This window comes from Aythya fuligula, chromosome 2 (assembly GCF_009819795.1).
Source record: "Aythya fuligula isolate bAytFul2 chromosome 2, bAytFul2.pri, whole genome shotgun sequence".
Taxonomy (NCBI): domain Eukaryota; kingdom Metazoa; phylum Chordata; class Aves; order Anseriformes; family Anatidae; genus Aythya; species Aythya fuligula.
The window spans coordinates 66,022,035-66,305,005 of NC_045560.1; the positions used below are offsets into that span (position 1 = coordinate 66,022,035).

The 282,971-nt window shown below is 39.0% G+C and overlaps 2 protein-coding genes across 20 annotated transcripts; both read right to left on the reverse strand.

Moving 5' to 3' along the window:
* Positions 1-13,241: 13,241 nt before the first annotated feature.
* CLASP2 (cytoplasmic linker associated protein 2) lies at positions 13,242-152,223 on the reverse strand. 19 transcript variants are annotated; one of them, XM_032180630.1, is made up of 42 exons: positions 151,930-152,223; positions 141,837-141,915; positions 136,032-136,135; positions 132,151-132,242; positions 131,755-131,830; positions 130,512-130,609; positions 124,224-124,294; positions 107,069-107,215; positions 90,548-90,627; positions 84,556-84,648; positions 83,632-83,777; positions 81,600-81,735; positions 78,219-78,289; positions 76,165-76,224; positions 73,894-73,971; positions 73,126-73,293; positions 71,139-71,194; positions 69,852-70,016; positions 64,825-64,848; positions 61,979-61,996; positions 59,901-60,002; positions 54,546-54,716; positions 53,527-53,634; positions 49,443-49,505; positions 48,604-48,710; positions 46,010-46,033; positions 45,319-45,563; positions 44,622-44,685; positions 41,309-41,311; positions 38,491-38,654; positions 35,962-36,040; positions 35,771-35,821; positions 31,024-31,167; positions 27,629-27,772; positions 26,488-26,594; positions 25,656-25,809; positions 24,688-24,916; positions 19,544-19,737; positions 18,849-18,977; positions 17,610-17,816; positions 16,503-16,619; positions 13,242-15,391 (listed from the first exon to the last, which is right to left on the reverse strand). In XM_032180630.1, exons 1-42 carry the CDS (start codon positions 152,107-152,109, stop codon positions 15,305-15,307), a joined length of 4,635 nt encoding a protein of 1,544 aa, XP_032036521.1. In that variant the 5' UTR covers positions 152,110-152,223; the 3' UTR covers positions 13,242-15,304. The 19 variants fall into 19 exon arrangements, with proteins under 19 accessions (XP_032036521.1, XP_032036520.1, XP_032036522.1 ...); XM_032180629.1 differs by having other exon boundaries at positions 69,852-70,022; XM_032180631.1 differs by lacking the exon at positions 61,979-61,996 and having other exon boundaries at positions 69,852-70,022.
* A 52,377-nt stretch (positions 152,224-204,600) lies between these two features.
* Positions 204,601-274,244, reverse strand: TPPP (tubulin polymerization promoting protein). The gene is given in 5 exon segments (XM_032182195.1): positions 204,601-205,847; positions 214,002-214,028; positions 214,030-214,156; positions 242,944-243,258; positions 274,172-274,244. Coding segments are annotated over 4 exon segments (660 nt in total). The 5' UTR covers positions 243,255-243,258; positions 274,172-274,244; the 3' UTR covers positions 204,601-205,652.
* Between the last annotated feature and the right edge of the window lie 8,727 nt (positions 274,245-282,971).

Below are 282,971 nucleotides of genomic sequence, written 5' to 3' on the forward strand. Positions count from 1 at the left end.
CACCTCCCCTCCGCCCGGCACCGCCCACTGACCGGCTCTCGGCCAATCGGAAGAGGGAGGAGAGGGGAGAAGGGCGGTGCAGCCAACCCTGGGGGAGGCTTCCTGGGGGGCGGGGCCTCGGATGCGAAGCCCCGCCCTCCACGCTGCGCGGAGAGAGGCTCGCTGGGAGAGTGCTGCTGAAGAGGGAAAGGGGAGCGGACAGGAAGTGGCGACAGGGCGGCCGTTAGCCTGAGGGGCTGGACGCGCCCGCGGGGCTGCGTGAGGCTGTTAGCGCAGTGCCTGCAACGTGCGCACTGCCAAGCGTTGGGTTTTGGTTACCCTCGGGCCTTTGACTTGGTTCATGGCCCGTATCCTTGGACTTAAATCCCGTTTGTAGGTTTCCAGATGCAGTAAGAGGCTGGTTTTCTCTCTTTTAACAGGCTGAAACAAGTTAAAGCCTAGTGTGTTCAAGTAGCATTGAATTTCTCTTTCTATAATATAAATCTATTTTGTAAAAATAAAATACCTTTATTTTATGCTTCTTTTCTAATTACTTTATATCCTCCAAGGAAATGATCCAAGAGACAGCTAAGCTATAGATAAATAATTACAGTTATATTGCCTAGCAGTTGGAGAATACAAGGAGGGATGCAAGGAAGAACAGGACAGGCTAGTGGGTTATACTTTAATCATGTTCCCTCTGATCCTAAAATACTTGGTCCAATGAAGGGTGCTAATAGGGTGAATAACCTGTAACTTAATCCTAACCCATAACTAGATCCTCTACAAAAAAAAAAAATCATATTTTAATAATTCAGGGGATTATGTAATTAATGTTATGAGACATTTCATTCAAATGATTCACCTAGCAAGCAAAGTATAGAAAAGTTTAGAGACTATAAAAGACTATAAAAGTTTAGAGACTATAAATTACATTTTGATCACATAGGAACATGCTGCAAGTAAAATTGCCTTTTTTTTTTTTTTTTTTTAAAGCTACAAGATAGGGAGACCCTAGTTTCACTAGCAATAAAATGTTAGCTGTTATTCAAAATATTTATATGACAGCCTCAAAGATAAAGAGAAACATGCAGTCCATTATTTATGCTTTCTAAAGAGATTGGTAACTTAAGACTAAACTACCAGTTTCTGCAGAGAATTACCTCAAAGAAAGCTGTAGTGGCATGGGTGTCAGTCTCTTTTCCCAAGTGCCAAGCAATAAGGTAAGAGGAAATGGCCTCAAGTTGTGCCAGCGGAGGTTGAGGTTGTATATTTGGAAATTTTTATTTACAGAAAGGGTTGTGAGGCATTGGAACAGGCTACCCAGGGAAGTGGTTGAGTCACTATCCCTGGAGGTCTTCAAGAACTGTGTAGATGTGCTGCTGAGGGACATGGTTTAGTGGTGGACTTGGCAGCGCTGGGTTAAAGGTTAGACTTGACGATATTAGAGATCTTTTCTAACCTTAATGATTCCCTGATTCTATGAAAATGGTACTGGTATTTTTCCTGCTGTAATTGATTTAAGTGTTCCTTGCCTGCCTCTGGATAGATAAACAGTTTGTCTGCACGTAAGAAGGACATTCAAAAAAGGTACATTTATGAGAAGGGCACGAGCGGGTGCCCAAGTCTCTAACATAGGCAATAACTACCAAGCTACTACAACTTTTAGTCAGAATTGAAAATACTGAAAATATTGCTGGCAAAATACCTCTCTTAAGCCTGGCAAAAATTCAGCAATTATTTCTGTGATGGATTTATTTTATTTATTTCTGAAGATGGGTAACAGGCCAAAAATAGCATTACTAATTCCAGTGACTCTTAAATTACCAAACTGGCAGTTGCTATTCAGCATGCAACAGTTGTGGTACAAGTTAGCTTAAATTCCTATCACTGAAGAATTAGACTTTTAATTGAGACCTCAAACCTTACCTTAGGCAGACATTTCTAGACATAACATGGGTTGTAAAATCAAAGGTGGCATACATAACACCAAAGCCTACTTTTCTAAGTGATACAAAAGATATTGGGAGTTTGCAGAAAACTGAGAGCAGTGAACTTTCTGCTTCTGATGGTTAGAGATAAGTTAAGAGCAAAATCCAAGACCAGATAAACCAGATCCAGTTTGACTTATGCGTAGCAAAAGTGGTTTATCTACTTACATTACATAGTAATGTAATTAAGCTACATAGTAGTTATAAGACATAAATTTATATGATTTTTTTTTAATAGGTGTTGGTTTCTTCTGTCACAAATTCCAATCTCTACTGAAGATAACGTGAGCAGATACAGTAAGACCCATTCTCTTGCAGTTCAGCCTTCAAAAGTTTGCCCATAATAAGCCAACTGAGTGTTAATATTTCTGTTATCATTTGTTATTTTAGGATGTAAAGTAACTTGTTCAATTAAATGATGGTTATTGTAATGCAAACATTATTTTCTTTAGCATTATGTCTATCCCTGGATTATTTGCAAGTTTTCACTGGAGGTTTTCAGTCTATGTTTGCGGGTTTTGTTGCTTTTAAAGTACAGGCCTTTGATGTGTTTGATTTCTTTGGGGCAGGTTCCTGGCTCAGTCCCTTTCTCAGATCATCTGCTGAGGATCAACCATGCATACAAGCACCACTTCCCAGCCAGATCTAACCAACTCCAGTGTACAGAGTTGTACCTACAGTGCAAATCAGCTCAGGTACCCAATCTAAATCTCTGTGTAATTACCATGCAGCCTTCTCAGCTTTTGGCAAAACAGTTTAAAATATCTTTAGATGGATAGCAAGTACAAACAAAAACCTCAAAAACATTTTTTCTATTCATTTCACTTTAACTAGCTAACTAGTCTTGTGATTTTTTAACGCCTACAGTTGACATTCTGCATATTGTAGTATGAATGGTAGCTGCTTCCATAGCTTTTTCTTAATCCTAATCTTTCTGTTACTCTTCCCATAATTTCACTTTCAGAATAATTTCTTCCAAAACATTTATATTGGCCTTATACTGAGGGTAAGGAGAGTTCAAGATATCTTGAAGTCCAAGCAAATAAAGAAAACAGATGCCTATTGCCAAAGTAAAATTATTCTTTTTCTTCATAAGCAATAATCAGTCCTGACTGGGAAAATTAAGTTGTCACATAAAATTCCTATTCTGCAACTCAAGCAATATAAACCCCACGTGGAGTCTCACAAGTTAGGCACCTGAACATTTTTTGAGGATTAGATTGCAGAATTTGTGCCTTACTCATAAACGTATGCTCATCAGTAAGGCTGAGAGCAGAGGTTGTGGAACGGAAGACTCTGTATACCTTATAAAATAATAGTTTTTTCCTACTGATTCCTTCCCAAGCTTTGCCTGCATAAACATCATACAAACCTTTTCCCATGCCTAGTGAAATGGTCTAAAACAAGACTTAAGCATTCTGAGATCTCAAATTGCTTATGTAACCCTTCAAGCAAGTTAAATCCAGAAGCCTGACTTCTCATAAGTGATATTCCGTGTCGCCTTCCCATTCCATTTCTACACATCCCTATCACCATTTCAGCAGGACTTGTGACTTCAGAGCAAATCTCTTTCTTAACACAAATGAGCTTCCTCAAAAAACTCTTCCAACTATATTCCCAGGAAGGGCTTGATAGGAAGATACCCTGAGCCCACACCCACCAATTGTACTTGAAGAACTGATATAACAGAGGGTAGGCGCATACAGTAGGAACCTGGTTATGCAAATATATCTGCGTAGATGTGTCTCAAGAATGGTTTTATTACTGGGATATGGGAGAAGGCAGAAGGGGGAAGAAGGGATCCTGAGATGCCCCTTTCTTCATCTGCTCTCCACTAATACTGACCAGCATGCTCAGCTCAAGTCAATTGCACTTTCTGAGTAAACTTTACTGATGTCCAGATGTGGGACCACAGCATGGCAAAGGATGTGATGGAACCAAACAACTTTATGGTTATGGCCAGATTGAAACCTAGTGCCTAAACAGGTTTTTATCCATTCTGCTTAAGGTCATCAGCCTCGAGGGCTAATCTTCTTAGCTACTATACGCAACCCATAATTTATGGAAGTATCCCTCCCTATGTTGTATTTCAATACAAAACACAGATGCACACTGCCACCCAAACCTACAGTTCAAATGTGTGTGGGAAGAGTAACTTCAAAGGGACTTGGAATGGCAGATCTTGAGATAAGCGTGGTGGTGGGCAACAGAAGCAAATACAGGGGTAGCAGCAAAGACAGACAAGGACACAGTGAAAATGGGCCCTAAGTGAATGAGGTTCGGAAACAAAAGCAAGAGGAGACACCTCCTCTGTGCTGAACAGCACTGAAGAAGGGAGTGGGAATGGAGCTGTGCGTGGAAGTCCTCACTTACCCTTGCTATTTGGCTCCTTTTGCAGAGCTATTCATGTCACCTGCAAGCAGGACTCTGTCAGGAAACTCCTGCACCTATTCTTCATGTCTGGTTTACTGTCCGAGTCAATAGAAACAGCACTATGTTTGCTACATATTTGTGTTAGCCAATCCAAATTTCACATCACCCTGACCCTTGCATTGAAATGGACTGATGAGGTAAAATTCCACTGAAAAATGTCATTAGTTTAACATTTTTGGTTATCAGAACCCAGGTATCACTTAATTTCCTTGCATTTTTAAAACAAAATTTGGCATATTTCTGACAAAAGCATGCTCCTCAACAATTCTACAAGACCAGAAGTAATATCGTGATATGGTACTAGGCGTGAGACTACCAACAAGTATGGTACTAGGCATGAGACTACCAACAAGTAAATACCCATATCAAAATATACATGTATTATTAAACACTATCATGTTTACACACATTGTAATTAGTGGAAAAGTAATAAGCTAAAGTTTAATACAGAGAGTGTTATAAATTGAAACTCAATTAACATCAAGGTAATCTGGAATCTATGTATCTCTTGTCAAAGCGTAATCATTTTAATTATATGAAAAATTTTGAATAGTGTACACAGATATTTTAGTCATGAAGAGGTGAAGTAAGTTCATAGGGATATGCTGATGCAATAAGCTATATATTGCATCAGAATTTCAATGCAAAGTGTTCAACCAGTGTATCTGGCCTGAGACTAGAAGTGGCCCGTATTCCTGATCCTGCACATCGATATGCAGCTTCAATAGACAAAATGCATTTTTCAACATAGATACGAACCACCAAGGTGTCAATAAGTCTGTATGACTTCATACAGAGTTTTACCTTTAGACTACAAACAAAATTTGAAAGAGAAACATTTAACACATTTATGAATATCACATGAACACATTTTGTTGCACATACTTATGGTGGCAGAGTTGTGAAGATAATGAAAATGCAGTAAAGCAAATCTCCACTGTGGTGACTCCACTGCACAACCTTTTGTCAGTGGGTCTGTGACCACCAACTCTGTTAGAAGGCTTGAACTTGTGAATTAGCAAAGGCTCTGTAGTCTACGTTATTGTGTGTTAGACCATTTCAATTATTATCATTAAAGTCATCCCCAATCATTTTTTTCTTACCGCAGGTAGCTGCTGTTACTGGTGGGATACTGGTGATGGTGATAATGTTCAGGCTGGTTGTGCCAGAAAAGCATTTTGGGATGAGATGAGGCGTTGTGCTCAAAGAGATGGTCACTGCAGTGATGGGAAAAGAGAAAATAAACACACACATTCAAATTAAAGTTGCAGTTGGTTCCTCTCACACCTTTATATTTAGCCTCTGCCACCAAGTTTGCAGGTGTCACCCTCTCCAGAAGAGGCAAACAGCTAAAGTCTTGCCTGGTTCCCACCTCCTCTCCTGCTCCTCAGCCTTACTGCCTTGTCAGCTGCTGCTCAGCTGCAGGGCTTTATTACCAGCTGGTGTGATGTCAGGTGCAGCCCAGACTTGACCAGCATTGCCCTTTCTCTCCTCTCCTCTCCCACACCATCACTGTGCAGAACTGCACATGACAGAGCCAGGAGAAAGAGCAATTCCGCAGCACTGCTGCCCCAGAGAGGCAGACAGCTTTCCCTACACACAGTCCACTTGAAGCACACAAAAAACAGAATGTGTGTAGGCATGACTGGAGCAAAAAAAAAAAGGGGGGGAATATGCATTGATGTCTTTAAGACAAGCAAAATAGTTTTGCACCCCTGTTTAGACTGTATCCCTTTTACCTTTTCATTCTGTACATCTGTTCAAGTGCCAGATTACAACATAGTATACCTTACAGTTATTTTATTGTCATTAAAAATACAAAATAAAAAACCAACAGAACACTGTCAAACTGCAAGGAAAATACTTACTACAACTCCCCCTCATGCCCCCAGCCACACACGCACTCTGAGGAAAAATCATATTCAGATGCAAACCAGCTGCTTGGTGCACCCATGTCTCAGGGCCATTTGCTTGCCCAGGATTGCAGCTAGGATGGTAGTATGAACTTTAAAACAAACAAAATAGTACTGATCCTGCTAAGACTTTAGCACTCAGAGTTGAGGGCACACATCCAAAAAACTCAGCTGAAGATAGTTACCTGCAGAGGGAGCCCACTCTGCTTGAAATAGAAAGGACTATTGAAAAATAGGAATAGTTTGCCGTTATTTTATTTTATTTTATTTTTTTTAATATCTCCTCCTCCTCCCCCCCCCTCCCCCCAAGCATTGCTCGGTCACTGCAGTTCATTCTATAAAAGATACTTCAAGAAGTTATTGCAATATTGTGAAAACACTCCAATATGAAAATTAGTATAACAAGGAGCAAGGCTCTGGGGAAAAAAATAAAAGGAATTTTTAGAGTGCTAGCAATAAACAGCAGTCAAAATACTTCAGACAAATAAGTTATGTTTTTCCTCTTTTTGGTGATAGTTCTTTGTTTTTTCATAACGAGGCAGTTCCCCCTTTTACCTTACCGTTTTTATTCAACATCAAACAATGCAAACATGATGCAAACACAAGAATAACAATAAAAGAGGAACTGTAAATACAGGAAGAGAAAGAAACAATCACATGTGATACTGTCTAGAAAAGATGACAAGAATTGTGACTGCTGGTTTGGTGATTTTGAGATTGTTCTCCATGAGGAATGAAGGTACCTCAAGGAGGGCTCTCAGGACACAGCTGTACTTGCATACATGAGCTGATCTTTGCTCCAGCAAGGATGAGAGCTGGATAAATATTTTCAAGGTTAGTTTTTCCACTTACAACTCTGTGTGTGAACGAGCATCTTTGAACAAGTATAAAGGGCTGCACAAACTCCTGTTTTCACTGATTGCTTCTGCATTTTCTAATAATTAAATTTGATTTCAGAAACAGTAGATATCCTGGTATTCGGTTTGCTTCATCTATCATCAAGTTGTAAAACACAATCACTGTGTGTTACATGCGTACAGCACATTTTATTTGGAAGCCTCATTTTCCCTTTGCACTGATTATTAGTAAGGATTACACATTCCAGAAACATTCACAATCTTCCATTGGGGATGTTGTGAGCTTCCCATGACCTCTCACAAGAGGGCACCTGTTTTGTTCTGTGACTTGTATTTCTCTTGAAAGGAAAGAGTACTAACAGAAGTTCTCCTTATCTTGAAAGACTTTGAGTCCGTAGCAGGGTGGCTCCCACTTCTAACTGTACCCCAAAGGGCACGTGTGGCTTTGAATCATCAGGCACTTTATCCCCCCAAAATTAGTCTGTTGCTTTTTTTGACAGATGTCAGTTTAGCAAAATGCAGGTGGAAACACAAATAATAACACTAACACGACATATCAGAAGTCCTAGATCTGTACTGACCTCAAGACAGCCTGTTGTGGCTGAAAATAACTAATGCTGTAATGGGAGTCCAGGCTGGCAGGTGCAGATTAGGCTGCAGGCCTGGGTTTAGCCTGTCTGAGGGCAGATAGTGAGCAGGAGCTTAATCAGAAAAAACAAAATAGGAGCATCACAACAAATGTGCCCATTTAGTGTCAGCTTCATTTGATTTTTCAAGAGTTATGCTTATACTGACTAAAAATAACTGAGCCACTGCTTCTATCTAAAGAAGCTGCTGTCTCAAGGAGAAGAGGTATTTATTAGTAGAGGGTGTGATGATGAAGACTATTCTGATCATATGTATTGTGTCCAGCTTAGTTTCTAAGGCCCTGCTTCTTCTAAAACGTGGAAGTTCAAGGCCTGTGTTAAGGGTACCCCTCGTGGTGTGCAAACTATTTCAAACTTTTGTGTGGCTGCCACTACTGGCCATTGTACCCCACTGCAACCACTGCTCCTGATGGCATAGAGGCAAAGCAAGACTGAAGCTTGTGGACTGTCATGTAAAACCACGTTGCTAATTCAGTAGGGTGACAGCTACACCAATCCATTTAATTGGAGTTGCATATTCTAATATTTAAAAGGCTTTATGGTTGTTATGGCAGTTGCACAAGTAGGCACGTCACAGTTTAAAAGGTGACTGTTGCAAGTTTCTCCTACTTTGCAGAAGCCACTACCATCCTCCAACTTTGGAAACACAAAAGTCATCGTTTCCTCAATTCTTGGTCATCAACAAATACAACTTAAACATTTTATCAGGAAAGATGGCTTGGGTGGAGGTAGGCATTTGCCATTGCAAAGAAGCTCAACTTCCTGAAACTATCTATCCCACCATATCTTTTAAGACATCTTTCTGAGTCCCTCTTCATCAATTCAATTGCAGGCATTTGTAGCTTGAAATATAAAATACATAAACACACGCTAACACAGCAGTGTGACATCACGCATACTACACAGTGCCTGGAATTCAGAATACCTGGCTCAAATCAAGGTATATTTCACCAGGTTACCTTCCTCTTTTGTAGAAAATTTGCTTTTCTCCCCCTACTATGGGTTGGCAAGGGGCTTGATTCTTCACTCATAGAAGCTTTGAGTTCCTTGTAAGGAAAGCACTAGACAGAGCATGCAGAAAGTGTTAAGAAAACATTACTATTAAAACTGAAATTAAACATTAAAAAAAAATCCACTCAGCAATTAGTACTTCATGGTCTTGTATTTTGACTGATCTTCCTTGCAAGCAGTATATGGGGATAAAATTTCAACTACAGTATAACTTCATTTTTTTTACATCAGGCTAACTTCCCACATTGTATTCAATTCCGGCATTTTGCTTTGTGAAGTACTGTGTATTCCCCACACCCACACCTGCTGCCCTTGACTAACCTCTAGACATAAAGGTATGTAGTTACCTAGTTGTGCAAGTTTGGGGACAAATAAGGTGAGTTTTTAGCACTGTACTGTTTATTGTTAAGGGGTTATTTTTGTTTCTTGGTTTATAATCTGCCCCATAAGTACTAAGCAGGTTTCAGCAAAGGAGCATTGTATACACAAACAACAAGAGACTATTTATTTAAAACATCTCTTGCTTCAAGGCTTGTGTATAGCATGCACGGTCCAAGCTGAAATTTGAGGTGGGGAGGCTAATGTTTTACTAACAGGTGTATCTGTGCTAAGTACTTCAACATACGGTGCCTGAAAAGTTTTATTGGATTTTTCCATGAGCAGCATCCAAATTGACATCTAAGTAGCAAATCAAATGATGCCTTAGTAATCTTTTTTTTTTTTTTTTTTTTAATATATAGAGCAATCAGTATCCTCACTTAACTTCGTGACTACCCTTCTGCGAACTACAGCAAATGACAATTTTATTAAAATTGTTTACATACGCAGAATGTCCTCCTTGACATTTGTTTTTGGCAAGTAAAAAAATATTCCACAGACAACACTGCATGAAAAAATTCAATTCAGCACCACATAAAACATTGTAATCTCACAGACTACGGATATATTCTGAGGATCTTTTTTTCAATAAAGTTTTTGCTGTCAAGTGATGACTTTTAGTTCTGCTTGAAATACTAGTATTTGGATTTGAAGACTGCTGTGGCAATGCCAGCTTGCTACGTGATCTGACACCATGTACAGAAGAGATGGTTCAGCTCCTTCTAATTCCTAATGGAAAGGATCCCTTCTACCTGAGGAATCTGTGGTACCCAGCCAGGTCTAATGTTTTCTAGCAGTGTGCTACAAGCAATTTAAAACATGCAAATCTTCAATTGAAACAGACATATCCAGTTCCCCCCCAGACACAGACATGTATTTCAACTATTTAAATCAAGTTAAAATTGTATTTTCCTCATCTTCCCTGATATTTTAGCACGTACTAGATATAAATATCTAGTATATATAAATATCTAAATACATATAGTATAAAGATATATACTAGATACTTAATAAACTAGATACTAGATGTCTTTTTTTAGTCGTCCTCACCCCCCATAAAGGGGGTCACTCAAGGCCTGGGACGTTGACCTTAGCCAACATCTCTGGCATAAGTTTCTGATCCCAGAGTGCTGCCAGAGAACCAGTCTGAGATCATTCCCCAGTCTGATTTGTCTGCAACAGACAGAGATGAACAGATTGTGAGGGAATACCTACTAATCAGTCTAGTTGACTTTTGATGTCTGTCCGCTGCCTGATGTACATGTACATTTTTGTTTTTACTGGTATATATCCTCCTTGGCAAGACAGGGGCAACCTTTGAACTGATCTTGACACAGTTAACAGAGCTGACTGGAGTACTGATTTCAGTAGGAGTTTATGGAGGTACGAAGATTTCTGTTGGTGGATAAAAGCAAGATCTAGAAAAGGAAGCAAAATAAAATGAAAGACTTACAAATCTTTGATGCCTAATATAAAGTTTAATTACCCTTCTACCTCCTGACGATAGTAACACGTCTCGATATTTCATGTAGATAATGCTGTTTTTTCCACTGAAGAAAGGTATTTTCCATATATCTCTACCCAGCATTATTCTCAATCTTACTCCCTCAAAATATGCTTTATTAGGATCACTTGCATCTACTTAAAATACATCATTAATTTTATTTTTGATAGAAGTCATGTTATTCAAGACTGCTTGCCAAATAGCATTTCAAAGTTTCCAAGAGTTACTGTTTAACAGCCATTTACAAATGAAGTTGTGATTGTGTCTGAGCCATAGTATGTAAGTTCTAAGTAAACATGCTCATTACCCTAAAATCCTATTGATAAATGAAGCAACTTCAATAGTTGGGGGTAACCCAAGCTGCAGAGTCTGGGAACCCCGAGGTCTTAAAATATTTCAGTATACATGGGTAAACAAGATGTATAGAAAAAAGGCAAATTAAGTTCTTTTTTTTTTTTTTTGTACTTGCCAGACTACCACAACTTCCCAAACTTCCCAAATTACTGAAAACCATCCATGTTCTAACAACAAAGATTCACTTAAGAGAATATTTGTCATATAAGATACATACTTAAAAGCACATGCTTCTACAAATGCAGAAGGCATGATTACAAAATTCAGATGGGAACAAAGTAAGAAGTTTTCTTTAGAGAACATAGTATGAATACTAATACTAATCAGTTTACCAGTTCAGTTGGGAAAAAGCATGTTTTATTTCTCCAGATAATCCTCCCGTTCCCAAACTGCCTATCTATCCTCATCTTATTTTTACTGTATTCTATGCTTCTGTTTGCTAAATCTCAGCCTAGCACAGCCAACCAAACCATACTTTCTAACCCGTCAGAGGGATTACCTGTAGCATAATTCACATTTATTCCTCATTTTATCTTTTATGATTATTTTCAAAGGGACAATGATATATTCAAAATCTGAATTCTTTTGCTGACAATTAACTGTGAGCACGTCAAGCCTTGAATCTCTACACACTTTCTACATTGATGAGTTTGTGAATTTACTCGAACATTTAAACATTCATAGAAGATGCTAAGAATGTGCAAGTCTTTAAGGATAAAAGTGTGTGTTCTTTTCACTCTGGAACTCAGACCACAAATAATAAACATGACTCAATCTGTTCCAGTCTTTATCTTTAAAAACAAACAAGCAACCAAACTCAGGAAAATTTACATGATCAGTTCTCTTCCAATTTACATTTACTATCCCAATTTCAGCTGAACAGATGTTACCCAAAATTATCTAAAGCAAATGACATCCAAGTCCAAGACATTCAAGACGTGCATTTCCTATCCTGATTCTGCATATAGTTTTCTTTCCTTTTTTTTTTTTTTTTTTTTTAAGCCTGAAACCACCCTTTAAGAATCACATTTCAGTATGCAAACCACTGCAATGATCTATCATTACAGAATATTAAGACAGCCTTTTTGAAAAAGAACAATACTAATTACTAATTGTCCTAATTTTTTCACAGGTCTTTATGCCTTTTTTTTTTTTTTTTTTTTTTTTAAGATAAACCACCTCCAGTATAAACATAAGGTATGACTAATCATAGCTCAATGTTAATTGAGCTATTGTCTATTTGGGGTATAGGAAATGAAGGCAAAAAACAATGCGGTGAATCTGGTAACTGGCCGCAGTGGAGAACATTTTGTTGCAAATTCTTCTGGCTTCATGTAATACAAACACGTTCTATCCACATACAGCGGTCCCATCTTTGTTGGAAACAGAACTAGTTGTATTGTAACTAAAATATTCATTTAAATATATTGCATTTAGATTTTCAGTACATGGGATATCACACTTAGAACGTTTAAAGATGTCTTAGAAGCACAACTGAGGGACAAACTTTGTGAAAATATCTCCTCTCCTCCCCCTGGAACAAAATTTTTCAGTCATAGGGGAAAAAAACATTTCTTTCTTACCAACATTTTTTTTTACAGATAAAAAGTTATGTTCATCCAGAATATATATGGTATGTTTCGATAAACTTATTTTTCAGTATGAAATAACATCTTCAAAAAGATGACAGAGCAAAGTCATTGTGAAATGATCATTTGAAATAAATAATACCTATAGAAAAAGCAGGAATAATATATGGAACTATTAAACTTAGAATGTGTGCGTTTTTTTTTTAAATGTTCTGATGTGTAATCAAAATGTAAACTACAAGATCTTTAACTAAAAATATGTGACATATTAAAAAAATAAAATGCAAGCAATGCAATAGTGTACAAATAAATGAAATAGTAAACAAGAAGCCTGCTGAAATGAAGGAAACATGGTGTCCATTAAAGATAATATGCAACTTCCAAAAACCATTTTTGTCTAGCATACCTATATTCACACCATATTCTCAAATGCTAAGTCAATTTACTAACAGAGTATCTAAAAGAACATCATTTGGACACACAAAACACGAAGATTATTGTTTTAAAACCAATCTTGTTTCTGTCACCTTTATAATCTTTCTTATAGCGTGTGATCAAATGAAACAGAAAACCAGAATGTATACATTTTTTTTTTTTTTTTTTTTAAGTAATGTTATGTACATTTTATTGCCAGTATATGCACAATGGTAAGCATAGAACTATAAATACACAATGCAATTAAACAGTAGAAAACAACAAGAAATGTTACACATAACAGAGGAAAGAAAGAGGAGATGCTATCTTCTTGGTGTAGGTGTTAAAAAGGGCTAGTGATGACTTACAACAGTCTCTTTTTTTCCCCGCTCTTCACATATATTTCTATAACTTTTCCTCCAAATAAATCTCTGCAATGGCACTGCTTCTTTAACAACATCTCAGCTTTTTCTATCAGATTCACTTCAATCTTAAGTGAAAACAATCTTTTGTGTAACTACAAGCATCTGACAATTTTTATTCAGTTTTGTTTTTCAGGGTACCTAGCAAATAAAGTGTATAATTAGTTTCTTATAATATTTGGCTTCGTGTTGAAGAATAGAGTTTTGAATATGCATTAAGTCATCATTTGGGGAAAAAAAAATCTTGTAGATAGTTCTTCTACTGGGTGCTATACGCAGCAGCTCACTGAAGAGGTAGAGAGAATTTTAGCCTAGTATAGATCATCATCCTTGGCACTACTATTTTCTCTCTTACCATGATACACTTCCTACAACTAGATAACACAACAGTCAAAGGGAAAAGAAGCTAGGGAAAAAAGTTACCACCATTTCTGGGAAGGGTTCTACTTCATCCCAGTTCTCAGTTAACTTGTTGCTTATATCCAAGACAATTAAAAAAAAAAAAAAAAGAAAGAAAAAAAGACAACATTGAGGGACACATTTACTCGATCCTTGCTCTCTTTCCATTATTAAGTTCATAAATACAAAGAACCATTATTCACAATAAACTCTTTTTCAAAAATGGAAAAACAAACCCTGGAAACATTTCCACACCTTAATCCAGATGGGTCTTGAGGATGCTATTCAAGAAAACCATGCAAATAGTCTGGTGCAGCTTTCCCACCTCATCCAAAATATATAATTTTTAAAATTAAAAGGTGGCAAGATCCATAGCATTTATGACTATTCCCCCTCCCCTCTTTTTAAATTCAATGCAGAAAATCTTGGTGCTTTTAGGAAGTTAACAAATAAATAGTCTTCTGCACTATTGTCATAAAATCCCATGTGAGTTACAATACACGACTACTGGTTCCAGCAATTAGGTTGAAAGGAAACATTCTAGTGATAAATACATACTGAGCATGCTTGGGCAGAGCACTCCATTCTGAAGCATCCTGCTTGAAGAACGAAAGGTGACAAGGATGGTTCACGTCCATCAAGTGACCATTAACTCCCCTGCTAAAAAGCAGACTGCCACACTATCACTGGGTTGGCAGTTCTACCCTGAAAGGGCTGTCTTCCACACTAGGAGGTACTGGTTGTACCAGCCCTCTGCTGCGCACACTAAATTCTTATTTATGCAACAAACATACAACCAATGAACAACATCACTTTTACAGAACTGGATCAAGCCAGCTTTTTTATAGGCATATTTCTCAATCTCCAGAATATCCTGAACAAGCCGTAAATAAGATGATGAACCACCAACAGTGACCGAGTCTCACTGCAGTTCAGACTAGTTCTGCCTTGTTTCACATCACTTCTTGTTTCTAGTGAAGGACATGATACTCAAACAAAACAGTAATAAAAACAATGTTATCTGCAGCTGAGTAAAAGCAATGGAACTTATATTTTAACTTCTGAAGCTTAAAGCATACCTTTTTAATTAGGGTAAAAAATGTTTTTAATACAGTAACACTGGCAAAAGTTAACGGGAAGACACAGAGGATTGTGAACAGGATAAATGATGTATTAGATTATTTATAAATTTTATTTTGCTTTGATCAACAGATGTTAATACTGTTTTTTCCTTGGATTTGGAATAATTCTATTGCAACAGTCACATGCAGGCTGAAGACAGCCAATGGTTAAAGAAAAAAAAGGGAGGAAAATGAGAAAAAAAATGGTTCCAAATGTCGTAAGATTTTTCCTTGCACTTGAAGAGGGACTGGCCCTTGCTTTAAGAGACCCGGTTAACTCCTGTCAGCTTCATTAGCTTTGTCCAGACATATCTGCTGTTGCATCCCCTGGTCCAGAGCCTGTTTGTGCACGCTTGATGTAAAGGTTCAGTAATTTCATCTGCAAATTTAAGCCAGAAATTTGCTTTAGTTAGTATTTACAAACTGTACACACTACAGGAATGACACACCAAAGTAAACATTAATTTTGCTTTCAGGAAAAAAATGGTTTATGTTACATAATTAACTGGAAGGTAACATACTTAACAATAAAAATATTAAACACAGACAATTTCTCACAAGGAAACAGGTCAAGCAGCATTAGGGATGTAAATAAAGTGATCTAAGTTAGCTAAATTAAAATGGGTGGATTATTTTCCCCGAATTACAATGCTGTTCTGAAATGAAGGAGGAAAAAAAAACTACCTTAGGCGAATGTTGAGGTTTTAAGCCTCTAGTTACATTTGATTTTCTTGTACCTACTAAATCTTCCAATACTGCCTAGAAATACACTCAGTGCCATCACTGCCAGAGAGTATTCTTAAGATGCAACTGTCTTATTCAGATACACAAAATTAATTGTCCCGTTTTATTCCCAAGGACAGACTCCCAACACACTTGTTTGCATGTAAACAACAGTATGTACAAGATGTCAATAAAACCCTAACCTTCCTGAACCAAAAAGGAACAAAGGGTTTCCCCTGCCCCCAAATTCGTGATACTGAAAGGTCTAATGAAAGCAAAACAATAAGGAGGGAAAATAAACTGTGGAATATAACATTTGCATTTGACATTTAATGCTTTCCAACTGCATAAAAATATGACAAGAAACACAGGTAGAAAAACCCATGCTGAATATAGCCATTATCACTATTTCAGAATAAGAAGTCTGACAGTGTACTCAAGAATGTTCAAAATATTAAAAATGTATTTTCTAATTTTTTTTCAGCCACTGACAGTATGCAACTAGATCTACTAAATAGCAGCAAGAAACAACTTATTATTTTTTACATTGCTGAAGTTTGTGCAAGTCCCTATATTTACAGATCTATGGATTCCTAGTTTTGAACCTTTTATGCCAAAGTTACATTGATCTTCTGAGAGCTTCATAAGCCCTGGAAGTTTCATTCAGATACATACTTTTATGAAACTTTCTGGTAATTGCAATGGAAATACAAATGTGTATATGCAATTATGATCCAAGATATATTTAATTGTAATCTTTTACTTACTTTACTGCCAGTGAGTTGACTGAGATGTGGTTTTAGTTCATCACCAATTACTGCATGAATGGCAACAAGGCAGAAAACACATGCCTTACGAACACTGCTCTCTGAATTATCATAGCCCTAGAAAGCAATAAAATTAACATTAATAGCTTATCAGTTAATGATTAAAAAGCCTCAGAAAGCTGTTTACTTCTTCTTATAATAAATACATTAAAATCTACATTATGTGAATGTTAAAGGAGCCCATTGAAGCATTCCAAGAAAAACAAAAAAAGCAAATACAGAGCATGCACTTAAAAGGCAGGCTGTTTTGACAGTTATTTTCCATACTGAAAAAACATTACACATTCTTGTTCATAATTTATGTTGAAAACAGAGCTGCTGTCATGCTCTGGGTTGAAATGCATTAAGGAAGAACACAAGGAAAACTGTTCTGGATTATACACGTTTATTTAAAGCAGAGGACTATTAAACTTAGCACTTCCATACTCTGAAAGAACCTACTTCTTAGCAGGGAAAGATTCTTATCTCCCACCCCATTATTTAATGCTTTTTGTTTCCTCATGCCTGTCTCACACCCTCCTCTCAGAAGGCCCCTGCACTGCCTCTACCTTCCTGCAGATGTGTGACTTGACCACAAGCAATAAAGACAGGAATCTGCAGAACACAGCTGTCGAATTCTGAAGTCTTCATCCAACACATGTAAATTAATGTATTTTGCCTTGTTATAAGGTGGGATATGATTAAAAATGGACAAAGAAATAGAAACCTCTGATATCCTTATCTTATTAAACTTACCCCAGTTAACCGCTTTTTTCCACTTGCCTCCCCCAGTTCCCAGGTTATAAAACCCTACAGTTATATATACATACAACATGTCCAATTTCAGAACAAACAATCAGAACTAGATTTTGACTCCTAACAACAATTACAATTCAACTACTTGACAATCTCAAAGATTGTTCCCACTATGAGTTATTTTGGGTCAAAGCAGCCATCAGCTAAAACAAATAAAAAATCTTTCATGAGAGCCAGGTGGTATTGCTTGAAAAAAAAAATCTTTGCATTTCTTCTATATGCAGAGGGTTTTTGTTTGTTTGTTTGTTTTACCTGTATTAGACCTGGCACAATCTCTGGTAAAAGCTGAGTAAGAGTTTCTTTAGATACTCTCTCAATGACTTTCGTCTGCATTTTGATTGCAGCCAGATTAATGGGGTAATCTGCAGTTTGAATAATTGGACAAAGAACTTTGATGCACTGATCTGGGCTAATGGAAGTAGCCAGCATGGAAGCAGCTTCTTCAGCAGATCTCACCACCTATTGAAAGGAAAAAAGACATGGAAAAATGATGTACAATTGAATTGCTGTGATCTGTTATCTGTCAGTACTGGTCTTGAACATAAACGTCTCTTAACCACAGCTCCATTATATTGTAAAAATATGTACATTACAGGACTTTGAAAATGTATCACTATTATTATTATTACTACTTATATTACTTATACTACTTATATTACTTGTATTACGTACTACTTGTTTGGCCTTTGATCACTGACAAGTCCCATATAAAGAAGTCTTTGCATGGGGAGCATGGGAGCGTAGGGAAGGCAGGGAGATGTATTCATCTAATAACAAATCTGTATTCTTCTCCTACCATCAGTGACACTGATGTAAACTGTTTAATGTTTGAGTGACTACTGTATTTGCTTCTTGTATCTACGTGCGTTTTCCTTTGCTGTGTGTGCTCACATCACAAAAATTTCTGAGCAAGATTACAGTTAGCCTCCTACTTCTGAATCCCCTCTCTATTCTCAGCCACAGGCAAATCTTCTTGTTGATATCTTACAGTCCTTTCTCTCCTGAAAAAAAAAAATATTCAAAGACATGCTCTTGAATGGTGCAGAGCTGTCTGGAAATGGAAAAGGCTGATTATTTCCTTGCCCTGTTCAGTCCCATCTCTCAACCATGTATGTTAATGAAATCCAAAACATTACATCAGAACTCCAGGATACCTGGCTTAAGATGTCATACAATGAAAAAACACCTTCAGTTATTCTTTGATGAGCTGTGATCATTGGTTATGGCTCTGTGTCCTCTTGGGCAGCACCCAAAGCAACTGCTATCAGGGCTGACATTAACCATTTCAGAACTTACAAAACCATAGTTCATTTTTTTTTTTTTTGCATACCTATGTTAACTAGCAAGAGCTGAATGCTTGATTATTACACAAATTACTTCCTCAGTAAAATCTAACTGATTTGTCAAACACTTTCTGGACATACACATAGCTATTTCATTTTGTAATATTTTGTCATAACCTCAAACAAACGGAGTTAACTGATTACTAACCTCCTTATGGGGGTCCTTATGAGCTTCTAATGTCTTCATTATTGTGAGCTCTGCATAGTTCTTAAACCTTGCTGGCTGGTTTCTGAGAATTTCTCTTAGAACTTTCAATGCCAAAGCTCTAATTGCATACTAAAGATTAAATATTAAAATAAATTAGTTATGCATCTTTAAATAGATATTTGTTTTAATATTCGTTCAACAGGAAAGCTTTTGATAATATATCAGATTTTCTATGCATATATGTAATACAAATACTGTATTAATAAATTCAGCTAAAAAATTGTTCAGTAATTCATTCTTCTCTTTCTGCAATTAATTCAGGTTGTATATCACAAATATGCTGCCATCTGGAGTTATTTGTGCTACCCAAGAGCTGCTACGTTGCATACAATTTTACCCTTCACAAACGTCGATAAAACTTTTAGCATCACACAAATGCATTATTTTTGAAAACACATCGACAAGTAATTATTTATTTAAATCAGAACAGGTATTAGTGTCATTCTGAACCTCAGCAATTTAAAAACGTGGCACTTACAGGGAATAATTACATAGAATTCAAGAGTTTTCACGATAAGCATTACTTATTTATAGAAACATATAGTGATTTGTGCCCTTCCCTTATGACTTTCAAAGACACTGAAAGTAAACCATGTGCTTTGTTAACATTCTTAGTAGAAATTATCTAAATTTACCTCTTTGTCTCCAAGTGTTTCAAGCAGCAAAAGCAGTATTGTTTTAAAGTGCTCATCCCAAACACCAAAAGACTCTTCTTGAGTCAACTTCATGAGCTCATAGAGGGCAGTCTTTCTTTCCTCAACTCTCTCATTATGGTTTGATAACTCTTTTAGTAACTCTGCGACCAGATCAGAATGATCCATGGGAGGCTCTACCAAAAAAAGAATACACAAACGCAGTTTTCAGATTGTTGCATATAAATATTACTGCAAATAAATATTAGTGCCTGATGCACAACTGTAAGATATCTTCTGGGGTAGCTAGCTGACTTTCTAGTATACTTTTGTATTTTCCACCCAACTTAGCCGAAATTACAATTTCAGTATTTCATTTTCAATGCAGACAACATTCCTAAACAAGCTTACAATCACAATAAACAGTGATACCACAAAACAACAACAACAACAAACATTACCAGTACAGTTTACTGCAGTAGTTTTTACTCTTGCAAGATAAAAAGTGGTAAGTTCCTCTACCCTTTTAAATCTGATGTATACACTAAGGGCCAGCTTTCCCATGTAACACTTCTGTCCAAGAAGATAAACTTGCATATTCTCCTTTAGTATGATATTACTGAACTGCTTAGACTTTTGTAAGCCATGGTTCCACAGCAATGGCTTGTCTGTTCATGGAAACAGAAAAAAGCTTCACAAGAGTAGAGCCATTAGCCCCACAGAGATTGCAGGGAATGACTGCTATCTCAGTAACTGTCACTACGAGACAGCTCTGGATTTCAGCTTTGATTAACAGAGAGAATTTCATGATGATGGAAAAAAAGCACCAGTAACAACTCATATTTGGAAACACTGGACTGCAAACATGGAGATCTGCAAACAGCCAAAAAAAAACCAAGCCCTTGTGTGTGGTATTAATGACAATTAAATATTGAACTATTGCCTTTACTCCATTATCAAGACCAATTTAGAAAGAAAGACCAATTTAAGAAAGAAATGCATATAGCTTCTACCTTTGCACCAAAACTGGGGTGAATTAACAAACTTTTTTTTCCTTGGAAAAGTCTGAGAGCATTGACATACATTCTTCTTTCAAAGAGTAAACAATATTAGTAAAATGCAAGCATTCCTGCAACTGCATCTATCCTAAAATTATTTCACTTCCTTAATAGATAAAATACATTTTCCCTAACAAATTTATTAGGTCATACGCAGAGGAAGCACAGCCCTCTAACATCTTATATTGTTGTATTCAATATTGTAACTTATAAATAATGTACAAAGAAACAAAAAGTAAAAGCTGAATATCACATATCAAGGATCAAAAACCAACCAACCAACCAAAACCACACTGTTTTTGTACCCAACATTTCTTTTTGCATTGTTTTGCATGAATAATCAACTCACTAACACCTGAAAGCAGAAACCTTTTTTTCTGCAACCACTTCCACTGCCTCTTTATTAATGCATGATTTGCAAATTCTCCAAATTGATCATTATTGTTTGTCTAAAGGACAAGCTCGAATTGCATTCTGTAGGTGCATTATGTGAGTAATTATTTAGTACAGATGAGCAGAACGGACAATCCATTTTATGGAAGCAAGGGCATTACTTGTATTACTAGGACTATTATGCTTGTTCTACCAAACTGTCAGGTTTACATCCATAGTAAATCCTATTTTGGGGAATGTACATCAAAACGTAATTAGCAAAGCAACCTATATATGCTTGAATAAAGCTATTTCGATTGTGGAAATACCAGAATGAAAGAAGCGGCAACTTTAACGTATGGGGGGAACGGGCCAAAGAGTGAAGGTACCAGCCATATCCATACAGGAATAAGGGGGAGCTCTATTAGCTGAGGAAATAGATTTCCTTAAATAAATAAATAAATTGCACAAAACGAGTGCGTGGGTGCGCATGCCTTGACAGCCTGAAATTACCATTCCTGGATATGATTTAGCACCCAGTGTTTCATTCCTAAACATTCTCCAGATAAGAAAGGAGAAATACATTAAGTCATATTCAAATCTACTCACAACTTTTTGTCTGAAAAGAAAAAACAGAAATGAGAAGGAGGTTCATTTGAATAAATTAAAATGTACCTTAAACATGTATGTATTAATATTATGCATATAAATATTTGTTAAAGAACATCTCTTCTCAAACCAATCAAATAATAACCTTTTGACAGGCTATACAGTGTTGGAGGTAAGAAGGAAATTAAGGTATGTTCTGAATTAAGTAAAGATTTTCCTACTGCCTGAAACATGGCCAAAACTGTCAACAAGGTGGGTACAAACCTTGGATGAAACACCTGCAAAATGACTGGATTATAAATGGCTTTCTATTTATCTGGAAGGATACAAATGATGGTGTCAGTTAAAAAGGCAGAGACTTGGAAAACATGATCTATGGAAGTACACTGAAAAAAATTAGAGGGACATGCTTTGGAAGGGGACACTGGATTTCAAACAGGAGCTGCTGAACGCTTTTAAGAAGTCTAGTAAGTGCCTTAGAAAACCACATTCCCCTATACTTCTAATAAAGGGCACATCCCATTGAAAGAATGCTAGTGCTTTGAAGATTTAGACTGTTCCTATGAAAACCTTTTACTACAAAAGTGGTAAAACACTCAAATGCACATTTGGGGGGGTACATTGTGGCATCTCCTCTAAAGGAGTTTTTTTTAAGTGTTAGATGAACAGTCTGCAAAATACTTGTTTGTGCCTCAGTGCTGTTGATTGCACAAACGAGCAGCCAAGATCTTCCCATCCAGCCCTTTATATCCATGTCTTCTCCCAGTAACAGATGAGAAGATACATCGGAGTCCGATAAAAACAGGAACTTTGTGTCATAAACACAGTGAAGTTGCTAAAAAGTATAAACTAGCGTTCAACAAGCACTTCAGGTTTATGGGAAAAGCACGCAATTCCTAAGTGAGAAACTGCATGCATAAATATTTTGCCATATGTATAAATGTGTCTTTTTTTTTCCCCATGCCAACTTTTTCAAAATCATCTTGGATGTAATTCTAAAAGTAATGACAATACACATGGTGCTACTAAAAACTAAGAGTGTATTCCTGCATACAGGAATAAATGCAAGTACTTTTTTTTTTTTTTTTTTGTATTGTTAATTAAAGAGCAGTCCTTACTAAAAACTTTGTGCTACTAACTCCAGCAAGGACAAACCACTACTGGATGGGGATGCTTCATTCCATCCGCTCATAAATTTAAAAAAAAAAACAGACCCTGCTGGTAGAGCACAGATTGCTTAAGTTCATGGAATCTTAAAAAACAAACAAACAAAAAAAAACCAACACCTTACCACCTTCTGTTAGTTTAGCACATTCTTATGAAAGGATACTCCATAAGCTTCAAAGCTTCAGATGGAACTACACTGTAAGTTTCTCTGATAGTGTGACAGTGATTACTGTAATAACCTCAACTAGCAATGGCACTTGAGAGAGCAACCACCACAGACCATACACACAGTTAGAATCTGGTCCCAGGAACACTTCTAAACATTTAAAAATCCAAGCTACTTTTGACATAAGGAAGAAAAATTCAAGATTTTTCAACAGAGACTAGCAGTTAGCAGCAAATAAAAACCAACATAAAGTATAAGAATAACTTAAGAACTTTCAGATTTTACAGGAAAATGAGATGAGAACATCAGAATGTGATTCATAAAGAAGTCTTAACAAAAACTATAAATATATATAAATTCTATTTTTTTTTTAATATAATCAAGCTTTATTTTGGTATGTCTTCATGAAAAAGTTCACGAAGAAAAGATTTCTCTATTTTGCACAACTGCTATTATACAGAAATAGCTCCAAAAGACAAGTCAATAAAGAAAATAAATAAATGTTGAATAAATAATAATTATTTGACAACACGTTGCTAGAACAGAGTGCATTTGACTGCATGAAAGGTATTTCCCAGAAAGTCCCATATGTTCAATAGCTTTTATCATTTACTTTAATGTGATGTCAAGAAATACATTATCAGAAGCTATAGAGACCGATCCCATGTAACAACAGGATCACCGTAATGCAGAGTTTTGCTCATAAATATTTCATGTGAGGATGACAAAGGTATTTAATTATTCATATTTACATGAAATAATCTGTAAAAATTTGCTTTCTCTTAAATTTTGTTTAGAATTTAATAACTAACCACGTGCCTCTTTACTAAGCAGAAGAGAAGGAAAAGAGGAATACACCTTAGATTATTTTTTTTTTTAAATGTAATGTAAACTTGAAGCCAACTCATAGGATAGCTGAATAAAACACAATGCCAGAACATAAGTTTTGTTTTTCAGGAGTTTAATACATCTTTGCAGAATGTCAGAGGGAAAACAGAAGGGGCGGGAGGGAATACTTACTTGTACTTCACTATTAAGACCTTTGTTTAATTAAAAACTGAGTTTATTCTATAAATGAATATGAAATATCAAGACACGAATGAAAACCACAACATGAAAAATACCTGCTATGTTTCCACAGTATCACTATAATCACTACCCAAACTTCCCCCAACATTTAGCTATAAAAAGCTCCCAAAAATATACTGAGAAATAGTAAAAGGAAGATTTAGAAGCGTACAAAACAACAACCCAAGTTCTTTCATTTACATGGGCTAAATGAAACAACTTCCAAGTAAAAGACTTTTTTTTAAAAAAAAAAAAAAAAAAAAAAGTTTACTCAATAGAAAATGCCAACGTCACATTTCAAATGCATATATTTTACCAACAAAATACTTAATATTTCACCTAATTCCCAAACTGATTTGATCCAGTTTTACTCCCTTGCTGTAAAGCTTTTTAAATCTCAACAACAGAGCAATCTGCTAAGTAAATTTATATTGACAATCCTGCTATAGAACATGCTGCCGGAAGTATACCATATAGTTCAGTAATTATCTCATTTTCACTCCCCTAATCTCTACAAGTATCAACCAATCCAAAAATGTCACTCAGAAGGATTACTAACAAACTAATTTGACATGTATTATTTATAAAACCTCTCAAAGCGGCACTGGAAATACATATGCTGTTAATGATAAATTCACAAAGTCAAATGAAAAAGATGAAAAATCTCACCATTTTCATTCTAGCACAGAATGCAATCTGAAGCTTACCATCAGGAAATTGCTCTGCATCATCATCAAACATGGCTTCCTTCAAAGCAGATTTATTAAATGAACTGATACTATCAGAATAATTATATGGGTTATAATCTCTTGAACGTGGTGAAGAATGAGGAGGCATTGTGTTGAGTAATGATGTTTTGTTATCGAGAGCTGTTCGGGCTGTATCACTCACACCACTTCCTGCTCGTAGGTCTACTATTCCAGAAGCACTACAGATCTGCAGAAAAAGAAATATCATACAAGCATATACAAGATACACTTACACTTTTCAGTTAACTACTTCACTAATTCACCTACATAACAAGCACTTACAAATATCAAAAAGTTTCCTAAACATTCCTAAATAGACATTAAGCTGGGCTTCAGATAAGAGGTCTTAGCTAGAGGTCCCTGAATTTCCTTTTGTCAAAAAAGTACAAAAAAGTCTTCTGGAGCATGTATACTTGGAAGTTCATGATTAGAAGTGTCTGTCAGCACTTCATCTCTGTAATTTGATGCCAAGTAATTAAAATCATGTTTAAGTATATACACTTAGGGCACGTTCAACAAACCTAAAAGCTGAAGCTCCACACAAACAGAAGCTCAGAACAGGACACATATAGCACTAAAAAAACTGCATGTTTTGTATGGATATTAATAAAAACTCTGGAAAAAATATATTAGGGTACAGATCACTCAAAAACTAAACTCAAGTTGTTTTATGAGATAAAATATTTCTAAATTGTTAACATTTTAAATAAACAAATAGCTAATGCCACTTAAAATTAGCATTTACATTTCGAAAAGGTGCTTCAAGACTAGGAACTTTTTTTTTTTAAACTCTGACACTGAAGTTAGGAGGGATGTCCCATTTCAGAAGTCACAATACAAAAACTTACTTAAAAAGGTGTTATCTTTGTAGTAAATCAGGTATTGGGCTTGGCTTGCCAATACCAAGATGCACAGAGTTTACTCACTGAATCAACTTCCTCTTTTTTTGAATCTCGTTTTACAGGCTCATTCATATCTTCTTGACTACGGAAACTGAAATTCTGAATGGCTTCAGTGACTCCACGAAGAGAGCTGTAAATATCTTCAGAATTCATATTTTCCGTATCATAGTCGAATGCACTGTGGGCCATGGAGAAGGACATACAGAGTAAGATGGATTTACTTTCTGACCCCATACTTCTAAATAACATTAACATGGAACTATAGACCCTTAGGAAATATTAATAAGATTAAGCACTGGGAGTGGCTAGACAAGGAAAGGGCGACATCATGCAGCAGCATCTGCCTCAAGAAACACACTTCTGCTCCATTTTTCTCCTGTAAGTACAAAAGGAACTTTTATACCATTCTGTCTTTATGAGAAAAGTTCCACAGTAACGGGGAGTGATTAATGTATCAGTTGATTGCCAAAACCAAAGTTACAAAATCCACTTTACTGACAGCATTTGGTAACAATGCAATTTACTACTTTCTTTTCATTTCCCTATCTGGCTTGATGACCTGAGTTAGTCTAACGTTTTCTAGACATTAAACATAAACCTTTCTTCTGTTAATATGCCGTTTGTACTGTGAGGTGTACAGCCCTTTCCCACCTTAGGCCATCCCTGGCTCTTGTCAGACACTTCAGGGAGGTGGAGCACTTCACTGTACTGTCTTTCTGTGGAGGAAGGGGAATTATTTTTCAACATCTGTGACTGTGCAAAACTCACTACACTTGTTCACAGTTGGGATTACAATTTTGGAGAACATGTAGTGAAGACTTAGATGCAGAATTGCAGCAACAATGGCCAACATTACCTTGGTGACAAAGTGTTCTGCGATGTATTGGTTGGGGAAGTGAGAGGACTTGACCAGCATGCTGGGGAGCGTGGAGTAGGTCTTGTTAAAGGACTTCCCATTGATCCCTGGAAGAGGAGAGATGACAAGAGCTACTCCAGTAGAACTCAAGACTTCAGCTTCCCCTTTGCCTTATCATTGTATTTATTTTCTAGTGACCAGAAAAATTTAAAGAGCTTCTACTTAATTTCTTGGATTGTCTGACTAATGACAATAACTTCAACCAAATTTTTTCAACCATTTTAAAATAACTGAAGTAAGAAACAAACTACTCTTAAAAAGTACTTTTAAACTTAGTATGTCACTTTATTTGGAATCAACATACACTGAGAAAGTATCAATCTGTGGAAGAAAAGAAAACACATTCCATAAAGAGTGCTATCTCCTGCTAAGGCCTCTACAGAAGACTTGTGTTGCCTCTATAAATCTTGCTCTCACACATAACTCTACTGAAATGGGCTTATATTCAAAACAGCAGTGTCGTGGTTTAACCCGGCTGGCAGCTAAACACCACGCAGCCGTTCGCTCACCCTCCCCCCTCCCTCTCTGGGACGGGGGAGAGAAATGGAAAGTGAAGCCCGTGAGTTGAGATAAAGACAGTTTAATAAGACAGGAAAATAATAATAATAATAATAATAATGATGATACAATGGTGATAATACGAAAGTAATAATAGTATGTACAAACAAGTGATGCACAATGCAATTGCTCACCACCCGCTGACCGATGCCCAGCCTAACCCCGAGCAGTCCGGCCCCCTCCCCCCGGCTAGCCACCCCTATATATTGTTTAGCATGACGTCAGATGGTATGGAATACCCCTTTGGCTAGTTTGGGTCACCTGTCCTGGGTCTGTCCCCTCCCAGCTCTTACTGCACCCCCCAGCCTGCCCGTTGGCAGGACAGAGCAAAGGCTGAGATGTCCTTGGCTTAGTATAAGCACTGCTCTGCAACAATTAAAGCATCGGGGTGTTATCAGCACTCTTCTCATTCTAAGCCAAAACACAGCATTCCACCAGCTACTAGGAAGAAAATTAATTCTGTGCTAACTGAAACCAGGACAAGCAGTAACTTCAGAAGGAATAATATAAGAGGTATAGATACCTGACCACTGTTGCCTGTATTCCGGAGATGATTATGGAGAAGCTTTGTGGCTCCATCTTGAAATGTTTTTGGTAAAGCACCCAACAGCATTGTAAACTCTGGAGTATTGAGTTCAAAAAGGGAAATCAGCACTGCCTGTGCAGCCTAGAAGAAAATTCAGATTGAAGGCATTTAATTGAGTTTCTGCAGTAATTTTATCAGTAAGAGATACTACAATGAGGGAGAATCACAAAAGGTGATATAAGTATTAAACAAACTTGATTAAAGATACTAACAGATGTGAACAAACAATTCTTATTTGCTGGTAAGTGAGCTTAAAGTTCAAATATTCCAGGCACATACCAATGAGCTTACACTTTGCACCATCATCCTAACAAGCAGTCTTTCTGAAACATGATCATCCTTAACCCTTCTCACTAAATAAAGGCCTGAAGGAAGCAGCGAAATTGCTACTAAAAAAAACTGCTGCTAAAAATTGCTTCTAAAGGGTTTAGCAAGTTGAACAACAACAACAAAAAAAAACAAAACCACACCTGAACACACCAAAACAGCAACAAACTTGGCAATTCCTTCTGAATTCTGCAAGTGCTGATTCTACAGGTTATAACTGATAGACTAACTTTCAAACATCAAGAGGAATTATTTAGTTGCCTGCATATTCTAAAGACGAAAGCTCTTAAGTATCGGAGTTTCTAGTCTACTCAATTCCACAACTCACATTTTAGTATTTTATCTTCAATGGCATCCTCATCCTAGAGTATGCTTTTATTCATACATATATACAATGAATATATCTGAATCAAGAAAACCACAGATCTTTATTGACAAAGCAAGACAGCACGTTACAGAACATTGGGCTTCCTGTTGGGTTCCCTCTGCTAAAGAAATGTTGACTGCATGACTTACTTTGATGAACATGCACTGGATGGGCTAACAAACATGCCAGCATTGCAACTAAGCTATCACATACAATGAAAGGCTAGAAATTATTAAGTTCTCCAGAACTTTTTAATAGTTTCTGTGCAGTATGAAACTCTGATTAACCAACTATGTTTAGTTGGATTAAGATTAGTTAAGATTAACCAACTATGTCTAGTTTCCATAAAAGTGACTCACCATCAAGGTCTGCCACGCACTGGAGAGAACCAGTGCCTCATGCTACACAGAATGACAGGCAGCTTGTTTAAGCACCGTAATACTTCAAGCAAGTAGTTTAGAAAATTCTTTTAGACATTTATTTCCCTCCTTTTGCTTCCAGAGCACTGAACTGTAGCACTTTTTAATTAAAAGTGGAAAGCCAAGGTATGAGCACACATACCAGTACACATCTTAGTATTAAATTTAATGATGAAAATACTAACATGTTAGATTGCCATAAACTGTCTTGGCGCACTTGTGATTAGCTGTTTTCTTGAACTTTTATTCCCTTCTCCCTCAATATATTGTCTTCCTTTCAAGTGAGCACCCCAAATACCCTCTACAACATGTCTTCCTTCAGTGTTCCTCTTTAACTTATTATAGTCTGTCTTTTGTTTTTATATTTATCAAATTGTGTTAAAACAAATCCTGCAGCTGAACAAAAGGTTTGGAAGTTACCACTTCCTTTTTTTCTGTCCTGTTACCCATATCTCCACTCCAAAACACTGTGTCTGTTTAAGCTACCAATAAAATAACAGAACAGACAGTCCAGGGTCATATCAGGAAAGAAACTGACACCACCAGGTCTGCCCAGAATGAAGCTCAACCTGAAGTATCAAAATGGAAATAGACTCAGAGAAGGGTTTTACTAAACAATTAGTGAAAAAAGCTTGTTAAGACTATTAGAATTTTTTCCCCTTGTCACCATAAGATCACTCTCATGAGATTTTCAAATCCAGTCACAGATCACATTTTTAGAAGTATGCAATATGGATTAGAAATTTGTTTTTTATTGATCTTAGAAGAACTCTAAGAAGATTCTATTTCTCCTCAGAAGAATTTTAATCTTATAAGAAACTAAAGTGGAAACTTAGAATTTTACCCTCCAGAAAGATCCATGTCACTGAACTAAACTAAGCATACCCATTTCAAAATTAACAAAGGAAAAATGATTTTTTTTTTTAAATAGTATTTAGCACTGGAAATGTTTTTATGGGAAAAAAAAAAACAACACACAACAACAAAAACAGCATTATTTGCACAGAAATACAGGTGGCAAAAAAAAAAATCAAAATAAAGCATTCAAAATGTTATGTTATCATAATCTTTAAAAAAAAAAAGTGGATTTCTGTGATTGGATATGTGGCTGTCTTCAAGCCCATTAAGAGAACAAGAGATTTTAAACCATTAGAATAACTTTTTTGACTACCTATTGATAAACGTTTATTTTCAAGACTTATAAAAGTTTTTTGGAAATTAGCAACCTCTAACAAATCTGTTATGCAAAGAAAAAATAATTAAGGGGTTCCAGATGATAAAACTCACCAGCAATTCTTTCCACAATTCAGTTACTTACTGGCATAAAAATGCTTATTAGAGATATGAACTATCAGATAAGACAGCTTGCCACGTGTCTCAGTACTAAAACTTTACTGATTTAGAAGATAGTGCTGCTTCAATTCCCTTCCTGCTTTATGGTCATAGGTATGTCACTAGGACACGGTAACCAGGCAAGAAAAGTCCATAGGATATAATCTGTTACTACTTCCTCAAAGTTATCTTAGAATTGAAAGTTCAAAATAAAACAAACAAACAATCTCCAGTATAAAATGTCTTGTGGTGAAATATTATAAACGTTCAATATATCAAGAAGTGATAAAAGTTTATTTTATTGTTCTCCTGGCATTACTTTGTGAGACAGCTCCCCACTATTTTCTATCAATTGACTCACACAAAACATCCCTCCTAAAGGAAATGAGTTTTGGTCATGTTCCCAGAAATTACCAAAATTCAAGCTAGAAATTACTCTATTCCATCTATGTGCAAATAAAATCACATTTTTTTCCTCTCTAATTGCAGGAACTATTTAGAACTCCTTTCTCAAGACAGCATCAGTACATTTTCTCGTGGTTATTCTGTACCCCTGGCACCTGAGTACCCACAAATATTAATTTTTCTTCCCAAGAGAAAGAAAAATTTCTTTTTTATTGGAGAAGGGATTTTTGCACTGGAACTGTAGCATGACAAGAACAATTCTTTGATACCACCTGAAGGTTTTACTTTGGCAATTTCGATTCCTCAGCCCCAACTATTAGCTGTGTTTGCTGACAAGCATATAAAAGTATCTTTTCTCCATGGAACAATTAATTGTTTTTAAAGAAAAAAATCTTTTTTTCTGTTGAGACATGAAAAGTCAACAGCTTCATTGAACATACTTGGAATGGATTCCAATGGTAAGTGCACATTAACAAACATACCTTCCTAACATCTGAACTTTTAGGTTCTGTGGTCCAGGTGATGATTCGGGACACTGCTAACCTAGTTTCACTTGAATTTACAAAGTCTCCTGGATCCATCTGTTGTGCAAGAGTCTCTATATATTTAAGGATTGCAACTTTGACCTGAAAAGAGAAATAGAGTCAGATGGACAATAAAAACTGTGCTCCAAGACCAAGAGTGTATACAGATTAGAATGTACATTCTCTAAAATACTTTTTTCTAATTAACCTAAACATTTTTTCAGTGTTGGTATATAAAAACCTAAACGCTGAATTTACAGATGGGTACAACATTTCAAGAAGGAAGATCTTCCACAGAAATTAAAAACTAATAGAAATCTTAGATTTCATTAGTAGCAGCTAGGAGACAGACAAATCATTGTATATGCAGAAGTTTATGTTTAACAAACAGAAAACCAAAGTACTTGGAACATAAGAATTTTCAGAATTATTAAGAACTTTTTTCAAGTACCAAAATGATAAGCAGATGCTATCTGATGAACTAATAATCAGTTTGTTTTAGAATATGATATAGTTAACACACAGCACCCTTTTATGAAAACCAGAGTTCAGCAGTCAATCTTTAGGGTTAGGGTGTATGATTCTTCTTATTTTTAAAAACGTATGGAATAGAATTTCTACTCAATACTTAGAAGGGGTCACATAACACATTTTTCCTTTTAAGATATTGAGAAGATAGACGTGGGTTTACCAGGAGGATAGAAAAGCTTTTTTGTGCTCTCAACTGCCCAAGCATCATTGTCCTACTTCCCCAATGCAGAATTACAGTTTTAGATATCCCAGACTGCAGCCCCTCCAAAATGACATCACTGCACAACTTTAGTAGAAGGGCTATTATGCCTGTAACTCCCTTAAACATTCTCTCCTCGGTTCCTGCAGCCCCAAAGATAACTGACATGCAACCCATCAAAAAAGTGGTCAACATTTATTTATGCAACCTACTTAACTTAGCACTAATAATCATCCTGAGCTAGAAATACCTACTAGGATGGAAAAGACCTAATGACCATCATAAGCAGAAAAAAAAAAAAAAAAAAAAGCTCTAGGTTTATTTTTAATTATATGTGCCTTGTACTAAAACTGTTCCAAACAAAGATATTTAGAAATATCCATTGGTCAAAACTTTTACCAAGATACACCGAGTGACACAGATATTACTGATAGCTGATGCATGTAAATTAAAAAAATAATACTTTGTATTCACAGCAGTTGTTAAAACTTGACTTCTCTGAAGTTATGCAACAACCAACAGCTGGAGGTTTTCACATTAGGCAAGTCAATACCAACATATGCAGTATAAAAAAATACCATCTGCTACATTCTTTCTGGGGCTGGAGGAACCAAACACAAAAATCCATATAATGAGGCAATAATATTACAGATCAAAAACACCCTGAAGTAAACCCCGTAACAGCAACAAATCTACTTATGATGCATTTTTGTCACTGCTTCAAACAAGTTAAGTACAGAGTTGAGGTTCAGTACAGAGTTGAGGTTCAGAAATAAAAGACCTGACATAATGCTCTTTAGCAACCCATTTCACCTCTACAGGACCTGAGATAAATATTTTTATATATTTTTTTTTTACTGCAACGGAAGTAGTTTCAGGATTTCTTAAAACGAGCATTTGCTGTTAATCTGAAACCACTGTCTAGGTGTTTAATACTGCCTTGACTTTCTTCATACCCCGTAGGCTGAATTTCCCGTATTTTGCTGGGCTATAACAAACCCTGAGACAGTAAACCTTTTTCCTGTACAGCTCAAAACAGACACACATTTTGTTTAAGAATAGCATTGTAGTAAGTGAGCTGAAATATGAAGGAAGCTACAATTAGCACTATTACTCACCAAAAAAAAAAAAAAAAAAAAGATAAATGTAATCAAAATGCTTCATAAACGTCTTTCACAGATGAAAAATTCCTACACAAAAATATCCTGTGCAACTCATCTGCATAGATTCACAAAATACTACAAGGATGCTACACAGTCAGTGCCAGAAGGCAAATTGATATCCTATCCTGTGAAAAAGTTGAGATTCACAAAGTTGCTTCATCAGGATAAGACATAGAAATATTTTATAGAAACTGCTTTACTTAAAGAAGACAAGTCCGTCTCTTACAGTTTTCCTGGGGTGCAAAAGACTCAACTCTGCCTTACTAACATGAAGTGCAATCATGAAAAGCTATTTTCAGATTGCCACATCCCAGATGTCTGTGCTAATCCCTATGTTACTAGATACTCAGGAGCAACTGCCTCTGCCACGATTTCTCTAAATGATTAAAATATCTGCTAAAGATGAAATGTTAAAAGGCTTGATTATCTCTGTGAATGTTTGTTCATTTTAATACCAATTTTTTAAATGGACTTAGAAAAATCTTCTCATTGACTGCAGCAAAAGACTTTCATTCTAGCAAGTCAGCATTTTCAAGGGAAACAAGGGTTCAGAAGTTTCTAATAAGACCTGGCTACAATGCTTAAAACTGTTCCTCACTGTGTGTAAGCCACTCTGTATTCAACCTGAGAAAAATGAAAGTGATGCTTTGAAGTATTTTTCAGGACAACACTCATCCGCAGGAAAGCATATGCTCTGCACCTGCAAAAATAAGCTGAATAGATTATATCCTCTCCAGAAAATTTGACTCCTATGACCATCCATAAATTTAACCAAAACAGATACACGCACCTGACACCTCTAAACCGTATTTTAGCAGTTCACCACAACTACATGTAAATTTAATGTGAAGAACTACGATGGGGCACGATACTGTGCTGCATCCTGCACAGATTACATCATTAGCATAATATCTTCTCAGTTTGGTCCTCTTACTGGCTATCATTCCGAATCTACCTCTTGCGGACACTCTTACAGCTTGACTTTTATAATCCAAGGCTTTGCTGTGTGTAAATGTTAACGATGACAATGGCAGTTTACTCCAAAGGATCACAATTACTACTACCACATGAAAACCATAAAGGAAGTGTCATTTGTAGAAGGGAATCCTTCCATGAAGAGTATTTCTGACCTAACATCCCTTCTTATATCTGACTCTCTCCTTTCTTTGATAGTATTTTTTAGAGAATGCAGGTTTTTGTTTTTTTTACTGTATCTAGCCCAAAATCACATCCTGAACCAAAATAATCATTCTTCAGAGAAGGAAAAAAAGCTGAAGATCTCAAGGAATGAAGCAGTCCTTTAGGATTATCAGTTAATCTGTTAAACATCTGGGTGCACTGAGGACAGAATTTAGGTGAAGTATTCAAGAACGTGGATATTCAACAGATAATTTTGCAATTTATGTTCAGTAACTTTACTGTCTGGATCCTGAAGCTGTAGTTACCTAAGTAAGATGGAAGTAGGGGGTATGTACCATTTTTTCAAAAAAATCTTTTTCTCTCTTTTACATACTTCTCAGTTACATACTTTACTGGCCCACAGCTTCACTTTAAATACTCTTGATTTTACTTCAAATCACCACCTGTTCTTCTGTGGAGGTAGCTTTTACTGACATCTTGTTTTCTGAAGTATTTCTCAAATGCTTTTCTGTTGTTTCCAGATTTCTTAATCCTTTCTAGGTTGCACACCTGGAACATTCTTGAATATTCCTGAACTTAGGTCCAACTTAGTCTAGTAGGAGTCTGTTCTCATTCAAATTTACAGTTTAAAATTTGAAATGTTGTAAATATGCCAGCTATTATTCTACTACTAATAATACCAGCTGTTATTCTCCTATATTGAAAAAAAAAAAAACCATCAAATTCACCTATCTGGTGAGGAAAACCAAGTAAAAGAAAATCAAGCCCTATTTGTTCCAAGGATTTATTTAAACAAACTGATTTTTACTACCTCATTTGCTGTCTTCAATAAATGACAGCAGTCCCTTTTTAACACAGCTCTACGAAGCAACAGTGGTCAACGTATCAACTGTCCTCAAAAGCTTAAAAATGTAAGTTTTACTGTATTGTAGACAAAAAAAAGGCATATTCATGTGACTTTAGGTTCAAAACAATTTGGAAAAAAAATAATATTCTTGTGCAGTATCAAACAGTGTAAAAATATTTCGTGCAGGATAGAGCAGAAAATGCCAGTTATATGCTTGTTATTTCCCCATTTATCTGACTAGTAAGTCTTCAGATTTGATGCACTTATACTAAAATTAACTTTTTGTAACTGTAAATATACTACAAAATTATTATATATTTTCATTTGTTTTGTCAGGTCTACAGGTTAAAGATTTTTATTACATATAAGTGTGTATGTATAAAGCTACACACTGCTTTCAGAAAAGTAAAAGGTACCATAAAGGGAGCTTGTTTTTAATATAACAGCTTATATTATCGTTAAAATTATTTAAATGAATTCAAGACCTATCAGTCTAAACACAGGAAAACTTATATACAAACTAGGAAAAGAAGATTGGGAAATCACAAACATAAAATTATAAAAGACTTAGAGTGAGTATGCATAACCAGCTTGATGTTAGGCAGCCACATTTTTGTTGCTCATTTTTACTATACTGTGGTTTTATTAGAACTCACAGCAAACACTTCCACAGTAGTATAATGTTTAAAATTGAACATCTGCATGCTTAAAGTTTCTCGCAAAGGTTAGTAGCAGCAAATGAATGCATTCAAGAAAGAAGTATTCACAAAAACTGTAGGAGTTTGACATAGAGTTAAGAACAAAGACAGTAATTCAGACAAAAACCTTTGAGCTCCAAAAAGAGCGAAGCTGGTCCTGTAGTGCTGGCTTGACTGTCTGAAATTTTACAAAAACAAAATCCACTAATTGAAAACCTTGTTTTTGTTTAAAACAAATCAAACAATCCAAAGGTAAATAATAAGACAATCAAATGTCTATCAAGATTTTGTTTGTTTTGTAAGCCTGAAAATTCTTACCTTCAAACTAGGCGTTTGGGTCTGGTCAACAGTAAATCTCATTAAAATACTGAACTGAAGATCATTTGGAAAAGATTCCCTATAAAATAAATAAAATCAAGTTATATCAGTTACGTGAATTTTTCTTTTAATACCTGTTGAGAGCCAAAAGATATGCCCTTGCTCTTCTGAGTCAAAAAAAAAAAAAAAACACCTTTACTCTTTCTGAAAGAAAAAATTTCTATCAATTTTGTTGATTTTATATCTGACTTCCAGAAACATTTTCCTAAAAAGTAAAGGATGATATTACGAAAGAAATACTGCTTTGAAGCTCTTGTAGTTAGAATATATGTACATGGTCTGTTCTGAAAGTAGTAGGACTCATTTTTTATAAAAAAAATTTATTCATGAGAATAGAACGATTAGAATTTTTCAAAGTAGCACCCTTCCGCATCTACACACTGCTACCAACGAGTTTTCCAGTTTTCGTACGCCTCCAGGAACACCTGGACCGGAATGCTGTTTAGCTCCCTCGTCACGGCCTCTTGAAGCGCTTCTACCAATGCGTGATGCTTCCCCTTGAGCGTTGATTTTATTCTCGGGAGTAGAAGAAAGTCTGGCGGGGCCAAGTCGGGGCTGTAGGGGGGCTGAGGCAGCGTTGCCACCTTGTGCTGGGCAAGATACTCCACTACACGGAATGCTGTGTGGCTCGGCGTGTTGTCATGGTGCAGCCGCCAATTGTTGACAATGGCTGGGCGGACATGAGCAATGCGTTTTCGCAGTCTTGTGAGGACTTCCACGTAAAAAACTGCATGAACTGTTTGTCCGGGTGGTACAAACTCTTTGTGGATGACTCCGTGTCGATCAAAAAAGCAAATGAGCATGGACTTTTGCTTGGATTTGCTCATTCGTGCTTTCTTGGGGCGTGGGGAAGCAGGGGTGTGCCATTCTGTGCTCTGCCGCTTACTCTCCAGGTCGTATTCAAACACCCACGTGTTGTCACCGGTCACTACATTGTCCAAAAAGTCGGGCTCCTCATTCACATGATGAAGAAGATCCTGGCAGATCGCTTTCCGGTTGGCCTTTTGCTCCTTTGACAACACTCGCAGCACAAACTTCGCGCACGCTTTCCTCATGGCTAAGTTTTTTCACCATCTCAAAAACCTGGGTTTGAGGAATGCTCAAGTCATCAGCAATCATTCTGATACTCATCCTGTGATGACGGTTCAGTAAATTTTTCACTTGCTACATGTTTTCGTTGGTCTTGCTGGTCGAAGGGCGTCTGGAGCGGTCGTCGTCTTCCACTCTTTCCCTACCTTCTCGGAACAGCTTGTGCCACTCAAAAACACCTGATCTACCCAAGGCAGCATCACCGTAGGCCTCCTTAATCATGTCGTGAGTCTCTTTGCCTGTTTTACCAAGCTTTACACAAAATTTGATCACGTATCGCTGCTCCAGTAAATGCTCCATGATTCTCCGTGACGAGGCATTTCGACAGGTGTTCACAGTACAAGCGACCTGCTCTCTTCAATGGCCGACAGCCGACTGCCGATTTTTCCCAGCGTTCCCAATATCCCCCTCCACTGATCCTGCGTGCGCAGACCGCCTCTCGTCTGCCCGTTCGCCCAGGAAAAAGCCAGTCCTACTACTTTCAGAACAGACCATGTAAGGCAAGTAATAAGGGATGATCCTGTAGAATTCTGATTCCAAATGGATGCAATTCCAACAATCCCAAAACTATAACGCACGAGTACTGTTAACATTTACACAACACTCCTCCTGTATGCTTCTGCGAACCATCCTCCCCTTCTATCTGCCTCTGCTCTCCAACATTCCTCACTCTGGTATTACCTTCTAGGCCTCTGCTGCAGCAGCAAAAAAGATCATACTTTCTCTCTCTATTCAATGCCCACCATAACCTTTGTCAGATTGCACAGGAAATCTGCCATATGAATAGGTTCAGCAGAGGTTCAGACTGTCCCATTCTTCAGAGAATAAAGGATGAGAAGTAGCTTCCAGATCTTTGCCAATTCTAGTTAAAAATGAAACTTAAATTTGGGAATAAAGCTGGACTAGGATAGGCTGCTTGATGGCCCCCAAAATCACTTCAGAATGCTTTGAACATTAGAAAATTTTGGGGAAAGCGAAGGGAGGACATGGCAATAATGGATTTGCTAAATCCTTAAATGCCTGAATACTGCAAAAATATTTTAGTATCAAAATAAAAAAATAATAATTCAAAAGCTATCAGTGCATAACTAAACAAGCAAGACAATAAACATACACGATGCACATTTTGGAATCAGACAAGTAGTATCATGTTAATTACTGAGCATTAAAGGATCAAATCCTTTGAGTTAATACACATTTAGGAAACCAAAACACTTTAGCAGCAACATTTACTGAGGTTTCATGATCTGTTATTAGCTCTGTATATTTCCAAGAATGACACAGAATGTACATGCATGTACATACAGACAAACCACGTTGGGAATAGCCTGAGGTGGGTTCCTCCCCCTGCTTTTTTTTTTCCCCTTCTGAACTCATTACCTTGTGACATCAAGTGCCTTCTGAACTTTTGCTTGTACAGACCCAAGCAAATCAGCACCCATTTTCTTCAATAGCTGTGTTAGCAGTACAAATAGCCAGTCCTGCAGATCTTCTTTATGGACCTGGATGAAATCCACCAGTGTCTCCAAAAACATACTGAACACCTACAAGGTAGAAGAAGAAGGAAAGAGGGTAGGATGGGGCAAAAGAGGAAAAGACAGACATATGCTGACCTTACAAACAAAGAAGCAGCAGTAACGGAATCAGAGGCAGAGAAAGGCAGTGCTTTGCAGCCAAGCAGGAAAAAAAAATCTGTTTTGCTTTTTAATTGGATACAAAAGTACATTGGAAACATTAGCCGACTTCTGTAGAAGTTTGACAATTAGGTATTCCATGCAGTATTGTCAAGAAAAGAAATGCTTACTGTGATGGCTGGCGCAACCTCATTTTTTTCAGTAAAACTTCTCTTTTTTTTTTTTTTTTTAACCTTCAAGTTTTATCATTAAGTGGATACTCCTCAAAGACTACAAAAACACTTTCTGTCTAAAACCAAAAAAGCTGCTATAGTGTTTTAACAGAATCTTCATTGTAAATATCTGCATTGCTAAATACTGCAAGATCATGAAAGCTGTCCAATTCCTTTACATAAAACATTTGTGAAACAGAACAAAAATCTCTTGCTACTGTGGATATCCAAACACAAAACTGTTCACCAGAGTTGGGAAAAAAGCCACAACAGATTTTGGATTGACAGGTGTTTAAATACTACAGTCTTCCAGAAACATCATATGTTGTATTCTTTCCAACAAACAATACTGAAAATACAGTATTCAGTTTAAAAAAAAAAAAAGAAAAGAACAAAAAAGATGTGTATTAACGTCTGTAGCAGTTTCATCAATGAGATGATGATGAAGAGCTTTTTAAGAGTGAAGTGGTGAAGAAATAATAGACAACTTTGTTTCAAAAGCCTTTTTAGTATCTCTCACTAATTTCATGTTCGTTTGTTTGTTTTTTTGCCCTAGATTTATGGTGAGATCAGGATGTGTATTGCTCTATACCAGTGTAGTCCATGACTCCCACTTCTCTGACACAAAAACCAGGTGTTTGGGCTGGAAATGGTGTCTTTGCAACTGACTTACACTCTTGCTCCAGCAAATAGCTGGGCACAGAAGCAAAGCTACTGTTATGATACAAAGAAGGCTGGAGACATATTGCCTCGAGTATATTTGACATGGATTCAAGACTGGAAATAGCTGCTGCAGAGGAAGGACTGGAACACCACATCCTCCTGCAGCTTATCTGGCTTGTGGTATGGCCATATTCTGCTGCTGTTCATAAAAGTAGACGATCCCCAACTGTGATTGCAGCTCACATGGCTGCAGACACCACAACACTGACTGAGTATAGAGGGGACGAAACATGCTGCTGCATGCCTTCATCACTGAGGGAATTAGATCTAACTTCCAATGTAAGTAACTTCCAGAGTAAGTAAACTCACCTAAATTGGAAAATCAAAATCAATAGAGTTATTCTAGAAAGTGCCTCAAAATTTACATTAGAAGAGTAATAAATAAACGATCCTGAGAGAATCTGAAAAGATCAGAGAAAATCTATAGACACCTTAAAAGCTGTAAAAATGTATTAGAAACAAAACAATACAAACCCTATCCAATATAGAGCCCATAATGATTGGTCTTTGGCTGAACTGAAACTATATACCACTTTGTGGACAAACAAGCAGCAGGTACAATTATAAGAGCAAGGTAAAACCAAAGCAAAGAGTACCTTCTGTATTTTGTTATGACTGTCTTTGGATTTAACAGTCCTAAAATTTTGGGAAAACATACAGAATTCAGGGAAACAAAAAGATCTGGTAGCATAAAGATTACCCTGGAAGTCTTCCAATTTTATTTAAATTATTTAGCTTAGCAGAACTTAGAAATTGTACCTGTATCTTAAAGTTTGCATACTGCAATGCACACACCAATTTCATTGAAATGTGTAAGCTGAACAAACCTGTTACAACATCCTATTTGATGGTGTAATGTAGACTCCCTATGATACTTTAAACAAGTAAAGTGGTTTCAAGTGAAATCATTAGGTAGTGAATTATGAATCACTACGGCAAAGGTACCCTAAAGATCTTGTGCTGATGTTTTTGGTGGTAAAAATACTCATAACTGATGACTCAATTTTCTTTTCAAATTTCATTTGATGTTAGGTTTACTACAATGATTGCCAGCAGAAAAGTGAAATGAAGCAAATCATTGTGCTGTATAAAAACACCACACCAACCTGAATCATGGCTTTTTATCTCAGCAAAAGCATGAAGAATACAAAATGCCGTAAGAGCATTTAAGGTGACAGATGAATTTGGAATGAAAAATGGAACTCAACCACCTATACTCTGAACAATGTATGTAGGTACTATGATTTTTGCAGTTTTCATTTTTTATGATTCAACTTAAAACTTAAATCAAGCATCTAAAGCTCAAGCTCTTAATAAATAATTTGATAGTGGAATAAACAGATATGAAAATAATTGTAACTATCTACTATTAAAGAGAATTATTTCAGATGTGCCAACCACCACAACAATATAAAGCAGGAATGCATAACCAAACCATGTCAGTTAATTAGTAGATAAAGCACATCTCAAAACTTTACCACACAGTTTACATAATTGTATATAGCATTTTATGATTGCAAAAGGCTTGACACTGCATGAACTCTTTGGGAAAGAAAAATAGAGAAAAAGGGTTAATTGCACATTCATGCAAATAAGGTTAGGCTTCCAACAAATACTGAACCAACTTACTCTCTAAAGAGAGTTCCAACACAGGGGACAGCATGCAAAACAAAACAAAACAACAGAACAAAAACAAAAAAAGGGAAAAAGATAAAAACACACAAATTAGTGGCCATCAATACAAAGTTCCTGTATGGAATATAAAACAAAACTAAACAAGGTATTTCAAAGCTTTTATAACAAATTTAGTAATTTTTTTGGGATATTGGAACTATTTTATAAGTACTTGGTATGTCCTTCAAATCGTTTTCCCATTCTCTCTCACAAATTACATGACTTTTTCCAAGCAATTCCCTATGTCTACCTATCATGTTAAAAGAAACCTTTAAAAAGAAACAAAAGCAAAAAAGAAATCAAAAACAAACACAAACAAAAACCACAGACATGATGAAAGAATACTTTCTATGGACAACTGACGAAAAGATTTTAAAGGATTCTAAAATTGAATTTGTGCAGCAATGTGTGTGTTGGCTGCTCATGGCTTGGACTGGCGTACGCTTCGTTGGGTTAAAAACTGGCTGGATAGCTGGGCCCAAAGAGTTGTGGTGAATGGAGTTAAACCCAGCTGGAGGCCGGTCACCAGTGGCATACCCCAGGGCTCAGTACTGGGGCCAGTTCTCTTTAATATCTTTACCGATGATCTGGATGAGCGGATCGAGTGCACCCTCAGTAAGTTTGCAGACGACACCAAGTTAGGTGCGTGTGTTGATCTGCTCGAGGGCAGGAAGGCTCTGCAGGAGGATCTGGATAGGCTGCACCGATGGGCTGAGGCCAACTGTATGAAGTTCAACAAGGCCAAGTGTCAGGTCCTGCACACCTTGGGCCCAATAACCCCAAGCAGAGCTACAGGCTGGGAGACGAGTGGTTGGAAAGCTGCCTAGCAGAGAAGGACCTGGGAGTATTGGTTGATAGTTGGCTGAATATGAGCCAGCAGTGTGCTCAGGTGGCCAAGAAGGCCAACAGCAACCTGGCTTGTATAAGAAGCAGCGTGGCCAGCAGTGCTTGGGAAGTGATTGTCCCCCTGTACTCGGCTCTGGTGAGGCCGCACCTCGAGTACTGTGTTCAGTTTTGGCGAGTACTGTGTTCAGTTTTGGGCTCCTCACTACAAGAAGGACATGGAAGTGCTTGAGTGAGTCCAGAGAAAGGCAACAAAGCTGCCCAGGGATCTGGAGAACAAGTCTTATGAGGAGCGGCTGAGGGAGCTGGGATTGTTTAGCCTGGAGAAAAGAAGGCTCAGGGGCGACCTTATCACTCCCTAGAGGTACCTTAAAGGAGGCTGTAGCGAGGTGGGTGTTGGTCTGTTCTTCCACATGCCTGGTAATAGGACAAGGGGGAATGGGCTAAAGTTGCACCAGGGGAGGTTTAGGTTGGATATTAGGAAGAACTTCTTTACGGAAAGGGCTGTTAGGCGTTGGAATGGGCTGCCCAGGGAAGTGGTGGAGTCACCATCCCTGGAGGTCTTTAAAAGACATTTAGATATATAGCTTAGTGATATGGTTTAGCGGAGGACTTGTTAGCATTAGGTCAGAGGTTGGACTAGGTGATCTTGGAGGTCTCTTCCAACCGAGATGATTCTGAGATAATAAAAATCCACGAGCTCATGAACTCTAATACTGGAGGTGTCCTCCTGATAATAATATTCATGAATTATTATTGGTTTTGCAACATCAAAAAGCAGGCATGCTTTCAGTGACTAGAATAGGTGCTAACACCTGTGATATCACCTTGGCCAAAACTTAGAACTCAAAGCAATATTATGTCAAAATGACCAACTAACAAAAATATCAGCTGGAATGCAATAGTTCATAAAGGCCCAATGAAAAATTTAAAGTGCTCTTCAGAAATGTACAACTGTATTTTGGAGCACTCTCATTCTCCTTCCCATATTGTAACCCCAACAGTATCTCCAGGGTAGTTCTCATAGATGCATAACTACTATATTAATTAACAGAAGAACAAACAACCAAAATCAAGACCAGGTGCTATTCACAATTTTGTTACACTTCATTTAGAAGCCAGTATTTCAATATTTACTTTTCTTTACTCTTTTTAAGGGAATGTTTTCTTTGGTTACTCCTCAACTTGGCTTTAGTTGTTTCTCCTGGATTTCTGCAATATGTGAGCAATTTAATACTATGTTCCTATGCACAATATGATTTTCTTCAAAATGTATTGTGTCACAGATTTTCCAGCAGGAGAAATACGGGCAGGTGAATATTAAGTTAACCTGTCAAGATTTTGTATCTCTCTGAATTTAGTTTTCTATCAGAGGAATCTTGAAGACTGAAACATATGTATTGCAAAGCTGTTTTTCAGGATTCTGTTGAGAAAAGCCAATAGTTTGGATATAACTACTCTGACTCTAACTTCAATATTTTATCAGTTTTGAAATATGGACATGAAGTGCCATATGTTCTACTCAACATAAAGATAAGGTTTCTTCCATACAAGCCTCTACGTCAAACTAAACATGAAGTTGCCTGTTTTCTACATGGTATCATTTTAACTTTGTTCAACTCCATATTCACTTGCAGTCCTTTTGCTAGGGGAAATTATTGCATTAGATTATATACATATATATCAAGCTGCAACAGTAACCCATCTCCCACAAAAAACTGCAAAATAAAACAAAACAAAGAGCAGTAACTCGGTTAAAAATATTTAAAATGCTTTTAGAAAACAGAAGTTTTCTACATATTCCACTCCTTGTATCATCTGTACTGGGTCTTCACCACTGTAAAATGAATAAATTATTGTATTTTCTTTTAAACACCAGTATACGCTCCATCTTATATTCAATATTATCAATGATGTAAAAAATTATTCAAGTGTCAACTGCCAGCCTTATCTGTGAAACTCGAGGAACACATTATCAGTTAAGACAAAGCAAAATATATACCCTGAAAAAGAAATAAGAAAATATTTGGTACAGTTCAGATTCATCACATATGATTTAGACTACTTTCTTTATGTTTTAAATTATTGCAGCTAGGTGTTTTGTTTCTATTTCAGAGGGAACCACTAGTTACATTGAAATTGCCATTAAAAACACCAAGACTTCCTAAAAAATTACAAATTTTGAGCACAAACTGCTAAACTAATGAAACAAACCTTCACTTTATTTCAATTGTCTTGCAACAAAAGGTGGAAATTATCTTGATCAAAACTGCAAATGAAGTGGTTTCAGATCCGATACCATTAACTGCTTACAGAATACAGTTTGTTAAATTTTTACATGTGCAAGTGCTGCTGACATTTTACTGAAGCTGGTCTTCTGTATGTTTTCAAACTTTTACTGCAAGTAAGGAAAACCTAAACATACCTTACTGTGAGGATCAGCAAACATCCTTGTGAAGATTTCACATAGCCTTTTCAATTCAACACGGCTGTCAAAGTGACAAAATACAATAGTCAACTCTGCTACTACTACTACTGGTACACTAATGCATAGCAATCAGCAAATTCAACCATACTGGATCAAAATCTAGTAAATGAAGTAGAAAAAACACTAAGACAAATAAAAATGTAATGATTTTGTCTAAAATAGACTTTCAACCTAAAAATCTCTCATCAATCTAATTCACATACTAAAACAGAGCAAAGGTCATTTTGAATTCGCATTCCTGACTACTGTAACAGAGGAGGTCATGAAAAAGACATTCTTAGTAGCTAGCCAGTAACAGTTTCTTCTGAATAAATAACCTACTGAATAAGAACTCTGTTATCACTACTAGATGCAACCACTTTGAAAATCTTCTGTGTTGTAAGAACTCTATTGGTTTTCAATTCCCTTTCTTAAGCTAAGCTTTTTAAACAGATTCCATGCCCTAGTAACCAAGAATGGACACCAGTTTCCTCATTTCTCCCCCATTCTTACTCTCAGACTTCCTGAGAGTAAGATACCCTTCTTCCCCTCTTCCCAACTTTCCACATTCCTTAGAACATTAGCCTCCTCTTTTACCTTCCTTGCCTTTCATCAACTTCAAAATAAAGATTTTTCTACTAATACGTTTTCTTACCTTAAAGTTCTCTGGTTCTTTAATAAATTTTGCAGGCCTAGAAGGCCTTCTTTCCTCTCTGACCAGTTGGAGCTAGCACAGCGATTTAGAACTTCAGCCACATCTTCTGTCTGTCTCATATATGTTGGTATGCTTCCATTCCTAGAGCTGTAGGACCTTTCTGAACAGGCACTTGATGCATCACTGTTGGCATCATCATCTGAGTACATCCCGTAAGACTCATATCTTCTTCGCACAGGCTTCTTCTATTGTTCAGAAACACCCCACATTAGTACTGATTTTCAAAGAAATTATACATATACATTTATCAGCAGGAACACCTACACTTTCAATAATCAGTGCAAGCCCTGCACTGACAAATGACTCCAACTGTCCAGCAGTTCAAAGCAAGATAATAAAAACATTTTAACAGGGTAAGGCTTGTGTAGAATTCCAAATACAAAAGCAAAGCAAATGGAAAGAAGACATACATTTGATGAAACGTTCAGCTTAAAGTTTATTTGTAAAAATCCATAAAATTGCATGATAGGATGACAAAAAGGTTGTATTGAAAGTTAGTTATTGCGCTTAACTTTACACATGTAAATGTAAGAATCAGGTCTAAAACCACATTTTCTCATTTTAACTTACTTTGAATCGAACATGTTAATAGTAAAATTAAACTACTGAAGAAGGAAAATAATTTCTATACCTTAGTCCGCATGTCTCCTAAGAGCTGACAGCAGTAAATTATTGAAAAGAAACAGAAATTGAGAACAGGAAGGTAAGGCATAGCAGCACTGTGACTATTAAACTAGCTGCATTGGAAAACATAATCTTTTGCAAATTTGACTCTGCTCTCCATATCTGATTGGTGTATCATACATTATCAATAAAAAGTTTGCTAAGATTCCATTTCCAGGAAAATATTTCATATCATCCTCTTGTTGTTCACAAAGACTTCTCTGTCAAAATCTTTCTCTAATGCAGTAATATCTGAGCATGAAGACTTGACAAGTACAGCCAACTGCTAATCATGAAACTTTCATTTAAACTTTGTATTTCCATATACTGCTCCATCTCTTTATGTTTAGCATCAGTATCTAAAATTTTTAAGTTGTCATTGCAACAATAACTACAGAAATAAGTTTTGAAAATGTCCTACACAATTTAGTTGTGTAATGCAAAGTCCCAAATACTTTAAAAACAAGAACAAGCCAACAAAACTAAACATATGACAAAGGCCAGAGGAAAAACATACTGTTTATCCTAAAATGAAAAACACAAACCACAGCAAAATAACTCTGCCATTCAAACTCTGAAGTTGAAGCAAGTAGTTAAAAATCCAATTCTATTACATGTTCAAAGAAGCAGAAGTAATACTGATCATTTTCCCCTTAATTACCATTTGCACTGGGTTACTTTTGCTGGCTGAATAGCTTAAAGGATACCTCAATACATACTGTTTATGTAAGCTTACTGTCAACAATGCATGTATCCATATATGCATAAGAGAATAAATAAAGGGATAAAAATCACAAGTACCAAAGCAATCCAGAATTTTTGATTTTTATACTGTAGATTATAGCATCCTGACAGATATATTTTAAAAACAGAACTCTGAACAAGGGCTTTAGTCTATGATAAAACAAGAGGTACATCTTCATAACCAGTTTTCCGTCTAAATGGAACCATTTGCACAGGACAACTTGTATATGTAGAGTATTACACGCAACCAGCCGTGATAATACTACAGTAATCTAATTTTGCTCGTCTTGATCCTTCCTAGATTCTAGCTAAAACACATATACCTAAACTAATTTTCCTCTAGCACGTCTATAAGCATCATGCTATTCTGCATCCAGGTAATACAAACAAGTTTCTATGAACAGACCTCATTGCTTCCAAGCAAGGCACATTCAAGTCTCAAGAGCAGTCATTAGAATCATGAGTTTCTCCTCAATTTATTATTAATTTCCTACTATATTCTTCATCAAGCTAAATCTGAATAAGCTATGAAACTCCTGAAAGTACTATAGATACTCATCATGTAACATCAACGTGGATAAATCTTACATAGATTTTTCTAATTGTAGCCAGAAACATTAAATATCCCATAGATTTCTTCTTCAATGCACCCTTAAAAAACAGCAACAACAAAAAAACTACCACAATCTAGAATGAGTTCCAGTTCGGTAACTAGCATTCTAGATCTCTGCTGAAAATGTTTTTCAAGTTCATGCTATCAAAAAGGGTAAACCCCATTGTTCAAACACACCGTGACTTGTGGCCATGACCAAGATTTCACAGATCTCTCTGCCTGTGAAGGCACACAAATTTTAAGCTAATGTGTCAAGACGACAGTATTAGCCAGGAAATCAACAAACTGGCAGACTATGAACATGACCGAGTTCTTCAGATTCTTTTTCCCTTCAAATTGTCTCTCTAAGTCCAATCATACCTGCCTGCACACTTACATTCATTAGAGTCTAATTTGTAGTTTTTTTCCCCACTGATGTTCCAAATAATCTTTCTGTTATAATAGAGCAACAACAAATTCCTTAAAGAATTCTGGAAGCTTTGTAACAGGTACGTATGTATGTATAATGTCATGCAAATAGCAAACAATACATGATAAAAAAGTAGAGAATTCTAAGCATCAATATTTAAAATTATTTGAAGATTTCAGCTTGCTGGTGTCATTATCAGAAAAACAAAATACGTGACGTGCTTCCACTTAGGCTAACTGGGACAGGGAGGTGAAGAAGGAGGTAAAGAGAAACCTTTAAAAAACAGTAACATTAAGACTGAGAATGACATAACTAGCTTGAAATTCTCAGCAACATTTTGAAAACAGAAACCAAACCTTGTTATGTTATCAGAACAACTTTAAATGGAATTCCAGTGTACTTTTAGCTCTCATCATCCCCAGCTCTGAGAAGCCTACCAACTTCAACATATACAGAAGTTTGTGTAGCTGTTGTGGGATACTGCTCATTAGGGCTTCCTGCGCAAGTGGCTCCTTAAGCTACTCCAATAGAACAGCCCAAGACCATTTCCTGCCTGCCATGGAAAAGTCATGTTTCTCAAAAGGCTTTTCTAAGACTAGATGGAAGAAAAATTTTTGTATGGAACAAAAATTCCAATACTTAGCATCTCTAGCAATTCTGTTTCTTCCCCTCCCTCCTCCCCCCATCCCACACACTTAAAGGCAATAAAATAACAAAGTTCTTTTGTATGCTTCAGCATACAGACACCAATTACTTTAACAGTGTATCCTACACAAGATAAGTGCAAGATTCTTACCAAGGCATCTGCTACTGCCTCTTCCACATCAGAACCTGTGTTCAGAACTCGCATAGCACTAACTGATGATGACAATCTACTCGACTGACTAATTCCAAAGCTGGTACCTGTTATAACAATAACAAAAATGAATATATAAACATTTCAGTTAGAATTGGAACATAGAATATTAACACCACATTCACTTAAAAAAAAAAAAAAAACAAAACCAAAAAAAAAAAAAAACCCAAGCAGAAGAAAAGCATTTGGTTTATGCTTCTATTAATTATGTATAGGCTAAAATACTAGCTATTTTAATTCTGCACCCCTAAAGATATCAGCAAAATGTATGAATGAAATAAAGACCAAGAGTCATACATGAAGATTCTATTCCAATATCACAGAAGCAAAAACATGACAAGCCAGTCGTTTTAACTAAAATAATCTGGTGCTGGCCGTTTTGGTATTTTTTGTTTGTTGAACATCTTCATTTTGGGTTTTTATTTTCATTTAAAAAGAAAGCAATTACAATAGAGAGGCTACAAAGAATACTGATTAGAAAACTACATGCACAAAGAATGCTCTACAAATACTGAAAAAAAAAAAATGGAAAACTAGAAATCCTGCAAGTAAAAATAAAGCGATTGTTGTTAGGGAAGAAAAGAATTAACATTGGGTCATGGAGGTGGAGAGAAAATCTAGCAGCACATATACATCTATCTGGATTATTAAAACCACAGAACTCAAATTAATGTAAATTATATACTTTTTAAAACTGAACTTTGAACATAACCAAGTGGGTGGGGAAAAAACATCCAGGATGACCGCACAGATGATAGCAAAATGTACTCATCCTTCACCTGTAGCCCCATAAACATCAGGAGTGTAGAGGGCACCAGTGGATCTGGAGTGATGTCTGGAAGCTGCAATAACAGGATCATATAAAACCCTATCTATTACCATGGAATCAAAGTGCTGCAATACTTGCTTAAAAGAACAAAAGAGTATTTTTCAAATATATTCAGCTTTAGAACAAGAAACTGAGCATTACACAGAAGGAAAGAAAGCTTCAGAAAAGTTCTTCAATTATGTAGTACAGATAAATTTATGTATGTTGGACATTCCATGCATTTTTTAAATGATTCAAAGCAGATCAAAAGTATGTTCAAGTTCAAAGGAAAAAAATGTGTAGGTACACACTCACACACACACACTTATCAGATTCCTCAGAAATACCTAAAAAGTTCCACTGATATCGTTTTTCCATTGCAGAATTAACTCAATTCTACATGTTCAAGTTAGAGAGAGAGAACTCATATATCAAACAATGTAATCCACAATGAGTGACTACCACACAAACTTGCTGGCAGTTGACAATTGGTACTAGCTTGAGTTCTTGCATATGTGCAGATAAGCCAACCTCAGCTAAAAATCACCAATTTGCAGATGAAAGTTAAAATGATTCAATTTTAATTAAAATTTTAAATGTAATGTAATTAACATTTCACATTTGTTTTCTTTTAAGTAAAATGTGAAATTGAAATGTTAGTTAGTATGGCTCATGACAATTCTTTGAAGTTATGGAAAGTTGGAATCAAAGATCCTTAACTTCTGAATACAACCAAGAACCCTTTTTCTTCTGACACTTGAATAAAAATGGCCTTTTACGGATTCTAAAAAAGTTGAATCACTATTGCTAGTGTTTTTTCTTAAACCAAGCAAAATTAACGTTTTTAAACAAGCCATCTTCTTTATTCAGTTCACTTAAGTTAGAACTTCACAATCACAAATTAAATTTGCTTTGCAAACTTTAATAGAATTCAAGTGTCCAACCAAAATGACACAAACCCCAGATATAACAATTTAATAAAGAACTGTAAATGCAAATATTTTATGCCTTCTGGATACATAAAGTAGTGAAAATAGAAACCAGGAATTAAATGAATCATCCTTTACTCTGATTAACATACACAATTTAATAAAAGTCTCTGATTTGAATCAGAAAACCCTGACACGGACCAAATCACATCTGGGAAAGCACATACTTTTAATTTGAGTGAACTACAAATTGATTCTGAGCCGTGTAAAGGTCCCACAAACAACACTGCTTTTTTCTCTTTAAGTTCCCAGCTTCTTATATAAAAGTATAGAAGTGTATCTTATGCCAAGCTAAGCCTGCATGCAGTTGTTTAGCTGGGGAACTTCATTTTGCAAATAACACTTTATAGAGTACTTGGTTCTTTAAAACATACATCTCAGCATGGAAAAGGAGACAGGACAGAGCATATAAAAACAAATGCATCAGGACTGATAGAGTTTGAAGTACAAGCAACAATGGGATAAACCTTTCCCTTATTTTCCCATCAACAAGCTCTGAAAATAAAAGGTACAATTAAAAAATAATAAGCAAATAATTCAAGATGATCTTGTCTCCATACGCATTTGAATTATGCTAGGCAAATATCTAAGACATTGCTATGAAGCACTACTGGATCAAATTATCTCTTTCCAAAGAAAATTTTCAAGAATACTCTTTGTACCTCTCAAACACCAGAAACTGTGGAAGTATTTACTTTTAAATTTTATTTTAAGATGAACCAATAATAGGACTCAAAATAACAGTTTATTTCTTGACTACAATATCGAATTTTTACTGGCCTGGTGTTTAATATCTGCCAGATGTATGAGAAAACTGGTACTTCCATATAAATTACCAATTCCTTGCTTCTCACGAGTGGCTGTTATCTCTCACTTTGTAGTCCTATATTAAGATGTGAGATTATAGAAACACTTCAGACAGAAAAGCAACTAGATAACAATGCTCCAAAGGGCTTATCATTTCTAATAAAAAAAATTCTCAGAGAAACAGACAATACAGGTGACATTTCCCCCCCTCCAATTCTACATGCAACTGTTTCCAGCTACAGATACTGAGTTGAATTTGCTTTATTTCATCTTCTACTTGTACTCTTGAAAATAATTTTTTCTTTAATAGAAATCAATAATATCTCATAAGACAAAACCAGTCCAACGAAACACTGAATTAAATTTGAAAACCATCAAATAGATAGAATCATTTATTCCAGATATAGCTTATTTTATTTTGAGCTCTGAACTCATATAGTTACTCCTTTGTATTCTCTATGTTATCAGACAATTCAACATATTGTATTTGTACAAGTACCTGTTCTGATATCTAACACAAAAATAAAATTCCATCTATAAAAATAAAATCTCAAGTAGCATCCATCCCAATGACCCATTTGCTAACACTATTATGTTTGATACAGATTTATTTATTTATTAATGGTATTTGATCAGAAAAATCAAATGTAAATCTGATGTCACATGCATGAAATTGAATTCAAGCTGTAGGGTAGCAAAAGTAGCAAGGAAAGATCCAGGAAAATCTTGTTTCTGAAGGAAGAGAAGCATGTGTTCTGCACTACAGTCCAGCAGCTGTGCTTTAGTAAAAGATAGATTTGTTAATGGATCCTGCAAAACATCTACTTTTAATTGAATTTCCCAATTACATAGCATCTGGGTAAATCAGCATTAGTTCTTGAAACAGCCTTCATTCAATTAACCCATGCTTTTCCAGTGAAACTATGGCTGACAGGAAGCATGCTGCCTTTACATACAGACATCCAATGCTAATTAAGAGGACAGTCAGGTGCTTAAATTTGAGATAAAAACCTAAGATTCACTTGGTTCAGAATAAAGACTGGATTCGTTACACCCTAAACCGCAAACTACACTTGAAAAAAAGGATTCATATTTAAGATTAAATGAAAGGTAACATCAATAAGAAAAAAAAATCAGTTTTGGAAATAGAGTTCTGTATTACTGTAACAATAAAAAAAAAAAATCTAGCACTTAAAATACTTTTATCAAAAGTTTGCTATGAATTTTGCAGCAACCTGGACAAAAATACATGGAGATGAGAGGTTTCCCTAATCTTTAGTCAGAAGCATGTTAAAACAATTACAAGTGAACTTTCCCATGCCTATTCATGTTTCAGAAATGGACACCAGCATGACAGGTCTACAAAACCTTTCAAGTATCAGGCCAATAAACTGAAGCACTTAACTGTAAATAAAACTTTTGCTTACAGCAGCTCTAGGAATGAGGACCAACAATAGCTATATTGTGTGCATGAATATTAAAAGTTTTCAAGTCCTCTTTTCTTCCCTATATAGCAACATGGTTCAATTACTTAGCACTTTTTCTACTCTGATTAAAAATAGACTGCAGAACTGTACTTTGGTTCATCTGCTTGGATAAGGACTTCACTACTTGCCCTGTTCATTTTTAGGAAACTAAAAGGAGCCTTAGAACACTACTCTTCAGCAGAGTGGTCCCTTACCTGCATCACTACATTTACTCACTCAGCAAAATAAAGTGTAATTTTAATTTTTCCCCTACAGAATACTGTGATGATAGTATTGCTAAGACAACATAAAATGAAGCAGATTTTCTTCATATGCACCAAGACAGTTCATTGACTAGGGAGTAGTTTTGAGCATTAACAGATCCTACTTGTTGATGCAGGGAAAGGTGGAAGATGACAGCCAAATTGTATTCTAGTTGGTCAAGTCCTTTAACTGTATCCAAACAATAAATACTCTAACAAAGAGAAACAATTTCAAAAAACTTTCCAAAAGCAGAAATGGCCTTTCAAAAAAAACCTAGGTGCTACAAATCACACATCTTTCCAAGCTCTTTGATTTAAGGTAAGGCTAATACCAGCAAAGCATTTAATTTTGAGGTGTACAACCCATTCACACATCGGTCAATTCTCCATCAAAGTAAATGGTGAGCGAGCCAAAAGAATGGAAAATCATGGTGGCCCGCTACAGGCTAATGGAGGAGGCATGGATTCATTAGGTGCAAATAATGAAGTGCAAAGGCAGCCATGCACAACAAGGGGCTCTGAGTACTTACCAAGGGGTGGAAAAGAGCGGACAGGGCTTGTGTCCCTGCTACTTTCACGGCTGGCCTCCCGACTGCACCCCTGACTCACACTAGGCCGAGGAATGCGGCTGCCTCGTGCTAGTATGATTCAGGGTACAGACAAACAGCAGCACAGAAGGGAGAAGACATAAGAAAAGTTGCAGTTTTAATGCAATTCTGTTTTCCAGAAAGATCAAAGATGTATTTCTAAGAAAAGGCACTTATGATTATGTTGCATTTAGGTATTAACTGTTTCCACACACTTTCTTAATTGTGCTAAATTAACATTAAGCATAGCCACTTCAATTAAACTATTTCTTTGTACAGCTAAAAAAGTGGATTTACTAACTCTTTACAGAATGGTTGAAACACCTCAAAAAAGTCAGAGTAAATAAGCAATAAAAAATAATCCAATCATCAGTAACGCAAATGAAAACTTCAGCTTTCTTAAGATGAAAAATGTAAAGACATTATAGCTGGGGTAAAAAAAAAAAAAAAAAAAAAAAAAAGATAAAAATAAAGAACAGCAGCAATACCTCCAAAATCAAAAAATGTTTTTCAATAAAGTGTATTAAAGTGCAATCAGGCTATACTGTGAGAGTTAGGAAGCATGACATTAATTTTTGTACCATGAAAGTATATACACATGCACACATATCCAGAGGACACAGAAGTTGTAAAGAAAATCTTTTCAAAATGGTAGCACTTTCATTTAGAGGATGTGATACTTTGGGGAGAGGGAATTAAGAAGAAAGGAGACGAAAGAGAGAAGGAAGAAATTGAGGAGAAAGAGAATAACTACTGCATTTTGACAGCACAAAACTCTCAGCTTAAATTCTAAAAACTGTCTTGTGTATCAATTACTAGTCTCAGCATCCATGCATGTTTTACGTTTTTGTCTATATGTATTCTAATTTTACCAACTACCAGTAATTAAATGCAAGCTGTAGTTATCTAGCACGTAAAGCAAAAAGGTCTATGAAGAAAACAAGTTATTTATCAATTCTTACCTACTGACAATCGAGAAGGACTAGCTTCTCTACTGCATCCCTGACTTCGTGGGATTTTGCTTCTTTTTTGTGCGGTTGCAGGATTCACTAACACTCTCTGAACCCCTGTGTTCATAGTAGAAAGTGTGGTTGTTGTCAAAACTCTTCCAGGAGATCCAGATCTACTGCCAGCTGAAGGTAAAATGAATGAATGTAAGTAACAGCATAAAAGATAAAAAATAAACAAACACCCAAGATTTAAAACAAACAAACAAACAAAAACAAAACACACATTAGCAGGGAAGTGGTGGTATACTGAAATGGTCTGACAAAACTTACAAGGTAAAAATGTGAAATATAAAATCCTGGTCCCCCTGGACAAATTCTTATAGCACTACATACAAAGTCGATACAATTATCAATACAAAGAAACATTTGGTGTGGTATTTAGCAATTGGTATACTCAAAAAACCACAAACATTATTTTCCATTTTTGTTAATAGTTCCAATGTCCCTGACATGTACATTGGTGTATTTTTATTTTATTTTTTTTTAAGTTGCATGGTCTCACTAGTCACATTTTCTATTAAAAATAAAAAAGAACATCTAGAAGGCTAAAGGGAACAACTTTAAACCAGTGACTTCATCATTATTCCAGCTTTTCCAATACCAACAATACTTAAATAAAAATAGGTATAATTTTCTTAACATATAAGCTTTTCTTCCATGCTTCTTAAAAGCATGTGTTCTTCAAGCACTACTCTTTGAGAAGCTAACTAAAATGTCCCTGAAGACAATTGAAATATTCACATTGATTTCTGTGGAGGTTACTCCACAAATTCAAAGAAGACTGTTAACTAAGCTAAAACAAGCTAAAAAAAAATGATCAAGACATTCTATTTAAGCACTTGTGTTTTGTTGTTGTTTTTTTTTTTTTTTTATAGCTTACAGTTTATCAAAATTGTACATTCTGAAGTACTGTAATTATTTACTTCAACATAGCATACCCACTATGAGAAACTGGTCAATGACCCCTAAGTTATCTCCATCCTTTGGTATTTCAGTTGCAGAAAATGTCAGTTCTAAGCCCTAACAAACAATCCATTCTTCTTTGACCAATTTATACAACAAGTTGATATAAATGTGCTCATATATCCAGCTGTGGTATTTAAGAAGTCTGACCAAATAGACATATCAAAACGTAATTTTAGCCGAAGTTTAATTACATACAAACATTCCATTCAACTTTTAAAAATAATCACATAACCCAACCATATGACTACAGCTATGCTATCAAATCTGTAATCTTAACATGCAACAATATCAAGTAAATTTCACAGATACTTCCTATGAGGCATGTTTTAAAAAAAAAGTACAAGTTCGTTAAAGCTTAACTATATGGGAAATGAAACAAAATCCCAAACAAAACAAAACATATGCTGGGTGGAAGTGAGAAAAATAGAACAAGATACCATGCATATACTTTCAGATTCATTGTTTGAATTCAAACTCAATGTGGTTATTTAGCAAAATGTCCTTTTCCAAGCTATGGACCTATTCAGCAGAAACGATAAATAAAGTTTTATACAGCCTGAGAAAATCAAGCATAGCTTCTATACTGAACAACAACAACAACAAAAAAACTCTAAAATTGCCATGGTCTGCAAAAGTTAAGGGTCTGGCAGTTTCTTTATGAAACTTGAACTTCAAACTATTATGCCTTCTTCTCGCTCACCAATATTTATCTCTAAACCAATAAAACCGTTAGATAAAGTTTCCACTGTCCCAGAGATTTTTAGAAGATTTTCTTTGATAGGTCAGAAACTTGAAAACTTGCTCTTGTCAAAATATACTGATGGAAAGCAAATTTTCATTATTCCACCTTTTGTTTAAAATCTGACTTGCAAAGTGTACCACTACTTCCTACGTAAACCAAATACAGCTGAAACATATGAAAACACATGAAAATAACCTGAAAACATTATTCTAACAACAACTGCATTGGCATACTGTTGTCAATGTTACCATCAGCAGTGGATCTAAAAAAACTAAAGCTAACTGAAAAAAGCACAGCTTCTAAAATGGAATTACAAAATGACAAAACCCTTCCAACCCTACTGCATCCTAAATAAAAATTGCATCACATTAGATAAGAGCAGCATATGGAAAAAAGCAAGCAAGAATTTCTGCTGAATAGGGTCCTTAAAATGAGATACATAAAACAGGTGATCAAACAATGATTTATACACAAATTCTGTAGACTCTTACCACCAATGGGGTTAGCAGACTGTGATCCTGAACAAGTGTAAAGGCAGGATTAGGGTAGGGGTTTATAATCCATGAAGAGGGAGGGAGCACAGCAGATTTTAAAATGGATGGCAAATGGAAATAAGAAAGCTTTAGTCATTTCAGAAAGGAAAAAAAGCCGCAAGGGGGTTATGCTAAAGCAGTGCTTTTAAGTAGCTTCCACAACTGAAGAACTAAGCTCAGATGCTATGTACAAAGCAGATGAAGCAAAGCTGCACAAGCAAATTACAATTCTTCAGCTTTCTAATCAATAACTGGGTAATACTGAAGAATTACATTTCAATTAAACATGAAAATGTAGCCTTCAAGTTACTTTAAAAGAATACTAAGTTGCCAAAGAAGTTCAAAAAATTCAACCGCTGAACAAAAAATACACAACAAGGCCAAAACATATTTTTAAGACAGACAGTAAAAGAGCTGAGTTACAAGTGATGTTGATGACAAAAAAAAAAAAAAAAACTTTCACAATGGCACATCTGAAAAAGACTTGCATATAATTCTGGGTTTTCCTCTCTCATAATTTATTTGATGTCTAAAAGAAAGAATGTTTCCGTTCAGAAATTTCATTCTTTTTCTGAATGAAGACTGTAATAAAATTTTAGCATGCCTTGCTGAACTACCTGGCAAGCAAACAGAAAAGAGGAAGGAAAAAATTGAACAATTTTTTCCATGGATAAAGTTAAAATTATGGAATACATATTGTATGCACATTTATTTTCTGCTACAAAAGTATTTTCTGCAAATCATTCTGATTTGCAACTCTTTCACTTAATGACCTTTGAACAAAAACACAGAATAGTTTTAACCCTAATTTTATATAAGGGTCTGTATGACAGTAGCTTTTTGTTTGTTTAAGAAATATAAGCTTAAATCTAATATGAAACTGTTCTCCTACTATAAGTAGAGGAGAAAAAATAATCCCGTGTGTGTGTATGGAACCTTCATGAATCTTGCTCCCCAAAATGCCGTGAAATTTTTCATTTATATAAAGAAGCAACACCCAAACAGCAGGTATACAGTGCCTGACAATTCTCCTCACCTGTCCATTCATATTTGCCCTGTTTATCTTCCTTAAAACATCTCAGAATTTTGTTCTCCCCCACTTACAGGTTATAATGAGCTAAACTGAAGGCATCCGTTCTGAACAGAAGTAGTGACAAAATGCTCTGAATTAAAAGAGCTCTATTCATATATTTAACTTTACACCATCTATGTAGACACACACACACCTAGTTATTTCAGTTATTTCAATATCAATTCAGCTTGTGGAAAAATGAATTTTCTAAAAAAAAAAAAAAAAAAAAAAAGTTGCTTCCCTGACCATATAGTTAGTTTAATGTGACACGACATTTAAATAGTAACCTAAAACTTCTCATATGATAAATGTAACATCTGCTCCCACCAACAGTTTATTAAATACCTTAAGAATTTATCAAATTTCTTCAAACTACAAGTATATTTTCAAAAAGCTTATTTCCCATCTTTCTTAATCCTAACAAAAAGAGCATTGCAGGTATTGCTCACTACTTTTCCTAATGGGATTTAATAAGACTTCCACCCTTGGTCCCTACATTATTAATTCAAATATTCTTTGCCTATGATATGGTTTAGTTATCTTAATACTGAAATAAAATAAGTCTTTCACAACCTTTGTCACAGATAATAACTAAGTTTTATTTTCAAGCTCTCATCCTACAAACAATCGTGGGATTAGATAACTGTGCAGAAGTTTACTTAAGGAGAATTTCTGTTACTGAAATTTGTTATGTTGTTTTATACTTAATAGTTCAGATTTTCTGAAAATTGTATTTCACAAAAAATGCAAGCATTGGAACAGATTTAATCCAACTGTAATTTATGGAAAACGAAGTCTATAATGCAAAACTGAATGGGAAGTACTCTAACATAAACATTTCTGCCATTAAACACAGAATTAAGGGGGTTTATTAAAGTAAAGTTGATATGGTTAGTCATGGCAAAAATAATAACAAAATTCAAAGCCCACATAACTTACTAGCTTTATAACATTTGTCTTGTCAAACTATAGGATTGGTTAATTTACTTAAATTTTATCATTAGTTTCTTTTTCTTTCATTAATTACATTGCATTTCATTTAATTAAAAGATGCTCAATGCATTTCACTAAATGAGATGAAGGAAGTCTGAAAACTACAGGTAGGTTAGTCAGAAGACATCTGCTGCAGACATCAGATAACATGAACAGATTACTATAGGTCAGCCAGCACCAAAGAATGTGAAGCAGTCAGGTCTTTTTAATTAACAACAGACTGCTCAACTAGATCAGAAATTTTGCATTTGGTTTGGTTTCTAAGCACACACAGAAAACTGTTGTGGATCAGCTGATGTACAGTATGGTGTTTGTTTCAAACTTCTGATTTCAATGCAAGCTAAAGAATTAATAATAATAATGATCATAATCATGAAGTCAGGGTTTAGTGTTTTTTACTCCAAAGAAGAACTAAGTATAGGTAATCTCTGCAATACCAAAAATGAGTATACACCCAAGAGCTAGAGCCTAGCCTAAAATAAAAACTGGCATTTCTGGCTGAATAAGTAAGACTTTTTTGAAAAATGAAAGATTAGGTTTTAAAGCTAACATTGAAGGCACCATTCAGCCTACCCAATTTTCTGTATTACTTGTCGATATAGAATATGTAACTGACACAGATGTTTACTGGTATTGTGCGTTGGGTGGCAGGGGGGTGGGAAGGAGGGAAGAATGTTGAGAAGTTATAATTGAGGACAGTTTCATTTCCTGTTACTTTATCTATTTACTTTAACTGGCAAACTAAGACCTAGCCTAGTATTTTGCCCAGAGAAAAACAACATGAATCAGAAAAGCATGCAAATACCACTGACCCAAAACACTGAAAAAATACCTTCGTTTTTCTCTGGCGATGAAGAACCTAAGGCATAGAACAACAACTCAGTATGTAGCGCTTTTTTTGTTTTGTTTTTTAAACTTTGACTGTAGCCATTGGTCAATGAATATATGCTTAAGCATTTGGCCTCTTTATCAAATATATCTGAGAAACAGAAAATACATACGCTGAGACTGAGAGACCACTTTGGTTCTACTCCGTCCTCTGGAATCTGCTTTAGAGTTTCCAATACCAACAGACGGTGTTGAAAGCTTTGTTCGTACACGACCTATAAAATAAAATTTGCATTAAATGAGTTTTTCCACAGCAATGTAGAAAGCAATGTAGAAAGCATCGGTAGCATTTACTAATATTTTCTTATGTTTCTGTACATAAAAACGAAGCACAACATAACTGGTGAAAGTTCACTTGGGATAATTAGTAGATATTTGAACACCTTGAAAGACTTCAGAGTTGAGGGATCAAAATACTTCTAATGCTACATGCTTCAGTAAACAATTTACACATTACCATTTAAACGTGCTGAATTAGATCTCGATTCCTGTATAAATACGTTGATTACATTATAAAAAGGGAAAAGCGTGAAATACAATAGGCAATATATCCACTAATGTAGCACATACAGTCTTCTCATGATTACTTATGGCTGTAATTCTACTTTTGCTATCATCAACCACAAAATGAATCTTGATCATCTGTCAAGATTCATTTGATATCTGTCAAATAGGGTTCTCAGGCTTCTTCTTAGCTTCAGTATTCTTTTTATAAACCTGAATACTAGCTTTCCTATTACTGGGGATTCTACTGTCTTCTTGGCTTTGGTCATAGTGACTTCTGCTGGATTTTCCAATCCATTTGTTTACAGCAATTTGCAAAGTCTAAGTACATTTAAGTACATATAAGTGTCAGCATGATATAAAGAATACTACTCCTCTCAACAGACAGAAGAGCTGAGGAAGAACAACTAAAACAATGAATTCACTTCTCTCCAGTATGCCAAATGATCTTATCTCAGGGTTAAATCTTTCTGCATTATTAGCCATATTCCACTATGTTTAGTGAGTCTGGTGGAATTAACAAGGTTAGGAAGACCCTTGTTGGATGAGCTATGTGAGTTATAAGAAACCAAAGGATTATTCATAAAAAAAAAAAAAAAGAAAAAAAAAACTAGTAGAGTTCTGTACCGTTTCCTAAGCCTACTGTTTCCTCTCAAACAGTAAAAAAAGAAAAAACAAACAAAAAAACAAACACACAATGCTAACCATACTTCTTCTAAGTTTCATAAATGAAACCCAAAAAGCTTGTGCAAAACGGATCTAGCTCAGCAAGTAATCCACTTTTACAAATGGCATAATTAAAATGTTTTCTAGACACAGAGAGTCAATGTTTGACCCATAATAATTAGGTTGACAGACTGTTATTTAGTTCTAGCCTCTTTAAGCTTTCCACACCAGAATTTGGAGACCAACCAAGTTAATAATATTCATCCAAATAGAGGGAATCGCCATAGATGAGAGTCTATAAGAAGAGTATCAGGATAAAGGAGGTTATTCACTAAACTACTAGAAAACAATCTGTTAGCAAGACTAGTTAAACGAACTAGTCCAAACTCTACTAGTTATCCCCGTGCAATGGTAATGTTTTCCCACAAAATGCTGAGACTGCAAGGCATGTAACTGTGTTCAGAAATTGGCCCAAAAACATGGGAATACAGAGTGCCACTATTTCACTGCTATGTGAAATTACCAATTGGAACCTGGTTCAATTTCAAAGTAAAAACAACAATTTTTGCATTTGTAAGGCAAAAGAGTTCACTCACATTGAATCTCTCCATCCATTCACTAATGACAGGTTTAAACATTAACAGCACATTGAAAATTAATTACCAAGTCTCTACGAGATGAGGAATAGCAGCACTTGCTTCCCAGAGCATAAGCACATTTGATGAATTTTTGTGACAGAATTTGCTTAAAAAAAAAAAAAAGACCTATAAAGCTCCTATATTTTCACACTGAAAATGTTAAGCAATTACACTTCTATTGCAGATGAGTACTTCAGAATTAAAATAAAAGCAAAAGAATTTTTAAAATACTATGACAACCAAGTATTAGATGCATAAGCTATCTGAAGTTATGAATCTCCACAAAGCCCCAGAAAGACCACATTCTACTTTCAAAGCTTAATTTGTATCAATGGAAATATGAAGCAGAAAATATTATCTGTTCTAACAAAATATTTTCTTACCATCTTCAGAAGCTGTTCCTAAACAGAAAAAAAATAATAAAATACATGATATTCAAAACAGTACTGTGTCTTCAATTCCTTTTTTGAGATTAATGTTATGAATCTGGAGAAATTTTTATCAAGTCAGGAAGAACTCCAAAGCTTGTGTTGCAACTCCATTATTGAACTGAAGCAGAATTATCAAGAAACATCCATACTACACTTTTAGTGTTTTACAGTAAGTTAATACATAGCACCGCCTTCCAAATTTGTCACAAAACCATGGGAAACAAAAATAGGGGAAAAAAAACTAAGCCAATTAAATGAGATCCTGATCAAAACAGACATTACAAATATTCTAGTACCAGCTCTTTTGAAAAAATAAGACATACTATTCTAAATCATCTCTGAGAAAAACACCAAAAGAACAGCGTTTTCCACACTGGACAGTGATATTTCAATAGAAAGTGAAGGAGTATTACTGTGAATTAAGTCTGTGACTATTCTAAAAAATCTACATATATATATCAAGTTTGCCCAGAAAAGTGATTAGATATGAACTGAGCATGCTGTAACCAGATCGCACTTGAAGAAGTATGCCATGTTTAACAAGGATAGATTGACAAAATGAGCCAGACAAATCTGACATCAGTACATATGAATTTATGAGAAACTATCCGAACTCTAAGGTCTCTTGAAATAGATCTGCTTATTATGAAAAATGTATATACACTATCAGTGATAAAAATGGATTAAAAATCAAAAGGGTAATCCCATTTTTGGGAATTCTATACTGCTCTTGCCTTTTAGGAGAACTCTAATGATTAGTACCTTCTGCTATCCTGAATCTTCCTAGCACTGACTTACTCATATTACAGTATCCTTGAGCCACTCCCTCTAAAATGTTGCTTGGTGTAAATTTTGATCCTTCTTCACAAAATCAGTTACAGAAATATTTATGCAGGTGATCCTCAGTTTTCCCAAATCAAATTTGTTTGTCTGCCTTAAGAAACAAAACAAAACAAAAACTAACCAAACAAAAACAACAACAACCACCAAAAAATAATGTTCTTCTACAGCTGCATCTTGGAAAACTGTTCTCAGCAACATCTAAGCCAGACTAACAGAGCTAGCTTGTCCTAGAAGGGGGAGTTCTGCTTCTCCTTTCTCTATCTTTGTGCCTGGTTTAGACAGCTGAAAGATCACTATCAGTTCCAAGAGCTAAAAGAAAAACAAAACAAAACAAAAACAAAAACAAACAATAATAATAATAAAAAAACAAACACAGCAAAATGTACTATTCATTTCTGCTTTATGTAATGAATTTTCCAGAGTTTGTTCAGCTCCAGTGGTTCATAACAGAGTATTACGAAGAACTAGTGAAAGATTAGTGGCAGAAGGAAAAACAATTATTTCTTGCAGGTAGCAGTTAGATCAGATCATAAACCACAGTTTGAGAGTCAAGGTGTGTTCATTTTGTCTTGCATGTCATCTCTACAGATTATTCTATAGAAAAAAAATGTTGCTCTGATCAACTGTGTAGCACTTTCCCTACTTCTAAACAGATGTGCAGGACACCTGCCACTAGGTGTGACTACTGGTCTCAATAAAAGAAAAAGCCTATATACGTGTCCATCAGAAATTTTACTCCTGGTGAAAATGTGCAAAAACTAATAAAAGTAAATAAACATTTGGCACAGACAGCCTAAATCTAATGCACCACAAGGAAATCTGATATGGAAGTAAGACACATAAGAAAGACACTACAACACTGCATGAGAAAAATCGTATCTTATTAAAGTATGCTCGCCATTTGCAATACTCCTAAATGGCTAAAATTCTTTCCCAACGTAGCTCTTGAAACTGAAGATCTGCACTTTCATATCGCTTGGGATTCAGGGTTTTCAGAGGTCTACCTTCCTACTGCTTTCATTTCTATGCGTATTTTGTACAATTATTTCCTCAGGAGACTCAGTAATCTAAGAAAAGGAAAACAATACCTGCCTTGCTTCCAGTAAATTGCTCGTTCTTCAAAGCATATATTGTTAAAATACATATGCCAAAAATTATGAATTAAGTAGCAAACATAGTTGACTTATAAAGTGTTCCCCAGCAATAAATTACAATCAGAATTATCAAGCCTCAAGCTGGGACTCTGTCACTTCATTATATGGAAAGTAATACTTGCACACACCTGAAATAGTATAATGAGCGCTATAAGAAACCTGATTCTCTGTGGTTTTGCAGTTAGGATAAAAACATATGCCAACTCCTTCCATGAGTTTTAAGAAAGTTAGCACTCAAGTTTAGCTGGAATACTTGGTAAACAATTTAAATGGGTAGTTCCTCTTAATAAACTATTACTGAATAGAATTACATAGGATTATATGACTTAGAGATACTTTAAATTATGTGGTTAAAACAGATTCTGATGGAGTACTTTTAAAAGTAAGATTTTACTTTTATTTTAAAAGCACATAATTATCTGCCTCTTCTGCTGTTCTGCCAAAAAGTCAAAAAAAAAAAAAAAAAAAGACCTTAAAGGTGAAACTATGGAAGAACTAATGAAACTAGAGCTAGTTAAGGCATTTATTCATTACAGAATTGATCTGTAATTAACAGAGCTTTCATTTATTTTTTTTAAATGGGAGTAATATCCAATTTCTGATAAAGTTTCTGTTGCTTATACAGATCATTCAAAACAACAAATACATATATACAACATACATATTAAGACAAAGATTGCATAGGCATTAGTGAAATACTACAGTATTTGTTAATCAGACATGCAGTAAACATCAAATATTTCACATAAAAGACACTAAAATAATTAATAGAATTAGAAGGCAGACTAAATAATTTCTTACCATCCATCTTGTCAGAAGTATCCTCTTTGTTGAAAAAGTAGACAAAGAAACATGGAAAACTTAGTGTGTTAGAATAAAGGTGTTCACAGCAGAGTCATAAAATATTAATTAAGGAAAATATATTAATATTAAATCAGCAGACATGTCTATATAATTTGTGCATGTATAAGCTAACTTAAGTAAAATTGGTTTCCCTCAGCCCAAGGTATTACAGAATGGGGTACAAGTACCCTGCAAGGGATACTGAATCTTCTCTGTATTACCCAGATTTGAGCAAGCCCTTATATTAAGATATTAATCAACTGTTTCTTGCTTGGTGTTCAACAGTTACTGAAATATCAATATACGTTTATGCCATTACAGAACTACAATATTTCAATTTTCTACAAGACTTGGTACTTCACATGAAGTCCCTTCATTGGGTAAGGGACAGAACGGCAATAAACATCACAATAAAGACAAAGGCAAAATGGGAGAAAGTTCCACTCTAGTTTAAAACATTAAAGATTTACCAGTTCAGTGGGAATGCAGTGCATACTCTGACAGTATAAATCAGAATTAAAATATTTAATGTGAGATACACAATTACAGCTCAAGTCTCCTTAAAAAGGACATTAATAATTGACTAGCTTTGCTATCCTTAACATTCAGAATATCTAAAGTAGAGAATGTCCTCCTGCTTCTAGAACAGGTCTTAAACAACAACAACAAAATAAAAACTACAAGAGCATACAGATACAAATAAGAATTATTCTATTAATAATAAAGTGGGAAGGGGTAAGTGGAGACAATTACAATTATGCTTATGAACTAGTTGTCTGAGGCTCTACAATTTTCAGTGGTTTAATCAACAGGTAGATGTTTCTCTTTAAATAAACATGAGAATGTGTCAGGATGAAATTGAAAAGTACTCCTTTTGCGTGGTTCTAAATAAACCTTTGTCTCCTTCACTATTACTACCCTCATACCATCCATAATAGGATTTAACTTTTCTTCTTTCTATTGCTAGTATCACATTATGTTATCACTTCAATTCAACACTGTATTCTTTTCTACATCTTTCCGGACTACATCTGCCAGAAAGACAAATATTTCCAGCTATTCAAATCCGTCAAGAAAAAGCTGACTTGGACTTACTGTCCATGTATTCACCACTCCCCATCTACAAACCACAACAAGAATATGCTGTTTCTTTATCTCGATTATTTCCCTGAATAACACCACCACCGTTTACTTCCTTGAAAACCTCTGTGCTTTTCTCAACCCCTGCTTCTGAAATTATTGGCATAAACCACACATTGCCTAAGACACTATGAAAAAACGAACAACAACAAAAAATATTCTGACTAAGAGCTAAATTTCTGTGAAACTTCTAAGAATGAAATAGTCCCTGTTTTCTGCTTGACATTTCTCCATGCTACTCTTCCTTCTGCTACTGTGTTCCTTGTCACTTCTATTTTCCCATGATAAGTCAACTTCAGCTTCATCTATGACTCAGAATACATCCTGTTGCACTCCAAAACAAACTAAGCAACACTCTCATCTTGAAGAATAATCATCCCACCTATTTCTGACTTTTAGAGATTAAGTTGGGAGGAACTGAGAATTCCCTCAAGTGATAACGACAACAAGCCTATCTCCTCCACCAAGCAAACTGAGCAGCCTAACTTTGATGTCCGTCTTCTTCCCAGCAGGTTCTGATTCACACTGTGGGCACTAGAGGGAGCCCGCACTCCTATGTTAAAGACCTGTTTTAAGGAGACAATTCAGCAGCACTGCCAATACTCAAACTTGGTCCTAAAATCAGTGAAGTTTAGACCACTTCAAGTAGGAATCGATGACAAAACAATCAACGTTGGGAGGAGTATAGAAGTGTTGTCAGGGCCTGCAGGGACATGACAAGGAAGGCTAAAGCCCACCTAGAGATGAGGCTTACAAAAGAGATAAAAGATAAAAAAAAAAAAAAAAAAAAAAAAAAAAAAAAAAAAAAAAAACCTTCTTATTAAATATGTAAACAGTAAAAGGAAGACTAGGGATAATGTGGGTCCCTTGCTGAACGAGGGGGTCTCCAGGCAACGGGAGACACCAAGAAGGCAGAGATACCGAATGCTTTCTTTGCTTCATTCTTTGCTTCAAGGACTCCCCACCGGGACTCCTTGGTCCTGGAGGGAAGAGTAAGAGTCTGGGAAGTGGATATCTTCCCCCTTGTTGATGAGGGAGTGGTTCAGGAGCATCTGAGTGGGCTCAATGCCCACAAATCCATGGCTCCCGATGGGATGCATCCACGTGTGCTAAGGGAGATGGCAGAGGTGATTGCCGAACCGATCTCTATCATCTTTGAAAGGTCCTGGAGAACAGGAGAGGTGCCTGAAGATTGGAGGATAGCCAATGTCACTCCAGTCTTCAAGAAGGGCAAGAAGGAGGATCCGGGAAACTACAGGCTAGTCAGTCTCACCTCTGTACCTGGAAAGGTATTGGAGCAGCTTGTTCTAGATGCCATCTCCAAGCAATTGGAAGAGAAGAAGGTTATGAGGAGTAGTCAGCATGGATTCACCAAGGGGATGTTGTGCTTGACCAACCTCATTGCCTCCTTTGATGGCATCACCAGCTGGGTAGATGAGGGGAGAACAGTGGATGTCATCTACCTTGACTTTAGCAAGGCTTTCGATACTGTCTCCCATGACATCCTGATAGCAAAGCTGAGAAAGTGTGGGACAGATGAGTGGACAGTAAGGTGGGTTGAGAACTGGCTGACTGGTCGAGCTCAGAGGGTGGTGATCGGTGGCGCAGAGTCCGTCTGGAGACCTGTGACTAGCGGTGTTCCCCAGGGGTTGGTGCTGGGTCCAGTCTTGTTCGACATCTTCATCAACGACCTTGATGAGGGAATAGTGTCTGCCCTCAGCAAGTATGCCAATGACACAAAGCTGGGAGGAGTGGCTGACACGCCAGAAGGCTGTGCTGTCATTCAGCGAGACCTGGACCAGCTGGAGAGATGGGCAGGAAGAAACCAAATGAGGTTTAATAAGAGCAAGTGTAGAGTCCTGCACCTGGGAAGGAACAACCACATGTATCAGTACAGGCTGGGGGATGACCTGCTGGAGAGGAGCTCTGCGGAGAAGGACCTGGGGGTCCTGCTGGACAACAGGTTGACCATGAGCCAACAGCATGCCCTCATGGCCAAGAGGGCCAATGGGATCCTGGCGTGCATTAGGAGGAGTGTGGCCAGCAGGTCAAGGGAGGCAATCCTCCCCCTCTACTCTGCCCTGGTCAGGCCTCACCTGGAGTACTGTGTCCAGTTCTGGGCTCCCCGGTACAAAAAAAGACAGGGATCTCCTGGAAAGAGTCCAGTGGAGGGCCACAAAGATGATACAGGGCCTGGAGCATCTTCCTTATAAGGAAAGGCTGAGAGACCTGGCTCTGTTCAGCCTTGAGAAAAGAAGACTGAGAGGGGATCTCATCACTGTGTATAAATACCTGAGGTGTGGGGGACAGAGGGATTTGGCCAACCTCTTTTCAGTGGTTTGAAGGGATAGGACAAGAAGTAATGGTCACAAGATAGAGCACAGGAAGTTCTGCACCAACATGCTAAAGAACTTCTTCATATTGAGTCTGACTGAGCACTGGAACAGGCTGCCCAGGGAGGTTGTGGAGTCTCCTTCTGTGGAGATATATAAGGCCCGTCTGGATGCCTACCTGGGCAACCTGCTCTAGGGAACCTGCTTTGGCAGGAGGGTTGGACCCAATGATATTTCAAGGTCCCTTCCACCCCCTTCAATTCTGTGAACTCATTTAAAATAGTTTTTAACTAAAATTATAATTAAAGAACACAACCGAAATGAAAAACATAGCTTAAGTGTATACTATCATCTCCCAGAACATAACATCAATTGAAAAGTAAAGGTTAAAAATTTTTGAAAAGGTTAAATTCAAAAAATGTTGTTTATAATATATGTATGAACTTCTCTGCCTCTCCTGTGATCATGTTTGACAATACAGCTATTAGAACTTGCACCATTGGCAATCTAGCAGGTATACATGTTCAGAAGAAAAACTAGCCAGTTGTTACTGTTTTTTTTTTTTAAACACTGAACTTCTCCCCTATACTATGGATAGCCTAAAGAAAAACAAAAAACAAAAACAGAAACATAGAATAATAGAATCTCCCGAGTTGGAAGGGACTCAGTAATCCTTGTGAGTCTAACTCCTGGCTCCACATAGGACCACCCACAAATCAAACCCTACGTCTGAGAGCATTGTCCAAACACTTCTTGAACCCTGACATGCTCACTGCTGTGACCACATTACTGGGGAGCCTGTTCCAGCACCCAACTACCCTCTCAGTGACATGCCTCATGTTCCTTTATTCTCCCCACAGGCTGTTTTAATTTAATCTAGGAAGTTCTAGTATCTAAAAACCACCACTACCAGAAGTGTTTTCCCACTAGCTTGTAATCTTTAGAACTTTCTAACAGCAAGCATTCCTATCAATGAAGATTATCACCTAGATAAAAACTTGCATGCTGTTTCATGAACATGCTTCAGAAGATTCCTCTGAAATCAGCATTGTATACTGTTGTGTAAAACTACTCTTGTATTACATGAAGCAGCCACTTCTTAACACAAAGATGTCTCATTAGCTGACTATTTTACAACAATGCTAAAGAGATGAGAAAAAACAGGAAGTCAAGAGTTCTGACGTCGACTTCCTGATTACTTCTGGAAGCAAAAAAAGCCATGATCACCACCTGCTGTTAACTGAAGCTATCACTGTCCAATGCTTAGTATAATTCCAGATTAACACATTTAAAGATCATAGTACGGATATATGTTTTACATCAGCATTCTTCCAGCACAAGAAAAAAAAAATCCAGCAAAATCAGCAACTTACACAAGAAGACATCTTCTTTTGCAACATTCCAACAAAACTAACAGTGACAGTTTTTCAAAAAAAAGCAGCATCTTCCCATAGCTTCTTAATGTAAAGCCTCAAAAAATATTTCACAGTGTAGTAAAGATGTTTCTCTCACCTAGTGAAGCGTAAGATCCTGGAGGTAGACCAGCTGCTGACAAGCGCCCAGCTCCAGCTGTCTGTCCAGCAGCATGGCGAGCCTTTGCACCTGCGGCAGCATTAACATCAATGTCACTGCGAGACCTCTGCAGGGTTCCTGGGCTTGGAACATTCTTGTTGCTGCCTGAAACTAACAAACAAGCAAATTAGCTGGTAAGAAATAGAATGAATTTTATTTGCAAGGTTAGTGTTTTCTACTACCACATCATACCTGCAAAAACTACAGAAAGCAATGTCATATAATGTAAATCAAGTCAATATAAACACAGGATTAAAAAGGCATTAAGCAAAAAAAATGTGCCCAAGAGGTAGCAAAATACTAGAATTTTAGCCATGAAGTGCAGATAAAGAACAGTTAATTTTACATTATTAAAAATCTTAAGGACAAAATATTACCTTTTAACAGTATGTGCTCCTCCCCCCCCCCCCCCCCCCCCCCAATATAAATTAGGTAATAATGGACATTTCTGAGGGTTGTTACATTACTAAATTCTTCACAAATGTAACAAAATTCACAGCATCCTTTGTGATACTGAGAGAAGATAACATTTCCACACCAGCTAAAGTAAAGCCTTGTGCAAGCTGAATGAATACTATGAGTTACTTTGGGCTTAATCTTTTATAAAATGTTTTTTATTCACTTCCTGTTACGTGTCAAAAGTTAACTACTCTCTTAAGTTAACTTTCATTGGTTTCTCCCCCATAATTGTTTCAGTATTCAGAAAACAAGCACTCTCATTTTTACAAGTGGCCAGTAATTGAGTTCTATGATTTCCTTGGCTAGAATTACAAAGACATCCTGTAAAAACAGAACAAAGATTCAACTCTGAGAACTCAAGACAAAAATTGAACTGTTTCAATCTACGTTTTTTTTATGTGGTGGTTTTTATTTATTTATTTTTTTTTAGAATCCCTTCTCCATAAAGAACAGCAGCTACTTGGGAATAAATGAAAGATATAAGGAGTCCTTCAGATCCAATTGTGATAAGCCTGATTATAACAAATGGACAACAGAATAACGCTTCATTTCTTTGAGAATGACAACTCCATGACAGCTCTAAAAGATTATTAATGAATGGTTCCAATACAGAGCAAATTATGTTTCTTACTTTCAACAACTGAAAAATACATAAAATCTGAGCATAAAAACCATAAAACACAATAAAAAATTTAAGTTGCATTTTAAACTTATAATTCAAAGAATTTTAAAGAACAAGCGTTGTGTGCTTATATAGCATAGGTTTACCTCTGCCTGCAAGGCTTGCTGGGCTGGCTGCAGACCATTTAGAAGATAGAGGACGACTGGAAGAAAAAAATTCAATAAACCCAGTTAGTAAGGGCTTTTAAAAATGTGTCTGGTATATCAGATCCAAAAAGCAACAACACACAAGTGAACTGAGAGGGAAAACACAATGTGTTCTGTTGTGTTGTTTTTTTTCCCCTCTTTCCCTTCTACTTTTCCTCAATAATTTGGAGAAAAATTACATACAGACTGCTAAGGTAAACACAATCATCTTATTAGATTATCTTTTATCTTTCATCTTATTATATTATCTTTTACATTTTATAGACTAACATCTTCATCATAAAGCATTCATCCTTTGATAAATACTAAGCATACTTTGCTAATACAAAGTTCCAGTCACAAACATTTAAGGTAACCACTACATTGTTTCAACCACAGGCTTGATCTTCTAAATCATCCATCATACAAAAATATTGGGAGCTAAACAAAAAGATTGATGTAAAAGATTGAAAGAAATTATGCTGTGTCTGCAGTAACAGCGAAAAGAGGTGAATCATTTGTAAGCCTTCTCCAGTCCCATAACTTAGAATTCGGTTACAAATTAAGAAGAAATATGCTGGAACCACAAAGCAGCTAGACTTAATTCTCCTTGTTTGACTGCTAGAGGTTCCCATGGTTCATTAAAGAAAAAAAAAAAAAAAAAGCATGTCTCTTCCTATATGTTTTCTCTCCATTTTCCCCCTTAACTTTTACTGCAAAAGCTGGTAGTTGGCAAAGCATAATCGTACAGTCTACTTAAGTTCAACTGTGAGCCCTTCCAGTTGCCTGGTTCGAAATGCTGAGATGCAGCCAGCAGGAACAGAGAAAGGCAGAAGTCTAACAGAACAAAGTAGAAGATAGATGAGCAAAACAGTGAGTGGCATGATACTTTATTTCTTGATTCATCTGTAGCCATCTAAATACCTCCTTGGGAAGGTCTGTAGTCATTTCATCAATAGTCAAACTAAAACCATGCAGTCTAGAGTCTCAGTTTTAAGTCAGGCAAGAGAAAAAAAAAACTGGGAAAAAAAAGCCTTTCTAAATTTAATATTGGGGGTGGTGTTGGATGTTGCATAATACTGTACATTTACCTGAGTTACTAGCTCAGGTGCTCAAAGGTAATATGGAAGTCAGAATTGTTTGGTAACTCTTCATGAAATATCAAGTTTTTGCAGCTTAATATAAACTATCCAATCCAGTGCTTTCCTGACATTAATAACTGCTGTTTTGGAGATACTTTGCTGCAAGTAAATCCTGCATACATCCTTACAAGGAGCTCCAAATAGAAGACACAGACAATTGTTACAATTTCAGCGTTTACACAATCTACTGTGAGTGACATTTCATTAAATCAGTTTCATATAGGTAGAGCTGGTTTTGTAAGAAAAACTTCCTCATCCCATAATTCAATTTAAAATTATTGTCAATCCACGATCAAGAAAATTTCTAAGTACAGGGGTTCAAAAATCATGAAGGATCAGACTTATAGCAAAACCACACCCATAAGTTAGCAAATGCAGGGAGAACTCAGTAACTATATTAGAAGCTAGAAATTTAACAGTGTTAAATGGGGAAAATAACATGCATCTTAATGCAAAATTACTGAAAACTCAGTTGAAATGTATTTGCAATATCTTATTTTCTCTTAGTTCTCATTTTACCCCTTCCTTTCTGTATTGTTTATGTTCAAACAATTGGCAACTTGTATATCCTGCAATAGAGGAAGTAACACTTCCCTGAGAAATTAAGAATATTAAGATTCCAGGTTCTCTGGAACTTAGTTTTTAATGTTTCATTATTAGTAAATTGTTAACGATACTCTGATTTTCAGATAGGCAATACAGATTAATTTAAGTAAGAGCAATTGGTCTTTGAATAAACTTTTTTTTTTTTTCCTTTGAGAAAGCTTTTATTTGTTTAGATTCAGAAATAGTTGTGTGACTCTTACTTGAGGCTCTCCTGAGAGCTGGAGGATGACCTGTCTGACTGAGGGAGAGATGCTATACTGCCAGAGTTCTTTAAGTAGGTCTGGAGGCTTCTTTGATAAGGTGGTTCGAGAGAGTTGTATAGAGTTTCTGCTTCACTAGGAAAGTGATTTCTAAGACCCAGGTAAGCCCTGCAAAATAAGAGAATAACCAAATATAATTGCTCTATTTTCTTCAAAATATAGTCAGAAAGTAAAAGATGACAAGTCTTTCAGGAAAGGAACTCAGATCGAAAATATGTAATACGCACAACTTTGCTCACCGAATCATAAAAAAGCATGAAAAATTGACTGAATTAATATTTTTAAAGTAACTCTATCCTCTGAAACTCTCAGGTTCACTTACTGGTTCCAAGGATAACCAAGAGAAATTCTCTAGTCCACCCAACCAGTCAAAGCACTGCAGTTTTTTGATGGAGTTCATTCACAGAAAAAATGAATGATTATACAGCAATATCAACTTTTATCACTCCTGTTTCAGAAGAATCCTCGAATGCTGTAAGAGGGTAGTAATTTCCTCAACTTTTAGAACATTTTTTTTTGTGTGTGTGACAGAAAATGGGAATCAATTCAAGACTCCAAGAAAAGAAATGTCACTTTTCAACCTAACTTGTTCCCTCTTCTTCAGAGGTGATCAGCCAAATATGGCTGATACATACTGTATTATTTAGACTCTTCTATCCCTCAGGTAAAACTGCCAAATTTTCAGAACAAAAAGTAGTCGAAACTTACTTTCTTGCCTCCACTCTTGCTTCTGCATCAGCATCGTGAATGCCTTTCTTGATCGTTTCAACTAAGACTGCAGCATGCCTAGAAGATGGACATTCTTTGTACTATTTTGCTTCTACAAATTCAATTTGAAATAGAAGATTTACTTAGAGAAATACTAAATAAAATAATAGCTGAGAGAGTAGTTCTAAGGTATGAAATAAACAAATGCTTAAGCACAACATTGACGTGCACCTTCTGTAGAGGCTTAAGTAAGCTTCTAGCAATTTCCTCATCTGAAGGTAGCATCTATATCTTCTGAAGAAGTAAAAAACCTGTGATCATGGCAAGCAGAAGTTAAAAAATAATTAAAAAAAAAAACACATAACAGACCAAGGCATACTTTTCATTTTCTTCAACAAATAAAAAGTTGAAATGCCTCTTAAGCTTGTTCTTTGAAATTCTGAATACATGTAACCACACCTTTTGATAGTGCATTTATTTGCATCAACCAGGCATTAAAAGAAGCAATACAACAATACAATATAAAATGTAACAATGTTTCCAGAATGACTATTTACTCAAAACACGGTCCTAGTAGTGGTAAATTAAAAAAAGTCTGTGTACCGCCTATAGAGTATAATTGCAACATTAGGTAAGAACAATCTAGGATATATGTTGCCATACAGTTATAAGATAGCTCAGTTCAATTCCGAGCTCTTCCACAGACTGTGATGGCTTACGAATCACTTCATGTCTTCATGTGTGAATTAGTGATAATACACTTCTCTTTACAAGACATTACAAGTATCCCAGGAAACGGAAAAAAACAAAACAAAAAAAAACAAAACAACACAAGAACTTGCACAAGCGTGCAGGGTTAGACACCACAGAGTTTAACTGGAAATCATGCACCAATATGAAACATGAACTTGACTTTGTGGCAAATCAATTTAAGTCACTCAGTTATCTTACACATAGGTTTACAGAAATGAAGATACGGTCATAATAAAGTCTCAAAGCTGACTGACTCATTTGGACAAAGTCCCAATGATTTTTTTGTTAAACAATAGTTTCCCTATTTCCCTTAAATTATTTTAAGCAATCACAATATCACCTTGTTAAAGCAGTACCAGTAATGCCAAGGTATCACCTTTTTTATTTTATTTAATTAAAGGTGTTAAACTGCTACACTATGCTGCAGGTGTTGTAAAGAATCTGACTTTTTGGTCATCAGGAAAAAGGAAAAAAATCAGTATGACAACCATCTTAAGTTTTTAATCAAAAATCTTATTAAAATGATGGTGATACCCACAATAATTAATGGGAACAGGGAAGAAGAGGACACACCAAGACTAATCACTTCCAAATCACTTCCACCTTCCACTGAAAAGAATTATAATCTACTTTTCAGACACGTGCACTTATAGCATTTCAAAGTTCCCCAAAAAATATTATTTTACAAGACAGTAACTTTACTGAAATTGAAAAAATATTTTCCCTAATACATCAATAGCAAGAGAAAGGGGCAGGGGGAGATTACTAAGTTTGCTTTCCTGGAAATCCATCTCTGAAAGCTTTTTGCATAGGACTTCTAACATCAGAACTTGCTCTACAAACACCAAAACACCCCAGTCAGAGCAAACAAAAATTGCAGTGATGAACAGATTTTAACTTTTTATTTTATTTTATTTTAATCTGTACACAGACACACACTGAAATAAATCAAGTGACCTCACCAGAACAAAAGGTAACCCTGGAACTGGATGAGCTCTTCAGAGCCTCCTCTGGTTCTTACTCCATGTTTACAGTACATACACTGCACTGCTGCTGCTCCTATCTATTTGGAGGAGCTACAATATGCTCTTAAACATTGTTACTGGAAAAAGTCCTGCAGACTAATCCCACTTGCCCTTTTTATGGCAGACAAACAAATTCCCTCCTTCCAGGAGAAAAGAGTCGCTTACCCAAGCAACATCACTGCCTAGGATACATTAAAGAAGTGAGACTCTTAGAAAAGCATTGTATGCATTACTCAAGGGATATAGGAGAAAAGGGGAGATAAGGAGGATAAGGAGGGAAGGCAGCAGTAAGACAAGTTGGAACATAGACCTTTCATCCCTGATCCCTAAATAAGCCATGTAACCACCTGTCCTAGAAAGGCTGTATAGGCTACAACAGCTGGCCAATATTAAAAAACATAATCCAATTCAAGGATTCCATTAAAAGACCCGTTTTAAAATTTGTTAGCAGTTTATTATTGGGGAAAAAAAAAAAAAGAATATTAGCCCATACCTTTCCAATGAATGTGTTTGCCACTCTTGTAACAACAGGTCTAAGAATTCAAAGGAACGCCTAAGAAGACAGAATAAGAAGTTGTAATTAAGACTCCTGTCCTCCAATTTGCTTGTAGAATAACCAGTAGCTTTATTCTTTCCCCCTGAGGGAAAGGAATACCTAAAAATGTGTGGATCTGTTATATCACAACATTGGTCTGCTTACTGGAAAGTTAAAATAATTGGTATACAAAGAAAACATGCAAGCTAACTAACCCTAAATTTCAAAAATATATGTGGTTCAATTAGCCATCTGTTGTTCAAGTAATGCTATTATACATATGCTGTTCGTTTTATTAGCCCTATAGTAAGAGGCAAATAAATCTTAAAAAACTGTTCAAAATATAAAATCTAAATATAAAAATGAGTACTCTAAGAATTCAGCTATTAAGTTATACCTTAATGTTTATACAGCATTGTACTTCTGTCCCATACACCACTCCCACCCTTTCACGTATCATTACTGAGTGTGTAGCATGAAGGAAAACATGACACCATTAACACAGGGACATGCATACAGAAAGCACTCCTAAATGTTTGCTGACACTGTACGCACTAAGTTATGTAACTGCATTTATTATTAAATTAGAATTTTTGACAACTTAGCAGATATCTATTAGCAAATGGCATACTTTAAAATACATTTGAAGCTACATGCTGGTGAATAAATCAAACTGATAAACATTAGGAAGGTGCAGTTAACTGAGACTTCCAAAAGGTAGTGCACTCTATTGCTGGGAACTTTTTTTCTCTGGTTATGTTGCAACTTTAACCTGTTCTGAAGGAGAAGATTTCATTTTTGTTCTGTCCAAATCTTTTGGGCACCTATAAGACATGGCAAAAAGCCCTGAAAGGCTTATAAAGTCTTCTCATTACTGTAACTTATTTCCTTTTTCTTTATAAAGGAACGAAGTTGGTACATGATGCGATTTTGGCCTTTCGTTGATCATCACCAGATTATGTACCGCAGGACCAAAAACCACCTAGTGCTCCTCAGAAGACTACATTAAGTGGAAGCAATGGGAATTATTTTGCAGTCAAACCTGAAGTTAAAACACATCAATAATCTGGGCTGATACAACACTTGCTTTGTGTGCAAAGGCAGGTTAAACAGAGTAAATAGTTTAGACGCTCAGGCAATTTCTGGCACATACACAGCTACACAGCTTTCATGGTTAATGTGGGTCCAGAAACAGCATTAACTGCTTTTGTGAGATTCTGTGCAGAAAGCGACACTTTATCAGAATCCAATTAATTTCCTCAAGATCCAGTCAAAATCTTTAAGTACCATTTTCTTGGAAAAACAACATGCTAAAAAGATGCACCTCAGCAGTTAAATATGCTACCAGATAGATCTATCACGTGCTATCTAACCTAACAGCCAGTGTCTCAAACCTCACCCCACAGCACGGTGGACTTATTAATTTGGGCACAATATGAGCCAGCCATAGCCTAGCTCCAAGGATTCACACCGCATTGCACAAGATTTATCAGGTCCTCCTGGAAACAAGAGAGCAATGTGCTGGCAAACACCATATGCAGGAGTGCATCTACCGTAGGCCTGCCAGGCTTAGTGCCTCAAACTGCAGTTAACAGGCTCAGGCTCGTTCTTTGCAAGGACATGCACACCTGTTTCATGCTCTCACAATGCCTCTCAAACCTGTTTTGATTTCTTACTAGCCTAAGCACCACAGATTCAACCTTTCCCCTCCCACCTTTATGGTTTTAAATTAGTAGGTACTTTTTACAAGTGTTATGAAAACTTTAAATTAGAATTAATTCTGCAGAAGGATACTGTGTATGTTCCTGAATTTGTCAGAAAGTACCCTTCTTTCACAATGCCTGAGTGACTTTGATGAAATTCATTTTTATTGTTTATTAGATAATTGTTTCTTGTATTCAGGACTGAAAGCGATCCATCTTCAAAGCTTTTTATTTTCAAAATACAATCATTGTATTTAAAAAGCAACAGCTTGAATATTTTGCTGTTTGAGAATATTGTAATATACTGACCTTCTAACTGCAACTGATTTTGAGGTACAGTTGCTTGTTATTAAAGGTATGAGTCGGGGCACATGGGTATGCTGAAAAAAAAGCATAACAAAGCAGTTAATGACAAAGGCATTCCTGAATTTGTGTTGTTGTAATTGAACAGAATTAGAAATGTAACAAAAATAGCAACTGATCACTTTAAAATACTGAAACTACATGTAGAACACTATTAAATGGGAGACTGTTGCTGCTGTATGAGTCAACTACCGCCCCTCCCCCCAAGATCAAGCAAAAACCACTTCCAATACCATCAATAACTACATCACAATATGCAATATTTAGCTGTCAGAAGTCATATCTGAAGGCTCAAATGTAACCATCTCCTCAGAGGAGTTCTAAACTGTCCTTATTTTAGCTTTCCCTTGGGAAAAACAAATAAATGAATCATAGACATAGTCTTAAAATCAGAGTTGTGGAGCAAAAAGACAATTATCAACCTGAAACTATGGGCATCTTTTTACGGATCAATATAGTTAGTGCTAAAAACACTGAATTCCTTTTAATGCAAAATATGTCAATAAAATAACATATATCATGTAATCCAAGCAAATTTACATATATAATCCATACAGAAACACCTACCATCCTCAAGGGAAAACCCTTGAACACTTAAAGTGGGTAAAATAAACTACATTAAACTTGGATTCAATACTTCCATCCAGAATTAAAGCAGGCTTCCTTCAGCTAATCTTAATTAATTGTAGATGTAAAGTATTACCTTTTTAAACCCAAGTAAGAGTAACATAATTCAACACATCCGTACAGCCTCCATTATTATTGTGAAATTGTAGCTGTAAAAAAGGCTTAAAAACTATAGTTCAGAACAATTCCATGCACTGCATATATCAGCCTTTCTCCTTGTTACAGAGTATAAACACACAAACCAAGAAAGTAGAGAGAATTAGCAGTTCTCCCAGTACTGCCAACTTCAGAATTAGCAGGGAGTGAGCCCAAAAACCCAGTAAAGCCTAGCAGTTGCATTTGTTCCTACTGATATATTTGTAAACAGTTTTTTTTTCTTTGCATAGCTTTCAAATTTAACTGTCATATCACTGCTAGACAGGGAACAATAAGCAATGTTGCAGGGAAACAATAAAATAGTTTAATGTATGAAGAAACTCGTATGTTCCGAATCCATATCAACAGTGTACTTTCTGGAAAATATTTGGCAAGGGACTCAAGGGCTTAAGCTTGTTTTTAAGACTGCACATTTCCTACAACACCCCTTTGAAGCTGCACTGATATATCCTTCCTCCTAACTCACCTGGCAGGTCAATTGCCCAACCTAAATCTCACCTCCCACTGGAAAACATTTTCCAACACCATGCAGTCTCATCATAACTTTTTTTTTTCTTTTCTTTTCTTAATATACACAATGTAAATCAGTAATTTGAAAAAAAAAAAAAAGTCTAAAAAGAAATAAGACCACACCATAAGAACTATCTGGAGATGAAACATGAAGTCCAATAAAGGGGCAAAGATGAGACAGAGCTCTTCAAAATAACTGGGAAAATGCTGAATATACATACACGAATGTAACACCACCCTCTTTTTATTGTGGACTTGCTCTCACAGCAGCTCCATATTAAAGCACCAATATACGAAATGGCTCTAAGTCTTTTCTGGTTTGAGTTTTTAGGCACAGCTCAGGCTCCAAAAGCTGTAATGGCTTGGGATCTAAATATGAAACTGATAATACACTTTCCTTCAACTACTCTCATTTAATCTAAAGGAAAGAAATCCATGGAGAGTGGGACTGTGTCTGCCAGACTGATTCATTTTCCTTCTTCCACTAAAGCCTGAATCGAATGACAGTCAAAATACATTGCATATACCATTTACTTGTTGGGAATTTGAATGCACTGCATGAACTCCATGCCTCTTATCTACTATGTTAAATTACAGCTAAAAATAACAGAAGTTTTAACAAAATCACAGCAGCTATAGCTGATGTGTAAACTCATCTTCACCTGAACTGAACAAATAGATAATATAGTTTGGTAATTTTTTTTTTTTTATTTCATGTTGCTTTCTAGTAGTCTTTGATTTTGCTTCTGTAAGCAACAAGAAAGGGTTATTTTCCTACATGTCTGAGCTTGTCTAATATGTCTAATATAATTAAAGTTATATTAGACACACACACACATATATATACATATATATGTATATATGTATATATATGTGTGTGTCTAATATAACTTTGATTATACTATGTAAGGGTGTATTCCTTCCTCCTCTCTAAACTCTGTGCCATTAGTCATCTCACAGTGCATTAAAAGACTGGCTAGGGTGGGAGGGAAGAATACCAATGCTTCTTAGCCCAAGCCCTCATGTAGAGGTAATGCAGAAAGTCTCAGAGCACATTTTTAGAGGAACGGTTAGACTTTACGATAAACACAGATTCTAAAACACAACACGGATGGCAATAGAATGCGTGAGTGGTTAAAACAGTTAGATTCAACAATTAGAAATTGAGAAATTATTTTTAACAATTTTGAAAACTATGGCTATGGATGAAATCCTAGTGAACACAACTAAGTGTCAAACATTAAGAAACTAGAGAACAATCTAGCTTTTAATGTAGAAACTACATGCAACCTCCCACTCCTATGTGAAATATAAGTAAGGCAGTACAAGTTCCAGAAGTCTAGTTAATTATCTTGGTTCAGACACAGGTTGGTAGCAGGTGCTTAAGGGATAGACAATAAGAAACAGAGCTAGCATACAGTACTCTACATATGCCATAATTTTAAGGAGTCAGTAGCTTACAAAGTTCTTAATCCAAAGGATTAAAAATCTCTGTTGGGCTTTTCTTCCACAAAGTTTGGACTTCCTCTTCACTCTTGAACTTTTCCTTCCTCTTCTTCTAAATTGGAATTATATGTCTTGTATATATTATCTATATATTATTTTTATTGATATGATGTTTATTTTTATTGTTTTCATATTTATTTATTTATTTTGAATTCATACTTTTTGGTGAAAGTATTTTAATGTATTTGTTACTAGCTTGTTGACTGATACTTTGTCTTTAGCAAAAAGTCAGCTAACTTTCAAAGTAACCTTTTTTTAAAAATATATTCAATTAACATCCTATAAGAATCATGAAAACAGACTTGCTTTCAAAACGTATACTACTACTACTACCTTTACCATAACATTGCTGTGCTAGTGATAAATAATATTGTCCAACCATATAAAAATATTTTTTCATTGTTTAATAAACATTTTAGACTTTTAAAGAATGTTTATATAATCCTAATATTTCCAAACTAGTCATTTCTCTGGTAAGAGCAGGTACGTCAACATTTCTAGCAAAAAAATTGACCCAGTAACACTTACCCGAATAATGAACCTAATGGCTGCACACCCTGATGTTGCCATCACTTTGGCACTGTTGGGAACCAGATTAAAAAGAGTAGGCACAATAGCTTCAGCGCCATGATCGAACTTGTTTCCCAAAACAGTTGAAAGATGGCTATGTAGGAAAGAAAGAAAATCAGTTAATAAAAATCAGTACTTTTAATTTTTTTTAACGTACAATAAACTTTATTATTTTAAACATCTCTCTACAAACAACAGCATTTCTTAATTTCATTATTTCCAAAACCTTGCCTTATTGGAAAAACAGGATTTCATAGTTCCTTGGAGCACTACGTTCAGTTCTGGGGCCTTCAGCACCAGAAGGACATGGAAGCATTAGAACAAGTCCAGAGGAGGGCCATGAAGTTGATTAAGGGCTGTAGCACCTATCCTATGAGTATAGGCTGAGGCAGTTGGGATTATTCAGCCTGGAGAAGAGAAGGCTCCAGGGAGACCTCATAACAGCCTTCCAGTACCTAAAGGGGGCTACAGGACAGCAGGGGAGGGACTATTTGCCAGGGAGTATAGTGATAGGGCACGGAGCAATGGCTTTAAACTAAAAGAGGGTAGATTTAGATTACACAGAAGGAAGAAATTCCTCACTGCGAGGGTGGTGAGGCACTGGCACAGGTTCCCTGGAGAAGATATGGATGCCCCATCCCTGGAGGTGTTCAAGGCCAGTCTGGATGGGGCTTTGGGCAACCTGGTCTCGTGGGAGGTGTCCCTGCACAAGGCAGGAGCTTGGAATTACATGGTCTTTAAGGTCCCTTCCATCCCAAACCATCCTAGGATTTTATGATTTGCAGAATATTTCTGTTGCTTAGCAGACATATTAGAAGGCTTAACTATATAACTTTATTTCATAATGAAAAATCAATACTACAACTTGAAAAGCTAATATTCTCAATTACAATGCTGGCAAAACTACTGAGTTTATTGTGATTAGCCATCCATAAAAACCATCTCCCTCATTTATTCAAATTATGATTTCAATTAAACACTTCTGCCATGCAAAGAGACTACATATACATGTATTAAAAAAATACAGCCTACTGAAAATTACATCAAATGCATCTATGTTTTAGGTCTCATGAAATATTCCAAATTTTTAGGCCAGGATGAGGACGTTTGCACAACATACTTATGCTACTACTGACTTCATCTTAGGAAGATTTTGGATTATTTTCTCAAACCCTGAATTTCCCTGTCAAGGATTGCTTTATGCTCCAACAGGCCTCCACGATCCATTCAGCTGAAACCTAGAAGAGCAAGGGTGAATTCTGGGCCATACCTGTCTCACATAGCCACTAAATATTACTGGCTACATTAATGCCTTTACAGAAGGGGGAGGAGATACGAATGGGAAAAAATGCTCTGATGAGAAAAAAAAAAAAAAAAAAAAAAAAGAAAAGAAAAAAAGAAAAAAGGCTTCCCCTTCAACCCCCTTGAATTTACCCCTCAAGATAACAAGGGTGCAGGTCTTATTTCTGTTAGCCAATGCTTTTAAGATTGCCATGGAAATTAAAGATATCAGATCATCAGACCATAGCATTTTTGTTTAAACTTTCACTTGATTTTTTCCTTTTTACATTGCATGTCCAGCAATTAAAGTCAAGTTGAAGGGCTGTAAAAACCAGAGAGCTCTTTTTATTATTATAAATAGTCACAGTGAAGTCCTGTGCCAATCACCCAAACTTAAGTACTTCTAATATTAGTTCCCAATATTACAGCAGTACTTACAGTTGTTTGTACTTAGTCTAGTGATGTTAACTTGTTCTTCACATAGAATCTTTTAGAGGATTATCGACCGTATTTATCAACTAAAAGAACAAATTCCTTTGAAATGTTTCTTTGATATTTTCTCTACAGCTTCAGATCTTGACTCTGTCAGTAATAGCGTCTTGTTGGACTACTATACAATCTTTCCTGCAACACTGGTAAAGCACCTTACAACAGTCGATTTCACACTGAAGTCTAGCAATGTACACAAACACACGTAAACTATACTTACGCTACAGTAATGCATGCTTCTCTAACCACCTGGGATCTAAGATCCTTGGCTGACAGCTTGAACGCACCATCCAACAACCGTAAGTGCTGGAAAAATCCATCATACTGTGCAGCTCCAGCAACAAGCAATGACCGAACTTTCTTGAGCTAAAAAATTTAAAGCATTTCATTTTGCACACTACTAATATGTATTTCTAAAGATAAAGTATTAATTTACTGCAAAACTGTACATAAACATTTTGAAACTAGAGACATGCATAAGGTAAGTCTTGAGACAATCATGCTAAATGTATTAAGAGTGCAACTGTTTCCATAAAAGTGTAATTCCATAGAAGAGGAACATTACTTCAATCAGCAATACTGAACTTCAAGCAAATCATTTTGAACTATAAGGTAATAATTTGAAACTGTTAAGAAGAAAAAACTACTACTGAAATTCTAGAGCTGAAGTCACAGATCCCAGTCCACAAATATACAAACACTGTTCTGTTCATGTACCCTTTTCTAAACACTTACTAAGATACCATAAACTAGATCAAAAGATACATATATGCCACATACAAAAGGAAACATTTTAATTCTTAAATCCTTAAATCAAACTTATAGCCATACATAAGAATTACAAATGTTAGCAGTTTACGTGCAGAATATGCAAAAAAAATAACAACAAACACCATACACGATAGCTTTTGGAAAAGCTTTCACTTCAAAGTCAAGAAAATGCATTTCAGCCTCTTAAAATCCTTGCAAAATCTTATTCTGAAATGATTTGATACATGGAAACTGAAGGTTTTGGAATCTAAAATTAAAGTGGCTTTGATTATCAGGAATGTAATCACTAAGAACATTTTTTTTTTAAATATCCAGTCATCTGTGTTATATGAAATACATTCACCCCACAATTAAAATCAGATAAAAAGCTTACCGCATTAGTTCGTTGATCCCAATCATGCTTGTCATCTGAGAGGATTTCCCTGATTTTGTTCAACGTTTCTTCAAGTTCTCGACTAGAATAGATCTGAAACATTAAAAGCACAGAAAACTTGTATTGTTAGCATTTTGGTTAACCTGATGAAGGAAGCTATCTTGAGAAGACTAGAAATTCAATTATAATTGTGAAAATCTTGCCCCTCTTATCTAGTTCCAGAGAACTACGCAAAAGGTAGAAAGTGTTTTAAGGCAAATCTAAATTCACTCAGCAGTGAATATTCATTCATTAACAGAAAAACTGAAGAATGAACATCTTCCTCAAGACTTCACCTTCCATCTCTGTGACAACCTAACTAGAATTTCATTATGTTCACGTTTGTCTAAAATTTCCACTCATATTGAATTGTAATCTAAAAAACACTCTGTTGCACTGTTATTGCAATACAATTTCATTTTCATACCCACTATTATAATGGGTACTAATTACTCAACCAACTTATTAAAAGCCAATGAAACTCTCTTGGGGCAAGGGACTTTCTTCCTCATTAAAAAGTTGTGATACTACAAGGAACTAACTGGGCTGTTAGTCAACACTAAAATAAAATGTGTCCGAAAAAATAAAAGCTTCCATAGCTTCTATATATATTACTATTTCACGCCTATCACTTATTAACTCACAGAATCAGCAAGTAAATATAAAGAGCAGCCTTCAGACTCCTCTGTTCTCTACATACTAATTCCAGCAAAATTGAAACCTGACAACCTAATCATACATCAGTCACTATTTGGCAATACATTAATTAATTAATTTATTGATAACTGCAAGTGCAACAGTGAATTTCTAAACAAGAAAAAAATGTTAATACATTTTCACAGAAATAAACTGACTTCCCTTTGATTCTCATAGACATAAGGCACGGAACATTCTATTCTGCTTCCACTTTCCACTTTGCTTTGCACTGTCCATGCAAAATGTAATTTTTTTCTTCTTCTTCCCCCAGCTTGAGAAAAAATTATATGAAAAGGATATGAAACAGATTACTAACCAGAACACTGATTTGTTTTTCAGCAACATATTTTCAACTAGAGATTACTAATCCCTGGGATCCTAAATTCTCAGGTTGTACCAGCAGAGGTTTAGGTTGGATATTAGGAGACATTTCTTTACTGAAAGGGTTGCTTAGCATTGGAACAGGCTGCCCAGTGAAGTGGTTGAGTCACCATCCCTGAAGCCCTTCAAGAAACACTTAGATATAGAACTTAGCATGGTGTAGTGGAGGACTTTAGTACTAGGTTAAAAAATGGATTAGATGATCTTAGAGGTCTTTTCCAACCCAAACAATTCTATGATTCTTTACAAACACATATTGGGCTACATTCAGTTGCCCACACACAGGCAGCTGGTGCCATTTGAGGCATCCAGACCGGGCTGGCAGACGTAACACAGGGCTTCAAGGAGACCCATGCCCTTACCAAGTGTAAGCTGGAAACCAGCATAATAACTTACATAGCACCTGAATAGTAGTAGCTGATAGTCACTCTATCTATTCAAGTCCAAAACGTAGTTTTTCTATGTTCTAGAGCACAGAGCATGTTGGGGGAGGCAAGGACCAATGGTTATGAAGACCTTGGTTTGCTGAAGAGCCTTGATGCTGGTCTCTTGAACACACGGTTCTGTGCATATACCCACACCTTTTATCTTACTGGAGAAAGATTTAGGAATGTGTCTCTATCCTGTTCTGCAGTTGAGCTGAAACCGTATCACAGAACCACAGAATTGTCTAGGTTGGAAGAGACCTCAAGATCATCGAGTCCAACCTCTGACCTAACACTTAACAAGTCCTCCACTAAACCATATCCCTAAGTTCAACATCTAAACGTCTTTTAAAGACCTCCAGGGATGGTGACTCCACCACTTCCCTGGGCAGCCCGTTCCAATGTCTAACAACCCTTTCGGTAAAGAAGTTCTTCCTAATATCCAACCTAAAACACCCCTGGCACAACTTTAGCCTGTTCCCCCTCGTCCTGTCATCAGGCATGTGGGAGAACAGACCAACCCCCACCTCACTACAGCCTCCTTTAAGGTATCCATAGAGTGCAATAAGGTCGCCCCTGAGCCTCCTCTTCTCCAGGCTGAACAAACCCAGCTCCCTCAGCCGCTCCCCCTAAGACTTGTTTTCTAGACCACTCACCAGCTTCGCTGCCCTTCTCTGGACTCACTTGAGCACCTCCATGTCCTTCTTGTAGTGACGGGCCCAAATCTGAACACAGTACTCAAGGTACGGCCTCACCAGAGCTGAGTACAGGGGGATGATCACTTCCCTAGCCCTGATGGCCACACTACTTCTTATACAAGCCAGGATGCTGTTGGCCTTCTTGGCCACCTGAGCACACTGCTGGCTCATATTCAGCTGACTGTCAACCAATACTCCCAGGTCCTTCTCCGTCAGGTATATTTTCCATAAAATATTTTATTTCCCTATGCAAATTGAAATTACTACAAGAGTTGTTTGAAATAAAGACTAGCTTTCCAAGTTCTTGAGTATACTGAACAAATTCTTGCAGTAGATACAGGACTTGGACTCACCAATGATTTCTATTTTTGATCTAATGCTTTAGTAACAGAACACAGTTATGGAGGCCTCTATTTCATGGAAGACATCTATGCTCTAGACCATCTGCATATTTAGTTTGTCTGATAAACAGGGTAGGAATCACTTCATAAATGAATGAGTTAGCACACCTACACCAGCTTCATGCAGAAAACACTGTCTGCATATGCTTTAACAACAGAATTAACATTTCAATTACCACACAGCTACGTGAGCATTTTTTTCTTCAAGGTACATGTGTGGAAACAAATTAGCAATTCTATCTACACAGGAGACACGACTGCAACCATAAAAAACAAATGCTATTCTTCATGATTACATCTTTCTTCACACCTAGAAGTCTACAGTAATCTGATGCAGAACTTATTTTAAAAGGGTGAAGAATTTAATGAAGAAAGTCAATTCAAGCATAACAGACTTCCTATTCCACTACTCATAAAGACTGAACTTGAGTTCTGTATCACCATTTAATACACAACTTGTGTATACTGGTAGTGTGTAATACTTATTAGAAAACACATTCACTGTAACACTAGTAGCACAGGTACCAACCATATTGTTCGGAATAAATACCCTATGTGTCTCAATGAAAATTTCATTTGATTAAATTGCATGTCATCATACGGAGATCCTTATATGACTTCTAAAAGCGGTCACTGGTCAAGTAAAGATGCGATTTTACATTTTTGGTGACCATAATGTCATCAGAACCTGCAATAATTCAACCTTCTCAGGTTTCCCCCTTTACCATCATCCACCTTGCCCTGTTCTTCCCAATTCAATAGCCAAACACAGAAGCAACATACACAATAGCTTTAAGTTAGCGCCACATGCATGCCTAGGCAAAGAACTTTTTTTCCTTTAATTGCCCAGCACAAATATATGCAATTTCTGCTATTCAAATTGACATTTTAATGAGGAATTTAATAAGTGGCATAATTTTGATTGACATGAAATTAAAACTTTTCCACCAAAAATCTCAAAGTACTAAGTTTCTCCATACTTACATCAGTTTCAGAGAGGTAAAAAGTAATATTTTAATAATTTCTTTTTTTTCTCTGCCCTTGATTAATTATGCTTTTAGAAAGCCAACATGCAGTTTTGTGTTCAGGCAATGATAATACATTTTTTGTTTGTAAGTTTCTAAGTCAGACATAAATACAAACAATTAAATTTGTTTTGAAAATAAATCTAGCTAATAATGGGAGTTATTCCTAATATTCTGATTACTGAAGTTTCCTCTTCAATTTAAACACAAGTGAAAAAAGAGGTGTAAAATTATTATGTTTGTAATCTAAATGTGCAGGTACAATACTGTCATCGCAGTACAATGAGCAAAGGACACTTGTTAGCAAAAAGCCATCATACTATATCTCAAAATAAGCTATCTTCATAAACTGCAGTTATCCATCAGAGGGCAACATGCACATATATCAGTAACAGCAACTGCAACATCAAAGACTGAAAACTTAAAAGCTCAAACACAAATTAGAGCAGTAACTATATAAACAGAAACTATTTTCAATATGGGAATTACAAATTCCCATAGATAGAAGTAAATTATGTGACATTACTAGAGGATTAATGATGAGCAGTCACTAAAACAGGTTACTATTGAAGCAGATCCACCAGTGGAGGCTTTTAAGATCACGTCAAACATATACAGTAAATAATCTGAATTTATTTGATTAGTCCAGAAGCACAAACTTGATTCAAAATTAGACCCATTTCCATAATGTAGTTCCCTCCCTTACCACCACTGAAGCCACTACTAAAACCCACACAAACGTAATGAAAAGACAGGCAGACACAGTAACAAACAAACAACTAACTCCCTTTCCCCATTTTGTCTGACAAGTTTCCTTCACTTTTAGATTAACGTGGCAAACTGCAGATCATGAACATTCTCCATACATTCTAGTACAGAAAATTCTCTCTTCCATAGTAATCAACACAGTCTCAGAATATGGGATTTTTATTTTTTTTAAAAGAAGCATGAGATTGTCCACAATCAGAAACCTGAAGTTGGGACAGCAGGAAGTTGTTATTCTTAAGGATACAATTTATTTATTTATTTTTGCCTGGCCTTACATTCTCATTTGTGAACCCAATAATTTATTTTAGGGTCAAAGAAACATCTCCTGTTACTCCCCACCTCAATTCAGGTGACATTAGTAAGGAAAAGTGAATCATCCAGTAGAGTCAGACAGAAAAATCACACAACTGGTCAATGACATATAGTCATACCACTTTTTATTACCTAGTGTTATTAACCAATTTAAGTAATTAGAGAACTCCGCTTGGGACCTCAAACATTAAAGTAACAAATTAGAGGCAGAACGTTTTCAGTGCTGTTGCAAATTACTCTGTTCAGCATAATGAAGATAAACAGTATCAGAAGTTCCATGGTTTTGCCCTCCAAAGAATTCTGAACAGTTCAGAGAAGCAAAGAAGAAATACAAAAGTCCTACAGTATAAGACAAAGATTTGCTTGATATGACAGGAACCATGGAGATAAAGTGTTCCTTCATAAAAGCAGAGTAATTCTGCCTACAAAAGGAGATCCAACCAATAGAATACCATCGTCTTCGGAAATAGAAATAGAACTAAAGCACCTATCAAGAGATTCAAAATCCTTCTGGCGTTCAGAAACTGTGCCTGAGTTTTTGGTCATCTTCCACTCCTCAGTCCCTCAAAGAAAACTTATTCAAAATTGAAGATACAAACATGTTAGGTGACCCAACCTTGTGTGAAAGTACCAAGTATAAGCAATTCCCACACTTAAGGAATAGAAATTAAAATCTTATCTTTCAACTAAGAACTCCGCATCCAACAAGTTCATTATCTTTCAAATAAGTCACTAGATTTGTTTTTTTGTTTGTTTGTTTGTTTTTTTGAAGTGCTGCTACAGATGGGGGCATATATGCCAGACATGCATCATTACAATTCAGACAGATTTTTAAAATATAATTCTTGGTTTTTAAATTATTTGCCTGAATTATCGTTAGTTGCTTATCCCATGAAATTACAGTCCTAGGTTTTCCAACACCTATGGAAATCTTTTTCTTATCAAAACTGAAATATGCAATTATTTTCAGTAGCTCCTTGGAAAAGATTAAACAAAGTAATAACGGATTCTACCTGAAACACAAAGTAATTATAATTAGTAGGACAATTTTAAAAGGTTAGTTTTGTAACTAACAACTGGAAAAAAAATGAAGCTTTCCATGGAGACTACATTTTCAGAAAGAAGGAAAAGTAATGACACTCAGTTAAGAGACTACAAAATTATATATAAAAGAAAAAAAAGCGTAAGCTAAGACAATGTAAATAGCACATTCCTGAAAACAAAAGCTAGTATATGCAACATCTTACCTGTACAGTAGGAACATCTGTAAATGCCTTAATAAAATCATCTTCATCAACAGCTCCAGCTCCTCCTTCTTTAGAGGAACCTACATAAACATAAAATACTGTTAAACAATATCTAATGCATATCAAGGTTTTCAAAATGAAATAACTGTCTTTCACCATACCTATTTTCAAACATTTAATAAAACTCACAAAAAGCCTGAAAACTGTCTAAAATTGCAAGACCCTGAGCATTGATTTCACCTCAAATAATTAAAACATTTTTCCCCAAAAATGAAAAATTTTGAGCTGTTTCCAATGACAAAGATAATGGTTTCATTTTATTGTTTTTATTTGTGTTTAGTTGAAGATGTACTTAGCACAACAACCCTCTACTAGCCATTTGTACAGAATTTTGAGACTTGCATCCTGTTAATGTAAATGCTCCTAAATGAAGCACAGAATTTCAAATTACTTAATAAAGCAGGAGTTACTTGTCATTAAAGGAAGTTCCTCAAGATCAGTTTTTCACATTAACACACGTTCTATGAGCAATCAGCCCTAGCTTGTGTTTTAATTTGTTTCTTTATTTTTTAAAATCTTGTATACAACCCTACATGAGTCTTAGTACCTTGTATTTCCCATAAGTCTCCTGTTGAGCTAGGAAGTGTGAGGTGCATTTCTCAATCTCAAAGCTCCAAGAGCTTCAAGACAGAAAGCAAGGACATGGTAAATGGAACGCAGTGTTGGGACAAAAATCTCAGTACACTCATCTCTATGCAGGTTCCTCTGTGAAGCTCCAGGATCATGTCACATAGAGGAAGTCTCCAAGAACCTTCATGATATGTTACTGGAAAAGTATCATACCAGAAAATGTTCCTTCTCCAAAAGCTTCCATGATGGCTACATGAGTATATAGTACAGCTGAATCTGTGCAAGGTTACTAATGGAACTGTTCACATGTAATGCCCCAAATTCCATGGCAAAAAGATCAGGGAAGAACACTAACATGTAATTTATTGGTCCCATAGCAGCATATAGCTGCTAAGTTTCATAACAATCTTGAATAGAAACTAAGGAAATTCTAAAACAGAAAATAACTTAAAATGAGTTCCTGGATTTCAATGTCTTGCAAAAATTACAGTTGCCAAGAAAAACGGTGTCTAAAGTAAAGGACTAACATTTCCCCTGAATCAAAGAGCAAATTCATCAGATGCAGGCTGTGCTAAAAACCTAAAACTCCAATTAAAAGGTAGAGCTTGGCAGAAACTTCATGCATCTTCAGTAATTAAGACAGGCATACAATAGAGAAGGACAAGTTACTGCATCGATGTAGTAAGTCCAGTACAGTATTTCCTTTGCTTTGAGGTAAGAGGTTGTACCCACTAATGTGTACTTAACCTTGTAAATAAGAAGAATATTTTGAGTATGAGACATACAAGTCTGCTTTTTCATGCGACTAAAAAACAGTTGTAGAACCCCTTTTCCTTTCTGCCACACGAACCTGTACAGCTCCTAAGAGGGAGGGAGCCCTGCTAAGAGCAGAAATTTTGTTGAAAGAAACCTTGAAAGAAAGAATTTGGTACAGGAGCATCATGCTAAACTAGCTGGTCAACACAGCCATCTTAAGTTCAATTCATAACTCCATTTGTCTCTACCAAAATATGCTGACATTTAAGGAATTGTCATAGTACTAACACAGTCACAACCAAAACGCAGTGCTCAGGAAAGGTAAATGCAAAAATAGTTTGAATAGCCAAAAGGTTGCTTAAGTTTTAAAGGTTAAAACATAGTTTTCATCTGGTCCAAGGACTTGTTCCTTTTAAAAAATGTTTAAAGTTATACGCAACAGTTTATACAAGGTTTCTGTTCTCATCACCAACATTGTTTTAGTCAGATAACTGTGTCAGCTGCAAAACAGTGAACACCTACAAAGCTCATACTGTATGATTCTTTGCAACCTGATAAAACACTGCTGAAGACTGCAGTGATCCTGTGACTCTAGACGCAAGAAACACCTGCACTTAACAGTTTACATGAGTTCTGTATAATTCCTTGATTATATAAATACCTGAACACCACTATTAAAGCACAAAGAGCTTTACTGTTACTGTTTACTGTTACTTTTACAAATCCGTTACTTATCAATTTTCTGACAAGAGAACAGACTTACAGAAACCAAACATTGGAAACTGTCATGAACACAAAAGCATGGTAAATCTTTGGATTTAAGTACTTAAGATATCCACAGTACACTTCTATACACTATAAAACAGAGCTCAAGAGAGGATGAAGTTGCCTTTGCTAAATAATTAGGTATTATAGTCCTTGCCATGCCTGAAAATATCAATTTGAAGATCAGGAAATTACAAAAATTAGCTATAGGGTTTTCGAGCACCTTAACCTCATTCAATAATGCATTTTGAATGAGAAAATATCCTTTACTTAATGGATAACAAATCATGACTTTGGAGAGAGAAAGAGGAAGAACAGACTTCTATTTAAAATACATTTGACATAGCCCGGTGACATGGCTTCAACTAGTTAACTTCTACAGACCGCTATTCTTTTAAATTATTGCTCCCAGAAAATTGTGTTACTGCCTCTTCGCCTGGTAATAGAAACGATTATGTGTTTTTAGGCAGGTGACACTTTAAAAAAAAAAAAAAAAGCACACCTTTTATAAGCACATTTGCTTCTACTTCACTAAACTTTCTCCTCCTCTGCTCTGATCACGTATGCATACCAAAATAAAGTGTCAAATAACAGCCCCTGCTTACATTGTATTGAAGTCAGAAGTCTGTAACACATGAGGAAAAATACTGTCCATCCTCTCTCTCCCCAATCTCTTAGTAGTTATGTTTACCAATTCGTTTAGTCACTGTTTCTGTGGAGACTAACAAAACACAACAGAAATCAACCTGCTGTTTCCCAGTTGAGGAGGTCTTTTACCCTGCTAATGAGATTTAATAGTCCTGCACGTGAAGATGCCTTCAAAGAACTTCTTATGCAGTTGTAAAGCTTGACTTCCCTCCACAAAAGCAACAGAGCTTTACAAAATTCTAATTTCAGACAGTTCTGCCTTCAAACTTAAAACTGACAGATCTGACAGAACAGACATGTTTTGATAAGCTGTTTTGTTACTGTTGGTGCTTACCTTCCCAGACCAAGCTGTGATTATAAATTCTTAGACGTATGTCTCTTGAGCATTAACGCATTCCACTGAATAATGCATATTATTAACTTTAGCCACAGAACACATATTCCTTTGACCAGGTGCAGACATGTTAACTACTGCATTCTTGATGGTAAGGAAACTAGAAACAATTTTAAGGGTCTGAAGGGTCTGCAAACACACCACATTTAATATCTGTAAGTGCCCAGCAGACAATTAAATTCCAGAGCCTCAACCACCAGCTTTTTCTTACATGAGAGCAATTTACATTGCTTTTGGATTCACTTAGCTGAAACCCAGAAGAGAAATTCACCTGAAGGAGAAGGAGAACAAGCATTCATACATATACAAGCATTTATACAGAAATTTCACTCTCTTGTTTTCATACATAACCTTTACCTCCTCCTATCCTTCAAGCATCATGGTTAGACAAACCCACACAGAGACCTCTTCAAGAAGCTGGTGAGAATCTACCTAACATAGAAAATACACTTGATATGGAAGTAGATTACAGCAACTTAAGCATCCCCAGGCTTTATGGTGTTTTTTATTGTTTATTTTTGAATTAGGTTTGATGTCTGGAGATGGAAGCAAAGGGAATTAACGTCTTCCTTCATGCAAAGCACTAAGAGAGATGACATCTTCTTAAGTTAAATGAAAGGGTTTCTACCACTTTGTGAGGCTCCAGGAGATTTTTTTCCCCCTCCTCTTTCCCCAGATAATCTTTATCCAGTCACAAGTTCAGCATTCTGAAAAGCTCAATACCAGAAAGGGTTCTGAATGCAAATGCAGAAATTACTCTTTTTTTTTTTCTCCCCCCAGAAACAGTTTTCTCACTAAGGAATTAATTCCTATAATAATTTTCTTCTTCTGACAGTTGGAATCTTTCCATCGCTTCAAAATGACTTGAGACCACTAACTTGCTCTGCCACCTTCATGATCTCTCCGCAAGTACCCACAAAGCTATACATGATGGGATGACAAAACAAGGGGTCAACAGTATATGGAAGAAATACATAAGAAGAAATACATTTTTGTTTTGAAACAAAGAACTGCAAATTCAAAGCGTGCTTACGCTTTATGTTTAATAAAGTATACAAGCATTAGCCTAAAAATAAAAAATACTTATCTTATACAATAGGTTAACTGGTACCTCTCACTCATTCTTCCTCCTGAGCTGCCTCATTCTATCACTAGTACATTCAAATAAATCACAAAAGCAAAAGACTAAGCAGAGAATGAAATACACTGGACAAGAAGAATGGCTTCAATGAGACAAGTGCCCTATGCTTCACTGTGGGGCCATATAAACACCGTGCTAGCACAATACAATGGGTAACATGGGATAGAAATGAATGAGTAGAGACAGGGAAGGAAATGATTACAGGCAGCTTAAACAGCACAGCTGCTGAAAACCTAATTATAGTCTGAAGAGAGTACAGTCATACTCAAAATAAATTCAAGCAAAGACAATTGCAAAGGCAACACAGTGAAACGGACAGCCTATCTCACTACACAGGAAGGGGAAAAAAGTTTATGGAAAACACTGATACAGGAGGCAAACACACCCACATGAGCTACAAATAAATTACAGAAATTAGAAGATGCTTCCTATAGATTACTGCAACCGATTCTTGCTATCACCGATTTTTGGAATCCCTTTCAATGACACAAAACCTAATTCTGTGAGATGAATTCTTTAGCACAGTACTGGCAATAGAGACAGTGCTTGACCAATATTTGGTTACTGACCAAATTGCGTTCCCAGTCCTAGCGGGTGGGTAGGTAACGGCAATGTTTAACTCTCTCTGAATATATGTTCTGCTGTTTGTTAGTCTCTGACACAGTGAGTTTTCCTGAATCTTCTGTAACTACCTACATCCTAGTCCAGTCTTCCAGAAATCTACTCGTTTATCCTTGGGCCAGCCCTTATTACTGTTTGACAACACCGACAGCTCCCTTTTAAAATGGTGTTTGTTGTGGAGAGAAGTTAACAATGCTTCATGATCTGAATTACCCCCTCTGAGATTGCAGTAGTGATTTTTAAGATAATGATTCTGATAAAGCCCTGCAGATAGACAATTTCAGTGGCTCAGTAAGCAATCTGTCTTTCCAGACACCATATGGTTACTGGTACGAAGTCTCTGGAAATTCCCTTCCTGCTTTAAATCACTACGTCATCTCAAGCATTTTGATAGGCTGTATATGCACAGCCTAACATATTAACAGAATATAGGAAACATTGATAGAACTGATGTAAGACCACCAATGTTCTTATTTCCATGTTTGAAAGACTGACCTTTGGATTTTAATTAAAAAATAATAATAATAATCAAAAGACAAGCAAAGAACTATTCTTCTGTCTCAAGCATCTGGATAAAGCACAAAGTATTTTTCCACTGGGTTCCTAGAAGTCATTTAGCATAGATGCTTTTGGGTTGCCAGCATAAGAAAATACCTGAGAGGAACAAATAGCATTTGCTCTAATAAAAATAACCACCCTAGCCAATGTTAGACAAGGTGCACTTTATAAACAAAGCAGATTTACTTGAATATAGTTACACTGGTAGAATAATACCAACAGTATCCTTTAGGGTGGATACAATTAGACTAATTTAAAATAATAATAACATAATTATGTTAGTATAGTAACATGTCCCAAGTTTCACTCACAGCATAAACTGTACTAGCCAAAGCATAATCATTCTAGTATAACAGTTAGCACCACTTACTGGCTTTGCTATACAAATTAACAAACAGGTTACATTACTAACTGCTTCAGCTCTGCTAGTACAACTTAGGGGAAGACCAAACAATAATGCTGTAGTGACCATACTCTGGATGAAAATTTTATTGGCAAAAATCCAGTTGCCTTTTGTCTTTTTTCCAAGATAAAGAACAATTCCATTTGTAGAACACTAAATAACTTTCCATCCTCAAAAATCCCTCTGGTTCATATAAACTTCACTATACTTTCACAGCTTTTAGAACATGCCTTGCCTACCTGAGAAACCCCATGAATAGAACATAGGCCTCCAGTAGACAGACTGACAATTTATGCTGGAAAAATATTAGGAGATTACCCAAATGGGTTGCTCACATCTGTCTGATGGCAGTTGGCACCTGCACAGATTGCAGAAATGAAGGAGAGGAACAGCAGAAAGTCCAGGTACCAATCCCTCAAGCCATTGCAGTTGGTGATTTATGAACTTACACTAAAACCAGTAATGGCCTGAAGTGCCTTTGACAAAGACACTGGGCAGACAATTAGGATCAGTAAACCTCTTTGGCTGGCCCAACACAACCAGATTTTTTGGTGATAAATTTAAGAAATTGAATATACTTTTTAATCATCAGACAACACTAATGTTAAATAAGCCATTTTTGCCAGAAACTTTACTTAATATGGCTTTGTGCTTTTTGAAACCAGCTTAGAAGACAGCACAGTGACTTTACAGAGTAAAGAAGTCTTCACTAGAAAGCCCAGTTTACGGAAACTAACAGATGAATTGTTAAATTCAGCCCCGTGACTGACATTCTTCATGCCAAGTTGTCCACCTGAACTCCTCCAATACCAAAAGTCTTTGTCCCCAAGGCATCCAGAAACAGTCATTCAAGCCAAAATATCTGCACAAACAAAAGAGCAAAATACCTTCAAATACTTTCAAAGTAAGTCCTATTCCTTACTTGTTTTTTCTCCCTAAATTAGGAAGTTGACAGACATGGCTACAGAAATTCCCCGGAGATTCCACCTGTGGTGCTGTGCCTGCTTCATTAAAACATTCCTCCCACATGCCAAAGACATTGTGCATGAACACCACTTTCTATACAATAATTGAGTATGCTGCCTCTCAGGACTGAGATGCTAAGTAGAACTCTCCATGCAATTACTCACTTCAGGAAAGAAAAGGAGCAGGTGGGATAAGAAGGTACGAGAAGCAAGTTATGCTTACAAGGAAGAAGGTGGCAGGAAAATGGAACATAACTATTGAAACAGCACATTTCAACCCTTAAGGTGTGCCACAGCAGTTCAGGAGCAATCACAGTGTGAACTACAGATGTAGAACTTGTCCCAGGACTTGTGTGCTAGGAGGAAGCACAAACTAACTGTGAAGATCTAGCATGCTTAGTCTTCATTTTGGAGCTGTTCTTGAGTGTGAAGAGTCCTTTGGAATTGTGTATAGAATGCAAGGGCTACAAAACATTGTATTCCTGGCAGACTTAATCAACGATATTTGAAGCTTTTACCCAATACCAAATGCACAGTTTCAATAACTCTGGCCTCAATTCCTATGCAGCATAACTTCACAGGTACAAAAGATTAATAATACTGTACAGAAGATTAATACTAGAACCTCTTATTTCCACAGGCATGCTATGTAAATCATTTTGCAAGCATTTGCGAAGCATGCAGAAAGTATGACTACATGAGAACAAAATTAATGTAGTTAGTTCAAGGCTTGGATAGCATACAGTAGATAAGGGCATAACCAGGGTGGGGGATAGCAGGGAAAAAAAGTAGTTCCATGAGCAGAAAGAACACAGATACCTGACTTCATTTGGGCTTATCTCACATTTGGTTATACTGAAGTGTAATCACATGGTAATCTTCCAAATAAAGCACAGTGTTCATGCTCATGCTGTAATTTGTCAAAGCGCTCGTGTGTTTCTTTTCTCAACTCGGCAATCAATTTTCACAAATACTTAAAAGAACGTTTTGAGACCCTGGCTCATTTGCCAAGTTTCAACAGTTGTTTTTGTAAAGTTATGCTAATATTATGCAAATTAGTCTTCTTTTCAGTTTTAGTATAGCTTCCTAATAAGCTAATATAGTTTTTACTTTAATTTGTTCCTCGTCTTACACCTGAATAGTGAAAAAAACACACTAATTATTTTACATTACTGAAATTGTTGCAGAGAACAACCTGGAACACAAACAAATAATTTGTATCACCTATAATTTGTGTTGCAAAATAGACTCGGTTGGGATAACACAATTGTATGGGGGGTTGTTTTGATGCAATGGTTTCAGAAAAAAAGGCATTTTCATTACTGTTACCACTTCTCTTCAACTGTGCAGTCTTTCCTGGAAGAATTCAAACTGATATTCTATTAAGAACAATTAGAACTAACACTGCCTGACATCATAAACAATGCATTTATTTTATTTTATATTTTTTTTTAAGATATGACAAGGCTTTTTTATCTTTTAGTTCTAGAAGTTCATTAGTACAAAACAAAAGGTCAAAGTGATTTGATTTTAATGTATGGTTGTTCTCCTGTATTTTTAAGGACATCTCATTTATGTGGTGGCAAGTGATACTTGTACCTTTGCTGAAATTCCTCTACTTGTGTTATAGAAGTAATTTGCATCTTATGTTTCCACTTTCTCTGCCTCTTTATTTGAGAGGACTCCAAGTGGCAGCAGGGTCAGCTGACTTCTGTTCCACTTCCTTCTGCCTCCTTTCTTTTTCCTTCTGGATTCAGCCATATAAAAACAAAGAAATTGCCTCCCCCCTTCTCGCTACTTGAAAAAGAAAATCACTGTTTAATGTTAGCAAAATAAACAGCGGCCTGGCTTGTCTTTCTTACTCTTGCCACTGCCTAGTACTATGTCTGCTAGTAAGATGTTTGGGACTGTAACACAGAGTAGGGATATCAAAAGAAGGTTGGACAGTGCTGTAAGCTCTTATCTCCAGACTTATTAATTACTGCTCCAGTGTTAGTCTTATTTTATCCATTAGTAAGCTACCTTCTAGGCTATGAGCTTTTTTGGAGAAGACTACTGGATACAGTCCATGCTTAAACCAACATAATAAATCCTACAATCTAGTTGAAGCTTCTAGAAATCAGTGCAAAACAAACTGAAGTAGCACAAACTATCTGCCAACTGTCCTAGGATGACACACATTAAAAAGGGAGCCTAAAAAACACCAGTTATGAATATATATTCATACATGCTGTGAATGTGCGTATTTGTATGTGCATATGAACTGAAAATATATTCAACTCAGTTTCGTCACTGAGGCTGATTTTTTAATTTACCTGCTGATGCAGCAAGTGCATCATTTAATGCATAAATGCAGGTGCATTTAATTCACCTGACTAGATGCAAAGGAAAAAATGTTACAGGAAAGTAAACCCCCATGGCTGGAGAAGAATACATAATAGCCAAGGAGAACAGACTACTGATCACATGAGAGGAAACCATCTTAAGTCCTATTCAGGGGACTTAACAGCAACAAACCCCAACAACTGTAGGTGAACCTGGAAAGCTGGAAGTCGTCCTGTTTCCCTGAACTTTGGGTTAGGTTAACACAGTTCATGACTGCATGATTGCAACCCAGTCACTTCATGGGCAAGGTCGTGTCAGGAAGGAAGGTAACTGACATTCCCTGTAAGGACAGGGAAGCAAAAACAAGCTTTTTGTAAAAAGTCCTGATTCACTCTCTGATACCCAAGACAGATCTTAAAGGGTGCTCAGAAAGACCAAAAACGTCTGATTTCAGAAGAAAAATCCTTGAAATTCACAGCAACCTGTAAGCCAAGGCAGCAACTGCCACAGAGTATCAGTGATGCTTTGACTGCCAAAATTATCTCTGAGCAGTTTTGTATAACTACATAACTATGAAAAAATATCTAGTTTATTTTACGTGACAACTACAGCACTTTGGAAATCACGTAATGAAGGCCACGCAAATAACAGAGGAAAGACTATTGCACAGCATTAACAATTCATAAGTTTATAACAATTTGAGTACTGATTAATCTGAAGCCTTTTTTGTGTGTTAAGTAAACTCAGCGCTGTCTTCATCAGTCTCAAGATGATCAATACAGCAAGCAAAGCATTTATCCTTGTTTAAAGTCCATTCACTAACAATTTATGTTTACAGTTCCACAATTATTAAGTCCATTTTTTAAAATACATTTCTTAACTACAGTATGTAGTTTTAACTTAACCAGACTAAGAAGGTTTCAAAAGTATCCATTTTTCAGTACATTTATTCTAGGCAGAACTTTTTCATTTAAACTGTCCCATACGGAAGCCTCTAAACACTTGGAAATCTTTCTCTGCTAGAAAATACAAGCTGAGAGCAGCCAATCAGCAGCATTTTAATGTATCTCAAAGAGCTGTGTTCCTATGATTCAGCAGGGAAAAAAAAAGCACTACTAGCTAACAGAACTCACTACAGACAGATACACAACCTAAACTTAAATTTCCTAAGGTTGAGAATAGCTTTTTACAGTTAAGAGTGTGTTCCTTTAATTATCAAAGTGTACTGTGTTATTACTGTCCTCACAGCTGCCTTTTTGCCAGAACTGTTTACCTTGTTCATCCAAATTTTCCAGTTACTTTATTTCTACCTAAAAGAAATTATTCTTAATGTTTTTTGAGCCATCATCAAACCTTTGGAGGCTTTTATGTCAAAAAATTAAAACCATCCTAAGACTGGGGGTTATTTTAAATTATGCCAGCATGAAACTTCAGACTGGCACAAAAGCAGACTTCACTGAGGACCAGAGCCTTTGAACACTTGAACAAAAGGCAGTATCACTTTTTTTTTTTTTTTTTTTAAACATGGAAGAAAAATAAGCTTTTTGTATGTATACATATTTTTTAATTGAGGGTGTATACATATTTTTTAATTGAGGGGAAAAAATGAAAAAACATAATGTCCTTGGGGTTTTACTTCATATTCTTCATGCTTGGCATCAACAACATTCTTACTCCAAAATATCTTCTAAAATGGCACTCAGAATAATTCTTATACTTACATTAATAACATTCATTCTTCTGGTTTGCCATGGGATGATTCATCCAGAAGCAATATAGGTTGTTTCAAAAAGTGTTACAACATTATTAGGGCTAAACAATAGGGAAGCAATATAAGATAATGCTACTAGGCTAATACACTACATTAATAACAGGAAAAAAATAAAATAAAATAAAAAAAAAACAGATAAAAATATGTGTTATCTTCCCACTGAAGACAACTACAAAAAGTATAAAGTCTACCTTACTGTTTTAAATTACACTAAGTCGTTTTAAATGGTTTTAAATAACACTAAGAATTATGTTCTACCTGGACTTAAGCAAAGCCTTTGATATGGTCCCTCACCACATTCTTCTCTCTAAACTGGGAGAGGTATGGATTTGAAGGATGGACTGTTAGGTGGATAAGAATTGGTTGGCTGGTCACAGACAAAGGGTTGTGGACAATGGTTCTATGTCTGGGTGGAGTTTGGTCACAAGTGGTATCCCTCAGGGGTCAGTCTCAGGACTGGTGCTCTTCAACATCTTTATCAACGACATAGATGACAGAATTGAGTGCACCCTCAGCAAGTTTGCAGATGACACCAAGCTGAGTGGTGCAGTCAATACAATAGAGGGAAGGGGTGCCATCCAGAGGGACATGGACAGGCTGGAGAAGTGGGCCCATGAGAACCTAATGAGGTTCAACAAGGCCAAGTGCAAGGTGTTGCACATGGGCTGGAGCAATCCTAGGTATTATTTATATAGACTGGGAGAAGAACTTGAGAGCAGCCCTGTGGAGAAGTACTTGGGGGTCCTGATGGATGAGAAGCTGGATATGAGCTGGCAGTGCGTGCTTGCAGCCCAGAAGGCCAACTATGTCCTGGGCTGCATTAAAAAAGGGGTGGCCAGCAGGGAGAGGGAAGTGATTGTCCCCCTCTACTCTGCTCTTTTGAGACCCCACCTGGAATGTGGGGTTCATGGGGTCCACCATGCAGTCCTGGGGCCCTCAACACAAGAAGGACGTGAAGCTCTTGGGACAGGTCCAGAGGAGAGCCACTAAGATGATCGGAGGGCTGGAGCACCTCTCCTATGCAGAAAGGTTAAGGGAACTGGGATTGTTCAGCTTGGAGAAGAGAAGGCTCTGGGGAGACCTCATTGCGGCCTTCCAGTGCTTGAAGGGAGCATATAAACAGAAGGAGGAACGCCTGTTCACATGTGTTTGTAGCGATAAGACACGGGGGAATGGTTTTAGGCTAAGACAGGGAAGATTTAGGTTGGAAATTAAGAAAAAGTTTTTCACTCAGAGGGTGGTGAGGCACTGGAATGGGTTGCCCAGACAGGTTGTGGATGCCTCATCCCTGGAGGCATTTAAGGCCAGGCTTGATGCAACTCTGGGCAGCTTGCTCTAGTGGTTATCAACCCTGCCCAGAGCAGGAGGGTTGAAACTAGATGGTCGTTAAGGTCCCTTTCAACCCAGGCCATTCTGTATGATTCTATATGATTCCATATATGTTCTGGCCCTACAGAGGTTCTCATAAACATACAATAGAAAGTTAATACACATTCCTGTCCTGATTTTTCTTTTTTACTCAGCAAGCTTTTCTTCCAAATATCACACCACTCTATTGAAATACCAGCATTCCTACACTTAATCCATGTTAAACACTGCTGACCTAAACTGACATTTTGGGAAAAGAAAGGAGTCTAGTCTTCCTGTCAAGACTGAGCTTTCCTGTTAACATCTACACACCATAAAACTTCTGAATAGGAAACAAAGGAACAATTCCCTCAAAGTCTTGGAAAGGAGTTCACATTGGCAAGAAAACCTGCCACAGCCCTCTAAGAGACCTTGAAGAACACAGAGACAAAAATATAGTTCATTTGGCTAACATACTCAACTACGCAACTTAAGCCAATTCCTACTTTAAATTATGGTGTCTCTTTCAATCGAAACATGGCATGCCATACTGCCAAGAACCTGTGAGCATCCATTTCTTAGAGTGCAGAATGCACACTGTGTGCATTCTCAAGGAGGCGGCCTTGGAGAGAGGCTCCGTCACTCCAGTGAATAGCTGAAAACAACTGCATCAGAAATAAATAGATCAGCTGTGTGGGACACTGCATATCGTGGCAAATGACTAGTTTGGGGAAGTGTATCAACCACGGAATAAGAAATATGCCAGACAAAACATTGCCCCATTAAATTGAAGATCCAATACTTCTAATTCTTCACAAGCAAGAAGGTTAGGGTCTGAAAACCTCCAAGCACTAAAATCAGATGAGAAACAGACTGCTGGATTTCTTACACCCAGAGTGGTACCCTGACAATGCTGCCCACTCTGATACTTTTCTGGCAAGCTACCTTCAACAGACTTAATCGCACCTGCCATCATATGTACAAGTCTACAATCCCTCTCATCCCTACTGTGGGCAGGAAGAGATCTTGAATAATAATTCCTAGCTCTAGGAGATACAATCCCCGCTGTAGGGCATTGCTATTGCTAATGTACATACCTGCTTCACCTGCCTTCCCTGGACAATGATTTTGCATTTCCAGTGCCACCAAAATGTATTTCCTACAGTGTAGTGGGCACTTACATTACTGAAAATCTCTTTTTTTCCTGGATGGGTCATTGCACTCAAACAGAGCATCTGGGAAGCAATCAATTTGTTAAATAAGAAATATCTCCATAATGTATGTAATGAAAAGCCAAGCATATACCCAATTCAAGAGATATCTCCATAAAAGAAGTCGAGCAACATGGTTTAATTTTCTTTTAATAAGTTTTAGGTTTAATTTTCTTAGCCTTAAGCCAGACTCACCTCCACTTCCCTTTGGAATTGGGGAGGGGAGGAAAAATGTCTTTTAAAGTAACATCATCAGGGAAAAAGGATCTCTGGAATGCAATAACTAGTTTTAAGTAAATCAACTTCTAGCAATCTCAGCCTATGCTCAGCATAATTTCCACCTGCACTGACAGTTCTATCTGGTCACACAAGCTTAAAGAGAAGAATCTGCACTGAAGGATTGTTTCAGCTGTGGGTCACTGAGACGACCTGTAAGAACTTTGTTAAAAATAAAAAAAAAAAAGCAACATAGATACGCGAACTGCTCTGGCTTCTTCCTCCAAGGCTGAAATGTAAATTCTGGATATGTATACATACATGTACTTGTACACTCACATGCACAGAGTCAGAGACAACTTAAGTAAGCAGGACCAGCACGTGGCAGAATGGTGAAGCAAGCATTAGAGTCCTGAAATACCTGAAGCCAGTGCTTAGGAGGGAAAGGTGAGCCAACAACATCCCCTCTGTTTACAGGCTCTTAATGCAGTAGTGAGCAGGATTCAGGGCTGCACTATGTGGTAGAGCCCTACTGAATCAGCAAGAGCAGACAACTGCTAGAACCACAGATTGCCAAAGAAGGTAATTTGGGGGCTGAAAAAAAAAATCTTAGGTGTGCCTTTAGATGCTTGTAAAGCAGACCCAGACAGAAAGTGGATACAAAAGAGATCAAGTTTGTTCACATGCAACAAGAACCAGGAAGTCTCAAGATAAGCACAATAAGATGCTCTAACAGGACTCCTTGAAGCCCACGGTTATCTGTGGAGTGAAGCTCTCTAAACCCAGTGCTTTTGTCTGGTAAAGACTGTGTGCTTCTGGACACTTGCCTTGTTCATGTGCATTTATCTAGCAACCAATTCTGACTCCTGTTAGATAGGGTAGTAGGCTATACATAGACTTCTAATCTAAACTAGGTCCGCTGTTCATATGAATAAAGTTAGGGGAAACTCTTTACTTCTGGAAGATAACTTGACTTAGAAATAAAAATGGCACCTTCGCTAATGCTTTTTGATAGGCTAGGAGATGCAGGATTCGTAAATACTATTCAGAAGGGTAAGGCCCTCTAAATGCAGACATTTAACATTTCTATCTGCTAGCAAGCTGGTTACTAGACAAAAGTAGTTTCAGCACTGAAGACCAGAAGGCACATTTCTACCTTCTAGACATTTTGTGAAGAATACTGAAGTCAAAAGGAGAAGGTATAAATCAAGGAACAACCCAAATGCTCTATTTTTGGCATGCTTAAATGTTGTCCTTATTCCATGCTTTTTTTCTTCTCCATTTTATTATCTTTAAAAGATTGGCAATATAGGAAAGGGAGGAAAACCAACATTTTTTTAATTAACTCTATCTATCAAATTTCTAGATAAAGTGATTAACCAGTTAAGTGTTTATTCTGATCTTATTTCCCTTTCCCTGTTCTCTTACCTTCAGGCTTTTATTGAAAAGGTTTTTCACAAGTCCAAATGTAAAAGCAATTCCTCATTAACAAATATCTATACTTAATATTAGGCAATATCAATTATACTTATATTGAAACAGGAATCCGAAGTGTTCGGTTCTGGTACTACATTTTGCATGTAAAAACAAACAAACCAACCATGCTTTAACTTACAGGAGGTACACAAATAACAAAAAAATACTAATAGTTACTTCCAAGAGACAGCTTCCTTTATGAAATCTTTTAAGTGGTGCTTCATGATTCACTGAGTTGTAAGCACGAGTTGTACTACAGCACCGTTCATCCCACCCTATGGGAATCTTTTCAATATATCAGGAAGTCTGAAGATCACATAAGAGATGCAATAAATTGTCAAAACATGAGCTATATCTTATTGACAAGCAAATGCATAAGGCAGCTGGTTTGGCATGCATACCTTAGTTCAATTTTTTTCTTTGCTTTGGAGTTCATATAAGAGGATGTTTCATGAATAGGCTCTGGAAAAAAATGACTCAAAAAATCCCTTAATAAAAAAATCACTTTTTCATAAAATGCCATACCTGAAGCATGGTATACTTCCACTTAATTATGTATTTTTCTGAATATGTACATGAACCATCAAAAAAGCTATTACTTTTTTTTAGAGCAGTAAACAGTTGCTTGTTAGATTCTGCCCCTCCTCACTATAAAAAAGGAAAAAGAAAAAAAAAGAAGGGGGGAGGATGTCCACATTCAACAGTTACAATTAGTCAGCATCATCATTACCCTGCTTTGAAGTCTACCATGCAAAAAAATCTGGCAAGTGTTTTGGCCTTCATTTTTGTCTTCTACAACCAATTTCACATTACTCTTGACAGTTTAAGGAGTAAGAGAAGTCACTGAGTTGCACTACATACCTCTGTTGAGGTACACAATTGATGGCTTGCCCTTTCTAACCATGTGAAATGGTGTAGGCCTTAGAGCAAAAATCTCACCTACACAGAGCTACTCCAGAAATTGACAATACATTCATTTATATATTAAGTCATGTGTGAATTCCATCAAAGAAGCACCCATATACTCATTTTACCAACACAATTACCACCTTCAGATGTTTGTTTCATTTATCAGAGGCCTCTATAAGCTAAATGTACATCCAAAAAGCCAGACAGACATGCACACACTTTTACATACAACTAATTACATAAAAGATGGTCCCTTACTGTTTCCAGCTCTGCAAAGAATACTGCAGTCATGAATTAAACATCACCTCCCAAAGTTCCATTCTGTACTCTCTCTTAGCAAGGTTTCTGGGAACACCTATTAGGGACTTGAGTAGGTTTACATTACCTCCAACCTTAGGCCCACCAGCCGAACCCGGCTTTCTTGTACTGTTGGAAGGATTTCCTGGCTTTTTAGGTGCAGGAACCTTAAAGGCTGAAGCAGCTGATGATGGCCTATTTCCATCCACCGACTCGTCATCATCAAAGCTTTTGTCTGGAAAAGGATACATTAAATAAAAATAAAACCATTAGAATGAAGGTATATTTATTTGCTGATCTGCTATTTTGTTTCACATTTCACAGAGATTCACAAAATGCATAAATAAAAAAAGGATTTATCACTTCGTCCTCTGTCTGTGACCTGGGAATAAAATGACAATGGTAAATAACATTTTCTACACAGCAGTGCTTATAAAACATTCTTTTGCCTCCTTAATTAACCACTCTAAAATTGCATGCAGAAAATGAATCCTACACATTCATTCCCACAAAGGGAAAATATCTTTGCACAGATTGATTTTTTTTTGCCCATTTCTGAATATTTTCTCCAAAGGACAGCCTTAATATGATTTTTATCATTGCAGTCTACTGCTTCTCCCTTTTCTCCCTTTTACTCACGCATGCATTTTTCTGCTGCACATCCTCCCACAATGTGTCTACCAGCACTCCCTGCCTCCTTCCTTCCACACTGATTTTTCAACTTACAATCGCAGATCCGCTTGCAGATCAGCCGCCTCATTCCTCTGATAGCTCTTAAATCCCCTTGCTCTAGGACAGACCCAGCACTTCACATGGCCGCAACGCAGTGAATTCTCAACCCTAAGCGAAGATGTAATGGGAACCTGCTCGCAAACACCCTACATCCTCCGCTGAGGTTTGTGCCGGCATCTTTCTCTGCCTTCCCTGCACTAGGTGCCGGCAGAACCAATGGGCTGCGAGGTGACATCATCGGCAAGGAGAAGGTGGGAATCCTTCCTGCAAATAAATGCGTTCCCACACGCTGTGTCCGCCACAATTGCCATCCTGCTTTCAAGCCATTAGACTGCCTGCCCACTGCACTTCGGGGTTTGTGATCCTCTCTCCTATGAGCACAGTTTTGTTAATATCTAAGCAAGGGAGGGATTAATCTCTAGTCACTACGTAAAGCAGCCCCAGTGCTTCAGAAAACAAAACCTGCAGCAGAACACAACCGTTTATCAACCCACTTAGTGGAGGAAGGATTTGTCTAAGCATCGACATGGAAAATGTTCTCATAGTAACTAAAATGGGCCAGGCTGAGCCCCAGCTGCATTACAGTAATAGAAGATCAATTTAGCACATTACCTTCTCTAAAACCTGTCACGTCTAAAAAAATAAAATTAATTGCAAACCCTTGTTATCTCTGGAAGGGAGACTATTTACCCATTGCTTATCCAGAGCTTGTTTCCAGCAAATTATCAACTATATTTAATAATAAAGCCTCCCAAAGGGAAGCAGCTTTCATTAAAATGGTAAAGCAAGGCTCTTCCCCTCTCTGCAGCATTCGCAACAAAACCTAACGTTAGAACAACCCACATTTAACATGTCAGAGATCACTGGTCCTGTAGTGAAGACATTTTCCTAGCACCAGCAAAAAGCTGTGTACTGCACTAAAAAAATCTTGATGATTGAAGAAACAGCAAAAAAAAAAAAAAAAAAAGGCACAAGAAACCTCTGGACACACAGTGACAGCTTGCATGGCGATCATCCCGCCCTCTCCTCTCTCACAAACGCCAGCTTGTGAGAGAAGCTCCCCATGCTCACTGGGGTGCAGATCTGCCAGGTATGGGGCCACGGCATCACCCCCGGCCCCACATTGCTGTGGGAGCAGCACGGGGCTGCACAGCCCTAGGGCTGGGGAGGCAGATGCATTCCCATCCCTGCTACTTGTGCTCCCAGCAGCACAAAAAGAGCCAGGCGTCACGGTTTTGAACAGGGAACGCCACCAAACCGATGCCAGGTTGAATGTAATAAGTGTCATACTGTAATAGGGATGCAAATGATGATTGTTAAAGTCTAGGATGCCTGCAACGCTACAGGTAATTTTAGAACAGCATTAGGTAATATCTTGCAAATTTTTAAGCAGCCTGAACAGCCTGACACATTAATACGCTATTGTGAAAACCGATCAAATGTAAATATTAAAATAAAGCAACAAAAACATTTTTGATTTTTACCATTCAAAATGAAACACGCTACATTTCATGCTACCAAACTGCATAACAATGCAGCACTGATATGCAAATGTTGCACAAGAGGCCTTTGAAAAAAAAATGAATTTATTTACAGCACAATGTTAAAAATATGAAGTGAGCATTTGCTCATTTAAGCAAAATCTCCTAATCAAAAGAAACCACCAAAAACAAACAAACAAACAACAACAAAACACCTAACAACAGAAACTGAACAACCCCAAACAATGCTGTACTCTGGGAAGCAAACATTCCTAGTTACTGACATGTTGTGTAATTAGGGGCCCATATATTAAACAATGCTCTGGATAATATAGTCATATTTCTAAACCTCAAAGACTTTTTTTTATACACCAAACATTGTTAACACTGGATTAAAAAACCTACCCTATGAAATAGTTTCATACACTTATTCTGTCCGCAGGAAAACCTAGCCTTTAAAAAGCCATTTTTTTACATTTCTTTTTTCCCCACCCCTTCAAATGCAAAAGGATTTTTGGAATCATAGAACTCACCTTGACCACTGATACATAGACATTCTTAACTGGTCTTTTTCATGATTTATGTTAAAAAAAAAAAAAAAAGTACAGTCACCACAAGTTACAGCACATTACCATCTTAATTCTAAGTTTTAAGGCTAAAGTAGTAAGTGTTGAGGTGTATTTTTTTTTTTTTAAATAAAGAAGAACAGGAAAATTTTGTACCATCTTTCACAGAAACTTAAGTTTTTCTCCACCCATTTAGGCTGTCACAGCTTTATTTCCCTAGGCTTTATTAACAGCGTAATACCAATTTATCTTTAGAAACACTTCATTTTCAGAAAGACCCCTAGCAGTATTTGTGAATACCTGAAACCTGCAATCTTCCATGAAGACATGCTTTCCATGCGTTCTCACTTGAGTGCCATGACACTAGTTTGCCTCTTTTACAAAAGCACTTCCACGTAGCCCAGTGCCCAGACCTCTGGCTCAAGGTACAATTGTTAATCCACAGGGCAGAAGCAAGGTGTGGGTCTACAAAAGCCAGCAGAACTGAGACAATTTATTACACGCCCCCAGTTAGCTCCCGTAAGAGGGCTGAAGCTCCTGACTCCCCGTGTGCAGCATGACGACGGTTGTACTGACAGCACCCAGCTATGACTGTAACAGTAGTTTTGCGTAGTCTGCAAATGAAGTTATTTTCTCCAATGGAAGCCATAAAAGACTAAATATAATTGATAGTTTCAAATCAAGTCCATCTGAAGGATGCAAACATGTTTTCAATCTAGAATGACTTTGATAAAAACAACTAAAAGCAATTTAAAATGTATTAAGATAATTTACTAGGCCAAACACTTTCAGCATATCTAATTGAACATTTGCAAATATACCTGACAGCTGAAAGAACATTCTCCTAGCAGCACTTATTGCTAGCAATGTACAAAACATGTGAAAGGAAGAACACAAAGAAAGAGACCACATCTCAGTTAAATCTCCTAAGACTGTCCTTGTACTCAGTACCTTCATTCTAAATCTCAATGGATAGTAAGGGTATTGGTGCTAAGTACTTCCCCACAGAAAGCCTGGAATCTAGCATTGCCAAAAGCTCCTGAAGAAACCTAGAGAGCACCAAAGGTTCTCACTCTGGTACAACTTTGCTTCCAGATGAAGAACTTCCAGCTAGAAAAGTACCAAAAAAGGTTGTTATATTCATAAAGCTAGCAACACAAGTTCCAGCATTACAAGTTTTCTCCTCTACAGTAATGAGAGCTCTGCAAAGTCAGCATGTGTTGTACAAGGGCTCCATAGCAAGTGAACAGGTATCCAGGAGTTCAGGTAGATTTCTACAAAACGCTTCAGAAGAGTCAATAGAGTGTTTCTAGTAAAACAAACAAACCAACCAACCTGACCAACAGATTAGGCTCTAGAGTTTGGTAAACTGTAAGTTTGATAAAGTTATTTGAAGATTAAATCCAGACACAGCTGTTCTACTAAAAACAGAAACCAGATTTGTGAACCACAGCAAAGGTTCAAATACCAAAATTCTTAAGTAACGCACTATGCAATTTGAATTAAAAGTAACTAAAAGATAAAGGATATCTTTCTGTCTTGTAGCACTACCTTCGGTGGCCAGATTATACATATGTATTACCTGTTTTAAAAATTATTCAGACATGTCAAAGGATAAATACTTAAAAGCAAACTCAATATTCAAAGAACATTCCAGTATTCCAAGTGCTGAAAACGTCTTAACAACCTATTTACTCTGATTTGGTTTTCAAGCAATAATGGTAATTACAGATGTACGCAGGGACAAAAGAAAATCATAACCTTTTCATATCTACAGAAAAAAAATATTGATATTTATTAAGTGAAAATTAATTTATTGCTACCACAACTCAAGTTTTTACCTATTTGGTCTTACGAGTAATAGAATTGATGTGATGTTTAATATCTAACATTTTCTAAGTCACAGACAACAATGAAAGAAATGCATCATCATCTATATGCCTGTAGAAATAGATCTACACTCTGCTCACGTTACTCAGAAGAAGCTCATCAGAAGATAACTGATCTTAAAGCAGATCCCTAAGTAACACCACAGTAAGAAAAAAACAAAAAAAAGCAACAAGATCCCTTGCAGTAACAGCGAACTAAAGCTGGCCATAAAGGCAAAAAAAGCACCAGTCAAGATCTTGCACGGGCTGTGAATACCAGTATGTGGTGTTTTAAAGTAGGTACAGAGTAGTCAAAGAGGACAGTCTAATGAAACCGCTTCTAAACCTTGATTTTTGTTAAAAACATGTCCTTCCTATAAACATTCTTCTTTCAAGTATTGCTAACATATACTATGATTTTGGACTACTCTTAACAGTTCCTCTTCCACACCATAAACTGTTTATAAAAACGTTATTGCAAAATCACACCTCAGCAAAACAATGACAAGTAGATTCAACTCCCAACCTTTCCCTCCCACATCCTGCACCTACCAAGAGGCTCCAACTGCCAGTTGGTGCTGCACAGACATAGCCAGCATTAACTACTTGAACAGCTGGGACTGGGTCAGTAGCTTGCTTCCAGCTGAACTGGTACAGCCGGCAACAGTTTCCACCAAGCATGAAAAGGAAGCCGCAAGCACTAGGGATGCATCAGGTTAGTTGATCCTTATAATCAATATTTCAAGCCAATGCCCCAACTATTTAGCAAGCACTTTATCCCTTACACATCAGATATTCCATACAGCAGGAATCTGTTTGTCCTACCACAAAGGACAGGATTCAGCTCCCTACACCCATTCATTCTAAACTCAATTTAGACAGTCCTGGGCATCCTGTCTACCTCCAGCTGACATTCCAGAAGGGCACCTGTCTCCCACAGGTCTTGTGCCACACTCTGTACCATGTGGCTCAGCTGGAAGTTGCAGAGCATCTTAAAAGGCACTACCTGCCTAAGTTTAGGCAGCTGAAGCACGCCCAAGATGCTTTAGACCAAACATAAAGGCAGAATTCCCAGTCATTATCCCTGTGCCAGTGAAGGTAAAAGAAAACAAACAAACAAACACCACACCAAACAACAGCAAAATAAACAATAAAGCACAGAAAATAAAACAAATAAACACTATGTATTGCAACCAATTCTAAAGCCAAATTCACTTAACGTGCCGCTTTTTTCAGGCAGTTCTAGTGGACTACAGCATCTTAAAACAAGGAAAAACACAAGCACAGGAAACCCCAAATAGTAACAGGAATGGGGCAAACGAATCAGCTAAATGTATCACAATTTTTTAATTGGATCAACAGCATAATGTTCCCCTAACATTCCAGTAAGATTGCAAGGTGGAGCATGGCTCCACTGATCGCTACAGCACAGTGAAATAGGTCCATGCCAGATGTGCCTTGAAACAAACAAAACAAAAGAAGAAAAACATAACACCAAGAATCTAAATGAATGTGGCAAGAGAAGAGGGGAAAACTGGAAAGAAACTAGACCTGAGAGAGACATTCAGAAAATAAATGTTTAGGGATGGCAATGGCACTTGCCACAACAATTATTCCCATTTCTTAAAGCCTAAGAATTATACTATATTTATATAATACTTATAATAATAATAATAAATTATTATTATATAATAATGTATAATTAATAATAATCTAATTAATAACTATTTAACAATGTAATTAATAATAATACATGTATTATTATACTTATATTATTATAATTTTATTATATATTATATATTGATATTATAGTATAATTCTTATATAATTATTATAATTATACTAATAATTTATCCATTTCCCTCAATAGTTTCATGAAAGACTATCTTCAGAGAAGACTTAATTCAGTGAAAATATAAAATATTCCAATAGTATTTTCCTCACCCCAAATAAAAGCTAGGCTTACACTCCATAAACTCTATTGTCTGTCTGAAAGACGCGATTTAGAAGACAAAGTTTCAAACAAAGCTGCAAAAAGCCAAAACAAGCAGCTGAGCTTTTTTGCCCTTCCAAGCCAAGCTTTGTCCCAGTCTCTAGTTCTGAAATATCTTCCTCAAACTGAAGTAATTTTCTCATTTTAATCATTAGCTACTACAATTAAGGGAAGGATTTTGCAAATCTGGACCTATCTTTTACATTTGCAGCACCTGTAAAATGATTTCCACTGTCCAGTTGCATTTGCAGAACTATTTCCTTTAGTCAGTTTTAAATTATTTACCTTCCAATTGGCCTTTCCTTTGTTACGCATTTCCCAAATGTTACTCCATAGTGAAGATGCAGTCAGTATTTCCGTACTTTGAAAGTCAACAACTTTATTCACAGCTTTCCTCAGGTGCATTGAATAGTCTCCTAAATCAACACCTGGCAGTCTATGGCCTACCAGTAACTAAAGAATGATTTAGTCAGTAAAGGGAAGAGGGAGGGGGAAGAAAAGGACAGCCAGGATTTGTAGAATTCATGACAAGGCACCATCTACAGCAGGATTCACAATTAAACATGAAGAAAGTACATACTTAGTTTCATTTTTCCTCAACATTTCTAGGATGCTGTTGCTTAAAGGCCACACTACACTCAGTGCTAACATGTTAACATAGTGTTGTGGGAATAACAATCAAAAAAATAAGCGTAGAAAGAAGAGAGACATTATTTGTAGAGGAAATCACAAATAGATAATTTCTGATAATTTCTGATAAATCAGCATAGGTTGATTCGGTACCTGTATCGCAGTAACTGCTGGGAGTACTCCTCTGCTCCAGCACAAAGTAAAATTTTAAACACCTGTACTGAGGTGGGTATCCTTCTATGAAATTTTAGAAGGAAAATGACAGAGGCAGGAACGTCTGAAACAATCAAGACCTGTGGCAAATGAATATGAATACTCCCATATAAAGTCTCTCTACCCAGACAGTGATTGTAATGAAACTGGGTAGTTCACTTAAAATAGTAATAACCAAAAAGAAATAAAAGGTTTGAAGAGGATTTTTACTTCTTCATGGCTGGTAAATCTATGAGCTACAAAAAAGGACTTGGCTATGATTTATTTAACTGTTGTAGCCTGCTTACTGAAGACCTGATCATTGGAGAAATACCTCACTCCAGCTGCTAAAGATACCAATAGCTTTTTTGAAGGTAAAACTACTTTCTTGAAGTATAAGCCTGTGCTATTCATCTTTAAAATATTCTACAACTTCATAGCTGCTCTTTGTTCAGTAGGCCTGGTCTCATTACATAGGCTCCCTAAGTCTTCTTCGCAAGTTTCCTTTGTACACTGAGTATCTACTCTCAGTAGCTTCAGTATGTACTTCAGCAAATCCATTAACCTATTTTAAAACAACTATATTTAATATGAAAACACATTACATTTGGTTAGAATCCACTATGCATGAATTACAACATGGGGTACTGTAGTTCAGAAAAGTGAGAAAAAAGGACCATTGCCTTTGTACTTGTAGCTAAGTCAGTCAAGCAACTGGCACCCACTGAGGAAGGAATTGTTTGCAGTAGTTCCAGTACCTAGTTCAGTTAAATTCAAATGTTTGTATGAATATTTAAATTTCAAAATATTAATTAGGAATATATCACCACAAAGGTGAGAGAGGCAGATTTAAGGACCACGTTCATTCACCTTTAACATGTATGATATGCCCCTTCATTATCACATATATGTGTGATATATATCACGTAATATCAGTAAGAACACTTAAAGAGAGCTCAAATTGTGATTTACTATTAAAGATTGACAATGATAGATTTAACATCAGAGAAATTACTTGAGCAGAAAAAGCTTACATTACTTCTTAGCTTATCCAATTTCTGTGTGTTAAACTATATTTGCATGTTGGAAATGGAAAACAGCAAGACAGATTCAAAAATAAAACACAGCTCCTAAAGGTGGAGCAAGCGTATAGCTTTAATATGAACACACAGCAGTAAAGAGATTTATTATTTCTAATTTTACTCTAAATGCATATAGTTCAGGAATTAGAAAATAACATTTATCTGAACATGAAAACATGCATACCACAGCACAGAATAAAAGGGGTTGTTAACGGCCTTTGAGCTCACTAGCCAACCTGTTCTCTACCTAACATACTCAGGACTGGAGATTAAGAAATTATGCCAAATTACCTTCTATTTATTCTCAATGCTGCAGCTTTACTGTAGGTGAAAAAAAAAACTGTGGTTTTATTACCATAGACTCCACTGAACTTCATATAGAAAATGAAAAAACCTCACATCAGATCTGAAAAATCAGAAGTGTCTGGCATGCAGCTAGACAGTTTTAGTAGATGCCATTTTTCTTCTGTAAGAACATCACCTAATCCCCAAATTAAACATTTTACATGCTCTCCTCAATGTTTCTAAGGAGTTTATAAAAAATATATAAATTTAGTCGATGATGAAATTTAGACCAAAAATTTTAGACTGATTTTAGACCAAAAAAATCTATGCAGAAGTGCTTTTGACTCTAAAGTTCAATAGCAAACCTTGTATTTCAGAAGTCAACTGCTTTAGAGACTTTTACCAGTTCTACACACAAAATGATCATTGATGGTAAAAGGGTATTTTGGCAAAAATACATCTACTTAGGTTAATTGCTTGGGTGGCCAAGGAACTTCACAGAGTTCTGGCATTCCACCAAAGCAAAAATATCTAATTTTAAGACAATGAGTTTCTCCTCAAGGCTGTTAAAAGTTTTTCTCTGCATCTTCATCTCTTCTCCTCACCTTTCCTGAGGCTCCAACCATCTACAGTTCTGAAGGCTTTGAAATGTTTCACAGCTGAAGAGCAGGATTTTTACAATCAATTAAATACATGTGAACCTATACCATTAAACTGGTAACTTCAAAAATTCCATTGCCTATATTCCATACAACTGTACAACTCCTTTGAATTTTAAATTACAGCTACTCCTTGTAAGCATCTAAAGATATAGCTGGTTTTCAAAAGCACTAGAAGGCTCTTTCCTGTTTCCCTATAGAAGCATATTTTGATGGAGTTCAGAAAGGAAAGGATTCACAAACCATGAACACAAGTCTTTGAAACTAAGGTACATTTATAAACACAATATACAGAGTGGAATCTGACTCAGGTGAACGCTATAGCAGAATCCTTACTTCTGAAGAAGATAATCTGACATGATCCATTTATGGCTTACTTTCTTTTCAGTATTTACAACAGCTATACTTTATTAAAAATGACATAGAAACAGTAACTCTTCATATTTAATAGATAACAAAGATGAACATTACCTGGCAAGGCAAATATCCAATTAGTCATGTGAAAGAATCTGTCAAAGAAAATGCTTAGTAGACTATAAATTTCTCCTTGGGCTGTTGGCAATCCTAACACTCATTTCAAAATTTACATTTTTTAATATGTATATACAAACACATATTTAAAATGTATATATGTTATATACATACGTAATATTATAATATATAAACCATAGTCTGGATTAATCAAAGATGTTTCAAAAAACAGGATATTAATTGAAACACCAAGGTTTTTTTCCCTCAATATAACTTATTCCTAAAAAAAAAAAGGAAACATACTCCCCAAAGGCAACTAACACTTCCAGGTGCCAAATTAGGCATACCTGGAAACCTTTTCAGTGAACTGTCATGCTTAAGGAAAAAAACAACCTCCCCCACAAAACAAAACAAAAATGAAACATCCATACACAAGCTTCTTGAAACTGAATACCAAAAGTTCCTTTAGACTTAACGAATTTCATTTAGAAACCAGAAGACAAAAGTTACTCATAGTTATATATATATAGTTCTAGAATAATAAGTGTAGTTATTACTCTAGAATCCATGGTTGTTTTGAGAAACTAAGTGTATGTTTTCATGTTTGCAACTCCGAGCATTTGTTATCAAGGAAACAGAGTTGCTTATTTCTTACTGGAAGCTTTTTTAAATTCATACCAGTGTTGAACCTTGCTGTGTTCATCCATTCTATGAGCAGAAATGGTTCCTTTTAATACAGCCCTTGGCTGCTTTACACATTCCCTCCCTCTCCCACTTAGTTGTTTCACTGTTCCAGTGTTCTTTTACAGCTACTAGCAATGGTATGCACACTTTATAGACAAAACGCTACTCAGAACCTATGCTAATCAGTGAGAGTACCATATGACTTTACAGTGAAAAGAAGCTTTCAACTGGTTTGATTCAGAACAGCTACCAACTTCCAACTTACAGCATCTGTCCTTCATCTCTTAAGCACAAAGAGTAAAGCCATTTCTCAAACCAATGTGCCTACCAGCTGCTAACAATGGAAGAGGAGCAGTGCACAGCAATTAGAGGGAAGGGAGCCAGTGCAGGCACAGTTAGTATGTTTAGAAACAGCCCCAAAGAACAGAAAAGGGAACAAGTGATGCATTTCTATTTCCCAGTACCTCCCTCTATTAGGGTCTAAAATATTTGCTTCAGGAAATGGCTTGGGACAGTAGAAAGCATCACAGCTACATCCTGTCCATTTTCTAGGCCAACCGAACAACAAATTTATTACCATCATCCACAGGACCATGTGGGTTTAAAAACCCTCCACCCTCGCACCAAATTAAGATAAAGTCATAAATAAACATCAAAAATGCAAATACACGGCAATTTTATATATTTGAAAGCAAGCTATTGTCTGAACCACAGCTACAGTTTCTGTACCTTTAATATGCCTTTTTTTTTTTTTCAGTTGAAAGTAAAATATTAAAGTTGGACAGCACCCACATTTTACAGAAAGTACTAATCAGATTAAAGACTTAGGAAGACAGCCTTCCGCTCAGCAGAACATCAGAGAATAGAAGATTGTTCTTGTACTCTAGGACCATGCATACATTAATGAGGTATTTTGAAAGAAGACAAAACTCGTAACTTGATATGCATATGTAGTGAGATATAAGGATGATTCTTACTATATTTACATATAGTTACTAGAATACACAACTAAATCAGTTACATGTACTTTATCATTTGAAACATGACAAGTGCTTTAAGCCATGAAACATCATGACATAAAAAAAATCCAATAAATACATTTCTTTCTTTCATCTGTATGATCCAAAATATAACACTTAATATATGCTAATCAGGCAAGTGTTGGCACCAAATACATCTGCTTACAAAGCTGATTAGATGCTTTCAGATAGCTCTCAAATACCTTACGTCTGGAACTGCAATGTTTACTGCATCTGAACAAAACTTCTGCCTAATCTCCCTTTCATGCCTCTTCTCCCTGCCCCAAGTTTTAAGCAGATAATCTTTTCCTTATTTCAATTATCGTGTTGAACTGAGAGCAGGACAGTCCCTTACCTACAAAATAGCAGAGTAGCACAATGAAGTCAGTGACAATGTGACAAAGGGCAGATGGAAGCCACTGAACTACAGGTCACCAAGGGAATGTACAATGCAATGAGCCACCCTGCAAATACCTTTGCTACCTCCTTAACACCCTAATCTGTTTATCAACAGATAAGGTCAGAAATGCAACATCCTCTCCAAGAAACAAGAAATCCAGAGTGAGAAACAGTTCTTGACTAGTCTTCCTCAGCAACTTGCAGAACAAACAGGCCTACATTCACAGAAGTATGTGAAATGCCTTTAAATCAAGGCACTGAATGCTTTCTCATTGGCATGCATTCAGCACAGTGGAAGTAACAATTCAATTGTTTGCGCTGGACCACAAACAATACTGTTTTCTTCCTCTACATGCTCCAAACAAAAAATTGGAGAGCCTGAGACAGTTAACAGAGGGATAAACAGAAGACTTGCCTCTGCCCTTTAATCTTCACTTGAGAAATCAGATTAAGATCCAACAACTAAGCACCACATTTTATTTACATTTCTGCTTGTGCTCAAGAAAACTGAAAGAATGCAGAGAGTTAGAATAAGCCAGTGTCTTGCACTCAGGACAAAATGTTGAAATCATGACCTCTATATAGTACTTCCAAACATACTCCATGCAGTTTTACAGCATATCTAGGCAAACCAAATGAAATAAACTAACGTTTCTGTTCTCTGGCCTACCTGCACAGCAGCCTTCCAAACATCAGCCCACCTTCACAAGCAGTAAGTCAAACGTACACACTGGCCACAATGAAGAGCCATTTTGTCAAGAAAGACAATTCTCAAAGGCTACTGAATTACTAACCTTTAAACAAATTGTTTCTGCTATGTTGCAGGATATGCAGGACACTCACAAAACAGAAAATGAGAGCTAAACCGGCATATCAATTCAGAAATAGAAGTCAAAAAGTTCTCTTAATAGTTGCTAGGGTTTTGTTTTCCCTAACAACTTCACAGCACAATGCCAAAAGACTGAATTCCTTGTAAATGTGGTAAGCAATAGTTTTAAGAGAGACCAGCAGTTACATAATCATCCTACACACTCTTAATTGTATCTGGCATTATTGCTCAAAGCTCCCACACAGAACATCAGCTGACTGCCTGAACAGTACTTTGTTCTTAGTGCCTTTGTTAATGACAAATCTAATCATACAAGGGAGAGCTCCACAACCACCCTCACTTTATAAACCTCGAACATTACAGAACCACAAAAATCCCATCGCTTTGCCTAGGGAATACAGTTATTCCTTAACAGGCTACAGCTTGCACCCTTAATCTGCAAGTTACCACAATCCATGTTTACATCACAGAGAACCAGGCTGCTTCATGGGAAACAAACACTAAGGAAAACATTCTTAGGAAAGAAATGAGCAACAAAGACCTTACTTAACCTGACTTCCCTTGCAGCTTGCCAATGACAAATAAAAACAAACAACAGAAAAATGCCTGAATATTTTGAACACTGCAGCACAACCTTACATTTGCTGCTCTGCTCCCTCTGTTTCAGCTCCACACAGTCAAAGAACTAAGTGGTGAATGTAGATTTCAAGACGCTTTAGAAGAGGTCTTCTCTAGGATTCCTACTGCTGATGTCTTAGCAAATTCAGATAAAAGATTCACCTTAATTGAAGTAGTTAAACTTTGTGAGAGAAGCTTTTCGCCTTAATTTAAGTGCTTAAACTTTGTAAAAGGAGAGGTTTTAATATTATTTAGGGATGTAATTAGCAAACGCAAAAGCTCTCTTCGTTCATCCTAAAACTTGCTTCAAGCTCAAAGGCAGCTCGTCAAGTTTCTCTGAAAACAACAAGGGGTACAGAGGAAACCACGGCCGCCAGGAAACGGGACATACGTCCAGTTTTGAGAAAGACAGAAGCATGGATCCTGCGGTGCTTCACTGACCTACTTCAGGGGTTTGTGTAACGAGGCACCATGCCCAGCCGCGACCCACGCCTTCACCCCACACACAGCCCGGCCCCTGCAGCGAGCCCCCTCCTGCCCGCCCGCATCGCGGGGGGAAGAAGAAGAGGAGGATAAGGAAGGAGAGGACCCTATGATGGCGCCGTTACTCACCGTCCCCCACCGCCATCATAGCGCGGCTCCCAGCCACCACAGCCACCGCCCCGCTTCAAAATAGCAGCCCTGCGCGGCGCGGCCCGGCCCGGCACGGCCCGGCCCCGACTCTTACAGCGCTCCGCCCCGGGCCCGCCTCGCCCCATCAGGGAGCCACCCTCCTGGCCCACGGGGCTGACGGAGGCGGCCTCCGGGCAATGGCTACTAGCGGCCTGTTCCTGCCTCGGCCCCGGGTTAAATAATAACAAAGTGTTTCCTCGCGATTTGTTGCCTCTTGTCCAAGGGTGAGTTTCAAGTTTGGCAGGGGTTGTCGCTGGGAGAGGCAGGGAGCTGGCAGCGGCTGTAAACCGCTCACCTGTAGCAGGGTGGGTGCTCAGTTGGGGAAGGTCCTAGAAACATGCAGAAAGGCCTTAAAAAACGTTGTGTGCATCAGCCTGCGCCCGTCATCGACTTTCAAACACAATCAAACTGAAAGTACTGCTTTGCTGCTCCGCAAATTTTCATATTTCAAGATACTAGCTACCACGGGTAACAGCTGAAATTTAAAATTTCAGCCAGAATATGATGTCACTGTCTCCATAGAAACTCTGTTTCCACAAAGAAACCAACATAGGGAAATACAAAAAAAAAACCACCAACAACAAAAAACGTAATACGGCAAAACAGATACATGCTAGTTCAATGGATTTTTCTTACCTTTTTTTTTTTTTTTTTTTTTTTTTTAGGAGAACATAATAACTTGACTGCATCTTTATCACCTGCAACATAGTTCCCCCTTAACTGTGATACTAAAATCGCTGTATCCTATCACCTATTTACAAAGCTAACACTATAGCACATAGCATTTAAATAGGAAAACTGCATGGGTTGAATAGAGACATACAATTTACATTCAGTTCAGATCATTCTGTCTACTGAATGGAGTAAAGTGTAGAGCTCAGTGTTATTATTTTCCCTACTTTTAATTCTACGTCTCAAAATTTACACTACTGCCCAATACTGGAGTTGGTTTAAATTCTCTTAGTGAAAACAGTATTTACAAACCCCAGTCAGCAGAAACAAGTGCTTTTGCAGCTTTGAGATTGGCTGCTGGGTCTGTTTCCATAGAAATTAAAATTCATTTGCTGAGAAATGGGGAGGTGCTTTAAAGAACCTTCCTGGTTTGCAGGGGTATGAACATTTCTGTTGGAGTGGAAGGGCATGACAAGCACTACATGCAAGGCTTAGCATGACAGACAAACACATCCTGATACGATTCTCGTGATACGCTGCATTGTTATGAATGTAGACAAAACACAAGGTTTTCCATAGTGCCTTCCATGCTTCTTGCCTGTTTGTTGGCTTTTGAAGCTCCTTTAAATGAAAGCTTCATCAAATGAAGGACAAAGCCCAGCTAAAGCACTAACAAATAGAAAAATCTCTTTTCAGTAACATTTTAAAAATAACAGTATAGATGGATTCAACAGATAAAAGCAGTTCAACGAAAAATACTGAAACAAATGTACTACAGGGATTCTGTCTCTGGGACCGAAACAGATGGACTCATAGTAACTTTTGCACTGAATTTGCCACCTACAAGACAAATCATTTATACCACTGTATGTAAGCACTGACACCTGCATTGTACAGATGAGATAAAATGGCTTAAAGAAAAAGAAACGTTGTCTACTCTCATAAGATACAGACCAAAAGTTCTTCAGTGCTATGTAAACTAGTCCAGCAATAACTATGTTGTATTTATATTTTCATATACATCTAAATTATTTCAACACATTTTTATTCCTTCCTCTAACTTTCTCAGTTCTCCTGAGAACTGCCAACAGAAAACACGCATGTAAAATGTATCTTTGAACAGCTCAAACCTATGCGGTAGCATGAACTTTAAATGTAAAAACCAATGGTTTACCCTTCCAAAAGGAATAAATCTACAATCTAACAGAACAGTTATGTAAAATATTTTCCTCCAAAATTAACACATATTTTCTTCTCTTTTTTCTATCAATCCTTACAGATCTACTATTCTACTCTTCAGGTGTTCAAGAATAGCAATGTTTTACTTCAAACCGGAATGCAACATAAAACTCTATTAGCTCAAGGAAAAGGTTTGAAAACACATTTTCTTCAAACCTACAATCTCTTCAATTTTTACACAAACAAGAGAAAGGTAAGAACATTCAAAATGAAAAAGTGCATTTCCATCACATGCATTCCTCAAAATCATAGAAAAAAAAACTCTTGCACAGTTACTTCTTAGATCTAGCAGAGCCTGTTTTCAGTCAAAATAACTGGTTTCAACAAAAATGAGTATCTGAAAACACTCCCGTATAAATCAAAAGCCACTGACTGCTTACAGAAGAAAGATAAGGAAGCTTTCAAATCCAATCGTATTAAAGCCACTGCTACACCACCGCCCTTGTGATATTATGCAACCTTTTTTCTTAAAGTATACTTTTAAGTAGGAAAGAATGCTGGTTTTGCTCTTTCCTACTATAGAATACTAACTCAGGAATGCAGTAGGAAGAAACAACGATTCTTTGCACAACAGGTTTTATTTTTGTGAAATGCACCAAAAAAAGAGCTTAAACTCAGTACATTAGAGGGGGATTTTAAAAGGAAGTCTTAACTTAAACATTAAAGTGTCTTTGAATGCTGCAATCACCTATCTTCAATTGAGAATTTTATGTATTTTATGTATTTTATTTTTATGTATTTTATGTATTACAATCATTATTCAACACTTTAAACTGAGAAAAAAATCACATAATACATTCATCACTTGATTACCCTTTTCTTTTAGAAATGCTCTTAAGATAGGAAAAAGGCTCATTTGATTTTTTTTCTGTGCATGAATACTCTGCAGCATTCCTGTGTCCTCTACTGAGTGGATGCAAAACTTGTTAAAGATTCTCTGCTGCTTTCCGTGCAGTTTCAAAACCTTTTCCTGTATTCTGACAGTCCCAAAACCACTTTTTCTAATGTAAGTTTGTTTCACTATGAACTGATTTTCTTAGTAGTCTTATATATGTTTCTAGTCATCCATTTCACATTGTTAATGCTAGTGTTTAAATATTTATCTTGTGTTAATATAAAGCTGATTAAAAACATATGTTCCTTTATACTCACCACTGATGCTACTTAAAATCATAGTTCCAGAGTTTCTTATTTCATCAAATTTTGTAAAGATTGTTTGCAACCTGTAAAGAAGAACAAATTATATGTATATGCATGTATATATTTACATCTCTGAAATCTCCCAGGTTACTGGTAAAAACAGAACTTAGTTTATTATATATAAAACAGTAACACAGAATATACAAGGGATTATGAATATGTAGAAACAATTTCCAAAGGACTCTTCTTCTTAAGTTAGTTGAGCATCTTCTCGCAAATGCACATAAAGCTAAGCCAAGTCAGTGAAGAATAAAACTGAGCGTCATTATTAACATTATTAAATATAATGAAAATTCTAAAGTACGGGTTCAGTAGTATTACACAGTGACTTCAGAATGGTGGTGATATAGAATCATAAGTGAACAAAATAGAGATTACTGTTTAATTTGTTCTGTGACAATTATAAATTTTATCAAGATCTCAGCTTTGTTATGAAAATATTTTTGAAGTGGCTTGTGCCTCCACTAAAAAAAAGAGAAGATGCTTTTTTCTAAACTTAAGGTACACTAAACACTTTAGTTATGTTCAACACTTACCGCTGATTTAAACACAATAAAAAACATACTGCAAGTGCTTAGCTGAATGTAAATAGAAAAATAAATAAATAAACAAATAAAAAATATCCACATTTTCAGTCTGGTCCCACATGGTAAAAAATGCTATTCAAGCAAGAAAGCTGGCCAAACCTGAACAGCTATTTCTCATCACTTCTGCAGAAAATGCAGTAAAAGTAGTGTCTCACAGACAAAAATTTGACCAACAGACTAGCAGTGGGTTTGTACTAACATAGTAAGTTGTCCAGCTGCAAACAATTGAGAATACTTCCTAACATTTCTCCAAAGTCTTTTCTGCATCTTAGGCTACTCAGCATACAGTAACATCTAACATGCATGTGAATTTTTAGATACAAAACTAGGAGGATTGAATCCTGACCTTAAGCACATAGTTATCAACTATAAACCACATAACGGTCTGCAACTCTCTAAGTGGATATAGCTCAGCTACGTTATGAGGACTAGAAGCTATATTATCTGATTCAAAATTTGCTAAAAGAACAAATATTGAATGGCTCTGTTTAGAGCTCACAATCCAAACTATTTTAAGACAAATTGGGAAAAACAGAAAAGAACCATGCTTGGGTATAAAAATTCTCTTTGCACAGAAAGGAGAAAAGTCAAAGAATCATAGAACCACAGAATCGTTTAGGTTGGACAACACCCTTAAGATCACCAAGTCCAACCATCAACCAACATTGCATACCTCTTTCATTCACCTGAAACTCCTTTATCTAATAACAAAGGTTATAATAAAATCATGAAATGCAGCCAGAAAACAATATGAAAAGCCTCAGCGTTTCCTCACACTTTCAGATGCTTCAGTGCTCTCAACATGTTAGTTTTACTTTCCAAATATTTGAAAGCAATTTGCTGGAGAGCAGACTTTGTCATTTATTCAGGCCCACAACCAGAATATCACATTAGCTGAGAATTCCACAGGAAGGCCTACCTTATTTCAAATGTCCAAACAAACAAACAAACAAACAAACAAAAATTAATTGTGTAATTGAATAATCCGTAACACAAACCAGCAGTTACTCTACCATTTCAGCTTATCTCAAAACTATTTATAACTCCGTAGTAGTTTGCATAATCTTCTCCTAATGTACTTGTCAATCTTTTCCTTGGAACCTCTCCCTTTTGAGCCACAGTTGCATTTACAACCATTGCAGCCACAGCAAACCATCTGAAATAGCAGCAATTCATAAATGTCAGACTACGCTGCCTTAATATTAAACCTGAGTCTTTTCATTAAAAGGTCTATTTGTAAAGCAAAAGCAAGTTATACTGTAATGTATTTTTTGCATTTAGACTTCAAAAAGTAAAACTACAGCTATTGCATTAAGTGCTTTCTGGGTACCAGTATTCACTAATCACATATGGAAACCCGTTACCGTGCAACATGCTTCCAAATGTATGAAGAGAAAAGTTTAACAATAGGATCAGACAATACACATAGTAATGTATTATGCCATCTTACTTTCTTAAAAGGAAATAAATGCAATTGCTACATACGTGCAAAATTAAGTATTTTTACTGTTTACCAGGGACTGCGAGTTCACCTCAACACTACTGGATTCCATACTGAACGCTGCATTACCAGTCTGCCCAGTTAGTAAGGACTTAATGCTGTGTGCGAAACACTGAAGCTGTTATCTTGAGAGAAACTGAACATCAACACTATAGAGATGAAGAGATTTCCATCAAAATTTGCCCTTGTTTTTCTATATCCTGTTACATTGATGGCATGCTGCATACGTGTATACACACACCCACGCACCCTCCACCCCACTTTGGAGAATTTAAAAGAAAAAGTATTTCCTGCTCTTTTGACCTTAGTTATCAAAAAATACTTTAATGAGCATTTTAAATTTAAGAGAAAAATGAAATGCCTTCTTATGAATACATTATAATAATACATAAATTGCTTCTCACTCTGGGCAAAATATCTGACAAAGTAGTAACCAGGAACATTCAGTAACAGCTTTGTCAACACTCAAAGCTACGCAGTCAGTGGTGCAGGCTGGAGAACACTGTGGTACTGCCACTCCTGAAAGCTTACAATCACATCTTTCTGGCTTCAGACAGACACATTCTCTATAGTGTAGACACAGCTGAGCTGGCATACATTTCCCTTTACTTCCTCCTTTGAAAAAAAAAAAGATCTCACAGACGGGTGTCTACATCTGGACACACAGATGGACCCTATCTACAGTATGAACTAGACAGACAAGTAGAATGTGCATACCACACCAAATGTAGCATTCATAAATGCATCCTGTAAAGTACATAACGTATCAAAATATCAAGCTGTGGCCTTAGACACAAGAGCTCTCTAAACAAATAAATGTGTTTTTATACATTTATGTTTCTCAAGTAATGGTGGGAAAAGCTGTCAGATGACTTCCTGAAAACTCTTAAAAGGCTTTTAACAGTCAGACCTAGCAACTGCTGCTCTCTTCCAGATCCACATGTACTATTTATATTCATGGAAGATCAGCTACACATGTTCTGTACTGTAGGAAATTCCATTTGGCTTAAACAGAAAAAAAACTGTTCAATATTCTTGGCTCTTAGAACAAGAAATACAATATGCACTTTCAGTATTCACAAATATATTAACACTAATACTTACAGGCCCCGTACCAAAGACTGTCAATCCTCTTTGGCAGCAACTTTAACTAAAGGTGAAACACAACATCCAAATCTCCAGCCACTGATTTGATACTGATTTTTTGAGCAATGTGCTTCAGGCCAAAATTAAGATACTGTTCCGAGATTTACAAGTTGAAAAACAATACATGGAAAGAGGAACTCACTGGTTTCAGTCACAAACAGAAATTCACAAATTAATCTCTGTGAGAGAATAAGAATGCACTGAAGAAAAATAGAAATAGTAGCAAGTAGAGTTGAAATACAGAAGTGCAACTCCCTCTTCTTTTTTTGACCATCTAGACTCCTATACAGGTCCAATTATCCTTCTCTAGAAAATCCAATATTTTCCACAAAGGCACACTTACCAGGTGCAAATTATAAAGCCTTTTTAACCTAGTATTATTAAACTACTAGCCACATCTGGCTTTATATAGACACAACATGCTTACCCTATTTGCATATTTAAGGAAATTGACTGATTTCTGTAAACAACGCTTGATGTCTGCTGAAAGGAAGGAAAGTCATGAGCTCTCATTTTCAGAGCTTTAAGGCAGAGTGCACTCAAGCAGCAACAGACAGACTTCTCATGTGTCAGTTGTTATGTAAACTGTACAAACCTACATTCTATTAAATCACATGTACCAAATACTGAAGTAATGGTGCTAATATTTACATTTATGCACCATTTTAATGCACTGTCACAGTGAAAGAGCTGCAGTGTGGTTAGGGCTGACCTGAAGAACTGAAAGCAGCTGTGTCTGAACTACAGATTATCTGTAATACTTGAAATCCTTAAAACCTACCCAGACACACAAATATGAACATAAATTCCCCTCAGAACAGTTAAGATGATGCCCTAAATCAAGTTGCTTCACACACCATAGCTCCTGCATATCCACACAAAAAGTTTAATGCATCTAAGTGAAGGGAGAACTTCTGACAGACAATGGGGAAGAAACCTCTTAAATTGGGTCTGCCTGTGAAGGAGCAACAGTCTGAGACAGAGCTAATCTGTCTTTCCTGAGATTTGTCAAGTACCTTGTTACTTTCTTAAGAAGTATTAAGAAGAAGGAAGAGACTAAAGGACTTCTGCTTTCTGACAGTGCTAGGGATGGAGACTTGTAGCTTTGTGCAACAACTCAAGTATATCTTATCTCCCTCCTTCCTCCCAGCCTGAAGACTACTTTAAAGGACACAGCACTGAGCCTCAGCTCATGTATTATCTTACACTGGCCTTGATGTCAGGTGTGAAACTGGTGAGATTCAGTGACAAGAACCAGTTTGACATGCACCAAGTACAGCCTTGCTTGTTTATGTAAATGAAAATGATGAAACTGTGCTTGCTTTCAGAGCACGCGGAATTTTGTACTCAAATGATTCAGGTAGTAGGAATAAGAGGTTGACCACTACTGCAAGTAAATTAGAAGCTATTGATTACCCTGAAGAGACAAATCTCCTATGGTGTTTAATCCTATTTGGATCTCAAGATTTACTTACTTTGTATCACACGGAAATGTGAACAGGGTAAGTGCTGAACCTAAACGTATGATCAGACCCAACACTCTTAGGACAGACAAAAGCTTTTGTTATCTGCATTCTTCTGCTCTGATATATCATGACTTTCTCTGATATAATTATCTGCTGTAGAACTGAATTTTTGAAATTGTACTATTAATATAGCTTAAACTTCTGTGGTAACCACATAGACATTTCACACTACATAACTGTGACAACCATTAAATAGAAAGGAATGAGTATGTATGACTTCTCATTCCTAGAGGCAGGGAAAGCATTTGATCAAAGAGGCTGAACTCTGCCTGGCATGTGAAATAGTAAATTCAACACCATTCTCCTATTACAGTATTTCAGTACCCTAAAAATTATCATTGAAAACTAAGGCTAATAATTTTTAGAGGGGTCTCACGAGTCACAGAATCCATTCTGATATTCTGTCTAACCCCACGCAATAGATACATTCAGCTTTCTCAAAACCAAGAAACATGCTGAAGACTCAGAGTAAAATGTTATGTTAGTTTGTAATAAGCTAACATTTTTAAGAAGTGTAAATAATTTTAATAAGGAATTTTAAAGATTTATTGTATAAACAGTCTTTCCCAACAAGTACAAGTTCAAGCTCTACCTAGTTTACTTAAAGAAACAAATCCTTACAAGAGTAGCAAGACGACAATGGCTATTTTTATTTCACATAAACTAAGCTACAAACAACACAGACCAGCCTTTAAAGAATTGCTCTTCAGAAAGAAAAACTACTGATGAAATAAGCATTTTCAAATTTTTATTTCACCTTTTGCAAGAAATATCCAGTGTCATATGACAGCATGTGTATGAGACCAGCTTATACTCCTTTTGAATACTCCTTTCTCAGCAAATCCCAGAAATTTCAGTTTCAGAATTGGAAAGCAGGTACACTGAAAAACAGCTCTCTCTTATTTAACTGTGGCCCATAAGCAAACCTCTGTTGTGGAAAGGGTAATTAGCAAGAAGCAAGAGAGGATATTTCTTTATTATAACTATCTTCAAGAAAGTAATAGCTTGTTGCATATTTGCCATACTTTCATCTCACTCTCACGCATGTAGGCACACTTCTCTTTCACGCATACACAACGCATGAAAAGGATTGATTTAAGTTACTCAGTTGTAACTCTATACATTCAGGCTAAACACCAACTCTAGAATAAGGAACAAGATGCATACATTCAAGTATTTTCCAATTACTTCCCCAGTGTTCACTGTAACTCTCCACAACATGCAGTATATATTTGCATAATTTTGAAACATTTTTCTACTATTCACCAGCTCTCAGCTTCTCTTAAAACCAGGGTATTTTAACTGGTGAGTATTAGACTGCATTGAGCTATAAACGCATGCCTCTTCCAAGCAGGAAAGACAGTATCAAAAGAAAGTCAGAAACATTTGTAACATCACTAAGTTTTTAGTAAGTTTTAAGTTCTGATAAAAACCAGTAACAGAATGGCTCAGGATAATAAAATGAAAACAACTAACTCACCTTCCAGGAGGAATTCCTCTCTTTGTAAGATCTATTCGTACTTTCTCTCCCACATGTCTGTAAATCTCTACAATGGCTAGTATGGCAGCATCTCTCACCTGTGAATGCCAAATTTAAATTATTCATTTCCGGATTACAGAAACCTGAACAGCATTTTGCTGACAGCTCACTAATCTTTCAATTGGCCTGCACACCAACTCATTTCACAAAACAGTTGAAACAGTGAGAATGGAAAGGAAACACAACTGTTAGTTCAAGATGGTAAATGAAAAATCCTAGAAATAACAGCTCTAGAGGGAATTTCTGGGAATGACATGAAGTAAGAATAAGAACATCAAAAATGTGCTGTATTTAGGACACTATCACACTAGGCAACACTTCCAAAAGTTAGTCCCTGCACTCAGTCTTGATGCTTCATCTTGCCTTCATCTCTTTCTACAAACAGTGAGGCAATTCTGTAAAATTAGGTATCTGACTGCCCACAAGAGTAGGCCAAAGTGACCAGCATTTCCTGTACTTCCTTCACAAGCAATTACCATAAGCAATTAGGTGGTATCACATAAGCACAAGAATAGGAGTAAGACGAGATAGGGTAAGGGTTAATAATAGCTAAAGCAAAGAGACAGCTTGCCTTTTACAAAAAAAGTCATCACAACAAAAAGTGCCAAAAATGCATGTTAGTAAATGCCATTATTCTCTATAAAGAATTTCTGGAATTATTTTGGTATTTTTCTTTGTAACAGTCTGCGGTAAAACCACAACCACTCTATCAAGATATGAACTACATCTTCACTAAGGATCAACAAACAAGACAAATTCTTAACTGATTTTCTCCAGAATAGAGCGATGCTATGGTACATAGAGGAGACAAGGATGTTGCTGCACCAAGAAAATAAGCATAAAGACCTCTTCTGTTTACTTGCCCATCTCCTACCGCTCCTGCCTTCTTCCTTTCTGTATTCTTAGTATTCTTTCTCCAACTCAGCTTTAGAAAAATCAAGAGACTATTTCCATTCAGCAGTTTTCTGAAGCTCAACATATGTAACCACTACAACTATATCTTGATTTTCACTTCAGATGTTTTTGCTTATTTAAGCAATTTTTTAACTACAGTCCTATAGAAAAAAAATATCTGTTGTATACAAGCAAGCCTATCAGCTTTTCTTAAATGCCTACATTTATTTTGCATTCAGTTCTCTCAAACTGCAGTTGCAGAAGCACCAGGAAGTAACGGAATGCTTACCTGGCTATTCAAGTCACCAAACGCTGCACACAGATGTGGTACTAACTTGCTGAGGCTTAATGATTGTGCCCCGTAACTGAAAAAAAAAAAAAAAAAAGAAAAGTAATTATTTTTCTGACAGAAAATCAGAAAATGAACTTTTAGCTTGTCATTGATATAATACAAACATATTAATCAAGCTTTATCTCTCTCTTAATAGTCCTTCGTCTATTTTTAAATCAGACAGAAATATTATACCTTTAGTCCTTCTTTATGAAAGCTTGCAGGTAAAGTTGTTCAACTTTTCCTACTTATTATTTTAATTGAATCAGACTTCCTAAAGTATTAGTTTCAGACAAATAGGAAATTCAGAAAAAGAATAGAATCCTTATGTCTCCATAGAAACCAAAAGCTTACATGTTTAAGGTTGCAATAAGACACAAACACACTCCTTCTCGGGATCGGTAATTCTTGTGTTTAAAACCAACAGCAAGGCGTTCCCAAATGTACTATAAAACAGAAATAATTGTCTTTCATTACCAGGAGCACAAAATGATGTAATTCTACTCGTTTTCTATAACTACATTAATATCAGTTACAAAAAAAAAAAAAAAAAAAAAAAAAAAAAACATAAGACAGGTCCACTGGAAAAGTAAAGGCACTTTGCAGATAAAATTAAGTTATAAAATGTACAGCATGAAACACAATACAGATTATTGTTATGCCAAAACAATTTCTAAAAGTGTTCATCACAAATCTAGCTATGTATTTTTATTGCATGAGAAATGGCTTTAAAAAAATGCAGAATTGGTACAGTTAATAAACACAAAACAAATATTAACATTTTCAAACTACTGACTGAAGCAGAAGTTGCTATATTGTTTTGGCTTCATGTTGTTTCCCTGCCAAAATTTCCTCTCATCCATTTTAGCTCCTGCTTATCCATACTCCTGCTGTCTACTTCTCTCCTACTTTTAATTTACTTCTTCATTTTTCAGTTATTTCTCGCCAATTCATTCTAGTTTCTTCGCTTCCATTTCCATTATGATTTCATTTCTCCTTTTGTGCTGGTGTTGCTTCCTGTAGTATGATTCTCTGGCTCACTAAACCCTCGTTTACCTTCTTGCATCTTTGTTTTCCATTGCCTGCCTTTACCCTTTCACTGTACCATTTATCCTTTTACCTTTCCATTTCCTTGTCGTTCTCTAGCTGAATAGAGTGTAAAGAGTGTAAACACGAAACTTACGAGACTTGGGATTCTCAGTGGTGTTTCAGAGCAGATGCACAGACTCAAACTGCAACTCCCCCAGCTACACCGCTGCCATTACAGCCTCCGTCAGCTCTCGAGCAGAGCATCCAAGGGGCGCGTTGCTTAGCAATGGCTGCACACTGGCAATGGCACAGTTCGCAGCAGCGCAGGCACCACCCTCCTTCCTACCCCGGGAGTGCTGCAATTACGATGTATAGTGACTACGTAAAATCTTTCCGATACAAATGATTGCAACTGTATTTGGCTTGCCGAAAGAAAAAAAAATGCACACAAACAGCTACTGATCAACAAGGCAGGCAGCATTAGGAGCAGGGAACACTGCATCCTCTTTATTAAAGAGGGAGCACACTTCACAGCAGACTTAAATTTTCCAGCTAGAGCCTACTTGATCACTTTGACTCATCTGTGATTTCTTGTTTGTCTTATACTACATTACATTCAGAGAAAACAAGCCTCAGATAAATAGAATATATCTTGCTGAAATTACACAGCTTAACAATAAAGAACAGGATCTTATGGAAGAAAACATCCCTCCACTTCAGGACAAATGTGAAAAAAGGAAATAGCCACAGTAGGTGTACAAAAATACTGCCAGAGAGGCAACTGCAGAGTATGGAAATAAACAAAGCAGGCTGAAAAGAAATTTAATCTTTCACTAAATTAAGCCTGAATTCATCTAAACAGAGAAATTCAAATGGCTTCTCAGAAATTTCAGCACTCATGTCTCACTAGCAACAGTTGATGCCAACCTTCTTTTATCCTATTCATGCACTTATACCAGCTCTATTCATATTTTGAAGGGTTCCTGCCCATGGACAGCTATGTCTAGCTCTTAAAACAAAAAACAACTAAACAACACAACAACAAGAAAAACCCAAACACATTTAAAACAAGAAAAAGGAACTGACAACAGGACAAATTAAGTACTATTCAAAAACACACTGGAACAGACCAGAGGAGATGATCAGGAAGAAACTTACAAGTCTTATCCCCAAAAAAAGATTCCACCCAGCTCTTCCAAAGGGATGTTTCTCTGCAGCAAAGGAAGCCTAAAACTCTGTATTTCAGTGCTGGAGGCACAGGAAAGACTTCTCTGTTTTGGTCCCTGCTGTGAGGATGATAGAGGCTTTTCATCCAATTTTTTCATGATACATAAGCTGTCTTGAGACAGACACCTGAAGCTGGGTTTCCCCCACCCTAGGGGAGTTACCAGAAAAGCCATACCTTCTCTTTATGCATGCTGTTCCTTGGACCCCATGAATCTTGTATTCTTTCCAACACTGCAGGAAAGCTTCAAAGGGGATGAAAGCTTCTTTCTATCATAGAATCACTGAATCACAGAGTATTCTGAGTTGAGAGGGACCCTTAAGGATCACAGACTCGAGCTCCTGACTCCACACAGAACCATCCCAAAATCAAACCCTATGTCTGAGAGTGTTGTCCAAACACTTCTTCAACTCTGACAGCCTCAGTGCCATGACCACTGCCCTGGGGAGCCTGTTCCAGTGCCCAACCAACCTCTGGGTGAAAAACCTTTCCCTAACCCCCAGCCTGACCCTCCACTGCCCCAGCTCCATGCTGTTCCTTCAGGTCCTGTCGCTGTCCCCAGAGAGCAGAGCTCAGTGCCTGCCCCTCCACTTCCCTCATGAGGGAACTGCAGGCTGCCATGAGGCTTCCCCTCAGCCTCCTCTTCCTGAAGCTGAAGTGCAGCCTCACAACAAAGGCTCTCTTCAGAAACTGAAAGATGCACCACTAATCCAGAGCTCATTTGCAAGGAGGGCCTATCGTCCTATCACAAAGAATCACCAGTTTCTTTATCAGTGATTGTTTTAAGAAAGGTGTCTCCAAGACGCTATGCAATTATCCGAAGGCTGTTACTGTAGAGGTAGGTATAGTTTCAGGTCTGTAAGCAAGGTACTTCAGAGCATCTTGGTACATGAACTTGTCACTTGTGAGCGACTGGCACTTAGGCATGAAATAAATAACATATCTCTTGTCAATGAATATGATCAAAACTGCAACTCATCAACAGATAAAGGCTAGGCTTTATGGATGATGCGCTGATGCCTAAATCCCACTCATATCTGTAAGTTTCTATACTTGCTTAAAATGCAACCTGTTTTTACTAGCAGGCAAACAAAGCAACCACAATTTTCTAACTGCAAATGAAGTTTGCAAAATCATATTCCTTGTGCTCAAACATTCAAATTTTATCTATGAATAAACAAAGCCAGGAACTAGCAAGCAAAAGAACTTCATTTTGGTGTCGTGTCCCCCCCCAAAAAAAAATACACACAAAAAAACAAACAGACACTCCCTATTAACTTCTGCATTTAAACTCAGAAAGATTTTTTTTAAGAAATTAAGAACTCAAAGAACACTTCTTACTGACAACCAGGCTCCCCAGAGTTCCACATAATATCGGTCCTCAAACAGTGAAGTCCTGTTAAACAATCTTATGAGTAGATGTATCTATATTTAGCACTTGGAAGCCACCCAGTCCTAAGAACTGTGAAAAGGTTTGCTTAATTTGAACTTCAACGTAAGAAATAAGGCAGAGGGGAATTTATCCCCATCTCAGTTTGTCAAAGGTTCACACGTATGTTTGTCATACATTTAGAAAGCCAGATTTTCTGTGTTAAAATGCACTATCTCAACTGTTGGACTACTAAGTGTCAGGCACAAAGCACATTTTAAAATAAATTCCGAGCAAAATAAACTTACTTATTCTCATTATGCTATCACAGATCCAGTAGGTTGTTTCAAGCATCCTTTAATTAACAAAGTCCTGCCACAAGGCATGACATGACAAAATTCAGGTATGATATTCAAAACCTGCAGAATTGTGCTGTGCCAGGTTTTTATCTTCAGCTGAACAATGCATCAGTGTTAATCCATTAAGAATACCTTTAACATTTACACTATTAACAGTCACCATAACATTGTGATGTATTCAAAGTCAAGCTCATGCATAAGTAAAAAGCTCAATGGAGGCCTATATCTGAATCTCTATAAAGTGAAAGCATACCATGGGTGTAGCTGCCTCATCCATCAATTTCAATATGAGATTCTGTGCTTGCTCTCGAACTTGGTCTTTGGCATCTCCCAAGCGATCTATCAAAGGCAGGAGAACTACAGGAGAGAAAAACAAACAAAAAAAAAAAAACAAACAAACAAAAAAAAAAGATGAAACACTTGCCCAGTAAACATTTTGTAATACTGAAGGACAATTCCTTAAACACGTTTGAAATATACCTTATTAAAAAAAAAAAAAAAGCTGACTGTAAGATGGTCAAAACATTTGCAACTCTGAAATGTATTTCTGAATATGTTACAAAATGAACAACAAATGCATTGAACCGAAATTAAAGAACACAGCATTTCCAACAGGCTTAAAAAAAATAAAGCTTTCTGTCTTAAAAAACTGTATGAATGACTACCATTTAATCTTCAAAAACTATGCCAGCAGCTTCTGAATGTCTGGCTTTTCTGAAAAATAATGCTAAAACCTGGGGAGCAGTGGGGAGAAGTAAAGAATAGGATAGGACAAAGAACTACTTTCAAATCATTGGGATTTTGCTATTTAATTACAAAAATTTTAGATGTTTTAAATCTTCCTGTTCGCTCACTGTATCTTGTGGAAACTTGTCCTTCCTTCAGTAAAAGTTACAATTTCAAAACAAGTGCCCTCAAATACTATTTAACTAAAATTATTCAAGAGTTGATGACTTCACATCCTAGAGATTAGAACTCACTAAAAATTAAAGGACTTGCCAAATCTTTGATTTGCTTATCCACAGAGAAAAGTTTTTAATTGCAGCTGATAAACAAATTAACGCTATATGATCTCTAGGAAAGCTATCTGAATGAATGCTGAGATCAGCATTGTGCAAGACATCTTGCTATACTGGTTCCCAGTTCTCTGTATGGCGCCTACATGCACACTTTGTGGGATTCTTCCCCACAGTGCTTTCAGTACAACTTCTTGAAAACAAGCAGCAATGACACTGAGCACACTGCTTTTTGACAGGGATTACAACTAATGGGAAACTGATGGAGATGTTATCTCCCACTTATCTCCCATGGGACAGTGCTTTTACAGTCACTATCAGTACCTGAAACACCACTTGGAAAAATCAGTGTCACAGGCTAACGTTAACATTTACCTCTTAACAGCTCAGCCTTTTGTATGAGCTTTTGTTTCTGATCTGATTCACAGATTTCTAAGAGCTGAAAGTATCAGAAAGGTAATTCTAGCTGGAACTCTTACTCAACGCAGATCACGACACCCAGCCTGTAGTTCTCCTCCAAATTAGTATTCTAGTCAAGCAGGGGCCAAGTTTGTAATTACCATGCCATTTACTTCAAACTTTAAAAGTAGCCTAACATTCCTAACATTTACCAGGAATCTTTTGAGGACTCTCTCATATTCCACCACCAGCTAAAGAAGTTACAGCTAAAATCACCTTTTACTACTTATGGTGTTACATTTCAGAACACATGAGAGTAGTCGACAGTTATTTTTTGTTTGGTCCCTCTCTCAGCCTCTGACTGCTATTCAGCTCACAGAAGAAATAACTCTATCACCCTGCATTTTGAAAGGGAAATCTGAAAGAATTGTAATAGAACTTGATGATTATAATGACAATGATAACTAAGCAGTAGTGGTGCCAGCAAAAGAAAGGGAAAAGAATATGTAATTCAGGAGGTCTCCTCAGTCCTCTGCTTCTACATAAAAGTATTAAACCCCCCAGCTGTTTCTGTAGTGTGATAACTGCTGGACAAATACATTGCTGAACTCTGATTTTTTCCTCTTACTGTATCTGAATACTTTCTAATTGTTACAATCTAAACACTTAATTCAACTGGCTCTGGATATTCCACTGACGTCTTTAGCTATCACTATCAAGCTTTTGCATTTTTCATCTATTTTTTCTTCCCTTTCTGCTCTGAATAAGTTATTATAGCTGTCTTCATTATACACTGTGAAAAGAAAGGGTGTCCCCCCGTGTCCTCCCCCTCCCCATTTTGTGAACACCGAAGAAACGTCCAGAACCTCAGAAGTCAGTTTTGGGAGTACACAGCTGACCCCTCCTAAATTTCCAGTCACAAAACAAAAATGAACACTGAGAAGTTGTTCCAAGGGAGGGCAGCACAGTGAATGCCTGTCCTGCTGAACACCACTCTTTTGTGACTCATTAGCAGGCTGAGTCAGTTCATGGAGCTGTAGATACCAGGGCTTTGCTGTAATCACGAAGGCAAGCACAGAGAACAGCTACTAGAAGATGCTGAACAGAGATGAGGTCACTGTGTTGCACTAAGCTATGACACAGCCTGTGGATTACTAAACACACCAGCCTTTGTCACTCTGGGAGCTCTGACACAGGAACTACCTGTTGCAGCAGCTGCTCAAGGGCCTGCCTGTCTGCAGCCTTGACTTGTTTTCCCCCTAAATCACAAGTTGTTTTAAGAGCACGTATATGGCAATAGACATATTAGACATAATTGCATAAGACAAAGGAATACAGCTGTTGAGTGCTGGCAACCATCAGCTGGTTTTCAGTTTGGTAGTTCATCTTTTCTGTCAGAGTAAGCTCCAATAGGAAATGATTTTAAGTTGGTTGCCTATCAATAAAATTTCAAAGTGATCAACTAGAAGGGGATTGCCACCAAACATATTTCAACTTGAACTCCTAATGTCTTCATCACTTGTTTTGCAAATGTCATAAATGTTTATAGCAAGAACTACTTTGATTATTGCTTTTTCTGCATTGGTGATGAAAAATAGCCAGATAGTGTTAGCTAGCCTTTCTACAGGCAAATGGGAAACACATCTCCCTACCCAAATATTCCTAGACCATTTTTAAGATGCTTGGGTCCTCTTTAGCATCCTGTTTTGCTAATACCCCTCTCTTTTCCCCTACTCTAAGCATCCTTGCCTAGCTTGCATTCAGTGCCTCCTGGCCTCTTGCTCCACTCTAGTTCTGTCCAACCCAAGGCCACATAGCACAAGAAATTTTGAGTTCTTAGAAGAAGAAGCCCTTAAAAGAAGTCCTAAGCTCAAAGCAGCCATTACAGTTTAGCTTCAGCAACTACAGTACAACACACTCTACATCAGGACAAGCCAACACTACTACTAGAAAGCAGCAGCTTTGCCCACTCACCACCCCAGACACTGTTTCCCTCTCCCAGCTCAGCCCAGCCCTTGTACCAGTATTTGTCTGTTTACAAGCAGACCTGAGGACATACTGGGGCATTCCATCAATAAGACGTGTCCATCAAAGGCAGGAGGTAAGAGATATGTTGGAACTGAGTCCACAGGACCAAGCTAGGAGATTTTTTGGCACCTTAGGAAGTTATATACTGGGTATTTGTGCACTAGAGTTCATTAAAAGATTTTTAACTTGGCCACCTTTAGGTGGATTTCTATCCTTACCAGAAAAAGCTTAAGTCATAGTTTGCAGTACAAGGGCACACTGCACCAGAATTGGAGCTCCTGCTCTAGAAGATTAGTGCTATTACTTCCCAAAGAACAAGTGACCTGAAAACATACCACTAAGAACTTTTATATCACGTTTATCCCCCAACTTTATTCTAAATATAACTGAACAATTATTTTGGCTGGTAGTTCTCCTTTATGTTTTATATGCTTTCTCACCATCATTATCAAACTGATGTCCTTCTCTATGCTGCTGTGCAAGTGCTCCATTTGGTTGTTTCTGCCATCAGTCTGCAAGCTAAACAGTCTCAAATAGACGTTGGAGTTACACAAATGTGAGGATGAAGAAGTAGCATCATCTATAAAGGCACTATTCAAGGCAGTAGTATCCCAACTTATCCAGTGAAGTATATTATCTGTCACATACAGTACGGATTCACGTATCCCTACTGTTTTATATTAATCTTGCTGAGCTTACTTCTTCCATTGCCTGGTTTCTTTAATTTATTTCAAATGGATTTGGAAAACCCAGTAACGTTTTACAACTTTCTTTCTTTTATTAATTTCTGCTGATAACGCAGAATTATTCTTTGCAGAGCCACAAAGACCTGTACCCCATTCTACCTGCCCTCGCACCACATTTTAGCATATTGTCAGTCTCCTATCACTATGAGCCATTCCACAGGTTTTCCTGTTAATATGTCAGCATAGTTATACAAAGATATTATAATTTTCTTCAGTGAAGAAATCTTAAAGGTGTTAGTAAGCATGCTGTATAGCACACATTAATTGTACCTGGTCTACCTCCAACTGACCTGCTATCTACATCTGACCTGATATTTATTCCTTTTCCTTTCTAACTGCATAAATAGTTAGGTTTGTATTACATCCTTAACAGAGCTTGTTACCCAATTAGTTTCTTCTCTGTTGTTTGTCTTCCTTTTCTTGGCTTGGTAAAAATAAATAAATCTTCATTTATACGAATTCACATAATTATTTTTGCACTACTAGTTTGACAATAATGCGAGATTTAGAGCCAAGAACAGCCTGGAGAGTCAGAGTAGAGCCTTGAGAGATTAAACAGTTATTTCCTCTACAAGGACAGAAGATGAGAAACAAGTAAATCACAGAATTCAGCGCCTAGAGTGGCACCCCGTTTATTTTTAAAAATTCTGAGCAGCTTTACTGTATTATCCCCTGAAGCAAAGAATGCCACAGGTAGCACAAACGATTTTCTTTTGTTAAACTTTAACAGGAGTTCCTTCTTTTACAACACAAATATGGAGTTTTTCAGTGTGCATCATTGCTCACAACTCCCCCTTATTCCCTCTCTATTGACCACTGCTCTTTTAAGTGCCCTTCTTGCATATACCTTCTCCTGTCTACCCCTTTCTGTGAACCACTTTCAGAGAGTCCCTGTCAGCTCTACTGGAGTTGCAACCACAAAGGTTCCAGACAGCTCAACAGGATGTAAAGAGCTTTAAACATCATAGGGGTTGTGTTGTTGTTGCCTTTTTTTTTTTTTTTTTACAGCTTTAGAGAATCTGTCACCAAGACAAGAAAAGTCACAGCTTAGAACAGCTCTGACCATTACCTATGATCATTAACCATAAAGGCAACTAAAGGAAATTTAAGAATTTTCTGAAATGTTGCAGGAATTTCATCTTTTTGTGAAATTCAGAAATATAAACACAATTCAAAACATCTATTCTGGGGAAAAAAATACAAATAACTGAGTCTCCTTTTGCAGCCTTTTCTAAAAACAAAACAAACAAAAGCAACCATGCAAATAAACAAAATAATACTCTTATTTGAGTAAACATTTCAACCAAGAGTAAGGGCTTGTACTCTTTTTCATCCCAGAAAAAGATTAGACTACTGAAAACTAGACTTACCTAGCTAGCAGTTACCAAGCAGGAGGTGGACCACATAATCCCCTTAGACCACAGACTTCAGTAGACATAAAGCTCTAATTAAAATGATCCACAAATAAAACCTACAATCTTTAACACAAGCTAAAGGTAGCACCTATGTTCTTACACCATTTTTAGATGACTGTCTTGGAACATCGTAAGTAACTACATAGCACAGGAGTGGCAAGCAACTATATAGTTTGAAATTAATTACAGAAAGGACATTCCTGGAACCCTTAAAAATTCCAATCACCACGTACAAATTAGTAATTACAGGAAAAATGAGTATTTACAAGTTAATATAAAATTATTCAAATTCCAACAACAGCAATGACATACCTATACATTTACATCCCCAGCTATTGTTTTAAACTATGATTAGCTCAGAAAGCTTCCTACATGTTCAGCTACCACTGCTGGAAGTGGATGGGCAACATACTACCTTTTGGTCTTAAGGAAAAGAAAGTTACTTTTCACTTACCGGTTCCTATATAGGATTTAAAACGTCCTGATAGTCTGTTGACAAAGGCACCTAAAACATCTAATCCCAGTAACGACACCTGTCAAAACAAAAGCATGAGATACACAGAACAGAAGACTAGAGATTTCTTTAGAATATACTTTAAAGAAATTACAGACTTCTGTATGTAAACAAGCTGGACCACTATATCTTAAACTAATATCTTAAACGTATCTTAAACAAATAAAAAAATGAAAGTTCCAATTAGAGAGCTGATAATTTCTTAAAAGCTTTCATTAAGACAAAGTTATCAGCATATGTTTGGATCAATTATATTTACATATACTACATCAGTTCAGATTTTTTATTACTTCTCTTAAAACAGGAAGAAATTAAATGTTAGAAAATCAATGTTTTACTATTTGCAACTTGGAATTATTAAAATTTAAATGATGAATGAAGAGGACTAAGGAGCTGGAAGAAGCTCTTCATTCTCTTCATTTTTCTCTCTGGATTGTGTATGAGGACTGCAATTCCATTCCCCCTTTCTTTAAAAAATGACTGCCAGATATTGTTTATCACAGTATAAACTGTAAATCAAAATCCCTTTTAAACAGGGACCAGCACCAGGACAGACATATTGCTTTAGGCCTCACCTCCTCTACCAGGCACCTAAGCTGCTGAAAGAATAATAAAAAAATAAAACAGAAAGCCTTACAAAAAAAACGGGGGGGGGGGGGGGGGGGGGGGGGGGGGGGGGGGGGGGGGGGGGGGGGGGGGGGGGGGGGGGGGGGGGGGGGGGGGGGGGGGGGGGGGGGGGGAGAAAATAAATGGAGAATGGAATGAGGAAATGGATGAGGATCAGTTCTCAGATTCAGAAAAAAGCAAACAGCTTAACAGTTTAAAACAAAAAACAAAAAATAAATAAATAAAATAAAATAAATAAAGCCCAGATGTTACGTGCTTGTCTCAATCTGGTTAACCTAGATCATCCACTGAAGTGATTGCATCTTTTTACCAAAGTCCCCAAGAGAACAACTCAGAGAAGCTAATGTTATCTTCCTAGCAATTCAGACCACAGCATTTGTCTACCTGCTCTGTAAAATATAGAAGTTTTATTTCTTTTCACTTGGTCTTGTTCAAAATTCAAAAAACAAAATAAAGCACAAAATGCTACTGGAATTCTGAGCAATTCCCATATACCAACAGAAAGTAGATGAGACGACAATATCCATTTATCTAGAAACAAAAACGTAGTCAGAAATGATCAGTTAAATAATTCTGGTGAGGACACTTCTTCTCCCCTTTTATTATCCTGTATACTGTTCCAAGACTTCATTCTTAATTTCCTGTAACTGTTCATTATGAACACAAAAACCTACGTTGTTGAACCTCGTGGTTAATGCAAGCTGCTGCCCATGAAGAGGCAAATGCCCAAGACCTCCTGAAACTTCTGAAACTTTGGCGTTTGTAATTTTCCCCACAAATACACAAACAGAATTACTCCCTCCTACTAGCTATTTATTTTCATAAAATTTGGAACCACATTTTCTTCAAGAACAATGTTCTCTTAAAATCCTTATCCGTAACAATTGTCCAGACTAGAGGAGAGGCCAAAAATAATTTGACTGGGGATGAATATGAGGAAGAGTGGCCCACGTACGCAGTACTGTATGATTCTTGAAAAGGAAACTAGACAACTAAGCCCTCCATAAAATATAGGATCTGAAGCAACCATAAAATTAAAAATATTTTAATGAATTTAATATTAGTAGATCTCCATTTAAACAGGAGATGGAAAATTGAGTACAATTTACTTGGAAATTTACTCGTTTTTATTACATACTAACACAGAAGAGTATCCCTGGCTTAAATTACTATGTTGCTAACAAGTAACTGCAGCTGAAACATAGTAGAACGAGAAAGCAAAATACTGTAATTGATAACTTAAAATATAAATCAGCTTTTATGGTAACATCAAGGCTTTCCATTAATGTTCTTTTCCTGATTCTAAAGCTACACAAGACTTGAAACAAAATCTCAGTATAAAACGTGATGCCTGAAATAAGAATTTGTTTTTGAATATACATACTGTTTTCCTATGCATCTGTTTCCTTACTATGAGCTCCACCTTAGGTCTAAGGTGTCTTTCAGTGACAATCTTTAAGACACCTTTTCTTCATAAGTATTCTGTTGTTTATTAATGCATAAATCTGCAGCATCTCCCTCTGTAACAATGCATACAGTTCCCTACACATCTGATTATATTTGTAAAATCTCTCGTGATGACTTTGTGCAGCAGCTCAGAGATTAAAAATTAAGAGGAACACATGACTGCATTTCATTACAGATTTTAATGTGTTTTCAGTCATATGGCAACAACACAAGTGTTCATGCATGTTCACACATTTTGCAACAAAACTAGATTTCACAAGTTTTATGGTATGTGGTGACAACACACGTGTTCACACATATTCACATGTGTTGTGACAAAATGTGAGCAGACGTGTTTTCAGACTTCATGACGTGTTCATGCGTGTTGTGACAAAATGCATTCTCACATCTTTTCAGGCATATGGTGAGAAAATGCATGTTAATGTATGTTGTGACTAAAGGTATTTATACGTGTTTTCAGGCATTTGGTGACAACATGCACGTTCAGTGTTCATGCATGTTCACCTGTGTTGTGACGAAAAGAAAGTAGACATTTCAGTGCTTTGATGACAAAATGCATATTCATGTGTGTTCAGGTGTGTAGTGCTAAAGGATATTTTCATGTATTTTCAGGCATACGCTGACAGCACACGTGTTCATGGGTCTTGTGACAAAACGCATTTTCACACGTTTTCAGGCATACAGTGACAACACCTGTGTTCATGCGTATTCATGCATGTTGTGTAAAATACATTTTCACACCTTTTCAGGCATAAGGTGACAACAGATATGTTCACACATGTTGTGACAAAACACATTTTAATGTGTTTTCAGGCATTTGGTGGTAACAGACATATATGATTTCAGAGCCCTGATGACAACACACATGTTCAAGTGTGTTGCAATGAGGTACGTTTTCACATATTTTCAGCTGTTTGTCAATAACATGCCAGGTGTGGACACATCTGAACACGTGTTGTAATGATACACAATGTGTTTTCATGGATGTGGCAACAACACATGCTCACTCATGTTCACACGTTCAGCCTATGGAAGCAACACATGGTCACGCGTATGGAGATGTGTGGCTACAACATGCCTGTTCACCTCTGAGGTGGCAACACATGCTCAGGCATGTTCAGAACATGTGGTAGCAACACGTAGAATCATAGAATCATAGAATATCCTGAGTTGGAAGGGACCCTTAAGGATCATCAAGTCCAACTCTTGACACCGCACAGGTCTACCCAAAAGTTCAGACCTTGTGACTACGTGCACAGTCCAATCTCTTCTTAAATTCAGACAGGCTCGGTGCAGTGACCACTTCCCTGGGGAGCCTGTTCCAGTGTGCAACCACCCTCTCTGTGAAGAACCCCCTCCTGATGTCAAGCCTAAATTTCCCCTGCCTCAGCTTAACCCCGTTCCCGCGGGTCCTGTCACTGGTGTTAATGGAGAAAAGGTCTCCTGCCTCTCGACACCCCCCTTACGAGGAAGTTGTAGACTGTGATGAGGTCTCCCCTCAGCCCCCTCTTCTCCAGGCTGAACAGACCCAGTGACCTCAGCCATTCTTCATACGTCTTCCCCTCCAGGCCTTTCACCATCTTCGTAGCCCTCCTCTGGACACTTCCAACAGTTTCATGTCCTTTTTATACTGTGGTGCCCAGAACTGCACACAGTACTCGAGGTGAGGCCGCACCAGCGCAGAGTAGAGCGGGACAATCACCTCCCTTGACCTACTAGCAATGCCGTGCTTGATGCACCCCAGGACACGGTTGGCCCTCCTGGCTGCCAGGGCACACTGCTGGCTCATATTCAACTTGCTGTCTACCACAACCCCCAGATCCCTCTCTTCTAGGCTGCTCTCCAGCGTCTCATCGCCCAGTCTGTACGTGCAGCCAGGGTTTCCCCGTCCCAGGTGCAGGACCCAGCACTTGCCTTTGTTAAACTTCATGCGGTTGGTGATTGCACAGCTCTCCAATCTGTCCAGATCTCTCTGCAAGGCCTTGCCACCCTCATTCGAGTCCACAGCTCCTCCAAGTTTGGTGTCATCAGCAAACTTGCTCAAAATACCTTCTATTCCTACATCCAGATCATTTATAAAAATATTGAAAAGTACCGGCCCTAAAATGGAGCCTTGAGGGACCCCACTGGTGACCGCCCGCCAGCCTGATGCAGCCCCATTTACCATAACCCTTTGGGCCCTGCCCGTTAGCCAATTGCTCACCCATCGTATGATGTTTTTATTTAGCTGTATGGTGGACATTTTGTCCAGTAGGATCCTATAGGAAACTGTGTCAAAAGCCCTGCTGAAGTCCAAAAAAATCACATCAGCTGGTTCCCTTGGTCCACCATATGGGTGATCTTATCATAAAAGGAAATCAGGTTAGTTAGGCAGGACCTACCCTTCACAAACCCTGCTGGCTGGGACCAATGACTGCTTTGTCCCCCACATGCGCCTCAATAAGTTCAAAGAACCATCTTCTCCATGATTTTACCAGGCACTGACGTGAGACTGACAGGCCTGTAATTGCTAGGGTCTTCTTTCTGACCCTTCTTGAAAATTGGCACAACATTTGCCAGCTTCCAGTCTACCGGGACCTCTCCAAATTCCCAGGATCGTTGAAAAATAATTGAAAGAGGTTCCGCGATGACGTCCGCCAGCTCTTTCAGCACCCGGGATGAATCCCATCCGACCCATGGACTTGTAGGGATCCAGGTGGAGTAGCAAATCCCGCACACTGTTCAGGGTCGGTTGGGAGTTTGTCATCCCCACCGTCCCCGGTCCTCCAGCTCAGGGCACCCTGGGTCCGAAGCCCATCATCGGCATTGAAGACAGAGGCAAAGAAGGCGTTAAGCGTCTCTGCTTTGCCTATGTCATTGTCTGTGAGGAGACCTTCCCTATCAAGGAGCGGCCCTATGTATTCTTTAGTTCTCCTTTTTCCATTCACATATCTAAAACACACACGTGTTCACACATGTGGAGTCATTTGCTGGCAAGACATGTTTACATGTGTTGAGGTGTGTATTGGGAACACTCATGTTCTCGTGTGTTCTGCTGTGTGATGGCCACGTGCCTGTTCATGGATGTGTCAGCAACACATGATTCCACCTGTGGCAGTAACACAAGCGTTCACATCTGTGGAAACCTGTGGCAGTAGTGCGTGTTCACACATGTGGCAGTTACACCCATGTTCGTGTGTGGCAGCTACCCCCATGCTCACGCCTGTTCAGGCATGTGGCAGCTACATGCACGTTCAGGTGTACGGTGGCAACAAGCGTGCTCAGGCCTGAGGCCTGGACATGTTCAGGTATCCAGTGGAAATAGCCTTGTCTAGACGTGTGGTGGTAAGAGACGTTTTCACATGTGTGGTTGAAATGTATGTGTTCAGGCACATGGCAGCGACACCCGTATGGCATGCACTTCTGCAGCTTGAGACATTTTTCCTCATGTTCTGACCTGGTCCTCTGTCTGCCTCTGCTCTGTGTCACTGCTGCTCGCTCCTTTTTGTTCAAATGCCTTTCAACTTCAGCTCCCACCTCACTCACCAGTGGTCCCAGCTGTTTCTTGTTTCTTGCCTATTTGCCCAATTACCATTCCAATTTTCCCTTCATTAATGAAACCTTCAAACTCCTCCTGCTGGCACTATTCTGTTGAACAGAAGATACGACACACACTTGTTATACCACATAAATGCACAAACACAACAGCCACTTTCTTGGTCATCCAGTATCTCTCCCCCTTCAGCGTTGTGACCAACAAACCCAAGGAATACTCTGCTTTGCAAAAAAACAAGGAAAAAAAATCTCCCGCTCTGACACAAGACCAGTGATGTTTTATTCGCATGTATTCATCAAGAATAACATCCACGTTAGTCCCATAAAGCCAGTGACCACGTATGTCAGTAATAGAAGGATGTGATACCCTCAAGAATAAGCCATCAGTTCACTGCTTCAAGCTACCCCGAGGTATTATCACAAATATTATCACTGCTCCAGTTTTCTGCATCTGACAGGTATTTCTAAGTCTGAGGAAAACAAATACTGGCAAAGTAATGCCATCAGCCAACTCTCAATACTCCGCATCCAACTTCTCTTTAAAAAAAAAATCAGAATTCTTTCCCCTTCATTTTTTCCCCACTACTGTTTGCAGCCTTGGGAAAACGGCCATTTAAAAAACAAAAAATCATGAGAAATGTTTGGATTGCAGCAACAAATCAAAGTCCCAGCCGATATATAACAAACCAAATCATAGCACCAGGATGCTAGGCAAATGATTTCCAGTTCAGTGGGCAACCCTGCGATCGTAATGAGGTATGAAACGAAAAGGTTGAATTGTGCACCTCTTCTGGGTACTCCCTGGTGTTGACAAGTTTCCGAGCATCTTTGGAAGCTGCTACATCGCTGGTTGCACAGTGGACATCCTAACTGAAGTCCCCAGGACACCCCTTACAGACAGCCTGGGAAAACAGCTCATCTCCCTCTCTGTGAGGCTTCCAGTGTTCTGTAACAAACTTTCACTCCATGCCATTCCCAGACAAATCAATACATGTTCTTAATCCCACCTTACTGATTTGTCAGCAGCTCCAACTGGTAACTGATCTCCTCTTCAATGAGAAAGATGAACGTAGACATTTTCCTGATCAGCTTTCATAGTTTGGAACTACTGGCTGAGTTTTGCTAATTAAACCGCTATGAATAGCTATGTGGTGTTTTTACCATGCTAGGCAGCTAAACACCACAACCACTCTCTCAGTCCCCCTCCTTAGATGAAGGGGGGAAAAAGTAAAGTAAAGAACAACTCACAGGTTGAGATAAAACCACAAATAAAGATTATGTGGAAGTGCAGAGGAAAGAAATTACTCTCTGCTTCCCACAAATGAGCAATGCTTGACCACGTCCTTGAAGCAGGGCCTCAGCGCATGTAGCCGGTGTTTGTGAGGAGGACCGACATTTTCACGAGAGCCCACCCCTCCCCTCTTCTTCCTTTTTCCACCTTTTATTGTGGAGCATGACATCATATGGTATGGAATATCCCTTTGGTTGGTTTAGGTTAGCTGCCCTGGTGATGTTTCTTTTCTCACTTCTTTTTGCCCACCCCCCAGGAGGGTTAAAGAGAGTCCTGATGCTGTGTCAGCACTGCTCAGCAGCAGACACAACACTGGTGTGATACCACTGCTGTTCTAGCTACAATCGCAGAGCACAGCACTGTATGGGCTGCTGCAGGGGAAGTTAACATCCCAGCCAGACCCAGTACAAGCAAACTTTCAAAAAGTAAAAACACTATTAAACTTGTGGCAAAAAGATTTTGACCTCTTAATTCAACCCTGCTGATAACAAGTCCACACTTGGTTACTTAACCCCTCATCTCTTTTCATTCATTACCAAGTCTGCCAAATCAGCCGTTCTGTTCCTATTTCTTCCAGTTCCTCCCCTCGTGTTTATTTGAGGCAGAAACTGTCATAGGATGTCATGTCTTCTCAGACATTGCACAGAGAAGAACCAAGAGCTCCCAGATCTCTCCTCTTCTTTTTCAGGATGTTCAGATGGAGCACTTCATGTAGAAGAATTGAAGTTTCACACTCAGTAGAGTGGGAACAAATATAGCACGTCCAGGGCAAGTTATGTTAGTTACTGCCTCATTATCCATACCTGTCACCCCCAAGAAAATAATACACCTTCTTGTAACTTTCTCTAAATATCCCCTGCTTGTAACTCCAGTTCATCTAGCTCAGCAGTTCTGACAAATAGGCCAATTACCGGCCAATATCATCGCCCAATTAAACTGCCATGCCAACTGGGAGGGATTAATTACTTCAGGACTTTGAAGACCTTCAATAGGACATTAAAAAAAAAAAAAAAGATGTTAAGTAGGAACTTCTAGGAATATTCACTCCTCAGCAGAAAAAAAAGGCATCCAACAAATCAATATAAATACCATAATTAAAAACAAAGTTTACTGAAATACTTGGCTCGAGAATACATACAAGCCTGTGACACTCATTATCTTCTGTCATCATTCAGGCCCCGAGCTTACCAACAAACTAAGACCTAGCAGTTAAACATTGGACAGGATACTTCACTTGGAAGGGAGCTACAAAGATCAAGTCCCACTGCATGTAACATCCATGCTTGTTTAAGATGAAATATGAATTTTAGATCCAACCACAATTCTTCAGAATATTCCTTATTTTCATTTGGAAACATCAGATGCCAAACAACACCATCATAGACAGGGACACTGGAACTGATTGCAAACAAAACATCCAACACCTCGTGCTGTTGCCATTAATACTGCGTGTACAATATACTTTGAAATGCAGGTTTTTTTTATGTATAAAGAGCCACCAATAGGTGACACGCAGAAAAGGAGACTGTAAGAATATAGTAAGAATTATAATAATCATCATAATTTATAGAAGTCTACTTATAGAATTATAATTGTCATATTATAATATAGTAAGAATTATAATTATTAATTATAAGATTTTATAATAACCTCATATTTTGACTGAGGCTTGGGAAGGTTATCTGGCCTACAGTAGATTCCTCCTTTGTTGTATAGTCCTAACAGCCAACATCACTGTCACTTTACATCAACAGTGAGCAGAATGACTTGCTTTACAAAGATAAAAAGAAACAACCACCACAACACCTTGAAATTTCCTTTTCAATTCCCGATTTCATCAATTTAGAAGTTCAGGAAACAACTTTTATGTTATCCTACATGTTTTAAAAATAACTTGCCTAACTTTGACATTTATCAACTGCCAACAACTATCCTCAGATTAAGAATTCAAAAACAAGTAAATCATCTTTATCCAATCCACATTACTCCCTGTAAGTAACCTGACCTTTAGGAACAAATTTGCTCAAAAAAAAAAAAAAAAAAAAAAAAAAAGCGAGATACATGCAAATACAGCTGAGCCTGATCATTTTCAGGCCTCAAACTTAGAAGTGCTATGTGCAAACACAGCCAAGTACATAGCATTGTCAAATCTAAGGAGTAAAAATAAGTATTTCACAAACACACTGCCTTTGCAAGGTGTTCCTTTGTTTTCCTCCAGAGATTACAGAAATAGGAAAAAAAAAATACCATAACCTCCATGCACTAAGTCCAAAGGACTAAGTCCTAAGGACAACTTAGGAGACAAGACAGCAACTCTGGGACTCTGCGCAGCAGGAAGGGTGGCTCTTGCCCTGCTGCCAGACCTGAGCTCAGCAGTACAGATCAACACCGCCACCAGATGACGAGAGCGCAGACCAGCGACAGTTATATACAGCAGGAAAAAAAAAAAAAAAAAAACACGCAAAGACGAATGCGATCGCGTTTGGTAATATAGCTACGTTGTCTATCGTTATCGGCTGACCAACAGCAGAAAAATTGACAAATATTACTCCCCCACGTGTCCACCGTAAATACTGTTTTCCTGTATGTCAGCCAAAAGCGCACCAGGAAAAAAAGCCAAACATGAGTCATCATCGGGTAGCTATAAAAATACCGTGTAACTTCTCGTCTATGACAAAGTCACCTAAAGGCGATAGAAAAACTTTAAATTTACAACTGGAACCCGAAGAAGCAATTCAGTCATTAAGCAGAGAGAAATACCAACACAGTGAAACAGCACTCTTTAGGGCCTGCAGGAAATCCTGGGAATCCCAGGAAACGTTACACCAAGCAGAGAGCCCAGCACGGGAAGGGAATGGGAGGGGTAGCAAAAAAAGAATTACTAGCTATGTTATAGCTATGCTATTTCAGGCTAAGGGAACAGTTGGGGGGGTGTCCCCCAAGAGGGAATGTGCTGCCATGTTCAGGCAACGATAAAAGGAACAGAAAGCGAGAAGTGTTAGTCAAAGCCAGGCCAGATTCCCGACTCTCCGGGGGAGGAAGGGCTGGAGGCCGGGCCAGACGCCGGCCTGTCCGTGTGGCCAAGGAGCGCCCCGGCCCCTCCCCGCCCCGCACCTTGAAGTTGCTGGAGTTGACCCACGCCGCCAGCTCGTCGATCACTTTGTCGAGCCGCTGCGGGTCCTGCTCCACGTCCGGGGACGCCGCGGGGTCGCGCAGGTACTCGAGCAGCTCCTGCCCGACCTGCAGCCTGCGGCCCACGTCCTTCTGCTGCACCTGCTGACAGAAATGATCCATCCCGGGCGGCTCCGGGCCGGCGGGACGGGACGGGACGGGACGGGACGGGGCTCCAGCTCCTCAGCGCCGCAGGGCCCGGCCCGACCTCCCCCGCGCCACGCCGCGGCGGGGCCGGCCCGCAGCTCGCATCCCCTCGGACCCCGGCAGCCCCCGGTCCCCTCCGCGGGGGAGCTCCGTGCCAACGGCCGTCCCCCCCTCCCCGCGGGCCGGGCTGGGCCGGGCCGAACCGAGCCCCGCAGAGCCGCCGCCGCCGCCGTCCCGGGCAACTTGCGGCCCCGCCGCGGGCCGGCGCCGGACTGACGGGGCGGGGCCCGGCACTGGGCGGGGCCCGGCACGGGGCGGGGGCTCCTCATAGCCCCGCCCCCTCAGCGAGCCCGCCCTCTCCCGCCCCGCCCACCGCCTCCACGCGGGTGGTGGCCCGCCGGAGGAGGCGCATGCGCAGCCCGCCCGCCCCGCTGTCCCCGAGGCGCTGAGGGGAGGGGCCGGGGGCTCTGAGGGGGTTTGGCGGCCGCAAGGGGGGCGGGGGCCTCAGGGAGGGTGCGCAGAGCACGCCTGTGGGTTGGGTGCCGTAAGCTCCGTAGCGGCTGGAATTGCTGTTTTGGTATCAGTTTTAAATCACAGACCCACAGAACCATAAAGCTTGCAAAAGACCTCCAAGATTGCCTACTCCAACCATCACCCTCCCACCACTGTCACGCACTAAACCATGTCCCTAAGCACCACGTCCGACCTTTCCTTGAACACCTCCAGGGACAGTGACGCCACCACCTCCCTGGGCAACCTGTTCCAATACCTGACTGCTCTGCTCTTTCTGAGAAGAAATGTTTCCTGATTTCCAACCTAAACTTCCCCTGGCACAACTTGAGGCCATTCCCTCTAGTCCTATTGCTAGTTATCTGCGAGAAGAGGCTGACCCCCAGCTCCCCACACCTTCCTTTCAGGTAGTTGTAGAGAGCGATAAGGTTTTCCCTGAGCCTCCTCCAGACTGAATTAACAAGCTGAGTGACCAGCAAGCTGGGCTGGCCACAAGTCCTGAGGGCAAAAGCAAAAGACTCAGTAGGTTGGAAGTAGAGCAACTCCTTTCAGTGGCAGAAAAGGGTGATGCCATCCCTCCAGCGCTTGGAGACATCACATTACACTAAAATGCAAGCTGCTGTTTGTATAGGCCATCCTTTTCTTCCCATACTATCACATATAAGGTCCTTCCCTTGTTTTTACACCCCAGTTGGTGTTTATTTGGCCTTACACAAACAAGGTCAGGTACAAACAAAGTAATATTTTCCTTTTTCAATGATAGTCATGTCATGAAAGCCCATAGTTTCAAGACAACACAGTCTGGCTGTCTAGCTTGCCTCATTAGTACTAATACTGGGGATGGGTGAGACTGCAGGAGAACGAGGTACTCCCTTCATTTGGCTGCAGGATTTAGACAGGTAAAAAACAAATTTATAGCAACCACACCTCCAAGCTGAGGAGCCACATCTCCAAGCTGCAGTTTCACAGCAGTTTAAACCAAACTAAATTGGTGCTACAGTGGTCCCACTTGCTTGCATCTCACAAATCCCATTTTCAGGAATGTTGCACATCTGTTCTGTCCCATGTGCTGACATCTGCATGACCTCACAGAATAGAGATCTACATCCGCAAGCACAACAGAAGGCAAGACTACAAGCAAGCAACCCTTTGCTGATTTTGGTGCGATCTAGCACATTTGGGATCCCTTCCCTGATTGGACCCTAGGCATTGAAATAATAAAGACGAAGGCATTGAAATAGTAGATACATTTAAAACAGAAATGTATGTGTTATGCTTTGAGCCTATTGTAATTACACCAAAAGATTATCAGTCCCTCAGTTTGTTTTCACAGCTGGATTTCCCCATGCACATATAAAGAACTATAATTTTGGATGCAACTGAATAGTTCTTGTCTTGTGTGTGCAATGCCATTTTCTAAGAAGGGCTGTAAAATGTTTGCATATATTTATGGATTTCTTTTATTGAAAATGTGACCTATGAAACAAATAGAAATAGAAAAACAAACAGCAAAGAATAAATGTCTGTATTGTCATTTTTTTTCAGTGCATTAGGAATCTGATTCTGCGGTATTGTCAGTTTAAAGAGTAACTTTCTCACTGTGATTTTCAAAAGTAACTGCCGATTTAATAAGCTTAACTAAACAGAAAATAACTGAATAGATTGTACTGGCCTCTTAGAATATCAAGAGCTGTAAACAGTTTCAGTCCACCAGATGAACTTTGCAGAAAAACAGCGAAAACAACAAAATGCCCCCCTCCCCCAAAAAACAAACAAACAAACAAACAAAAACCCTTTCTTGTTGTCCAAGTTAATGTCAGTCTCTTAAGATAGAAAATCCTGACCAAAAAAGTGGTGGAAAGCTCATGGCAGTAGCTTCTCTGAACTTCTCTTGATTCAAAGCAAATAAATTTATTAGATAATCTAATAATCTGTGAATGGCACTGAAGCTGAGGGGGAGGGTAAAGTATAACCAGGTACACACTTGAAACGTTGAAACTATTTTGTCAGACCAAAGACAACGTTGCACCTTTATGTTAAGGGTAAAAAGCCATGCTGGGATATATGGCTTTTTTTTTTTTTTTCCTCCATTTTATGTCACAAGAACTTTTTTAGAAAACACAAGAGGAAATAACTTTTACAGCCTTGCTGTAAAATCAGAAGATTAAACTACTGTATTTCATCCTGACAGCACTCATGCCTTTAGATACTGGATGGATGTTGGTATAACACGTGAAAAATGGTAGCCCTTTTACTGCTGAGGTGTTCTGGTACAATTCTGACATTTTCCTTTGAAACCTGTGGGAATATAAATGTTGCTTTTGCAGAGTTACATTTAGAAGGAAGGAATGTGGTACTGAGATATGCTTACAGTGATAAGAAAGCTTAGCAGGCGACCTTGTAAAATGCAGACATAGGACAATTAGGTGAAAATCGCGGTGTTAAGTCAAGTCAGATAAGTGAAGAAACATTACCACTTTAAACTGTAAAAGTGTCAAAAGAAATTTGAAATTTAACAGGCCAGCAACTGAAGGCCATGCATTGTCTGTGAAGCATCAGATAGATTGTGAACCTGGATTACTCACTCAGTGGGGAAACAGGGGAGGGTCCTGTCATCAAAAAGTGTATAAACTGTGTTTTGGAACTAGTAGGCGCACTCTCCTGCTTGTGGGGCGCCCGCCATTGCAATCGCGAATAAATTACTACTTCACTGAGATCCTCGCCTGAGCCTAAGTTATTGGCTACGGAGTGTTTCTCACAAACCCAAACATTGGACAGATTTATTTATTTATTTATTTATTGGTGGGTGGGGGGAACAAAAAATGTTGGTTCATATCTTTCCCTGCAAACAAATGGTATTTTCAATAGAACTTCTGGTTTTGCTTCTGGTATACATTTACTTTTTTGGCAAGGCACAAGTAGCACTCTAACTCTGCATCTAGAGCAGAACTCCACGTTGGACAAAGAACATGGTTTTGTTGTTTGATGTTCTCACAAAGTCCTAGTGGACTTTATACACAGGGATGTGGGCTAGGCTCCAAGAAGAAGGCATTTTTTTCATTCAAGCCAAAGATCTTTTAAAGCCTCTTATTTGCAGTTAAGGGGATTGCTTCTTTTGGAATGCAATCTTCTTTTTGATATGCAAGCATGTGAGGGTAACTCCACTATTCTGGTGTATTTGTAACAATGCATAATATTTTGTAAAGCAATTAAGCCCCGTAACTGAATGCTGAATCGAAATTTATTTCAATCTTCTGAGTATGACTGGCTAGCAACAAGAACAATTACACCGGGAGCTGAGGTAAATGACACTAATTCACTGAAGCACATTTCCAACCTGAATTGCACACCAAACCTGTTTCTACGCCCCCACCTCATACAAGCATGCTGCACAATTATTGCATGTAATGTACTGTTCTGAAAAGGGCAAGAATTATTCAGAGAAATAGGCTGAGAAGGAAGAGCGCTGTGCTCTTCATTCCTACGGCTGATAAGAAAGTGTATCTCATAGTCTGTCTCTGCCTTTTCTTTTTCTAGCAGTAGCTTCAGCCGGCCAGGACCTCGTGCAAGCCAGTTGTTGAACTCCTTTTGTGTGCCTGTTGGTCATTCTGACAGTCAAGCTACTTCCACGCACTGACATCTTCTGAAAAACCATTCCTATACAGAAGATGTAATCCCATCAGTGAAAGAACCATAAAAATCCCTTGAAAATCCCTGTGATTTAAAGGTCTCTGTCAAAAATAGGAAGTGGAGGCCATAATTATAAAAATAGAGTAAATTTAAATATGAGTCATTGAAAAAGTTCCTGTAAATTACAGTTGACGTGGCCTCAGTTTGCACTGAATATGTCTATGAGAAAGTTGTCCTTACATTCCCGGCAGATTCGTCAGCAGCTGTGACAGAGCTTCTGCACCATGTTCCAGCCCCGGGGGGCTTGAGGTCGACGTTGGGATTGGGTCTTGAGTGGAGTCCTTTCATTGTAAACTCCCTTCTCTTAGTGGATGTATTCTGGAGCCACCACATGCTTTTACCTGTGTATAGGTCAGAGATCATTTCATCGAGGTTTATCTTAGTGTTCTCAGGAGGTAAAACAGTGCCATATTGTTGTAGTGGGTTTACGTGGCAAGGTTTTGGTAGCAGGGAGCCATAGGGGTGGTTTCTGTGAGAAAGATCTAGAAGCTGCCCCATGTTTGGGAAGGGCCCCATTGTTTTCCAGATCCGAGCCAATAAGCGATGTTGTTTTGCGCCTCTGTGAGAGCATATTTAAGACAGGGAAAAAACGCTGCGCCACACAGCAGCCGGGAGAGTCAAGGGAGTGGGAGAACAGCCTTGCACCAAGGTCAGTGTAGAAGGAGGGGGAGAGGTGCTCCGGGCGCCGGAGCAGAAGTCCCCTGCGGCCTGTGGTGAGGACCATGGTGAAGCAGGATGTCCCCCTGCAGCCCATGGAGTACCACGGTGGAGCAGGGTTCCACGCTGCAGCCCGTGGAGGAGACCACGGTGGAGCAGGTGGCCCTGCACCGACGGAGGCTGCCGCCTGTGGAAGACCCCTGCCGGAGCAGATTCCGGGCCGGACCTGTAGCCCGTGGAGAGGAGCCCACGCAGGAGCAGGTGATCTAGCAGGAGCTGCTGCCCGTAGGGGAGCCAGGTTGGAGCAGTTTTCTCCTGAGGGATGGACCCCGTGGTACGGACCCATATCTGGAGCAGTTCTGGAAGAGCTGCTGCCTGTGGGAAGCCCACGCCGGATCAGTTCATCAAGGACTGCATCCCGTGGGTGGGACCCCACAGCACAGGGGACGAGAGTGACCGAGAAGGAGCGGCAGAGAAGAAGTGCTGTAGACTGACCATAACCCCCATTCCCCGTTCCCCTGCGCCGCTCGGGGGGAGGAGGTGGAAAAGGGTGGATGGGGGGGGAAGGTGCTTTTGGTTTTTTTTTCCTTTGTTTTCTCACTTCTCTCGCTTGTTAGTTGTAGGCAATAAATCTTACTATCTCCTTATGCCGAGTCTGTTTTGCCCGTTACAATAATTATTGCATGATTTTCTCGTCCTTATCTCAATCCTTGAGCCCTTTTCACATATTTTCTCCCCATTCCTCTTTGAGGAGGGGGAGTGAGAGAGCGGCTGTGGTGGAGCTCGGCTGCCCACTCGAGCGGAACCACGACAATTGTGCACTTCGAATCTCAAATATGTCATTTTTTGCTGTCCATGTTGTACAGGTATTTATTTTGCACCTTTTCTTACATTAATTTTAAAATGATGATGTGTTATTTTAAAGGTGAATTTATCACTGTTGATTACTTTTAAGAATCATTTGAATTCCCCCCTCCAAGATGAAGAATATCAGAATAATAAAGTAATAAATATCTTCTGAATACCATTCAATCAATGCGCTATGTAAAGTTCTTCTCGTGATGCCATATCTGTAGCAAGCTAGTTAAAGTATTAAAGCCCATTTTTGTCATAAGGCCTTAATGATGAAATTAGTTGTATCTGAGCTAAAACTGTATTCAGTGCCTTCTAACTTTTCACAGAATCACAGAATTTCAAGGTTGGAAGAGACCTCAAGATCATCAAGTCCAACCTCTGACCTAACGCTAACAGTCCCCACTAAACCATATCCCTAGGCTCCATATCTAAATGTCTTTTAAAGACTTCCAGGGATGGTGATTCCACCACTTCCCTGGGCAGCCCATTCCAATGTCTAACAACCCTTTCGGTAAAGAAGTTCTTTCTAACATCCAACCTAAAACTCCCCTGGTGCAACTTTAGCCTGTTCCCCCTCATCCTATCACCAGGCACATGGGAGAACAGACCAACCCCCACCTCACTACAGCCTCCTTTAAGGTACCTATAGAGAGCAATAAGGTCGCCCCTGAGCCTCCTCTTCTCCAGGCTGAACAAACCTAGCTCCCTCAGCTGCTCATCATAAGACTTGTTCTCCAGGCCCTGTTCACCAGCTTCGTCACCCTTCTCTGGACTCGCTCAAGCACCTCGATGTCCTTCTTGTAGCGAGGGGCCCAAAACTGAACACAGTACTCAAGGTGTGGCCTCACCAGAGCCAAGTACAGGGGGATGATCATTTCCCTAGCCCTGCTGGCCACACTGCTTCTGATACAAGCCAGGATGCTGTTGGCCTTCTTGGCCACCTGAGCACACTGCTGGCTCATATTCAGCCGACTATCAACCAATACTCCCAGGTCCTTCTCCGCCTGGCAGCTTTCCAACCATTCATCTCCCAGCCTGTAGCTCTACTTGGGGTTATTGCACCCCAAGTACAGGATCTGGCACTTAGCCTTGTTGAGCTTCATGCAGTTGACCTCAGCCCATTTTGCTACATTTTGGCCTGTGCCACAGGTGTTTTTGAAATTACACATTTAGTATAGATCATTTTCATTTGCCTGTTTATGAAAGAGTCAGAAGTTTCAACTAGAAGTCTGGTATTTTTCTTATATATCCTAAGTCAATTTGATTGCAGAAATAGGAGGTGAGGACATGCAGACTGATGCCTGATTATTGGATTTCTCGAAGGCATTAATTTGTTCCCTTTTGTCAAATATGTTTTAACACGTAGTTGCTGCAATTATATAATTCAACCTGATAAATCTTTTATGATTCATTTGCTAATTTTCTAGATATGTGTGATACAGAGAAGGAAGAATAAATTAAAAGACACAGGTAATGAAAAAAATAATAACAGAGATCAAGATAATAGTGTCAGAGTTAGCCTGTAAGTGGCCATTTCTCTATTATCGTGTCAGTCTGTGACATCTTCTGTAATTATCCAAAGTACTGCTACATAACTCGGTGTCCTGTATGTCCTTTCTGTACAGTGGCAGATATATTTGTCTCTAGTGGTAGAGATACCTAACTGTTGTTTGTCAAGAGTTGTTTGTCACCATGCCTCTGCTGTGTCTAATACATTTGTGTAATGTTGCTCTATAGTAGTTGCTGGAAAAAATTGTGATGCAATAGCTCACCACAGTAGTCCATCAATATAAAATTTTCTATCTTGTTAAGCTAAGGAAATTAATTAAACTTTCAGTTAAAATATTTACAAGAGCTTTTTTCAAATAGATGCAATTACCTTAATACTGAAATATTAAGTTTTGACAGCAGTACGAAAGAACTGGAAAAGAATCCAAAGCACTTGATTCATCTGACTTGAAAAGCGAAAAGTAGCCAGCACACAGTGTACTGCACAGCAGTATCAAGGGACGTATGTAGCTGGGTATATTTCGGCCTTGGAATGGAAAAATCTCTATTCTTGCAAAACAAGTCGTGGCATTTTTATCATCTACATGAAACTTGCAAGACAGCAAATGTGCTAAACAATATGAAAAAAATAGTGTGTTGACACTCATCCTGGTGACACCAACACAGCTGCAGACTGTGCTCACATTTACAGAAAGCAACCACTTCTCATTGCATAGGAATTAGAAGAGAAAGAGGAAAAACAAACAAACAAACAAAAAACCACAAAACAACAACAACAACAACAAGAAAACCCCCCAAAAATGTTGTCTGCTTTGGTTTTCTTCTTACACTACTCCGCCTCCCTTTTTTTTTTCCCATGGCGCAAGTCCTGCTATAAGTAGAAACAGATTCAGCAATCATTTATTACTTGAGTAATTCATTACAAGAATTGATCAATAAGGAATTGTATGAATTCAGAAGGAATTGTATGCATTTACATTTTGGAACGAATGTGAGCTAGATGAATTTTTTGGCAGTTGCAGAATTTTAATAGACTTTTTTAGTAGGTTGAAAAAACTTGTCTGGTTGCTGGAGAGCTCCCTCTAGTGGTGAATTTTCCTGGGAGATCTTGGCAAGCATTCCTGTCCAGAGGCACGTAGTTGAAACTTTACCTACCCTATCTGTTACCGATAATACTGTGCAGAAAAAGGAAGAAGCCACGATAGCAGTTGCTAGAAATATTTTTCGCTTGGCTGTTCACCCTTCTCACATAGAAACTTATTAGGTGTGCATGGATGCAAATATAAATTGGTATTTTTTTGGGATATCTGTAAATGAGCCTGCATAAGAAAAATTTTTAGCACTCACTTGTGTAGTAGAAAAAAAAAAATGTTCATTTGCTCTGACCAAATGCATGATATGAAGGATCTGAGCAATAGAAGGGTGTGTTTTTACTAAATCACTTTACAGTTGTCTCCCAACTCAGGAGACAACTCAGGTTGTCTCCCACACTGCAGGAGGAGTACAAATGGCTTGAAAAAAGAAGTTCAGAACATCCTTCCCCCAAGTCCCTACCTTCTGTTTATCACCTGTGAAAAGATGCAGTTCTGCAGCATCAAGGACTGAAGCAGCAACCACAAATCCTGCAAACCGCTTTTGCAACGTGGTGGAGTCACTGGAACCAGCTCTTTATGTCTCCTAGGAGAGAGGCTGAGTCACACTCTTTGGTACCTCTGCACCAAGAGAGTGTGGAGGTTGCTTCTAAACATACAGCCGGTGCACTGATTTCCTGTGGTTGAAGTTAAAACACTGAAGATGGCTTGTCCAGATCTCCTAAGCTAAAGTGAATCATACTGTTTCAGAATGAAAATTAAAATGAGGTAATTGCCATAAATGAAGTTGTAAAGTAACAGTACCACGAATTAGGTAAAATAGTCAGAAAAGTAAGGTGGGTTACAGGGGAAAATAGTAAGGTTGGTTTTGTGTATACGTGTCTTATGCATTCTGAAATAGACTGTTTAAATATAGTTGGACTCATAGAGTTGCAATGATCAACAGATAGCTTGCTTTATCAATAAAATAAAATATTTAGTCACATATCATCAGGAACAGGTAACAGAATACTTGAATCCAAGCAGTGCAGATTCAGGCAATTTTTGAAAACTAGGGTTGGATTCAGATCCTATGGTGCTGACCATTATCAGGATTTGGACTTCTTACTTTGCTAATCTTTTTTAGAAGAGGTTGAGGTACTACTGTTGTATTATGTGCTTATGTGACCTTTTAACGAAAGTGTGTGCAAACACTAATTAATTGAAATAACAAAAATGAGTAAGAGTAATATAAATTTCAGAACTTTAGTGATACATTTTTACATACACATGCAAATTACCTTAAAAACAACCTGTTTCAAACAACTGTTAAAAAAAACTTCTGACTTTTCTTTGAAATTTTCTGAATCCATGTAGATACTTAGTTTGCTTTCCAGTAAATTTTATAACCACTAATTCATTTGATGTTTGCAGATGCCGTTTGACACCCACATATAAGGAACTTAATATTCATTTACCTTAATCCATAAATTTGCAGTTCTGAGATTCATAAAACAACATTTAGATGTCAATTTAGCTGTATTTTAATAATAATTTTAGGTATTTTACAATTCCTATAATCTAGAATGGAAATGATAAGAGAAGTGAAGATACAGATTTGATACATAGGCACTTCGAGCAAACAAGATTTCTTAAAGTCAAATTATGAATAAGGTTTCTGTACCTCTTTTAGAGCCTCTATCTTTCCATTGAGAAAACTCACTTGTCCTCATTCCAGGGCTGGGAGATTATTTTATTATAGACAAATCAAGAAAAATATATGATATTACTTTTTGTGTAAAATCCCAAGTAATATCATACAAATTCATGGCAGCAGAAGTAGACTCTTTATAATCTGCTTTAATTGAGTAACCATAGTGTCTGTGATGCCTCAATGAAAAAATAACTTTTGTCTCTTTTTAATATTTTATGATTCATAGCAGAAACATTCTTGTATTCATTGCTAGTGTTTAAACACAGTAACCGGACTATTTACTTCTAAAGAAGTAAATTCCTATGGAAATAAAACTTTCTGCATATGAGTATTTCTGCATGCTAATGTATCCTGTATGCTCTGGATTTTCCAGAACACATGCCCAGTGCTTAAGTGAGCATGGGCGTATCAGTTGTCAGAATGTCAACAGATACGCAGCACTGTCTGTCTCCAGCACACTGCATGTCCACCTTTGCAGCAGATGCCTAAATCTTCCAGCCTATTCATTCTCACTGATGTCATGCCAGGCACTCAAAAAGAATTGAGGTTTTATGAACATGGGAGTGATTAGCCAACCACCATCTATAACCACAGACTTCACCCAGTTTAGATACCTGCTTGTTTTAAACACATCGGCTGATTTTACACTAGTATACATAGCAGTCTACAGGCTAATCCTTTGGGAAGGAAAAGACTGCAAAGCCTAAGCTAAAGTAATAAGAATTTGGTGACAGAGGCCAGTTTTGTGTAATAAACCATTTTTTAATTCTCCATGTTAATTTTAATTAATTTTATTTCTCCATTTTTAAGTCTCAATAACATACCAAACATCCTCCTACCAAGCAGATGTTCCTCCAGGTTCACCACTGGTGAAGCCACGCAGGCCCACATGATGGAGCAGGGCAAGCAGAGCACGTCCCATGGCAGCACCCAGGGACATCCACAGCCAGACAAGTCTGTAGTCACAAAGCAGGTCTGAGGTCAAGCCAGTTAGCTGGTGCAGGTACACAACTGGGGTGCAAGCACAGCTGGGGGTGAGAGCTGGAGCTGAAATGCCTCTTACAAGAGAAGGGGAGAAGAAAGCCCTCACCGTGTTTCCTCACAGCTGTCTAACCCAAAATGACACAGCTACATCCCATCGGTGCCGGCCTCCAGTGCCAGCAGTCAGGCCACTGTGGATTTAGTGGCAAATCTGGAGTCTTTGGTTCTTTGTCCATAATTAAAATGAGCTAATTTATTTCCCAAATATATACTTTATCTCTTTCTCTGTCTCTTTTTTTTTTTTTTTTTTTTTTTGTCCTTGAGTGTAAAAATACATGCTTCTTTACATGTACAAGAATGGCAGTATTGCTTTGTCTTAAATGGTTTAAGTTCCTGGTATTGATAAAATTATGATCACTTGTATCCCACTTGAGTCCCAGAGCTATGTGGTAGAGGAGGAGTAAGAGCAGTAGAACCAGTCCACCTGAACTACTCATTAATTTTGAGATTGATCTGAATGACAACATCTAAAATTTCAACATAGAGTTTTACACCCACAGTTCACTTTTGTTCATCTCTCTGTTTTTGCTGTGGACCATTTTAAGTGTAAGGAGCAGCTTCATGACTTGAGCTGTAGACTTGGACTGAAATTCAGAAATCCAGCAAATCCTGCTGTGATGAGGCTTAGTGTCAGTCCTTACCTAAGCACAACTTCCCTTGATTGCAGTGAGTGTTGCTTAAGAATGAATTTCAGAAGTATGCCCAAAAATAGAAATGAAGAGCATCTTGGCAATAGCTACAGTTCCCCTTATTTATTCAAGCAATCCTAGGGCATGGTGACATTTTCGGAACTAGCATCCAGTTATATGTATTTTTGGAAAAAAAATCAAGACATTCTTCAACAGAGGATAAGAATGTGTTATTCTCCCAGTCCAATTTGCCTGAAGTACATACAATGAAAGGAAACCACTTCTGGATCATCCGTTTTCTTTCTTCAAGCAAACACTTCAGTCAATCAGATCTTGCTATTTGAGCAGGCTTTTATGGAAGCTGCAACATTCCTGGCATTTTGCAGCACTCCCTTCTTTTATCTGGGATTCTAGGAGTTTCACAAGGACCATGCACTCTGGGTTTCAGTGGTCAGACTAGAAGGGTGATATTTTCCCTCTTTGGTGCAATGTAATTGATATCTTGATGGTGCTTTGAGAGACAGATATGAAACAGCTATGTTGGCTCTGCCTACACTGTATTTGATGTTATTCTATCCATGTTCATGCTGCAGGGTGCTTCCAGACTATTATAGGGATGTCCACACATAAGGATACGCTATAGGTATGTCATAAAAAGAAAACAGAATTTTGGGTTTTGAAAGCATTTTTGGAGTATTTATGCAACCTCATGCATTTCAAGATGTGAGAGCATGCACAACAGAAGCTGCCTCCAAGGCACCATTTCTGGAAACATGAGATTTATGTGGTTTTGTGACCAAGTTCCTGGTCAGGCCCAAAAGCAAATATTTTTCAAGAAAAAAAAGTGCTTTTGCTGTCCTTACTAGCATAAGCTATACCCACACAGAGGCTATCACAGTCAGCTCTAGAGAACAATGCTGCATTTATTTGGTCCCTCATTCTTCAGAAACCACCCAAAACCTAAACTATGCCTCCCACTGTCCGGTTTTAGAGTATCTTGCAGATACTTAGAAATCTGGCACCTATCAGCCAGCTGGCCACCCATGTGTGTGTTAAACAAAACACCCAGGCACACCGTGCTACTGCTGCAGGCTCTGTGGCAGCATCTTTCTAGGCAGTGCTTGGCATCCCAGGGTTTGGTAGTCAGTCAGCTGGCATTGCTGGAGGAAGGTCTGCAGCCATGGGTGAAAGCCAGGGTGAAAGCCAGAATGAAAGCATAGGTATAGCTGCTGTGGTTGTGATTGTCTGCCACCAGCGTGGCTTTTTGCTTGTTATCATAGGCGCAAGGCAGACTCTGCATCCAGCAGTCGCCAAGCACTTAGACCTTCTGGAGCTGGTATGTGGAATGAGGTCCTCTCTTGTGTCTCATGGATGGTGTGGTCAGCACAGTGAATGAGGGGGAATGCCCCATCTGTGTGGTAGAAAATGTGAAGAAGCACACCACAGGTGAAGGTATGTGCTGGTGGTGCAGGCTGTGGCATGGTCCTGTTGCCATACATTGTCCCAGCAGCAGTGCTCTTGAGACCAGATTGGCCTAGATCTCCTGGCTGTGCATACTGGTGGGCGCTGCCAGAAGGATGCTGTGCTGGCTTCACTGGGTTACTCTCTCTCAATGCCTTGGACTGTACAGAAACAGTGAACAGTGGGGAGTCAGGGCTTCTGGCAGTGCACAGTGTGATTATGTGATGCAGCTCAGACCACAGAACCTGTACCACAAAATATAGTTGCAGGAAGACTCCACACCTTCCCTGCCAAGACGTGTTCATTGCATGAAAATTCAAGAACAGAATTATCAGAAAAAATTTTCCTGAGCTGCAATTGTTTCCAGAACTCCGTGTAAACAAGTACTTTATCCAAACAATATTTTTTCCATGAAGATGCACCCCCCATCAAAAGAGAGTATCAACTACATCACACAGAACTATGCAGTGGCTACGTAATCCTTGCTTGAATCCAGACTGTCTTTACTGAGTTCAAAACATGTCTGTAGTCTCTCTTTACCAGCGTATGGATCTCAGCAGGTGTTTTGCCTGAAGAGTTGTACAACTGTGGGCATTCTGAGAGTAATTAAGTCAAAACTCGTCATATGGTTTCAGCATAAAACTGTTACTGATAGTTTAAATATCTTCTAGCTTTAATTAAGTTTAACTGCCATTACTCAGTCTTATTTAATGTACCACTATTGTAGTTTAATTGCAGATTGACTTTCTTTCCATAACCACTAACTAGCAGTTGGTTTTAAGAGCCCTGTTTTTCTCCCACACTGATAAAAGTCCATTATACAATAAAATCTGGCTTAATTTCAAATAACTTCTGGTCACTGTATATTTTTATTTCATACGTCAGTAGTCATATGTTGATCCTACAACAAGGAAAAAAACAGATATTAAATTAATATACCATAGTTTAATACTGTGTAATCTCTTTACTCTGAGGTGACTTTTGTCACCATGGCATTTGCAATTGGTAGCAGATTCATAATATACACTACCCCTCCAGGAAATAAATCTAAAGCCTGGCATGAATATAATTACTTTTATCTTTACTTTGTGGCTAGAAAAAATGAGCTTCCTGTCACTTTTATTAGTATATACCCTATTCATTTAGGCAGTGCTGAGGGTGAGGGTGGAAACATTTACATGGTAATGGTCTTTAAAAACTTTTCCATTCTCTCCTATAAATGATTTTTTAAGATAGAAGGGAAAAAGTGCATTTTGTTCACAGACAGTAACAGAATTGTGGATTGCACAATGTGGCATTAAATCTATCTCTGTGCTGTAACCCACCATAGACTATGCTGAGATACAATTAATTGGCTTGGGGCTGTGCTTGTACAGGTTTCTAGTTTGGAAACTAGTTCCGGTGGGGCTATGTCAGGAGTCTGCACGGTGTGTTAGATAAGTAACCTTGGACCTTTCTGCTTATCTTCGTCTACTGACTCTTTGCCACTGTGTGTTGTTTCAGACAGTTGTTTTTTTGTTTTGTTTTGTTTTTAATTTGCATGTACGGTACTTCAAGCAGCAGCCTTGTGTCCCATGACTGAGTCTTCTCTGCAGCACAGTAAGACAAAACACAGGAAAACATAGACAATGTCAAGCAGGTTAGATCCTATCAGATATAAGAAATATGTAGTTATCTCCATTCTGAAGTTGCCATAGGCCTGTTTGGTCCCTGGAAACATTCCAGCCACCCTAAGAGTTGCCCTAACTTGTACCATAATTGCTGTTTCCCATAGGATTTTTCAGCACTATGCACAAGAAGTAGTGAAGAACATCTTTGCCACACCTCAGACTGCTTTCATGCTGGCTTACTCACTGAAAGGTACTTAGCAAATAATACCAGACTAGTCATTTCTTCATTAGTTAGGAAAACCTCTTGTGGTACAGTTTTTTTTCAGGAATGTGAAGAGAAGTGAAAGGGGAGAGACAGTGACAGCCATGATGTATTAATGAAATCTACTAAAACAAAAATCTCTGGTTCTTCTCCTGGGCCTGGAATGAAAGTTCTTCCAGCAAATCACTTCTGTCCTATATTTAAGACATGTCTATTAGTGTGTAATTGCTTCAATTATTGTCTAGTTTAAGTAGCATTTACAAAGTGTTCCTAAATCTTTGCAGAGACCCATGCAAATAACTATAGTAATAACAGGTATTACAGAAATACAACCACATCCTCAATGTCCCTCACTCAGCAAGTAAAAGCTGGGAAAAAAAATAATTTGATTTAATTGGGACACCTAGAATGTGATGCTTTTTCATAAGTATTCTGAGTCATTACCTCAGCTTGCAATGATTGCCCAACAGTCCTTCATTCTTTGCATCACTCCCTTTGCCATTTCCTAAAGTGACAACATTTCTAATTCTTCTGTTTATCTGCATGTAATCTGGCTAATGTGCCATTCTCAGACAAGTTTTATTATTGTGTGAGTACAAGAGGAAACAGGAAGGGAAGCAAGTTGGAGCAAACTTTGTGTTTGCTCGTGACGAGATACAGTGTTGGCATGCTACTTCAGCCTGAGAATATAAATTACTGGGTACAGTTGCAGCACTTTTGAAAGAAGCCTGAAGGCTTCCCCTTCAGTTTTTATCTTTCCTCTTAACAAACAGTACATCACAAGTAAAATTTCTCCTCTCTCTCACTGAGCTGTTTTTTGGACACAATGCATATGTATTTAGACCTTAAGAGAGTTCTGTACAAACAGGTGTGGTTAGCATTGAATCACTGCACACACTTCTGGGCAATAAAAGAGAGCATTTAAATAATTAGCATATAAGCACTAGGTGTATTGAATGAAAATCATATTGAATCATCTACATAGTAAAGAAAAAAATTATTCAGCTGTTTCATCCCTGAAAATAGGTACCTCATTAATGACTGATAAACTACTATGCCAAACAGGTAATACTGGTGAGATTGAAATGGAAAAAATGACAGTCATGGGACAGAGCAAAACATGCCATGGGAAAATGAACTGACCTGCTATGATGACTCACATTCAGCTAACCAATGTTAGTGTAGTCTGAGCTCTGTTAAAAGTGGAAGACGCAGATGCTAGAAATAAATGTAGACATAGAGGTAGGGACAGAATATACAAAAACACAAGCCTGAAAGTAGACAGATGCATGTACATCTGGTGTTACTGGAGTTTCAGAAACGTGAAGGATTCTCCTGGTAAATAAGCTGTTGACACTGTGAAATTCATTTGCTGTCCCAGAGTGACTCCAAGGACAATTTTATATCAGTTATGCCTAGTCATTGTCAAATGCCTAGCTAAGTAGCTTGTAGCTGGCTAAGTAGCTTGTAGCTGGCTAAGTAGCTGGCTGATCACAAAAGTGGCTATTGATAAACCTGTCATATGTGCATGAAGAATGGATGTTAATTAAACATTCATTTAGACATAATATTTGAAGCAGGAATATACTGTCCTGTGTTTCTTGAAATATTTTATTTGTGCATGTCAACATCTCTGTATCTGGAAGTAAAGTAAACAGTTTTAAGCTGTCAGGCTTACTAGTTTGAAAGGAATGCTATATCACAGTTTATACCAATCAGCGTGAATGAAAGAAATGTTGCATACACAAATCCAATGAACATGTCTGATTTCACAGAGCAAAATATCACAGTTAAGAAACCTTATTTTTTTTCCCCCTAAAAGTGACTCATTACACACATTTCTGTTTGCCCACATGCCATTAAGAACTTCCAGGAACATCAGAGAGAATGCGAAGCAGACAAACCTGGGAATTCAAGAGGTGAGCACTAGGGATAATCTCCTGAGCTTTGCAGAGCATAATTTGCATGATGAATTCCTTACAGTAACATTTTACCTGCTGGTATTAATCAAGGTGTGTCCAGATATGTCATGCCAAGATGAATCAGATATGTGACAACCAGTGGACTGGAATCTGCCCTAATTTATATAACTTCTTCAAAGGCATTGTTGGCTGAAGTGCAGTCCCCTAACACAAGCTGGCTCATCCAGTGTCTCTCAAGCTCTCAAACTCTCTCCTTTAATGTCTGAGTCAGACTCTGTGATGTCCTGTGGATGTCCTACCATGATGAAAAAGCAACTCTAGTCACACTTATCTGCTTTCATGAAAAAAAAAGAAAAAAAAAAAAAACAACAAAGATTTAGAAAAAGACTCGTACTATAAAAATGCTCTTGATCAAACCATCCTCCCCTTCACTTTTTCCATGCAATTCAAGCATGCTGCTAATGCTGTATTTTGTTGCCTGTCTGCACCACAAATGTCCATGTATGGCCAGTAGAACAATCAAATAGATTAAACCACATTTTTTGCATTTTACTTTTGAAGTCTGTGCCAGTCTGAGCTTGGATATCCTTTGTCCTTCAAACATTGCAAAGCAAGAATTCTTAGGAGGAGTCCTCTGGCAGTGTTGTTGGCAAATCCTGTTGCCATCCCTGGGTTTTTGTGGCTGCATAAACTTTGCAAAAGAGTAGTCTATAATGGCTTTTGTTACATTATGTAACAGAAACTTTGTTCTGATTCATTACTTTTGGAATGTGTAAGATAAAAACCTAATATTATGTTAAGTTTAACAGCAGGATACAATGATCTTTGCTGCTTTCAGAAGTTGATTCCCTGTATTGTTATTAGTGGTGGCTCTTTGTAAGACTGGCAGTGCGGGCATTAATGACATGTCTTGAACTGGGAAAAAGCACAAACCCCTCCCTGCATGGGCTATTGAACAGCCATGCTCTCAGGGTCTTCTGTGTTTTGTTTGATCTTTGCCCTTTTTTCAAGATCTCAGACTGTTGTGGAGTTGTTTCCACCAAATTGGGCCCACATTCCTGTTTTTCCTCTACTGCATTTGTGGGGAGCAGTTCATTCAACTCACATGCTAGATGGAGAAACCTTGATATTTACAGCTTTAAAATCAGGTTCTTTCTTTTCTCTTTGCATCCTTGCCACCATCCTTGGATGTTGAATTAGGCCTTGGCCCCTGCTGCTGTCTCTGAATACTGCCCCAGCAGTATGGCAGGCTCTACCCTCTGACTGTGAGCTCCTTTCTGTGTAACAGATTTCATCCACACAGTGCCAATGGCAATGTGCATGGGCAGGGACGCAGAGGACAGATCCATAGGAGCATGCTCAAGAGTGGGTCTGGTTTTAGATTTAACACCACACTTGTAAAACCCTGCAACTTTACTGAGTAGGTGGAGCACAGCCTCGTGTTGCTTGTCTCAACATGTAGGTGGTGAGTAACACAGCAACAAGGGAGGAGCTGCACTACACATTTGGCCGGTCGTGGCAGCTGGTGCAGTAGCGGAGGCAGATGCCCCCAGCTAGAGGACAGACGCTTCCTGCATCACACATGAGTGACAGGCTTGTCTCCGTCAGGGGAACAATGGTGATTATGGTCTTCTCAAAATAGAAGGCTGCCTTGTGCAGTGAGGCACCTGACAATATTTGGACTGCAACTTACTACAGGTTCTTCCCTACTTGAAGTGCTGAAAATATAATCCTTTGCTGTCTGTACAGAGGGCTAGTGTGCAGCTTAGCGGTGTGAACCTCCCACTCACCATAAAAAGAGACCTTATAACCACAGATCCGAATTTCAGCAGTGCTTTTTGGGTGAACTTCAAGTGAAGGTATTTCTGTCAAGATCTTATTTACCGTCTCACTTGCTCCACATAGCAAGATGTGATCTCTCTATGCTAGTGCATATGTTGCTGTGTAATGACTGACTGCCTAACTACCTACATCCATTCCAGATCTATTTCAAGCAATGTGAAGTGATTTCTAATTGAGTATTTTATAAGATGTTTCAGCATAAGAAATACTTCAAATAGAAAATACTATTAAAATAAATGCTAAGTGAAAGATGACTTATAAAGGATCTTCCTCAATTAAGCAGATGTAATTTCTTTCATATCTTCAATGTAATAAACCTCCAGGTCTTCAAATTAAACATGGAGTTTTCTAGTCTAACTTTGTACTTGTCATGTTGTAAAAGGCTTTTTTTTTTTTTTTTTTTTTTTTCATTAAATATACAGGCAAAAACAGTATAAAATTTAATCACACATTGCAAAACACCAACAAAGGAAAATATTATTTTCTGCTTCTTTGAAGGCTACTTTGATGCAAAAATATTTGAATTGGATTTATCATGTATTCAGACAATTTTTTTAATAAAACATTAAATAAAATGTTTTAAATAAAGAAAGCAATATTTTACTATGAATAAAACAAAGTTGTCGCTTTAGGTACACCCTGTATTGCAATAATTAAAAGACTGAAAGTTACTCAGCTATCTGTCATCTATTGTCTTACTTCCCATTATTGACTTAATTTTTAATTGAAAAAAAGATTTAAGTGAAAACTTCCTGGCTTTCAGATCTTAAGGGGAAGCTTAATTGGCCAAATTTTGTAAGAGCAATTTGTAAAATCAAAAACTCATCTCTATTCTGGCATGAATTAAAAACACGTATTTAATTTTAATTTGTTTCTTATTTTAAAATTGGAAGCAGTAAAACCACAGCACAATTAGGGGAATGATGTATAGGAAGAGCTTCTGTTTTGAGGTCATTAATACTTTATTCTTTTAACTTTTAATTAAAGATGTGATAACATAAGAATGCTATCCATCTCCTGTTGGGGCTTCTGAAATCCTATGACAATTCAAGGAAATATTCATAGCAAGAATGAGTGCAATGTAATGCAAAATTTAGCCCATTATCACAAAAAGCAGACATTCAATTTTTCACCTGCTTCTAAAGCAATACAACAGGTACCTTGTTTTACATTCCTAGGGATAAAAATTATTTTAAAACATGTAATTTACATATGCAAAATTGAATTAACAGTTTACTGAGTAACATCAACGCTAAACAAAGATAGAACAAATCTTTTCCTTCTTTCAACAAACTTTCAGAGGAAGGCTGTGGACATTTTTCAAACCACACACCATAAACACTGCACCAAAGTGTTGGCTACAGAGTTTCATGCCAAAGTCTAAGTCAAATAATCATGCATGACTTTGGATTTTTCAGAAAATTATATGTAAGGTTGGACTCAGTAAATGGCTGTGCATATGTCCAGCATCAAATCACAATGATATTGCCTCTCCTTATACATAACTGCCCCTCAAGGTAAGTATCTTTATAAACACAGATATACTGACTTGTATCAGTGTGTTAGAAATGGCTCAGGATTCAAATTAGGATTAAATAAAAAAATAGGATTTATTAAAAGAATATAAAGGAATAGAGGTAAGCAAACAACGCTGGGTGCACCGTGAGTCTCCGCTCCACCAGGACGCACACCAGTTACATCAAGTAGCTGATTTTTATGCTCCTAGACTAATACATATTCATTACTACTTCTAAAAAAAACAGATTATTATAATTAGCTTCCGGGGTCCAGTCCCTCCTACTGGAGCATGCGCATCAGTCTCCTCTGGGGGTCTCTAGGGGTCTTTCATGCTGAAGGCTCGTAGTCTTCCTCTCCAAGTCCTTCCCCTTTGTACACCTTTGGCACCGTACCAAGTTTATAGAACATTTTCTGCAGGTCTTGTCTCCCAGCCATCCTCCTTCAGCTTCTTTTTTCTTCTTAATTTCTTGGCCACCTGGCCAGATACCAGAGGTTTGCATAGTATCCCATAACAGTCACTAGTTGTTATCAGTTGTTCTGTAACCCCCAGACATCAAACACAAATAGCTTTCTTATTGACACTTCATGAGTAATTAAAACATTCTTCACCAGCCATTCACAGGGACAGTCACACCTATAGCAGTGTTAAATTAATCTCGAAGAAGACAAAAAAAGGCTGTAACTGTTAGAAATAGAAGTCTGGAATAACAAAGGCAAACAGGTTCATAAATTTGAGGAGTATTTTCTGAAGACTTGATAAATTGACTAGAATGAGGGGGAGACTGGGACACACTGCATCTGTGGTTCAAGAATTAAATTGCCAGTGCAGAGCCCAGAGGCAGGCAGGACTGTTCTTTATGGACACGAATTGTTAAAACATTCCTAACAAGTGTATATATAGCAGTGCACATTTATGCTTTGCCTAGTATCAAGATAATTTCCTATACAAACATTTCATCTTTTTAAGTAGAAAGTGTGTATCTGGAGGCAGAGTGTGACTTTACCTTAGTATAAAGAATATAGGACTATGACAATATAAGTAAACAGAAAGCAGTTTTATTCAATGCATTGCAAGAAGCATTTTATGCTTATATTGACATGTCTTGTGCTAATCCTGACCTTCAGCTTCTGTGAGATGTTCTAATAGCCTCTCAACTGTTAGTAATGTATGTTGCTGCTGCCTTCTACAAGCTGTTTTGCTCTGTAAATCTTCTAAAACCACAGTGATATGAATAATGTAAGCAGGAAAAAACAACCATGTTTTAAAAATCTTATAGGATTATAAATCTTTTGAGTGGAACATGATTTTACCACATTTTTTTAATAGGATATATAGTTTAGCAATGATTTTGGTGCTTATTATGAGGACCCAATACCACATAACTTGATGTGGAACAGTTAAAAACTATTTCTTCTTGTTAATGTGGTGTATTTGACTAACAAACACAGGTGTTATTTTATGTGATAGGTAATATGGCATATTTCTGAAGCCTGCTGAGGCTTGAAGAAAACTCTAGGTAAGCTGCACTCTAATTGGCCTAGTAGCTAATATTTTGTAACCACTTATTGAAAATACTGTATTAATGCTGGTTGGATTCCCTGCTTGCTCCACTCTAGACCATCTACAATGCATCATGTAAAATTATTTACCTAGGTCAACAATTTCCAGGCCTTGCATAACTTCTCTATCTTTCATAACCGATCTAAGTTAATATTACTTCACCTCTATCTTCAACCTTCTCTGATGCCTGCTTTTGCTCCTGCTTGATATTTGTTTTATCCACTAGCTTATTGTCCTTGCCACCAGCTATGCATTTGATGCTCTTTTTATTCTATTTCATTATGCCAGAACTCTCTTTTCAAGTAAAAGACATACTTATTATCTTTATTTAGTTTGTGCTTGAAATGCAACTTCGTTGGAATCACCATGATACAACACTGTTTAGCCTAAGTAAGAGCACTGACAGTACTGATTTAGACCTGTTTTCCCTGATCTCCATTCTTTCACTTCTTCCTGACCTGTATCACGCTTGGAATTTAGACTGAAGATGTGTTTTTCTTATTCAGTGCTGGAACAGCAGGAGGGTGGTATTTAGAACGTTCTTGTGAACATGGCTCTGCAAGCACAACGACGAGCATGGCCTCTGGCTGACAGAGTTTGCTATCAGTTTATCTTCTGTTTCAGGTCTCTCCTCACCTTTGAGAAATATAAAACCCTAATAAATCAAAATTCAGGAAAAATGGGACTGATCCTCTACATTTTGACATAAAAGGTAAAGGAGTGTTGAATGTGAAGGAAGGGGTAAGAAAGTTTCCATGTCCTGATTATGGAGAAATTTCATTGGCAGATCTTGAGTGTGGTGGAAAAATTATTAAGATTTGAGAGGTCTGACTGTTGGTAAATGTTAACATAGCAATAGGTGTCTTGGTAGTGAAACCAGTATTGCTACTAACAATGCATACCATAAATACTTATTTGATCTAAACAAGAGATAGTTAGGATAAATATTATGGGTATCTGGGAGATTATTGCTAGGTGAATGAATAGTTTGGAAACTAAGGTAAATACCATTGAAATCCAATGTAATCTGTAAAGTATCTAAGTAACTGAAAAAGGTAAATAGAGATAAGTAAAGGGACCAATCAGATTAATAAAGGGGCTGTGATTATAGAAGATGGAATAGACATTTATCCAATGAATATGAAGATAACTGATGATTACGAGTATATTATGCAAATGTATGTTTCTAAATTGCATAAATATTTGTTGTGTGAGCAAATTGAATGAAGTTAGATTTGGGCAGACATGCCCCTAACTTCCGGCGCCAAATAAAAGCACTTTCATATAATCACTTTGTGGTTATGTGCCTTCGTGAATGCTAACATGACTAAGAAATTTATCCTCTCAAAAGGAACATTCCCTTTGACCAAAAGCTAGCAGTCTGTGTCTATCTACTAGTTCTGAGCTCAGACATGAGCGGGTGCACCCTGCACAGGCCCGAGCACAGTGTTAGCATTGTGGCAGTTAATAAGGCACTTGAGGAGCCCATGCCTCCCAGGAGGCATCTGTCTACACCAAAATTAAATATATCAGTGACCTTGGTAGTACTTAAATACAGCTAACTTGTTTATGCTGCATTATTTCAAACATTTTAGGGGAAAGCCGTTTTAAACTGGTTCCTTTATACACTAGCATAAATCTGTTGAAGAAGGAAGTATGGTCTGTTGTTTAAAGCACAGGACTCAGAAGATGTAGATTATGTACCCTGCACTGCTAACTACTGACAATGTGGCTTCTTCACACTAAATTGGGAAATAGTACTTAACTGGGCAGAGGTAACACGGAGACAAGTCATTAAAGCTTATAATGATTGTAATAATCAGAATAAGTGCATTAGGGGACGACTACTGACAAGAAATCCATGGGAAAGAAGCAAATTACCTGTATGTTTGAAATTCTGGTAACTTAGAAGCAAAGTGAAATTTCTGTGCTGTGTTGGTGGATGGTTTAGGAATGCAAAATATCAGTGGTTGAATGTATTAAGCAACATCATCTAAAGGTCATCGGGGCTCCAAAGTAAAACTATGATCTCATGGCTACAGTTTTTGCCCTTCCCTGTTCACACCCTTTCTGTGTTTATGACTGTTATGCTGGGAAGTATTAATGGCCTATCTGTCATATATAGGCAGCTGTCTCCCATACATAGGCAGCTGTGCATTGTGTAATGTGTGCATTGTGTAATGATGTGTAGGCTAACTACACCCCATAAGGTGTTGATGCTGGAAACAGGGAGACAACAACCTGGCTAACTCTATCTTGAGGCTGATCAGGATCTGAGCTTGTGAGGGTGGAGGTGTTTCCTGGGACTGGAAAATGCCATCAGGGCAAGTCTGACTCAGGCTCAGAGACTGAATGCTTATGGGGCAATAAAACCTGGGGAAAAAAAGCAGTGAGGAAGTCACATACCAAGACATGACTAAGGTGGGACAGCTTACTTTCTGTATTCATTGAATGGTAAAATTCCTTAATATTCCTCTTTTTTTTTTTTTTTTTTTAATGTAAAATCAAGGCAACTGCTATGTGTTTTGGATTCAGCTATGAGGAATTGATTGAGGTGTTTACTCCGTGTGGGGCACCAACACAAATATATGAAAATACACCAGATATAACATATGTTGACATATATTTTTATTTATTATTTATTTATTTTGTGAATGCAGTAAAGGTTTGCAGCAGAAGCAAGTTGGCAAGGCTGTAAATACCTGGCTCACCACTCAGGCCCGTGCAGGCAGCAGCAGGAAGATGACCTCATCTCCTCCCCCCCATGCCAGTGACCTGCAGCTCTGGATTGTGTACAGCAGCTGCTAATGCTGGAGAAGCTGCCCAACCCAGTGGCAACAGCAGCAGCTAGGGCAGACTTCCCAGGCTCCACCCTCTTTCTCTGACATTCATCAGATAACAAAGAAGGTCACCCTCCTTGGGTTTGTGATATATGGAGTAATAATTCGTGTCAAGAAGATGGTTGATAAAGAAGGGGGAGATGTGGGAGTGTGGCCATGGGGGTCGACAAGCCCCATGGTTGGTGATAACATCAGATTCTTAGGGATGAGGCCATCAGGAATGTAAAGAGCTTAGAGGAAGCATGTAAAGAGCTTAGAGGAAGCAAAGAAAGGTGATTAAGGTGATGCCTTGCCGTCTCAGGTTGCTTGTTCTCCCGCCGTTAAGGCACGGAAGTTTCTGGGGGGTTTGCTGGTTGAAACTGTCAGAATTTGTTTTTTTAATGTTATATTATAATCGTATTATTAGTGTGGTTTCAAGGGTTAACGAAATGCGGGAAAAGACGGCCTCGCATGGGTTGGTGTTGATCATGTTTTGTTGCTTTCGGGAGCTTTGTGGAGGGCAGAGCATGTGCAGAAGAAGAGAGAGGCCGTCGAAGCCGCCCCTGTGGCCTGGACGAGATCCAGAAACAAAAGGTTGCTAGTGGTGATGGAGGGGAACCATGAGCCTTCATCCCCATGACCCCAATGAGCACCACCAAGAGACACAGTGCAGGCTCCAAAAGGAGGAGTTTGTGAAAATACTAATTATAATACGAAGTGGGGATAGGTCATACCTATGTATAGGCATACTGGGGTTTCTTATGAATATGTGAAAGCAATGTTCTATATATATTTAGAAAGTTCGACGGTTGGGTGTGTGTGTCGGTAGAGCATAGACTCCCCACGCACCCAGCACTGTTTACTTGCCTTTTTTAAATATCACTAAATTCCGACTGAGTTGTATCTTCATTTATAACAGGTTCACCTCCAAATAGGAAACAATCACTGATTTTATAGCAGAACTCGTGATCAGTTTGTAGCAAAATGTGAGACGCAGAGCAAACCCTTTAACCCCATTTTAAAAATACTTTTACCACTCCCTTTTTTGGTATCATTACTCATGGATTAAGCAGTAAGAAAATAGCAGGCTCACAACTTTAGCTGTCTGAAACAAGAAATGGGGAGCAAGAAAAAAGATCAAACATTCCTTTTTAGCCGTCATTCGAGCAAGCCTCACAGTCTGCCTGCCTTGCGTATTTGAGCCACACAGGGCTGATTCAGCAGAAAGTGAGCACAATGTGCATGACATATCCTCAGCCACGGAAACACATGAAAATGCCCTTTAGCACAAGATTTCATGGAACTGCTGATGGTTTGAGGTGGGAATGGGCCTCGGGAGGCCACCATGTCCAAGCTCTCTGCTCAAGCAGGGACACCTGGAGCTGCTTGCCCAGGGCCATGTCCAGGCAGCTTTTGAAGATCTTCAAGAAGGAGGCTCCAAAATCTCTCTGGGCAGCCTGTGACAAAGCTCTGTCACCTGCACAGTGAAAAAGTGTTTCCTGATGTTCAGAGGAGCCTTCTTTGTTCGTTTGTGCCCACTGCCTCTTGTCCTGGCACTGGGCACCACTGACAAGAGCCTGGCTCCATCCTCTTTGCACCCTCCTTTCAACTATTTATTGGTGAGATCCCCCGGAGGTATTTATATCCCCCTGAGCCTCCTTTCACCCAGGCAGAGCAGCTCCCTGACTCTGTCTCCCTGACTGCAGAGGTGCTCCCGTCCCTTTCCCACCTCCACCACCCTTTCGACAAATGCTTCCAGCGCCCTTTGATGATTTTTTTTTTTTTTTAGTGAGTGATGCCACGACCCTTTTGGAGCGACTCCAGCACTCCCTACAGAGAACTAATGTATGAATTTATTTAAAAAGACAGTTTTCACCGCGAGTTGTACATAGGACCCTATCCCACCCCTCATCCCGGCAGCGGTTCGTGCCGCATGCGCAGGGAAGATACGCGGGGGGAGATGAGGGAGGGCTGCGTGCCCACGCTGCATCGGGAGCGCTTGCAGCAATCCCGGAAGCGTGGGGTGGCGGTAGCGGAGCAGCGGTAGCTGGAGCCGCCTTGGGCCGCGCTCCCCTCCTCTCTGCTCTCTCCCGCTCCCCTCCACTCCCCCCTCCCGCCCCCCCGAGCCGCCCGGCCATGACGAACTTCATCTCGGTGCAGCTGAAGAAGGCCTCGGAGGTGGACTTGGCCAAGCCGCTGTGCAAGTTCATCCAGCAGAGCTACCCGGGCGGCGACGCCCAGGCCGAGCACTGCCGCGCCGCCGAGGAGCTCAGTAAGCTCCGCAAGAGCGCGCTGGGCCGCCCGCTCGACAAGCACGATGCCTGCCTCGACACCCTCCTCAGGTACGGCACGGCACGGCACGGCACGGCCCGCCTCGGGGGGGCCGCCCGCCGGCCTCGGGGCAGGGCCGAGAGAGAGGGAGGGCTTGGGGGGTGGGGAGGGAGGAGGAAGCAGAGGAAGAAGAGGAGGAGGAGGATGTGGAGGAAGAAGAAGAGAAGGAGGAGGAGCACGAGGAAGCAGAGGAAGAAGAGAACGAGGAGGAGGATGCCACCACACCAACTTCCCTTTTCGAGTGCCTCCAGCGTACTGGTTACCCTTGGTTCTGACTTGGGGAAAACGGATTCCACAATCAATAAGATTGTAAAGTAGGTATGTTTATTCAGCGCTGGGCAGCACAGGAGATAGTCCCACCAAAGTCATGTGTGCCTGATGCAGCAATTTGCCATGGTTATATGCAGCAGAGTTACATATGCATGAAGTTTCACAATACGCCTATACATATTCATAACTTGTCCCTGCTTTATATTAAAATTAGTTCCAAGGAGTAATTTCCATAAACTCCTCCCATCTGCGCTTGCACAGTGTGTCCTGGTGGTGGTCGTTGGGGGTCGTGGGGATGAAGATTGATGACTCTTCCTCATCACAGCTAGTTGACCTCTTGTCTTTGTGCAGATTCAATTGCTCTTTGGCTCTTGTCCATCCGCAGGGCCAGTTTCTACCAGCTTCTTAAGATAGGCACACACTCTTATTAGGGGACTGACCTTGGTAAGGGGCCCAAGGCTTCTTGCTTTAGTTAATTTGCACAATGCACCATAGTTAGCAAAGACACTAAGTAGCATCCTAGTTTAATGCTGTCAGCGCTCTGTCTCTACTTGATAAGATTCTCTTAACTCCCTCTCTCAGTTCTCTGTAGAAGTCAAGGGGCTGGCCATTTTTCCTTCAGCCCCCCCAGCTTTCACACCTTCCTTCAGCATGCACTGGCACTGTGATGTTTTTGCATGGTCACGTTGGTATTTTCTGCTACACTTAGTGTGGTGAAGGGAGTTTGGGTAGTGCCTCCTTCCTGCAGGGACTGCCAGAGGTTAAGTGAGCAGAAGGTGATGCTAAGCCTTCTGCTTGTTGAACTGCACCAAGGCTACCGCTGTTGGAATAACTGCCCCATCATCTACAAAAACATACCTTCTTTCCCATCTCTGTAACATTAATGGTTTGCAGCCTTGGTTTACTGTGTTAATCCCATTCTTTTTCTCTGGGTGGGAAACATTTCAAGCCCATCATAGCTTAAATCACTGAATTCACTGTGATTAACCTAGTGAATGAACCCCCTGGTACAGACATCACTTTGCAAAGTTGGAATCAAAAATTTGAAGTACCAAAATATGTCTAGCCTAAACCTCCCCTGCCTCAGCTTAACACCATTCCTGTGGGTCTTATCACTGGTCACTAAAGAGTATAGATCGGCGCCTGTCCCTCCACTCCCCCTCGTTAGGAAGCTGTAGACTGTGATGAGGTCTCCTCTCAGCCTCCTCTTCTCCAGGCTGAACAGGCCCAGTGCCCTCAGCCGCTCCTCATATGTCTTCCCTTCTAGTCCCTTCACCATCTTCATAGCCCTACTGTGGACACTCTCCAACAGTTTAATGTCCTTTTTGTACTGTGGTGCCCAGAACTGCACACAGTACTCAAGGCGAGACTGCACCATCGCAGCTTAGACTGGGACAAGCACCTCCCTTGACTGTCTAGCGATGCTGTGCTTGATGCATTCCAGGATACCATTGGCCTTCCTGGCTGCCATATTTGACTGCTGGCTCATATTCAACTTGCTGCCAACCACAACCCCCAGATCTCTCTCTGCAGGGCTGCTCTCCAGTGTCTTGTCACCCAGTCTGTACATATAGCCAGGGTTGCCCCATCCCAGGTGCAGGACCCAGCACTTGCCTTTGTTAAACTTCATGCGGTTGGTGATTGCACAGCTCTCCAATCTGTCCAGATCTCTCTGCAAGGCCTTGCCACCCTCATCAGAGTCCACAGCTCCTCCAAGTTTGGTGTCATTGGCAAATTTGCTGAAAACACCTTCTAATCCTACATCCAAATCGTTTATAAAAATGTTGAAGAGGACTGGCCCTAAAATGGAGCCTTGAGGGACCCCACTAGTGACCATTCGCCAGCCTGATGTGGCCCCATTAACCACAACCCTTTGAGCCCTGCCCGTCAGCCAATTGCTCACCCATCGTATGATGTTTTTGTTAAGTTGTATGCTGGACATTTTGTCCAGTCGGATCCTATGGGAAACTCAAAAGCCCTGCTGTCGTGGTTTAACCCGGCCGGCAGCTAAACACCACGCAGCCGTTCGCTCACCCTCCCCCTCCCTCTCTGGGACGGGGGAGAGAAATGGAAAGTGAAGCCCGTGAGTTGAGATAAAGACAGTTTAATAAGACAGGAAAATAATAATAACAAAAGTAATAATAACAATAATAATAATAATAATAATAATAATAATAATAATAATACAATGGTGATAATAGGAAAATAATAATAATATGTACAAACAAGTGATGCACAATGCAATTGCTCACCACCCGCTGACCGATGCCCAGCCTAACCCCGAGCAGTCCGGCCCCCTTCCCCCGGCTAGCCACCCCTATATATTGTTTAGCATGACGTCAGATGGTATGGAATACCCCGTTCTCCCCAGCAACAATTAAACCATCAGGGTGTTATCAGCACTCTTCTCATCCTAAGCCAAAACACAGCATTCCACCAGCTACTAGGAAGAAAATTAATTCTGTTCTAACTGAAACCAGGACACCTGCTGAAGTCCAAAAAGATCACATCAGCTGCTTTCCCTTGGTTGACTAGCTGGGTGATCTTATTATAAAAGGAAATCAAATTTGTTGGGCAGGACCTACCCCTCATGAACCCATGTTGGCTGGGACCAATGACTGCATTGTCCTCCAGGTGCGCTTCGATAACTTCAAGGATCATCTTCTCCACAGTTTCATCAGGCACTGACATGAGAGTGACAGGCCTGTAATTACTAGGGTCTTCTTTCTTGCCCTTCTTGGAAACTGGCACATTTGCCAGCTTACAGTCTACTGGAACCTCTCCAGATTCCCAAGACTATTGAAACATAATTGAGAGAGGTCCCATGATGACATCAGCCAGCTCTTTAAGCACCCTGAGATGAATCCCATCCGGACCCATGGACGTGTATGGATCCAGGCGCAGCAGCAAATACCGCACATGTTCAGGGTCAGTTGGGAGTTTGTCATTTCCACTGTCATGGTCCTCCAGCTCAGGGCACCTTGGGTCCCAAAACCCATAATCAATATTGAAGACGGAGGTGAAGAAGGCATTAAATGTCTCTGCTTTGTCTATGTCCTTGTCTATGAGGCGACCTTCCCCATCAAGTAGCGGACCTATGTTTTCTTTGTTTTTCCTTTTTCTGTTAACATATCTAAAAAAAACCCTTTTTATTGTTTCCCACAGACGTGGCCAGCTTCAACTCTAATTGGGCTTTGGCCACATGAATTTTCTCACTGCAAATGTGAACAGCGTCCCTGTATTCCTTCCACATCTCCTGATCCTCCTTCCAGCAACCGTACATTTTCTCTTTTTGCCTAAGCTTCAGTAGAAAATCCCAGGTCAGCCAGGCTGACCTTCTGCCCCGCCCACTTCCAATATTTTGGAATTGCCTGATCCTGTGCTTTTAGGAGGCAGTGCTTAGAGATTGACCAGCAGTGATGGACGCCAGTGCCTTCAAAAGCAGTTTCCCAGGGCACCTTGCTGACTAGTTCCCTGAGCAGCCTGAAGTCTGCTTTCCCCATATCCAGGGCTGAAGTTTTGGTGGCAGTTTTCCTTCTGTCGCCATGAATTTTAAACTCAACCACTTCATGGTCATTATGGCTGAGATGGCTGCCAATTGGCACATCCCCCACAAGACCCTCTCTGTTTTCCAGCAACAGATCAAGGAGGACACCTTTCCTAGTTGGCTCCCTTAGTACCTGCACCAAGAAGTTATCATCTAGGTGCTTTAGGAACCTCCTGGACTTGCTCATGTCAGCCATGTGGTGATCCCAGCTGATGTCTGGCAAGTTGAAGTCCCCCATAAGGACAAGGAGAGTTGATCTTGAGGCATCTCTTAGTTCCGCAAATAATAATTCATCAGCGTTGTCGTCCTGGCCAAGTGGTCTTTAATAGATTCCCACAACAACATCCCCTTTATTTGTTCATCCTTTAATCCTTACCCAGAGGCTCTCAACTTTGCCATCACCAACTTGAAGTTCCACACAGTCCAGCCCCTGCTTCACGTACATTGCCATCCCTCCACCTTGCTTACTCTGCCTGTCCCTCCTGAAAAGCCTGTAACCATCTATTGTGACACACCAGCCACAGGACTCATCCCACCAGGTTTCACTTATGCTGATATCATAGTTGTGGGACTGGGCCAAGACTTTTAGCTCATCCATTTTATTCCTTATACTGTGTGCGTTTGTGTAGAAGCACTTCAATGCCTCCCTGCATGCAGTACCTTGTGGAGCAGACTGAAGGACCTCACTAGCACACAGACCCTCTGATTCTAGCTCAACATCCCTTAGCTTATCGCTGGCGTGCCTGGTTTTATCCCTTTCCCCCTTTGACTCTAGTTTAAAGCCCTATCAGCCCTGCTAACTCCTGAGCAAAAATCCTTTTCCCTCTCTGAGAGAGGCGCATCCCATCTGGTACCAGCAGGCCCATTGTTGCGTAGACCTTGCCATGATTAACAAACCCAAAGTTCTGCCGGTTGCACCACTCCCAAAGCCATGTATTAATGTGACGAGTCTGCTTGTCAGCATCAATCCCCACTGTTGGAAGGACAGAGGGAAGCACAACCTGCACCTCTGAACCTTTAACTAGTTGCCCTAAAGCCCTGAAGACCCTTTTGATCACTCTTGGACTTCTCTTTGCTACCTCGTCACTACCAGCCTGAAAGACCAGTAATGGGTAGTAGTCGGTGGGCCTTACGAGGCAAGTGACTTTCCTAGCAATGACTCTCACCCGAGCCCCAGGGATGCAACAGACTTCCCTGTGGGTTGGGTCTGGTCGGCATATTGGGCCCTCTGTCCCTTTCAAAAGGGAGTTCCCCATGACAATAATCCTTCTTTCTTTCTAGACAGAAGATGTAGCAATGCATGGGGTATGTTGCCTTGCCTTAGGCACCCTCTCCAACTGGGACGTGCTTTCACCTACATTGTTGTTTTGACTGTCATATTCTAGAGCTTCATACCTGTTATATAAGGGTAGGTGGGAAGGTGAGGTGGGCAAGGAGGGACAGGGCTCCCCTACCACCCTGAGCAGGAACCTGCTTCCATTGCCCGCCTTGACCTAGGTCCCCACCTACTGCCTGGCGGGATGATGGAACAATTTTTTTTCAGAAAAATAAAAGTAGGTGGGTTTCTTAGGGTGGAGAGAAATGCCAACCATAAACTTGACATGCTCCTGTAATGTTATCATGAACAAGTACAAGCGTTTGATGTTCGCCACTAGAATTTGATTTATAATTATTATAAAGTTAAGAGGAATGGAAAAGAACTCAGTGACGCTGAAGACTTGTAATACACATTACTCCTTTTTATTTTCTTGAGGGTTTATCAAGCCCTCACTGGGTGTTTGGACTATAAAAGCTGTGACTGTGCTGATCATGTTTTACAATATCTCTGTGTTGAGGGATTTTTGAAACAGCAAGGAGGCCATGACTTGCTGCAGCTGAGCAAACCAAGCTACCAGGACGACTATGAGAAGTTCCCATGACAGTGTTCCCACATCGCCCAAATGAGGAATTTAGAAAAATATTGTTGCCAGCAGCTGGCTTCAAGAACGGGATCTATGTGACTGCTAATCACAAGGGGGTTGTTTTCTTGCAGTTGTCTGAGTGTTTTTTACCAATAATCTTGTGTGAGACACTATCCGCCCCTGTTAAGTTTGCTATAAAAGTCAGGCTATTTGGGTAATAATGAAGAAGAGCATGATGTGACCATACTAGTGTCTGTTGTGTTTTTGGCCATTCTTCCTGCAACATATGGTGCCCGAACAGGCTGAGACCCACAGATGCTGAGAGACCCGAGAGACGCTGAGAGACTCCGAGCACAGACCTGAACAGAGAGATCGTGGTGAGACACGGAGATAGATACAGAGATCGCGGTGAGATGCAGAGACAGATACAGAGATTACGTAGATAGAGATCGCGGTGAGACGCAGAAAAGTGATGTATTGCGGTGAGACGCGGGACATCCGGGGCCGAGTTGCTACGGGAGATCGGAGGTGTCAGTGGAAACGGCAGACGACCGCCATCGTGTGGTGAGTTGGCACACAGCAGAGGGGTGGAGATCACGACCCTGCAGGTTGTCTGACGTAACCACGGAGAAGGAAGCAGTTATCCAGCTTCTCTCTAGCATTCTCTCTAAGACAGGCGTATCTTGCAATGTAAAAAAGAGATCGAATCCTTGGTGCACTGGGCTCAGAAGGAGGGTTTTCTGAGGGGAATCCCTCTAATGTTTAGTCCAGCTGAGTGGTGGCATGTAAGAGATCGCTTATGGGATAAAGCCATCTCAAGTGGAAAGCTAGATAAAGATGTAAGTGGGACATGATTAATGTGCTGTGCAGTATGAAAACTGAACAGCAGCTTGCTATGGCAGCGGTGCAAGCCTTGTGAATACCGTCTGGGACTGACAGACCGCCAAGTACAAAACCTGAGACCTCAGGAACGCGGCTGACACGATCTTTATTGTCAGTTCCTGCACCCACCCTGGTTCGGGGTATGACCTCTCCAGTAAAGCAATCAGCGGCAGAAATAACTAAGGGACTATCGGAGCAGAGTGCTGATGGGGAGTGGGGGCTGCCCTCCGCACGCTGGAAAATCTTGATAAAGCTGCGCTGCCAGCATCTGTGCCGCTGCCAGGCAGCAATAATCCACTCAGGATGCTTTGCCAATGAGAGGTGCAGCAGCAGCTTGTGAAAATCGACCTTCACTGGAGGAGTTGTTCCAAGAACTGCTAGTGAAATTTGAGAATTTAAAAATTACAGATTCGGAGGAGCCTCCTCTCTCGTCTGCCCCACCGGAGCTGACTCCCTCATTATCTGTTGCTACAACACTGTCGGCACCAAGGAGAGACAGGTGCTCCGACGTCATACGTGATGCCATCATAGAGGGGCACTGTCATGCTACATCCTTGGCCTGCCCTATTATTATCAACCCTGTGCAAGGCACCGGGTTGTGGCAGACGCATGACTGCAGGCTTTTACAATGAGCTCAAAAAACGTTTGAGCTCATTGGACTATGGTTTACAATCCCAGGTGGCTTGGCAGATAATTCAGTGGATTTTCCAGGCAGAACTAATGTGTCCACTTGACTGTCGAAACTTGGCGCACTTATTGTTAACTCTTTCCCAATTGTTATTGTTTGAAAGGGAATGGTTGCGGTTAGCACAGGGGGAAGCGGGTCAAATGCATCAACCAGGGGACCCTCTGTATGGGATTACTGCAGAGATGTTAGTGGGGATGGGTCCTTATCTCAATACCCAGATTCAGTTGCAGTTCCCTGCAATTATTCTCCAAACAGCTGCACAGCTCGCACTGAGGGCTCTTCTTGGTCTCCCAGGGGAAAAGAAAGCACCTCCATTCACATCTGTAGAACAGGCCCCTGGGGAATCATATGCTAAATTTATCGATTGGTTGTGGGCAGCAATTCCTGATCATCCTGATCTAACAGCAGAGCCTAAAGGCAGTGTGTTTAAAATGCTTGCATTTGATAATGCAAACCCAAAAACTCAAAACATCTTAGTTACACTGCTGCGAACTGCACCAGTAGAGGACATGTTGGTACAGAGAGCTGATCAGTCCAGGCAACCAGATGTGGTGGCACAGGACTGCCAGAGGTTTGCTTTTACGGTACCCCCCACTAACAAACAAGCCCCGGCAAAGTGCTATGAATGGCTAGTGCTTCCACAGGGGATGAGGAATTCCCCTACATTATGTCAATTATATGTGGCCTGGGCATTACAATCAATTCGGACAGTGTGGTGTGATGTAATTATTTACCATTATATGGATAACATTTGGTTTGGTAGGCCAGAATGCTTCCAGGATTCAGATTTAAAGTTTATTCAGGATACTTTGGAAGCAAAAGGGTTGAAGATAGCCCCACAGAAGGTTCAACAGAAACAGCCATGGCTATACTTAGGATGAAAAATATCAGCCTCTACTATTCATCCCCAGAAAGGTGATATAACTACGGTGTTACATACTTTGACAGATGTACAAATGTTCCTGGATAATATTCAGTGGGGTTGCCACATTGTACGGATTACTAATGACGACTTAGCTATATTAGTACCTTTACTGCAGTGCAGGAGTGCAGAGCTGCAGATTACACTAACAAATGACCGCCGGCAGGCTCTTTCATAAATAGCTTCTAAGGTTGCATCTGGCTCTGCTTGCAGACATATAGCACAAGTTGCACTCTCTTTCCTAATTAGCAATCACGTGTCTCATCCATTTGCAGTGCTTGGTCAGTGGCAAAAAGAAAAGGGGGAGCGTAAGGGGCGACAAAGACAGAAACGGTATCAGGAGGATGCCACTGACACTAACAACAAGGGTAATAGGAGTAGCATAAGCAACACAGGTAATGGCAAGGGTGGAATGATGGGGCAGCATTTTTGAGTTCTGGAATGGATTTTCCTACAGATTCAGCCAAAAACAAGTGTTCAAACATGGGCAGAAGCTATTGCAGAGTTAGTACGTGAGGGTTGCTCTCGGAGTATTGAGATCAGCGGGCAGGAACCAGGAGATCTGCCAGGATCTACTCAGGATCATTTGTAATGGTGTTTACAGCAATCCATACCCTACAAGAAGCTGTGTTAGGTTACCCGGGATTGGTACATTCCCGAACTCCAAAGGGGCCTCTGGCAAATTATAAGATCATATAAATGGCAGATAGTACGACGTCTTTCATCCTGACCAGTGGTGGGTCGCACTGTATACACTGATGCAGGTGCGGCAAGTAGGAAGGCTGTGTGTGTATGGTACGAGAACGGAAGTTGGGAGAAATACATAATTTTGGAGGAGACAGGGAATTCATTACAAACATAGGCATTGTCTGCAGTTGTTTGGGCTTGTCAGTGCTGGATGCATGAGCCGATTAATTTAGTCTCAGGCTCTCTGTATGTTGTCAACATGGTAAAATGGATAGAGGATGCCTTGATACGGCACACTAAGAGGGACAGATTATTTCTGCAGCTGCAAGATGCCATTCAGGGAAGAACTGCACCTTACTGTGTTATCCATATACATAGTTATCAGTTCTCAATTGGGTTAGCAGAAGGTAATTCACAAGCAGACAAGTTGGTGAGTATAGTCACAAAGAGGCCTGAGAGTGATTTTGCATATGTGTGAGTGTCACATGAAATGTTCCATCAGAACGCAAAGAGTCTTTGGAGAATGCTTGGATTTACTTGGACAGAAGCAAAAGGAATAGTAAGAGTGTGCCCTTCCTGTAGTCATTATGGACCAGGGTTAGGTTTGGGTATTAATCCACAGGGTGTTAAGGCACTTGAGGTATGGCAAATGGATGTAACGCATGTGCCGGAATTTGGTACTAAAAGATATGTGCGTGTGAGTATTGATACCTTCTCAAGATTCATATGGGCAATGGCGCAGGGGGGAGAAAAAGCATACCTTGTGTGTAGATATCTGGTGGTGTGTTTTGCCATTATGAGAGTGCCACAGCAGATCAAGATGGACAATGGTCTATCGTATGTTAGCAAAAGGGTTAGAAAATTTATGAAAATGTGGGGAGTAAAGCATATCATAGGTATTCCTATTCTCCCACGGGCCAAGTGATGGTTGAATGATCACACCAGGTTTTAAAGGAACAATTGGTGAGATTAAAAGAGAACAAGAACATCGATGAGCGATTGTCCAAGGCATTGTTTGTCTTGAATCAGTTATGTTTGACTAGTGACTGAGAGGACCCTCCTGCGAGTATTCATTTTCAAACAATAAATATAGCAGCACCAAATGTGTTACCACAAATAAGAATGAATTACCGAGATCCTGCTACAGGGCTACAGGAACTTGGAAAGGGCCATACAGGTACAGAAATACAAATAACACCTGTGATTACAATGACACTGCTAGGCAGGTTTAGGGGCTTATGGCACGTAGACAAGGAGTAACAACTATAGTGTTTGGAACAATTATACAGCTATGGCCTTACCTCCTGATGTTTTTCTGATTTGCGGGGATAGGGCCTGGCAAGGCATCCCTGCAAATGCTATTTATTTATATGTTACTTATTTATTTATTTATTTATATATTACTATTTTATTTATATGTTACTTAGATAAACTCACTATATTTGCTCCTAGCTTGTCGCAGTTGCGTGAGATCACCAGACATAAATGGGCATTGCTCGCACTGGATTGCAATGATAATGTTGAATTACTTGGTGTTGCAGCTAGAGTGGCATTGGCAAGTTTAGTGCCAGGAGTGGCATCTTTGGCTGCACTTAACAACTTAGAAAAATTGGTATTCTGGGCCAAGAAGCAAGCCCATGCCATGACAGAGATACTTGAGGAGATGTTACCAGATCAAAATAGTCTGTGACATTCCCTCTTACAGGCTCGAGCTGCTATTGACTTCTTGCTTTTGGCTCAAGGGCATGGGTGTGAGGACTTTGAGGAAACGTGCTGTTTGAACCTTTCTGATCATAATGAGTCAATTCACAAATTTATTACTTTCCTGAAAGAGCACATGAGAGAGATTCAATATGATATCAGTCCTTTCGATCAATGTCTCACTGATTTGTTTGGAACGATGCATAGATGGTTACTGGGATTAGTCAAAGAGGGATTAAGGATTCTGTTTGTTGTGGTGTTAATCATCATTGCGTGTTGCATTGTCATAAATGTTGTTAAAAGGTTACTTGAAAAACTGTTACATTGGGGCTTGGTTTCCTCAAAAAGAAAAAGGGGGAATTGTTGAGGGATTTTTGAAACAGCAAGGAGGCCATGACTTGCTGCAGCTGAGCAAACCAAGCTACCAGGACGACTATGAGAAGTTCTCATGACAGTGTTCCCACATCGCCCGATTGAGGAATTTAGAAAAATATTGTTGCCAGCAGCTGGCTTCAAGGACTGGATCTACGTGACTGCTAATCACAAGGGGGTTGTTTTCTTGCAGGTGGGGTTGTTTTCTTGCAGTTGTTTGTCTGAGTGCTTTTGCCCAATAATCTTGTGTGAGACACTATCCGCCCCTGTTAAGTTTGCTATAAAAGTCAGGCTATTTGGGTAATAATGAAGAAGAGCGTGATCTGACCATACTAGTGTCTGTCGTGTTTTCGGCCGTTCTTCCTGCAACATCTCTGTAGTTTCCTGTTCTACTCCAAAGAAAAAACATCTTCACGTGTTATTAGGCATTTGGTGACAACAGCTGTGTACATGCATGTTTATGCATGTTGTGATGAAACGTGAGTAGATGCGTTTTCAGGCATATGGTGACAACACGAGTTTATAACTTCAGGGCTTTGATGACAACACATATGTTCACAGTATGCCCAAATACATGTGAACATGCACGTTGTCACCAAATGCCTGAACATGTGTGAAAATGGACACTTGTGTTACTGCCACAGGTGGAATCATGCTGCTGACATATCCATGAACAAGCACATGGCCATCACACAAAAAAATGCGTTTCATCACCAAAAACTTGAGCATGTGTGAACACGGGTGTTGTCCCCAAATGCCTGAAAATGTGTTCAAATGTGTTTCTTCACAACATACCTGAACATGCGTGAGCACGTGTGAACACGTGTGTTGTCACCCAATACCTGAAAAGCACGTGGAAATGTGTTTTGTCACCAGACACGTGAACATGCCTGAACATGTGTGGTGTCACCCAATACCTGAAAAACACGTGGAATAGCGTTTCCTCACCGAACACGTGAAAATGCATGTTGTCTGCCAATACCTGAAAAACACCTGGAGATGCGATTCGTTACTAAACACATGAACACGTATGTTGTCACCCAATACCTGAAAAACATGTGGAAATGCCTTTAGTTAACAAACACATGAACATGCTTGAACATGCGTGTTGTCTCCCAGTACCTGAAAAACACGTGGAAATGTGTTTCCGCAACAAATGTGAATATGCATGGACATGCGTGTTGTCACCCAATTTCTGAAAAACGTGTGGAAATGCCTTTCATCACCAGACACGTGAACACATGTGTTGTCACCAAATGCCTGAAAGTGCGTGAAAATGCGTTTCGTCACCAAATACTTGAACACGTGTGTTGTCCCCAAGTGCCTGAACACGCATTCAAATGCATTTCTTCATAACATACCTGAACACGGGTGAATACGTGTGTGGCCAACAATTACTGAAAATGCTTCGCAATGGGGTTCATCATAGCGCAGCTGAACACACGTAAACACGGGTGTTGTCACGCAATACCTGCAAAACATGTGTAAATGCGTTTCTACAACACGTGAAGATGCCTGAACACACATGTTGTCAACCAATACCTGAAAAACACTTGGAAATGTGTCACCACGCACGTGAACACACGTGAAGAAGTGTGTTGATACCCAATACCTGACAAGCGCATGGAAATGCGTTTCCTCACCAAGCATGTGACCACACGTGTTGTCACCCAATAACTGAAAAGCACATGGAAATTAATTTTGTCATGAAACACGTGAACATGTAGGAACAGGAGTGTTGTCACCCAATACCTGGAAAACACGTGCAAATGCGTTTCGTCAACAAGCAAGTGAACATGCATGTTGTCAGCCAATACCTGAAAGACACGTGGGTATGCGTTTCCTCAGAAAGCATGAATACAAGTGAAGACGCGTGTTGTCACCGAATACCTGAAAAACACATGGAAATAAATTTCATCACTAAACAGATGGACACACGTGTTGTCACCCAATACCTGAATAACACATGGAAATGCATTCAGTTAACAAACACCTGAACATGTGTGAACAGGCATGCTGTCTCTCAATACCTGAAAAGCACATGGAAATGCATGTCATCAATAAACATGAACACGTGTCTTGTCAACCAATATCTGTAAAGCGCATGGAAATTCGTTTCGTTACTGAACAAATGCGCATCTGTGAACAGGTGTGTTGTCTCCCAATACCTGAAAAACACAAAAATGCATTATGTCACCAAACACGCGAACATGCATGAACACGCGTGTTGTCTCCCAGTACCTGAAAAACATGTGGAAATGCGTTTCCGCAACAAACGTGAATATGCAGTGACACGTGTTGTCACCCAATTTCTGAAAAATGTGTGGAAATGCCTTTCATCACCAAACACATGAACACGCGTGTTGTCAACCAATACCAGAAAACACGTGGAAATGCGTTTCATTATGAAATGCAAGAACACACGCGTTGTCACTCAGTACCTGAAAGACACATGGAAATATGTTTCCTCAGCAAGCGCATGAACATGCATGAAGACGTGTGTTGTCACCCAATACCTGAAAAGCAGGTAGAAATGTGTTTTGTCAGCAAATACGTGAACACTCGTGAAGACGCGTGTTGTCACCCAATACTCGAAGTGCTTGTGGAAATGCATTTCATCACCAAACACACGAACACGCGTTTTGTCAACCAATACCTGAAAAACATGTGGAAATGCATTTTAGTCATCAAACACGTAAACACACATGTTGTCACCCAACACCTGGAAAAAACGTGGAAATGTGTTTTGTCAGCAAACATGTGAACACACATGTTGTCACACAATACCTGAAGTGCTTGTGGAAATGCATTTCATCACCAAACACACGAACATGTGTTTTGTCAACCAATACCTAAAAAACACGTGGAAATATGTTTTGTCACCACACAAGTGAAGACGCATGTTGTCACCCAATACCTGAAAAGCACGTGGAAATGTGTTTTGTCACCAGACACGTGAACATGCCTGAACATGTGTGGTGTCACCCAATACCTGAAAAACACGTGGAATAGCGTTTCCTCACCGAACATGTGAAAATGCACGTTGTCTGCCAATACTTGAAAAACACCTGGAGATGCAATTCGTTACTAAACACATGAACACGCATATTATCACCCAATACCTGAAAAACATGTGGAAATGCCTTTAGTTAACAGACACATTAACATGCTTGAACACGCGTGTTGTCTCCCAGTACCTGAAAAACATGTGGAAATGTGTTTCCGCAACAAACGTGAATATGCATGGACACGTGTTTTGTCACCCAATTTCTGAAAAACGCATGGAAATGCCTTTCATCACCAGACACATGAACACGTGTTGTCACCCAATACCTGAAAACACCCGAGGATGCTTTTCGTCACAATGTTCCTGAACAGGAGGTTAAATGCATTTCGTCAACACGTCTGAACACGTGTTGTCAGCATATGACAGAAAGTGCTTGAAATGCATTTCGTCTGAACATGGTTGAATATGCATGAACACATGTTTTGAAGCAAAATCACTAAAAAATGTGAAAATGTGATTAATCACAATAGCTAAGCTGGCATAAAATGCATTTTGTCACCACAAACGTGAACATTTTTGAGCGCAAGTATTGTAACTGTATGACCGAAAACGCTTAGAAATGCCTTTCATCTCCACACGTGAACACATGTTGTCACCAAATGCCTGAAAGTGCGTGAAAATGCGTTTCGTCACCAAATACTTGAACACGTGTGTTGTCCCCAAGTGCCTGAACACGCATTCAAATGCATTTCTTCATAACATACCTGAACACGGGTGAATACGTGTGTGGCCAACAATTACTGAAAATGCTTCGCAATGGGGTTCATCATAGCGCAGCTGAACACACGTAAACACGGGTGTTGTCACGCAATATCTGCAAAACATGTGTAAATGCGTTTCTACAACACGTGAAGATGCCTGAACACACATGTTGTCAACCAATACCTGAAAAACACTTGGAAATATGTCACCACGCACGTGAACACACGTGAAGAAGTGTGTTGATACCCAATACCTGACAAGCGCATGGAAATGCGTTTCCTCACCAAGCATGTGACCACACGTGTTGTCACCCAATAACTGAAAAGCACATGGAAATTAATTTTGTCATGAAACACGTGAACACGTGTGAAGACGCGTGTTGCCACCCAATACCCGAAGTGCTTGTGGAAATGCCTTTCATCACCAAGTACACAAACATGCGTTTTGTCAACCAATACCTGAAAAACGTGTGGAAATATGTTTTGTCACCACATATGTGAACACGCATGTTGTCAGCCAATACCTGAAAGACATGGTTTTGTCACCAAACACGTGAACATGCGTGTTGTCACCCAATACCTGAAAACACCTGAAAATGCGTTTTGTATCTGGAGGCATGAACACACATGAACACCTAAAGAATGTGTGGAAATGAATTTTCTCACCAAACACATTAGCACTTGTGACCATGCCATGATGTCACCTTACAACCAAAAACGCTTGTAAATGCTTTTTGTAACAACACAGGTGAACACACACGTTGTCACCAAATTCCTGAAAATGCATTTAAATGTGTTTCTTCACAACATAGCTAAGCACGGGTGAACGCACATGAACGCGCATGTTTTCATCCTATGCCTGAAAGTGTGTGAAAATGTGTTTTGTCACAACACGTGATTATGGATGACCATGCGTGACCATGCATGTAGTAACAAAATGCCTGAAGATGCTTGAAAATATTTTTTGTCACAAGACATGAGAGCATGCATTAACACGCGTGTTGTCATGATATGACTGAAAATGTGAAAATGCATTTCATCACAAGATGCCTGAACCCACATGAAAATGTGTATTGTCACCAAATACCTGAAAACACGTTGGTGAGACAGTGCACATGACTGGAACACTCTCATGGAGGGCTATGTCCTTTTTAGGAAAGACAGTCTGGGGAAGTGAGGGGGAGGAGATGCCCTTTATGTGAGGGAGCAACTAGAATGTACCCAGCTCCACCTGGGGGACAGTGAAGAAGGAGTGGAGAGCTTGTGGGTGAGAATTAAGGGGCGGGCTGGTATGGGTGATACTGTTGTGGGGGTGTAGTACAGGTCACCACATCAGGAGGAGGTCAACGAGGCCTTCCACAAGCAGATGGAAGTAGCCTTGTGATCCTAGGTACTGGTTCTCATAGGTGACTTCAATTATCCAGACATCTGTTGGGTAACCAACTTGGTCAAGCACACGCAGTCCAAACGGTTCCTTCAATGCGCTGAAGATAACCGAAGATAATTTTCTGACACAGGTGATGGAGGAGCTGATGAGGCGGGGGGTGTTTCTGGACCTTGCTCTTACCGACAGGGATGGGCTTGTTAGCAATGTGACGGTTGGGGGCAGCTTGGGATGCAGCAACCATGAGACGGTGGAGTTCAAGATGGAACTTGGTGGAAGAAGTAAGTCAAAAAGTAGGATAGCTACCCTAGATTTTTGGAGAGCCAACTTCAGCCTCTTCCAGGATCTACTTAAGGGTATCTCATGGGCTCGATTGTTAGAAAGCAAGGGTGCTTTTGAGAGCTGGGCAACATTTAAACAGCACTTCTTCCAAGCTCAGGATCGGTGCATCCCTAAGAGTAGGAAATCAGGGAAGGGCGGGCAGGAGACCTGCATGGATGAGCAAGGAGCTCATCGACAAGATCAAAAGAAGAGGAAGGACTATGAAATGTGGAAAAAGGGCCTGTCCTCCTGGGAGTATAGGAGTGTTTGCAGGGACACAATGAGGAAGGCTAAAGCCCACCTGGAGATGAAGCTTGCAAAAGAGATAAAGGATAATAAAAAGGGTTTTTTTCAAGTATGTAAACAGTAAAAGGAAGACTAAAAATAATGTGGGTACCCTGGTGAACAAGGCAGGTGTCCTGGTAACAGGGGATGCTGAAAAGGCAGAGATATTGAATGCCTTCTTTGCTTCAAGGACACCCCCCTACCACCGGGACTCCTGGACCCTGGAGGGAAGAGAAAGAGTCTGGGAAATGGATATCTTCCCCCAGTTGATGAGAGAGTGGTTCAGGAGCATCTGAGTGGGATCAACGCACATTAATCCATGGGCCCCAATGGGATGCATCCACGTGTGCTGAGGGAGTTAGCAGAGGTGATTGCCGAACTGCTCTCTATCATCTTTGAAAGGTCTTGGAGAACAGGAGAGGTGCTTGAAGACTCAAGGATAGCCAATGTCACTCCAGTCTTCATGAAGGGCAAGAAGGAGGATCCGGGAAACTAAAGGCCAGTCCGTCTCACCTCTGTCCCTGGAAAGGTGTTGGAACATTCAGAATGTGAGTGAGCTCAAGCTTTTGAGATTGAAGTCCAATCTATGTTACACAGCTACCTAAGAAGAAATTGTTTAGTTGCTGACAATTTTCATTTGGTGGATCACTTTTACATTTTGAGAACTCTAGTATGATTGCTGTATAGCCATGATGGTAAAGGCTAGCTTTACTCAAAAGTAGGAAAAGAAATTGTAAAAAAGAAACCTATTCTGTTCAGAGCCAGAGAATGGGCTTTTCAGAGAGCATTTTAATGTAATTCATACATTCATTAGCCATTTGCTTATCAGCTAAACTGTAAAATAATTGTTGGCAACAGAGTTTAACTGCAAACACCATTTACGTGGAGGAAACCAGAAACTGATGTAGTAACACATTTATTGATTACTTTGCCAATTAAACATACAAATTTTTACAGTCAACAGCAGTACCATACTTTATAAGAAGCTATGCTTTAAAAAATGGTGTTTACAATACAGATTTCACTATAGCTTTTCAAGCCAAGCTTTTACAGTGCTATTCAAATAACTGCTGTACTTTAACTTTTTCCTTTAAACTTTGACAATAACGTAGTAGACAAAGTACCTTTTCCATTGTTAATGTTTTTTTTAGAATTTAACACAACTTTGAAAAGTTTAAAACGTCCAGAACATTGCCATTAACACTCATACTGATAATGTGATACATTTAATACTTTTTAGCATTAATAGTGTAAAAATATATTGCATATATATATATATATAAAAATTTGTTTCCCTTTCCTCAAAAACAAAACAAAACAAAACAAAAAACTAGTACAGCCTAGTAGTATACGATCTCCTTTCAAGTTTCTTTTATTTATTTTAAAGATTGTATAGTAGTAGTTTTAAATTAACAGAAACAAAGGTATGGAAATAGAGAATCAATGTTGTGCTCCCCCCATAACTTCTTGTCATGTTTACAAGGCCTATTAACCCTTATTATTAACTAATAATGGTGACTCCCTTTTTGCTAATGCCAGTTAGAATTCCAGCAGTGACTGCAGTGGGGATAAAATTTTACCCAGTGTTCTTTACACTGGACAGTGCCTGGACCCTGCTCCAGCAGGGAGATTGGACTAGATGACCTTTCAAGGTTCCTTCCAATCCCTAATTCTGTAATTCTGTGACCCCTTCATCAAGTGGTTAAAAATATTTGCTTAGCATATGTTGACCTATTACAGTTAAGATTAAGAAATTCTATGCTCAAGTTGTCCATGTGTGATAATGAAAAAAGGTTCTGTGATAAATTAGTAAGAAAAAAGTAAACTTGTAAGGTTAAATGATCTTGTAAAGTTTTAATTGTGTTAAAATTTCACAGTATGCTAGTACAGCTGAACATTAATGTTTTCAATGTTGACAGTTATAAATATTGCAGATAACTATTAGCACACAGCAGCTTCCTGTTTTTTGGGGCCCAAGATGAAAGACAAATCAAAATAAGCAAGAAATAGTAAAATTCACTGAAGGTTTTTATCATGCTGGATAGTGCTCCAAGGAAGACTATGTCAAGATCCACCTTCCTATCAACTATTTAACAGTTAGATTTTTTAGTGATCTAGGTAATCAAAGACAAAACAGTTTCTTTCACCTCTCCACTTTATGATCAGGTCCTGACAGCATGCACACCCACATTTGTCCAAATAAAGAATCAAACCGTCTAAACCAAAAAAAGAAATGTATGTTGGAACACATAGAGATAAACAATCTAGCAAAGGAATAAAGCATGATGTGCATAAATAAATGGTTCATCGCTGAAGAAAACCAACTTTGAAGATTCAAAAATTATACTTCTGTATAAATATATTTCTCCTCCAACATTTGAATCTGATGCATAAAACCTTGCAAAGAATAAACATCAATATAATTACGCAACATCAACTATTTCTCTGATTTACAGAATATAAAGACAAATTACTTTGTATTATAAGCATTGTACAGACATCTGTACTGCAATAGTTTGCCAAAGCTGATAATTCTAAGCCCAGCACAAAGACAAATACACTAATTGCATCTGGTAACTTGTTTTTGTTGATGACCTGGCCATTTCATGCAATATAGTGCAAACAAAAGTAGTTTGCCAACAGATTTCTATAGTTTGTACATTAACTGCCCTTTCACAAAGCCTTTGTAAAGAAGTAGTGTGTATTTAGCATGAATATTACTGATACACGGCATTTTACTGTTGCATTAACATAACTCAACAGATCACAGGCTGCATTGTTTCATTGCTTTGTTTAAAAATAACATTTGAGCAAATGCAACCATGCAGAAACTCATCTGATGTAAACTGGAGCTTAAAATGATTCACGATTGTTGGGATGCAGATTGTCATTCTTCCTTTATTCTTTTTTGTGTTGATCAACAACAACATAGCTTCTGATTAAAATGTAAAGATGGATGAAGCATATGGGTATATTTTTAAGACTATATTTTTAATTAACTTGGATGTGACTTTATTCAAGTTTGTGACCTGTACTGAAAAATGTGTAAAGTCATAGAAAACTATTGCATAAAGATATTTGAAGGTAAGGGTAAACTACCTTTAGTGAGGGTTATCTTGCAGGCCTCTACAATTGCTTACAACAAAAAAACACTTTGTTCAAGTGTCAGGAACTTTACTCACAAAAAGAGAAGCTTTATAAATATATTTGAAAATTAATTAATTGTATCGTTACCTGCAATGGAATGTGGTAGGTGTTTAATACTTTTCCAGATCAGGTCAGGTTTGCGCGTGGGGCACTTCAATGTCAATTTGCAAATGTAACGTATAGAAGAATCTCAAACCAACAAAACAAAAAATCTCTTCTGTAGTGTCACATGCCTCAAAGTAGTGGACATTTGCACACGCATGATTACAAAGGAGATTTTTTTTTTAAAGTCATTTCAGACAATCAGTATTGTAAATATCTTTCAAGAATACTCAGCAAATACACCGTGTTGGTTTGTGTTTTTTGTTTTGTTTTGGTTTGTTTTGGTTTGTTGTTTTTTTTTTTTTCCCTTTTGTTTATTATCAGGTTTGCTCTTGCCAAAGTCTACCTACAGTGGGTGATCAATTAGATCAATTAGTTTGAATGAAACAACTAAATTTAAATGTTTTCTGAGAAATATAAGAAAACAGCTATGTCTTAAAACTTGTGAAATCCACCATCTCTATACAGATTTTGAAACAATATAGCTCAGGTAATATACTGAAAAACATTAAATAAATAATATTTTTTAAAAAAAAAGCATATAACAATTATTTGTATGTGGAAAAACAAATTGCTCAGACAGTTAAGATTTGGAGCATCTACCTGCAATATTCTTTAGTCTCCTGAGGCACCATTCTTAGTTGAGACAAAGCACTGTTTTTGAGTTTAATGAGCAAGCAGGAATGCAACTAAAGGTCTCTCACTAGTTTTAGGACTCTGAACACTTAAAAGGAATAGCTCAGTCCTTCATTTCCAGCTTATATCTGGTAGCTAGATGGGCACTTGGGTGCACAAAATTAATAACTTAATGTCTAAATGCTATTTTATGGGCAAAACTCCAAATATAGGAGGTACACATGTATCAAGTTGATGCACTCCAAACTGAGAATTTCACACAAGTTTGAAATTTTGTCATTATGCTTCAGGTATTTCATTTTGTAAAAGTCCACAGGCATTGTAAGACAGTCTCCTGTTCCCTGTTCTTGCCCCCAGTATACCATGATTTTGTACTTACCTGACTGATGAAGAACTGCGTGCATACATTGTAAGTGTCAACTTGCTTCACAAAGTTGGGGCAAAATAAATTACAGGGCCCACACAGGGCATAATTTTAAATTATCTCCTGGGAGCACTCAGAACTGTTGACTCTTTCTTTTCTACTTGCTCACTAAGGAGGAACTCTTTTTGCCATTATAAATTCATGCTAGAATCACTGGAGAGTGTTTTCCTCCAGAAATAGGAACAGAATAGACATATGTGTCAAAACATGAAAATTCTAGATCTCTACTTTTGTACTATGGAGGTAGAATGGCAGCATTACCAACTACTGGCCATGCTGAATAGCTCAGGCTGCAGGACTAGAGCTTTGCCTTTTAAGATTTAAGGTTTAAGCCAGCACTTACATGGTTTAATTACTTAGCTGGATTCAAAAATTATGTGCACACACACACACATACAAACCAGCACAAGTCCTATGTATTACATTACCAACTACCAACTAACAGACAGAACATAATATTCACAGTACAAAAAATATACACAAAGGTGCAATCATTTTAGCACACACACAAGGCCAACAATCAGAGTTTAAAGGATATGTACTAGTGCAACACATTACATTTTATCATGAAAGTAAATGGTTTGTTACTTGGTGAGTGCAAACAGAATTCTTATGGATGACAAACACATGCCCCCAGTATACATGCATTACTGTAAGGTAAGGTTATATTTTGAACAGCTGATAATTATCATACAAGCAGGCACAAATAAAGTTTATTTTAACTGACATCACTTAAAAAAATAATAAAATTACAGTTACTTTAAAGTTTTGGTTTTGGAGAAGGATACACAAGCACTTTCTCTCTATACATCCCACTTGCAAGCCAAATCCATAGTAGTCATTTACCGTTTAGTTCTGGCTTACCAACAAATTCCATCTGCCATGAAAATGATATTAACTCAGCCAACAGAGGAAAAACATGACTGAAATGGTAACCCATGAATTCTATAATTTCAAAAAGTTGCCAGAGGAATTTTTAATTCAGGTAAGGTCAGTAAAATACAGGGGAAATACCACATTTTAATCCAAAGTATCTTTGAAGGAGAGTCTCTATAGTGATGAAAAACACAAAGTGTGACATATGAGTAGGTTGGAAATTTCCCTCTCCTTTCCCTAAAGTAAAAAAGATACTTGTGTCATTGGTAAGAAATACTGTGTGTTTTTAAAAACCTAACACACATACACACACATGCAAAAACACAAACAGGCCAGACATTGTCCATTGTCCAATGTTCAGCTTTTCTTTTGGTCTTCCAAATACTTTATTACAACTAGTCACAACTGTTCATATAGGACTGTTGAAAAAGATATATTATTTAATGTCTGTTATTCAGTAACACTATTGTGATAGCTTTGATAGCCATGAAGAACAGGACAATATTTTTTCCTGAAATTTCCATATAGATATGATTGTTGGAAAACTCTCAACAAGTAACTAAAGCACAGAGAGTAATAAATTTATTAAACAAGCACTAATAATAAAACCCATTTTTCTTCTGCACATTTTGAATCATATATATATATTTATTTAATAAGATTATTCTTCTGCCTTAGTCAGGATTTTTGTTTCTTGTCCTCAATCTTGCAAAGGTTCAACAGTCAGACTGGAGATGCAGGTAAGACTGGGTACTATCATAGTATTTAAGGGTTTAATTTTAAATGAACAGTGAAAAGAACAAATTTGAGTTTGTTCTTATAGGTAATTATTGCTAAAAGCTACATGAACTTTCTGATCACATTTACCTCAACAGTATGTTCACTGAAAGCAAAGGTAATTAGGAATAATAGGTTTTTATAGACAAGAGCATTGCAGATGAGAAATCAGACTGGAAAGTCTGATGGAATGAGTTTAGATGGCCAAAAACCAGAGATGAGTATAAACCTTATTGGGTACACCATGTCCTCACTTCAGGCATGCCATTTATGTAGAGTAGTGGTATACACGATGAGTATATATACTCTACGCCACCTCCCAAGATATCCCTTTCCATCATCTCTGAGTTACAAGCTGTACTTGATTTCCTGAGAACAGCAGGTGAACAAACAACAGAAGTGGTTACACCACTTTGCCTCATTCCCAAACAGGCCTGAACTTTTAGAAATATGGTTAACATTATGGTTAACAAGCTAGTATTTAATTAATTAATTAACATTATGGTTAACAAGCTAGTATTTAGGCTTTTAATTTCCCACAGAAATGAGTGAGAAAGTAAGAGCTTAAGTAAGTGGCTGAACCACTGATACAAAACTGTATATGGTGCTTTTGTTCATAACTTCTATCTTCCATGTCTTCCGTATCAAGTGTAGTAAAAGGGAAAAATCCTTCCAAAGTATTACCTTTCCAGCCACAACTTCCGTTTTTCACTGTCATATCAGAATGATTTCTTTTCATGCATTTGTATGATTGTGTTTTTAAACTATCCAACTGCAAAGTAGAAGAAGAAACAAAGAATGTTCCTCAAAATAAAATATTGCTATCTAAAGCATCTTTTCAGGCCCTGATCCAACGTTTACTATGTCACTGAAAATTTTATACAACTTTGCATCAGGTCTGTACAAAGTGCTTTAGTTCTGGCACAGGTTTCATACTGTAATGCAAAGTTGGTGTAGTTTCTTCTTCACCATTTCTTGTCAGCGTCAGCCTGGATCTGTCCCCATTCACAATTATTTTGCATGCCTTCTGGCTTATGAGTGTGCTGATCTCTCTCATGCTGTGGACTAGCAACTTAAAACGTAATATGACCTTAAAAACTTCCTAACCAAACATTACTCCATTATACCATTACTCCATTATATCATTACTTGCACTCAGTATTTGCATACTTCAGAAAGCCTTCACTTGGGAACTTTAGGTTAGGCATCCCCTAGTATGCCAGACAAGACCACTAGCTAGCAACAAATGGCAAGATTAACGAAGTGTTGGAAGGGCTCTACAATAGACTGAACTTTCATTCACCTTTTCATTAGACTGGACTTTCATTTTACCTTTCATTCAGGCAGGGTCCAGATCTTTTCAGCTACCAGTGAGCTATCAGACAAGTCTTAAAGTCAATGGGAAGAACAGGGACATTAATCTTGCCTTTAACTTAGCTAAGGATTTGTCAAGGGAGGCTTAGCCATTTTGTTTATAAAGAGAATAAAATAAAATAAAATAAAATAAAATAAAATAAAATAAAATAAAATAAAATAAAATAAAATAAAATAAAATAAAATAAAATAAAATAAAATAAAATAAAATAAAAAATACTAACCTTCAGGTGCACAGGCACCAGTGATATATCATAAAGAGGGTTCTCTGCAGTTAGCCAGTTTACTGCCATGCTGGAATAATTTAGCCATTGCTTGTATCACAGCATGCTACTTGCTGCCTCAGTGTGACAGGTCACCAATGCAAGAAAGGATTGTATAATCCTTCATTCCCTGTAAATTTGTCTTCATGAACAAAGAGTAAATCTTGGAGAGACTCACACAAAGATGAAGGCTTCTCATCCTGAGCATCCCTGGATATATCAAAAATCTTCCCAGATAACCAGAGCTAATCACAGCAAAGAGATACTTAAAACCGGACAAGAACATGTACTAAGTTTTAGTAAACTTCTCTCCCTCCTCAAAATAAAAACCAATACAAGTTATAAACAAACAAATAAAAATCTTCAAATCCATGATGAATCCTTGCCTTTATGTGTTATTGTTGTGGTTTCAGGCTGATGTATGGGCTTAAAGGGTCATTTGAGGCAAAGTTACAAGAAAGGCCATTCAGTGTCAGAAAAGGAAAACACAAAATGTGAAAGGACTGAAAACCAGCTCTCTGTTTTTGGACATGGGCCAAATACAGACTGTTAGCCTGCATGGCATGTGACAGACCATGAAGCTCACTGAATTTTATGTACTCTGAGTGGGATGCTGATGCTGATAATGCTAGGAAGAAAACAGTGAAGTTATTAACCTTTATCCACAGACAAACATTAAAATGAGTGCTTGAGCTTTTTTAAAAAGAAAGCAAAGCAAACCAGTTAGGAGCTGTATTTAAACACTCAAAAAATTGTCTTTCATAAATTTATAGGACCAGAGTAATACGTTAGAGTACTTCTTCAGCTCTTGTGGAAAAGTGGACCAGCCTTTTCTCTCCCTTTTAACCAGTGCATGTATGTGTGTATGTATACATATATATATTACAAAAAAAATAAAATAAAATAAAAATAAAGATAAAAATAAAAATAAAAAAGAGTGACTTTTATTCTTATTAACCTGTTTGGGCGATCTGGGCCACAGGCAGGTCACATTCAGCTGCCTGTACCTTAAACATGTGGAATTGGTTCTTCTATAGCAACAGAAAGCCATTCCCATCAATAAAATTACTCCCAAATAAGGCAGGACAACTAAACAGAGAATCAAGTCCTTTGGCTTCAAACAAAACTAACGGAACATGTAGCACAAGTATAATAGTATATTCTTCTGTGCAAGTTGCAATTAGTTACATGAATATTAATATTAAATGTCCTTAATAAAGGGGGTCATAACCTTCCTTACATATGTTATAGCTTAAATGGGATATGTGCATAATAACATTCACTTATTAGCACTGATTTGCAATGTTTAGTCAAAATCAATATTTTAAAGCATTGTTATTTTAATGCCCCCTTCATTTCAAATGTGAGGGAGTACAAACTTGAAAATGGACTACAAAAAGCTTTAGTAGACTTTCTTAGTAATGTCTTGTTCCTCACCTCTCAGGTTAGTAAATTAGCTTCATACAAATCAGCTAGGCATACCATGCTACACAGTACACACAATAACAAAGCAAAAAGTATAGACAGGAGGAAAGTAAGGGGTTGGTATTCTCCACCTTTTTCTGCTGACATAAATATGTTAGAACTTGTATTGTCCCAGAATAGATCTTTTTTCTTAATTTAATTTTTCATAAATGCGGTATGAAATTTACATGGTAGCACCCTGTATATTACAACTAATTATTCCGCAGTAATACACTGCTGAATCTTTTAAGGAAAGTTCCAGATTGCACATAAGACATTTTTGAAAAAGCCCACAAACAGTAGTCAAATCAATCTGCATAAATAATGGGATATTTTTCAGAAATGCTGCTATGAAAGAGCCTCTTTTCAGGAGGTTTTCTTCTACATCCTCAGGACATTTAGGAATGTTTGAAATTTTTTGCTCAAATTGACGAAGAATAATATAACAGCTCTTGACTTTTTTTGTCTAAAGCGCTGAACATAATGATGTCTTTTTTTTTAACTGATACAGTTATTTTTGCCAATGTGTGCATGAGGAATGTAATGAAGTGGCATTGTGCTGCAAGTAGCTCAGCAGATGTTGAAATCAGTTCCAGTTCCTGAAAACTTCTTGACAACATAGTCTCAGCATTCACAACAACTGAAACATAGGATTCATCTATGTCATTCTTAAAAATATATTCTCTTTCCCCCTCTCTTTCTCCATCTGTGTTGTAAACCCTCAGTCTTACTTGCTTCCTTGTACTTTATGATCATATGTGCCTGCATGCTTATAGCCAGATACATATCCTGAAGCATCCACCAGATCTTCTCGGCCAGCTCTGCCTTTTCCTTTCCCACTGGGATCAAACCTCTCTTTGTGAGAACCCGTGAATTTTGATGTATCTGTAAGGCGTGATACAGTTGGAGATGAAATGGCTTTCTATTGGAAGAAAGAAAAGACACACAAAAACACACATCAGAAATGTTACTTTCAGTACAGGCATTGTACATGGTACTGATGCTAATGATGGATACTATGTAAATATCTAGTCACTTCCAGCAAAAGGAAAAATTTGTTCTTTGCCATTACATAGAATTACAATAATAATATAGCCAAGAATAAAAAAGCGCAACTTATATCAAAAAGTTTTTCAAGAGACTTTCAATATGAGATACTTCTGATTAACAATCAAGTTTTAAACACCAAAGACAGGAATTGTCATGTTCAAAACCTATTAGCTCAACATCCAAACATAAAAGCCCAGCTCCACCAATGTAACCAATTACTCCAATTGCTCCACCAGCAAACCAATACAAGTAGAATTCCTTGGTACGAGAGACTAAAATTTATTCTAAACACTAGAATTAAGACAGAAGTAAAAAACTAAAAGAATTGAAAGTTACTTTCAGTGTTACCAGATTAGTCATCTATGACTTTGTGCAAAAACTTTCTCCTACATTATTTCTACTGAGTCATATAAGGATACTTAAAGTTTTACGATCATTGAGAAAAAGAAAATGTCACTATGCAAATGGAATGAAAACAGTATGTCACAGAACAATACAGGAACATGCCAACCTGCATGATTGGAGTGAGAAAAATTAAGTTTACATTTGAAAATCAGGAGAAAAAAGGCACTAAAAGAAAAACATAAAACAAGATTTCTGTGTCCTAGTGGAAATGATGACGACATGAACGAATATTGATGCACTTTGGGTGTCATTATGCATGCTACCATATGTTAGGGCGTATTTTAGAGACAAAAATGACTTCCCTGTAGTGAAGTAAAAAAGTTTTCCAAAGCATCTTCCATCAAAAACTTCATTCCATCTCTACCCATCTTTGGATTAAACAAGCACTTATTAATGACACCTAACAAACAGGCTTTCAGAGTTACATGAAGCTCTTCTACACAACACTGTAGCCTGAATATCTTTTCATGCTGTACTTGGAAAACATACTCGAATCTGTACCAAAAGACTGGGAATGAATGCTGTAACTGAGGCCTGTCCACCATGGAAGCCACATCCTCCACAGCACTTCTTTTTGAAATCAGACATCTTTTCTCAACTCCTGGTAAGTTACTAATTCTCTGATGGGAGAGCTGCAAAAGGCAGTGCTGGCTATTCAAGAAACAGTATTGCTCTTCAAAATAACCAGTAACTCAGCAGTAACTCAGTAACAGTACTTCTGTATAGAAGAGAATCAGAGCACTGGGAGTGGTTAATGCTGCTGAAAATGCTCAAATGAGGACTGTTAGGTAAGATGCAAATATTACTCCTTACTCAACCAGGATACATTTTTTGCAGTGGTCTACCAGGCTACACTAACTCTGTCAACTGTAATCATCCTTCTTTAATTCGTCACTGAAACTGAATGGCTTTATTTGCTCCCTCAAGCACGCCCTTATAGTATCTAATGCCATTTCTCCCTAGAAAAGTTTGCCACATAGATTTGTTTATGTAGCCAAGATGTTCTGGGAGATTTCAGACACAGTACCAATTAGTAATCTTTGCAAGGTTTTTTTCATTGTTGTTTTTGTTCCTGTTGTTTGTTTGGTTGGTTTTAATTATTTGCTGGTAACATCCTGAATATTTGTAACCAGAGACTAAACTGTCAACAGAGAAAAGGGCAACGCAATTTAACACAGTAGCTGGGAGCTCCTTCATCTGTGCCACCTAGGTGTTCATTACCAACTTCACGGGGGGAAAAAAAAGGAAAAAAAAAAAAAAAGTGGGAAGGGAAAGAGATGAACTACCACTCATCAGCAGGAAAAATGCAAGAAGAAATACTGTGAACTTCACAAAGAGCTGAATCAGGACAATTCCCATCTAAAGCAAGTAAGCACTCCACCTTCTTTTTAACAGTGCATCACAGACAAATTTTCTCTCTTGCCGTACAGTAATTCTGCTTCCGATCTCCAAGTGCTTGACTGCTTACTATCTGTGGTAAGTTATACCTACTACTTATCTACCTACTATAGACTGAGCTATACCTGCCTACTTATATTTTTCTAGAGGCAGCAAACCACTTGGAGCAACTTTCTTCTTTCCTTTCTGTGAACTCACAGAAGCCTTAATTTTTCTTCTCTGTCTGGAAATATAGCTAACCAAAATGTGTGCATATCACAGAAGATCCACATGAACTCGGCTTTTTACCCCCCCCCCCCCTTTTTTTTTTTAAACCTATCATTATGAGAAAAGTTTTACTTTGCAAAAGATACTTAAATATAATGAATGTATAAACTGGTTGGGAACACCAGATGAATCAGCCAATGGTATTTTCCAAAATACCAAAACTTCTGCCCTCCAAGGCTGGCTGTTCTCCCATTTACTCAGTTGTTTTCATTAACACAAGCCAGAAGCATAAAAGGGAAGATTACTGACAATGGACCTGTTCATTCACCAAACCTGTATTTTTACTGGTATTTTCCTGGAACATTGTTCTCTCCTTAATAAATAAATATGTATGGATATATATAAAAATAACAGTACATAACTAATCACATGATATGTTGCTTCTTAACTGTGGGCCTCCAACCCAAAGATGTGGTTACCTGACCTCCAGGTTGGTGGAAACATCTTAGAGAAGTCAGAAAAGATACGCATGCCCTGCCCCCCCACCCCTTCAACTGAATCTCCGCTCACACTAAAACCTCACTGAGAAGATCAGAACAGGCCACGGTCTCAGAAAAAGCTAGAGGAAGTAAAAAGGAATTGTTTTTATACCCGTAGATTTACTGATTTGAAACAATCATGTACAAACTTGCTACTTTTTACCCCTTTGTGTCAGTGTCTATAGAGAAGAGCTTCTAAGATAGTAAGGAGCTTGGAACATGTGGCATGTGCAGTGAGAAGCTGAGAGGATTTGTTGAGCCCCAAAATGTGCATGGGGGGGAGGAGGTTCTAGAAGAAAACAGAGCCAGTTTGCAAGTGCATACTGGGGAGAAAAAATGTTTCTTGATTTGTGTGTGTGTGTGTGCGCGCACTGTTTTAATTCATGGGAAAGCATGCATATGTGTTAAAAACAAATAAATTCTGAAGTCAGGAACACAGATCAAGCTTGAACAAAAAAATTTAGATTTCACTCGTGCTGCTTCTGCTTAGCACACAAAAAGAAAAAGAAAGTGGTAACTAACTCCAATAGAGCCAGGCAGTAGTAACACCATTTTAATACAGTCAGGGTGAGAACTTTTGAAGGAATAATCCCCAGTTAACACCAGTTGGGTGTTCTAATACCACAAGTCCTAACTCTATACAGATCAACCCCAACTTCCCACTGATTAGTATTCCCACTAGAACTGCACCAAAATTCATTAAGGAAGGTACCTTGTTTGTGACATCACCTCCAGGAACAATTTCAAATTAGTAAGTTAAACAGTACCTGCTTGGCCCAGATCTAGCATCCACAATGTAAGATTGTATAGTGCCCAACTTTAAGGAGCAAATCATATGTTGCATACTCAGCATTTACACATGACCATTTTTCCTCCCCTGTAATATTAGCTCTAGCTCCAGCTCCCAACGATTTCAAGACTCCAAGCATCCACAAACTGTGGGATCTAGCAGCCTGATTACTATGACAACGTCAAAAACTATGTGCCAGCACTTCTCTGAGAAAGAGCTCTACAGTCGTTTGGGGATGAAGATGAAACAGCACAGACTCCCATTGTTTTTGTTTGTTTTTGTTCCAAGATGGGCTTTTGGTGAATCCTCCTCCCCAGTCTCTAATGAGACTTGTTCCAGTTCAGTTGCAAAACAGTTCTCTTAAAGCTCAAGATAAGCACAAGACTGGGCTCTTCTAAGTCAGCCCATTGCTTAGAAAATAATATTAATTAACCTAAAAAAAAAAAAAAAAAAAGAGAGAAAAGAAAAAAACAAAACTTGAAGGACAATGACAAATTACATTGAATTCTGCATGCTTCACAAGAATCACATTCTCCTTTGACCTAAGCAAACAACATCTTAATTCCTTTAGGAGCTTTAGGCACATAGGCAGATTAAATATGTACTAATTGCAACAGTAACAGTATATTCGTCTGCTTAAGAGATGGAGAACTTCTAGCTAATGTCCTTATTTTATGAGGCAAACGTGCACACATACCTTGTTTCTATAAAATTTCCCCTCTAACTTCAGAACAGCTGTTAATTTCTATCATCTATGCAGGAACGTGAAATAATGTACGTATCTTCTGCTGCCACAGTCTATTTGCGGCATTATATGCATTGTACCACCATATTGTTACATACAATTTTCTTTAGCAGCAGTTTTTCAGGGATGTTCAGATTAGATACAAGTGCAATACGTAGTCCATTGATAATAACAATAAATCAATAATCACATGCAGCCTATTGACCACTGATGACCACTGCCAGAAATTCTACTGTACAGTTTTCAGTAGTGACATCAATGCAAAGATTTTCCCTTTTCTAAATAGGGAAGTTACTCATGTTTATCTACAGAACAATTAATGCTTTAGACAACAAGTGATCTCACAGAACAACAACAACAAAATAGAGAGCCAAGATACCTGCTCAGAGTCAGGCCTATTCTGTGCCCACAAGGTAATCACTATCAGATTTCTTACAGCACAGCCCAGTGCTCGATTTATTCATATTCATAAATTCACACAACGATTCAAGTTGGAAGGAACATTTGCATATGAGCCTGTATCCAGCGCAAACCCTCACTCACAGCAAAGCTCTAATGATACTTGCTCAGATACTTCTCCAGTCACACTCCTGAACACTTCCAAAGATGCAGATTCCATTGCCTCTCTGGGCAACTTATTCCAGTATTTCGGTACACACAGGGTAAAAACAACCACCACAAATGTATTTGGTTTATGTAGCAAGGTTTTGGTAGTTCAGGGCTGCAGGGGTGGCCTCTGTTAGAAGAATCCAGAAGCTGGCCTGTGATAGATAAGGCTCTGAACAGGACCCGCTGCTGCCCAGAGCCAAGCCAATAAGCAACATTGTTTGTGCCTCCATGACAGCATTTTTAAGAAAGGGAAATGCCATTCAACAGCAACTGGGAAAGACGAGTGAAAAACATCTATGACAAGATGACTCAGTTAGTAAATGAGGGAAAGACTGTAAATTTTGTCTACCTGTATTGCAGTAAAACATTTGACACTGTTTGTCACAGTATTCTACTGGAGAAACTCGCTGCTCATGGCTTAAACAGGTGTCCAGATCACTTACTGAAAAACTGGCAGGATGACTGGGTTTGAAGTATCATAGTGGATGGAATTGCTTATTGAGAATAAAGGTATGTCCACATTAAGAAAAGGTTCAGCATTGAAGAAACTTCCAGGGTGAGATGGAGCATATAGGCAAGGAATCTGTTCCATGTTAGTCCCCTTGGCACATAACCTTAGACAACACCAGGGGAGCTTGGCAAGCTGACTCTTAGAGAAATAGCATGGAGTCGTTGGGATGGAGTGGAGACACCAGGGCCAGACTCTGCGATATCACCGCAGAGGGGGGTAACTGGATACTACAGAACTGATAGACTTCACAGCCAGCCCTGGATCAAACCAATAAATAAATTATGTCCTCTGAGTGAACTTTGCTCGTTATAATCTCATTATAACACCAAAACACACCTCCATCCCAAGGGCTACCCATCTCCAAAGTGCAACCACTCCTCACTGCGTATGCACTCTGAATTTCTCTGACCTTATACCTTTAAAGCAAATAAAAGAAAATTTTATACCAATCATAACAAAGATACATGTATGTATGACTAGTCACTCAAGCTCCACCTAAAAATAAGAAAATAGTATAAAACAGCTCAGAGACAAAAAATGTTAGGAAAGACACCATTGCTGACAAGTCAGGAGGACATCACTGACTTCTGGGATCAGCTGACAGGCTGAGCCTCTCTTCCCCCCCATAGGGAGAGCTATTGAGTGAGAGTTTGAACTCTTGGTTATACTGAGTGCTTCCCCAGAAAACCATAACATTCTCTATAGAGTTGTTTCATAAATTAACTTATATGTAGTTAGTTGTGTTAGTCATATTCTTGGTATTTGCACATGCTTTTCAGACTGTATTTATCACCAGCAGTCCTAAAAAGAACCTGTATTGCTGTTGCTTCAAAAACGCTACAACCAGTCATAATCTACTAGACTGAAGGTATATTGCACTATTTGTGCATTTGTGATTTTGGTAAAATGCAATATATTGAATGCTACCGGACTCTAGTGTTGAATTGGGCATCACTCAGAATCTAAGCCCAGCTGCCTTCAGCCCGTTTGGTTATCTGAGGACAAGCTGGCAACGCAAGGTGTTTAGACCCTGCCAAAACCTCTTAGCCTTTAATGCAACAGTGTCCAAGAAGGCCAATGGCATCCTGACCTCCATCAGAATAGTGTGGCCAATTATACTAGCGAAGCAATTGTTCCTTTCTATGTGGCACTGGTGTCACCACACCTAGAGTACTGAGTTCAGTTTTGGGCCCCTCCCTACAGGGTTACTAAGTTGCTCAAGGAGTGTGCAGAGAAGAGCAATGAAATTGGTGAAGGGACTAGAAAAACACGATGTCATTGCTGTCTACTACTCCTTAAAAGGAGGTTGCTGCAAGGATGAATTTTGGTCCCTTCTCTCAAGTGACAGGTGATAGGACATGAGCAAATGGTCTCAAGTTGTGCCAAGGGGAGGTTTAAATAAATAGGGAGAATTTCTTCATGGAGAGGGTGGTCAAGCATTGGAATGGGTTGCTCAGGTAAGGACTGAAGGTATTTGTGGACATGGACACACCTGGACATGCAGACATGGCACTAAGGGACATGGTTAGTTATAGGATTCACTAGATCAGTTTGACAGCTGGACTTGATCTTGAAGGTCTTTTTCAACCTAAAAAGATTCCATGAGTTTATATTCCCCACTCTATTACTCTCCCTGTGCTGCTGTCACATTCATATACATTTGCAGCACCTACCAATACTTCCATGCAGCTGCAAAGCTCTCAACACCCTGCCATTCACACATATAGACTTTCCTGTTAGCAGCTGTTGATCAATTCAGTACCTGTGTGCTGAAATACCAAAATATATAGGATCAGAAGCGAGGCCTAAAAGAATATGCATAATTCTAAGGGAGAAACCCTGGACAGATGGACAGGACAAAAAGAAAGGCTCATCATTTTAAGTCTGTAATAAAACTACCACTTCTTTCAAATGAAAGCACAAGAGTCAGTAGAATGAAATCTTGTACAAATCTATCAAACTATACAACTCAAAGAGATTTATCCACTTGAATTTTCCACTGTTCATTTGTGCAAGACCAATTTCTGGAAAGATTAGCTTTTCTGGAAATTAGATTTTCATTCACAGTTCTACAGAGTAAACTCAGGGAGACCACAAACTTTAAGCAGAGGAACTAAATTGACAAGAGTATTAAGTTCATGCTGAATGCTCCAGTAACTACTGAACTACATGGTAAAAACTAGTCTGAGCTGCCCATTTGAAAGAGGACGACCAAACCTAAATACGCTAGGCATTATAACTTCTTTTTCATATATAAACTTTAGTAATACCCTGCCAACATTAAAAAACAAACAAAACAACACAAATCAATAACCAACCAAGAACAAACCAAACGTTATAGTTCTGACAGACTTGGAAAAAACAGAAACCAAAGATCAGACTACTTGATAATTATTTCCAGATTTCTTGTATTCACATAGTAGATTTTAAGATTTCTTTTACTTCAGTCTTTGTGGTATTTCACACATCACCTTAGAACTGTTTGATGAAGTTCTAAATTCACTATTTTTTGTTTGGGTATACTGCTCTTAATAAACATTTCTGTATTTCAGTCACACACTATCTTGTTCATTTTTCTGACCACCCTGCTAGGTGGTACTATGATTCCCAAGAGAAGCAATGTCACTGCCACCCAAGCATACACAGTAGTGCAATATTCAGGTGTTGCATAATCTTTCATTTAGCACATTTGTTGCCTCCAGCCCTGGAAGCATACTATTTGGATTTGTGGATTGTAGAAGGAAGCAGATGACTATAACAACACTGGGATAGAACAAAAGACAGCTAGAACAATCCATCCTTTAAATCAACCAGTAACATACCGTTACTCCAGATATAACCGGGGCTTTTTCCTTCAATTAGTTTATATATTTCTTGAACTGCTTCTTCGTCACTCTTGTCTTTAAATCGTTTTTTGGAGAGTTCCTGAAGAGCTTCTTTAACTGGTCAAAAGTGATAGTTCTAGAAAGACTTTCCCCTGTCAAAAAACACACAGAAATTGAAAGAAATTACAAGAGAGCACAACAAGCATTCCAAGAATAGCAGAAAGTTTTTTAGTTTGCCACAGTGAACAACAGAAAACCATAACAGGAAAGAAAGAGCCATTCACCCAATGAAAACATTTCCCAGCCCATTAAAACATCAATTTCTTAAGAAACTTTCCTGGATGAAGGTTAAGAAACAAAGAGGAACTAGTGGAAACTGTCCTGCTATCAAAACATCTTCAGGTTTGTGCAAGATATAGTCTCACGTGGTTGATCACCATAAAGCCTGCATCCATAAAACACAGGAGTAGAAGAGCCTTGCTGTTTTGTTATTTTTATTCCTCTTCGAATAACTGGTTATGACATGCTATTCATAGGTCACTCTTCAAGTATTCACAAGTAAATTAATAATAATGCTGTTATATAAAGCAGCTATTAAAGCATTAAAAAAACTTGGAAAAAAAAAAATCCTTTATCAGACTGACAGTTCAGAAATTAGAGCTGAAGACTCTTGTAGTTGTCACTAATGAGAAGCCTATGTTCCCACACACAGGGGGAACAAATGGGAATATAAAGTATTTACTTATGTTTACTTCGAGTGGTAAAGATTTTGCTAACGCACCTTTTCCTCATAGATTTGTTGATCTTTAGAACAGGATTTTAACACACTAAAATGTGGGCATAAGTTTAAAACTAAAATTCAATAGAAAACTTCCAAAAAGGTGCTCTGACATTAAACATAGTACTAATTATGGTTACACCAGAGTAATAGAAGATGGTTTTGATTGTTTCCATTAGGAAACCTTAAACTAAAAACAAATAAATAAATCAATAAAATAAACAAACATTTGAGCCCTGTTGTTTGCTGGGAAGCATGCTACTACATCAGTTCTGTTTGCAGCCTAAGCATTTCTTCTTATTAGTGTCTCTAGCAAATCAGAAAAAAAAAAAAAAAAGACCAGACCAGTCCTTTGACAGTGACAGTTGTTTACAGAGGAAAAAAATGATAGATCCAAGCACAGAGACATTAAGACAACAGAGACTTCTGCTAGAAAAAAAAAAGTTACACATAGAAATTGAATTTGACTTCAGGTACCTCAAAAAGCCACTGCTAAGTGTAAGTTATCTGTCTTTGATCTCATCTTAGACAGGTTCAGAGTCAAATCACACTCAAATTTGAAAGTGCCTCCACTAACAAAAGGAGGATGCAAGATCTCTCGGTTTTAGGCACCAACAGTTCGGAAGTGAATCCTATGTCAATTGACTAAATGTGAAATGAAGTTGCATCTTAATGTTTAAAACAAGTAGAAATTGGTTATTCACACAAAATGTCAACACAAACACAACCCTCTACATACCAGTTCATTACTAGCATACTCTGTCTCCACCACGGTCCAACATGTAGGAAATCCTTATATCCATCACTCTCCCAATTTTAAACCAAAATAAACTTTTTATTTTGACCAAATTTTGCTGTCTGTGACTACTTGTCACTTTTAGGTGAAGCATATGTGGGAGTTTGTTATGGAATTAGCTAGTAGAAAAACACAGTGACAATGGAAGTGAAGAATATAATCCAACTTTTCATTAAACAGAAAAACACATTACACGTACTGCAATTAACTACTTGGAAGTTGTCCAGGACTCTCATTAGTAGATTAAATATCCCTCTTCTGATAAAACATGTCCAAGATTTTTAACTAGCTCAAGAAGTCAAGACTGCATTTTGGATTTGCCTCTCATTTAAAAAAAACATTGTACTGACAATCACCATAAAGATTCAGCCTAAGACCACACTAAGGCCCTTGTTCAGTATAGACTCACAGCCAAATCTAACATATAGGACCTTTCAAATGAGTTTTTCTGAAGCATAGTGGTTACCTGGTAGTCTCCAATCAGGACTGCTACAGTTTAACTTGGATCATCATTCAGGACCAAAATGGGAAAAGCCTTACCAATTCCAGCAGAAACTTTTGAAGTTAAACAATGACTCCTTACCAAAAGCAGTTATATACAAGTGTACTGTTTTTATTGTTGTCACTGTTGTCATGGTTTGTTTTTCTGTCCCTCCCTCGCACCACCAGCTCTTTTATTAACCCATTTAAAACATTTGGGTTTGCGTTTGCGCTTGTAAGATAGAAGACAGACATTTATTTTCAGATGAGGAGTTCTACAGGCAGCTGACAGAAGTTGCAAAATCGTCAGCGCTTGTTTCTCGTGGGGGGCCTTCAACTTCCCGGACATATCCTGGAAGCACAACACAGCCCAGAGAAAGCAGCCTATGAGGTTTCTGGAGAGTGTAGAAGACAGCTTCCTGATGTAGCTGGTTAGTGAACCTACCAGGGGAGGTGCCCCGCTAGACCTTCTCTTCACAAACAGAGAAGGACTGGTGGGAGATGTGGTGGTTGGAAGCTGTCTTAGGCAGAGTGGACCATGAAATGATAGAGTTCTCTATTCTTGGTGAAGCCAGGAAGGGGGACCAGTAAAAACTGCTGTATTGAACTTCCGGAGGGCTGACTTTGAGCTGTTCAGGGACACTGGTTGGCAGAGTCCCTTGGGAGGCAGTTTGAAGGGCAGAGGACTCTGGGAAGGCGGGACTCTTCAAGAAGGAAATCTTAATGGCACAGGAGCGGTCTGTCCCCACGTGCCCCAAAGACAAGCCGGCGTGGAAGAAGACCGGCCTGGCTGAACAGAGAATTGAACCTTGAGCTTAGGAGAAAAAAAAGAGGGTTTATGATCTTTGGAAAAAGAGGGTGGGACACTCAAGGAGGACTATAAGGATGTTGTGAGGGTGTGCAGGGACAAAATTAGAAAAGGCCAAAGCCATCTGGAGCTCCATCTGGCTACTGCCGTTAAAGACAACAAAAATGTTTTTACAAATACATCAACGCAAAACAGAGGACTAAGAAGAATCTCCAGCCTTTACTGGATGCAGGGGGAAACCTAGTTACAAAAGATGAGGAAAAGGCGGAGGTGCTTAATGCCTTCTTCGCCTCCAGTCTTTAGCGGCAATACCAGTTGTTCTCTGGATACCCAGTACCCTGAACTGGTGGAAGGGGATGGGGGAGCAGAATGTGGCCCTCACTATCCATGAGGAAATGGTTGGCGACCTGAATACGGCACTTGGATGCAAGTCAATGGGGCCAGATGGGACCCACCTGAGGATACTGAGAGAACTGGCAGAGGAGCTGGCCAAGCTGCTTACCATCATTTATCACAGTCCTGGCTATCGGGGGAGGTCCCAGTCGACTGGCGACTAGCAAATATGACGCCCATCTACAAGAAGGGATGAAAGGTAGACCCGGGAAACTATAGGCCTGTTAGTTTCATTTCAGTACCAGGTAAGTTCATGGAGCTGATTATCTTCAGTGCCATCATGCAGCACTTACAGGGCCAACCATGTGATCAGGCCCAGTCAGCATGGGTTTATGAAAGGCAGGTCCTGCTTGACGAACCTGATCTCCTTCCAAGACAAGGTGGTGTGCTTAGTGGATGAGGAAAAGGCTGTGGATGTGGTCTACCTTGACTTCAGTAAGGCTTTTGACACTGTTCCCACAGCATTCTCCTCAAGAAACTATCTGCTCGTGGCTTGGACTGGTGTACGCTTTGTTGGGTTAAAAACTGGCTGGATAGCTGGGCCCAAAGAATTGTGGTGAATGGAGGTCAATCCAGCTGGAGGATTGGATGACACCAAGTTAGGTGCGTGTGTCAATCTGCTCAAGGGTAGGAAGGCTCTGCAGGAGGATCTGGATAGGCTGGACCAATGGGCTGAGGCCAACTGAATAAAGTTCAACAAGGCCAAGTGCCGGGTCCTGCACCTTGGGCACAACACCCAAGCAGAGCTACAGGCTGGGAGACGAGTGGTTGGAAAAGCTGCCAGGCAGAGAAGGACCTGGGAGTATTGGTTGATAGTTGGCTGAATATGAGGCAGCAGTGTGCTCAGGGGTGGCCAAGAAGGCCAACAGCATCCTGGCTTGTATAAGAAGCAGTGTAGCCAGCAGGGCTAGGGAAGTGATTGTCGCCCTGACTTGGCTCTGGTGAGGCCGCACCTCAAGTGCTGTGTTCAGTTTTGGGCCCCTCGCTACAAGAAGGACATCGAGGTGCTCGAGTGAATCCAGAGAATGGCAACAAAGCTGGTGAGGGGTCTGGAGAACAAGTCTTATGAGGAGCGGGTGAGGGAGCTGGGTTTGTTCAGCCTGGAGAAGAGGAGGCTCAGGGGCAACCTTATCGCTCTCTATAGGTACATTAAAGAGGCTGTAGCGAGGTGGGGATTGGTCTATTCTCCCACATGCCTGGTGACAGGACAGGGAGAATGGGCTGAAGTTGGGCCAGGGGTGTATTAGGTTGGATATTAGGAGAACTTCTTTACTGAAAGGGTTGTTAGGCATTGGAATAGGCTGCCCAGGGAAGTGGTTGAGTCACCATCCCTGGAGGTCTTTAAAAAGACGTTTAGATGTTGAACTTCGGGATATAGTTTAGTGAGGACTTGTTGTGTTAGGGTCTTTGGACTTGATGATCTTGAGGTCTCTTCCAACCTAGACAATTCTGTGATTCTGTGATTATCTTTCCCACCTCCACCCTCCCCACATGAGAACATGGCTAATCCTGCCTCTCACATTTGTTCTTTTCCTTGTCCACAACAATGTGGGAAAAGGGGATGAGTTTTTCTCCCTGCAATTTAAGGTATAAAACACAATAACTGATACATATGTAAGCAATGCTGTAGTTGCTGGTAGACACGAGAGAAAAAGAAATGTGCACCATGGGCAGCTATTCTTCACCAGCAAAATGGTAATTAGAGTAAAACTAAAAGTACAATTGGCCATTACATGATGTTTTTGGAGCTATATCCCGCATAAAAGTACATGAAATTAAACAGGAATGGGGGTGGGAGGAATGGAAAACAGTAACAATAGAGGGAATGCGGAAAAAGAAGGCTTGTATTAAGACTCATGTCATAAGGGGGGCTACCTCAATGAAAAGAGAAAAATATGTATGAAGAAACATTAATAACATATTTTAAAGCCCCATGCTTTATTATAACTTTTAGGGTTAAGAAACCTTTAGGAACTATATGGCCTTACATTTGTTTTAAGCCATGTTTATCACAACAAACATAAGTACTCAAATGCATCATCCTCAGTGGAAGAAACCGAAGTGGTACACAGGAAATTTTGCTTCTATCTATCTATCTCTACCTTTGGGACAGATTGATGATACTCAGAAAAATATTTGGAAGCTTCCCATCACTTCTCCTTCCTTGATGGGTCACTTCACATGTGACCACTACAAAGGGGGAAGATTCTGACTCAAGCTTTCATTCCTCAGTTTGCTCTTTGGAACCCAGGTTCACATATGTGAAAGCATCATCAGTTCTGTACCTGAAACATCAGCATAATGAATATAAAAAAGTATAAAAGAACAATTTCTACGCCTAAAGAAAATTGTAATAGCAAGTAATAAAGTATTCATTTGCAAGTAGTACCACGAACACTGTCTTGTGAGCACAAGATTAGAACAGTGCAATGTGAAAACTTAATGCTGCAAATGAGTACTTCTATATTATTTGGACTTGTATACTATTTGGACTAACAATTTTCTATAATTTAGCTAAAAAAAAATAGACAAATAAACTCCACATAATGTATACACAACATTCTTGAACAATATTAGAAATCTTTTTCTCCATAGCACTGTTAACACAGTTGTATTAACACAGCATAGCCTTCATTTAATAGTTTTTCTGTCCTTAATCTCTGAGTTACCCAAAATCATCCTGTTCCAATGGTCACATTTCTTTTCAATTTTTTTAGATTGAAGAGGTGAAAGGTAATGTAAAAAACAGTCAGAGAAGCTTCTATTCTTGCTAGCATGCAGGAGGGATTACATCCGTATAAACTAACCAAGACTGTTTTTGCAGTGGAAGTTGTGATCTTCCCAAAAGTTTTGATCTGGCAACATAACTATAGGTTGGAGCCCAACAAATGGTTTTGCTTAACTCTTGTCCGATAAATTTTTGTTTGTAAGGTTTATTTGCTCTAATTCCCATGGACTTGGGTGTCTCCAGTCAACCTAGATGTCACTTAAAACTTGACCACATTCTCTGTTTGTATATCAGAAACAATCTCATTTTGAATACTCCCTATATTTACTCTCCTCCAAAAAAAATGTCACACATTCAGAAGACAAAAATGAAGGATTGAATCTGGTAACAGAATGCCCTGAAGTGGCTTATCTGCCACAGTTTTTGACTTACTGGGCACAGTACAGTTACACAGGCAACTTCTGTTTTGCCACTCCTGCTCTCATACCCATGTAAGAGTCAAGTAAACTTCTGACTTCAAACTTTGGCTGTTTCTGCTCTATCTTAAACACAAAATATAATATAAATTTTGAAGTGAGAAACGTGTGGCTGTTTAACAAACAATACCATAATGAGAGAGCAAGAGAAAGAGTGAGAGAGAGAGATGTTTTCTTCTAAAACATTTATTTCTTTTAACATTAAAAAACTACACACACATGGATTTTTTTTTTAGGTAGCAATCTGCTACAACTGTAAACTCACTACAGCTAAGCTCCTTAATTTTCATTATCAATAGAATTTTCAATTTGCAAATATAACTTCAATAACAGCAGCAGCTTTATCATCATTACTGTAGTATTTCCCAAATCACTAATTCCTTCTGTTCATTTAGTATAACTGACATTTCTTTTCTTGCCTCTTGTAATAATACACAAAGTCTTATTGATGTAGTCTGTGAACATAATGTACATTAATAGCAATGGTTAGAGATATTTGTGTGGTATAGGTTGACAGCAAAAAGGTACCACACAAAACTTGCTTGAAGTAACAAAGGTTTGTACTAACTTCTGCTAAAGGGAAACATTTGCATTTCCAAGATGGTTTACGATGGTTTACAATTTTCACTTTCATCTCTCTTTGGGCTAAACAGTTCAGTATTTAGACCCCCAAGTCACAACCAAAAAAAAATCCCAAACTAAAGTGAGGTCCTTAGATAGGTTAACCAAGCTGCTGGAATTCTGCAATCTAATGGGAGTAATTGGATATCCTGTGAAGATTTATTTTATTTTATTTTATTTTTTTTGCCAAGGTTCGTTCAAGAATGAAATTGTGAAATTTAGACATAGAATGCAGAAATCTTCCAAGAAGAGAAGACAGTTTCCTGAGAAAATATAAATAGTGCATATCTAACCCCAAGCAGGGACTTTGTAAAAATTTGACAAAAATATAGCTGAAGGGATAAGGGGGTGAGGGGAGAAGGAAAGATACTGCAATACAATTCTATTAGGTTCTTTGAACAGTGCTATCTAATACCTCCAAAGAAAGGTGGTAGTAAAAGAAACAATAGAGAAGAGAAAACTTGAGGTATCACCCTGCATCAGAGACTCCTACCCAATTAAGGGGCAGAACTTGGATACTGAAATCGTCATGCTGACATCAAGACACCACAAGTCATCTTGTTGCTTGTTTGAATGTATACCTCTTTCCATCCCGAGATGTGAAGGACTGGTTTGAGACTTAGGGTTTTTTAAAGAAAAACCATGATTAAGCCTCAAAAAGGGGGGAGACAGTTGTAACAAACTCTCCCTTCGAAGAGAAGTGTTATTGTCTATGTTTAATTGAGCATCCTTATAATCAAGTATCATTTATGTAGTAGAGGATGCATGAATTTACTGTATAAATGTAATGTAGAAGCTGGCAATGGGTGTGTTTGACTTTTACTGAGCACCCAGGCCTGAATAAAAGCAGTCCCTTCTCCTGAACTGGCTTATTGCACCCAGGTAAAAGGATTTACTTTTTCAGACAACAGAGAACACACATCATTTATCCAGGAACTGAATCTGGAAGTGCCAATTCCCCTCCAGGTGCTATATATCTCATTACTGAGTGAGACAAACATAAGGCAGAGATAGAAAATAATATAAATTGGCCTGAGAGGGTATGTCAGGGAAGATACCATCATGAGGGAATACATGTTTTCTCATTGGCTGAGTGTTACAGATATACAACCTACTCAATGCTTGTTACTATACCATATATGTACAATTTTATTTCACCAACCTTTAGTTTCTCCTTCTGCCCCATTTTTCTTCTCTTGTTACTGGAGGGGCCCATGACTATTATTTTTATATATTTTTTTCTGATTCCACAACTGCTTGTCTTGTTTTCCACCCTCCTTATTTTGGGACAGTGGAGCCTTCCACTGTCCCTGTATCTGCTTAACATACCACACCCCCCTACTGTTATGCCTGCACAATCACTTTTGAATATGCAAAGTCAGTGGAATTTTCCACTGCAAAAACACAATTTTAATTCTCACAGCAACTACTGAAGGAAGATAACAAGCCAGTGGTGGGAAGGTTCCTACAATTTTGGAGTTTTCCAACGTAACTTAATAGTTCAGTATGTACTGAACTATGAGGAGAAATTTCTGTCAAATTTAGCCTCTTGTATCTGCTGCAAAATCCATCAGGGCACAGAACCCCCCTGGATGCCAGGATGAAACTGAAACTCTCTTTAGACAAGTCTAGTTGAATGATGTTTCTGTGATCAGATACCACTAAGCAGTTAGCAGTGTTTAATAAGGTGAAACACCTTAGAAGTTTGTACTTCCAAAACAAACTTGCAACATAACAAGCTATACTGAAAATCAAAAACCTTCTGGAAAAGGAATATAAAATCCCTTTTTTTGCATTTCTTTTCCCCTTTTTGTCAGGTTATAACTCTCCAGTTTTTGAATACAAACTACTAAATATGTACTGCTCTCTTGATTTCAGCTTTATACGAAAAATCTGTTTGATTTCCAAATACAAATCATTACATCTTTACATTAGCAATATCTAGCAACTCTTTTTTTTTTTTTTATACTCAGAAAATTAGTCTTTACACATTTTTTCCTGAATTACTATCACAATTATGATGCTGACATTTTGCTTGACGCCACTGATTTTACCAGTTGAAGCAAAAAGTAAGTACTTCTCCAAACTGTCTCTTCCTGACAACATGGTATCTCAGGGCAAGAGTAATGTTCAATATGCTAATATCCATAACTGCAGCGTTTGGTATAAGGCTAATTTTTCTAAATTGTGGCCAGTTAATTGTGTATTTAATATTGGAATTCTTTGCTCTTATTCCAGTGCAAGATGAATAGAATCTTACTTATATATTTTTTATATACATATTTATTTAGGACACAAAAATCTTCTCAGTGAAGACTGCTGATAACTTTCCATGAAAGCCAATTCAACGTCTAGTCTCTCACACTCTGCTAGCACCAGCTGTAGGGTAGATTGCTGTTTTAGAAGTAAGTTGAGTATATCCTCACAACCTATATAACAGAACTGCAAATTGACTCTTGCAGAAAAACAGTACAACATAAAAACAATGAATTAATACCATGCCGCATATATATAGCAATGTAAATCTCTATGTACTGCACAGTATATACCACAGAATTACAGAACATCTGAGTTGGAAGGGGCCCACTAGGATCATCGAGTCTAACTCCTGTGTTCCTCCCTCTCCACCCTTCCACCCTCCAAAAAAAATCAAATCATGTGTCTGAGAGCATGGTCCATGTGCTTCTTGGACTCTAGCAGATTCAGTGCCATGACCACTTCCCAGGGGAACCTGGTTCCAGTGCCCAACCACCTTCTCAGTGAAGAGCCTTTTCCTGATAGCCAGCCTGAACCTCCCCTGTCGCAACTTCAATTTGTTACCTCGGGTCCTATTGCTGGTCATCAGAGAGAAGAGATCAGTGCCTACACCTCTCTGCTCCACCTCATGAGGAAGTTGTAGACTGTGATGAGATCTCCCCTCAGTCTCTTCCAGGCTGAACAATCCAAGTGACTTCAGCCACTCCTCGCATGTCTTCCCCTCTCGACCCTTTACCATCTTTGTTGCCCCATGCATATCTAGTGTGGAAACCTCCCATTACAAGCAATGGATGAACATCTTTACAGGATTACATGGTAGCCCATTTTATCCTCAAAACTCTATTTTAGGTATGTTTATATAACTAGTTAATTTAAAATTAGTGCATTTGATCCATGTAATTACAGTTAATTTCTCACAGCAAAGCCAGCAACTGCTTCAGGTTAATGCTCTAATTCAACTGCTAAACAAAGTCTGGTAGGGTAGAAAACCAAAACAAGCTTTATGCGCTACTAAAAACCTTATCTATACCTCCTAGCCCCACAGGTCAACATAGCCCCATGTGACCACAGAAAAAAATAGTATTTTTTTGTGCCTTTCTATCTTGTAGGGTGTCCACCCCTTCAGAGGCATTAAAAATCAAATCCTCACCCTCTTCAGAGTCCCAAAAAGCCTCACAGATTTTCAAATTGAGCTCAATGAGGATAATGAGCAGAAATGCTGGACAGAATTCTTTCAGGAGTGAGCAAATAAGGCAATTTTTGATCCTCATTTTCTTTAATAACAGCATATGACAACAAACTCAAAGCTGTTGAGACGTTAGTCAGTATTGAAACATTTATTGTTTCACATCAGATGTCCATCCCCACTATGCATTTGAAGGATTACTACTTAGTATTGCTAGAACTCTAGGAAAGGCAATGTCCTGGTTGACACAGTGTAGCACCTGAAAAGGAAATGAACGAAGAAATCTCTCAAGCATTCATGAATTACTACTGTAGTGTTGGTTACAAAACACAGGACTAAATCAGAAAAGAAAGTATTAAAATCAGACAAACTCCATTCATTCAAAATGACCAGTGTTGATTCAAGTTGGATTTGTAAGTCAAACTGAAAACCGGACTATTAAATCAGCAAGCAGAATTCATAACACAGCAGGACGAAAATTGAACAACTTCTGTAACTGACTGCTCAGTATCCTTTCTATAAGCTTTCTTTATTTGGCTAGTAGAGAACTAACAGGCTGCAGTCTGTTGTCAGAAAATATGACCAAGCTAAGACTGCACATTTTGATTCAACAGATTTGCCAGATACACTGTCCAACTTCAGCATTATGTGAAGCTTTCCCATTCCTCTGATCTGAGGTGAAGTGATGAAAGAAAAAACTACCTGTTTAGAAGAGAAAACCACAGTTTCAGCTCTCCTGGAAAATTAATGAAATAATTTCTATTTATTTTTACTATGAAAGCTGAGAAAACCAATCATGCTATTTGTGGCTATGTAAACAAATGATGGCCTGCTAGAATACATGGCAAACGTATTGGTCCTCTCAAGGAAATACTAAACTGAATATGTTTCACTGTTCATTTTAAAACAGTACCAGCTTATTGGGAGCAAAAAACTTTTAATTAGATTATAGTCATTATTCTCAGATTTGCACGCACACCAATCATTTTGTTTGTTACAGTAAAAATGACCTAAACTAAAAACACAAACAGTCCACCACCATTTTCATCAAACACCTATTTTTAATACAATGCTTGAAAAGTACCAGAACTTTTTACTTTTGGATATGCATAAGTATAATAACAGGGTGGCTAATAGAGCGGCTATCAGCTATCACATAGGGTATACATTTTCTTTCACCACAGCAGCTTTTCCTCCATTCTCCTTTCTGTCCAACTATCATTGTTTTCTTAGATTTGAAACTCTTATCTATTAATTTACAAACGTTTGAGATAAAAACAACAACAACAAAGAAAACAAGACCCCTGATATGCCAAATTACTCCCTTTCTTCTTCCTTTGTCTATCTATAATCTCTTTCAAGAATACCACGTCACCTAATTCCCAGGAGTACACAGACCAGAAATAGAGGTATGCTTCAGATGGCTGTAAACATGTATTTGGAACCACTTATAACCTTCTTCCTAGAGACTAGTGTAGAGCTGTAAATGTTAATCTATGCATGCTGCTCATAAACCTGCCAAACCTTCCATTGACACCACACTGAGAATAGTATGACTTATTTTCCCACAACAGCACACTGATCTCCATCTAGCTGGAGACGCAGGTGACCTATTCTCTGTAAACACCAATGATAGGACCCGCAGGAATGGTGTTAAGCTGAGGCAGGGGAAGTTTAGGCTGGACATCAGGAAGAGGTTCTTCACCGAGAGGGTGCTTGCACACTGAAACAGGCTCCCCAGGGACATAGTCACTGCACCAACCCTGTCTGAATTTAAAAAACGATTGGACTGTGCACTTAGTCACATGCTCTAAACTTTTGGGCAGACCTGTGTGGTGCCAGGAGTTGGACTTGATGATCCTTATGGGTCCCTTCCAACTTGGGACATTCTATGATTCTATGATTCCAGCTTACGAGTGTCCCGACATCTGCTTCCTCACAGCATCCATCACAGGAAGAACATGTCAATAGCTTAAATTTGGAAGAAAGGTCAAGACTACCAAACAGACACATGGTAGATTGAGCATAAGGAGTATCAAAATAGGGTTCATTATGTTCTCCTAGTACCACAAATTAGTTTGGCATGCAGCAGTACTAGTAATTACATGAGGGGGAATGATTGGACAGGGTGGTAAACAACGTTGTCACCACTATTCATCACCTCATACCACAGAGCCTCATTCTTGCAGACTTGAATGTACAACACTTTTTTGTGAAATACAAATTGCATGTGACAATGAGTATGAAGTGCCTACTGTCTCTTCTATTGATCCTCACTTTAGTATCTTCTCATGTTACTCCCACACTGCTCTGGGTCTCACAGTCAGCTAAAAGCTCCATTCTCAGCACTGCCAGTTCCCTTCAGAAGCTCAGCAAACAATGCCCCACACTAAGTAGCAAATACCTCAAATACCATGATACAGATAAATCCAGGGTTAACTGGTACATTGTAATGAGTCTATCTGGAGATCTTATATAACTTAGGTCAGTGCTTATTGATTGTAGTCTATCTTGGTCTCTTATACCAATTTCTCAGTTGCAGTGAATGAGCTACTATCATGTTATAGTGTCAGCTGTTGCTAGCTGATAGAAAAACAACGTATCCTTGTTATGATCATATAAAAGCTATCAGTTGTATCTTTTGCATAGCATTAAAAATACAGCCAGTGACAGCACAACTACTCCAGTCATTAGCTTTCTTTTTTTTTTTTAAACAATATTTGCAGCTGAACGGCACAGAATAAAGACCCATCTGGGCCACGAAGCAAGTGCTGTCATGTGTCATGAGAGTCACAGCCTGGTGCCAAACATCACCACTGTTCTGCAGCTGCTGGTGCTCATGATCACAAATGGCACAATGCACTGCTATATGAGCAGTCACAAAGAGAAGAAAGGTCAACCGGATTAACTCTTCTCACCAAGTGATGGTGGCTTACCCAACTCTATAGCCTTTTACTTTTATATCTGTGGAAGAACACTCCAGAAGGCTTTTGGAAGTACATACACCTGCAGATAGTAAGAAAAAAGTTTCCTCTGGCTTCTTGAGAATACATAACTTTTCTGGGCTTAGGATATTCGAAGTGCTTGAATCTTCTCCTATAAGGAGACCCAATCAGAGAATCTTACTGACATTCAGCAGATTTCCATTTCCCTGGAAAAATAACAACCCTCAGAACAAACACAGGAAGTGAAAACTGTAGTCTTTCAAACCCTGACATGCTTAACTAGAGAACAAGATTCTTCCTTTCTTACGAAAGTCTGCCACCTCTGGCAATTTTTTTTCCTCTAACATCAAGATAACAGATAAATCAAAGAGCAGTTTATAGAGCAAGGAGCACTTCAAAGGGCTAAACAATTAATTTCTTCTGTTTTGATAATGAGATACATAAATACACTCAAGAAACAGAATACCTGACACAAAAAAGAACTCTAGTTAAAAGGCAACAAGGACATGCACACGCACATACACACACAATCAAAAACATACATTCCCTCAATATTTCTGCAGAACAGAATATAGCTGTTTGCTGAAGAAAAATGCACATACTGAAAGTCATGCTGCTGCACAGGCTTGGCTTGTTTGTGACAGAAAAAATGCTTCAACAAAGCAAAGTGAGCATGAATTTTCTGAATTCAACAGGACTTCTACCTCAACTTTGGTATCAAAGGCTTAGAAGCATCCTGAGAAGTTTGTGCTACAAACATGAAAGGAGGTAAGACTTTAGCATAAGACTAAAATATCATACATTTAAGACTCCTCCTACCAAAATAAGGTCGAGGCAAAAGGAGGGGGAGGAAAACCCAGTGCTACTAATGTAGTGTACTTCATTTTCTATCAACATTTCCTTCTAAGCATGCAATGTAAAACACTCAGCTAATGCACCAAGAAACCTGCAGCATTCACCTGACACAATGTAACAGGCTGCACAAAAAGGTCAGTGAAACATCACACAATTATAACTGTATTGCTTCCATTTCTAGAACCAGCACAGTCTGTGGCAAACTCTCATTAGGTACCACGAAGCACTGTTCCAAACATGTCATAATTCCCAAATAGCTTTTTCTGCTTTTTTTTTTTTTTTAAATCTTTTTTTTTTCTGCTTTTGGTGAATCCTCCTCCCCAGTCTCTAATGAGACTTGTTCCAGTTCAGTTGCAAAACAGTTCTCTTAAAGCTCAAGATAGCACAAGACTGGGCTCTTCTAAGTCAGCCCATTGCTTAGAAAATAATATTAATTAACCTAAAAAAAAAAAAAAAAAGAGAGAAAAGAAAAAACAAACTTGAAGGACAATGACAAATTACATTGAATTCTGCATGCTTCACAAGAATCACATTCTCCTTTGACCTAAGCAAACAACATCTTAATTCCTTTAGGAGCTTTAGGCACATAGGCAGATTAAATATGTACTAATTGCAACAGTAACAGTATATTCGTCTGCTTTAAGAGATGGAGAACTTCTAGCTAATGTCCTTATTTTATGAGGCAAACGTGCACACATACCTTGTTTCTATAAAATTTCCCCTCTAACTTCAGAACAGCTGTTAATTTCTATCATCTATGCAGGAACGTGAAATAATGTACGTATCTTCTGCTGCCACAGTCTATTGCGGCATTATATGCATTGTACCACCATATTGTTACATACAATTTTCTTTAGCAGCAGTTTTTCAGGGATGTTCAGATTAGATACAAGTGCAATACGTAGTCCATTGATAATAACAATAAATCAATAATCACATGCAGCCTATTGACACTGATGACCACTGCCAGAAATTCTACTGTACAGTTTCAGTAGTGACATCAATGCAAAGATTTTCCCTTTTCTAAATAGGGAAGTTACTCATGTTTATCTACAGAACAATTAATGCTTTAGACAACAAGTGATCTCACAGAACAACAACAACAAAATAGAGAGCCAAGATACCTGCTCAGAGTCAGGCCTATTCTGTGCCCACAAGGTAATCACTATCAGATTTCTTACAGCACAGCCCAGTGCTCGATTTATTCATATTCATAAATTCACACAACGATTCAAGTTGGAAGGAACATTTGCATATGAGCCTGTATCCAGCGCAAACCCTCACTCACAGCAAAGCTCTAATGATACTTGCTCAGATACTTCTCCAGTCAACTCCTGAACACTTCCAAAGATGCAGATTCCATTGCCTCTCTGGGCAACTTATTCCAGTATTTCGGTACACACAGGGTAAAAACAACCACCACAAATGTATTTGGTTTATGTAGCAAGGTTTTGGTAGTTCAGGGCTGCAGGGGTGGCCTCTGTTAGAAGAATCCAGAAGCTGGCCTGTGATAGATAAGGCTCTGAACAGGACCCGCTGCTGCCCAGAGCCAAGCCAATAAGCAACATTGTTTGTGCCTCCATGACAGCATTTTTAAGAAAGGGAAATGCCATTCAACAGCAACTGGGAAAGACGAGTGAAAAACAGCCTTGCAGACAAGGTCAGTGAAGAAGGAAGAGGTGGTCCAGGCACCAGAGCAGAAGTTCCCCTGCAGCTTGTGAAGAGAACCATGGTAGAGCAGGTTGTCCCCCTGCAGCCCATGGTGCACCACGGTGGAGCAGATTTTCATGCTGCAGCCCGTGGAGGAGCCCACAGTGGAGAATGTGGATCTGACCTGAAGGAAGCGGTGGCCTGTGGAGAGTCCCCCCCACCGGGGGAACCACGCTGAAGCAGTTTGCTCCTGGTGGATGGACCCTGTGGTATGGACCCATATCTGGAGCAGTTCTTGAAAACCTGCTGCCTGTGGGAAGCCCAGTGGGAGGACCAGTTCAGGAAGGACAGCATCCCGAGGGAGGGACCCTATGTTGAAACAGGGGGAGAGTGACTGTGAAGGAGCAGCAGGGACAAAGTGTTATGGACTGACTGCAGCCCCCATTCCCTTGTTCCCTTGCACCACTCAGGGGGAAGAGGTGGAAGAGGGTGGGTGGAGGGAAGTTTTTTGTTTGGTTGGTTTTGTTTGGTTGTTTCTCACTGCTCTAGCTTATTAGTAATTGGTTTTATTGTGCTCCCTACACCGAGTCTGTTTTGTCCATGACGACAATTGTTGAGTGATCTCCCTGTCCTTATCTCAACTCTTGAGCCCCTTTTCATCATGTTTTCTCCCCTTTTCCCTTTGAGGAGGGGGAGTAAGAGAGCAGTGGTGGTGGAGCTCAGCTGCCCAGCTGAGCAAAACCACCACAACAACCAACAACTTAAAGATGGAGTCAGACTCTGCACATCCTCCAAGCAGGTGGCTATAGACTGCAATAATATCTTCCTGTAGCTTTCTCCAAGCTGAACAGGCCCATTTCTCTCCACCTCTCCTCATGTGTCATGTGCTCCAGGCCCCTGACCATTGTGGTGGCCCTGCGCTGGGCCGGTTCCAGTATATCAATCACTTTCTTGCACCAGGGAGCTCCAGACTGGACACAGCACTCCAGATACGGTCTCACAAGTGCTGAATAGAAAAGAATCACTTCCATGGACCAGCTGGCTATACCACTTACTCAGGCAGCCCTAGATGCATCTGCCCTTCCTTGCTGCAAAATCTCACTTGCTGCAAGGACTGCTGCTGACTCTTGTTCAACTGGCTGTCCGTCATAACCTCTAGATCCTTTCCTGCAGAGCTGCTTCAGGGCCTATTAAACCCTGGTCTGTTGTGTTGCACAAGGTTATTCCATCTGAGATCCAGGACTTCACATTTACTTCTGCTCAACTGCACAAGGCTTGTTTCTTGCCTGTTTCTATAGTCTGACAAGGTCCCTCTGAATAGTACCTCTGTCCTCCAGTACATTGACCACTCCTCCCAGTTTGGCATCCATCAGTCTCAAACTTGTTGAGAGAGCACTTTGTCCCACCTTCCTGGGGGGACACCAGTTACTGGCTGACAGCTGGACTTTGTACCACTGATCACATCCCTGAGCCCAACAGTCCAGCCTATTTCCCACACACCTTAGGGGCCACTTATCTAGCCCGTATCTCCCTAGTTTGGTGATAAGCAGACTGGCTCCAAGGCCTTGTACCTTGCCGATAACATCAGGGTATACTACACCTCTTGTCCACAGTGCTAGTCATTGCTTTCATCACAAAAAGCAACAAGGTCAATCAGCCGTTGACTTGCCCTTAGCAAGTATGGCCTTGCCACGTTAGCTGCTGCAAATCACCCTCTTGTCCTTTGTGGGTTTAGAAAGATTCGTTTCACAGCCTCCACAGGGACTGAGGTTATGCTGACTGGCCTATAGTTACCTGGATGCAGTTACCTGCTTGCTCTTCTTGAGGATGTGTGTGACTTTTGTCTTTTTCTAGTCACTGAAGCCTCCCCCGGTCTCCATGGCTTTCTGAAGACAATAGAGAGCTAACTGTTTTTCCTCACCATGTTCCTTCATGCACAGTCTATATTCATCCCACATAGCCTCTCCCTCCTTCCACCTCCTGTGCACTTCCTTTCTGTGTCTGAGCTCAGTCACAAGTTCCATATGCATCCATGCTGACCAGTTGCCATGCTTCCTCAGTTGCCTCACATTGGAATGAACCATTCCTGTGCTCTGAGGAAGCAATCTTGAAGACGAACCATCTTTCTTGGGCCCCTTTGCCCTCCAGGGCAGTTTCCTGTAGGAAACTGAACAGGTCAGAAACCTTTCTGCTGAAGTCCAAGGTTGTAATTTGCTGTTCATGTGCCCACTCCTCCCAGGTTATTAAAATTTCTGGTTAACTGGTTACTTGCAGCAATGGCTGTCTCAGCTCTTACATCTTAAATTTCTACTTCAATGCATGGAAAACAAGGGAACAAGTCTATACTGATTGTTTAACAATCTAGTAAATGTGTGCTTGTTAATGTTAAGTTTGTATCTAACAGATTAACAGATTGTATCTAACAGATGTTAATTTTGTATCTAACAGATTTCATGTATCTGTTTTTATAAGTGAGTACCAGATATATTGTACCATCATTTGTAATTACATATTAAAATATGTCTGACTAGCAAAAAACAAGAAGAAAAAAAAGAAAAAAAAAAAAACAACTACAAAATGGGACCTAATTGTGTGGACCTACTTCTACACTAAACCAATAAAAAAGTCTCTGTCATTCACAATTAGCAATAAATGTATAAATCTGCTGTACAAGATATGAAAGCTGTATGGTACTGTTGTATCACACTGTAGCTATGTGACACTGTGTATCACTCAGTATTCTGTATCACTGGAAATGAATCACCTCTAGTCATAAAACATAAAGTTTGGAATAGACCTCCAAAATGATCTGGTCCACCATTCCCTACACCTACTACACATCACCTACTAACCATGTCTCTGTGTACCACATCCTTAAACATCCCCAACTTCCAACACCTTCAATCACCTCCCCGGGCAAACACAATCCAATGCCTGACCACTCCTTCTGAGAAGAAATGTCTCAGATGGTCCAACCTAAACCTCCCCTGCGCAACTTGAGGCCACGCCCTTTTGTCCTATTGCTAATTACCTGGAAGAAGAGGCCAACCCCCAGCTCCACACAACTTCCTTTCAGGTAGTTGTAGAGAGCAATAAGGTCTCCCCTGAGCCTCCTCTTCTCCAGACTAAACAACCCCAGGTCCCTCAGCTGCTCCTTGTTAGACTTATGGTCCAGACCCTTTACCAGCTTTGCTGTCCTTTTCTGAACAAGGTCTAGGGCCTCAATGTCTTTCTTGTAGTGATGGGCCCAAAACTGAATACAGTATTTAAGGCGTGGCCTCGCTAGAGCAGAGTACAGGGGGACAACCACCTCCCTGGTCCTGCTGGTTATACTATTCCTGATACAAGCCAGGATACCGTTGGCCTTCTTGGACACCTGGGCATACCGCTGTCTCATGTTAAGGTGAGGATCGACTAACACACCCAGATCCTTTTCCTCTGTACAGTTTTCCAGCCACTCTGCCCCAAGCCTGTAGCATTGCATGGGGTTGTTGTGACCAAAGTGCAGGACCTGGCACTTAGCCACGTTGAACCTCATCCCATTGGCCTCTGCCCATTGATCAAGACTGTTCAGATCCCTCTGCAGGGCCTTCCTGCCCTCGGGTTGATTGACACTTACCCACAACTTGGTGTCATCTGCAAACTTACTGAGGGTGCATTCACTTCCCTCATCCAAACGATCAATAAAGATATTAATGAGGATATGCCCTAACACTGACAGCTGGGGAACACCATTCATGACCGGTCGTTGGCTGGATTTCACTCCATTCACTGCCACTCTGGGCCTATCTGTCCAGCCAGGTTTTAACCCAGCAAAGAGTACACCTGCCCAAACCATGGGATGCCAGCTTGCCCTGAAGAATAATGTGGGAGACCATGTCAAAGATTTTGCTGAGGTCTAGGTAGTCATAGAAGGAGATGTGGCTGGTCAGGCAGGACTTGCTTTTCATGAAGCCAGGTTGACTAGGCCTGATCCCTGGTTATCCCGCATATGTGTATGCTGTGTGATTGCATTCAAGATGGCCTGTTCCAGCACGTTTCCTGGCACCAAGGTCAGAGTGACAGGCCTGTAGTTCCCCAGGTCCTCCTTACTACACTTCTTATAGATGGGCATCACATTACCAAGTCTCCAGTCATCCGGGACCTCTCCAGTCGACCACAGCTGCTGATAGATGATGGAAAGTGGCTCAGCAATCACGTCCGCTAGCTCCCTCATCACCCTCGGATGGATCCAATATAACCCCATGAACTTGTGACAGTACAGGTAGAGCAGGAGATCTCTAGTGTATCTGTAGGCTTTCTTGTGATATACTCACACATAAGAGTGTTCTTAAAATCATTATCAGCATACAACAGTATGTCTACAAAACTTACCCATTTTCCATGCACATAGTAAGGCTGCATAATGAAAAGTCAACCTAAATCCATCTCTTTATTCTTATAAATGATCACTATTTTCAGAATATACGTCTCTTGGGGTGGGGGAACAGACTGCTGTTTTGCTTTTAATTAAAGAAGCCTCTCAAGGATAAACTTCAAAAGGCAACATTACTTGTGGCTTCTTGGACAAGAAGGAAATTGAATGTTAATTACTAAGAAAATACAATGATGTGGTTAAGATTGTTTTCTGTTGTAGCATACCTATTTTTCTACTTATAACTGCATTACTTCACAATTTGGTTGGAAGGGAGAGATTTATTATCACGGATAATGTTCTGCATACCATTCTGTAGCGACTTAAAAATTATTTCCTGATGCAGGCCTTTTACAGTACACAAGTTAACCATGCTGCCTACTTCTGACACAATTTGGATTCTTCGTCAGTACTAAAATAATCTTTCCAGTATGGCAGTAAAAAAACTTACAACTATAATGTGCTTCATCTACATATAAAGACGAATTCATACATATTTACATATAAATTTTTAAATGGGCATCAAAAATCTGTTAAATACAAATTACTTTAGGAGAGACACTTGTTTTGAGTGAATGCACGTGAATGCAAGTAGTAGTTCTTTTAAATATGTGAAGAAAGCAAGAAGTATCAGTACCATTAAATACAGAGACAATTAATTATATTAGCTATATAACAATATTATAGTCAACAAATGGTGGAGTATGTACATATTTTTGCCAACAGTTATCTTGCCATCTGTTTAGTGCCAATGTTATCCATATTAATTCTTCTATAGCCTTGCAGCAATGGTGAACTCCTGCTGATTAAGACCCAACAGATCTCAGGTTGAAGCACTCCTGTAGAGACCTGACAGATCCAGACTGTGGGAACTAGACCGAACAGCTGACTGTCCAAGATGTACTAAGCACAGAATGTGGGTGGGACTGTTCAGAAGTCAGGTCACAATAAAATGTGTTGTGAAGATTCTCCATGGGAACAAACACTTCCTTCTGAAAAAGAGATGGAGGAGTGTTTTCTGGACTTTAGAACACATGGCTTCCTCAGCAACAAGAAAACATATCAAAGCAACCTAAGAAACTATAAATGGAATCTAAGAGGACAATTATGCTTCCACTTGATCTTTTACTGAAGATATTTTTAGAGGGTGGGGAGTAAGGTATATTTGTAAAGCTTCTGTAGATTAACCAACCTTCAATAACAATCCAGTACAGAAATTAAAAAAAAAAAAAAAATTGTTTAAGATTTAACACATAGTAACATCAAAACAAACAAATGTTTCCATGGAGACATCTACCTAAATAAATGCTCACAAAGGATCCAAGGAATGACGTCACCCAGGCCTGCCTGCAACCATAGTAACATACCAGTATAAACAGAAATATTTTGATTTTTCTATCTAATAGTGTCATAGAATTAGTAGTTTTAATGCATTGCTTAAACCATTTTTTGCAGTGCTGAGTGGTAACACTTCTAAAATAAGAGCAGAGGCATTTATATAATAGCTATTACCATATTAACTACATCCAGTAAGTGGAATATGTGTATGGCATAGCTAACATACCAAACTCCCCAGAGCAGTTGTTGACACCAACAAAGAAATTTAAGTTCCTAAAGCAATGTGCTAGAATGCTTGTCAGAGATCAGTAACATCTATTCTGCTTGTATATTCTGATTTCCTTAAAATAAAATAAATAAAATAAAATAAATCCTAGATTGTTGTGTTGTGTCTCACTGTCTTGCTAGATTAACAAGAGAGCAGACACATGTTGTTCATACCAAATGCAGATTTTTTCTGTGTCCTTCTGTGTCACCAATGAACTTGCTTTCTCTTAGGCACCAAGGTTCACTAAACTCATACTGTAAGCACACTACAAGAAGCATGGACTACAAGCTTTTGCAACTCTGGAACAGAAGCATAACAGAAACAGTCAATTAATGAAGAAATTTTCCAAGATAGCAGGAATAGTTTCATCTACTATAAAAATAATTGTGGAATTACCATTCCCATGAAAAACATCCACTTCTAAATGGTACTGTATATCTGCGAGTTGTGTCTCCAAATTCAGTATACCCAGATCACATTATCACTCCAAATATACCAACTAGAAAGGACAGATTTCTTTGTAAAGTTCAGACATGAACATATGTGGAAAAATGCATGCTTGGAGTGCGCTAATACTACTAAGATATTTATAATACATTGTTGCAGAAGCCTCATCTATAGGGAAATTGCAGTTATCATTACAAAAAGGGTGCAATATTATTTTTGGTCCTGTCATTAAAATTTCACATCCAGTAATCTGTAAAATGTTTCCTTCTAATAGAATATGAATGTGAATTATTCTTGTCTTCATGTATGGCAGTTAAGTTAGAGACCTTTTAAAAGATTACTTGCTATATTTTAATGCTTTTTTTTCTTAATGAGCAGGTTTCTCAGAAGAGGGGTTACTTCATTTTTGCCATTTAAAAAACTATCCTGATACAAAACAGCAAAAAAGACTTTTGCATAAGCAAGAAGATAGCTTTGAAATGAAAATGTAGCCTGCAACCATACTATTGGTGTTTTATGCAGTCAAATGTACATACGAAGAAAGAGTCCAACAACTCAAGTTTTGATTACAAAACTATAAACCACAGTGAGGAAAGCTTACTGCACAGTAGTATTTACATTCATGCAAATTCTTGTTGCATCATCTATAATATATTTCATCCCATTATACGAAATAAAACTTTGTAATTCACTCCTCACAATTTCTTCTGCTTTTGCATGTTCAACATGCACAGAAAAGTAATACTATTATACAATGAGATGTCTTTATCATATGTTTTTATAACCTTAATAATAATAATCTAGTTTTCCAGTTCTTATAGAAAAGGCAAATTCCATTCCAGCCAAAACTAAGACAATAGTTAATTTTCTTCCTAGTTGCTGGTATGGTGCTGTGGTTTGCATTAGGATGAGAGTAATGCTGATAACATGCTGAAGTTTTACTTGTTGCAAAGCAGTTCTTACACTCAAGGACTTTATAGCTTCTCACACCTCCTTGCCAGCAATGAAGCTGAGGGTGCACAAGAAGCAGGGAGAGAACACAGCCAGGACAGCTGACACAAACTGGCCAAAGGAATATTCCATACCATATGACATCATGTGGAACAATAAAAGTAGGGGGAGTTGGTCAGGGAGGAGGGCTGCCACTGTGCAGGGAGTGGTTGGTGAGGGCAGTGAGCAGTTGAATTGTGTATCACTTGTTGCATATCACTTGTTTGTATATTCTTTTGTTATTGTTGTTATTATTTTCCCTTCCTTCTCTGTCCTAGTAAACTTTTTTTATCTCAACGCAGGAGTTTTACTTCTCCCCTCCCTTCCCCCTCCCAATTCTGTCCACCAGCCCACTGCAAGGGAGAAGTGAGTGAAAGGCTATGTGATGCTTAGCTGCTTGTCGGGTTAAACAACAGCAATTACCCCAGCTGTACTAATACAGTCCAAATATTTGACATAGATATAGGTGTTTTTCCTTCTGAACTCTACAAATGCAATTTATAATATTCTTCCATGTGGTGACTCTCTGAAGTGGGCTTTGGCTTTTCATTTCAAGTAATTCCACTGCAAAATTCACTGCTGCTTAATATTTCTTGTGTTTTATAAGCTGACAATAGTAAGTTTTTAAAATAGAACACCAAACAAACAAACAAAAAAAAGCAGAAATGCAGAAGGAGATATAAAAGATATATATTGAAAGCAATTTTAAACACAGCAATTTATATTAAAATTCATTAAACTGGAAGGATTTTTGAGTTCCTTAAGAACATAGAAATTACTGTTAAACAAAAATACTTAGGGGGAAGAAAAAAGCAGAACTACACCCAGTTAACTTCTTACCAAACAACATTTCTAGAAATTTTTCTTTCATGTTTACTATTCTGCATTTTTTGCACCAGACCATTCCTTCTTCTTATCCTAAAGTATATACAAATGTTGCGCTTATATGAAGGCCTCTGGTGGACCTTTTATGGAAGATAAATACACAAATTATACCTTATTCTGACCTGACATGCTCATGCAGAGGGAAAACAGCACTCTACACTCATTTCCTTACTTGTTAGAAAGGTTAATTAGAATTTCCTCAACCTTTATAACAATATAAACTTAACCTTAATTGAACTAAGTTCTGAAAGACAGACACTCAGTCCCAGATTTGCAGAAATACCACAGTATTACCACAGACTTGTGATAACTTTCAGAAGTTTTCTTCACCTATTTTGCAGGTGGTGGGGAACAGGGTATTGAATCTGCTAAAATGTTCCTTACTTCTCAGGACTGAACTGATAAAATCTCTCCAGCAGCAGAGAAAGTTACCAATTAGTGAATAAAATATCTTTCAGGAACTCTTACGTAAACTTAGTAGTTACTAATTTCCAGAAATAATCTTTACCCTGACTATCAGAAACACATTCTTCCTACCGATTACTTTGCCAGCAGAACAATACATTAAGCCTGGGGAAGTTAGAAAGATGACAAACAGGGGCTTTATACATAGTCACAGTACTTCATAAATCCAAAGAAAAATTCTACTATATTAATTATTTTGTAGTGTTCAAAGAAAATGTGTCACTGTCATGCACTACAGCTATAGCTGGCTAGAAAATAAGCCCTGCTAAATGCACTGCTTTCCCAGTCTAAGACCCAACAAAAAAACTGTTTGAAATTCTACCATATGCTAGATAGCAATTTAGTATAACAAAACATTTCTTCTCATCTATGGACTGTGTTCTCTGGCCAGATTACAACTTTCAAGATCCACAACCATCTTCTCACTGAACCACTACAGTTGACTATAAAAATCCTAGGTCAAAGTCTATCTTGGCAGATGCAGCGTAGCTAACAAACCTAAAAAGCAGCAGTGAAACACAAAACCTTCAGATACCCATAAGCATAAATTTTAATGAGGCAGAGAAGCAGTACTCTGTACTTTCTGGGGTGTTGGAAATTCTTTTACGGTGTTTAATGCTGTCCATTCAATATGGATGGTTAAAAAAAAACCAAACTTGTGTAGTCAAAAAAAAATCAAAAGGAAAACAAGAACAGCAAAAAACAAAAACAAAAACAAAAACAAAAACAAAAACAACTAGTACTCTGCTGTGGAAAAGAACCTTGCATAATGGAAGTAAGGAGTTTATCAAAAAAGGCCTGCTCACAACATGAACTCCAAAAATGCTTTACCTTAGGGTTAAACATGAAGCCAAAGAGTAAGAAAAGAAAAGTAGTTGTCTGAGCATTCTCAAGAAACCCAGTATACTCAGCGTATAGTTATAAGCCATCTAACTTACAGCATATTAATCACTGCTTGAGCAACTAAACCCATTAAATCTTTCCTTTTTAAAACTTAAAATACTATATGGGGAAAAAAATCGTCTCAAGTAAGGATTGCCAACATATGCTCTTAAGAACATAAATTTTAAAAAAGAACAAAAGAGAGATGATCCTAACAAATATAGCAAATCTCAGATATTGTCAGCTTCCCCATCGATCAGTAATGCAATATTCATTTTTTAAAAAAAAGAAGTATATAAGTTACTTGATACATGTAAGTGTACATATAAGGAAAGAACAAGTAATTAATAAAGAATTAAGGTAAATGAAAAAGCATTTTTATTTTCTAACTACTAAATACTGGATGGAGAGAGGAAAAGATAGCATATTTCTTCTGACAGAAATGTCAGCTCTTCACAGTTATCACTGAAGAAAGTTCTTTGACACGGTTTCCCGTAGGATCCTACTGGACAAAATGTCCAGCATACAACTTAACAAAAACATCATACGATGGGTGAGCAATTGGCTGACGGGCAGGGCTCAAAGGGTTGTGGTAAACGGGGCCACATCTGGTTGGTGGATGGTCACTAGTGGGGTCCTTCAAGGCTCCATTTTAGGGCCAGTCCTCTTCAATGTCTTTATAAATGATTTGCATGTAGGACTAGAAGGTATTTTCAGCAAATTTACCAATTACACCAAACTTGGAGGAGCTGTGGACTCTGATGAGGGTGGCAAGGCCTTGCAGAGAGATCTGGACAGATTGGAGAGCTGTGCAATCACCAACCGCATGAAGTTTAACAAAGGCAAGTGCTGGGTCCTGCACCTGGGATGGGGCAACCCTGGCTATATGTACAGACTGGGTGACAAGACACTGGAGAGCAGCCCTGCAGAGAGAGATCTGGGGGTTGTGGTTGGCAGCAAGTTGAATATGAGCCAGCAGTCAAATATGGCAGCCAGGAAGGCCAATGGTATCCTGGAATGCATCAAGCACAGCATCGCTAGACAGTCAAGGGAGGTGCTTGTCCCAGTCTAAGCTGCGATGGTGCAGTCTCACCTTGAGTACTGCGTGCAGTTCTGGGCACCACAGTACAAAAAGGACATTAAACTGTTGGAGAGTGTCCACAGTAGGGCTATGAAGATGGTGAAGGGACTAGAAGGGAAGACATATGAGGAGCGGCTGAGGGCACTGGGCCTGTTCAGCCTGGAGAAGAGGAGGCTGAGGGGAATCTCATCATGGTCTACAACTTCCTCGTGAGGAGGAGTGGAGAGGCAAGTGACCTATTCTCTGTAAACACCAATGATAGGACCCGCAGGAATGGTGTTAAGCTGAGGCAGGGGAAGTTTAGGCTGGACATCAGGAAGAGGTTCTTCACCGAGAGGGTGCTTGCACACTGAAACAGGCTCCCCAGGGACATAGTCACTGCACCAACCCTGTCTGAATTTAAAAAACGATTGGACTGTGCACTTAGTCACATGCTCTAAACTTTTGGGCAGACCTGTGTGGTGCCAGGAGTTGGACTTGATGATCCTTATGGGTCCCTTCCAACTCCGGATATTCTATGATTCTGAAAAACTGCTGAAAAGGCATATTGCACAGAGGCAAAGACAAGAACCTCTGAGCTAAGCAGAGAAATCTGAACAATGGCAAAGGGATACACTGAGATTACCCTTCACCCTCAGGTCCCTACCACCTCACAATTCACTCCTGCAGAATTGAACTGGATTCATTCTACCCCAGCAGACATCAAAATTAATACTTCTTTAAATCAGCTAATCTTGCACAATTTTTTTTTTAAACATGTACCACAGAGTTACACTATCACTAACTTTCCCAGACATCAGTTTAAGAAATTTGAATGAGGATTTATTTTCTGTGATGAAAGAGAAATTTTTAAGCTGGTGAAAGCCAAAGAGAACTTGAAAATAAATGCCATCATTGTTCATTACGGGTCAAGAAAGAAATAAACAACCCTCAAAGCTCAACATCCATTTCAAATAAGCTAGCTCACTGATAGTACATGCAGCTTCCAAAAAATACACACAGGGACTCAAAGAAAAAGTGGACTAATATGAGAATGAGAAGGTTGGTGTATTCCAATATATAGTGTTTTCAATTACCCACATAAGACCCTTCATTAAAGAAAGAAAATAAGAAAAATATAAAAAGTAATGTCATGCTAGCTGTGCATATTACACTGAACAACCTGTAAAGATGAAGGTCCTTTTATTCTCTGACTTTGTGCTTTGATGCACTCTGAAAGGTCAGGGCTTCTAGCAAGTGTTCCTAACTATTCTTTTAAGCAACTCAGTTTGCATGCCCTCTCTCCAGCATTACACCATGACAGTGGAGAGCACAAACTAAATAGAAGTTGCCACAAGCTACAAGTATGGTAAAGGGACCTTCTTTAATACATATCCCTAAATGCAATGAGGTGTGGAAGAATTTAAATAGTCACTGTGGTAACAAAAAACAGATAAGACAAGGTTATCAGATCCCATATTAGGACCTACGAAGATGAAAATGACCCAATTCAGACAAAAAGGGAAAGGGAGATAAAAAGTGAGAACAAAAAATCATTTGGCATTTCATACAGAATATATTGGAATAGCTGAATGTCCTCCTCCCTTTGATTTTAGCAGTTTCTGGATAAAGCCATGCTTGATCAATTTGGAGAAAAACTTTTAGTAAAGCTCCACTTTCTCAAAAAGAATAAACTGAGGCCACTGAAATAATAATAATCAACTACTCACAGCCAGTGCATCACAAATTTGCCATCAGTTTGGTGTGGCCAGCACCCTACACTTGAAACTTGAGCAGGTGTTGTGCTGGACATCAGGACTGTGTATCGAACAGTGGCTTAATATGTATTCCACCTTAGTCTCAGTCCTTTGAGGCTGACATCTGGCAAGATGCAAGACTACATCCTGACTTTTTCCAGATATTTTTTAAGAAAATATTCACAGCATTTACTGCAGTCAAAAAGAAGTTTCCTGGAATAACCTGCATCCATCTTGATTATATCATACTTCTTTGCACTCCATAACAACAGTAACACCTGTCAGTTTAATATAGCAGGGCACAAGCTAAAAGCAACAGTTTCACAAAGGAACATTGAAAGATATCAATCAGGACAAAGGCATAGTGGCTTGCAAAGTCCTTGAGCAACAGAAGATAAATTTAGATCCTATCTACAAAATATATTGGAGAGACAAAGAAATGATGGCAAAAAGGAACTTACTTGATTTTACTGAAGACAATGTCAACATCTGTGACTGTCACATTCTTCCCATCTATTACATGACAGTCCTTGCACAGTTTTGACCAGTTCTTCCCATGCATTTCTTTTCCTGTGGCTCTTGTATCACCATGTATGGCAAACTTTCTAAAGGCCTCTTCCAGAGCACTCAAGTCTCCTGCCACAGCTCCCTCATGGGAGCTGTTTGAATCACAGGATAACCTTTTTGCTGCTCGGTCCTTTGCGGGATCAGAAGGAGATTTTGGAGGAGTCTTATTTGCAGGTTTGGTCGACTTTGCTTTACTGTCAGCCATTGTGCTACAAGAAAGAGAAGGGTAAATTCATTATATTACTTTACACTAGTTTACTTTGCATAAAACTAAAGGATACAGTCCATGTCACAACATACTAATAGTAAGTAGTCCAGGAAGTATGCAAGAACTCGGTACCCTCCATCAGACAAGTCTACACATAGAACTATGTAACTTTATATCCATCCAAAAAAAATCAAAATAAAAAATCTACTATTATAAAAAAGCAGGAAACCAATATTCCAATATGGGACACAAACTTAATTTCACCATCATGCCATCAAATAATAAGAGAACACTTACTGTTTCCTTTTTTTTTTTAATCACAAGCTGAATTCATCACAGTTGCACTTGAATAAAGGTATGCCCTTTATATTGTAGGCAGTACTATTTACATTTAATTTTTAAGTAAAAAAATAAAAATAAAAAGCCACAGTCCAGACTTTTTTTTTTTTTAAAATTGAAAAATTAAGTATTTTGAAAATGCAGCAAAAATGTTACTGTTTCAAAGGGCTAACAAGTAAGGAAGCCTCACAAATTCTTGGACAAAATTCTCCTGTTAACAAAACCAGTTATTGCTCAAGTTCATGTGCAAAGAACAATAGCTATGGAATTCCTTTAGAAAGAACACATCCAGGATGTAGGAGCAAGGAGAAGAGATGTTACTACTGCAGAGAACAACCCAGATTACATCATATTCATGTGGGATATGTTTGCCTTTTAAAAGAAACTTTAAGCTGAGCAACAGCACAATAAGGTTATTTTCAGGAGTCATCAAGTAAAAGAAGAAAATATACACTACAGCCCACTAACATACCAGAAGCATGACATAGAAGTCTGTGCCTTCTGCCCATCCACTCTTAGCTTGACAGAGGAGATCCTGAAAAGTCTACACACAGTGTGCCTGTCGCAACAACTACATGCAGACTTTTGCTCAGATACACATCTGTGGGGTGCTGCTACAAATTTTAATCCATAAGGAGCTGCTTCAGATATCAGAACTTTGGCAAATACTGGTGTAATGGCTAGAAAACCCTCCATACTTACCTTGTCATGCTTCTGAAATCACAGCTGTACATGGTAGACAGCTAATAAATGCAAGGATTGGTATATATTTCTAGTTAAGGTTTAATTTCTGCATCAGATGAGAATTTATTTTGGCTTATATGCTGTATTTTGACACAAATTCCTCAGCAACTGAAACAATTTTAGACTTCTGCCTCTTCCAATATCTTATATCACATGTTCAATATCCATATCCAATATATCCTCATATCCAATATATCCTCATATCCAATATACGTTCCAGTAACCTCTGTTACTTGAACAACCAAGGCATACCCTTTTCTTCACACTGCAGAACCAACCATAAATACTTGCTGTGCAGCATTTATTATTAAGCATGAAGCCAACCAGGCTCCTAAAGTAGAAATCTCCACATTCGTAATCTTTGGCTTTAACTTGAAATGATCGGACTATACAAAAATCCATACTGAACACCAAAGCATCACAATACAAGTCAGTTTCATACATTATGCACAAGAAAACAAAACCCAAATTTTGAAGCAGTAACTCCAACAACCCAATCTAATTCCTTTAGATCTGTTATTTTTTCTAGAATATAACAAATATTTCTTTGAACAGTCTGTCTTAATTCAGTTTCTAGCAAACTATTATTATGTTCTCTCCAATCTGACAGTGGTACATTCTACATTTTAAGAACTCACATTTAAAATAAAGCACTGGTACTGGACCAGAGAAATTTCAGGGAGCACAAGTATTGTATTGGCAGTATTCACAACAGCCATAAACCCATATTTGAGGAAGTAAGATCAACTTATATTGAAAGGAAAACTATGATGAAAATAGGAATGACAACAGTCTGATAAGCATTCTGAATTTCTGGAAAACAGACTTATAAGTCATGATTAGAAACAATCTTTTAATTAAAGCTACGCTAAAGGACCTTTGACCTTTAAACTTCAGCAAATGCAACATGGCCAAAGCAATACTGCATGTTTTGAATATGTTCAAGTTAATGCTTAAAAACCTAGTTATATCTTAACCACAGGGATCCTATTTTTTTTCACTGTCCACAAAAATTCTGGCAAACAAAATCAGATGGTAAATTAAAAATTAGTGACAGAAATAACTCCAACCTGAGACCTATAGGTGTACCTCTGAAATAATAAAAAGAAATGCATGAAAGCATGCACTGTGGGAAGGGGGTGGGAGGGTGTTAAAGCTCATTAGAAAGCTAAGCGTTTAACCCTTTCCCATTTCTATTTCCTTTGTGCCCTGCCTGATCTCCAAAGAACAGTAATTTTACCTCAAACCTTTTCTGAAAGTCTCCCACTATTGAAACTATAAATTAATTTATATAGACTAAAATGTAAACTAGCACAACTATTACAGATGCATAAGTTTTCAATAAAACCATACCTAGATCAGTCTAAACTCTCTGCTTCAACAGGCTGCACAGATTCTTTTGCTACCAAAAGAGTAGATGCATAAGAAGAAAACAAAACACTTGAGACACTCTGTGACATATGGAGTAAATTTGTGTCAAGAAGATGGTTGATATTAATAAAGAAGGGGGAGATTTGGGAATGTGGCCATGGGGGTCGGCAAGCCCCATGGTTGGTGATAACATCAGACTCTTAACAATGAGGCCACCAGGAATGTAAAAGAGTTTAAGAGGGAACAAAGAAGGGTGATTCAGGAGACACCATGCAGTCTCGGGTTGCTTGTTCTCCAGCCATTAAGGCATGGAAGTTTCTGGGTGTTTGCTGTTGTTGTTATATTCAAAATTGTTTGACCAATGAAAAGTTGTTTTTGAAAAGAACTGTTGTGGAGAGAAGGGTGTAAGAGGGGAGCCTGCCCTCAAAAAAAAAAAAAAAAAAAAAAGGCAACGCGATGTGATGAAGTTATGTCATCAATAAAGAAGCAGAAAGAAGGAATGAAAAGGAACAGGCTAGCAGAATGGAGACCAGGACGGGAACAGGTACGTTGATTGCCTCATGAAGATAGGTTCGGCCAAGCTCATAAAACTGCTCAGAGAAGTTCATAGAGAAAGTCGCTGGAAATGGGTGCACCGGAGCTGGGAAGAAGCTCGAGCTGAGAGAAGCGGACCTGTGCTGTGGGAACAGAAATGTCGTTTTTGCAGTTACATTGTTTAGAAGGAGGGAATGTGGTACTGAGATATGCTTACAGTGATAAGAAAGCTTAGCAGGCGACCTTGTAAAATGCAGACAATCAGACTCCTTAGGACAATTAGGTGAAAATCACAGTGTCAAGTCAAGTCAGATAAGTGAAGAAACATTACCACTTCAAGCAGTAAAAATGGCAAAAGAAATTTGAAATTTAACAGGCCGGCGACTGAAGGCCATGCATTGTTTGTGAAGCATCAGATAGATTGTGAATCTGGATTACCCACTCAGTGGGGAAACAGGGGAGGGTCCTGCCATCAAAAGGTATATAAACTGTGTTTTGGAACTAGTAGATGCGCTCTCTCCTGCTTGTGGGGCGCCCGCCATTGCAATCGCGAATAAATTACTACTTCACTGAGATCCTCGCCTGAGCCTAAGTTATTGGCTACGGAGTGTTTCTCACAGTTTGGGGGCTCGTCCGGGATCCAGTCACCTACTGGGGAGCCCCACCGCCACAGCAGCAGGAAGGCATGCCCCGCTGATTTCAGCGGTCCTGTGCATCGACGGTGGCGGTTCTGCGGAAAGCTGACAGAGGGCCTGAGACTGGTTAAAGAGGCAGGATCCGTGAAGTAGTGGGGAAAGGAAGAAGGTAGGCACTCCGGGTTTTTAAGAATCGATCCGGTAACTCTGTGCACAGACCAAGGTAAGAAATATTAAGTATTGCCTTGGGGGTCGGGTGATCTGGTGTATGGTAAGCCCTTGCACGGGGAAGTGCTGGCACTACACCAGGGGAATCTGGTGTACGGTAATCCTTGCACGGGGAAGTGCTTGGAAGTACACCAGGGAATCTGGTAAACTCAGGTGTGCGGTAACGCTGCCACGGGGAAGTGCTTGGCGGTACACCCCCATCTTTCAGTACGTTGGTGTGTGGTACACTGCAGAAGGGAAAATTCTGTAGCACATACTGGCGAGGGTTAGGAAAAATGGGAAAATATGAGTTCCAGGGGACAGGGAGATATCCCTGGGGGAGTGCCTACTAATAGTTCTTCCTGAAGAATGATAAGAAATTGGAAACATAATCCCAAAATTAGAGGGATTGTAAAAGAAAAATAATTAAAAAAAAAGGGGGGTAAATATTGTGTATCAGTCTGGACAAAAGAACCAATTAAGGAAACAGCAGTATTTTGGCCAAAATACGGGTCTGATGAAAATTCAGGCTTTGAATTTATATGTAAACAATAAGATTCCTTTTTCAGAGAAGGAGCCAAGTTATGCTCCCTATAATCTTAATATTGAACTGGTGGCAGCAGCAGTCACTCCAGGAAGGGAGATAGGGACTGTAATTAACACTGTCCCTAAAGAAGGATCGTACTCTAGGCTCTGGCAAGAATTAGAACAAGGTAGAAGATATATTGAGAATTTTGCCTTCCCTGATACTAACAGTACTAACACTAACTGTGTATCCTCTTAGGTGAACTACCCCCTCCTCCTTACCAGCAGCGAGGTTAGGACTTTTAAGAAGGAGAAGAAGTCTTTATTCGAGGACCCCAACAGCCCAGTGGAACAATTAGACCAGTTCCTACGACCTGATTTATACTCTTGGGGGAGGGAATTATGTCTATAAGTATGTTGTTTACAGGGAAAGAAATGGGAATGATCAGGAGGAGAGCTGCTATACAAGAATGGGAAAGAGCTCATCCTCCAGGACCAGGGGTAATACCAGCAGGGCAGAAATACCCACTTGCCAATCCTGGCTGGAATAATAATAGTGTGCAACACAGAAATCATATGAGAGACTTGGGGTCAGAATGAGAAAGTACTTGGGGATGAGACCTGATGACCCAGTATCCCAAGGGCTCTTGAAAGTTCATTGTGTGATTAAAGCCTGGAAAAATATGCAGAAAATGCTTCAGAAGGTGGGGGGATGTAGTGAACAGTCACTGGGGGACCCTCCTGCGGGAGGCCCTGGAGGTGTGTGTCCGGAGGGGAGATGAGAAGGAAAAGCAGAGAGCGAAACTAATGGTATTGACAGTGCAGCGGGTAGTGAGGCAGAGGGTTGGAGAAAGATGAAGAAAATCTTCAGGGGGAGTCAGGGCCAGGATGGAAAGGAGAGGAAGAGAGATGAAGGAATGGCAGGCAAAGAAGGCTGCCTGTGTTGTGGCCCGAGTCCTAGCAGAGACAGGCTTTGATAAGATGTTTTAAGTGTGGCCAGGCTGGCCACTTCGAATAGGAATATCTGGAGTGGAAGAAGGAGGAAAGAAGGAAAATGGGATGAAATATGCTATATTGATATGTTGTTTCAGTATCTTGGAGGGAAAAGGTATGGAATTAAGTTGGACCCTGACTGAGCCTTTGGTGCTGGTATTAGAAAAGTACAGTCTGGAGAAAGATGAAGGAAGTGTTAAAAGGGTTGCTGAAGGTGTTAAAGGTGTGGCATGTAATATTTAACAGAGCTGTTTGAAGTTGAATGAGCAGGGAAAGGGGATGTAGGCATTATCTAAGTAACAGTCTAGAAGTTTTGGTGTATTTGCATATTTGCTGTGGTGTTTGGTCAGTTTCCCAAGCATCGGGGAGGGGGACGGTGGGGGGGAACAGCCTGCTCCACCAGGGGCCTCTCCAGCGGCCGCAGGGGGGCTTCGGCTCCAGCGCCTGGAGCGCCTCCTCCCCCTCCTTCTGCACTGACTTTGGTGTCTGCGGGGGGGTTTCTCGCTCTCCCAACTGCTGTTGAGCAGCAGGTTTTTGTTTGTTTCTTTGTTTGTTTGTTTTCGTGGATGTGCTCTCACAGAGGCACGGACTGTGTTGCTCATGGCTTGGCTCTGGGCAGCAGTGGGCCCCTTTGGGGCCAGATGAAATTGTCCCTTATCTGCCACGGGGAGGCTTCTGGGTTTTTCTCACGGGGGCTGCCACTGCAGTTTCCCACCCCCCTACTCACAGCCCCCGAACCTTGCCATCAAACCCAATACACTGGGGAACAGCTGGGTCATTACTAACTTGTAAAGTATCAGGGATTAAATTAACTAATGAAACCCTAAAAAGTGATGGGGGTAGAAGGGGCTGGGATAACAGTGCCACTTTTGGGGGATACCAAGCTGAGACTAGGGGATAAAATGATCACTGGGTAATTATTGTATGTACCCAAGGCAGGGACTAATTTGTTGGGAAGGGATCTGATGATTAAATTGGGCATTCATATAGTAAATTGTTAGACTGGAATAACTGGTATTAACGGAGTGCTCTCTGGCCCTGAGAGCAAACATACATGTATATTCACCTCTGACTGGAAAGACCCTGAAATGGGGGCGGAAGCAACAACATAGGTGGACAATTTTACCTCAGGGGTTTACAGGGACACCTATCTATTTGGGTAAGTTCTAAAAAAAAAAAAAAAAAAAAAAAAAAAAATATTTTGGAGCAAGTACAACCTCCCAAGGAGGTATTAATGTTAACAAATATGTGGATCGTTTTCTATTGTCAGGACAGGAGAAAAGAGTTGGGAAGAAAGCTACTAACAAGCTATTCAACTTTCTGGGAAAGCAGGGCTTGGGAGTATTGAAAAATAAATCACAATATGAAGAAAGAGAAGTCAGGTATTTAAGGCATGTCTGAAGGAAAACAAAGAATAAATGCAGAGAGGATTCAGGGAATTGTTGAAAACTTAGAAAGAACTAAAAAGTTTTAAAAAGATTTTTTTTTTAAGGAATCAGGAGCCATGAAGTCTGAAGGAAAATCAATACTCCCTGATGGGAGAGAAATGCTGAATAAAGTGATAATGAGGCAAATATTAACTGTTTTACATCAAAAGAGTCATTGGGAGGTGCAAGCAATGTGTGATGTTGTGCTAAGAAAGTATGTCTGTGTAGGAATATACACTTTAGGGAAGCACATATGTAGAGAATGTACCATATGTCAAAAGGTAAATAAAAAGGTCTTCTGTAACCCATCTAGAGGGGGACGGGAGCCAGGGGTTTGACCTTTCCAAAGTATACAGGTGAACTTTACTGAGTTACTTGTTTGTCCTAATTGACCACATGACTAGATGGGTGTAAGCTTTACTGCAAGGGTTAAAGCAGGCCTTAGAGATTGAGTGGGATTTTCACAGCCCCTGGCACCCCTCCTCTTCTGGGAAGGTGGAGCGAATGAATCAGACATTAAAGAAGCAATTAACTAAACTAGTGTTAGAAACCCAACTTCCTTGGGTAAAATGCTTCTGTAGGAGTCTACAGGTTTAAACAGCACCAAGAAAGGATATAGGAATTTCACCATATGAGATGCTGTTCAGATTGCCCTATCTGGGCAGAAGGGATGAGATACCACAATTCAAAACAAGAGAGTTTCCTTAAGAACTGTATTCTGGGGTTGTCTTCTTCTTTGTCATCTCTCAGGACCTGTGGGTTGTTGGCTCAAACCCCACCTTTGGAATTCCCCATTCACCACCATCATCCAGGAAACTGGGTCCTGATTCGGACCTGGAAAGAGTCAACTCTGGCCTGAATGGGAAGGACAATTACTGACCACTGAAACAGCCGTAAGAACTGTGGAAAAAGGTTGGACTCACTATACTCAAGTGAAGGCATCCGTTGACGCTAGTACCTGGGAAGCTGTTCCTACAAAAGACTTGTTGGAAGTTGAAATCGAAGAGAAAAATCTCATAATGGACTCTGAGTAGGATAAAAGCTTACAATTGTAATCTAACCTTTTATTTTCACAGGTAACTAACGAGTGTGACTTGTGATTGAGAAAAAGGACAGACCTATAGCGAACTGCAGTGCTCCCAAGGGGGGGGTTGTTACAGTAGTAGTGTACATCTTATTCTTTGTATTGATAATTATTTGGAAACCGAAGGTTTAAAAATAATGACAGGGAAAAATTGATTACTAATTTTGTTTTTAGTGATTCTAGGCCTCAGAGAAGGCCTCGGTCAATTGGCAACTTTGAAAAGGCATGACCAGATAATAGCAAAAACGGGATACCCCATCAAAATATGGGTGACTGTGACAGAGGGTTATGTACCACAATCTGTCACGTTTGATGTTTGTGAGGTGTTAGTTTGTGGAGATTTAAATGCCCAACGACAATTGAGCAGACAGAACAAATAACTGGGAGAGACCCAACAGCCAGATTGAGAATAGCTATATGGAAATGATCCTCTATTGCCATCAGAGAAAGGGAGAAACTCAAGGAGAAAACAGGAGAGAAAACAGGAGGCCCTCTGAAATGTGGCAGTTCAAACATTTGAGATTCAAAAGGGTATGGGGATGTGAATGCCTGGATAGAATGGGTCAAATATACCGTCCAGAGTCTCAACCGTAGCTACTGCTATGCTTGTGCCTCGGGATGACCGATTGCCCAGATAGTGCCCTTCCCATGGGGGTGGACCAAAGACTCCCAAGGGATGCGATGTATGATTGCATTGTACCAAGAAAAGACTGCCTGGGGAAATGAGGCCTGTAAGTCTCTTTGCCGTTCCTTGCATGATAGCAATATCGCAGTTCCCCCTGCATTCTCTACAGCTATAGGTAACCATACAGCTTGCCTCTCATGGCAGGGTGTGAGTGCTACCTGGCATCTGGGAGAATTTGCCTTGTGCTACCAAGGACTTGATGGGAAACTGCTCAAGACTAGAGATCCCCAGGGCAGATCTCTGGTGGTACAATGGAGGGAAGATCTTACGGTCCACCCTACCATCTAATTGGGGAGGCACTTGTGCACTTGTTCAATTAGCTATACCCTTCATCCTGGCATTTGAAAGAGAAACATCACAAATACCCAGAAGAAGTAAAAGAGGCTTAGGAATATCATTTGATGATAGAGTATACATAGATTCTATTGGGGTACCTAGAGGAGTTCCGGATGAACATAAAGCCAGAAATCAAATTGCTGCAGGGTTTGAGTCACTGTTCTGGTGGGTAACAATCAATAAAAATGTGGATTGGATTAATTATATCTATTATAATCAGCAGAGATTCATCAAATATACCAGGGATGCGATGAGAGGGATCGCTGAACAACTAGATGCCATCAGCAAAATGTCTTGGGAAAACAGGATAGCATTAGATATGATGCTCGCGGAGGAAGGAGGTGTGTGTGTGATACTGAGCAACCATTGTTGCACTTTTACACCCAACAATACTGTCCCAGATGGCTCAGTAACTAGAGCATTGCAAGGGCTGACCACCCTTGCCAGTGAATTGGCAGAAAAAGTAGGCGTATTTACATCCTTGATCGTAGTTGTAGGAGTTTTGACAGCCATTGGTTGCTGCATTATCCCCTGTGTAAGAGGACTAGTACAGTGGTTAACTGAAACCGCACTATTGAAACAAATGACCATGGAGCTACCACCTTACTCAGATAAGGTGATAATGAGGAGATAGAGAGCAAAGAAAGTGAAGAAGAAGAAGATATTTAACAAATTACACTTTAAATAAATAAATAAATAAATAGATATAAAAAGAGTTTTTGCAAAAATCAACAGTTTATAAAAAAAGAAAAGGGGGGAATTGTGGGAATAGAAATGTCGTTTTTGCAGTTACATTGTTTAGAAGGAGGGAATGTGGTACTGAGATATGCTTACAGTGATAAGAAAGCTTAGCAGGCGACCTTGTAAAATGCAGACAATCAGACTCCTTAGGACAATTAGGTGAAAATCACAGTGTCAAGTCAAGTCAGATAAGTGAAGAAACATTACCACTTCAAGCAGTAAAAATGGCAAAAGAAATTTGAAATTTAACAGGCCGGCGACTGAAGGCCATGCATTGTTTGTGAAGCATCAGATAGATTGTGAATCTGGATTACCCACTCAGTGGGGAAACAGGGGAGGGTCCTGCCATCAAAAGGTATATAAACTGTGTTTTGGAACTAGTAGATGCGCTCTCTCCTGCTTGTGGGGTGCCCGCCATTGCAATCGCGAATAAATTACTACTTCACTGAGGTCCTCACCTGAGCCTAAGTTATTGGCTACGGAGTGCTTCTCACAGTGCACACAACTGCCTCTCGCTGGTAAGCAGTTGTGCATTATGGGGAATCATACGTCCTTAGAAACAAGGACTGTTCTGGTAACCTTACACCTTATTCCCTTTATTAACAATCAGACAGTTTATGATCATGGGACCAAACTAAGGTCAAGGTATGGGACTCTGCAACTAAAAACGACAAAGTTGCAGTGGGATTGCTCAGCACCTGGCCAGCAGTCTCTGAGGCCTTAAAGAGCCATGTGCGACCACAGTCAGAAACGTGTGGTTTGCCAGACAGTGAGGGAGCTGCGGGTTCATCCACCGATCCTTCTGCTACACCACTGGCCCTCCTGCCATCGCAGGCCTCTGCTGTTCCGCCCCCTGCTGAACTGGATATGCCTTTTGACCCAGGCCCTATTGGCCTTGAAAAGGAGAAGGATGTGTTTCCCTTCCATCCGGGAAGAAGAGGATACATAAGGCCTGAAGGCTGAGTTGCTTGACAACTTAAACCGAGACATATTGTTCCCACGAGTAGCCCTGGAATTCTCTGGTGTTTGTAATCAAGAAAAGGAATGGAAAATGGAGACTGTGAAGTCATGGAAGATATGGGAGCACTTCAATCAGGATTACCAACTCCAACTATGCTCCCCCAGACACGGACATTGATAGTATTGTTTGTTACCTTTTCTAATTGTACATATATATAGGCGTTCTTAAGTTTAGTATGTAAAAGCAATGTTCTGTATATAAAGTTTGATGTTTGTGTGTGCATGTTGGTAGAGCATAGACTCCCCACACAACCAGCAGTGTTTACTTGTCTTTTATAAATATTACTAAATTCAGATTGAGTTGAGACTTCATTTATAACACACTATGCTTGAAGAGAGCAACATTAAAAATCAGATCATGAAGATCTATGATCCATTTCTGTCCTCTAGAAAGCTTTACTTTCAAAAGTAGAAGTCTCCTCCAAGTTTGCACCATTTCAGATCTACTGGAGCTGGAAACTTAAATCAGAATGTTTCTAACAGCACTAAGTGGCTAGAGAGTACACACCAGCAAAAAGCAAAATCTACATTTTAGTGGCTGCATAGGATATTTGTGTTGTAATCTTCTTCACATCCCTGTTCGAGCACCATTTGTTGTGTAACGACCACACAGACACCAGGGTTCTTTTAGGATCAGTAACTGATACTTCTTTATTGATGATATAACTTCAACTCACTCTTATTGAGGACAGGCTCCCTTCTTATGCCATTTGCTCTACAGCAGTACTTTTCCAGTAATTACTCATTGTGTGGGAATAATTTTTTTATTTTTTTTTGCAGAGTTACATTGTTTATAGGTAAGGAATCTGGTATTGAGATATGTTTGCAGTGATAAGAAAGTTTAGCAGGCGACCTTGTAAAAATGCAGACAACCTGACTCCTTAGAACAATTAAGTGAAAATCACAGTGTCAAGTCAGATAAGTATAGAAACGTTACCACTTCAAACAGTAAAAAAGTCAAAAGAAATTTGAAATTTAACAGGCCAGCAACTGAAGGCCATGTATTGTCTGTGAAGCACCAGATAGGTTGTGAACCTGGATTACCCAGTCAATGGGGAAACGAGAGGGTCCCAGTCATCGAGAACTAAAGTATATAAACAGTACTGTGTGACTAGTAGGTGTGCTCATGCTTGTGGAACGCCTGCCACTCAATCACAAATAAAATTGCTACTTCACTGAGATCCTTGCCTAAGCCTAAGTTATTGGCTACAGAGTGTTTCTCAAATAACTTTGCCGGCCAACCACAAACGCCCAGCAACTTCCATGTTTTAACGACTGGAGAACAAGCAACCCGAGACAGCAAGGTGTCTCCTGAATCACCCTTCTTTGTTCCTTCTAAGCACTTTACATTCTTCCTGGCCTCATCGTTAAGAGTCCGATGTTATCGCCAACCGTGGGGCTTGTTGACACCCATGGACACACTCCCACAGATATTAAAAGACAGTTACCTCCATAAGCAAGAGGACTAAAAAGATGGAGAATCAATATTATAAGATATGTCATACCATTTTGCTATTTTATCTTTCACCACTTAAAACTTCCAAGAGATTTTCAGGTATAAACCCCTCTTGTTCTTAGCAATTCTGTTAAGGAGACATAATCAGTATAAATAAATTAACAATACATCAAATGTACAGCTTACAAACCATAAACAAAAAATGTGCCACTCTGTTACTTGAAATCAGAAACTAACTGCATGCCTACATTTTTAAATGCCTCATGAACGAAATCCTTGCTTAAGAAATGCTTTTCAACTCCTTATTTGAAATCATTAGTTTCTTTATTAAAAAAAAAAAAAAAAAGCTGAATCACACACTATACACTTGAAAGGGCTCACATTTTCTGGACTGTTATAAATGAAGTCTCAACTTAATCTGAATTTAGTAATATTTATACTTATAGAACATATAAAAGTTATAAAAGGTAAGTAAACTGCACTGGGTGTGCGGGGAGTCCACACTCCACCAACACGCACACATGAACATCAAACATTCTAAATATACAGAACATTGCTTTACATACTAAACCCGAGTACGCCTATACATACGTACAATCAGGAAAGATAACAAACAATCCTTTAAGTGCCATGACTTAACAGTCTCCATTTTCCATTCCTTTTGAACAATATGTCTCAGTTTAAGTTGTCAAGCAACTCAGCCTTCAGGCCTTACATATCCCATTCTTCCCAGATCAAAGAAAAGCATATCCATCTCCTTTTCAAGGCCAATAGGCCTCGATCAAAAGGCACGTCCAGGTCACCAAGGGGTGTAACAGCAAAGGCCTGTGATGGCAGTAGCGGTGGGGGGGCCGATGGCGTACCAGTCGGGTCAGTAAAGGAGCCCACAGCTCCCTCACTGTCTGGCAAACTACACGTTTCTGACTGTGGTCGCACATGGCTCTTTAAGGCCTCAGAGATTGCTTGCCAGGTGCCAAGCAATCCCACTGCAACCTTGTCATTTTTAGTTGCAGAGTCCCATACCTTGACCTCAATTTGCTCCCATTTTTCAGGATCATAAGCTGTCCGATTGTTAAGAAGGAGAATAAGCTATAAGGTTACCAGGACACTCTTTGTTTCTAAGGACGTATGATTCCCCATAATGCACAACTGCTTACCAGTGAGAGGCAGTTGTGTGCACAGGTCCGCTTCTCTCAGCTCGAGCTTCTTCCCAGCTCCAGTGCGCCCATTCCTAGCAACTTTATCTATGAACTTCTCTGAGCAGTTTTATGAGTTTGGCCGAACCTATCTTCATGAGGCAATCAACGTACCTGTTCCCATCCTGGTCTCCATTCTGCTAGCCTCTTTCTATTTTTTTTTTCCTGCTTCTTTATTGAGGACATAACTTCATCACATCGTGTTGCCTGTTTTTATTTATTTATTTATTTATTATTATTATTATTTTGAGGACAGGCTCCCCTCTTATACCCTTCTCTCCACAGCAATCCTTTTCAAAAACAACTTCTCATTGGTCAAACAACTTTGCCTGGCAACAGCCTTACCATCTCCTGCCTTACCATCTGGAGAACAAGAAACCCCAGACTGCATGGAGTCTCCTGAATCACCCTTCTTTGTTCCTTCTAAACTCTTTTACATTCCTGATAGCCTCATCGTTAAAGAGTCTGATGTTATCACCAACCATGGGGCTTGTTGACCCCCATGGCCACACTCCCACATCTCCCCCTTCTTTCTTAATATCAACCATCTTCTTGACATGAATTATTATTCCATTTATAACAATCCCTCCTCTTCGTTTGAATGTCATTAATTCATGTCTTGGCTTGTAATTTGGCCAAGGCCAACTGAACCATAGGAGAGACTGTCTTCCTGAGGACTTTCCATTGGGATTGTGGTAAACTGATCATTAGTAGTCCTCCACAGACAAAACAATTTGTTACATTTTATGTCTTCACAATATTCTCTGCCAGATTTATAAACAAGTTTTTAGCATGTTTGGAATCCCATATTTAGCTCCTGTTTCAGTTTCATGGTAGTATTACACCCAACTCATTGTTCCACAGGGTGTATAATAATTGTTACTAGCAGCATCACATACATCAAATTCGATTGATAAGGGCTTACGAAGATTTGTGGTGATGCAACTTTTCCCAATTAACCTTCCTCCTTTGGTATTAGTTCTTACCTCTATCTACCATTGATAGTGGACCTCTTTGGGCTCATAACAGGTTCTTATTGCTTTTGTTACATCGAGCATACTCTGTTCGGTTTCCATAGCATGGGTTTAACAAGCATAGTTACTAGTGTTTGTTCCTGAATTCTTCCTCTCTGGGTGTTAACAATACATTCACTACAATTCTGATAATGCCCCTGGACCAATAGCATGTAATTAGGAGAGGTCCAGTAAAGGCCATGTTACCCGGCAGTTATTACCCTAAGGGGTTGTAGCCCTTGGTAAACCTTCTTGAGCCACAGTACTAGTCCCTTCTCCAGTCTTGCCCTCTCCCTGATGCTTCTCAGGAAATGGTCCAGGCTTACACACCCAATGGTTCTCCTATTTGCATTCAACTTTTCCACGAGTTAGTGGGGGCTTGATTCAATGCAGATAACCAATCCTCTAGGTAAATTTTCCCACCTATTATTTTAAATTTTCAGGACCAAGGTAATTCAAGATGTTGTGGGTATTTCTACTGGAGGTGGCACTCCCCCTGTGGGGCTTTGGAATCCCCCAAACCTTCCATCAGGGCCTTTATATGAGTTTCCAATGATTGCTAATATTCTAATCAATATAACTTTTAATATACATACAACTAGCATCCAAAGGGTAGCTATGCCCCAATATACTTCAAGTTCTTTTAAGAACTGGTTTGAGTCCTCTTCTTTTTTCCTCCAATGGGATAGAATATTGCCTAATCCTTATTTGCTGTTGCGGATCCATTACTTCTACTACCAAGGGTTCCATATCTAATTTTCCTGAATCTCCCTCTTGATAACCATACCTGAGGGTCTATTTCTCCCTCATCTTCTTGGGTTAGGGTATATAGCTGAATTTTTAATTCTCCCCTCTGGCTCTTGATTTCCAACCCTGATCTTATTATTAAGTCCCTTCCTAAATGATTGTGCGCAGCCTCAGGCACCAGCAATAGGTCATTAAGACATAGTTTCTTTTCTGATTCTATTTCTATATTTTTCCAATATAGGAACCTTAAAGGGCTCCCCTTTCACTCCTACTACCATGGTATTCCTCCTTCCTTCCTTAACCTCTTTTGGTACTTTTCTAATAGTTGATTTCTCTGCCCTAGTATCTACAAAAAAAATACACTTTTTCCCCTCTGTGGACCTATTAATAATTTTATCAAGGGTTCACTTGATGTTCAGGTCACCAAAAGATAGCCCCTGACACCCCTATTCTTCCTTAAACATTTCTTCATCCTGTTTCTTTTTTCTGCAATTCCTCTGACGATGACCCTTTTTGCCACAATAGTAACAGATAGGGATTCCGTCTTGTTGTCCTTTCCATTAATCCTTTGGTTCTCTTTCACTCTGTTTTTTTCCTGATCTTTTCCTGCTTTCCCGTCCACTTGGTTTTTGACTTTCCTTTATTGCTGCCACAAAAATCTTTGCTTTTGCCTTCTGTTTTCCCCCATCTCTCCTCACATAGACCATTGGCGCTTCCCTCAATAATTCTAATCCTTTGATTCATGTGAATCATCAATTTTCTCCAATTTCTTTTGGATGTCTTCCAAGCATTTTGCTACAAACTAGGTTCTCAACTGTGCCCCTCCTGCAGGAGAATCAGGATCCATCCCCGAGTACATCTGAAGGATTTTCTCAGTCTTTCTAACCATTCAGTTGGAGATTTGTCTCTACACTGATACTCGTTAAAAGCTTTATTTATATTTTGTCCCCTTGGAACTGATTCCTTTATCCCTTGTATCATTATGGTCCTAAGATCCCCCATATTTTCCTCCCCTGAGCAGCCTGATCATTCCAGTTAGGGTTGGTATTTGTCCATTTCACATCCCCCAGAGGACCTCCCTGATTTTGTCTTTCCCACAGTCTCATTCCTGCTTGCCTGATCATTCCCCTTTCTTCCGTAGTAAGGAGATCCCTAATATGGACTGAATTTCTTCCAAGGTATACATGTTACAGAATCACAGAATTGTCTAGGTTGGAAGAGACCTCAAGATCATCGAGTCCAACCTCTGACCTAACACTAACAAGTCCTCCACTAAACCATATCCCAAAGTTCAACATCTAAACGTCTTTTAAAGACCTCCAGGGATGGTGATTCCACTACTTCCCTGGGCAGCCCGTTCCAATGCCTAACTACCCTCTTGCCCAACTTTAGCCTGTTCCCCCTTGTCCTATCACCAGGCACATGGGAGAATAGACCAATCCCCACCTCGCTACAGCCTCCCTTAATGTACCTATAGAGAGCGATAAGGTCACCCTTGAGCCTCCTCTTCTCCAGGAAGAACATACCCAGCTCCCTCACCCGCTCCTCATAAGACTTGTTCTCCAGACCTCTCACCAGCTTGGTCATACTTCTCTGGACTCGCTCAAGCACCTCGATGTCCTTCTTGTAGCGAGGGGCCCAAAACTGAACACAGTACTTGAGGTGCAGCCTCACCAGAGCCGAGTACAGGGGGACGATCACTTCCCTAGCCCTGCTGGCCACACTGCTTCTTATACAAGCCAGGATGCTGTTGGCCTTCTTGGCCACCTGAGCACACTGCTGCCTCATATTCAGCCAACTATCAACCAATACTCCCAGGTCCTTCTCTGCCTGGCAGCTTTCCAACCATTCCTCTCCCAGCCTGTAGCTCTGCTTGGGGTTGTTGTGCCCCAGGTGCAGGACCCAGCACTTGGCCTTGTTGAACTTTATTCAGTTGGCCTCAGCCCATTGGTCCAGCCTATCCAGATCCTCCTGCAGAGCCTTCCTACCCTTGAGCAGATTGACACACGCACCTAACTTGCTGTCATCCAATCCTCCAGCTGGATTTGACTCCATTCACCACAACTCTTTGGGCCCAGCTATCTAGCCAGTTTTTAACCCAACAAAGCGTACACCAGTCCAAGCCACGAGCAGATAGTTTCTTGAGGAGAATGCTGTGGGAAGCAGTGTCAAAAGCCTTACTGAAGTCAAGGTAGACCACATCCACAGCCTTTTCCTCATCCACTAAGCACACCACCTTGTCATGGAAGGAGATCAGGTTCGTCAAGCAGGACCTGCCTTTCATAAACCCATGCTGACTGGGCCTGATCACCTGCTTGCCCTGTAAGCGCCACGTGATGACACTCAAGATAATCTGCTCCATGAGCTTCCCTGGCACTGAGGTCAAACTGACAGGCCTATAGTTCCCCGGGTCTACCCTCTGGCCCTTCTTGTAGATGGGAGTCATGTTTGCTAGTCGCCAGTCGACTGGGACCTTCCCCGATAGCCAGGACTGTTGATAAATGATGGTAAGATGGAAATGATGGAAACATGTTCTGACCTAAGAACTGGTCTAATCTTTCGGCAATTCCTAAAGGGTCATCTAAAAGGCTTCCCATTTCCTTCTTAAAATTTCTTACATCTGACGTGTTCAAAGGAACTGCTACAAACCCTATTCCCCTCTGACTCCCCCCAAGGGGTACCTCCCTCAAAGTGTAAAGACCTCCTAAATCATCAGTCCGACCTCGTGTTTCACTTTCCTCCCTCTCTGTGGCTTTTATTTCTAGTCCTTTGCGCAGAAGGAGAGGGAGAGTGAACAGGGGCCATGGCAATCAACTTTCAACAGGTGGTGGTTCTGGTTGCCATGAATAGGGAGGGGGTATATTATCCAGAGGCTCCCATTCTTCCTTTCCCCTGTCAGTTCTCGTATTTAAAGCGAATACTTGGGTTGGGGGAAATGAGTTTGAGGCTCCTATCCATAGAGCCGCATAATCATTTTCTTCTTGGTTAAAAGGCTCCTTAGAGTTAACGTAGAGGTTCAATGCCTGACATACCCAATCCTCAAAGGATCCAAAAACTAGACAAAAAACATGTGGCCTTAAAGGTTCCTTTGGCCATTTTATCATACAAAACTGAACCATTTTCTCTTCATTTTTTCCTTTCCTTGATTCCCAATCATCCCAATATTTTAACATTATCCCTAATGGGCTTTCTGGTGGAATGTCCAGGCTCTTTGAGCCTCTCAGGTCTGAGAATCTACTTTCCTCCTGACCCATCCTGGAACCTTCAAATAAATTCCGAATCCCTGGAACCCTCAAAGAGGTTCCGAATCCCTGGCTGTGCCTGTGTCTGGAGGTATCTTGCAAGTGGTTAACCCGCCCACGAATTCCTAGACCAATCATTTCGGTCCTTCACCGACCGAGTCCCTCGTGGGAGATCGGAACCGTGGTTAGAAGACCTCCGCACTCGCTTCGGAACTAAGTTCCGTCTCAGTCATAACCTTACACACAGTCACACAACCAAATCCCACCCCGACTGAACGGTATACTCACAAATCCTCTTCGTTCGGGACTTCATGGGCAGAATTACAGGTCACGGAGGGAGAGCTCTTGGTTCTTTACTTGCCTCTTATGTTCGAAATCTTGTTGGACTCTAGCACCGCTATCGGCAAGTGCCACTAGGTGGGGCACATCCCTTTACCAGTCACAGATCCAAAGTCCAAGAAGATCACGTCGGGTTCACCAATTTGTTATAAATGAAGATACAATTCAATCGGAATTTAGTGATATTTATAAAAGGCGAGTAAACAGTGCTGGGTGCATGGGGAGTCTATGCTCTACCAACACGCACACCCAACCGTCGAACTTTCCAAATATAAATAGAACATTGCTTTTACATATTCATAAGAAACCCGAGTACGCCTATACATACGTATAACCTATCCCCGCTTCGTATTATAATTCTCTTTGTGGTGGTCGTTGGGGGTCCTGGGGATGAAGGCTCACGGTTCCCCCCCCCATCACCACTAGCAACCTTTTGTTACTGGATCTTGTCCAGACTGCAGGGGCAGCTTCGACTGCCTCCCTGTTCTTCTGCACACACTCTGCCCTCCACAAGGTTCCCGAAAGCAACAAAATGTGATTGCTTTTCCCATGTTTCGTTAACCCTTGAAACCACACTAATAATATGATTATCGTATAACATTAAACAACAAATTTTAACAGTTCCAACCAGCAAACCCCCCAGCAACTTCCATGCCTTACCATCTGGAGAACAAGAAACCCCAGACTGCATGGAGTCTCCTGAATCACCCTTCTTTGTTCCCTCTAAACTCTTTTACATTCCTGATAGCCTCATCGTTAAAGAGTCTGATGTTATCACCAACCATGGGGCTTGCGGACCCCCATGGCCACACTCCCACATCTCCCCCTTCTTTGTTAATATCGACCATTTTATTGACACGAATTATTACTCCATTGGCCCTCCTGCTGCTACTGCCATCACAAGCCTTTGCTGTTATGCCCCCTGGTGATCTGAATGTGCCTTTTGACCCAGGCCCTATTGGCCTTGAAAAGGAGATGGATGTTTCCCTTCGATACATGAAGAATAGGATACATAAGGCCCAAAGGCCGAGTTGCTTGACAACTTAAAGCGAGACATATTGTTCCCACGAGTAGCCCTGGAATTCTCTGGTGTTTGTAATTAAGAAAAGGAATGGAAAATGGAGACTGTGAAGTCATGGAAGATATGGGAGCACTTCAATCAGGATTACCAACTCCAACTATGCTCCCCCAGACATGGACATTGATAGTAATAGACTTAAAAGGATTGTTCTGATTGTATGTATGTATAGGCATACATAGGTATGGGCATACTCGGGTTTAGTATGTAAAAGCAATGTCCTGTATATTTGGAAAGTTTGATGTTTGTGTGTGTGTGTTGGTAGAGCATAGACTCCCCACGCACCCAGCACTATTTACTTGCCTTTTATAAATATTACTAAATTCAGATTGAGTTGAGACTTCATTTATAACACACTAGAAAAACTTCTCTCATATCAAACTTTTTGCCGGTAAGAGACTACAATACATAGTCATCTGCAGAGAGACAACTGGGAGAACTCTAGAAAAACCCAGTTATTGATCTGAAGTCTTCCAAAAATCATGGGACCAATAGTTGTCTTTGTGAATTCCAGTCATCTGATTCTGTATAGCTGTATGAACACCAAGTATGTATAAATAAACCCAGTGCCTCCGTACTGATCAACCGTCAATTCTACTGAAAGATTTAGGTAAATTTACACTCTCTCACTAATCTACATCGTCTCCAGGAGGCAACATATTGCAGGAATACAAGTATAGCTTTGATGTAGATTTCAGGGAACTGCTCTTAGCAGGGATTCATCTCCCATTACCAATGAGGCAGTTTGAAAGAATTAGTAAAACCTAGAGTATTTTTGACAACAATTTCAGTGGAATTGTACTCTATGGAATACATACTACCTACCTGGACTTCAGAATTCACAATGGCATCTTCCCTGTTCTATTCCTGAGAAGTGGTTGATCTGCTCAGTAAACGCAGGCAGCTTAGTATTTATAACAGAGTTAGTATCACTGCCGTATCATAGGTAGTGAAACTATAGGAGAGGGATGAAGAAAAATGCCTGTTCTACTGGCAGAGTTATGAACATAATGAGGACCCTGGGTCCCATACTCCATACTGATTGTTAGGCCACATAAAGGAGGGACATGATTGTATGGAATGCTCTGAAAAATTAATGTTCATTGACTCTGTGGAGGAAATACACAGTCACACTAGCTGGAAACATATTTACCCAGTTTATGATCTCCATACCAAGAAATGCTTTTCAAAAAAAATCAACAGGAAACTATCAGAAGTGCAAGTGCATAGCTATGCCATATACCTATCTGCTTATCCAGCTGGACTCTGGCTTGCTAAGAACATTCTTACCTGATGTAAGTTGAATTATTTTCATTTGCAGCAAGTATTACAAAAACAAATTTAATGGAAGTCTTGTTGCAGCATGAACAGATACAGAAATGAGTAAGACTGTATTGTCTAAGACAACACAGAAGACTTGTAAACTACAGTAGATACTTACTATAGTCCCAAGAACAATCCAGTTAAAGTGACACACTTTAAAACTTTTTGTTATTTAGAATATTTACCAACCAAACATTGGTTTAGATGATTTCAAAAGTCCTGCAAACTAAGGAAAACTTTCAATTTATTTGGCCAAGAAAAATAGGATTCTACATTCAATCATAGCATTTCTTATGTATTTGATTACATTAAACATTTGAGTAAATACTCAAGAAAACAGTGGCCTGAAGTCTGATGATTTTATTGAGAACAAGACAATAGAGTAGGGAAAAGGATAGAGATGGTGGATCCCTTGCAATGCAGTTCACACAGCCACAAAGTTGAAATAAGTATGGAATTACATACAAACACAAAGAACTGTACATTCATAACATTAACAATTTTACTTAAGTTTCAACCTGAAAGTAAGCTTCCTATTTCTGCCCCATTCTCTTACAAATGAGTCTCAGCTTCTCCACACCTACATTCTAAGCTCCTGGGCTGTCAGCCTTCCCCAAGCTGTCAGCCTTCCCTAAGATATTTCTTAGATGGTCCTAAACCTGAAAGGCCATTGTTTTTTAGCAAACAGACATATTACAAAGAATTCTGCCCTCAAGCACATAACCTAGGAGCTGTTAATTGTTACCTCTTTTTACCTTCCATAGTTCTGCTAATCCTTCCTGCACACCAAGAATTGGTAAACATGATTATTTCAGGCATACTTTTCGTCAGAATCTGTGCAACCCTGGTGAAAGTTACAGTGCACCATAAATAGGTACCATCTACAATTTAAAACCTTCCGTCCAATCCAAGCAAAAAAGAAAGCCATTTTTCAGAGCATTAGACTTGCTATTTTTGTATGTGTGAATTGGATTCACAAACATATATCAAACTCTGCAAAGCATCTGATTTTTGCATCTGTTCTATTTTAGTATTTGATCTATCTTCCCTATATTTTAAAAGTGTTATGGAGTTGCAGGTAAAGGGCATTCTCATTTATTTCTTGTCTGGAATTATTTATGCCAAATAAATCCAGCAAACATAAAGTACCACAGCTGGAATCTTTCTCCCACATCTTTGCATAAACATTCAAGCCACAAGAAAGGATAAACAGCTGTAGAAATGCAGCTCCTCTTAATGAAATGTAATGTTTTACACAATGCTCTTAAGGCTTAAACTTCCTTCACAGCTATAGCTATCAGTAGCAATCAGAATTAAGACATTCTACTTCTGAGTTCTGCTCTGGGTATATATTCTTCACATGTGATAATGAGACAGACATTTTCTCTATCATAAAAAAGAAAAACAAACAGCAAACACTACAGACCAAGTATAACTAACATAACCCTATCAACATTTTACCTATCTTTACTTAATTAAATCCTTTCACAGGCTTCATGAGGAACTGCATGGCTAATCCATGACTTCTCTGTAATAAAATACGTGTATCTAGCACTATGGAAAATGGTAAAGCTGGCTACATCATCCAGCTGCATTAGTCTGAAAACAGCAGCTTTTCAGCTGGAAACACACAGAGTAACCAAAAGTTGGTTATTCAAGTTGTCCAGTCTTTTTCCTTAGTGAATCAACGTGTCAGACACCAATGAAGCTATACATTCCATGAAATAAACAACTTTAGAAAACACATTATCAAGCAAAGAGATTATTTTCACTGCTGACCTGTTACTATTCTATTTCTAAAAACAATCACTACTCACTTCCATAGTTACTGCTACAATACCATGTAGAGACAAAACAATGTTTTGCTCTTAGTAAACTACATTTCTCCATTCCAAAGAATCACTTCACAATATATCACCTCTTTATTTATGAAGTATGTATATGCATATATACATACCCTTATTAGCAACAGTTCTATTAGAACTTTTCTTTTTAATGAACACGTTTCACCTGATAACACTTACTACTACATAAAAATTCTTTCTCTACCTAAGTAACTCTTTAACTAGTTCTACGACCTCTTGTAGCACCACCACATACTTTGCACAAGTTTCAACTACAGCAGCATCAGTGCAGGCATCCACCAGATATTTATGCACTGGTGAGACCTATTACACCTTCCCCCCCCCCCCCCCCCCCCCCCCCCCCCATTACGTGACTCTATTCTATTTGAGAATCCTGCTTACATTCATTCTGAGTCCTGCTGGACTGCCACCGGTATCAAAGAAATAATAAGGACACAAATATATACAAATATACAGCAATTCCATGTGCAGGCAAGGATACAAGATGGTCTCTAGAACACCCTTCAAACAACAGAGTAAATATGACACTTTTCAAAAGGGATAAAGATACTCAGGCTGACTAAAGCATAACAAAAGAGCCTCAACTGTTTAGATAAAATAGTTTTTCATGGCATATCAAGAAAAGAGTAGGGAATCACAGATCCAAAAAGACTGGAAGACAATACCTGCTTCTGCAATAGCTATACAACTTTCAGATAACATTCTGGGCCTATTATCACTGTAGGATTAAGCAGGTCCAAGTTTGCTGATTTGAAATATTAATTTGTAGATCTAGCTTAATGTACTATCCACAGATTTCTTTAAATACTTATTCTGGTTTTAGCTGGGATGGGATTAATTTTCTTCCTAGTTGAAGGTATGGTGCTGCGCTTTGCATTTGGGATGAGAATAATGCTGATAACACACTAATGTTTTAGTTGTTGCACAGAAGTGCATGCACTGAGTCAAGGACTTTACAGCTTCTTGAACCTCCCTACCAGCAAGGAGGCTGGGGATACACAAGAAGCTGCGATGGAATACATGTACAACCAGAACAGCTGACACAAACTGGCTGAAGGGATATTCCATACATCACATGAAACAATAAACCGGATGGTTGGCAGGGGGACGCTGATCAGAGCCTAGATGGGCATCAGACAGAGGGTGGTAAGAAACTGCATTGTGCATCACTTGTTTTGTGTATTCCTTTACCTTCATTATTATAATTATTTTCCTTTCCTTCTCTGTCCTATTAAACTGCCTTTATCTCATCCCACAAGTTTTACCCGTCCCCCCCCCCCCCCATCCTTTTCTCCTTGGAGAGTTAACCTTACTGATGATGAAGGGGGAATATAAGGGTGGACACTTTCCCTTGCTCCTTTACGTTCCCTTTCTCCTTCACCATCCTCTTCCCCTCCAAGCTAGCCACAAGAGCACTTGAGAATTTTGAATATCCTTTTGCTATGTCTCCCGAATGTGTTTTTGGTTTTGTTTACAGTTAAACAACTATTTAAGAATACCACCAGAGGTCTGTCCTAAGGCAGGATAGCTACAAGTGGCAGGGAGTGTTAGGAGGATATGGGCAAGTACCTAGGACAATGGGCACCTTCAGGATTTTGGGACTTCATCCCTGAACAAATGCAGAATCTTGAAAAACTAGTACAATATTTGGAAAAAAATATTCTGTAACCCTGGCAATCCCAGAGGCACAAATCACTGCAATGTGCTGGGGCTTGGCCCATGCCTAACAAGCTACACTCAACACTACTCCAACCCCCATGATGGGCCCTGCAGCTGGACCACTGAACCAACTTGTGCAGGTATCAGTCACCCCTATATGAGAGAATAAGCAATGAATAGGAAATTCAGCTTATTTGGTAAGGAAAGAAACCCTGCTAAGGGGAAGGAGGAAGAAGAGGATGAGGCAGGCTACTCCAAAGCAGGGCCATCACAGGAACAGGAGGATGAAGAGGCAGAACTTGTAAATGCAGCAGTAACCACCCAATCCCTATCCCTGGGTGAGCTGCAAGATACATGAAAAGATTTGAGCTGCCATCCAGGTAAGCACACTGTCAACTGGCAGCTCCAATGCTGGGATAACAAGACCAACAGTATGGAATAAGAGGGCAGGCAAGCTAAGCAGCTAGGATCCCTCTCTATGGAAGGGGTTATTGACAAAGTGATTGGAAAAGGGGCACAAGCCCTCATCCTCTGGAAGTGACTCCTGTCAGGCATGAAGGAAAGGTATCCCTTCTCAAAGAAGATGTTATATGTCACCCAGGCCAGTGGATGACCATAGAGAGAGATATACAGTTCCTAAAGGAATTAGCACTGGAGGTGATTCATGATGACCTAGACAATGACCAGATATCCAAAAATCCAGATGAAGTCAAATGCACGTGACCCATGTGGCAGACAACTATACATGTATGGAGTGCACCAAACATCATCATATGCCAACTCATTGGTAGTAATGACCTGGACAGACAGAGAGGAACACATGATGGATTAATTGTCTGGCCAACTCCGAAACAAAGAAAGTATAGAATACCTTGATCCTAGAGGCACGAGTCCATGAGTTGCAAGGAAAAAACAATCACAAAAAGAGGTTTTTTTTTGTAGGAAAATTGCTGCTCCAGTTTCCAGTGGGCAGTATTCCAGACTAATGAATACTATGACCAGGACTAGAGGGGCCCTGCCTCCAGCCTGGTGGAGGAAAGGGACAATCAGATTTATTGGACTGTGTGGATTCAGTGGCCTAGTACATCAGACCTATAGGGCTATAAGGCTCTAGTGGACACCGGTGCAGTGTACCCTAATGCTATCTGTATAGCCCCTGGAGTGACAGGGGGATCCCAACAGCTATTGGTATTGGAGGCTGAAGTGAGTCTAACTGGGAATGAATGGAAGAGAACCCATTATGATTGGCCCAGAGGCTCCATGCATCCTTGGCATAGACTATCAGTACTGGGTCTGGCTGGAATGTTAACTTTCCCGGCAGCAGCCCATACAGTGCCATACTCTGTACTTGTAGCTGGAACAGCAGTGTTATCACACCAGTGTTGTGTCTACTGCTGAGCAGAAGTGGCACAGCATTGGGCCTTTCTCTAACCCTCCTAGGGGGTGGGCAAAAAGTGAGGAGAGAAACATCACTAGGGCAGCTGACCTAAACCAATCAAAGGGATATTCCATACCATGTCACGTCACACTCAGCAATAAAAGGTGGAAACAGGAAGAAGAGGGGAGGGGTGGGCTCTCGTTGGGAAAATGTCGGTCCTCCTCTCGAACACCAGCTGCGTGCGTTGAGGCCTTGCTTCAAGGACGTGGTCAATCATCGCTCATTTGTGGGAAGTAGAGAGTAATTTCTTTCCTCTGCACTTCTATATAGCCTTCATTTATTTTGTTTGTTTTCCTCCCTTCTTTTTATTTTTCCCTTTTTCCCTCCCTTTTCCCCTTTCCCTTTTTATTTCCCCTTAGTTAAATTGTTTAGTTCATGGTAGTCTTTATTTAATTATTATTTCCCTTTAATTAAATTATCCTTATCTCAACCCATGAGTTGTTCTTTGCTTTACTTCTCCCCCTCCTCATCTAAAGGAGGGGGAGTGAGAGAGTGGTTGTGGGGTTTAGCTGCCCAGCACGGTAAAACCACCACACTATCTCAGGAGAGGATATTTCAAGGACGTAAAAGGGTGGGCATAGCTGCCTTGGAGAAAGAGAAAATTAAACAGGAGTCTACCTTGCCTGGTCTCTCAGAGGACCCTTCTGTTGTGGGGTTGCTGGTATGGTGCTGCACTTTGCATTTAGGATGAGAATAATGCTGATAACGCACTAATGTTTTAGTTGTTGCACAGAAGTGCATACATTAAGTCAAGGATTTTTCATCTTCTCATACCTCCCATCCAGCAAGGAGACTGGGGATGTGCAAGAAGATGGGAGAGGGCACAACCAGGACAGCTGACACAAACTGGTCAAAGGGATATCCCATACCATATGATGTCATGTGGAACAATAAATTGGGGTGGTTTGCTGGGGTGAGAGTACAGGGTGGTGCTGCACAGGGTCTGGCTGGGCATCATCAGTCAGCAGGTAATAAGCGATTGCATTGTGCATCACTTGTTTTGTATATTCTTTTACCTTTATTATTTTCCCTTCTTTTTCTGTCCCATTAAACTATCTTTATCTCAACCTCCAAGTACTCCCCTCCTCCCACCCCCAATTGTCTCCCCCATCTCACTGGGAAAGGGGAAGTGAGCAAAGGTAACTGTGGTGCTTAGCTGCCTGCCAGGTTAAACCACAACAACATTAAGCATCATCCCAAGGAGATCAGTGCAATCATTAGTAAGACAGGGAGCTTTGTGTAACATTAAGTAAAAATATCAAGAGAACCAAGCTGACGCTATTGAGAAGGATAACATTTGATCAGAGAAAAATTAAGCTAAGAGACTTTACAGGGCTTGAAAGCGTTCTAAGACTTAAAAGTCAAAAAAAACATCACCTATGATCAAGAAGGGGAAATGTTATAAGAGCTACAAAACCCACGAACAAAGACATTTTAAATTGAGAGATTTAATGAGTTCCATCAATGTAATTTGTCAGGTGACTGAAATCACTTGAATGAAATGTCCAACTTCTTAAGGGTATTTAAACCAGCTGTACTGCAGATTAAAAAAATAATCTTTTTGTTGCAACTTAATGCTATGAAGTTTTGATCTGTGTACTCTCAGTTGCTAGCATTAATCCAGAAAAGGTAAAATTCATATTACGTACTCAAGAAAACCATGAGGCAGGAGACAAAGGAGAATAGAAGAGGGAACCTTAAGACAACTGGCAAAGGGAAGAGCATAGGCTTCTCCACTTCCATTTTAGAGCCCTGACATAGATAAGATACACACTTAACAGAAGCAAACTGAATTGCTCACCCAGAACAAATAACTACTAACAAAAAAGAAAGATTTCCTATCTGTTGATGTAATTTATCACTGCAACCCAAGAAAAATGACCAGCACAAAAATCACTGTGTTACTCCATCCAGAACCTGAGAAAAAGTCAGAAAAGCTGTCCTGAAACCTAATCAGTCTACACATACTTGACCTGTACTGTGTGTACAAGCCCTGTGTATTTAAATTGGGGTATTTTACCAGTACCATTCTCTCAAAGTACAGCCACTTTCACTACTATGTCAAAGCATTCCAGGATTCTGACTACACAGCAGTGGGAAATTCTTTCAGCACTTCTGCGTATGGACAAGTTATTTCTGTTGGAAGTGTATTTGTTACTCCACAGTTTTTGTAGGTTTGGGTGTGCCTTTAGTGATGAGTCGCTTTTTTTTTTTCAAATTGTTTTTACAGATCCTTTCCCCACACATTCCTCCTCTCCCCAGAACTGAAATAATGACCTCCCTGGGTCACAGTCATATACCTGTAAAAAGTCACTCTTTGGTGCTGAAATTAATATTCAGTTTTTAAAACAAAAGGGACTCTGGATCTTAAATTTAAGGAAGAGTAAAAACATAAGTTGCCAGAAGATAAAATGTTTTATTTTGGCTCAGTGTAGATCTCTTTTTTGTTTCAACGCTTCAATATTTAGTCCAGTTAGATAAAAAAAAAAAAAATAAAAACAATCCCCTCCCAAAAAATCAAAGCATTAGTCACAGGTCTCTCCAAGAGTGCCCTGGGAAACCAGGATAACATTTAAACATCATATGGTTTATTCTCTAAGGCACTCCTAGATACAACATCAAATGCAACTTATTGTCTCTACATATTCTAAGAATACCTTTTTTTAAAAAAAAAAAAAAAAACACAAGCTGACACTGCTGCTTGCCTGCCTCTCTCCTTCCTGAGAGCCTTTCTTTCCATCCCAGTCAATCTCAAGGTACATGTAAAAACAATTTCCGACATACAGCTGATTACAGAAACTAAATGGCATTAATACTCGTGATTAAAAAATAAGACATTATTTTTCACCACAGAAAATCCACAGCTTAAATGAGGCAAGCAGAAACAATTACCTGCTGGATGTATATTTATTTTTTTAATATTTTTATTTTAAATTTATTATAAATAGTATGTGTATTTATTATAAGTTTCCATTTATTTTATAAAAACCTTTTCTTACATTTACGAGGGTCAAGTGCAAACACTGCAGGAGATTCTCACATGAACTTTATCTGTAATTTTATCTTTGCATGGCATTCTGTCTAAGCACTGAACTGTACTATGACTTAATAACAGATGCATGCTTCAGCAGTTATAAATAATGGACTTTTTAAAGGTATATGACTGTGACACAGGAGAGGTACAAAAGCATTCAATACATCACTAAAGGATTTTAATAATGTCTGTTTCTATTCTGAGAATAAATACATGGTATATATTCAATATATTTGGTAAACAGTCACGCTAATTTAAGCCCGAGACTTTGAAAGCATATCTTTCAGTTTTTCCCCCAGGTTTTCACAGCTCTAGCAGAAAAATTCCCCAAATGTTAATGCTTGTTCAGCATGCTAACAGTTGTCAGTTTTCTAAAGGATTCTATTTAATGATACCAGTTGAGAAAATAGTGTGAAGACAAAAAATAAAAATAAAAAATCAGTCAAAATAGACACATATAGTCTCATATCATGTGTTTCATTTCGGGCCAGGCCCTTTCTTTTCTTTCTAAACAGATATAAGCAGTTATACAAGCCTCTGTAAAAATCAGCAAGAATTTCACCCCCTGCCCACCACACACACACCTGTCTATGTAGACCCTGCAAAACATTAACAGGTAAGATGCTTGTCAGCAGCATCTACTGCTGCTGTCAATATATATAAAGCTGTCAATGTTTCAGACACACATTTTCCACTTGTGTATTCGACATCTTGCAGAAGATACCCAATTTCACTAATGAAGAATTCAACCAGAATACCAGAGCTTTTACCCAGAATTTAAGACATACTAGTAACCAGTGATGACTTGGTGTTTTTGTTTTTACTGGTTTTCAAACTAGTTAGCCAGGATCGGGGAGAACCAATTAATTCACAATATTTTGTTTCATCCAGTTTTTCACCCCGGAGTACTGCTCTCAGCTTTATACCTGCAGGTGTTATACTGCAATCTGTAAATACTCTCTGATACCAGATTCTAGTTTTCATGGAGGACGTCATATAGGGGCGGTTCTAATTGGCAAAGCCCCTTGGGCATTTCAGGGAAAAAAAAAAAAAAAAAAAAAAGCTTCTCCACCCATCCATCTTCACAAAAGGGGACTGACTGCTTGCTCTGCACAAGAACGCAGCTCTGTAGGGGCTAAGGTTTTATTGTCGTCTCCAAATTATAACCAAAAACAGAATATCGGCTCCAAAGCACAGGTAGACATTAATTTATTTAGTCTGCACGCAAGGTGGATTTTTCTTTGGGAGAAACCTTCACCTAGACCTAGGCTAGCCAGTCGCGCACAACCCATCCACTAATCTGTTACTGCAATGTCCTCAGGAGCTGGAAGGCAACCCCTTTCTCCCCCGCACAGGTTGCGATCGCGCGTCTCTTCGCAGCGGGAGGAACCCACTGCGGCCAGATACTGGGGGCCGCATCCCGACCGGCGGGCCAGGGGAACGAAAGCAGCTTTGCACAGAGCCCCTCTCCCCTCCACATGGGTCGCGTGGGAAAAAAAATAAATAAATAAATAAATAAATAAAATGAACGAAATAGAAGAGGGGGAGCGGCTACTGCAGAAAGAAGCAACCGCCGCCTTGCCCGCGGCCCCCCGAGGCTGTTACATAACGACAGCACGGAGCACAGGGCTGCGCACCCCTGCCTTATTGGGAGAGACTCTGATCCCACCACGGCACCGCAGATAAGAGACAGCGCTGGGCAGCTACGCCAACGTTCCCGCCTCCTCCCCTTGGGTCCTCATTAACCGAATGCAAATTAATTAGCCAGCAAGCTGAACAGGGGGTGGGGGGCAAGAAACATCCCTGCTCAAAAGAAGAAGGGGGTGGGGGGGAGAAAGGGCTCAAGAACCGGACTGTTTCACCCGCAAGAAGCACGTACTTACCACCGGCTCTCCGAGGCAGCAGCAAGTCCTGCCAGCCTAACCTAACTCTCTCCCTGGCTCAGGCGCTACTGGGAGCCAGTCTCAAGCCGGCGCGGCGGCTCAGCCAAACTCCCGCCCTCGCTGTCCAGGCATTGGCGAGCGCTCGGCACCGCCTGCCCGACCCCCTCTGCCGCTCTCTTCCATAGGCCAGGCAGGCTGTCTAGCTGGCAGTCGCTCGAGCCTTCCCCGAAGCGTGAGGTAATCAATCAGCCTAGGGGCAGCCTCTGCCTTTGCTGCCTTAAATGGCTGGTTATTGCCAGCAGGGTTTCTCCTCTCCTCCCTGCTTATTACCCAGTGCTCAGCAGCAGGTGGCCAGGGAGAGGTGGGAGGAGGCCGCGCGAGCGGGAGGAGATAACTTCCTTACCGCTCCCACGGCTAGGAGCTAAGAGAGACGGGGTGGGTGCGTGCGTGCGTTAACCTGCATCGGGTAGTATGAGAGTTGAGGCCAGGTGTAGCAGTTTCTGCCGTTCCTAGTATCCTATGCTCCCTTCAGGAGGGAAATTAAGAAACCAAGGAGCATCAGTTACTTGTGTCCTGCCAGGCTATGTCAGGTTCTGATCCTTCTGATCCTGGCTGCCCATTTTGTCATAAATTGTGCTTGTTGACAAATAATAAACAATTAAAATTAATTAACTAGAAAGGAATGGGCTGGATTGTGCAGTGGAGTAGGTGTTCCACAAAACCCTGCATCTCCCACCTCACTATGTGGTTAGGACCAGGTCTAGGGTTGACACAGTGTGGAGAAATCCACTCAAAAATATTTAAAAAGAGACAGTTCAGGAGTTGGCAGAAGTCTAATGAACTGTCATGCATCCTCACTTCTGAATTTATAACCAGAGTCCAATCAGACCAGAGTCCACCATATCTAAGTGGACCATAACTTGGTAATTGCTGTGCTAAAGTACTGGAAATAAAATAATCCTTCTGCAGAGATGAGGAAGAAAAGAAAAAAGATTGAATTAATGAGCAGTGGTGCCTCAGTCTTTCAAATGGAAGATAGTTATATAGCTGACTTTTTAAAAGTCTATGTATATATTTGCATTAAGACACTGGAATAATAATTTTTAAACTAGTTTATATCATTATTCTGGTATCCTAAGGCATGACCCACCACTTTATAAATGCTGTAAGGCCTCTTCACATTAGGATTGAGTCTGGCTGCAGTACAGGTATAGGTTTTACAGTAGGGTATGGCATTTGTAATCTCTTTTGAGAGGGCAAACCAAAATCATGTTGTTGTTGTTGTTTTATCCCAAGTTTTCTCTTTCACCATGAGGACACAGGAAATCTACCCTCTATGAAACTTGAGCTGCCTCAGAAAGATTCCCTACCCTGCAACTGAAAAACAGATTAAGAAAGGTACGGTTTTAAATGAGACTAGTTTTGAATGCAAAAACAAATGCAATCCAGATTAACAAAAAAATGAGGTGTAGTAAGTAGCCCAGTGGAGAATACTCACCTAATGTTTAATATGCGGCTGGTGCTACAATATTTTCAAGAATTTCCCCTACCTCGTAGAGTGTAGACTGTAATAATGTTTCTCTTAACAGAATTTTTCATCACAGCCCATGTTCCTTTCTAGTAGCAGAAGACATGCAGAATCAGAATTTCCCAAATTTGATTGTGATAGATTAGATTTGATTAGAGTTTTCTCAGAATCATGATAGCAGCAGGATAAAGAAGGAAAAAAAAAAAAAAGGAAAAGAACAAAAAATCAGGGAAAGGAGAGGAACTTACATATTAACTTTTCTGATCTTACTACAAATACATATTGCTTTATTGTTTTGTGCAAAGTTATTATGTTTCCTACCGGGTTCCTTTCAAAATACAGCATTGGTTAAAAGAAAGAAAATACTGATTACTTGTTCCTAAGGGATAACTTTTTCCTTTAGCACACAGTTTAAAGAAAAAAATATATATATATTTTTTAAAAAGCTAAGCTCCATATCCTTTGTCAAGCTTTGAAAACAAATTATTTTCATGGTAAAACATGTTGTAAATCTTAACTACAATAATAGAGTGTCACAATCTAAAAATAATTTTAAAAATCATCACTTCACAAAAATTTCACCATTCCTACAAGGAAAATCAACTTTCCCCATCTAGAGCTTTAGGAAAAATATAGAGTTTTCTCACTGTTAGACCTTAGAAAACTGATAATTTAAGGGAATGAGAGAAGGAGCATATTTGTTTAAAAGACTGGCATTTCATACATACCATTTGATGGAAAATGGAGTGACAGAACAATTCATAAAATGTGAACTTTGCTTTAAGTTGACATTTTTATTTAAATATAAACAGCAGACCTTAATGTTATCTAAAACATACCTAAATATTTTTAAGTCAAATAACATAACGTAGTTGATCTAAAATTACAGTTGAACAAGGACTTTTTTTCTACTTTCTGGAAAATGCTTAAAGCAAAAATACTCTGAAATTCATGAGTATAACAGTTTTTAAAATTTTCCCCTTCCCTTTCATTTTCAGATTTCAAAAATCTCATTCATTTAAGGATTAGTGAAATACTGAGTTAATAAGTTAAAAGCAGTTGTGTGCAAACTTATTACTAGCTATATCTCTTTTCATTAGAAATGCTAACTTAAGACCTATAGCTACACATTTACGTGAGATTCTTAGCATCCACCATGACTTTTGCCACCCCACCTAAATTGATTGTCATTTTATTGTTTGGAAGTTATTTTCTTAAGAATTTGTCTATATCGGCCCCAGATATAGCTAGCAGTGTAGCAAGGAAACCTTAAAGAATCTTGAAATGCTCCTGTACTGTATAATCAACAAAATTAAAACTCATTGATGCACTCCATCAATTCTGTCAGCAACTAGAGGCTCTAAAATCTTTAATTTCTGGACTGAAAGATAATTTGACAAAGTATTTTTATTATTATTACGCTATGACAAAAAAAATAGAACTGATCATAGGAAAGTCTTATGACAGAGTACAACTAGCAGATTAACAAAGATCATTTTAATAATAACTTAAATATGGAAAAGAAGTTCTTTTTGTTAAAAACAAACAAAAGCCATGCTTTTACAGTTTCATGATTTTTCTCCTTCACCTTGTGTAGCAAGAAAATTAGGAGGTCCAAAGATCAGCTAGAATTCAATTTGGCTACTACAGTAGAAGACAACAAAAATGCTTTTGTAGATTATACATTAAACATTTACACATTACCGCATACATTTCATAAATACATTAACAGCAAAAGGAGGAACAAGAAGAATCTCCATCCTTTATTGGATGTGAGGGGAAAGATTGGGATGAAAGCTGAGGATAAGGCTGAGGAACTCAATGCCTTTTTTCCTCAGTATTTATTAGTATGGCCAATTGTTCTCAGGGTACACAGCCCCCCAAGTTGAAAGGTGGTGACAGGGAATGAGATGAAGCTCCTACAATCCAACAGGAATATAGAAGTGACGTATTACACCATCTGAACCTTCACAAGTCTATGGAGCCTGACAGCATTCATTTGAGGGTATTGAAGGAGCTGGCAGAAGTGCTCACCAAGCCACTTTCAATAATTTACCAACAGTCCTGGCTAACCAGAGAGGTCCCAGTTGACTGGAGGTTAGCAAATGTGACACCACTCTACAAGAAGAGTAGAAAGGAGGATTTAGGGAACCATGGGCTTGTCAGTCTGACCTCAGTACCAGGGAAGCTTATCGATCAGCTTGAATGTCATCACGCAATACATACAGGAAAATCGATTGATCAGATGCAGCCAGCATGGATTTACGATGGGTTAGTTCTACCTGACTAACTTCACCTCCTTCTATGACAAGATGACTCAGTTAGTAAATGATGGAAAGACTGTAGATGTTGTCTACCTGGTTTATGATCCTGGTACATGGGACGAAATTGAGGTCAAGGTGTGGGACTCTGCAACTAAAAATGATAAGGTTGCAGTGGGATTGCTCGGCACCTGGTGAGCAATCTCTGAGGCCTTAAAGAGCCATGTGGAGCCACAATCACAAACGTGTGGTTTGCCAGATAGTGAGGGAGCTGCGGGCTCCTTTACTGATCCGACTGGTACGCCAGGGGCCCCTCTGCTGCTACAGCAATCACAGGCCTTTGCTGTTCCGCCCCCTGCTGACCTGGACATGCCTTTTGACCCAGGCCTCATTGGCCTTGAAAAGGAGATGGATATGCTTTTCTTCGATCTGGGAAGAACGGGATATGTAAGGCCTGAAGGCTGAGTTGCTTGACAACTTAAACTGAGACATATTGTTCAAAAGGAATGGAAAATGGAGACTTGTATGTAATCAAGAAAAGGAATGGAAAGTGGAGGCTGTTAAGTCATGGCACTTAAAGGATTGTTTGTTACCTTTCCTGATTGTACATATGTATAGGCATACTTGGGTTTAGTATGTAAAGCCATGTTCTATATGTTTAGAATGTTTGATGTTCGTGTGTGCGTGTTGGTGGAGCGTAGACTCCCCGCACACCCAGTGCTGTTTACTTGCCTTTTATAGCTTTTATAAATATTTGTTTTATAAATATTACAAAATTCAGATTGAGTTGAGACTTTATTTATAACAAGCCTATATTACTAGCTTTACTAGTTCAACTACCAATATTTCTGCCACGTCCTGGCATTCTATCCCTATAGATTTAAAAAAAAAAAAAATCAAAACAGCAAACTACCTCAGGACAAGAAGGTGATGAAGAGTAGGCAATGTGGAGTGACAAAGGGGAAACCATGCTTCAACAACATGATAGCTTTCACAATGAGGTGCATAGTGGGGTGGATGAAGTGCATATTGTTTAACTTTAAAAATTCTTTTGACACTGTCTTCCATAACATCTTCTTAGAGAAGGTAACAATGTAAGGATGTGTCCTGGTTTCAGTTAGAACAGAGTTAATTTTCTTCCTAGTAGCTGGTAGAATGCTATGTTTTGGCTTAGGATGAGAAGAGTGCTGATAACACCCCGATGTTTTAATTGTTGCAGAGCAGTGCTTATACCAAGCCAAGGACATCTCAGCCTTTTGCTCTGTCCTGCCAACAGGCAGGCTGGGGGTGCAGTAAGAGCTGGGAGGGGACAGACCCAGGACAGGTGACCCAAACTAGCCAAAGGGGTATTCCATACCATCTGACATCATGCTAAACAATATATAGGGGTGGCAAGCCAGGGGAGGGGGCTGGACTGCTCGTGGTTAGGCTGGGCATCGGTCAGCGGGTGGTGAGCAATTGCATTGTGCATCACTTGTTTGTACACATTATTAGTAGTAGTACTATTATCATCATTGTTATTATTATAGTTGTTATTATTATTATTGTTATTATTATCTTCCTGTCTTATTAAACTGTCTTTATCTCAACTCACAGGCTTCGCTTTCCCGTTTCTCTCCTCCATCCCGGAGAGGGAGGGAGGAGGGTGAGCGAACGGCTGTGTGGTGTTTATCTGCCAGCCGGGTTAAACCACAACAGTCTTTTTGGCGCCCAATGTGGGGCCCGAAAGGTTGAGATAACAGCAGATCTGACCAGAGTGTGTTAAACTAAAATTGGTGTAAGTATTAGACCTGCTTAATGGTTACTTGTCATAATGCTGATTGCTTTAATCTCAAGTCTGCTGCGCCTGTTTTCCAAATTGAGTATTATAGCACATTATTTTCCGTATGTGCTCTCTGTCATGTTGTTTATCCTCTCCAGGCCCTGGTTTAAGATCGTTATGGTACTATGTGTTGTAACAGTGGCTTATGAGACGATGAAATATCTGGTCATGACTCTAACTTGGTATTTGTACTCAGTAACGTCGTCGACTCTATACTTAAGGAAACCGTATCTCAGAAACTATTAGCAATTATACCTGTTGCCTTTTGTCATCAGGGAGTCAATCTGTGGAGGGGAAAGGGAAATATATTTTTTCTTACTCGTTCACTCTCCATTTCTCCTTCACCATCCCCTTATCCTCCTTGATCACTCTCCCTTTCTCCTTCACCACCCTCTCATCCTTGGAGCTTGTTACAATAGCTCTCCAAGATATTGAATATCCTTGGGATACTCCGACCAGCATGGTCTTGTTGTTATGCCTCCTGAATGTGCTTCAAGTTTTGCTTAAATTTAAACAACTACTTAGGAATCTTATCCAGAGATCTGCCCGGAGGCAGTATAGTTGTGAGTGGCAGGGAGTATGGGAGGATATGGGCAGGCATCTAGAGCAGTGGGCACCCCCAGTGTTTTGGAAATTCACCCCTGAAGAACTGCAAAATCCTAAAAAACTGGCAGAATGCTTGAAAAAAAGGTGTCATGACTCTGGCAGTTCCAAAGTGACACAAATCCTTGTAACGTGCTGGGGCCTGGCTCATGCCTATTGAGCTGCAATTGATACTACTGTCAACTTAGTGACAGACCCTCTGGCCACTCCAAGTCCTGTGACAGATCCAACGGCCACTGTGTCCCCTATGATGGACTCTGCAGCCGCTCCAGCTCCTGCAGCCACTCCAGCTCCTGTGGCTGGGTCAGAGAAACGAGCTGTAGCAGTGCAAGTTGACCCTGTAGAGAAGGTGAAAAAATGGTATAGAGATTCAGTTTGTTTAGAACGCAGAGAGTCTTCTGCCAAATCTAGGTATAGAGACGACGATGCTGGGCCATCAGGGATTCAGGAGGAGGAAGATGAGGATGCTGAAAAATCAACAGTAACTACCCAAAACCTACATGTATACCAGCGTGAGCTACAAGATGTGCAAAAAGATTTTGGTCGTTGTATAGGTGAGCAGCTTGTCACCTGGCTGCTCTGGTGCTGGGACACCGGGGCCAACTGTGTGGAATTAGAGGGCAGGGAAGCCAGATGACTGGGATCCCTTGCTAGAGATGCAGGCATTGACAAAGCAATTGCAGATGGAGCACAATCCCACAGCCTCTGGAGGTGTCTCCTCTCAGCTGTGAGGGAAAGGTATCCTTTCAAGGAAGAACTTGTATGTCTACCAGGCAAGTGGACCACTATGGAGAAGGGAATCCAGTACCTGAGGGAATTAGCCGTACGGGAAGTGATTTATGAGGATCCAGACCTCAGACAAACATCCAGATATCCAGATGAAGTCAGGTGTACACGACCCATGTGGCGGAAGTTTGTACGGAGTGCACCATCATCATATGCCAGCTCATTGGCAATAATGGCCTGGAAAGAGGATGAGGAACCCACAGTGGATGAATTGGCTAAACAACTTCGGCAGTACGAAGAAAGTCTCTCCTCTTCCTTACAGGCCTGCATCTCAGCTGTGGAGAAACTTTCTGAAGAGTTCCACCAACTTAAAGTGAATTTATCTTCCTCCCCACCTGAACAAACCAGTGTCCACCAACCAAAAGAGAACACTTGGAAGAAACTTTCTGAAAAGGTTCACCAACTTGAAGAGAGATTATTTTCCTCCCCACTTGTACAAAGCAGTGTCTCAGCTATCAGGGGTAGGCGTTCATCCACACAAGAAAGACGATATGGTGGGTACTCACCCTGTGCCACCCTGTGGTTTTACTTACGAGACCATGGAGAGGACATGAGAAAATGGGATGGAAAATCTAACGTGACCCTAGAGGCATGGTACGTGAGTTGCAAAAGAAAACAATCGGGAAAAAGGGATTCTCTGAAAAGTTTGCTGCTCCAACTTCCAGCAGACAGTCCTTCAAACACAGAAATGAAGAAGATTCTGACCAGGATTAGGGAGGCCCTGCCTCCAGCCAGGGGGAGGAAAGGGACAATCAAGTTTATTGAACTGTGTGGATTCGATGGCCTGGCACATCAGATGCACAGAAGTATAAGGCTTTAGTAGACACTGGTGCACAATGTACTGCAATGCCATCAAGCTATAAAGGGCCAGAGCCCATTTGTATTTATGGAGTGACAGGGGGATCTCAGCAGTTGACTGTATTGGAGGCTGACTGGGAATGAGTGGGAAAAGCACCATATTGTGACTGGCCTGGATGCTCCATGTATCCCTGGCATAGACTATCTTAGAAGAGGGTATTTCAAGGACCCAAAAGGGTTCCGGTGGGCTTTTGGTATAGCTGCCTTAGAGACAGAGGGCATTAAATAATTATCTACCTTGCCTGGTCTCTCAGAGGACCCCTCTGTTGTGGGGTTGCTGAGGGTCGAAGAACAGCAAGTGCCAATTGCTACCATAACTGTGCACCGGCGGCAATATTGCACTAACCGAGACTCCCTGATTCCCATCCATAAGCTAATTCATCAATTGGAGAGCCAAGGAGTGATCAGCAAGACTCATTCACCTTTCAATAGTCCCATATGGCCAGTGCGAAAGTCTAATGGTGAGTGGAGACTAACAGTGGACTATCATGGCCTGAACGAAGTCACGCCACCACTGAGTGCTGCAGTGCCGGACATGCTGGAACTCCAGTACGAACTTGAATCAAAGCCAGCCAAGTGGTACGCCACAATTGATATTGCTAAAGAAAATAGTCCAAATCCTTCTGAAAGCTGGTTTTGCCATAAAACAAAATAAAGTCAAAGGACCTGCACGAGAGATCCAGTTTTTAGGAATAAAATGGCAAGATGCACGTCGTCAAACCCCAATGGATGTGATCAACAAAATAACAGCTATGTCTCCACCAACTAGCAAAAAAGAAACACAAACTTTCCTAGGTGTTTTGGGGTTTTGGAGAATGCACATTCCAAATTACAGCCTGATTGTAAACCCGCTCTACCAAGTAATCCGTAAGAAGAATGAGTTTGAATGGGGTCCTGAGCAATGACAAATACTTAGCAGACAGCGAGATGGACTGAGAACTG

Excerpts from the sequence above, each read along its gene's own strand:
- CLASP2 (XM_032180629.1), bottom strand. The coding sequence starts at position 152,109 with ATGGATCATTTCTGTCAGCAGGTGCAGCAGAAGGACGTGGGCCGCAGG. Across the intron at positions 132,243-136,031 it reads ATGAGGCAGCTACACCCATG|TACATTTGGGAACGCCTTGC; the intron begins GTATGCTTTCAC and ends TCTGTTTTATAG. Across the intron at positions 25,810-26,487 it reads CAGAACACTTTGTCACCAAG|TGCATTCGACTATGATACGG; the intron begins GTAATGTTGGCC and ends CATGGCCCACAG.